The 269,429-nt window shown below is 35.2% G+C and overlaps 5 protein-coding genes across 7 annotated transcripts; all 5 read left to right on the forward strand.

Annotated features, from left to right (window-relative positions):
* The first annotated feature begins 17,653 nt into the window (after window positions 1-17,653).
* Window positions 17,654-33,816, forward strand: LOC142341242 (uncharacterized). Its single transcript, XM_075392161.1, has 3 exons — window positions 17,654-17,864; window positions 29,999-30,253; window positions 33,580-33,816. Exons 1-3 carry the CDS (start codon window positions 17,654-17,656, stop codon window positions 33,780-33,782), a joined length of 669 nt encoding a protein of 222 aa, XP_075248276.1. The 3' UTR covers window positions 33,783-33,816.
* An 8,043-nt stretch (window positions 33,817-41,859) lies between these two features.
* LOC142340814 (uncharacterized) lies at window positions 41,860-103,824 on the forward strand. 2 transcript variants are annotated; one of them, XM_075391546.1, is made up of 7 exons: window positions 41,860-41,874; window positions 71,260-72,591; window positions 72,986-73,223; window positions 86,565-86,711; window positions 98,151-98,340; window positions 99,233-99,490; window positions 103,311-103,824. In XM_075391546.1, exons 2-7 carry the CDS (start codon window positions 72,357-72,359, stop codon window positions 103,668-103,670), a joined length of 1,428 nt encoding a protein of 475 aa, XP_075247661.1. In that variant the 5' UTR covers window positions 41,860-41,874; window positions 71,260-72,356; the 3' UTR covers window positions 103,671-103,824. The 2 variants fall into 2 exon arrangements, with proteins under 2 accessions (XP_075247661.1, XP_075247660.1); XM_075391545.1 differs by lacking the exon at window positions 41,860-41,874 and adding an exon at window positions 42,842-42,950 and having other exon boundaries at window positions 70,858-72,591.
* Window positions 103,825-112,961: 9,137 nt separating this feature from the next.
* On the forward strand, window positions 112,962-115,008 carry LOC142341510 (pseudouridylate synthase 1 homolog). Of its 2 annotated transcripts, none has more exons than XM_075392495.1 (3): window positions 112,962-113,175; window positions 113,246-113,691; window positions 114,254-115,008. In XM_075392495.1, the coding sequence occupies exons 1-3, from the start codon at window positions 112,965-112,967 to the stop codon at window positions 114,686-114,688; spliced, it is 1,092 nt and encodes a 363-aa protein (XP_075248610.1). In that variant the 5' UTR covers window positions 112,962-112,964; the 3' UTR covers window positions 114,689-115,008. The 2 variants fall into 2 exon arrangements, with proteins under 2 accessions (XP_075248610.1, XP_075248612.1); XM_075392497.1 differs by having other exon boundaries at window positions 113,763-114,397.
* Window positions 115,009-146,955: 31,947 nt separating this feature from the next.
* On the forward strand, window positions 146,956-159,339 carry LOC142341511 (putative inactive glycosyltransferase 25 family member 3). The gene is made up of 5 exons (XM_075392498.1): window positions 146,956-147,145; window positions 147,647-147,700; window positions 148,414-148,611; window positions 149,051-149,160; window positions 158,942-159,339. Exons 1-5 carry the CDS (start codon window positions 147,078-147,080, stop codon window positions 159,211-159,213), a joined length of 702 nt encoding a protein of 233 aa, XP_075248613.1. The 5' UTR covers window positions 146,956-147,077; the 3' UTR covers window positions 159,214-159,339.
* A 733-nt stretch (window positions 159,340-160,072) lies between these two features.
* On the forward strand, window positions 160,073-170,227 carry LOC142340815 (ras-related protein Rab-9A-like). The gene is made up of 3 exons (XM_075391547.1): window positions 160,073-160,261; window positions 165,707-165,822; window positions 169,712-170,227. The coding sequence occupies exons 1-3, from the start codon at window positions 160,149-160,151 to the stop codon at window positions 170,137-170,139; spliced, it is 657 nt and encodes a 218-aa protein (XP_075247662.1). The 5' UTR covers window positions 160,073-160,148; the 3' UTR covers window positions 170,140-170,227.
* The last annotated feature ends 99,202 nt before the right edge of the window (window positions 170,228-269,429 follow it).

The following is a 269,429-nucleotide window of genomic DNA, read 5'->3' on the forward strand; positions in this document are numbered from 1 at the left end:
GAAGTTTTTTCTAGGCCGACAGAAGATATCAATATCAGAATACTGTGAGAAGATTTCAGGAGGAACCAATAATACGAACATATCCAAAAAAAATCTTTTCGAAAAAATTTCAAATCTTTTGGCCTTGAAATAATATACCAAGTAATAAATAAGTAAAATGTTTTCTAAAAAAAGAGCTCTGAAAAAGAATTCGAACTTTTTTGATTTTAAACTTCCCAATGAGACCAGAACTACACTTTTTATCGCCTTTTGTCTATTAGCAACTTTATATTGATCCATTTTGTGGCGTGAAATGTAATTTTGTTTAAAGATTTATAGAAAAACATCTTAATTTGAAGAAAAAATTTACTAAAAGTGTACAAAATCATGCCAATTATCCAGTGTTACCTCAAAACTTCAATCCTCGATAACTCCTCGAAACAATCGAAATTTAAAACCTCTTTTTGGTTTCGAATTCTACAAAAGACCAGTATTTTGATGATACCACTCACATCTCTCTACGTTGAATATATCGATCGGCCAAAATTGTCTGAACAAAAAAACTCATTTGAGTATAGTTCCTCCCCCCCACAAGTGGGTTTGGAACAAAAACACTCTGTTTCGTTTATCCGGGCGAATAATGTAAAACAAGCTTTAGCTAATTTATGCAAAATGATTATAAAAAAGTCCCAAACAAGGTTAAGGAGGCATAGCTGATGTTGTGTAAATAAATTTAAATGCAGAGTCACGTTCAATGATCTCGACACTTACTTCGCATGCCTTTTTTTGCCAGAAGTTACTCCAATGTTTACACAGATCAACTATTTAAGAAGCAAGAAATGCACAAAATATGTGAACTGAAGTAAAGTATTAAGAATTGGAATGACATTGAAATAATGAGAAACATCGTCGTATATATATTTTGAATACTGCCTAAAGGTACCGTTTATCTTTAAAATCCGAGAACAGACATCAAACAGTCACATCTGCCACGTAAAAATCAAGGTCGAATTCAGGCTAAGTTGCTTGAATTTCGTATTTTTATCTGACAGGTGCAGGCATTTTTCAAGTAATTTCAACTCCAGTTTAAGGCAAGGATGCCTAAATTTTTCAAATATTTTTTGGGAACCTTCAGTTAACGCTCTATTGTTATAAATATTCTGAACCCCTCAGGAGACTTCATGTGTTGTTTTTTATAAATCTACGTTAACAGCACGATCGACTTAATAGTTACTATTGGATTCAATTCGCAAAAATTGAGCACCTAGTATTTAGATCCGATTATATTGCAGCGCCAAGTTTGGGTCTAACAAATTCCGCCAAATGTTGCAGTTTTAAGTCTGTAATTTTTTGCAAGGACAACCATTTTTCTTAAGAATTCAACTAACCAACTTAACAGCCAAGTCTTAACAACCATTTGCTTTCCAATTAAGGCACTGGATAGGTTCGCTTAACGTTGATTACCTTTTAGTCAACCAGTCTATCCCAGAGAACTCCTAGAAATTAGTAATACCTCTAAGGGAAGATGAAAATTTCGTTTAAAATTACTAAAACTCTGATTCGAAGCAAAAAAAACACGAGCGATTCCCTTAAAACAATTTCTTCGTTCATAGGGCTATTTTTGAATGTAAACCAGGTTTTTCAATAATCAAACTTCAACATCAAAAAGGACTTGTCTCCAAGTCACTTAAGAAAACAAAAAAATATAAAATTTTTTCTAAAAAAAGAGCTCTGAAAAAGAATTTGAATTTTTTTGATAGTAAACTTCCCAATGAGACCAGAACTACTGTTTTTATCGCCTTTTGTCTATTAGGAACTTTATATTGATCCATTTTGTGGCGTGAAATGTAATTTTGAATAAAGATTTATAGAAAAACATCTTAATTTGAAGAAAAATTTTTACTAAAAGTGAACAAAATCATGCCAAATATCCAGTGTTACCTCAAAACTTCAATCCTCTATAACTCCTCGAAACAATCGGAAATCTAAAAAATTAGTTTCGAATTCTACAATGGAAGAGCTTTTTAATGATACCACTCACATTTCTGTACGATGAATATATCGATCGGCCAAAATTGTCTGAACAAAAAAAACCCGTTTGAGTATATAGTTCCTCCCCCACAAGTGGGGTCGGAACAAAACATTTTTATGAAGAAAATTTATCCAATTTCTCCCCAATCCATGACGTGTTATTGTTTATCGACCATCACATCCGATACAAATATGAACTAGTTGGTTGAAAAATGAAAATATTCTTTTTGAGTTTGCTTTGACCCCAAATTTACAAATTATTTATAGGATAAAGAGTTCATTGGCTTATCCTGCTGATATATTTTAGCCTGCAACTGAATTTTTCTCCAGAAATTTTTGAAATCATTTTTTTAAATAATTATTTATGAAATAATTTTTCTGAAAATGTATAATTACTAATGAAAAATAGAAGTTTTATAATAAAAGAAAATTTTCAAGGCAAATTTCTGAACGATTGATTTATTTTGTCAAGAGCTTTTGAATGACTCAATTCTAACACTTTTGTGAATCTTCGCAGAGGAAATCAATCGACCAAAATTGGTTAAAAAATTGTTGTTGGGCTAGAACAACACATCTAGATATTCTTAAACGAAAAAGCGCTTTTGGATTCAGTGTGAGACCTTCAAGGTAAATTCTCACTTCAAATTTTATGAAGTTTATCTATTTCAACTGAATCTTTTTCTTGAGATTTAATTTGTTTTTTGACATTTGCAAACAAAACTGTTTTAGAAATGTTGGTGAACTCTTCTTATGTAGACGACAACCTTTTTGTTCAAAAAACCCTTGTTAAATTGGAGTTGGAGGTCATAAGTGCAGGAGATTCAACCACTTTGGCGTCTATTGAGTCTACCTTACACGGGGGGACTGATAATGGCACTGACCTCTGCTATGAAGGCTCTCCTTGGTCGTCTCCTTATGTGATCTTCAGAATAAAGAATTCATTTTTGTTTGTGGAGCACGTCGATATTCTGTTTCCTGCTGCTGGTAAGAAAGTTGTTTCACTACCCAAACTTGCGTCACAAAAAAAATAAAACAAGTGCAGGTACAAATGATTCATATCAGTTCAGACTTTTCTTAATCTTGTATACGTGGCTGAGACAACGAAGCGATACCTGAAGCCCAGTTAAAGTGATTTTTCAACTGACAAGGAGGCTCGTTAATGTGCGTTTGCACATGATGTCCCGACCCACGCTCATCTACATTTTTGCCTTAACTGTCTTTTAATTTAGATTTTTGACAAAGAGATGAGTTTGAAAAAAATCGTAACGCAAAAAAATAATAATTCAATTAAATAATGCCATGCCTCATTACAAAGAGATCTGCCATTAAAAAAACTACGAGAAGAAAAACAACAACAACAAAAAAGCAAAATAAAGAAATTCACGGCAAAAACTCAATATCTAAAGTTAAAAGACCTTAGAAACAACGTCAAATTACAATGAGACAAAACTCAAACAACACAAATTTACCTTTTCTAACTACACCGCAGATGGGATTCTTCCTTAATGAGAGTAGGTAACATGTCGACAAAAACAAAAGAAACATTGAGGCGAAATTCAAAAATCAATCAACATTTTTCAAACCAAATAGTTTATGTCTTGAAAATCATTAGCCTTCAACAGCATAATTCTTGATATTTTTAATAAAAAGTCATAATGAAACCAATAGGACATATCTTTGGTTAGACAAAGCCATAGGAACGGACTAAAGATGCAGAAGAACTCAAAAAATTACAATCAACAAATTACAAACAAATTACGAACAACAAATTTCAAACACAAACTTGTGAGGCCATTAAATTCATTAGCTGTTATCTGAAAAATATGTATTTTTATTTAATTCCTACTTATAATAATTCAGCTAAATTTATACTCAATGAATAAACAAAATCAATCGAAAAACATTTGAAACTCATTGGGATCTGTTGTTGCGCGATTGTGCTGAAGAAACAACTCAGATAACGGTTTATGGAAACGCAGATTGTCCAACAAACAAAACATCAGTTACGTAATAATATTAGTAAACATGTTAGTTTTTAAAAAAACAAGGAATTGAAAAATCCTTAAAAATCTTAAAAATGTATAATATCATAACCTTTAAGACTGCTTGCTATAAACTGACTGCTTCGTATGACATCGTATCTTTCAATCATCAATTACAGGCTTATGAGATCGGCCAGCATTTGTCCGCTACCTAAAGAATGAAGAAAAACATTCAAAAACCGCAAATTCAAAGAAAAAATGAGCAAGAAAAGTGTCTAAGCCATTTAAAAATGAAATTTTCATTAAAAATTCGTGTACTTTCAATTAATCTTTAAGCAGCATTGGGATTTTTTCTTTAACAATTTGACTCCAATAAATCAACAAAAATGAACAAATACATTAAAACCACGAAATTTTTGAAAAATCCCGTAGTATCAACGCCATTATATTCAATAGCTTTCAAGGGAAGCTAATAAATACGCTAAGTTGTGCTTCGATAAGACAACAAGTCTGTTTGTTATTCAGAATTCATCAATAAGACATTACAATGTGTCAATGTCTATAAAAACACTAACAAACACATGCAAAAACCAAAAAGTTAAGTAGAAAAGTGCGAGAAGGAAGTGTCGAGGCCATATAAACCGTATGCTTTTCTCTGAAAAAACCTATATTTGAACCATTGAACTTCTTTTCTATGCCAATGCAACAATCGACATTAGGATAACATGTTAAAATTCCAAGAAGAAACCAAAATTACGAAAAAAAATATCGAAAAATTTTTTAAAAAATTATGAGAACTCGTGCATCGAAGTCATAACACAGGTAGTTAGAAGAAAAAACAATTAACAGTAACTTTTTTAGTTGATGTAGAAAGGAAGGGTTCTGGCCATTACTTAGACTGACTTACAGTCCACGAAAATAAAATTAAGATTTGTTAATTTTAAAAAAAGATTTCGATTTTTTTAAGCTTTAGCAGACATTAAAACCAATCGCTTTCAACAGAATTCAATAAATATGCTCAGTTAAACCTTGATTGGAAAACAAGGATAATTTCATGAATAGGTAACCAATAAGACATGGCAATAAGTCATTGCCTATGAAAACAACAACAAACACAGGAAGAATCTAAAAAATAGGTAGAAAAGTGCGAGAAGAAAGTCTCGAAGCCATGAAAACCATGAGCATTTCTCTGAAAGCCTTATGTATGACAAATTGAATGTTCTTTCTATGCCAATGCAACAACCAATTTTAGGAGAAATTGTTAAGATTCCAAACGGAAGCAAAATTACGGAAAAAAATATCCAAAAGTTTTTTTAAAAATTATAAAAACTCGCGCATCTAAGCCATAACACCAATAATTAGAAATTAAAACCGCTAACAAGAATAATTTTGGTTAAAAAAGAAAGAGATGGGGACCAGCCATTACTGAGACTGACTTCTAGAGCACGAAAATAAGTTTAAGATTGGTTACTTTTTAATTTTTAACAGACATTAAATTCAATAGTTTTCAATGGAAGTCAAAAATCAGCTCTGCTATGCCTTGGCTGGAGGCAAAGGATATCGGTCATGCATAGGTAATCAATGAAACATGATAATGGGCTCATGACTATGGAAACAACAATAAAGACAGGCAAAACCGAAAATTCAGTAGAAAAGTGCGAGAAAAAAGTGTCGAAGCAGTTTAAACCATAAGCTTTTCTCTGAAAACTTTATCCATGATCCATTGAAGTCTTTTATAAGCCAACAGAAGATGCAAATATCAGGATAATGTGATAAAATTTCAAGAGGAACTAATAATACGATAATATCCAACAATTTTTTCAAAAAACTTTGAAATCTTGTGGCATTGAAGTCATATACCCAATAGTTAGAAGATGAAACCGCTAACTAGATTAACATTGGTGGCAGTAGAAAGGAAGGGGGTCATGTCATTACTGAGACTGACTTACAATTCACAAAAGTAATCTTATGATCGGTTAAAGTTAAAAAATCTTCTTGAATAATCACTTTTAAAGTCTTGACAGCCATTAGCTTTCCACTAAAAAATCTCGAAATTTTCACTTAACGCTGATTGCAAAACCTATTGGCTTTTAAGTCAAAAAGTCTATGCCATAGGACCCCAGGAAAATAAAAAAAACCTCAAAAAGAAAATCAAAATTTCATTTAAACTTACGAAAACTCGAAAACACAGAGTCGAAGCTGAAAAAAAACACCAGTGATTTCTTTAAAACGAATTTTTTGGTCATTGGGCTTCATTTGAATGTAAACCAGGTTTGTTAATAATCAAACTTCAACATCAAAAAGGACTAACCTCTATGTCACTTAAGAAAACAAAGAAAAATATAAAAAATTTTCTAAAAATTGAGCTCTGAAATTTAATTAGAAATTTTGATAGCAAACTTCCCAATGAGGTTAGAACTAGTCTTTTTATCGCTTTTTGTCTATTAAGAACTTTAGTTTGATCCGTTTTTTGGCGTGAAATGTTATTTTGAATAAATATTTTTACAAAAAAAAAAATCTTAATTTGAAGAAAAATCTCACTAAAAGTGAACAAAATCATGCCAAATATCCAGTGTTCACTCAAAATTTCAATCCTCGATAACTCCTCGAAACAATCGAAATTTAAAAACGTCCTTTTGGTTCAGAATTCTACAATGAACCAGTTTTTTAATGATACCACTCCCATCTCTCTACGTTGAATATATCGATCGGCCAAAATTGTCTGAACAAAAAAAAACTCATTTGAGTATAGTTCCTCCCCCCACAAGTGGGTTCGGAACAAAAACTTTCTGTTTCGTTTATCCGGGCGAATAATGTAAAACAAACTTTAGCTAATTTTTGCAAAATGATTATAAAAAAGTCCCAAACATGGTTAAGGAGGCATAGCTGATGTTGTGTAAATAATTTTAAATGCAGAGTCACGTTCAATGATCTCGACACTTACTTCGCATGCCTTTCTTTGCCAGAAGTTACTCCAATGTTTACACGGATCAACTTTTTAAGAAGCAAGAATCGCACAACATATGTGAACTGAAGTAAAGTATTAAGAATTGGAATGACATTGAAATAATTAGAAACATCGTCGTATATATTTTTTGGTTACTGCCTAAAGGTGCCGTTTTTCTTTAAAATCCGAGAACAGACATCAAACAGTCACATCTGCCACGTAAAAATCAAGGTGGAATTCAGGCTAAGTTGCTTGAACTCCGTATTTTTATCTGACAGGTGCAGGCATTTTTCAAGTAATTTCAACTCCAGTTTAAGGCAAGGATGCCTAAATTTTTCAAATATTTTTTGGGAACCTTCAGTTAACGCTCTATTGTTACAAATATTCTGAACCACTCAGGAGACTTCATGTGTTGTTTCTTATAAATCTACGTTAACAGCACGATCGACTTAATAGTTACTATTGGATTCCGTTCGCAAAAATTGAACACCTAGTAATTAGATCTGATTATATTGCAGCGCCAAGATTGGGTCTAACAAATTCCGCCAAATGTTGCAGTTTTAAGTCTGTAATTTTTTGCAAGGACAACCACTTTTCGTAAGAATTCAACTAACCAACTTGGTGATTCCAGACAATCAAGTCAATTATAGATAAAAAATTGGATTATCAGATGAAAAATCTAAAAAAAAATTCAATTTAACGTCGACTTCGTCCAATTATTGTCGTCGCTCCATTTTGACAACAACAAAACGCAGCATGCTCTTTCCGCAGTTCCTGTCATCTGGATTTGAGACATCAAATTGCGTCCGTTTTCAATCTTTCCGGTAAATGTGTGGTCAAAGTGTTTCTGTTTAAATCTTAGCTGCTTGTCTTCACTCATTGGTTGGCGAGAAATTATATTTATTTTTTAAGTGGTAGCCCAAAACAAAACAACTAGGAAATCATGGTGCTCAGCAGTGCGTCTAATTGCAACGGTGGCAACGAATTGAACAAATCAGTTTAGAGGAAGAGAAAATCCTCGAGACAAGTAACATCTGTTGCCAGCTCAAACTTGCCAGCCCGCAATTTTTTTGTAGCATGCTCTCAGAAATAATCAGGTTAAATACTCAGCCGAGCTAGTGTTCAAAAAAATCAACATAAAATTGAGCTTAGTTTGAAAATTTGTTAATTTAAAAAATTAGTTTTATTTAATATTTGAAAAATATTTCTTTAAAAAAACGAAATTAAAATGATGTAGACCTAAAATGTAATTTGGCTATAACTTCCATTAGTCTCCTATTCTCTTTTGTTGTTTTTTCCGGTGAATGATTTCAGATCATTTTTTCTTCAATTGCTCAAAATTATATTAAATTGGCCACTTCAAGGTATCTGAATTTCAATTGCTGGCTCTTATGTAAAAACTGAAGTTCCGTGAAAACTGAAGTGTTTCCAATCAAAAACTTTATAAATCTTACATTTTTTCGCTTTGATAGTGTCATGCATAATGTTTAACTGTTAAACTTATTTGTATATACTTTACCTGAAAGTTCTTTTCAGTGGTTTCACAAACTGAATGGCAGATTTTTAAGCAATCCAAAGTTCTTGACAGATGACCACAAAATTTTAAAACATAGAAACTATTTTGGAGAGCATTAGCAGATCAACAGGTTTAACTTTTTTAAAACAAAATTGAAGTCGGAAACTGACTCTAATATCAGAACTTAACCTACATAGATGGACAAAAATATTGCAAAATACTTGAAAGAAGCATGCAACATCGATTGTATTTCATGCAATTTTATCTTTTTGGAAGATATCGCACAAAAATGTTGCTTCTTTACTAGAATTTTGCAAGATTAAATTTTTTGTTGCGGCGTTTGTAGATATTTCTTTACGCCTAAAACAGCTTTGAGCCACAACTACATAGATAACAGAAATAGAATTATTTATCATTTTCTGCCGACAAACTTTAATTTCGCTCCGTTATTCTTTGTTTTAAGATCTTGCTTTATTTTTATTGACGAAACATTTCCAAAGACATTAATCCCAAACTTTGGCTTATGAAGAAGAACAAAACTGATTTTTCCACTCCAAAAATTATTGTTTCCTGTGTTAAAACTAGTTTCATTCTAAAACCTTGCTCAAAAAATACAATGGAGATGACTTTTTGTTCTCTATTAAATAAAAGAATATTTGGTTTAGAAAAGTTTCCCTATGTGTCTGCAATAGTGAAGTTTTGTTAATTCGGATCTATTCTCCCCCCTCACCCAGTGGTTTTGCCACCCATAAAAAATTTATATGTAGTCATATTGCACGTTACTATCTAAAAATAGCACATGCAGCTGGGGGGCAAAAATGTTATTTTGCCAATAACCTCGTGGGAGGGGGCTCAAACAGAAAAAAATTTCAGTAACTCCCTTTGGATTCTTACAAAATCTGATGAATTTGTTCACAGGATTTCGCCATGAAGTCCATTTGCAAATTTGCACAGACAATAATTGCTACAGACAGAAAGAATGCGAGATACGAATAAGGGCACAAGTTCCAGCATGGCGTCGTTTCGATTGCGGTCATCCCGGGGCTGTTCTGAACGTCGTCTTTTTTGGACCGAGAGCTATGTGCCAAATGGAAGCATATGGATACCAAATAGATTAAATCATCCTTCGGAAATGATCCTTCTCTCGGCAGAACTTTGTTGACTAAATAGTGCCCAGTTCGGGGCTGTGATAGAGAGCCCTAGTCTAGAAAGGATGTAAACAATGACAGATCTTGCAACATTCTTGTAAAAAGATGTTAATCTTGCAAGATCTTGCAAGAGGATGTTAATCTTGCGATAAAATCTTGCATAATTCTTGTTAATCTTGTAAGATCTTGTTGTGAATCTTGAAAGAAAATTTTGCAACATTATGCTTAAGATCAAGACTTTTTCAAGATTAACATCCTGAATCGACCAGGGAGAGTATCGTGCAAAAAAGACTGGCAAAGTTTTCTCGGTAGTAAAATAAAAAATTGTACCAATTATCTTGCAATTGTAGCTCAGGCATATTGTGCCAAAATAATTGTCAAACTAGGTTATTCTAGATGCCACAATACTTGGCAATAGTAAAACCAGCAATTTAAAATAGCTCAAACCAAAATCACACACACACGCACATACACAAACACACACGCGCGCGCACACACTCACACACACTTACACTTTGGGAACCGGGCTGATGAAATTGCTTTTCAACCTTACAACAAATACACCAAAGACACGTGAAAGCACATTGCTGACAAAAGTAAACTGCTGAAATTGATAGCGTCGAGCTCAACAGCAACTGGAGAGCGCAGCAACATCTTGAAATTTGATGACTTCAACTCGACGTCTTTAAAAATATAAGACATTCTTTACTCAAGAATATTCAACGACCAGAAACATACTGTAAAACGGAAGGTTGTAATCGGTCCTTTTTTCAGTTACTCATCAGCTGCATTTCCGTCGTATTTTGTGCAAGTAGCATTTTTCAATACACCTTAACTGGAACCCCACACCCCACCAACATATAGAGCCAGAAAATTCAACGGTTTCGTACGCAAAATGGCTCTACCTTAACTGGACACCTGTTTATGAATGCCAGAAAAGAATGGGGGACAGGAAAATTGGGCTCAAAAAATCAGTCTCTGCTATTCTGGGGAAATTCATCCACTCGAGACTACACACATGATCTCCTCCATGGGCGGTTGTTTCAGTTTTTGAATTGTTAATCCATTTTTAACAGCATAATCGTTAACAAGTGCTAGAATTTTTGTCCGCACATAATGTTTTGACCCCGCTCAACCACATTTTTGACTAAATTGCCCGCAAAGAAGGAAGAGATAGAAAACTTTCAAAAATCACTTGTTTTTCAAGAATAATTGTTCCATCCAATTACAAAATTGCTTATAGTCTTACAAATACAAATGAAAAAAATATTTTTTATTATAGAGCCGATGATAACTGGCATTAAGGAGAGTGAGAGACAAAATAAACAAAAAAATCAAATAAAAACAACAAGCATTAATTAGGACCAAAACTCAATATCGATCCGTTCTTAAAGGAAAAGAACTTAATCAAAAGTCTAATTAGCACCAGAAATAAAAGTAAACTAAATCAAACGACTTGCACTTTAGCAGAAAAGACAGAAAACTAAAAGTGCATAGTTATAAAAGACGTTTACACTATTTCAAAACAAATAAATTCAAGGTCATGAAAGCAATTAGCTATCAAATGAAATCTTTCAACGACTTCATTTTTATTTTTTCATGCAAAACCATTGAGACAAGTCATTATCCAGAATGTCATAGGACTACAAAAAGAACAAATACAAAAAAGAATCAAGAAGTCTTTTCAGTTGGGCGAGGAACGCTTTCGAAGCCTATGAGATCAAAAACTATTCACTAAAAAAATGAAAACAATCAATTGCGACTTTTTTCAGCTCCATCAATGGGATATGATGCTTTTCATTATTGTGCCGTTAGTATGACAATGGGAAAAGAGAGCAAAACGTAACCTAAAAAGTTTGAAAAATCTCAAATAAAAAAGAAAAATGAAAACTCGTAGTATCAACTCCAGAATACAGTTTTTCAAGTAATGAAACAAAATTAGGGACGCACTTTGTATTCACTTGAGAGATAATGTAACTTCTCTTTTTTAATGAGCCTACGCTGAAAGAATGCAGGAACAAAATAGAAATTGGCAACTCTCAAAAAATCATTATTTTTTGGAATGCAAAGTCAGCAAAACCGAAAGATATTACAACCGTACAATTCCAACTATGAAATGCTGTTGCTCGCACTTGTTCTAAAATAATTCGTAATATGTTTTTGGCAAATGAAAATCTTAATTTATTGAAAATAATTGTTATTTTTTATGTAAACTTTGGTTTATTTACTGGAAGACCAAAAAGACTTTTTTAGAGAAGTTTTTCAAAAGAAAACATGGTCAGAATAAGCCCATATATGAGTAGAAGTCAACTGTGTTAGCATTTCTTATGTCTTCACTACCGGTCAAACTGGACAAATAGTTGTTGACATTTGGGTGGAAAAAAGAGAAAAAGAACGCTAAAGTTTCGAAAATGTAGCCACAAAATTGAGTTCCGGTAGTCCACCAATTCTTAGTTACCCAATTCAGTTACACGAAAAATCAATGGAACTATTGTTAACAATTCAATCCAAAAATTGATCAAAATTTGAGAAAAAGTTACGAAAGCGTGAATAAATTACCGGAAAATTGAATACCGATCACAAATGTTTTAATCTCCGTTAATCTTCGGAAAAAGCGAAATTTAAGACATAAGAAATTTAGTTTATTAATTTGAAATTCTGCAGTTGACAAGCTTTCTGAAACTCACAATCCTCTGAAAGGAACATATCAATTGGTGAAAATTGAATGAATTAATGTACAAATCCAGTTGAGTACATAGTTCCTCGTCCCACTAATGTGGGTCGGAACAATTATAAATAATGAATATCTGGAAGTTTCTCATCTTTTACTTGGGTCTCGTTTACTTTGGTCTGGGTAAAAAAGACGAAAAAAGTTTTACTTTGGTCCAGGTGAAAAAGACAAAAGAAATACGAAATACTGACCATTAAAAAAAGCTCAGAAAATTTTTTTTTGAAAGCAGATTGTCTTAGCCCTATTAACATCAGTTAAATACTCTTAACCCAAAAAATGAATGATTGCCTCAACCCCGTTCCAGTTCAATAATGATAAATAGTTAATTCAAAAATTTAAAATTATTTTAATTTAAAAGTAAATTTAAAAAAGTTCAAACATACTTTTGTTTGAAATGTTACTTCTGAAAGTCATTGACTTCGGAAAACCATTAACTATATTTTTAAAAACACGAAATGGTTCTTTTATACGTCCAAAAAATACATTGTGATCGTTTATTCTAACAAGTTTGTCGAAAGAACTGTGTCGCAGCCGTCAAAGCAACAAAATATTCAGCCAGATCATCAAAAATATAACATGCGCATTCTTTAGACGTCATTTGGACCGGCACTAAAGTGATTACATGACAAGAAAACAAATATCAACATCGACAAATAGCAATCTTGCAAAAATCACAACGTTTTTTGGAAACTCGTAGCACCAAAGCCTAGAAAAAACAGCTAAGATAAAACCATAGTGGACGTTAAGTTCTGTTTCACGTGAAAAAGCAATTGATCTATTGTTTGTGCGACTAGGGTAGGTCAACAGTAGTATGATATAAAGGATCCATACTTCAAAAATTCACTGATATTTTCTCAAAACAAATGAATATAAAGTAATTAGAGCCCACAGACATCCATCGAAAACATCGGTAAAATTTTATTTGTACAAATAAAGACGCCATTTCGAAAACACGGTACATTTTTTTTAGTGATACTAAGTCGAAAGTCTGCAAAAATGAAGAGAAGGTGCAGACAAAGAAAAGAATTTAGTTCAATTTTTTTAAACGGTTCGTCGAAGCCTTAAAACCCATGAGCTCATACTCAAAAGCTAATTTGCTTTGTACATTGGAAATAATTTTATTTTAAATGGGACTTGCTTCAAATGATTTTCGGAATGAAATCGTTTTCGTCATTTGATATAAAAAAAACAAAAATAGCAAAAATAATTCGAAAAAAAGATCGCACCCCAGTGTAATATTGATTATAAGAGTCCACAAGGAAAACAGGACTTGTCCCGACTCAGCTGCGCGTCCGCTAAACACCTTCTTTTACATTCCATCAAGCAAACAATTATTTAGGTGAATTAATTGAATATATCAAAAATATATTAAGCATTTAAGCAAAAAGTGGCAAAATGGTAATTCAAGTAGACTGTTACAGGAAGTTGACGCTAAAATTAACCTTTTTGAAATTAAAAAGGTCGCATCATCAGGTTTTAGGTCAAATTTAGCTTAAAAAAGGACTAAAGCCTTTACAACCCTCCTTGATCCTTATAAGAGGTAAAACCAATTAAACTATTCTTGAGAATTGATTCAAATTTTTGCAAAATTAAAGGAATTTTGAACCAAAAATTGTGAAAAGGTAAATCAAAACAACGAAAAACGGTCTATTTGCGAGCGAGGAAATCGTCGTCAATGTCCGCAATTTTGTGCTTGATTATTTATTCCATTTCATTTTTTTTTGCTGCGCTCTAATTTATAAGTCAATTATTCTGGGATTAATTTACGAAGTACATTATAAGTGACAGAAATCTGTCAACTTTGTCCACAAAATAGAGAAAAGCGTACAAAGAATAAGCTGCAATTAATACGTCGCTATATAATTTAGATGATGTGAATTGGACTAAGCGTCAATCATTTTAATGGCATCAAACATTTATTGAAGCAAAACTAGGTTTTTCTTATAACTAGCATCGATCAATTTGATCAAAATTTCTCACATGTAGATGAATCCCCACCCCAAATCATCATGACTATATGCTTCTTTATTCAGTCTGACTTCTCAAATAGATTTTCTGGGATCCAACCGAGAAAAATTGATACATATAGACACATTTAATTACCTTCCTTTTGCTGTTGTCCGAAGAAACCTATAAAATCTCTATCTTAAAGCAAGGGAGAACGGGAAAATTTGCCTGCGCAAAATGTGGGATTGGCGACGAAACAATGAGTTTTTTGGTTCAGTCAATTTTGGTCGATCAATATGTTTATCGCAGAAAAAACTGACTGCTATCATTGAAAAGCTGTTCCTAAAAGCTAAAATTCTAAATTAAAAAGATTTTTCTGAATTTCGTTTTATTTTTAAAGAGTTATTGAGGCTTAAAGTTCTGTGAGAGCACGTGATATTTGAGTAATTTCGTAAACTTTTAGCTAATTTTTGTTTAAATTAAGATTTTTTCGATGAAAAAATTAATTCATAAAAACAATTTCGCTAAAAAAAAAAACAATTATGTTTTTTTAAGAGATGAAGTTTTTTATGGGTTTTTTTTTGTTTTTTTTTCTCCAACACACTAAGAGAATGGACACTTTCGATATCAAGGTTCTATTATTGTTGAACCTCCATTAAAATCAACAAAGGCCCAATGAAAAAATAATTCGTATTCAAAGAAAAGCTCATGTTTATTGGGCTTTGACTGTTAGTTTTCGAAATTTTTAAAGAAAGTTTTATCTTCTTTTTGAAATTTTACTTAATTGTTGTATGCTTATGACATAAACTTGTTCTCCAAAAGTGTAATAGATTTCCCTTTGAGCACTAAGTGTGCTACCTGGTGCTTTGAGAGGACAGGTAATTGCTGTTCAGACTTTAATAATAATTTTTCTAAAAAAAAATTGAACATCCAACGATCTTAAACTTATTCCTGTGAATGATCATTCAATATCACTGATGACATGACCCCCTTTTCTATAGCAACAAAAAGATGTGTAATTATTGCTTTTATCTACTAACTACTTTTTTTATGACTCGATGTTACGAGTTTTTCTAAATTTTGTTTTAATTTTCGGCTTCTGTGAATATTATTGGTTTCTGTGTAACCTTATCAGATTATCCTTATATAAACAGTTCAATTGAAAAGACGGTCAATTAAACATATTGAGTCTATTGAGTCTGCGGGTTTTCTCAGAATTTTTGTGGTTTTAATATATTTGTTTTGTTTTGCCACCTTTTAACTTATTCTCATCATTGAGAGGTCGCATCCACTTCCTTATAATTCAGAAATTAACCGTGTTTATTGATATTATGTCGTAATTGTTGTTTTGTTTGATGAAAAATTTGCGTTTTCATAAAAAACAAAGTGATGGGGCTCAATATTTGTGATTCTTTTGCTCTTGATTTAGTACATTTGCGTAATAACAAATGAGGTAGTATAAATAAAAATTGAAACAAAAAACGCATTATATTCAGGTAATAGGTAATGATTTTAATGGCTTCAAGACTTTGCGTTTTTGAAAATTATTTGTCTTTTTTTGAGTTTTTCTGCATGTTTAGTCCATTTCTATGGCTCATTCGAACCAATAACGGCCCGGTTCGAGGCGTGACCGCCATTCAACGCAAAATTATGTAAGATGAGCGGTGAATGCGGAAATTATGTAAGATGATCGGTTAATGCGGACAATTTAGTAGGATTAGCTGTGAATGCGGTGAAATTACATAAATCAGGCGATGAATGAGGTGAAAAAACCTTTATCGCTTGGTAGCGGTGAAAGTACCTAATTTCACCGCTAAATTTGGCGGTGAAATTACATAAATTCACCGCTTTGAAGAAATGTGTCCAAATTATGTAAGCTAAGTGGTGAATGCGGTGAAATGACATAAATTTGCCGCTTAACTTAGTAGTGGACTTAAAAAAATTCACCGCTTCGAAAAAAGTGTTAAAATTTTGTGAGAGCAGCAGTGAATGCGGTGAAATAACATAAATTCATCGCTTTTCTTAGTGAATCCATCGCTTTTCTTAGTGGTGGACTTACATAAAATCACCGCTCAGACAAAAAGTGTTAAATTTTTTTGAGAACAACAGTGAATGCGGTGAATTAACATAAATTCACCGCTTAACTTAGTAGTGAACTTACATAAACTCACAGATGGGACAAAAAGATTTAAAATTTTGTGAGAACAGCAGTGATTGCGGTGAAAATACATAAACTCAATGCTTAACTTAGTTGTGCATTTAGATGTTCGTTTAAATGTTCGTCTACTTCTGTCTTCAGCGCGATAATCCCCCGCCCTTGTTTGTGACCCCTTGGCGCAGCGCGATAACCCCTCGCCCTTGTTCGTGACCCCTTCGCGCGTTAGTCTTAGCTTTTTAGTGTCTTTGTTTTTTGGCGGCTAGGTCAGGAGCACAGTAATGCACAGTAATGCACCGGCTCTAGTCTTCAAAGAAGCTAAAAAGGCCCTTGCAAAATCTAAGACCAGTTCACTGCGGCAACAATCTGAACGCAAAAAATTGGAAAAAAAGTAAGATAAGCGGTGAAAAGTTTTTTTTTTTCACCGCAAGTTTCGTACATAATTTTGCATTGAAATTGCGATGAGTGCTGTGAAATTATGTGAAATCACCGCTAGAGTAAGCGGTGATCTTACAAAAATTCACCACAATTCACCGCTAAAATAAGTAATTTCACCGCTCAATATAGCTTTGAAATTACATATTTTAGCGGTGAATTGTGGTCAATTTTTGTAAGATCACCGCTTACACTAGGAGTGATCTTACATAATTTCACCGAATTCACCGCATTTCACCGCAAAATTATGTACGAAATTTGCGGTGAAAAAACTTACTTTTCACCCCTTTACCTTACATATTTTTCCGAGTTTTTCTCGATCCGGGGATCTTATTGGTTTCCTAATGACTTTTTAATTAAAAGCTGTCATAACTTTTTGGCTGACAATTAAATCTTTTTTTCTTCCATAGCATATGACAATCAAATGAAATAAAGAGTACATGTTTTTTCAGTTTGTAATTTTGATGGAATTTCTCGAAACTAACCATTCTTCAGAACAAAGTTAGTTTAAACGTTTCTTAGAATAAACAAATAACCACTGCATTCTTTGAAATTTTGATATCTGTTTGGAAAAAACCAACGAGTACTAGCATAGCTGCTTGTAGAAAAAATTTGTTTCTTGTTGACCAGATATAACTTAATCAATGAATCTTTGGAACTTCCCAAAACTCCAACCCCCCCCCCTTTGGCCTGGGCAAATTCTGTTGCGGCTATTGCTAAGATAAGATACTATATAGCTAAGATGCTTCATGCGTGTACAATCAATTGTTTCTATTTAAAAAATGTCTTCAGCTTCAGATGAAAGAAATGTAACTGTCAAAATGTACAAAAGGAAAATTCATGGAGACTACCACGCGGAATCAGCCATTGATAGAGAAATCAGACGATACCATCTGATTCGAAATATCTCTTGTCTGGTTACGTTTCCTTTTATCTTTCTGCTGTGTATCGAGCAATACTTCATAATATCCGAATGGAACGAAATCGGAACAGGTTGGAATTTGGAAAGCAAACAGACAGGGTTGTCAATGTCGCACATGCCCAAGTCTAGTCCTTGACTTATTGAATAAGTCTTTTTTTCATTTTTCGAATCTTTTCCCTTTGTGCTAATCTGGGGGGGGGGCTCAAACGGAAAAGATCTTTTTTTTTGGGGGGGGGGTGGTGAGTCAATATATGGGGGGTGGTTATATGACTCATATCCAATGCCATTATATCCAATGCAATATACCCAGTATTATAATTATGCTGAATACAATTTGACATTTTTGTCCAAAATTTGTTTTAAATGTGAGCAAAATCTGATTTGAAATGCTGTTTCCATTGCATTAGGCTACAAAACGGAAAAATCTTTCATCAAACTAAAACTGAGTGAGTCAATATTGAGTAAATAAATGGTCCAGTGTTCTAATTAAAGTCAAGTTTGGGTCATTACATAGGTCGAGAATGTGTCACGCAACGTTACCAGGGTCGCGTTGGCATATTAAAGGATACTGGAGTTTTCTCAACGAAATGGAATTTATGTACCCCTTAATTTTCATAATTATGTGCCCCTTATGCTTTCGATTTCCTTTAAATAGTACTTACAAGCAACACTATCATTTCTCATATATGATAGTTTCTCTGCAAAATTGAAAACGTAAGCAAAAACAGTGCCTTTTTGTCTATATGAAAATTCTATATGAGCGGCCTTGAGCAAACATTCACCATTACATTTGGGCCGAGCTATTTTGGGCTCGAGTTTAAATCGAGCGTGGAAAAATTTGGGTTCAGATTTATTCCAATGCTAAAATACTGTGTTAAGATAACTACAAGGTATTCACTGCATTAAGGCAATATTTTTCATAGATTATTTGCGTAGATTTATTTGACAACTAAAGATTGATTTTGTTCTGACCCCAATCACTCTCATACATTTTGTGAAGATTGAAAAATGCTATTCACAATTTATTTGATTTCAATACTTTTTCAATAAAAATTATTAGTAGCAAAAAATATTAGAGTAGCAAAAGTGATAGTAAATCTGAATTCATTTGTTTTATATTGAAAAATACATTAGAAATTAGGCAAGCAGTAGTCTTGGAAATCAGAATGCCCATTACGAGGGTCTACTAGTACCAAAATATTTACGATTTATTGTTGTAAGATCACTAAAATCAGGGATTAATCTGCGAAAAATCTGCCGGAGAGAACTTTGCGGAACGCGCTTCTGTCAAAAATATTCTGCGATGGATAGCAGTATTCATTTTTCAACTTCCAGTTTAAAAATGAAAAACACTGACTGGAATTTCCATATAGGGCGCCCCCTTTTTGTCCGCGATGTTTGTAGGTATTTTTCACACAATTTTGCTCAAAAACTTGGTACCAGCAGACGCCCGTATTGCTATCAATATCTTGATTGCTATGGAAAAAATTGTTTATTTCAATCTATTTTGAGAAACCTTTACGGTTTTTATTTAGAACCAATCGGTAGAAAACCTACTTCTGTCTTCTTATGAAATTTTGGCAGCAAAAAAATATTATCCATGTTCTGAAAAAAATCACTCTCTTTAATAGTTTAAAACTATTCAAAATAGAGCAGCAGTTGAAACAGTTGGTTAATTTTGTATTCGTATGAGAGAAATTAATTTCAAACTAACCGCGCTCAAGAAAATGCGCTGAGTTTCAGGATTCATCGAAGAAGGTTATATGACTCATATCCAATGCCATTATATCCAATGCAATATACCCAATATTAGAATTATACTGAATACAATTTGACATTTTTGGTCTACATTAGGCTATAAAACGGAAAAATCTTTCATCATACTGAAAGTGAGTGAGTCAATATTGACTAGATAAATGGTCCAGTATTCTATTTAAGGTCAAGCTTAAGTCATTACATAGGTCGAGAATGTGTCACGCAACGTTACCAGTGTCGTGTTGGCATATTGAAGGATACTGGCGTTTTCTTAACGAAATGGAAATTATGTATCCCTTACTTTTTTTTTAAATGTGCCCCATATTTCTTTCGATTTCCTTTAAATAGTACTTACAAGAATCACTATCACTTCTCTTATATGATAATTGCTCAAAGTCGGCAATATTGAAAACGTGAGCAAAAATCTGATTTGAAATGCTGTTTCTATTGCATTAGGCTACAAAACGTAAAAATCATCCTTGTCAAACTAAAACTGCTCGACTCTTAATTGTGCCAATCCGACTGTGGTAGCGACCGTGAATTTGCAATTTTTATAGATTTTACCCCTCAAAGAGGACACTTTCATATCGCTTAGCAGGGTAATTATCGCAGAATGTATTTTTCCGGTTTTTAAATTTTTGCTTGATCAGCATTGAAACTTTTGAACATTCTTAAACTCAATTCCCACAGTTGCATTAGTATTTATTAAACAGTGCCTTTTTCCCTATAAAAATATCTCTATGAGCGGCCTTGAGCAAATTTCCAACATTACATGTGGGCCGAGCTACTTTGGGCTCGAACTTAAATCCAGCGTGGAATGATTGGGTTCAGATATAGTCCAACCTAAGAATACAGTGTCAAGAAAACAACAGGATATTCAGTGCATTGAGGCAAAATTCTTCTTTTATTATTCGCGTAGATTAATTGAACAATTAAAGCGTGATTTTGTTCCGACTCCAATCACTCTTACACATTTTGTAGCAAAAGTGAGAGTAATTTTTTATTAATTTGTTTTATATTGGAAAAAAAACCTTAGAAAATAAGCAAGCGGTAGTTTTGGAAATCAGAAATCCCATTACGAGGTTCTACTAGTACCAAAACGTTTACGATTTAAAATTTTAAGATCACTAAAATCAGGGATTTTTCTGCAAATACTCTGCCTGACAGTAGTTTGCGGAACGGGCTTCTGTCAAACATATTCTGCCGTGGAAATCAGTTTTGAATTTTTAACTTCCGGTTAAAAAGTGAAGAACACTGACAGGAATTTCTATAGAGGGCGCCTCCTCTTTGTTCGCCAAGTTTTTAAGTTTTTTTCATACTCAGAGTTTAATTACATAGAAAACGTGAAATCCTGATGAAAAAAAGAAGCAAAATTGCTCAAAAACGTGGTACCAGCAGACGCCCGTAGTGCTATCAATATCTTGATTGTTATGGAGAAAATTGTTTATTTCGATCTATTTTGAGAAACCTTTACGGTTTTTATTTAGAACCAATTGTCAGGAAACCTACTTTCTGACTTCTGTACGAATTTTTCGCAGCAAAAATATATTACCCGTGTTCTGAAAAAACTCACTCTCTTTGCTAGTTTAAAATTATTCAAAATAGAGCAGCAGTTGAAACAGTTGGTTATTTTGGTTATTTTTGTATTCCTTATGAGAGAAATTAAATTCAAACTAACCACGCTCAAGAAAATGCACTGAGTTTCAGGATTCATCGGAGAGGGTTATATGACTCATATCCAATGCCATTATTTCCAATGCAATATACACAAAATTATAATTATGCTGAATACAAATTGACATTTTTGTCCAAATTTTGTTGAAATTGTGAGCAAATTTTGCTTTGAAATGCTGTTTCCATTGCATTAGGCTACAAAACGGAAAAATCTTCAATCAAACTAAAACTGAGTGAGTCAATACTGACTAGATAAATGGTCCAGTATTCTAGTTAAAGTCAAACTTTAGTCTTTACATAGGTCGAGAATGTGTCACGCACAGTTACCACGGTCGTGTTGGCGTATTAAAGGGTACTGGCGTTTTCTTAAAGAAATGGAAAATATGTACCCCTTAATTTTTTTAAATGTGCCCCATATTTCTTTCGATTTCCTTTAAATAGTACTTAAAAGCATCACTATCATTTCTCATATATGATAATTGCTCAAAGTCAGCAAAATTGAAAACGTGAGCGAAATCTGATTTGAAAAGCTGTTTCTTTTGCATTAGGATACAAAACGTAAAAATCTTCTTGTCAAACTAAAACTGCTCGACTCTTAATTGTGCCAATTCGACTGTTGTAGCGAAAGTGAGTTTGCAATTTTTATAGATTTTTTCCCTCGAAATGGTCCCTTTCATTTCGCTTTATCAAGATAATTAACTCAGAATGTATTTTTCCGGTTTTTAAATTATTGCATTATTAGCGTTGAAACTTTTGAAGATTCTTAACCTCAATTTCGGCAGTTGCATTAGTGATTATTAAACAGTGCTTTTTGCCTATGAAAATATCTCTATGAGCGGCTTGAGCAAGTTGTCCACATTACATGTGTGTGGAGCTACTTTGGGCTCGAATTTAAATCCAGCGTGGAAATATTGAGTTCAGATATAGTTGTAAAAATACTGTGTCAAGAAAACAACAGGATATTCATTGCATTGAGTCAAAATTCCTCTTAGATTATTTGCGTAGATTAATTGGTTATTTAAAGTATGATTTTGTTCTGATCTCAATCACTCTTACACATTTTGTGACGATTGAAAAACGCTATTCACAATTTATTTGATTTCAATTTTTTTTTCAATAAAAACTATAGAGTAGCAAAAGTGAAAGTAATTCTTTATTACTTTGTTTTATATTGGAAAAAACATTAAAAATTAGGCAAGCGGTAGGTATGGAAATCAGAAATCCGATTACGAGGTTCTACAGGTACCAAAATTTGTAGGATTTAAAGTTTTAAGATTACTAAAATCAGGGATTTTTCTGCAAATAATCTGCCTGACAGTAGTTTGCGGAACTCACTTCTGTCAAACATATTCTGCAGTAGAAATTAGTTTTCAATTATTAATTTCCGGTTAAAAAATGAAGAACAGTGACTGCAATTTCTATAGAGGGCGCCTCCTCTTTGTTCGCCAAGTTTTTGAGTTTTTTTCAGACTCAATGTGTAATTACATAGAAAACATGAAATTCGGATGAAAAAAAAAGAAGCAATATTGCTCAAAAACTTGGTGCCAGCAGACGCCCGTAGGGTTTTCAATATCTTGATTGCTATGGAGAAAAATGTTTATTTCAATCTTTTTTGAGAAACCTTTACGGTTTTTATTTAGAACCAATCGGTAGGAAACTTACTTTTGTCTTTTTTATGAATTTTTGGCAGCGAAAAATATTTGCCATGTTCTGAAAAAAATCACTCTATTTACTAGTTTAAAACTATTCAAAATAGAGCAGCAGTTGAAACAGTTGGTTAATTTTGTATTCTGTATGAGAGAAATTAAATTCAAACTAACCACGCTCAAGAAAATGCGCTGAGTTTCAGGATTCATCGAAGAAGGTTATATGACTCATATCCAATGCCATTATATCCAATGCAATTTACCCAATATTAGAATTATGCTGAATAGAATTTGACATTTTTGTCCAAATTTGTTTAAAATGTGAGCAAAATCTGATTTGAAATGCTGTTTCCATTGCAATAGGCTACAAAACGGAAAAATCTTCCATCAAACTAAAAGTGAGTGAGTCAATATTGACTAGATAAATGGTCCAGTATTCTAGTTAATGTCAAGTTTGAGTCCCTACATAGGTTGCGAATGTGTCACGCAAAGTTACCAGGGTCGTGTTGGCATATTAAAGGATACTGGAGTTTTCTTAACGAAATGGAAATTATGTACCACTTAATTTTTTTTAAATGTGCCCCATATTTCTTTCGATTTCCTTTAAATAGTACTTACAAGCGTCACTATCATTTCTCATATATGATGATTGCTCAAAGTCAGCAAAGTTGAAAACGTGAGCAAATTCTGATTTGAAAAGCTGTTTCTATTGCATTAAGCTACAAAACGTAAAAAATCATCCTTGGCAAACTAAAACTGCTCGACTCTTAATTGTGCCAATTACACTCTGGTAACGACAGTGAATTAGATATTTTTTCAATTTTTACCCCTCAAAGAGGGCGGCCCTTTCATACCGCTTCATCAAGGTAATCATTGCAGAAAGTATTTTTTTAGCTTTTTAACTATTGCTGTATTAGCATTGCAAATTTTGAAGATTCTTAACCTCAAGTCCGGCAGTTCCATTAGTAATCAATAAACAGTGCAATTTTCCTGTATAAAAATTTTATTTGAGCGGCTTTGAGCGAATTTTCACCATTACATGTGGGCCGAGCTATTTTGTGCTCGAATTTAAATCCAGAGTGGAAAGATTGGTTTCAGATATAGTCCAACGTAAAAATAATGTCAAGATGACTACAGGGTTTTCACTGCATTGAGGCAAAAATTTTCATAGATTGTTTTCGCAGATTAATTGGACAATTAAAGCGTGATTTTGTTCTGACCCAAACCACTATCACACATTTTGTGACGATTGAAAAATGTTTTTCACAATTTATTTGATTTCAATACATTTTCAAAAAAAACTATAGAGTAGCAAAAGTGAGAGTAAATCTGAATTCATTTGTTTTACATTGGCAAACGAATTAGGAATTAGGCAAGCACTAGTGTTGGATATCAGAATTCCCATTACGAGGGTCTACTCGTACCGAAACAATTAACTTACGAAGAGTGGCTGGCGTTTTCCGGTGCCGATATCTGTTCAATGCGGAAAACCCTCCAATTCTGCAAAGGTGGTTTCAACAAAGCAATGAAGGACCCTAAAAAGAAATTTACGATCAAATAAATGTGAAGTTTTGCTCGGCTGTAGGGTGTTCCAAAAAATTCTAATCTTTTCAATACTTTTGCCGCTCAATTTTACGATTCAGTGAATCAGTTTTTTAAGATTACTAAAATCAGAGATCATTCTGCTATTAATCTGCCAGACAATACCTCGCGGAACGTGTTTTTGTCAAACATATTCTGCGGTGAAAAGCAGTTTAAATTTTTCAATTCCAGTTTAAAATTGAAAAACACTGACTGGAATGTCCATAAAGGGCGCCCCTTTTCGTCCGCGAAGTTATAAGTGTAAATATTTTTCAATCTCAGAGTGTAATTACATCAAAAACGTAAAATCTGGATAAAAAGGAAGCAATATTCCTCAAGCACTTGGTAGCATTAGACGTCCGTAGTGCTATTGACATCTTGAATTTTATGGAAAAATTTGTTCATTCCAATCTATTTCGAGAAAACTTTACGAGTTTTATTTAGAACCAATTGGTAGGAAACCTACTTTTTGACTGTTGTACGATTTTTTCGCAGAAAAAAAATATTACCCTTGTTCTGAAAAAACTCGCTCTCTTTGCTAGTTTAAAATTATTCAAAATAGTGCAGCAGTTGGAACAGTTGGTTAATTCTGTATTCCGAGTGACCGAAATTAATTTCAAGGTAACCACGCTCAAGAAAATGCGCAAAGTTTCAGAATTCATCGGAGAAGGTTCTGTGACCTATATACAATGCCATTATACGCAATGCAATACGCCCAATATCATTATACCAAATACACTTGGACATTTTTGTTCCAAAGTCTTTCAACAATTAGGCCGTCGGTATTACACTTATTTTTAACAAACTCAACCGGATGAATTAATCGAATGTTCGTTTGTGATAGTTTCACATCATATCCCAAGGGCCCTTGAGGCATGGCTATGGACATTAAAACATACGGGTAACAGTGACAACTAATTTGTTCGTCTGATTATTGAACGCAAACGTCAAAATGAATTGGATATAAAGGCATTGGGTATTTTGGCAGTGGGTATGATGCCATTGGATATAATGGCAATGGGTATAATGGCACTGGGTATATTGTACTAACACCATAACAGATGAATTTAGTTTTGACTTTTCTTAATCGTGCTTTTGCTAACTCATAAACTTTTAGGCCTCATTAGAGACATAAACAAATTTCAGAAAAATGAAAAAGATTTCACCGATTAATTATTTCAAAAAAATGAGATGATTTGGAATTTTGATTTTTGAAAGAAAGGTAATGAGCTGGAGCGGAGAAAACTTATAGTATTGTCCTTAGGCATTTTGGGGTGTAAAAATTGCAGAATTAGGTAAAAATGTTTTAGACAAGAAAATGATATAAATTGACTGTGAGTCAATGCTAAATAGGATGGTTTATTTTCTCGCCTTGAAAACAAATGAGAAAACATGAACAAAACTTATCTTCAATTCCATAATCTTAAATGCAAAAGTTGTCATTGAGGGTACAATAAAAAAGATCCGTTGCTTGAAGAAAAATGTTTTTAATTGCAACAAGTGAAAATTTTACAGTATCAAATTTAACATGGTCCTTATAAGTCACTCATACTCGTTTTAGCAAAGAAATTAATACTTTGAGCATTTGAACAAAGATACGAAATCACGTAATAAATGGTCGCTACAATAGGAAGGTAAAAAGGAAAAAATAGAAAGAAAAAAATATGAATCAACTCTGTGAAACAAGATGGCTGGCAGCTGATTCGAAATGATTCAAAGCTAATTAATGTCAACTCTACATCCATGGTCTTGCACGAAAATCAGAAACAAATACTGCTGGTCTTGCATTAAAATATTTTTTTCAGCAGCCTCAGTGGAAATAACTGCCAAAATTAGCTCATGTAGATAAAGCTGCATTGGCTATTAGAAAAACAGGGGAATGTTATTGTGATTTTTCTTTTCAAGATTAGGGGTCCTTGCCTAAATTGCCCTTAAATTGAACCGAGTTATCAGAAATATACCGTTTATAAATCAATTGACAAAAAATCGACAATTTAATTTGAAAAATCAAAATCTTTAAATCGAAATGTTCTGAGTTTGAGGAGTTTTTCAATGATAGTCATGTTTTCACTATAAAATGGTGATCTGTAGAATTTGGTTGTAATTTGGACAAAATCAAACAAATCCGTTTTTTTCATCGGAGAAAGTTATGTGACCTATATCCAATGCCATTATACGCAATGCATTATGCGCAATATCGTTATACCAAATACACTTTGACAATTTTGTTGTTCGAAAATCTGTCTACAATTAGGCCATCAGTACTACACTTATTTTTAACAAGTTCAACCGGATGATTTAATCGAATGTTCGTTTGTGATAGTTTCACATCATATCCCAAGGGCCCTTGAGGCATGGCTATGGCCATTAACTACGTTAAAACATGCTTGTAACAGTGACTCCTAAATTGTTGTCGGATTATTCAACGAAAACGTCAAAACGAATTGGATATAATGGCATTGGGTATTTTGGCACTGGGTATGATGCCATTGGACATAATGGCATTGGGTATAATGGCTTTGGGTATTTTGGCACTGGGTATGATGCCATTGGACATAATGGCATTGGGTATAATGGCATTGGGTATATTGCACTAACACCACAAAAGACGAGTTTAGATTTGACGTTTTTTAATCGTGCTTTTGCTTACACATATAATTTTACGCCTCGTTAGAGACATATACAAATTTCAGAAAAAATGAAACAGATTTCACCGATTAATTAATTAAAAAAAAATTGAGAAGATTTGAAATTTTGATTTTTGCAAGAAAAAGTAATGAGCTGGAGCTGAGAAAACTTATAGTATTGTCCTTAGGCATTTTGGGGTGTAAAAATTGCAGAATTAGGTAAAGATGTTTTTGACAAGAAATTGATAAAAATTGACTTTGCGTCAATGCTAAATAGGATGGTTTATTTTCTCGCCATGAAAACAAATAAGAAAAGATGAACAAAACTTATTTTGAATTCCAAAATCTTAAAAGCAGAAATTGTCATTGAGGGTACAATAAAAAGTAGATCCGTTTATTGTAAAATTTTTTTAAAATACTTTACGTGCAAATTTTACAATATCAAATTTAACATGGTTCCTATAGGTCACTAATACTCGTTTTGGTTAACAAACTATTACTTTGAGCATTTGAACAAACATACGTAATCACGTATTAAATGGTCGTTACAAGAGGATGTTTTTCATCAATAATACGCAAGCTTTATAAAAATTAGTCATAATTTAAGAAACATCTAATGGAAAATGAGAATCCGGAATAATTATCAACAAACCATTTAGTAACAACTCAAACAAAAAGGTTTTTTAAAAGTTGGAAACAATCGCAACAAAATTTTAAAAAAAGGAACAGTGTTCAAACAATGTGGATATTCTCGGTTTGTGCCCCTCAGTACGTTATGCGCCCCCCAGTTACAGAGCGCGTGCCATTACATAGTAAATCACTGTGTAAAAATTTGGCACGTGCGTCTGGGGGATGCAAATAATATGCGCCCACTACGCTGGGGGGGGGGGGCACAAACGGAAAAGATCCAAAAATGTATACGGAAAAAATATGACTCAACTCTGTGAAGCAAGTTGGCTGGCAGCTGAGTTGAAATGATTCAAAGCTAACTAATGTCAATTCTGCATCCATCGTCTTGCACGAAAATCAGAAACTAATACTGCTCGAATTAAAATATTTTTTGGAGCACCCTCAGTGGACATAACTGCCAAAAATGGCTCATGTAGATAAAGCTGCCTTGGCTATTAGAAAATCAGGGGAATGTTATTGTGATTTTCTTTTCAAGATTAGGGGTCCTTGTCTAAATGGCCCTAAAATTGGACCGAGCTATCATAAATAAACCGTTTAGAAAATAAATTGACAAACAAATCGGCAATTTAATTCGAGAAATCGAAATCTTTAAATCAAAATTGTTCTGAGTTTGAGGAATTTTTCAATGATAGTCATATTTTTACTATAAAATGGTAATCTGTAAAAATTGTTTGTAAGTTGGACAATGTCAAACTAATCCATTTTTTGATTGCAAGATATGATGAGAACTTGACTTGGTAAGAGAAAATTGGCACAAAATTTTGTACAACTGCTACACCAAGACCCAGAATAAGTTAATGTCAGTATGAAAAGTAACAGTTGGAAGTTTAAGACCAGAGTATTCTAATCAGAGGTCACTTTTAGAGATGATCAATTTCGGAATTGATTATGAGACCGCTTGGAAGTTTGAATTTTGAAGAAAAATTGGAAGTTTAATATGCTCTAAAACCATCCCGAGTCGGTTCTGGATGTTAATCTTGCGAAATATTGCAAGAGTAACAACGTCTTGCAAGATCTTGAAAGATTGATATACTTTTACAGAGAATCTTGCTTTATAGGGTGAAAGTTATTATTTTTTCACTTTTTTTGCATGGCTTCAAAAGATTCAAATATTTGTCCATCATCATCGCCCTTTTTCTTCTTTTTTGTCAACTAGTCGCAATTAAAACGGGGTCAATTCTGCTTCTTAGTGAAGGACAAGGGAACGTTTGTACCCGGACTTGAGTCGCAGAGCTTTTCAGCGCTGAACCAGTGCATTTCAAGAGCAAAACCTAATTCAGTTCTGAAACATGGTATCTCCAGAATATTTTAAGTTTCTTTATGTGCAGTATTTCTTCATTATGATTATATTGAGGTCATAGAGTTCGCCTAGGCTAAACTTATGCTGCATAGTCTGAAAATTACTCATACAACAAAGTTAAGTCTGAGCAGAAGAAAGTCATACTATTGTAGCTTATAACTGGTAATTACTATAGTAGCATACACACTATTTATAATTAAGCTGGTTTATAGGCAATTACCACAAAGCCCATTTAGCTCAGCGGTTACGAATTGCTACGCAAATTAAATGTCACAAGTACCCACGCGGAAGTTCGAATCGCACATAAAGCAAACCTTGTTGGCGGGAGTTAAGATGAACATATTATTTTTCATGAAGTAAATTTGACTCAAAAATCAGACTAGCCAGTGTAAATAGTGACATGAACAGAGTACTGGCCATCCTAAAAAACAGAATCTCTTTAGACTGATTCAGCGCTGATTTGCTCTGCCACCAAACTCCGGGTAGTTCCGTGTGTTCTTTTTAATAGCAGGTCTAATCGCCCTCAATGCGGCATAGCATTATTTAATTCATTTAAGTCTTTGGACTTGTAATACTTTTATTTCACTAAACGCCAATTAACTTCAAAAGGTAGGAAAATTTTTGAACGTTTTTGATCTCTTCTTCTTTGGGTAGCCAATTACCTCAAAATTGTGCATGAGTGGCGCCGTAAAAATATGTGTGAGCTGACATTACCAAACGTCCTTGCTTTTCTTTAAAGTTATTTGCATTCAGTATATATATATACATATATATATATATATATATATATATATATATATATATATATATATAAAACGAGAAAGACACTGTGGAACAAACAATCTAATAATGAGTTGAGCTTTTGACAGATTTACTGAAACCATCGCATATTGTGAGATTTGTTGACACCATAAAAATATTCTGTGTTTCAGAAGTGACTTTGGATTTGTCTAAGTCGAATGTAAACTTACCGGAGCCTGGAAACTTTGTTAAACTAAACCTCTCAGTTATCCATGGACCAGAGTCAAGCAATGAAGTGGCTTTTGAATCCACGTTGGAAGGTGGAGCAGTCAACGATACAAATATGTGCTATCTACCGGTCTTGAACTCAAACCTATACCTTGAGTACAGGATAGTGCGAGGCTTTTCATTGGTGCAAAAAGTCAGCCTTCTTTTGCCTCCTGACAGTAAGATAGTTCCCCGGGTTAACCATCATAAAATTTTCCATGGAGTCTATCGTAACTTGGGAGCCATATACCTGACCATGAAGAAAACTGTCGGAAAAAAATCGCTCAAAAACCTCTCAAATCAAACACATTGCATCTGAGTTGTGAAGAACTCTTGAAGACAATTGAGAAAATTAAAGATCATTCTTATTCATGGTGCCATTAAGTTAATTAAGTTTACAGTTTCTGTCGACGAATTTTCCAACATAATAGGCAAGAAATATGCGCTCAATCTTGATAATATTATCATATGTGTACGTAAAATATTTATGATGAAAAGTAAATATGATAAAAAATATGTGCACACTTAATTAAAATTAATATATATTAACCTTAACGAAGTCAAAGTAAACGCATGCTAATATAAAATTCATAAAGCAAAAATTTGACATACTGGCAAAATTTTGAAGAGAGAAAACTGCATTTTTTGTCATTACTCCATAACCAGTGATTGACATCATTGGAAAATTGACAGTCTGTGATGAGAGCGGGTAAATCACTGCCCAATCGACAGTCTAAGAAAACAATTGAAATCTAAGCAGTTCAACATGAAAAATTGCATAGACTAAAGATGGCATAAGGAAGATGGTTGTAAAAGGCAAAGTACTCGACGACCCAGATAAAAGGGGGAAACGGAAGCCTTCAAAAATAGGTTTTCGAACAATACGGTGTCATTTTATTGCTTTTGTTGAAAACATTTTACTCACAAATGCTTTGTCGGGACCCAGCAGTGGGATAGTTACCTTGCAAAGATTTAAACTTTTCTTATGGGCCTTCCTTTTTCAAATAATCATTTAAATTGTTGAGAAAATGTGATTTTTGTTGTTTTTTAAAATGAAAAGCGGGGAAAATGTTTCAAACAAGCATGAGTAAAACAAAATACAGCAAAAAGTATCGAAACTAATTGCGGTTTTGTCAACTATTTTCAATCACCTGGCACTAAAACAACCACAGATTTTGATGAACAGTAATTTGTTTTTGCATTGGAATTGAGAAAAATATTGAATATACAACACATGAAACTAGTAGCAAAAATTTCCTTGAAATTTGAGAACAGTTTCGAGGTTTGTTATATTCACATAGTTCATTGACATTTGCTTGAAGTTATCGTTAGTTCGCACAACAAAAACTTGTTTTTAAATTGGCCGATACTGATAATAATTTGATGTTTTATAGACTACTATTTCATATGAATGATAACTTTAATTTAAACAAATGAGAAAAAATGGATAATAAACTATATAATCCACTATTAAATTCTAAACGGGAAGCTAAAAAATGAACAATATCGAAAGTAGTTTCTGCTACAATGTTTCTGAAAACAGACTCCAATTAGCACAAAATTAATAGTAAAAATCTGTCAAAAAATTCAATCCAATTATGACTGTTCGATATAATGACAATGGAAGATTTAAAATGCTATCGGGAAAAAGCGAGCTCGTTCATGATGTTTCTATAAAATTATATTTAAACTATTTCTAATCTATTTTTCTTTTATTTGCCTAGTCTCGTTCAATTATCATAATAATTGTACCCGGTAGCAATTATCTAAGCAAGATACAAAAGAAAAATTTTTTTGCAGTATAACATGCAAATCCTGATACTCAGGTCAATTTTGTTAGTGTTAGAGGGACAGTTTTCTGTTTGACAAAAAAAGTACCGAGATGTATTCAAGTTGCCTTTTTACAGCAAAAACCCACAAATTAGACTGAATTTGGCTACCCTGTGGGTGTGAATATATAACTATGTTTTTCACCCACAGAGTTGGAACAAAAATATGACAACTTTCCTTGCACTATTTACAAACTCTGTTTTCTGTTGTCAAAATTAAAATGTTCGACATGTTCAGACTGTTGATATGGAAATTACAAAGCGCAGCAGCAGCAACCGTTCCCATTAAAACATAAGATTATTTTGTTTTCTTTTTCCAATTTTTATTGAAATGTTTTGATTGCTGCAAAGAATTTATCACAACTTTTAAATTTGCTCTTGTCATTTTTGCGCCGAATTTTTGAGCTGGACATCAAAATATCATGATAGTCCGCTAAGAGACCTTTTGCGCATAAATGAATGCAGTGAGAGGATTCGTGGATTTTACAAATAATAGTAGCAAAGCGTTCAGTTTTCGAAATTAGTCTCAAGAGCAAGCTTGTGACAACTTTTCGTCACTATTATTCACGTTATGCCAAAAATTTGAATCGTGAAAAATTTTGACGGCAAGATGTTGACTCTATTTAAAAAATTTCGAAGCAATTAAAAGCATTTAATGTAACCAATGATCACAAACGGTGAAAATAATGTCAAGAATTCTGAATATTTTTTTTGTTCTTCAGTCAATTTTAATTTTATGCTTTGTTAATTGTTTTCAGGGACGAATTTTTTAAATTGGAAAACTTTCGATAAACTTGACTGAGTTAATGATTGATAATTGATGACTTTATGGTTATTTAATGTTTCAACTTAGCAGTTAATCGTCATTGACACCTCAGCGAATACTTGCATTACAATTGCTCGGTTTGGTAGGGTTCGATCTGAGGCCAAGAAAAACACCCCCTACCCCATGTCGTGACTAATGTGAAAAGAGTTGCCGCATTGATGCGCCAGAAAACACTTTAGGAAAAGAATCGCTCGAAGATTAGGAACAAGTCTAGAAATTTACTTTTGTACGAAAATTAAATTAACTTTTTCAAAATCAATTTTTCATTAGTGTTCGATCAATATAAGTAGAATGCGAATATTAGAATTTTTATAGCTGGATATAGAATAAGCAGATTGTCGAAATTAGACTTTTTATATTCGGATATATATTATGCAGATTGCGGAAATCTGTTACCTAAAATTGCAGAGATTTAAGTAAAACTTTAGTTGTTTTCTTTGATAACACGAACGTGGAATCTTCTTTCGCTTACTGCGAGTCATTGTGAGCTTGAGAGGCGGTCCATAGTGACAAAATTCTTTCAAAGTCATCCACGATTGCCAACATTTTAGCATTTGGGATAATTGTTACGGATAGATCTACTTTTGTGGGAATCTGTTATAATTTCATTCACATAACACAATATGCTGGAAAGAGAACAAAATGCAGAAATGCTCTCTTGCTGAACGATTGTAGTTCTGATTAGTATTTTATAACGGTCGGCCCAAATTTTGTTCAGCAAAATTCTTTTTTCGAAGCAGTTTGATAAAAATTAAGCTATCGATGGATCAACAATCCAACTCATTTGTTTAAATTGTTTGGAGACAGCGATAATATACTATATCTGACATTAGAAATAGTGTTTTTTCAGGATGGTTTGATCACACCATTTACGTCCAAATATGTTCCCATCCTCTCTGTTTGAATCGTAAACTGTGCGAGAGTCAATGGCCACGTGACACTTTCCAATGGCATCACTTCAGCTGTGGCCATCCGGGCAACGTCATCACCATCGATATCAACCCAACTCAGGCGGTATGCCAAGTGGAACTAACTGGGAAAGCAGTTGAATAGATTAATTGTTCACTTGAACTCTCTTCCAAGCATAAAAAACAACGCTCCCTCCCCACCACCGCCCGCCCCACAAGTACTATAGTACATTCATTTTCAAGAACTAAATTCAATTAGAGAACTAAATATAGTATATTCAAGTGTAACTAATTCATTGTTATTGTGTTAGTATGTGATGGGTCCGGGTTTCCTAAAAATATATGCACCAACTAATCTTGGTGGAGCGGGGGCACGAAGAGAAAACTTTGCAAATTATGAAAGTGTTTCCTGTAAACTTCCTAAATTAACTTTCATTATCGTTAACTACATTTGCACCCTATTTGATAACATATAATGTTAATAAAAAAGAGAACCGCGGATTTGATAGTAAATTCGCAGAATTTTGTTTTGATGTTGAACAAGGCGGCTCGGTAATGTGCGTTAGCACACTAAGTTCCGACCCCGCTCATCTACATTTTTCACTTAATTGTCTACCAAATGAGGAAGAGATAAAAAAATTAACATATCAACATATCGTTCAACAAACTAATAAAAGAATAGAATAATCTACTCTAGAAGGCCAATGAGACCTGTGGCTACCATAATATGACTACCAGAAAAGACGGCAATAAAAATCAAATAGTTACAAATATTAATTACGACCAAACTTCCTTGTCCATTTTTTGAAAACCAATAACCAAATCAAAATGGCATCAGATAAAAATTATACTAAAAAGAATAACCTGTACTTTTTGGAACAAAATATGGGACCTTTCTTCGATGCAACCTGGCAACAAGTCGACTAGAAATGAGCAAAAGGGGCAAAGTTTATTCAAAAATTGCTTTTTTTAAAAAAAAAGAAATAAATTCGAACTGATTAGAAACATTACGCATCAAATGAAATCATTGATAGAGTCTTTTATGCCTCAATAGAGGCGACTGAAGCCTTTCATTATCCAGGATATGTCATAAGACTACAAAAAACGAATTACAGGCAAAAACGAAAAGTTTGCACGAAAACGATGTCCCCCCAATCAATTAAATATTAAGCTGATCACTAAAAACAAAAAAAAATGTCGTTTGCATTTTTTACAGTTGACAACATTTGTAAATCAAATGACGCTCTTTATTGTGATACTGTGAAGAGAAAAAAAACATACAAGAAGGGCAAATATGCAAAAGTAAGGAAAATTGGTTTTATGAAAACTGGTTGTTCTAAGAAGAAAGATCATTCGAGGAGAAAAAAACCGTTATCAAGAGCAAATTGTATTTCAACAAGAGCAGATTGTTGAATAATGTGACAAATTACAAAATAAACAAAAACAACAGCAAAATTGGGCAATTATGCACAAAAATCAAAAAAATCTGTATGAAAACTTGTAGAACCAAAAGCAAGAAAGTCTTCTGTTAAAACAATCTGCTGCAAAATTAGTTTGTATTCTATAAGGAGGCAATATTGACCTGTACTTACTGAGAAAAAGCAAATTGTTGACTAAAATAATATAAAAAATTGACAAGTTCAAAAAATCACAGAAATTTCCTTAAAAAAGATACATTCAATAAAATAAGAGACAATAGGTAACAACCAAATGTATAGAAAACGTTCACCTACACTTCTTGAAGAAAAAGTTTAGATCTTTGAGTGAATAAACTTAAAAATCAGACTGCCAAAAGAATAACAATTGAAGGCAATAGACAAGAATTCAGTTGTTTTACTAAAACTTTTCTCAAAGCCATAAAAACCCTTTGGTTTCTCTGAAAACAAACGGTATCTACATTTGGCCTCAAATTTACGTAAATTGGAGCTCTCATTAACGGAGCCTCGAATATAAAAATATTTTCAGTAATTAACATAAGAAATACGAAAGCAAAATATTTTGAAAAAAGGCAGCATCGAAATAAAAACCAAAAAGTCTCTGCTTCTAAAAATCCATGATGTTATCGAATCTCTCCCTGATTTTGTAGCGCGCCCAGCAAACTGACCAGGTATTCCAAGTATTTGCGAATTAGACCCAATGTTGAGTGGAATTCTTCAAATATTAAAAAAAAACAGCGACGCATTTTGTATAATTATTGAGTTTAATCTGCAAAAAACGGCAAGTTTTATTTCCAGAAGACTTTCATGCGGCGCCTAATTGCAATTAGCGCTCCTTTGGAAACTAGGGAGTCTGTGTCGAGGTTTCTAAGTCACTAAGTCTGGCAAACTTTAACAAAGTGGACCAAAAAAGAATATTTTGTGCCATTTTTGATGAAAAAATTTTGAATTTTGAAAAATGTATCAAAAATTTTAGCCATAAAAAACTTCAATCAATTAATTCAGCAACGCTCTGCTATCTCTAACGCAAACAAAAACGCTCTGCCGTTAAAAATTTTAACTTATTTTGAGTTATATTAGCGAAATTGTGCCAAATTTTAGCAAAAATTACTGAAAATGTGAACAAAACAGCCCAATGTTCACAAAACTTTAAACCTCGATAACTCCCTGTAAAAAACGAAAATCGAAAAAATCTTTTTAATTCCGTATTCTGCACTGGACGGGCTTTTTAATTATACCACTCGAAATTCTCTACGATGAAAATATCGATCGGCCAAAATTGACTGAACAAAATAAAAACCCAGTTGAGTATATAGTTCCTCCCTCCCTCCCCACTAAAGTGGGGGTCGAAACAACTAGGATCAAGGATTATCACTAGACAAGAAGATAAAGACAAAAACAAACAATCTGGTCGTTATAGTTTTCAGCACGCGTTTATTTAACGACCCTAATTAAAACTTTTCCAATAATCATAAAGCAAAGACAACCAGCGGCAACCAGAGGTTAGAAATGACTTTCACAAGTTAAATGCATGATCTGGGTCACGTTTTGTCGCGTTATTTCGAATCATAAGACCGTTATTTCAAATCTTATACCGACAGATTTGCACACAAACATCTTAATTCGATTGCAATCAAAACTTTTCAAATAAAATCGCTACTTCGAAGCATTAAGCTCGCTCTTTTGGTTCAAAGAAGTCGGATATCCGTTATACCTATTGAGTAAGGTTATCGAGGGCCCCTCGTTTTTTTACAAGGAATGATCGTTTTTGACATTTTTTCAAATTAAATGGAAGTTATTGAGTGTTTTGGGAATCATGACGTTTTGGGATATTCCGTCTTAATCTAACAATATTGTGCCGACGAAACGTTTGATAGTGACTAAATCTTTTACGACTATGAAAAGAAAACCTCGAGGAAGATAAACTGAGACTGATGAAAATGATTTTACCATAAAAATATATGAGGTAATTCGTACAAGTAAATCTCCGTTTGACCAAGTTCAGAAGCATTGAACTTTTCCAAAATGCATTTGAACATTGAAACAAACTCCACAAACCTAAGAAAATTAATCCAAGTTGGTTATTTTGAACTTTTTTGACAGCTAAAATCTATATGAGTGGTGATTTAAGGACAAATCTAACATTTGGTTGTTCATTTCAATTGATATACACAGATACTAGCAAATGAAATTTATTGCACTTCTTATAATTATTTCTCTTAATTTATGTAAAATTACTTAAAGAGTCTTAAAACTCTGAGCAATGTTCTCATTTCGGTTGCATTTTCAGAAATTGATATAACTATTATTAGTTGTGATTCTGAACTAAGATTTTCTGTTAATCCAGAAGCTACAATGATTGCAACACGGGCACCAACGCACCGCTAACAGGCAGTTTGTGTTCTGCGTTGACTATTAAAAAAAGGTTAAGCAAACAGCGGTGTCAACTTTTTCTAACTGAAATTTTGGATGTACAGCAATGCATATCATTAGGTCCATTGTCAGTATTTGGCGTGTATTAAAAAATGTTCAGCAGAACATGCTTAATCTGCATCAGCACGTTATTTATTTAAATGATGGGCTCAAAAAAGGTTCTGAGGAGCAACTCGCTGAGAAAATTTTTATTCGACCAGAATATCTTTTTCTCCTGTCCAAAAAAAGTCTACCAGTGAATTTAAAAAACATCGAAGAGTAAAAAACGGAAGCTTGACGCTCAATTTAAAATGTGCAAATATGTTTTCGGAGCAACAAACATTAGCAGCTGGGATGTGAAAAAAATAGGAACCTGTTGAAAATGAGTCAAAAATCTTAAAGATGTCGAAAATGTCCAAGAAACATAAAAACCTTTCATATAAAAATTTTTGGTGCCTACACTAAAAGAAGTTCAAGCAGTTCTTGATAAGTTCTAATTGAATTGGAAATCTATGTGAGAGAAGAGGCCTTGATATTTCTTTTGTCTATATGTCACTCCATCTATGACCATGCTTGGTCTCCTTTTGAAATCATTTGAAATTCCGTCATTTAGGATCTTCACGGTTACCAGTTTCTTAGTGCCAGACATTACTTTCAATAGTCCGATTTGTATAATCGATGACAATTTTTTATCAGCTGGCTCTGCCGCAAATTTAGCCAATGTAGTGGCAATGAAAAGCTTCTTTCTGACATCAACTAATAAAGAGGAGATTTTTAAATTTTAGTTTTCAGAAGCATGAGTGCGGGCTCCATTTTACGTGAGCATGATTTGTCTGCTGCAACATTGCTCATTTGTAAAAACAGATCAGATTTGAATTCAGTTGGTACTCTTAAAGCAAGAGAGCGGATCAGTGGCCTTCATGACATCAACATTTCTGTAAAATATGTTTCTGACAAGTTCCCCTTCCTAACTCCATGTGCGTTTCAGTACTGGGCCAGTAGAAATGCAATTCCTCGTCATTACTGAATCATAGACTGATTTATGTCACTTTTTTGACTTGTCAGATTGCGCTCAGTCTGATTTTACAATGGTCAGACTTGGGCCAAGTGCAAAAACTAAAGTTTTGTACGGGGATCCAACCCACGATCAACGCTCCTTAGACCTTCGTTCTGCTTCCTGCTCCACCATGAATGTTGAAAGTTTGCCCTTTGCGCAATTAATATACGCTTGAAAGAAGCAAATTTCAAGCAAGCAAGCGAGCAAAATATATTACATGAGAGACTTGCATTTACAATTGCAAAGAACTGATTTCCAATTGGCGTTCGGTACGGGTTGCGATTAAAGTGCTGGGTGGTCTTAGAGAAAACATCAGGAAGATTCTCAAGATTATAACTGTTTCTGCTGCCAAAAAATATTTTCTTCTGAAGTTGTGTCACTTGCCTTTAAAAAATTAACTTTGTTGGAATCAAATGTACCAAAATAATGTTTTTGAAGAAAAACGCTATTCTCTTTTTTTTCTTGTCGACGAGAACTTGACGTTAGTCTTTGAGAGAAAAATCTTGTCAATGTTGCAAGAAGTCAAATCATGGAGAACAAATAAAAATTAGAGCACTGTAATTTCTTGTCCAGTGAGTGGAGTGGGGCAACACCGCGTTTGACAAGAAAACTAAAATGCAATATTTTTATTGGCATTAAACTTGATTTTCCGGGTTGCACTTTCAAATTGTGTGCCCATTTGATCTTTTTCATCTTTCATAGTTTGAACTGATCAGTATTCTTATAAACCACGATTGTTTGAGAAGACTTCTGAGACTTTCAGGTTTCTTTTTGTTGAAGAATCTATTGAATCGCGGTGAATTAATTATTCGCTCGGTACCCCTACAAAAAAGCAACATCCATACATGGGTTCGAATTTCTCACTTCCTGCATGCCTTTAAATTCTTATTCCACTATGCCAACTGTCATGTACTTCTCTGCTATTTCTTGTGAATTCAAATCAGACTCAACAAAAGTTGGAAAACATATGCGGTGAGTTTTTGTATGAAATGCGGTCAAATTCGCGGTGAAATTTTTTAAGAAATGTGGTTATATGCGGTGAGTTGTTTTTTTACCGCATTTACCGCAATCACAGCTTTTCTTAAAAAGATTCACCGCATTTCTTACAAAAATTCACCCAAAAACCTTGACCCGGGAGGCAAAAATAATCTTTTCCAAGCTCCATATGCGTATATCTTCAAATTCATTTCTCCGCATAATTTCTAGTGCTTGGTTAGATTTAGACTAGCAAAAGTACTTTAAGTTTAAACTGCTAGTGTTTGAATGAATTTTTATATTTTTTTCCAATCGACTGCAATTTTTAATTTTATTAAAATCCAAGATACCACTCAATACTTTTAAACTATTTGAATTCACTGCCTCTAGTAATTGGAGAGGTGAACACAAAGTATGCCGATGTAAAATTAGGCCGACGTAAAAACAAGCCGAATGTTATGTAATCTATCAGAAATAGTACATTGTTGTCCGTTAAAATCAAGACTGCAAGAAATTTTTTGCAAATTATAAAGTATTCCTGTACACATGAGAAATAAAATTAAGTTCAATTTTAAGAAATTTAGTTATTTAGAGCGCAAGCGGACCACTGTTTATGGCCATGCCTTTATTGCAGATAAAACAATCACATTTGTACTAAAATCGGCTGATACAAAGATACGGTGCAGGTAGTGTGCAGGAACTCCAAAAGACATGCACAGTTCAGGTAAGTTTACCTGAATTTTTAGGTAAATTTACCTGCACGTTTTTTAGAGTGTATATGTAATTTCAAAAGTCCGCTGCATCATTAACTTTTGAGTGCCGTGTGTGCATAATAGTATGTGTTAGTGTATGAAAAAAAAACAATTTGCTTTAACATGTGTAAGTGGGGATGCAAATCGACTTCGGGGCAAAAACAGAAAAGATCCGTTATTGATGTTATTTTTAACTATTAACCTCATCCCGTAACATTAACTCCCTGCAACTCACACTCGCACGCACATGGTTCCGCACGCATGCACGCACGCACGCACGCACACACACACACACACGCACGCACACACGCACGCACACACGCACCCACGCACGCACACACACACACACGCACGCACGCACGCGCACACACAAACTCACGACACACATGCACACACACTCACACACACACTCACCACACCCCCCCCCCACACACACACACACACACAAACTCACCACACACATGCACACACACACACAAACTCACCACACACCCACACACACACACACACACACACACACACACACACACACACACACACACACACACACACACACACAAACTCACCACACACATGCACACACAAACAAACATATAGCTGACCGAGTTGCTATTCCAGCAGTCCTAACGTGTAATGGTAAGACGGCTGGTTTAGTCCCTTAATCGCAAATGAAGACAGCTAACTAATCTGTTGAGATACTGCATATAGTCTCAAAAACCTTTAACGAAGTCTTTATAAAAAATGATTATTACCTTTTGAAAATTCAAATCTTCGTGATGATTTGTTTTTACCACATCTTTCGCATTCTTGCATAGCTCAATTTAACCTTGAACTATTGCTCAAACCTTAACTTATTGAATTAGATCTTTTAACCAGACGGACTTCTTTGTGTTTGTGAAAAGATTATCGGTGTAAATATAGGTGGCCTTTTACCTCTCATAAATATCACAAAGAAGATCACATAATCCTTCTTAATAAATCTGCTAATCTTTAGAAAAACAAAAATATTCAAACAACCACATTCCGTTTGAAATACTATCTGCACAGACTTCGCACTGGTTTCTAGTAATTCAATAAATTTATAGCAGAATTTAACCTTGTTTACTCGAAACAAACATGTGAAAACTTTTGTACGGTGTGTGATAGCATATTTTTGATCACCATGTTTTTATCTCTTTGTAATTTTAGCAGTTAATTCTTCGCCTACACAAATGCAAAATTATCGTTGTGAAATTTGTAGTTTGATCTGACGTCCATACGCCATATTATAAGTGGTCAACATCTGAAATTGATTTGTAAGGTTTTAAACTGTCTCTGATGAATTATGGGCTAAAATTCAGTTGGTTTAGGAAAGTTGGAAAGTTATTAAAAATGGCGAAATTTGTCCATTTGCCATGAAATCTTATACAATACCCTTAAACTGCGAAATATTTGGCTCGTGGAAGCCCGCAGTAGTCGATTGGAGAAAATTGAGTAACTATTGAAAGTGTTTTATTCGTAGATCATAGCTGCCGAATCGAATTGTTGTTACTATCGCGTGTTTTTATTTACTCCTTTTTTGTCATTGCCAATTTTGCGGGAGTTTTTAAAGGCACGATCTTGCGGGTAACAATTTGAATTCCACGAATCTTAGTTCAAAATGCGCGCCGACTTCAAATTAATTTCCTTCATATGTAATTAATTACATTTATTAATTAAGCGCACTGCGAACGGCCTGACTTATTAATTCGCAATGCCCGTTACCAGGTGTGCTCTTTTAAACTTCAGAGGGTCGATTAATTAGCATATACAACCCTCTTTCTGGACCCCTATCTCCATTCTTATTCGTGAGTGATTACATAAAGACCCCCAAATATTGGCACAAGCCATGGTCTGAAGCGTTAGTGGTTCTGGTCGGCTGGGCTATTTGAATTAGCAAATTTGACCTGGATCTATCTTTTCACAAGTTTGGATAATTGAAGAGCACCTGACTCAATAACTTTTGCAAAATCCATGTTTACTGTCATTATATGATTACTAAACACATTTTTACCAAATGTTGACGAAACTTAGTTTATTTCGTTTTAATTTTGATTGTACTAAAATTGAAAGTTCAAATGGATTATTTAGACAATTGTTATAGGGTACAAATTTCAAGGAAAAGTTGAAACGAAAGTTATAGTGTTATAAAAAGTTAATCCCAGGGAAACTACACTAAAATATGCGCTTCGGTAAACATTTATTAAATAACTTTATAGTTGATAATAAACAAAAGCGTTGGTCTGAATCAAATCTCGTCTGCAATTTGAAATGGCGAGTCTAGTATCTTGAAGTCATAAATGTGGAACTTATTGAACGTCACGCGCGAGAAAAGGTATGACCAGGATTTATATCAGTTCTGCATTATCGGTTAATATTATTTTTATTATTTTTATTATCATTGCTCAAATTCAAAATATTTTAGTTATTTTTTTTTGGTTCGAATCTGGCATAGTTGGCTGCATTAATTACTAGGAAAAAAAATCTAGACTTATTACCGAGGTTTTCCCGGTCATGGTTAACATATTGGGAATACTTTTCACTTTCGAAAACTTATTTAACCATTATCACAAATCAAGCCATGATATTTGATGTGGTAAACCATTCATAAAACAGAAAATAATTAATTTTTGTGTTATCTCAAGGTTACTTCACCTTTTCTGGTCTCTCACAATCTAGCCTCCCAGCTTAAGGATCTTATAAAGTATAGTCCCCATCCCCCCCCCTCCGTAAATATACCTTAATGGGGGCTATAATTTCTAGAGAATCTGTGACGGGAAAGAGCCTCATTTCCGGGAATAGAAGTGATGCAAAAGTAAAATGGATGGGGATTTATCGGAGAACTGTAAACTAATAGATAGAGAAAATCATGCAACGCGCCAAGTGACTGAAAAAGAGAACATTTGTATAATTTCTTTTGCTTCAATCTTGACTTTTAAACCTCGTTGATCTTTCGAAAGATTTAAAAACACGTGTGAAACTCCCACAGAATTGAAGACCAAAAATGCACTCTTGAAAATACAGTTACCTGATCAGCAAATATTTTTTGACTTTTTAAAAAAAGATATATCTTCAAAATCATGCATGCTCTTAGTTATTGATTGGAAAATGGTCTCATTTAGAGAAAAAAGCAGTAATAAACTTATAAGAATTTCAATTTCCGTAGATCTTAAATTTTTACTCTGTGAGACTTTTGAAAATTGGACTCCGTCTTAAACTTTCTATCCTGAACATGCTCAGCGTTGAACTACCGCTTTTGATTCAGCTAATGGATTCTTTTGAATTTAAGCAGTCATCAAAAATATCAAATCGAAATAAATTGAAACATCTGACAACGGTCTTTGAATCTACTCACATTTTTGTTCCGACCCCTCTTGAGGGGGGAGGAACTATGTACTCAACTGGGTTTTTTTTGTTCAGTCAATTTTGGCCGATCGATATATTCATTGTACAGAGTTGAGACTGGTATCATTAGAAAGCTTGCCCAGCGTAGAATATAGAATTAAAAGGATTTTTTGATTTTCGTTTTTGACAGGGAGATATCGAGGTTTAAACTTTCGAGAAAATAGAGTGAATTCCGTTGATTTCTTTCACCTTTTTTCAGAATTTTTGACTAAAATTTCGCCAATTTTGATAAAATTTAATAAAATTTTTCATGAAAAAGGTTGTTGATTTTACGCTTAAAGACAAAATACATTGTCGGCTATTTTCATTGATTTTTTTGTCACATATTCCGGCTAAAAGTTTCATAAAATTCACTCTTATTCTCCAAAAACAGCACGAAATAAGTTTTTTTAGTCCACTCTGATTAAATTTACAGGAAGTGCACACCCAAACACTACTAACACAATCTTTTTAGACTGAAAAAGGGGCTAATTTCACTTCAACTTCCGTTGAGAGTGCTCTGTAATTAAATTTTGCCGTCTTTTGCTAACTTTATTCGTTGATTATCAAAAACGCAGCATTAGTTTTGATTTTTTAACAAACAAATATCTATATCAATGTCATTCCAAAAATTAATTTGTCTAATGGACAATCAATATTAGGAGGACTAGTTCTGTACCCATCTTGGACCGTTACAATCCAAAACTAATCCGGATTGTCATCAGTCGGTTTTTTATAAAAAAAATACGATCTTTTTTATACTAATTAAATAACAGAACATTTCAAATTAAAGTTCAAAAGTGATAGGTCCTATTGGCTTCCTAATTAGCTCAAAATTAATTTATCTAATTGATTGCTTGAAAGCTTATGGTCGTTTTGACTTTTAAAATACTTGATTTTTAAAAAAAATGGCTTATTGAAGTTTGCCTCCATTTTTTTCTTACTTTAGTCAACTGGTAGCTTAGTGTCAGCAATCAAAGAGTGCTCCTTCTTTCTGATGAATTCAAATTCAGTGTTTATTGCGGCTTTATGCCTTAATTTATGGTGTTCTGGCTTTGATACTACTAGATTTCACAAATTTTTTAGTTTTTAGGTATTTGCCAATTTTTCATGTTTTCTAATTTTGTCAAATTATCACTTTATTGTCAGTTCATATATCACACTTCCGCGTTCAAATAAAAAGCACAAGTGATAATATTCAAATCCTTAAAGATATAGATTTTGTTTCTTTACCGCTTCGACAATACTTTCTCGAAGATTTTAATTGAATTTTTTAATTTTGTCTTTAACTGTCGATTTTACCTTTTCTTTTTAGTCGTATTTAATTTCCTGTACAATGACCTGGTTTGTTTGGTTTTTTCTGGAAGAGTAGATGGGCCGCAGTTCTGATATTAGAAGACCGATAACGGCTTTCATGACTTTGAAAACAATTGTTTCCCAAAATGAAAAAAAAAAACATTTCAACTTCGCAATTTTGTTCCTTTTATTGTCTGTTTGTTACCTGGTCTCGTTAATTAAAAGTTAAAGATGACATTGTTTTTGTCATGGGAAGGTGTCAAAAAGGATTGGTGTCACAAATCTAATGTTTTTAAAGAATTCGTTATGAATTTACTGGCTTCGACATGGGTTTTTCACAAAAAAACGTAAGTTAATTTTTGATTTTTGTCATATTTGACGTTCTTTTTGTAGAAATAAGACATGTTCTGTTTAATTACAGGTCCCGATGGCTTTCTTTGGAAGAATAAACAAACCTATTCAATTTTTGATTGCGTAATTAATGGCTTTCGTGTCTTTGGAACTGAATTTTTTCGCGATGAAAACAAGTTTTACATAATCTTGCTTTTTTCTTTTTGGTCTAATTGTTACCTAAATTAGTTAATGAGAGGTCATTTGATACATTTCAAGGGAAGGTGTCAAAAGGGATTGGTGTCACAAAATCTAATGTTTTTCACAAGAAAATGTAAATGAATTTTTGATTTTTGTCATATTTGTCGTTCTTTTTTGTAGACGTAAGACATATTCTGGATAATTGCAGGTCTCTAGGGCTTCTTTTGGAAGAATTGACGAACCTATTCAACTTTTTCATTTTGTAAATAATGGCTTTCATGTCTTTGGAAATAAATTGTTTCCGAAAGAAAACAAGTATTACATAATTTTGCATTTTTTTTTGTCTAATTGTTGCTTATTTTCATCAAAGAGCGGCCAGATAATACAGTATCAGTGTTCGACGAAGGTGCAATCAAACAAATTTTGGGGGCCAAAGTATGGCTTTACGGCTTTCAAAGGATTTTCTGGCAAGTTTTAATTGATTTTTAGTTTGTTGTCTATTTGTTGTTCTTTTTGTAACTGCATAAAAAATTGAATACCAAGAGTTCTTAATCCCTTCTATAGAAGCATTGGTAATTGTAAAATTATGGGTTATTTTATTTAATTCCTAATGGTTTTCATTACTTCGAAATTAATTGTTTTTTTTTAATTCAGCGAATTTTCTAAATTTAAAGTTTCTGTTCTTTTTTGTCTAATTGTTACCAAGTTTTATTATGAACTGGTGAATAACCATTTTTTTTCTGGTGAATTACAAGTTATTTTGTTTCTTTTCAGATTTATCTGACGCTATTTTGACTTTGTTTTTAAGTTTTGTGTTTTAAAACGGACATTAAATTTTTGATGTAATTAATGTTTGTTGTTGTTGTTTGATTTTGCCATTCGTCTTCTCTCGCTTTCTTAATATCGGCATATCTCATCAATCTAATGCCTCAGTTTTTACTCCACTGAGTTATTTGCTTTGGAGGCTATCTTTTCGTTCATACACCAGTTTTTTTAAAAAAATACTTGAATTTTTTGTGTTTTTCTATCTGTTCCTCATTTGGTAGACAATTATGCCAAAATTGAGGATGAGCGGGGTCGGAACCTTATGTGCGATCGCACATTACCGAGCCGCCTTTTCACTGTCTGGATTAATTTTTACTTTTTGGAGCCGACCATCTTGTAGTAAAAAATGGTTGAAGTTTCATAGAAACCAAATCAGTAACAAAGAGTATAATCAATTGAAAAATTTTGTGCGGACAGTTTGTTAGGATATTGTGAGATAGCCATAACGACTATATTTCGAGGAAGTAAAAACTGCAGACAAATCATCGCTAATAGAAGCAGTTTCCAATAAATTTCAAAAATAAATTATTCAGTTGAAAACTCAGTTAGCGTGGCAGTTTCAAACAATTCATCTCAATTAGATCTGCACCTTTCCCTCTGTCGGTATACCTATCGGAATCAACTATAATTCAGAATTAATCAGACTCAACTCACAAAACTAGTTGTGTAATTACGTCGCTAAATTTCACAAGTAGTTGCAGCCCGAAACTAGCGAACTTAACGAAGCTAGAGGAGATGACTGCGAAGATCAATGGCTGATTGTTAAAGTATCACTGTAATGTATAAAAGTGGGGTTATCAATGTTTACCTTGCTATCATAGCTCAAATTGCTAAAAACGATTGGTTTTTGACGCCCAAAACTTCATTAAAAAACTTTGTATTGTTTACAAGCTTTTTTAAATCTGGGTTCAAAAAGCAAAAGTTGGCACAATTGTCTGAAATTTAGTAACCAAGACATTTTGAGTGATGAGCAAAACTTTGTCCAACAGCAAATGCTGGCGTAAACTTGAAGCGCAAAAAAAGAAGACTACTGTAAATGGAAGTAAATCTTTAGACTCAATGTTCATCTTTGGCTGCAGATTCTTGTTGAAGTCGAATTATATTTGTTGCTTAATTGAGCCTGCCAATTTATGAGATAATTAGTTAGTTGTTAGTACCTATAAATTTGCTTCAAACATTCAAATAAAAGGTAGCCAGTTTTGATTTTTTTTACCCACACTTCCAAAAATATAAAAGAATTTGCACCAAACACAAAGCTTCTAACAGTTTCTTTTCATAAAATTGGCTCGCCTTTTACCGATGCACTTGCCTAGACTAAGTAACATTGAAATGACAAATAGAATTTGCCACTTGATGTCAAAATTGGACAATTAGAGCTCCTTTTTAAATATTTTGCTGAATAAGCATATCTGCATTAAACATTGTTACCTTAGTGCCTGAAGCGTTTGCCTGGATTGAAACAATTAACAAACACAATTTAAACTGTTGCTCCTTCTGTTCAATTAAGATCCAAATAAGACACTTTTCGGTGTTATTCATTCGAATAAATTGTTGAAGTAAACTTTGGTTCAATCAATAAGCTACATGTTTTTCTGCTTTCCAGAGTAATATCTCTAATAAGAAATATTTTTATATCTGGGAATCATCTAATCTGTGGTAAAATAGAACTTTATTTTCGTCAAAATGAGTGGTGATAGCTACCATCTCGTATATTATTAAGTGTAGATGCTTTTTTCGCAAATTAAATTGCTACAGCTTATAAGGGCTTACATGTAGGTTGCTGTCACAGCAAATTAGCGCTGAATGGCCCGTACAGTACTCTTCTGGCTCTATTTTGGCTATATCCTTGAATTTTAATTAGAACCGATGCAGTAACAAAAAGCATAGTCCATTGAACTATTAGGCGGAGTTTTTTTAAGATTTTGTGAGTTAGCTATACCGATATACTTCAATGAATTAATTGCACTGCAGAAAAATCAACGCTAATGAAAGTAGTTTTCAATAAAATTCAAAAAAAGTATTCAGTTCACATCTCAATTAGCTTGACAATTTCAACCAATTCATCTCAATTAGATGTGCATGTTTCCTGTGTGGTACACCTGTCGGTATATCTAAAAACACCTGAATTCTCGTAACAGAATTTATCGGACTCAATTTAAAAAAGTAGTTGGGTAAGTGCGTCGTCTAAAAATCGCAAGTAATTGCAGTGCAAAACCAGCCAAATGAGCATAACTATACAGTCATGAATGACACCTGCATTGCAACATATGGATCCTTTATTTGCAAATTTTGCGTCTTTTTAAGTTTTCAAAAAGAAAATGAGAAAATTAAAATTTATTTTGGTCCAAGGAAAATGCACAAGGTTTGATTGTTTCGATCACAGAGCGTTACATAATTGAGCAGATCAATGGTTGAATATTAAAGCATCACAGTTATATATAAAACTGGGGTTATCAATGTTTAACTTTCTATCAAAGCTCGGATTGCTAAAGAAGTTGGTTATTTAAAACTTCATTTAAAAAATTGTTTTTTGAAAGCAATTTTAAATCTGGCCTCAGAACAAATGCTTGCACAATTGTCTCAAATTTATTAGGCCAGATATTTTAATGGGATGCAATTTCGAGTGATGGACAACTGTTTGTCCGAGGGCAAATTCTGGCGTAAACTCAAAGCTCAAAAAGGAGGACTACTGTAAGTTGAAGTAAATTTTTTGACCTAATGTACTTCTTTGGCTGCAGATTCTTGTTGAGATCGAATTATAAACTGTTGCTCGCATGAGCCTTTCTTTTTATAAGACAATCAGTTATTTGTTGGTTCCTATGTCGATACTTCATGAAATCAGTAAAAAGGTGGTCAATTTTTAGTGAATTTTATCACCTTTCTGCAGAATTGAAATTTTTGCTTATCATAAATTCAGCTCATCTTTTAATGATGCACTTGCCTTGACTGGTTAATATTGAAACGATCAATCGAATTGCCATATGAAGCCTAATTTGGACAATTAGAGCCCTTTTTAGTAGCATTTTGCTCAATAAGCATATCTGCATGAAATTGTTACCACAATGCCTGAAGCATTTGGCTGGAGTGAAAAAACAGTTGCTGCTTAATTGATATCCAGATAAGACCATTTGTAGTGTTATTCATTCGAGTAAATTGCTAACGTTAACTTTGTTTCGATCTATAAACTACGAATCTTTTGCTGTCCAGAGTAACTTCTCTAATCAGATATATTTTCCTACCTAGAATCATCCAACTCTGTGAAAGAAATAACACATTATTTTTGTCAAAATGAATTGTGATAGCTACCGTCTAGTATAATATCAAGTGTAGATGCATTGTTGTCAAACTCTGTTTTCTCAACTATTAAGACTTTTTCTGATGGCTGCTATCTGAGCAAATCAGCGCAGAGTAAGTCTACGGACATTCTGTTTTTTTCTGGAGGGCCACTACTCTTTTCATGTTCCGTTTTATACTGGCTAGTCTTGCTTTTTGAGTAATAGTAACTGGAAAAAAATATATTTAGCCTATATCCCGGCTACAGGGATTTCTTTATATGCGATTCAAACTTCCACTTGAATACTTGTGCCTTTTAGTTTGCTTAAAAATTTGCAACCAATAAGCCAAAAATGATTCGTGGTTATTACCTACCAGCCATCTTAAAGAAAAACAGCATAGATGTTAATTATGCTGTTGTGACCAATAATAGTAAAAAACTGTGACCTACATTCGGCAAACGAACATTTTTGATAATACACAGGATAAGTTTAGCTAGGACAAAATCTTTGGCTCCATGTAATCATAGTGATGTGATAAAAAAACACATAGAGAAACTTAAAATTTTCTGGTGATGCGCAGGCTCAAAACCGAAATTTTCGCTCTCGAATTGTGGTGTTTGAACGCTTGAATTGTCTGAGTCCCACTCCCGGGTATATAAATTTAATTCCAGCATTTCAACGTTTAAATGAGTTGTGGTAAGGTTGAGAATTTTATTATGCCTCGTATCCTTGTCAAAATATTTAACAAAAAAAAACTTGAGCTTGACATTGTTATGTTTTAAAGTTTACTGAGTTTCTCTAATAGAGGTATGAACTTTAAACAGCTTTTCTCTAATAGAGGTATTAGAGCTTTCTCTGATAGAGGTATTAACTTTAAACAGGATTTTTCGAGCTAAAGTTTTCCATTGCCTGAATTGAGGTCACTATTCTGCGTTTTGTAGTCTATCATGTGCCTAGTGTGTTAGGAGGGTCTAATTGGAAGGTGGATACGTCAGTTTTTGAAATTTTTGAGCGCAAAATTGAGCAGTTTTGTGTTTTTCTCTGTAGGAATGGAAAGTTAAACTTAAGCGTTTTTCGGAAAAGAACCAAATTAATACTGACCTTGATTTATTCCCAACACAAAAGCGAGTTCTAAATTTGAAACTGTACACAGATAATAATGTTGAAGAAATTTAAACTGATGAGAACGGTTGAATAAGTAAATATGGACTCTGATAAAGATTATATCACAGATTGAACATCAAAATTCTCACCCACGTAATATTGGATTAGAAACCCAAAATATGGGCCTAGGTCATCAAAGTCATGATTGACCTTCTGAAAATTTTTCCCAAAAAGGCATTTTTCACACAACGATTCGGAACATTTGGTAAAAATAGGACAAAAGTATCATAACCAAACATAGATAAGCAGTATATATACGGCTCAATTTTAGCCAATTTTTGTAACAAAAATCAGTCTGAAATTAATTATATTGTCGTGATAATCCGAATTGCGGAGTAAATTTTATTAGACGAGTGAGTTAACAGATCTCTCTCGTGGTACTGAAAATTATAATAATTCTTTGAACTAGTATACTGTGAAATCTATACTTTTCGTTAAATTAACTTAGCAAATTTTCAATTACTTTCATTTTTTTAGACATTTTCTTATAACTTAGTAGAGCTTAAACTGTTATCTAGTAGGTATTTGCTAAACGCTTCGATACTTGGCACTCATAGGCATTTGTAACTAGTTGTTCTGAAGGAAACACAGCCTGTAATAATTAGGACTGGGTAAGATTTAATCGTTTTTTTCGGTTTTCTGTTAATCAACAGCGTAATTGTACAATTACGCTGTTGTACAATTACGCTGTTGAGTTGTACAATTACGCTGTTGATTAACAGAAAACCGAAAAAAAACGATTAAGTCTTACCCAGTCCTAATTATTACAGGACTGGGTAACTTCACAATACATCTCTAAGGATCTGAAGTCATAACGCACTGGAGGACAGCATCGAATCCCGGACAACATCAAAACGATTGATTTCTGAGAGTATTAATCGGCCAAGCTCCTTCTAGGAGACCGCATAGTGAAGCCACTCTGAGGGTAGGCCTGCCTGCTCGTAGAAGACTTGGCAAGTTAAGTTAACCCATGTAGTATGGAATGGTGAACCAAGTAGACAATTAAAAAGGTCTGCAGTAACCTGAAGTACCTGATGGGCAATGTCTTAACGTTCTATCAAGTTGGTTAATACTCGTCTGGTTGGGTTGTGGAGTGAACACCGACGAGCTCTTCACGTCATCTACTATTTGTTTTAAGTATATTGGTTGATCGATTAATTAGAAATTGAATTGAGGAACTGGCATAATTCTCAATCTTAGAGTCACCAGTTTATTTCATTTGGTAAAACACTTCTTAGAAGCTAAAATATCATATAACATAGAGAAGCATGACAAACATATTCTAATATCATCATTATTATAGGCAATTGACTACAGCCCCTGAAAATACTTTCTTTAGGACTTGAACGGAGGGCCTGGTATGACCCATTAGTCTAGTTAAGAGTAGTAGGTTTGTGAAGTTACTATCCAGTCCAGTAGTTTTCTCTAAGGATAGATTCTAGGAACAATTGTGGAATTGTGAATAGGGTAAAACCTCCACCCTAAATATTCAGATTCTATATTGGCGACCACAGAGGAATTCTTCTGATTAGAAGGCGGTTTTGCATTTTTTTTTTAAAAAAACGAAATTTTAGAATTTGAGAGAACCGATGAATTAGATCTTTGGAATACGTTCCAAAAGTAAAGCTCATTTATATATATTTTTTGTGTCATTTGGTTTTACATCAAAAATTACTTCAATTACCAAAAATGAACAACGAACCAAACAACCAGCAACAGCAACAGCAGAACCAGGCGAACGATCAGCAGCAAATAGTCGTAGCACCACCCCTTCTCACCCCTCTCCGGTACCCTAGCCGCAACTTCGAGAGTTTCGAAAGATTAGTTCGACACTTAAAATCCATGTCAGACGCCAATAATTGGGATGACCAGAGACAACGCGAGGTTCTACCCACGTGTTTGAACAGTTATACGTTAGATGAGTATTACAATCTCCCCAATCAATACTTTCAACAAGTGCAAGGACAACCAGCCCCGACCATAGCGAAAGTTCTGAACGCTCTTAACAACAGAATCGGCGACTTTCCGAACGCAAGGAGTGCCCGCACCGAAATAAAAAATCTTCAGCACTTGGAATCAGAGTCAATCCAAGAGTTCTCAAGGCGAGTTCGTAAGTTAGGAGAGGCAGCCAATACTCATCTTAAGTGTTGCGGGACGACAGGAAGCAAACAAAGGTAACAAAGATGCCTTTATGGACGGAAGGTTCAATGCAGCTACACAACGGGCCATTGCTCTAGACGCCATCAGTGAAGCGGAATCCAGTCGACTGCGGGGACGAAGAAACGGACATGTGAGATGGACACAGGGTGAACAAGATCATGACGATTCAGTGACAGCTGACTTTAGAGCACTTAACACCAGTCTGTCATCGGTTTTCAATCAAATGATCGAGTTTCAGACCAGAAGCTTCAAAAAGATACTAGAGCAGCAAGAGCGACATACACAGATCATGGAGGAGATTCTTGAGACCCAAACAAGATTTCTATCCGAATCAAGTCAACCCAGATTTCAGAGTAGAAGTCCGGGAAGACCGGAAGGCTTTCGACCCAGAACGTCGGCGATGCAGTGCTATAATTGCCGCGAGTTTGGGCACTTGTCAAATCAGTGTCCACAGAAAGGAACAACACAACCGGGTATATCCGCAACCTTGGACACCGATAGACAACCGATCGTAAAAAGCATTTTACAGAGAGCGAATTCAGAGCAAGTGAGCAGTATCAACAAAGTTCAAGCCGAAGCAGTCTTTGGGCCTACAGTCTACGTGATGGTTGATGTTGACGGACGAAAACACAAAGCGTTTTTGGATACTGGGAGCAATGTGAACATTCTATCAGAAAAAGCCTACGCACAGTACGAACAGCGTTCCAAACTCCGACCATTCCGAGAACAAGTTCTTTCGGCCACCAATGATCCTTTCGAAATTTTTGGCGTTTTCACTGGCGAAATAAGGTTCGACACCGGGGTTAAAGTGAAAGCCGATCTCTTGGTGACCCCAAACACAGACGTGCCTTTGATACTTGGGACCCAGGTGATGGTGGAGAATAAAGTATCAATCGATTTTCATTCTAAGCAGCTGATGATGGAGAAAGAAAGCAATGTTGTAAATTTGCAATTTGTCTGTAAACCTGAAGTCCCCAGGCACGTACATCTTTGTGAGACGGAAGCAGAATCCGGTCCTGATCAAATCGAAACAATGGAAGAAACACAGCACGGGGTAACAGCAGAAACAAACTCAACCCTATCATGCAATGAAGAGTTAGAACAGATTTGTTTTTTAGCAATTCCAGACATTAACCAACAAACAGACGACAGAAGAGCACTGCTACGAGAGTTCAGAGATGTGTTTGCAATGAACGACAACGAAGTTGGACAGATACACTTGGTTCAGCATGAAATTGACACAGGTGATACGCTGCCCATCAAGCTTGCACCCCATAGACTTGCACCTGGAAAGATCACTGTGGTTAAGAAGGAGATCGAGGACATGCTGGCACGAAACATTATCCGACCATCAAACAGCCCGTACAGTGCACCAATCGTTTTCGTTACCAAGAAGGATGGGAGCAATCGAATATGCAAAGACTTCAGACGACTAAATGAAGTAACAAAGAAAGACGCTTTTCCCCTTCAGCGAATTGACCAGATAATGGATCATCTTCACGGAGCAACGATTTTCTCAAGCCTCGACCTAGCCTGTGGATATTGGCAAGTCCCATTAGCTGAGAGTGGTATACCAAAAACTGCGTTCGTCACTCCCGATGGTGGACACTACGAGTACCTCAGACTTCCATTTGGACTTTGCAATGCACCGGGACCCTTCCAGCGACTTATGACAAGCATCTTCAAAGAATACTCTTCTCGTTTGTCCTCATCTTCTTGGACAACGTTGTGGTGTTTAGTAGGAATGTGGAGGAACACGAAAAACACAAGCGCCTCATTTTTCACGATCTTCGCCAGGCCAATCTTAAACTCAAACCCAAGAAATGACGCCTCTTTCAAAAATCGGTAACCTATCTAGGATACAAACTGAGCGCAGAGCGAATTGCACCAGATGAAAACAAACTCATTGCAGTACGGGACTGGAAACGACCAGAAAACGTTACCGAAGTGAGCTTTTTTATTGGATTTTGCAGCCACTACAGACTTTTCATCAAAGACTTTGCTGGAATAACAAAACCTCTTCACCAGATAACAAAAAATAACAGCCGTTTCACTTGGAACCCTGAATGCCATAATGCGTTCGAGAAACTGAAAGAGGCTTTGATTGATAGCTCAGTACTCAAACATCCGGATTACAACTCTCCTTTTATCGTGGACACGGATGCAAGTGACAACAGTCTAGGGGCAGTACTCTCGAATATTGTCGATGGAGTAGAATACCCAGTGGCTTTCGCCAGCAGAGTTTTGACGCCAGCAGAATGTCGTTACTCAACAACAAAAAGAGAAGCATTAGCAGTCATTCAGGCGATGAAATGGTTTAAGCCTTACATTTGGGGAACTCAATTTGTGCTCAGAACAGATCATGCATCGCTACAGTGGTTATATAGACAAAAGAATGACGGGATGATATTCAGGATGCTTCAAAGACTGCAAGAATTTGATTTTCAATTAGTACATAGACCAGGAGACAAGCACGGGAATGCAGATGGACTGTCAAGACAGTGTAGCATCACTCTTCACCTAACTGAAGCTGAGAGACTGGTTATGTTTGGAAGTTGCCCATCAGCTAACTCTTTGGAAGACGCCCTCGGAAGAATTAACTTAGTTACAGCCGAGGACGCGAACAAACCAATGAGTATCCAATTTTAAGAAGACGTAAATTCACTTAGGCTTGCTGAAAGAAACGATCCCTACGTACGTCTCATCTTGCAATGGGCAAACGCTGAGAAACATCCAGACCAAAATCCGCTGAGAGACCTAAAATTCAAGAAAGCAAACGCAATAGCACAAGGAGAAGATGCAGTAGCTTTTTGGGGTCTCTGGGACCAGATGGAATTGACTAATGGCGTGCTGTACAGGAAGTGGCATGTGGAAGGAAGCAATACAACCCAAAAACAACTTGTAGTACCGCAGGGACTCAGAGAGACAGTTTTGGAACAACTTCACGATTCAAAACTCAGTGGATGCCATTTTGCTTTTCAAAAGACCTTGGACAGGGCAAGACAGAAGTTTTGTTGGCCAAATATGAGAAAAGACATTGAACGAAAATGTGAGAACTGCACCCTGTGTCAAGCACGAAGTACCGCTGGAAAGAATAGAATAGCCCCTCTCCAGACAATCAACGTTGGGATCCGATTCAGCAAAGTGGTAGCAGATATCCTGGGACCTGTTACCCGAGCAAAAGCAAGCGGTGCAAAATACATACTCGTATTAACAGACTATTTTACGAAATACGTGGTTTGCGTTCCCTTAGAAAGAACTACGGCCGAAGATGTTGCTAGAGCAATTGTGGAGAACTGGATTTTGACGTTCGGAGCACCTGATTGCCTTCACACCGATCAAGGAGCCAATTTCTGCAGCGAACTACTACTAGAAGTGTGCAAAATTGTTGGAATAGAGCAGACAAGAACATCTCCATATCACCCGCAGGGAAATTGCATGGTAGAACGTCACAACAGAGTTGCTGCGGATGTTATTTCCAAATACTGCGCAAACAATCCAAGTAGCAGGGATCAAATGATACCCTAACTCAACTCCGTCTATAATGCGACCGTACACAAAACAACAGGACAGACTCCATTTTCACTTGTGTTTGGACAAGAATGCAAATACCCGATTGACCTGCTAGTCCCGAAAGCACCTGGTCACGAAATTGCCAACTACAATTCACAAGATGGCTCAATGAACAGTTCAGGGAAGCACATATGAATGCCAGCCAGACACTTGGCTTCAGACAAGGAAGACAAAAAGATTTGTGCCAGAAAAACGTTTTTGGAGAGAAACTAAAGCCAGGAGAGAAAGTTTGGCTTTTCGCACCCCAAAAAGCAAAATCAAGGAAGTTTTTTCTTCCCCGGATTGGACCGTATAACATCATCGAAAGGACCTCAGAAGTCAACTATAAAATCTCAAAAGACACAAACTCCAAGAAATGGCAGATAGTCCACTACAATCGATTGAAGCCTGTAAAGGAATACGAGCTACCCAGAATGGAAACAAGATCATCTCATCAGGAGAAATGACCCAGCCGCCAAAATACGTATGACCAGGAAGTTCATATTGAAGAAGACAATAAAACTTCCACCCCAGAATTAACAGCAAGACGACCCAAACAAGAGAATCCCGTCAAATGGATGGACGAGGATGAAGAATTTTTCTACGATCTCTTCGCAGAGCGAGAACATTCAACTAAAAAGCCCACTAAGACTAACATACCAGCCGAACCGATCACTCCGGAACAAGAAAAAACACAGGAGAAACAGACCCCTTTTGTAACCCCAGCCAAAGACATTGACTCTAGACCACTGTCCCAACGACCACACAAGCCAAAAATTGTCGAACCTCAGTGAAACACAGTCAACACTTGCAAGCGCCAAGAGGGAAAGGTGCAAACCAAAAACCTTTGCAGAACTTTTGGGAACCAAAACTGACGAAACAGTGAACTCCATCGCTAAAACACGAGAAAGACGCGCAGTGAAGTACATAAAACGATTCGGAATCAACGACGAATAAAAGAATAAAAAGAAGAATATATATATATATATATATATATATATATATATATATATATGTGTGTGTGTGTGTGTGTTTAAAAAAATAAAAAAAAATAAAAAAAGAAACTTGATTAAGTTTCTCTATATAGCATTGCTTAAAAAAATTGTAAAGATCAAAAGATTAGCCGAAATTTTTAATAAAGATGTTGACGATCGTAAAACATATTCAAATAGCACCATAAAAAAATATCTTGCAAGTTTATATATCACCGGTATTATGAAAAGAGCTAATTAGCTCAAATAAATTTCATCGAATTTGGGGGGAATTAGTAGAGAATGTAGCACTCTTTCTAATACAGAAAAAATGCTATCTAGGTTTAGCGCAATAATTAACCATAATAATGTTTAGATGTACAACTTTCTGATATTTATATTAAAATTTGCGGTGTGACAGCAAACAGCAGCGAGTGCACGAACTACTGCCCATGTTCTCTTTCAACCTCAAACTCCAGTTTCATTGACCGACTCATATCTGACTGTGGATATCGCAGTCCCACTTCCAAAGCTGTTGAACGTGGATCTCCGACCAATTTATAAATTCTCTTCAATAATTCAGCAATTGGAACAGAAAACATGGAAGAGCTCCCAATTTTGCAACAACCCAGAAATAAGCGCACTATTACAGCACCACTTTGACGGAATATTCTCATCTATTCAGATAGAATACGAAAGAGCAGAGAAAAAGAGGACAAAGCTTGTCAAAGAAGTAGCATCTTTTGTAGACCAGACTATCACTCTTCAGCGACAGAGACGATCACCACTGCTGTTTGCAATAGGAGCTGCGACGGCTATAACTTTGGAACCCTTCCTGGAAAAAGCAGGCTGTAGACTGCTCTCAATTTTTGGTCTGTGCGAAAGTTCTAAGCGAAAGATGGAACAATTGGAAGGGCGATTGCGCTATTTGGAATCACGAATGGTTCACCTGCACAACGAAGAAAGAGAGTCTATTCAGGTCATGGCCAGCAGTAGTTTGAAGCTTCATGAAGACACACGAAAAGTGCTAAACTACTCAGAGGATAACTTTGAGATTCTGCAAACAAACCTGGAGGTGCTTCAAAAAACAATGGAAGAAATAGAACAAGCCCAAGCCTGTGATCATCGAAGGTCTGATGTTTTTATATATGCTTTTCGCGCCCAAAGTGCAATTAACAACGTGTCATGGACTCTCAATGCTATGCACAGTGAGTTACAAGTACAAACACTATATTTGAGGGAACAGAGAAACATCTTTGTTACAAGCATTGGAGTGCTATCCAAAGGAATACTGCCAGCCGCACTAGTACCCTACGAGGATTTACGGAAAATAATTACAACTCTGAAGCTGGGAGATAAAAAGTGTTCTATACCATACAACCACTCAAGTTTACTTAACAGCCTGCCCTTAGTGAGAAACGTTTTTTCCAATCCACACGGACCGTTAATCACAATGGCGGTGCCAGTATACAGTGGTGAACCATTTCACGATGCCTACAAAGCAATCCTTCTGCCACAACCAATCAAGAAAACAAAGACGGCCGCAACTCTAAAATTAGAAAGGAACTATTTGATTGTATCAAGGCGAGAAGAAAGCTATGCCGAAATCAAGAGTGAGGAATATCTGTCTTGTTTGGGAACACAATTGCTGATACTTTGCACCAAGCCAGTAGCGTTGGTGAGCGCGCAAGATCAACTCTGCTTGACTTTACTCCTATACAACCACGAGGTAGCTGCTTTGAAGACTTGCAAACGAGAATTAACTGAATTGCCAATTTTAACGACAGCAATCTACCTTGGGAACTCTATGTACCTCCTCAACGCGGCAGACGATCAACAATTTCTTTATAACATAACGTACAGTGGGGGCAGAAAGTTTTCAAACCGTGTACCAGCCTGTAAAAGTTGCCTAGTACACCCCCCCCCCCTGCGATGGAAAACTGGTTCACCCGAAGTATGGACTGGTCATGTTGCCCGATCCAGCATTCTGTCTTCAACACAGTAGACTAATAACAACAATCACAACTCCCGAACTACTGGATACCGCTTTCAGCATTCCGAACATTCCAGCGTTCACTCCTACAGAAGAGAGTCGGAATTTGGTGTTGCATAAGACCAGGTCGGCACTCAGGGATGTCCCTACGCTTGATGTCACGCCTGAATTAGTCAGTGAGATGATAGACAAAATCCATCAACAACTTTTTGAGGAAAACAACTTCAAATCCTTTCGCCAAGGGTCAACACTGTATACATTTAAAGAGCCGGCTGGTCTGCTTGGTTTCTCTTTATGGTGTCTTGCATTTGTCCTTTTGGCTGTCTGGGCAGCGAAGAAGTGTTACAAGTCCAAAAACATTACAAAAGATATTCACAATTTGTCCAACGATGATCAACGAGATATCGGAACTGACATGCAGTTTGAAGAGAGACTGAACTTAGTTGAGAGAATGCGAAATGAGGAGACAAAGGCTGATTAAAAAACATTGTCGTACCAAAAAATGGTGATGGTGCTTTTATAAACTTTTACTTGTTACTAATTTCACCGTATTTTACTATTCAGGAGAATAGTTTAGTCCGGATGGGTGGGATGTAGGAATGGAAAGTTAAACTTAAGCGTTTTTCGGAAAAGAACCAAATTAATACTGACCTTGAATTATTCCCAACACAAAAGTGAATTCTAAAACTGAAACTGTATAAAGATAATAATGGTGAAGAAATTTAAACTGATGAGAACGATTGAATAAGTAAATATGGACTCTGATAAAGATTATATCACAGATTGAACATCAAAATTCTCACCCACGTAATATTGGAATATAAACCCAAATTATGGGCCTAGGTCATCAAAGTCATGATTGACCTTCTGAAAATTTTTCCCAAAAAGGCATTTTTCACACAACGATTCGGAACCTTTGGTAAAAATAGGACTAAACTATCATAACCAAACATAGATAAGCAGTATATATACGGCTCAATTTTAGCCAATTTTTGAAACCAAAATCAGTCTGAAATTAATTATATTGTCGTGATAATCCGAATTGCGGAGTAAATTTTATTAGACGAGTGAGTTAACAGATCTCTGTCATGGTACTGAAAATTATAATAATTCTTTGAACTAGTATACTGTGAAAACTATACTTTTCGTTAAATTAACTTAGCAAATTTTCAACTACTTTCATTGTTTAAGACGTTTTCTTATAACTTAGTAGAGCTTAAACTGTTATCTAGTAGGTATTTGCTAAACGCTTCGATACTTGGCACTCATAGGCATTTGTAACTAATTGTTCTGAAGGAACCATAGCCTGTAATAATTAGGACTGGGTAAGACTTAATCGTTTCTTTGGGTTTTCTGTTAATCAACAGCGTAATTTTACAACTTTAGTAACTTCACAATGCATCTCTAAGGATCTGAAATTATACTCAATCTAGCTTCAACTTATTGGATTTAAATTAGTTTGGTGACTAGTAAGGTAGTGATCAACCAATCAATAATTAGGTTAAGTTAGGTTAATGAACTGGAGGACAGCATCGAATCCCGGACAATATCAAGACGATTGATTACTGAGATTAATAATCGGCCAAGCACCATCTAGGAGACCGCACAGTGAAGCCACTCTGAGGGTAGGCCTGCCTTCTCGTAGAAGACTTGGCAAGTTAAGTTAACCCATGTAGTATGGAATGGTGAAACAAGTAGACAATTAAAAAGGTCTGCAGTAACCTGAAGTACCTGATGGGCAATGTCTTAACGTTCTATCAAGTTGGTTAATACTCGTCTGGTTGGGTTGTGTAGTGAACACCGACGAGCTCTTCACGTCATCTACTATTTGCTTTAAGTATATTGGTTGATCGATTAATTAGAAAGTGAATTGAGGACCTGGTATAATCCTCAATCTTAGAGTCACCAATTTATTTCATTTGGTAAAACACTTCTTAGAAGCTAAAATATCATATAACATAGAGAAGCATTACAAACATATTCTAATATCATCATTATTATTGGCAATTGACTACAGCCCCTGAAAATACTTTCTTTAGGACCTGAACGGAGGGCCTGTTATAACCCTTTAGTCTAGTTTGCGAAATTACTATCCAGTCCATTAGTTTTCTCTTAAGATAGATTCTAGGAACAATTGTGGAATTGTGAATAGGGTAAAACCTCCACCCTAAATATTCAGATTCTATATTCTCCGTTTTCAATTTTTTAAATAAATTTCTTGTATTGAACGTTTTTAGGGGCACAATTTAGATCTTCGGGCACATGATTCAAGAAGTATAGCGACCTCTCAATTTTCTTTTCAAATTCTTAAATTTTTTGTCGGTTTTGATTTTGTTTTGCGAATTTCATAGTTTTGGACAATTAATGTTTATTTTGCCTACATCTGCTTGTCTTTTATCTATCAAGTCAGATTTCTCTTCAATGCTTTTGTTTTGTTCCCTCTTCTTACGTTTCCAACAAAAAAATGTTATATTAAATACCCTAATGCCTAAAGTATCTATCATTCAAATGATGTTTTTCGCTCAATTTTTTTAACCAATTTTTTCTTTGAGTGGCCCGTAACTTTCGATTGGTCTGCTGGTTTTAAGTTTTCATTGAACTCTTTCTACTATGTTTCAGGATTTCAAGACCTAATATGTAATAACTCTTAGGTCAAATTCGTCTCGTTAAACGTTAAAACTGCAAATCCTAAAAAAAGGTTTGGTTGTTATTCTTTTATGCGACTAGCAATCTGAAAGAAAAAGATAACTACAAATAACAGTGGATGCTAGTGCTTAGCTGAACTTTAATAACTTATTAATAACCTATTTGTTTCATTATTTCTCAATGTTTCGGATTCACATTAGTGTCGTCTTTAAGGGCACTTCAGTTTCAAATGTTATTCTTTCTAACACTTCTCTCATCATCAAGAATTTAAGGATTAGTTTTCATATTTTTCCTGAGAAATTATGGTTAGATTATGAATCTAAATTGCACAAGTCAACTGACTGGAAAGTCAAGATAAATCATCCGAGCAGTGTAGGCAGTTATTTCTATAATACATTTAAATGTTTTGTCTGATTATGAACGTTAACATTTGAGGAAAAATTTCACGGCATTTTGATCTTTGATATTCTTTGTACAATTTTAGCCGAACGTTTGCATGAAGGCACAAAAAGCGTTGATGAAAATATGTTTCTTCTTTGTGTGCTTCTTAGAAGAGCGTTTATTTTATTTTTATTTTTTTAAAAAGTTCGAATGAGTTACATTAAAGGAAAGTTTCATTCACTTTACGAATATCTTAACGCATTTATCTCTACATTTGTAAGTAAACACTAGCATCCACTGTTATTTGTAGTTATCTTTTTCTTTCAGATTGCTAGTCACAGAGAATAGATTAACAACCAAACCTTTTTTTAGAATTTGCAGTTTTAACATTTTAGTAGACGAACTTGACCTAAAAATTATTACAGGTTGAGCCTTGATATCCTAAAACACAATAGAACGAGTTCAATGAAAAATTAAAACCAGCAGACCAATTGAAAGTTACGAGCCACTTTTGAAAGTTACCTATAGTAGTTAGTAAGCAAGTTTCATAAATTTTCAAATAATTTTGAGACTGTCTCATAAAAGGTCAGTCTCTAGCAACTGTTTTAAAAAGCAAAGTTAGGACCCTGGCCGAGACTGGATGTTAATTTTGCAAGACCTATCAAATTAAAATCTATCTAAATCAGATCAGCAGTTTTCAAACTAATCTTCTCACGATCTTCACAACAGAAAAACCAAAATTACCAACAAATTGTTTTGATCAACCACTGAAAAGCTTGAAAAAAATAGGCTGAAAAAATCATGATGTTGATAATCCGCCGGAATCTTTATTTTCTTTCTTTCTCATCAAATTAATGTAAATATGAATTCATTTTGGCACTTATCAGAATATTGACAGGCATAATTATTTCATTGCAAGTGTCCGCCATTGGCCAGTACATTTGGTAATGCACTAAAACTGGCGATGTACTCAAAAATGTCACAAGCCAAAACTACTCAATTAGCCAGCAATTAGGTACCTAAACTGGTAACAATTTAATGATGCTTAGACATTTCTGACAACTTAAGTGGAAAGTGTTTAAAATTCAACCCTATTGTTTCTTAAGATTCGATATGACAGTAAAATCATCCATTGTATTTTGGTAACCTATTGAGCATTATTCTGTTTAATAATATACATTTCCCATGGTAACCTCAAAAAATTAAAAATTTATAATTATGAGGTTCTGTTTTTGCTGAAAAACTGTATTATTTTGTGATTGCATTACATTTTTTGCAATCCCAGTTAAATTTCAAAAAGCGTGCACTGAAATTATGCCGAATAGATCTAGAAAGTAATCAAGAGCAGTTATATGGATTAATTACAATTTTTCTTTGCTCAATTTTTAATTGAACACTTGCTAACTTGAGTTTCTTACGTTGAAAAACAAATAGATTGCGTATTTTTTTCGTTCTGTGTGCTATTTTGGTTCCGACCAGCGGGAGGAGCTATATGCTCACCTGGGTTTTTTGTCCAGACAATGTGGCCGATCGATACATTCATCGTAGAGAGCTCTAAGTGGTATCATTAGAAAATTAGCCAAGCGTAAAATTTAGAGTTAAAAAGATTTTGTGCAATTTAGTTTCTTCCACGGAGTTATTGAGGTTTAAAGTTTTGTGAACATTTGATTGATAAAACCTGTTTCACTTCCCACTGGCTTTCTTTTTGCTCGATTTTTTGTCAGTTTTGCTCAACAATAAGTCAACATTGTTGAAAATCAGTGATAATGGTTTTAACGTTAAAATCAGAGGAGGATTGCTGAACATGTGCACTGAACAGCGTCACATTCACACAAATTTTTGGTGATAATTTTGGCTAAAAACTTAAAAGGGTTCAATTATGCTTCTATAGCGCTTTTCATTTAAATTCGCCGGAAGAACAAACATAAAAGCTACCAAGACAATTTTCCCAAAGTTCAAATTGGTTTGGTGTTACTTCCGATTATTATTGAAGTGTTCTGGAATTGAAATTTGCCGTTTTTTCTAACTTAACGAGATATTTATCAAAAACGCATCATTTACTTTTCATTTATTGATTTTTTTGTCAAATTATATATTCTACTAACAGTTCGAACAACATTTTTTTTTCAGAGGGTGAGCAGCAAAATCAAGGCTAGTTTTAGTCTAATCCTGGGTTTATCAAATAAAAAAGATGTTCCAAATGTTTACAGTTACTTCTTTTTAATTATATTTGTTGACTTTCTGCTTTTTTATGTTGATTACCAGATTGTTGTTATTAGACCTGAGTTATCGCAAACTTGCAAAATAAATGACAGAACACATTTCCGTTCATATGAGGCGCAATGAACATATATAATTTGTCCAGTTCAAAGCTCGTGGTTTTTATGGCTTCCAAACTGTGCCTAAATTTTTGTTTTAATATTCTGACCTCTTTATTTGTTGTTACTTTGTATTTATATGAGTTAGTCACTCTAATGCCAGATTCAGTGGCGTCCTATGGAGCTACAAGAAAATTTTTTAATTGTTAACCTTATTAGTTTTATTTAATTTATTTGTCTTTGAAAAATAGTTGTTTGAAAAATAAAATCTGCATATGTTTGACGTTTATCTGTCAATTTTGAGCTTCCTCTCAGGTGATATGTTCAATTTTGCTTAAAGTGAACTAAATTTTAGTAGTCAGTGCCTTTTTTGTTTTAGGTTTTGGTTTTCTGGCTTTCTATTTTCTTTTTTGGTGTTTGAAGATTTGCCCAATTTTGAGGATAAACTTTTTCTTGACAAATTATTACAAACATGGGAGGTCACAAATCACAATGAGGCTTTTTAAAGAGCATCAATTGAAAAAATCTAATTCATAGTAAAGCATATTGTGCTTTAAATGGCTTCTAGGAAAACGTAACAGAATTTCGTTTATTTTGTTTTTTTTGTCGTTTTTTGTCGTATGATATAATCTGGTTGAATGCAGGTCACAATTGCACCACATGGAGATGTGGTTTAACTTATTTAAATATCTCAGTCCATAGCTGTTGGTTTTCGTGACCGTGAAAATAATTGTTTTAAAACATCAGTGACCTTTGGAACTTGTCCCCCTCTTAGTCTCATTAAAAATACTGTTTTTTTGGTGAAAATAAAAATCGAAAATTAATCTAATTAATGGTTTTATGCTCAAATTAATTGTTTTTTTGGCTTTGATTCTACTAGTTTTATGTCAATATTGTCATTATGGAAAAAATTCCCGCATTGGAGTTTACATTTTGGTGTCTTGCCACAACAACACTCTGAAACACTCTGAAGACATACCACCATCGCGTTGAACTCAGGACAATTTTAAACATGCAACTGTTCTAGGGTAATAATTTATTATTTTAATAGCTTGAAGACTGAAATCTACCAAGTTTTTATAGAAGTTATTGTCATTGACAGCGTTTGTCGTACTTTTATTGGTCATTCATTTATTGCCATTGTTCTTTTAGACATGTTCTGTATAATGAAGGGTCTCAATGGCTTCCTATGGAGATATATTTGAATTTATTTCATGATTTTTTTCATCAAGTAATGTTTCTCTTTTTTCCAATATCAGTTTTTTTGACAAAAAATTTAACTATTTTTAACAGTGTTTTTTATTGTTTTTCGTCTACCTGCTACCTATTCTCATTAACAACAGGTCCGTTTTATGAAAAAAAATTAACTTATATAATTTAGGTTTTACATAATGCTGTTTTGACTTTGTTAGTTTTTTTTAAAATAGACATTGAGTTTTCTTCGTTAATACTATTTGTCTTTGTTACTTGGATTTGTTGTTTGGATTTTATTGTAGTCTCGTTAATTTGATATCACATTGGACCTCCTAAGCGTTGTTATTACTTTTTTAAAGCTTTGAATTTAGAAGATCTTTTCCATACACCAAACGTCTTTTTTAAAAATGTAAGCTTTCTATCTCGTTCTCATTTGGAAGACGTAGAACTATGGAGGAACGGTATAAGAACATTGTGTACAAAAGTACTCTAGCGAGCCCCTTGTAGTGTTGTTTACTTAAAAATAACCTGGCATACTTACAAAAAACTAATAATAATAATTTCAGAATTTCAAGCTTATCAGAATTTTTAATGACGTTGTTAATGTTTTTGTTGATTCATGTTAAGCACAAACTGTGATATCTGCTATCAAGTTTGGATTAGATGCTTCTGACAATTTGAGAGCATTATGAGGTGACTGACAATAATTTCCTCTGAAAATTAGAAAAATAACATTTCAAACAAAAATTAAAATAATGTTAAAACACGCGTCTGCTCAAGGAGTTTAAACTTGTACCCTTCGAACGAAATACTAGCAATTTCAGAAATTATATATGTGTCGCAGAACGATAATTCTCTAACTTAAAATTAAAATTCAGTACTGGAAAAACAACATGAATAATATTCCTTACAGGAAAAGTTTAGCCACTTTAATTTTATGAAAATGTTTGACCAGTGCCTCGTTCTTTTTTAAAAAGGTTTTTTGCTTGCTTCTTTCAATAAATTGAACAAAAAGGTGATGCCTCTGGGCTTTGTCTTTAAAAAAAGATTTTCACGACGTTTCTAACTTTAATTTAAAATTTTGTACTGGAAAAAACAACGGGATTAATTTTCCTTACATAAAAAATTTGGCTGTTTTATTTCTCAAAAATGTTTGACCAGTATCTCGCTCGTTCTTGAAAACGTTTTTTTTGTTCCTTCGTTCAATAAAATTAACAAACAGGTGTTTTCTGTGAGACTTCATCTTCATCAAATGAGTTTCACGACGTTTCACTGATTACTGAATTTTAAATAGATTCGAACAAGAAATTCAAATTGCTTTCATTTACAGCGCGTGCAATTGTGAATTTTTTTCTGTCCCCAAGCAAAAAAAATAATTTAATTATAGAACTATGAACAACTGCGTTTTAATCATTAAGTTTGTGGTACCGATGACTTGCAAAATTAGTGTTTTTTGCGCTCCCTATCGTCAAAAAATATAATAGAACGACCACAAAATTGGCTGTCTTTTAACGCTTTCCAACTTCAATTTAATGACAGCTTTAAGTTCATAACATAATTACACTAAAAAATTTACAAATTTAGCGTTCCAATTTTTAGTTTCTCTCTCTCTCTCTCTCAAAAACTTCTTTAGAAATCTTCAGTGTAAATAATTTGCCTGGAAATCAATTTAAAGCAAAAATTAGGAGTTTTTTAACACAATTTCAATAGGTACCAATTTTGTTTATTGAAACCATTGAACCCATTTGTGCAATTTATTGAATTCTTTAAATCAAATTCTAAAAAAAAAAGATTTGTGGAGCCTCTTAAAATAAATTTTTCTTATTTCTCTTCTTAAAAAGTTACCAAAGCATGGAAGTGCGATCTTTTGTGTCAATGCCAATTATGTTGGTCCTATTTTTATTACTTTATTTGCACGGCAGACTATATTAAATTTCATTTTCTCTTATGAAAGGTTGCTGATTTTAAACTGCCGACGGTAATGAAAATGCTTGACGGAGACAATATTATCCGCTAGCTAATATTCAAACCTCAAAACCGTTTTTATAAAATCAAAATCTCTAGTTCAGAACTTCCGTTGGAACTTCCATTCATGCGATCTTGTAAAGGTTTTTCATCGTGAAAATATCCAATTTATTGGAACATGGTATCAGCAAATAACGCCAACTTGGGCAGCGATGTTTAATAGGGCAACTATTTATATCAATATGGCTAAAATATAAAAATTTAAACGAATCTAAAATAGAAATATATTAAAGTAACCTATGTTTTCAAAAATGAAAAAAACGATGAAGAAATGTTTAAAAAAATGATAGGTATAAGTTAAAAGGATATTAGTCGATGTTTTTTATTCGTATTCCTCTGCACCACCTGTCACTTACTTCTACGATATTTCTTTTGACCTTAAATTCTCCAGATTCATTCTCAGATACACTTTCACTTTATCGAAAACATGTGGTAAAATTTTATAAGATTGGTTGTTTGTAGCGGCGAAAATTTCATTTCCACCGCTTCCACCGCATTCAGCGATAAAAACCACAATTCTTACAATCATTCACCGCATTCAGAGCAATTATTACCACTTTAGCAATTTCTTGCGTTTCCTAGTTGAGAACAAAAGTTAATCTTGCACGATCTTGGCTGATTCTTGCAAAAAAAAGTTGATCTTGAACATTTTTGAGCGCTTTTTTGCTTTTTGTAGCCAATCTCCTGCAAAAAAGTTAATCTTTCAGGACCGAGCAAGAATCTTGCAAGAAGAAACATCGTTTTGCAAGGTCGTGCAAGGTTAACTTATGTTTCCGACTCGGAGCTGACACCTCAACCCGGGCCATCTGTAGATGGGAAGTTGCCTAAAAACAAAAACAGCGCACTAAGCTTCTAAAAGGATATCATTTTGTTTTAACACTGATGTATGATGGATCAGTTTACTCCATTCTGACGAAATTAAAGGTATTCCGTGGATTTTGGATTTCTTAAAACACACGCAACTAAATCATGCAAAATTTTGAAGCACATTGAAACATGTGCTTAATAGGAAAAATGCAGAGCGAACATGATAGGAATGCATTTAAAAGAATCTCTCAGGATAAAAATTTGTAATTTGCCTCGAAACATTGAGCAAAATAACTATAGTCTTGCAAGATCTTGCAATATGAACATCGTCTTGAAAGAACTTCCCTTCCCTCTGAATAAATTTTTTGGACTTGTTCTATATAAGTTTTGAATGAATTCAAAAAATTGTTGTTTGATCCAATTTGTAAAACAATACTTTTCATCAATTTCATCTGAAGCTTCCGTCATTCTTAATTTCAGCCGTTTCAAGCAATAAATTTGTGTTCCACAAATTCTGAGCGTAAACTGCGATTAATCTTTACTTATTTATTGAGCTTCTATTAAACATGGCAGCTTGTTCACAATAATACTATTTTCCCTTGATTTTTTTCTCAAAAATTCTCAGAATATTTTGACATAATTGACAGCACCTCTGCTGACAAACAATTTAATGTATTTTTAATGCAATTCCATAAATTCCTGGGACGCCTTTAATGCCTTTAATAAACAATCTCAGTCTTTTTCGATTTCAATTTAAGTGTCTGGCTCCGGTTCGATTGTTTGTTTTATAAAGAAAACTTCATTCACACAACAGTGTGGTAAAAATCGATTTTGTTTTTAGTCTACAAAAGTGGAGTCTAACAAAAAAGACATTTTTTTCTAACTTAAAGCTCTGTTATGATTTATAAAAACATGTTATCACTCACGAGGGTACGAAAAATGCTCCGAAAATAATGAACAAAAGTTTGCTAACTTAAAACCTTTTTTTTGTAAAAAATAAAATAAAATTTCAACAAATTTTCATAAACTATATGCAACAATTTGCAAAAATAATGCATTTAATAGACACATATTTGCAAGGAAACTTATCCATTTTTTTACCATTATATCCCTTTTTCAAGCCCTGCTTTCGCTATGCTCTTAAAAGATGTATTGCTGTGATAAACTTCCCAGTATGTAATTAACCCGAACGAATTCCATCGGGAAGGAAGTTCAGAATTTGTGGAATCTTTTCCCATTATTTGGGGGGCAGAGGTATAATCTAATCTGCGTCCCGTTAACTAATGAAGTTATTAATCAATCAATGTTTTACACCTGCTTCCAAAGCCTTCTCTTTACAAAAATTTTACATTATTCTATTTGAAATTTTTCGCTTTGAATATTTTACACTTTGAAATAAATTTCCCTGTAGCTTTATTTATAATGGAAAGTTTATACATCTCAAGCTTTTGAATATATGTATTCTCATTATAAAATGGTGCGTTCTTAATTCAGTTAGATAGAAATATAGCAAAGCCATCAAGGCTAGTTAAAAAGATACAATTGAAAGATACTAAAATTAACCAAAATATCGGTTTCAGAAGAAAACCCGCGGAAGAAACTCCCACTTAATTTTAGATAGGAAATAAACCCCCACGCTTATAAATCCCCACTTTACTTTTAAAACGCTGCGTATATAGCGCGCTTGGCCATACCTCGCGGGCCGGCCATGCCTTAGCGGCCCATGGGTCTTGATATGAAACTAGCTATCATAACCGAACAAATTATCGGGACGAGAATACAAATTTAATATGGGGGATTTTTTTCCGCGGCATTCATTTCTTAGACACAAAAATATAAATGAATGTCAAAAAACCGATAGAATTGAAAAATTAATTTCTCACTAAATTAAAGTATCTTCAATTATTGATTTTCAGGCACAAAATTGAAAAAAAAATCAACGTTGAGTGACCAGCTCTAAAAATTGTAATACATTTTGCTGCAATTTTTGTGCACAGAAATTCCGCGTCAGTCAAAATCAACCAAATCGATTCAATAGAGCCTTTCAGGCGGAGAGGTCAAAATTTTGACAACTTTAATTGTCCGTTTTTTATTTAATATCCTGAGCTAGCATTATCAGTCTCAAATCCCGTTCACAGTTGTGGTCTGTTGCTATTTGTTGTTTGTTGTTTATTTAGCCTTTTCTAATTTTCCTTTCGAACGTACAAATTATAACAGCCACGTTACTCTGTTTTAGGGAATTATGTCTTATTACTCCGACTTTAGCTGTTTATTATAATATTCATATCATTATTTTCACTAACTAGGATTATAAAATATTAAACGGTGTGTATATGAATTATTGTCCAATTTATGAACTGAATATAAACAAAAATGAGTGGCGGATTAAATGAGCCACAAAAAAGCTATTAAATCGATTTCAGTTTTTGTGGCAACAAAAAACTTTTCAGGTGTCTTTGCAATAACTTACGGAATTTTTGGCTAGCTTCCGCTTTTGAGGAAAAAAGTTGATTTAACAAAATATATTTTATCATATTTTATTACCGTTCATCAGACAAAGTTATGGCTTACTTTTCAGCTAAACACATTACATGAAAGTTGTTCCCGCCCTTGAAATTTTCCCGACAAAGTTGGAACAAATTTTCGCGGAAAAATTTGGCCTTATTAGACGCAATATATTTGATGAAATCCTGCCCATTCGTGTTGTAAAGAGTACACAAATTGTTTATTTTTGCCGTACTTTGTTATTTGTTCAAACACAACTGCAGCTGTTCCGTGCACAATAATTCGATTATTAAACATTCCTCAAACTAATCAAGGTGCTTCCCAGTTTTCCACAGGAATGTCTGGGATCACACTTCAAACAAGCTGAAGAGATTTCCGATTAAAATTTGTTAACATTGATTTGAAAAGCAGCTCTTTTAATTATTTAAATCAGAGTATAAGATGCATTTGTATTCAATTTAGCCACAATTTATCCACGATAAATAAGGAAGTCTTAGCAGCGCATTTTTGCTTGTATAGCGGAGATATCCAGCTATAGCTTTGGTAAAAGCTTGCATTTATACCACAAAACCTTACAAATTCTGCCATTTCGATGAAGCGGACTCTTTTAATAAATTTCTGTAATTTATAACGGTTATAACGGTTATCTTGTTATAAATTGCTAATGGTTAAAATGCTGCAACGTTAATTTGTTACAAATCGCTTTACCCATGTTACAGGAATGGCATATTAAAATGTCTTGTTAGAATGATCGTATTTATGATTGATCTTTTTCTTTTCTGAGCCGAGGTTTGTACTATAAATCCACCGCTGAAAACGGGGAGTTATCGTTTTCCACGTTTAAATTTTGGGCTCAAACCTTAGTAAAACATGGAAAAATGGACAATTTCCGCTTCGATTTTCCATTTTAGTTACCACATATCCACTTTAGTTTGGAAACCGTGGTGAAATCATACGAAATTTCCACTTGATTAGCTTTCAATTTCACATTTAATGCTTCAGAATTGAGCTCAAAATATTGATTTTAAATCGATAATTTACGATGACAAGTGATAAACAAAAGGGTAAAAGTGAACCCGTTCACGCCTGTATCTGTTGCAAACTGGGCGAGAAGTTGAGTTGTTTAACCCTCTCTGATTGTGTGGAGGGTATCTTCTACTTGTTGCTACTCGCCTGTCTGCTTCTCTCAATTGCGACTACAATTCGCTCTTTTATAGTCAGTGGGGAGAAAGTGACCAGTTTTCAGCTCAAGAGTGTGAACGAACACGTCCATCCATGTGAGCACGTTTTTTTACATTTTAGCGAAAATATTTTCATGACCTTTCAGGCTCGCAAAAAACTGTTCAAAACTTGAGTGTTCATCTCGTAATTTCAATTTTTACTAAAACTACTTCCTTCGTAGACAGTTTGGGTGGGGGTGGGTGGTAACTAGGCGAGGAATTTTTTATCGAACGGTCGTTTAGCAGATTGATGAGAAAAGAGAAGTTTAGAAGTCTGATCAGTTAATTTTAAATAGATCAAGTGTAAGAAACGTCCAGTTCATGTTCAATTGTACAGAAGTATGAATAAACTAACCTCTAAAGACCTAAAATTTAAATCATCCAATATATATTCATTGTGGCAACTTGAGTCTTGACATGTTTTAATTATGACATCATTTTGCTTGCCTAGGTTTCTTGTTTTACGGAGTGGACTTTGAACTGGACGTGTGTAGCAATGTGAAGTTAGTGGCTGGAGCCTCTGACTTTGCGGGGATGCTGGCAGACAGTCAGTCTTGTATCTCCAAAAGCTTCAACATTGAGTTTGACGAAAGTATGATTCAGAACTGGGACGAACTTCACGAGCAGTTTGACGCTGAATCTTCATTCACGTCTTCTATTAAGAGACTCATGGAGAAAAAGGGCGCTGAGTAAGTTCGATTTTAAATTTTTTTGAAGGAGAGATTTATTCTGAGCAGACCAAATTAGTTGCATAGGTTTAATATGTTCTACTAGAGTAGCAGAATTTTATGATATGATGCGCTTTATGATATGAATTTTATGATATCATAGTAAACCAGTACTGATTCGTCATTCTTACAATAGTAAAAACGCTATATCAGTATACTGTCTCACTATTCTAAGCATTTTTGTTCAAAAACTTAGCAGAATAAGCTCGGACAACCTTTTTTCATAAATACTTAAATCATAATAAATCTTGAAAATTTAGAAAAAAAATTGAAATGTCTGCCGATGTACAAATATGGTTTTTGAGAAATGTCAAAAAATAAAAGCGTTTTTGCGAACAGAAACCAGTAAATAACAGACCAAACCCTTGGCAAAGTTTTTAGATCAAAGAGCCTAGACAATGATTGCACTGATGTCTGATCAGATATATCACTGGTATGGATAATTAGAGGCTGATCAATGTTGTTGTCGTGGATAGCTCAAGCCTGATCTAAGACAGAAGTCTAAATATAGATTGATCACGGGTAAGGTGAACCGGAACAAGTGGCACATTTCCTCAATTTTATTAGTCACTTTCATTCTGGTCCAAAAAAATCTTTTTTTTCTATGCATTTTGTTCAGTAAAAAATATCCGCTCAAAAAGCTTTGGATGTTTGAGACGGTCATGTCTCTGCTGGTTATTGAAAGAAAGTCATGTGTTGTATCTTCAGCTTTCAGCCAGCTGCATTGTCAGCAATGACCTTTCTTTATCCGTACCATATCTACCATATCTCTCTGCAAATACTTGGCCTCTGTAAAATCTCTGAATCAGGCCTGATAGGCTCTGGGGGCTCGATCCGGGTAGGCACCAACACTGAATCAATTAAATCTCACATTCAGAAAGCTGAAAAGTTCTGAACAGAAACAATTGAGTACTCAGGTCAAGATCCTCGTTTAAACTTAATCTTCAATAGACCATCAAAAACAAGCCAGAAGAGGAGGAGGGGAGGGGGGAGTGAGGTGCGTCCAAAATTTCACATACAAAAACGATAGGCTCAGAGATCGAAATAGACCTAAAATCGGATCTTAACTGATTTTGAAGAAGATTTTGAAAAAATCTGATCATAACTGATTTTGAAGAAGATTTTGGATCTATTCTGTTTTGACCCCAAACCTTAGTGAGCTTATATTTTTTACGCCCCCCAGGAGCACGTTATATTTTCTTACATAGTAACGTGCTATATAACAAAATATAATTTAACTGGGGTGCGTTTAAAAACTCTGTGGGACAGAATAGAGCCAAGATTTTGATAAAGTCTGATCATAACTGATTTTGAAGAAGATTTTGATCTCATGTGATTTTGAACTAGGTCATCAACGTATCAACTGTTTCGCCTGAAATAGTGTCTGACAATAGATCTCTGTGATCCATAGATCTTAAACATCTTGATATGGCAGAACCTTATCTTTATTTATTTTTGCGGAGATTTTGATCTAGGTAGGACCACGCGTATAGTTCTTTTTGTTTTATTTCCTCCGCTTCTATGTGAAATTATTTACGTGTAAACAATAATAAAAAAAAATCCATTCCATCAAGTTTTTTACAAATAATATTTTCAGGTTTGCAAATATCTGAAAGCGCGTAGTTAAATTTCAACTGTTATCTAGTGAAAGTAATGCGCTGAACAAAAAGTTTAAGGATAAAACTAACCAGATTTTTTTTCTCTATTTTATTTCTTCGAGTCTGATTAGAGTTGACTTGGGTAGATTCTCACCTCCTTGAGCTTTGTTCACTATAGACAAAATGTTTACACCTCATTGTGTAAATTCCTCCAAGCCATTTTAAATATTGAGTTATTAGCGGTAATAGGTTTTTTAACTCTCAAAAGTTGATGCTGAAATGTCAGATACACAAGTTTCTAGCAAGCAAAAAAGCTATCAACGTGATCAACATGCTCACTTTTCTCTCAAAAGAAAAACATTGTAAGAAAGAGTTCACCCCTAAAGTAATCCTAATCACTTTCATATTCATCATACGGTCAAAATCTGCTTTCCCGGATGTTGGCGGCAGAGAAAATCTGCGCTAAATCAGTCTAGAGACATTCGTCTTTTGGATGGCCAGTATTCTATGCATGTCACAAATTAATCTGTGTAGACTTGATTTTTGAGTAGAATTGACGGCAGAAGGAATAATATGTTCAGCTTAGCCCCGCCACCATTTTTGTATTATATGCGGTTGGATCTTCTCCGTGGGTACTTGTAACATTCAATTTTCGTAGCAAGTCATAACCGCTTATCTGAATGGGTTTTGTGGTAAATGCCTACAAACTAGCAAAAAGAGTTTGGATACTACTATAATAATTACCAGTTACAAGCTACAAATTATGACACTATTCTGCTTAGACTTAATTTTGTGGGTATGAGTAGTTTTCGGACTATGCAAGATAATTTTAGCCTAGGATAACTCTATATCCTTAGTATAATCAGAATGAAGAAAAACTGCCCCTAAAAAGTTTAATATTTTCCGGAGATGCAATGTTTCATAACTGAATAAGATTTTACCCTTGGAATGTGCAGATTCAGCGTTAAATTGCCTTGAGACTCAGGTCAGGGTTGTCATACATCATAAATTTTGAAAACCAAGTCTGTGGAGGTCATCCTTCCAAATGTGGTGCGTTCATAAACAAGGAGGCTCGGTAATGTGCGTTCGCACATTAGGTTCCGCCCCTGCTCATCTACATTTTTCACTTAATTGTCTACCAAATGAGGAAGAGATAAAAAAATTAACATATCAACATATCGTTCAACAAACTACTAAAACAAAAAAACAATCTTTTCTAGAGGATTTTGAGACCTGTGGCTACCATAACATGACTACCAGAAAAGACGGCAAAGAAATCAAATAGTTACAAATATTCATTACGACCAAAATTTCTTTTTAATTTTTTGAAAACCACTAATAACCAAATCAAAATGGCATCAGATAAAATTTATACTTGGAAGATTAACCGGCACCTTTTTGGAACAATATATCGGACTTTTCCTCAATGCAACTTGGCAACAAGTTGACTAGAAATAAGCAAAAGGGACAAAGTTTATTAAAACATTGCTTAAAAAAAGAATTAAATTCGAACTGATTAGAAACATTACACATCAAATGAAATCATTGAGAGAGTCTTTTATACCTCAATAGAGAGCAACTGAGGCCTTTCATTATCCAGGATATGTCATTCGACTACAAAAAAAAACGACAAAAAACAGGCAAATACTAAAATTTTGCCTGAAAAATTATGCACGAAAACGAGGTTCCCCCAATCAATTAAATATTAAGCTGATCACTAAAAACAATAAAAATTTTCGTTTGCTTTTATTGAGGGCAACAAAAATTGTAAATCAAATAAAGCCCATTATTGTGATACTGTGAAAAGAGAACAAAAACCTGAAAAAAGGGCAAATATGCAAAAATCACAAAAATTGGTTTTATGAAAACTGGTTGTTCCAATAAGAAAGACCATTTGAGGAAAATAAATTGGTTATGAAGAGCAAACTGTATTTCAATAGATAAATGATGTGAATTGTATATAGAGATGCTTAGCTACAATTTAACAGAAATAAAATTGGCAGGTCTCAAAAATCTATCTCTTTTTTTTATTAAAAACAATTTTTTTTAAAATTCATAGCCAACATAAGCTTTCGACTAAAAGAGTTGACAGTATGACTTACAAATGCTCGAAAAATTATTTGCGACTGTTATTAATGAGACTAAATCACAAGACTATAAAATAATATTAAATACAAGCTGAACTAACAATTTTCACAAACAAATTTACGAAACCACAGTTTTGAAGCCATTAAATTTATAAGATATTAACCCCGAGGATATAACATCTTCTTTGATCACCATAACGTCTCTTTGAAAAACGACTATCACAAAATGACAACAAGAAGAACCACAAAAACTGAAAAGTATCTAAACTTCACAAAAATCTTCTGAATCAAATTGTCTAAGCCCTGAAGACATCATATAAAATGTTTAATCAACAGAAAAATTATTGTTTGATTCAACAAATCATTAAAAAGAGCTCTAACTAATGAGGCTAATTTACGAAAAGGATACAACATTGTATAATACGAAAAAAAACGCAAACCAGAACAAAAAGGATAAGTTGAAGAATACCATTACTCTCTTTTTAGAATTTTAGATCGAATGTCAAAACAATCATTTGCTCTTTACCGGTATCAGTTGTTGAGGTCATTTTTTTATCTATAGTTGGCCACTGAGACCTTTAATTACACAATATTTGGCATATGACAACAAAAAATAACAACAAATAAAGGGCAAAAGTAAAAAAAATCTACCAATTTCTGCAAGAGAACGGTGTCGCAGCCCTTCAAACCATATATTAAGAAAACAAAAAAAAAGATATTCAGTCTCAAATGATGTAAAGTTTGTTTCAGTTAGATTGTTAAATAATGTTACAATTTACAAAAGAAATTAAAACAAGAGCAAAAATGGGAAATTATGCACAAAAATCAGAAAATTTTGTATGAAAATTTGTAGTACCAAAAGCAAGAAAACCTTCTGTTAAAACAATCGGCAACAAAGTTAGTTTGTCTTCAATACAGAGGAGAGATAGACCTGTATTTTCTCAGAATAAACAAAATGTTGACTAAAATATTATAAAAAATTGACAAGTTCAAAAAATCACAGACATTTCCCTAAAACAAATACATTCAATAAAATAAGAGACATTAGATAACAACCGAAGGAAAAATCCACCTGCACCTCTTGAGAAAAAAATTAGATTTTCGAGTGGTTGAACCTAAAATTCAGGCTGCCAAAAGAATAACAATTGAACGCAAAAAACAAGAATCAAGTTAAATTTTACTAAAACTCTTCCTCAAAGCCATAAAAACCCTTTGGTTCTCTGAAAACAAATTTTTACTACATGCAGCCTCAAATTTACGTAAATTAGAGCGATCATTAACGGAGCCGTGAATAAGAAGTATTGTCAGTAATTAACATTAAAAAACAAAAGCAAAATATTTTGAAAAAAGGCAGCATCAAAATAAAAACCAAAAAGTCTCTGATTCTAAGATTCCATGATATTGTCGAATCTCTCCCTGATTTTGTCGCGTGTCCAGCAAACCGATCAAGTGTTCCAAGGGTTTGCGAATTAGACCAATTGTTGCGTGGAATTCTTCAAATATTAATAAAAAGAACGACGCTTTTTTTATAATTATCGAGACAAATCTGCAAAAAACGGCAAAAAATTTAATTCCAGAAGACTTTCATACTTTTTGAGTTTAGGGAGTCTGTTTTAAGGTTTCCAGGTCACTAAGTCCGGCAAACTGTAACGAAGTTGACCAAAAAAGCATATTTTATGCCATTCTTGATGAAAATAATTTGAATTTTGAAAATTTTATCAAAAATTTTAGCCACAAAAACTTCAATCAAACAATTCAGAAACGTTCCTCTTTCTCTAATGGTAACAACAACACTGTGCCGTTAAACATATTAACTTATTTTGAACTATATTAGCGAAATTGTGCCAAATTTTAGCAAAAATTTCTGAAAATGTGAACAAAAACATTCGAATGTTCACAAAACTTTATACCTCGATAATTCCCTGTATAACACGAAAATCGAAAAAATCTTTTCAATTCCGTATTCTACACTGGACGGGCTTTTCATTGATACCGCTCACAATTCTCTACGATGAATATATCGATCGGCCAAAATTGACTGAACAAAAAAAATCAAGTTGAGTATTTAGTTCCTCCTACCCACCAAAGTGTGGGTCGGAACAATAAACGAACGTGGACAGGCTCCGAGCAGAGTCAAAGTCTGATTATAGCCAGGCTCTTTTCTTTTATTGCCCACGCGTCGATTTGCACACTCCACTTTTTCATGTAGTAGTAGTAGTAGTAGTATAATATTGGTATCTCTATAAACTCACATATACAATTAAATTAAAAGACATTTACAATAAGTTTTGAAATTCACGTGTATGTGAAAAAATACAATTTGCAAATAATGTAAGCGTCAGTTGAATAATGCGTGTTTTTATTAATTCGATAATTATATTGTCCAAAAATATCAAGCTATTTTCTCAAGAAATTGCGGGCAAAATACCTTCAATTTAACTGTGATGCCGACATTTTACGGTTATCAAAACAAAATTGACAAATAACAAAAATTGAATTTCTGGGGGTGCAAATCAATTGGCTATATAAGGATGGAGGGAACTAGAAAAGTGACCAAATTTGAACAATTAATTTTTAAAGTCTGATGATAAACTAACTAGAACGAGTAAGAGAGGGATTGATCATAATTTCATGTTCATATGAACGTCTCTAGGAAATGGTTTTAAAAGCTGATTGTTTACATAAGAAAACGGCGTTGTGAATGTTAACTTTCTCTAACGATTTTAACAGATAATTTATACATCTATTAATCAATCATGTAACATCATTCATCTTGAAAAAAAAAATTGAAATGTCGGCCGATGTACAAATATGGTTTTTGAGAAATGTCAAAAAATAAAAGCGTTTTTGCGAACAGAAACCAGTAAATAACAGACCAAACCCTTGGCAAAGTTTTTAGATCAAAGAGCCTAGACAATGATTGCACTGATGTCTGATCTTATATATCACTGGTATGGATAATTAGAAGAGGCTGATCAATGTTGTTGTCGTGGATAGCTCAAACCTGATCTGAGACAGAAGTCTAAATATAGATTGATCACGGGTAAGGTGAACCGGAACAAGTGGCCATTTCCTCAATTTTATTAGTCACTTTCATTCTGGTCCAAAAAAATCTCTTTTTTTCTATGCATTTTGTTCAGTAAAAAATATCCGCTCAAAAAGCTTTGGATGTTTGAGACGGTCAGGTCTCTGCTGGTTATTGAAAGAAAGTCATATGTTGTATCTTCAGCTTTCAGCCAGCTGCATTGTCAGCAATGACCTTTCTTTATCCGTACCATATCTACCATATCTCTCTGCAAATACTTGGCCTCTGTAAAATCTCTGAATCAGGCCTGATAGGCTCTGGGGGCTCGACACGGGCAAGCACCAACACTGAATCAATTAAATCCCACATTCAAAATGTAAAAAAAAATCAGAACAGAAACAATGAATAAGAATTCTGTACTAAGGTCTAGATCCTCGTTCAAGTTTAATCTTCATTAGGCCATTAAAAACAAACAAGTGGAGGGGGAAGGGAAGGGCAAATTGGGGGGGAGTGGAGTGCATCCAAATTTTCAGGTACAAAATGATAGGCTTGGTGATCGAAACAGAACTAAAATCGGATCTTAACTGATTTTGAAGAAGATTTTATAAAATCTGATCATAACTGAATTTGAAGAAGATTTCGATCTCATGTGATTTTGAACTAGGTCATCAACGTATCAACTGTTTCTCCTGAAATAGTGTCTGACAATAGATCTCTGTGATCCATAGATCTTAAACATCTTGATATGGCAGAACCTTATCTTTATTTTTTTTGCGGAGATTTTGATCTGGGTAGGACCACGCGTATAGTTCTTTTTGTTTTCTTTTCCTCAGCTTCTATGTGAAATTATCTACGTGTAAACAATAATCAATAATAATTCATTCCACGAAGTTTTTTACAAATAATATTTTCAGGTTTGCAAACATCTGAAAGCGCGTAGTTAAATTTCAACTGTTATCTAGTAAAAGTAATGCGCTGAACAAAAAGTTTAAGGATAAAACTAACCAGATTTTTTTCTCTATTTTATTTCTTCGAGTCTGATTAGAGTTGACTTGGATACAGTCCCACCTCCTTGAGCTTTGTTCAGTATAGACAAAATGTTTACACCTCATTGTGTAAATTCCTCCAAGCAATTTTAAATATAGAGTTATTAGCGGTAATAGGTTTTTTAACTCTCAGAATTTGATGGTGAAATGTCAGATACACAAGTTTCTAGCAGCAAAAAAGCTATCAACGTGATCAACATGCTCACTTTTCTCTCAAAAGAAAAACATTGTAAGAAAGAGTTCACCCCTAAAGTAATCCTAATCACTTTCATATTCATCATACGGTCAAAATCTGCTTTCCCGGATGTTGGCGGCAGAGAAAATCTGGGCTAAATCAGTCTAGAGACATTCTTCTTTTGGATGGCCAGTATTCTATGCATGTCACAAATTAATCTGTGTAGACTTGATTTTTGAGTAGAATTGACGGCAGAAGAAATAATATGTTCAGCTTAGCCCCGCCACCATTTTTGTTTTATATGCAATTGGATCCTCTCCGTGGGTACTTGTAACATTCAATTTTCGTTACAAGCTACAAATTATGACACTATTCTGCTTAGACTTAATTTTGTGGGTATGAGTAGTTTTCGGACTATGCAAGATAACTTTAGCCTAGCATAACTCTATATCCTTAGTATAATCAGAATGAAGAAAAAAGCTTAATATTTTCCGGAGATGCAATGTTTCATAACTGAATAAGATTTTACTCTTGAAATATGCGGATTCAGCGTTAAATTGCCTTGAGACTCAGGTCAGGGTTGTCATACATCATAAATTTTGAAATCCAAGTCGATGGAGGTCTTCCTTCCAAATGTGGTGCATTCATAAACAAGGAGGCTCGGTAATGTGCGTTCGCACATTAGGTTCCGCCCCGTCTCATCTACATTTTTCACTTAATTGTCTACCAAATTAGGAAGAGATAAAAAAAAAACTAACATATCAACATATCGTTCAACAAACTACTAAAAGAATAAAACAATCTACTCTAGAGGGTTTTTGAGACCTGTGGCTACTATAACATGACTACCAGAAAAGACGGCAAAAAAATCAAATAGTTACAAATATTAATTACGACCGAAATTCCTTGTCCATTTTTTAACCATATCAAAATGGCATCAGATTAAATTTATACTTGAAAGATTAACCGGCACTTTTTTGGAACAATATATCGGACTTTTCCTCAATGGAACTTGGCAATAAGTTGACTAGAAATAAGCAAAACGGACAAAGTTTATTAAAACATTGCTTTCTTAAAAAAATAATTAAATTCGAACTGATTAGAAACGTTACACATCAAATGGAATCATTGAGAGAGTCTTTTATACCTCAATAGAGAGCACGCAATTGAGGCCTTTCATTATCCAGGATATGTCATTCGAATACAAAAAAAACAGGCAACAACAACAAAAAAAAACAAAAAACAGGCAACAACTAAAATTTTGCCTGAAAAATTATGCACGAAAACGATGTTCCCCCAATCAATTAATTTCTAAGCTGATCACTAAAAACAATAAAAATTTTCGTTTGCCTTTATTGAGGGCAACAAAATTTGTAAATCAAACAAAGGCCATTATTGTGATACTGTGAAAAGAGAACAAAAACCTACAAAATGGGGCAAATATGCAAAAATCACGAAAATTGGTTTTATCAAAACTGGTTGTTCCAATAAGAAAGACCATTTGAGGAAAATAAAACGGTTATGAAGAGTAAATTGTATTTCAATAGATAAATGTTGTGAACTGTATATAGAGATGCTTAGCTACAATTTAACAGAAATAAAAATGGCAGGTCTCAAAAATCTATCTCTTTTCTTTATTAAAAACAAATTTTTTCAAAATTCATAGCCAACACAAGCTTTCGACTAAAAGAGTTGACAGTTTGTCTTACAAATACTCGGAAAATTAATTGCGACTGTTATTAATGAGACTGAATGACAAGACTATAAGATAACATTAAATAAAAGCTGAACTAATAATTTTCACAAACAAATTTACGAAACCACAGTTTTGAAGCCATTAAATTTATAAGATATTAAACCCGAGGATATAACATCTTCTTTGATCACCATAACGTCTCTTTGAAAAACGACTATCACAAAAAAAACCACAAAAACTGAAAAGTATCTAAACTTCACAAAAATCTTCTGAAACAAATTGTCTAAGCCCTGAAGACATCATTTAAAACGTTTAAACAACAGATAAATTATTGTTTGATTCAACAAATCATTAAAAACAGCTGTAAATAATGAGGTTAATTTACGAAAATGATACAACATTGTATAATACGAAAAAAAACGCAAACCAGAACAAAAAAGGATAAGTTGAAGAATACTTTTACTCTTTTTTTAGAATTTTAGATCGAATGTCAAAACAACCATTAGCTCTTTACAGGTATCAGTTGTTGGATTCATTTGTTTATCTATAGTTGGCCACTGAGACCTTTAATTACACAATATTTGGCATTTGACAACAAAAATTAACAACAAATAAAGGGCAAAAATAAAAAAAATCTACCCATTTCTGCAAGAGAACGGTGTCGCAGCCCTTCAAACCATATGTTAAGAAAACAAAAAGATGTCCAGTGTCAGATGATGTAAAGTTTGTTTCAGTTAGATTGTTAAATAATGTTACAATTTACAAAAGAAACCAAAACAAGAGCAAAAATGGGAAATTATGCACAAAAATCAGAAAATTTTGTATGAAAATTCGTAGTACCAAAAGCAAGAAAACCTTCTGTTAAAACAATCGGCAACAAAGTTAGTTTGTCTTCAATACGGAGGAGAGATAGATCTGTATTTTCTCAGAATAAACAAAATGTTGACTAAAATATTATAAAAAATTGACAAGTTCAAAAAATCACAGAAATTTCCCTAAAACAAATACATTCAATAAAATAAGAGACCTTAGATAACAACCGAATGAATAGAAAAGGTCCACCTGCACCTCTTGAGGAAAAAATTTAGATTTTCGAGTGGTTGAACTTAAAATTCAGGCTGCCAAACGAATAACAATTGAACGCAAAAAACAAGAATCAAGTTAATTTTTACTAAAACTCTTCCTCAAAGCCATAAAAACCCTTTGGTTCTCTGAAAACAAACTATCTCCACATTCGGCCTCAAATTTACCTGAATTAGAGCGATCATTAACGGAGCCGTGAATAAGAAATATTGTCAGTAATTAACATTAAATAACTAAAGCAAAATATTTTGAAAAAGGCAGCATCAAAATAAAAACCAAAAAGTCTCTGATTCTAAGATTCCATGATATTGTCGAATCTCTCCCTGATTTGGTCGCGTGCCCAGCAAATCGATCAAGTGTTCCAAGGGTTTGCGAATTAGACCAATTGTTGCGTGGAATTCTTCAAATATTAATAAAAAGAACGACGCGTTTTTTATAATTATTGAGACAAATCTGCAAAAAAACGGTAAAAATTTTAATTCCAGAAGACTTTCATACGGCGCCTAATTGCAACTAGAGCTCTTTTTGAGATTAGGGAGTCTGTTTTAAGGTTTCCAGGTCACTAAGTCCGGCAAACTTTAACGAAATGGACCAAAAAAGCATATTTTGTGCCATTTTTGATGAAAAAAGTTTGAATTTTGAAAATTTTATCAAAAATTTTAGCCGCAAAAACTTCAATCAAACAATTCAGAAACGTTCTTCTATCTCTAATGGTAACAACAACACTATGCCGTTAAACTTTTTAACTTATTTTTAACTATATTAGCGAAATTGTGCCAAATTTTAGCAAAAATTACTGAAAATGTGAACAAAAACAGTCGAACGTTCACAAAAGTTTAAACCTCGATAATTCCCTGTAAAACACGAAAATCGAAAAAATCTTTTTAATTCCGTATTCTACGCTGGACGGGCTGTTCAATGATACCACTCATAGTTCTCTACGATGAATATATTGATCGGCCAAAATTGACTGAACAAAAAAAACCAAGTTGAGTATATAGTTCCTCCTACCCACTAAAGTGGGGGTCGGAACAATAAACGAACGTGGACAGGCTCCGAGCAGAGTCAAAGTCTGATTATAGCCAGGCTCTTTTCTGTTATTGCCCACGCGTCGATTTGCACACTCCACTTTTTCATGTAGTAGTAGAGTATAATATTGGTATCTCTATAAACTCACATATACAAATAAATTAAAAGACATTCACAATAAGTTTTGAAATTAACGTGTATGTAAAAAATACAATTTGCAAATAATGTAAACGTCAGTTGAATAATGCGTGTTTTTATTAATTCGATAACTATATTGTTCAAAAATATCAAGCTATTTTCTCAAGAAATTGCGGGCAAAATACCTTCAATTTAACTGTGATGCCGACATTTTACGGTTATCAAAACAAAATCGACAAATAACAAAAATTGAATTTCTGGGGATGCAAATCAATTGGCTATATAAGGATGGGGGGAACTAGGAAAGTGCCCAAATTTGAATAATTAATTTTTAAAGTCTGATGATAAACTAACTAGAACGAGTAAAAGAGGGATGGATCATAATTTCATGTTCATATGAACGTCTCTATAGGAAATGGTTTTAAAAGCTGATTGTTTACATAAGAAAACGGCGTTGTGAATGTTAACTTTCTTTAACGATTTTAACAGATATTTTATACATCTATTAATCAATCATGTAACATCATTCATCTTGAATAGAATGATATATAAATCATATTTTGATTTTGACAGAACTCCCCTGCACTATTTGAGACGCAGGTTTGTGATTATCAAATATTTCACACCTTTCATTTACAATCGCATAATCCTTAACTCCTCGTGTAAAGCTTCTAGCTGTTCAATAGTTCTAATTAAAAAACAACATTTCCTTGATAATAAATTCTGCACTAATTTGTTGACTAATTGATGAAAAGTTTCCAAATACAAAATGACTGTCGTCTTATACTAACTATCTAAAAAGGTGTTGTAAACAGAATATAACGTTTCAGTTATTGCATCTTCTGAACTTAACAGCCAGAATAATGAATTATGCACTCGTTTGTTGACTAACAAATGAATGTTTCCGATTATACAATTATGAGCTGATCTGTTGTCCTGCACTAACTGAATTCGCGCCAATTGAAACCAAAACAAAAAACAACAAAATCAAGCATTCATGAGATTAACAAAATCAGGCATTAAATAGACCTTGGTATAAGCTGTTTTGTTTCACTATAGGCATTAGAATGTGCTGCGCGGCCATCGATATTTTGTGTATCAGTATGACGGGTTTCGCAAACCATTGATCTCTGTCACGTAAGAGGTCAGAGATTGAAGTAAAAAAGTTTCCATTATTACCTACTTACTAATTTCGTGGGTTGCAATTTCAAGATGTGTCCAAATGGCAATTTGATCTGTTCATGATTTGAACTGATTATAACTTTGTGATTAACTAAGATTCCATAAATGATGTCTAACTAAGGAGTTTATTTATTTTTGTCCTTTCTACCATCTCGGATCTCTCCGTTCAATATTCTTCTCGATTCCCAATTACTTTTAAAACATGATTGAAAACGTAGCTCTCTAATGGATAATTGTGTTTAGGAACAACATGAGCATGTCGATCATAATAGTGCGTGGGCCCTCAATCTGGATAGAGCAGGATGCAATCTATATGAGAGTTCTGGCACCCAAATACAACACCCTACACCCCTACTACATCCTCAGCAGATTCGACATGGTGGTCGAAACGTAAGTTATATTAAAACACTTGCTCTGCCACATCTCTGCTCTGCCATCTTCTAGAATGTTCCTATATACAGTGTGACATATTATAAAACTTCTTTCATGGTGCCTCTTTCAAGCAAGGTTGCGTGACTCTGCTAAAGTCAAAGTCATTTTAAAATTCTGGCCTGTAGCACGAACCAATATCCTGTTCGCGGCGAATGCCAGATTTTCACATGGGGGTAAAATTTTATAGGCCATATTGAGCACCTTTCAACTGATTTATCAAATTATATTTAACAATAATTCAGATTATTCGGATAATTCATGACTTCATTCTAAGACCCTTTTTGCAGTTTGGATTTACAGCAATTAAGCTGATAAACATTTATGTAATGTACAGTTTAAAAGGAGACAAAAAAATCCCTACACCTCAGTTTATAGTAATTGTTTCTCAAGATGAGAAAGAGGTTAGTTAATTAAGGACAACAGTGACGGAAGATTTATGAACTTCTTTTTTCAATTTAAAGAATAGTTTAGCTATTTTTCAATTATGGTAAAAAATTCCCACGCGAAATGTCCATACAATTTGATTTAAGCCAGCTAAAACTCAATATCCTTAACTTTTTATTCATTTTAGATTTAATTAAAAAACAAATTTTATACATTCATGGTGTGTGCAGGCTCAAATTCGGAACTTGTCTGCATTGGATTTCGTATGGATTATTTCACTTCAAGATGGCTACTTGAGATTTTATTTTTTCCCTGAGCAGTCAAAAGATTATATATCCAAAATCTAAACATTTTTTTCTCTGATGTTTGGCTAACGCACTCGTTAAAAAAGTATTTCATGAAGCAGAATAGATGTTTTTAATGTGACATTACAATTTTTGGAGGTCTAACAATTGGTCTTATCCGTCTATGTCAATACGCACAGGGCTTTAAAATTTTTGAGGAAATTGAACCCCAGATGAAAAAAATCTTTCTTGAAGTTTAAAAAATTTGACTTGTTGTTAAATGTTATTTCCAAAAACAATCCCTTGGATTTCAGTTAACATGAAGCACTAAAAAGAATAAATTACACCGCAAAGGCAGCCTTGAATTGCATTTGGCTTATTTTGCCCTCATGGAATTCGGTTACGTCCCGTACTTTGGTCGCAGTGAGTTTCATTGCTGTACCATTGACAATCAATTGTAACCATTATTGTACCAAACAAATAGCAGTATAAATACTTTTGCCAGTCTAGTCTGTTTAGGAAACATCCCAGTCTGTCCTTCTTCTTCGCAGCCTTATTTGCATTATTGGTCAACACTGCACAGAATGTTTCACATCAGACTGTACATACAAAGAACTGACAGACTGTACATAGCAAATTTTGAAAATTTCGAATAACTCGATCTCATGCATGAGTATTTTAAAATGGCGATACCCTCACCACGAGCTTCTAGCTACTTCTACTAACTAAACCACAACTAACTCGTACATCGACATCCACCGAACCCCCCCCCCCCCCCCTCCACTGATCTCAGCCATCGACCTCCGCCATCGACCAACACCCACCCCCGACGACCTCCACCGTTTCCACATGAAAGATGTGAAAGCACCAATGTATATAAAAGTAGCACAAGCTTCGGGTTTTTGCCCGTGGGGTGTCAATCCCGGTGTTAATCAGTCTATTTATATTTATCTTTTTCCAGTTTTTGAAAAGTAGACTCAATGATCTTTATATGTTGTGCATTTCAGATCTGATTGAAACTTGTTTTCCTGACTCTGTTGCCACTGTTAACTGTTGATTGAGTTTTGTTTATTGGAAGAATGGAAGTGATCTTAGAATTACATAAGTCGGTGATTGAGTGCGAGGAGAGAGAATTCATGTTCATAATTGCTGATGCGGAGTCTAAATCATGCCACGGCATTTTAACATTGAAGATGATAGGCACCGATAATGAAAGGGGCGCGCTTATACAGAAATATCGTAAAAGACGTGCGCCGAGTAGTGAGCAGCTTGTTTTCAGTGAACGGAAGGAGAAACGGTATGAGTGCGCGCATTATGACTACGTATCACTTGCGCAGTACATAGCTGCGAGACATGTGGCCAGAATCCACCAACATAGCATTGAACCCACGAAATGTGACCTGTGCGAATTTCAGACGATTTATAAATCAAATCTAAAGAGACATCTTGAACGTATGCATAACATCAAGTCGAAGTCGGAGTCATAGACGGAGTCGGAGATGGAGTTGAAGTCGGAGTTGGAGTTGGATTCGGAGTCGCCTATTGTTCCTTTAAATTAATTCAGTCTTCTTTGTTTATAGTATGAATGATACTTTGTTTTTTTTTTGTTTACTGGTTCACAGACTGGTACCTCGATTTACCAACAAGACCCCACCTTCTGTCCCCCATTCGCTGGACCCCGCACCTATTCCGCTACCTCCCCCTCCTACTTCCCCCCACCCTCCCCCCCTCCCCTCCTCCTCCTCACATCCCACTCTTCTTCCTCCTCACACCCTCCTACTCCTCCTCACCCCCTCCTCTTCACCCCCTCCTCCTCACCCCCATCATCCCCCCTCCTCCTCCTCCTCCCCTTTCTCCTCCTCCTCCTCCTCCTCCTCCTCCTCCTCCTCCTCCTCCTCCTCCTCCTCCTCCTCCTCCTCCTCCTCCTCCCCCTTCTAGTTTTGTTCTCCATTACTCTCGTTTTCGGGTTTGGTTTCGCCTTTGTGCTTTGTTTCGGATCTGTCGCACTGCAGTAAAGTTTGTTCAAACTGGGGTGCTGTTCTGACAAACATGGAACGTCCCGAACTTGCTGTTGGGAGATCGACGACTTCCGTGAACATTGTGGATCGTGCGCACAACCGGGCGACCGAAAGGTGATCACGGACCGACCTCCGCGCACCCAAATGTACTGGAGAACTGGGAAATGACTGGAGAAATGGGAAATAAACTGGGAGATGAACTTGAGAACCTGCAAACTTGTCATGAAACTACAAATATATCATGAACTATTTCATCTAATTAATCCTCTATTTCCTTGAATCAATTGAATTCATGCATTTGCACATGGTTTTGCAAAATTGTGTAGGCGAAAGAAATGTGGGTGCAATTTAATTGCCCCGCTTAAGTAAATATAAGCGAGATAGAAGAGAGAAACATTGAATGAGTGAGTGGTAATTATCGAACCGCCCGTGCTAATTACGACCATGCTAATATAAAATTCAGACGCTAATTGGTCATGCTCCGGATAAAACCATCCATGTTTGATGTCAAGAGAAAATTCAGACGCTAGTTAGTTATGCTCCGGATGAAATTGTCCACTTGCCCTAGGACTTCAGACAGTGTTCATAACAAAGAAAATCATGCTCGAATGAGTCACTCCAAAACGCAGACTGCGAATTCTTAAATGTGACATGAACATAGTAAGAGTCATGAAAAAAACATAATGACTTTGCTGCTGATTCGGAGCTGATTTACACTTTGTGTTAGGTACGGGGTTATATTTGGGAATTCAAGCTATTTCTGCACAAACTGATTCTCCTCAATTTGTGGAATCGCTATACGTGCAAAAAGGGTACCCGATTACAAAATCTCGTGACCAATTTTCACAAATTTAAAATCCACAATATGTGTTACTAAAAACCACCGTTTAGTAACTAATTATACGCTCAATTGCACTTCAATAAAATCAACCTAAATTTTCGCTAACGCTAGTCATTAAATCTCAGTGAGATTTTGAGAAGAGCTTTACTGATTAAAATTTTAAGCTGAGCTCGGCAAAAATTTGTTTTAAACAAGTTTTTGTTCGTTTCAAAAATGGAAAACGTAGCAAAACTATATTAAGTCGCATTCGCGGTCAAATTTGCCCTTTCTTATTACTTTGACCTTGCTTAATATTGTTTTTTTGCGCTCAAAATAAACACTTTCCCAAAAAAAAGTAGAAACATATATCGGAGCATTGCTCTTTTATTCGAAGTCTCGCTCTTCGACACAATTTTTCTAAGATGCAGCCGTATCAAAGCTGCATAGCAATTATCTTGTCTAGTAAGATACAAGGTCCAAGCAACCCGGTTCATAAACTCATATTATATCAGTATTGAGTCATCATATCTCAATAGTACAGCGTCAAATCAGCACTGTATCACTTTCAAGAGTATCTTTTATTCCATGACTTTGCATAACAAAGTCATCGTCTGTTTCTGCATGATTTTAGAATGCATAGTCCGTTTTTGCATGTTTTCACTGACTATGAGGAAACTAGTAAAAAATTTTTACAATTTCGAAATTATTTTTGAAAACAATTAGTTGCTATATCCCAATCATCTGGAAATGTTTGTTTGAACTGGTCCACTTGTTTATAATTAACTTTAAATAGATCAATAGTTTAGTGTCGGCTGTGTCTAATACCACGAGTTTACTACACAGTTCTTTGCTGCATCCTGAAGTTGGACTTGATGTTGAAATAATTTGCAAAGCTGACGACCATGCGCATCGCCAGAGTTTTATTGAAAAAGCCAATTAATCAACAAATGAGAAAAAATAGAAAACTTTTGAAAATCACTTTTAATTTGAAACTAATTGGTGTACTCATTTGAAAAATTGCTTTGGCTTTAACCACTATACAAATGAAACAATAACTCATAAGAGGCCGATGATAACTGCCATGAAGGAGCGTAAGAGATAAAACAAAAAACAAAACGAAAGAAAAACAACAAGCAATACGTACGACCAAAACTCAATGACTTACTTTCATCCGAAACATATGGGAATTTGTCATTATTACAATAATTAACAAGTAGGCCGCAAAAAGGGGCAAAGATAGAAAATGCGTTTAAACTTTTTGAAAACAAATAAATTCAAAGCCTTGAAAGCAAATAGCTATCAACTGAAACCATTCGATGGCTTCTTTGTTATCCTGAAACAAAACTCTTGAGGCTTTCATTATCCAGAATCTCATACGACTAGAAAAAGAACAAATAAAGACATAAATCAAAAAGATCACTTAAATTTTCCGAGGAAACGGTGTCGAAGCCAATCAGAACGTAATCTATCCGCCAAAATGTTGAATACAATTAATTACGCCTTTATGCGAAGTCGTTAATGCGATTAGAGACTTGCCAATTGCCATTTGTGTGATGACCGGACAAGATAGCGACAGAGAACGACGAAAACGCAAATGTCAAAAAATTTGTAGTCTCAACACAGAAAAAGTTTGTTTAAAAAATAAAACAGCATTTAAAACTTCGTTTTAGTTCACTTGAAAAATCGCAACCTTTTTTGGGAGACTACGCTAAAAGGTTGCAGAAAAAAGATTGAAAGCGGTAAAATCTCAAAAAATTTTTCTTTAAAACATTTTTTTAAAAACCGTAAGATATAACAACCGTAAGCTTTCAATTGAAAATAGTGAACAGTTTAAACTGTTAATTCCTAGGAAGCTAATTGTACTTTTTATTGTTGACACTAAGCCGAAAGACTACAAATTAAGGCTGAATACAGACAGAATACGAAATTTCACGACCAATTTCTTGCAAACGGTGTTGAAGCAAAAAAAAACCATATGCCTTTGGTGAAATCTTTACGTTCGCTCATCGGCCTCCGTTCGCACCTAAATTCGACTTTTCAATAATTGATTTTTTGGATTTGAAATCAATCTGGTTGGTTACTAACATGACTAAAAAACAAAAACGCAAACGTGTTTCAAAAAAATAAATATAGCGCTTCATTACAATCCGAATATTTTCTGAACTACAGAATCCCACAACTGGACTAAAGCTGCTTTGTTTTTTTCTCCTTTAAAAAAGAAGCAATTCTTATCGAAATCTCTAGTTTGACGCAAAGTCGTTATAGCTAAATTAAATAATGATTTTTCTGTATTTCTAGAGTTATTTTTTACCGAAAATTAATTCTGTATCAACTGAAGGCATAAAATAGAGCAATTTTCTTGATATCGAATTAGCCATTTCATTATTTATACTCAGTCATAAGACCTCAGAAAGAACATCAAATGCTGTTAAATATCAAGAGTTCCCTAAAAATTTACGCTAAAAACTTGTCGAGCCATAAAAACCATGACTTTTACACATAAAGCAGATTATTATTCATTGGAACCTAGTGAAGCATATAAATTAATTACTTATCAATCCAAGCTTTAATTGAAAAAAAAACTTTTCTGAAATTGCTTTGAAAAAAATTGCAAAAAGAATAAAAAAAGACAGAAAAAACAATGCGAATTTTTTTCCTCGCAAAACTCAACGATGAAACTAAAATTCCGCTTGTCCCTGCTATCGTTGCGCGGCTCATTAAAAATTCAATTATCATAAAACATTAGCAAATGTTTTTTCGCAAACGAAAATCATATTATATCAAAGATAAATGCTTTTTTTAAACATATCGTTTTAAATTGGCAAAAGAACGCAAAAATGATGTTTCAGGAAACTTTCATAGCAACCGGAGGTAAAATTGGCCCAGATTTGATTGAGAGAAGATTTGTCAGCAATATTGGTGCCTGCGCCACCAGTCAACCTGAACAAATTGGGTTAAATAGGCATATTTGGTTATTTATTTTATGAAAATATGAAAAAAAAACGCTGAATTTTTTTTTAAAATTTGCTGACAATTTTGGCAGAACAGTTGTTTCAAGCAAGTCACCCACTCTTTTTTTATCTTTAAACGTAAATCTAATTGGACTATCGTTAAGAAAAATTGACATCCGTCCAGCAAAACTTGATCAAACTTAAAGCAAATGTTAGGAAAAGTATGAACAAAACATGTTAGGCTATTATTCACAAATCTTTGAACCTCCATAACTCCGTAGAAAAAACGAAATTCCAAAAAATCTTATTGATGTAAAATTCTACGCTTGACGTGCTCTTTAATGATATCACTCACATTTCTGTACGATGATTATATCGATCGGCAAAAACTGACTGAAAAAAAAACGCAGTTGAGTATATAGTTCCTCCCCCCAAGACGTCACTAGAATTTGTATGCACGTCGTTTGATGCAGGACCCTGATTGCAGTAAAATGTTTTTGGACTTGATGGAAGACATTTTTGCTTCTGGGTTTTTGTGCACATTATGTTACTTTTGAGTTCATCTTGCATGCGTATGTCATCTTTTATAATCAGTGAACAGTTTGAGATCCCGGGTGTTATTGACATTGACATCCAGACGAAATTTCTCTCTCAATTTGGTTTTTTCCCTTTGTTCTTTGTGAACTATCTATTATGAGACCACACCTGGTATCTGGTCAAAGTCGCCATTGCAGACTTGTGCTGATGATTATATAGAATTTTGAGCGACTCAAGTTTGCTTTATGATGAGACAACTGAGCGTTTAAAGCGATGGGCATCTAGGCTTATTCTCATTTTGTGCAGAAATTACAAATGTGCCTAGCCTAATTATTCATAATCTTATGTTTTCTAGCTGGTGATCTGTCTCTAGTGATTACATCTGAAATGTAGAAATAAGTATCAAATTTTTTGAACGTTTTTAGTGGAAACTTTTAGTCCCACTAAACAGTTTTGATAGCGCTATCAAATTTGCAAAATGTTTATGAGAAGAATTTTGTTGTCTCGATTTGATAAAAAAATGTCTTTATTTTATAACAGAGCCTATCTCAATCCCGCCTACCATGCTTTCATATTTTTCGACCTGCTTGCAGTTACAAGTGGGCTATTGGCAATTCAAAAACGGGCTAACGAACTGGATTTGGTCACCACGACCTACAACTGTAGGGTAAAACTGTTTTTAAAAACTGAAAATGGGCGTTTAACACAACCTGTTGATAGTGTTAAAGCAGTTGAAGATCTTGAATCGCGGGCAATAAAGAAAATATCTCCGTATCAACGCAACCAAGCCAACAACTGGAATCCTAATCAAGTGCCAAATCAGCGACGAAACAAACGACCTGGCGAAGTAATTGAAATTGATAATTTCGACGAGATTTATCATATGGGAGCAACACCAGCTGGAAAAAAACTTAATGACAACGACACACCGCCCAATAGATGATTGTCCTAACATTTGAAAAAGGCGGCTTAAAGAACAGACGCAGTGTACACTCCCTTTCGACTTTGTGTTTTTGTAACAGTTTTAAAATCAAGTAATTGGACAATCATCTATCACTTGGAAATGGAAAAACACTCGAAATCGCTTTTGTTTATAAACGTGCAACCCTTAAGATCCCATCATGACCAAATTTGCTGTCAACTAGAAACCCTCGAAACCAAACCGGCTGTAATAGCTGTATGTGAAACCTGGCTCACTGATAACGATCCAATAGACATGTTTTTCATAACAGGGTATCATCCAATGATAGTAAAAAATAGAAACGACAAAAGAGGAGGAGGCGTTGGCTTTTTTTGCGTTGGCACGCGATGAAAGAAGAAACTATTATTTGTGGTGACTTCAATATTGATATCTCTGATACATATCGTCAACACTACAAAAACTTGATCAATTCATTTAACTATGAAATTCAAAACGCAGAACTCACTAGAGTAACTAAGTTCACGAGCAAATGTATCGATCATATTTTGTCGAAACAATCGAAAGAAGTATCAACCCTGAAATGAACTTTCAGCGATCATTACGCTCTATTTTATGAGTTTAATTTTTCAGTCTCTAGCTCTCAATCTAATGAATTTTATTACAGTCGTAATTTTAAATTTTTTGAGAATGAACAGAAATATTTGAACTTCCTCTTCATTCTCCAACATAGATTAAACGATATGAATGATTATGTTCTTGAATTCTTGGTGTGAACTAAGTTCAATCATTCTTAAAGTTTTTGATGATAAATATCCAATTACGAAGAATAAAATTTTCAAAAACAGTTGAATGACAAACAGGTTAAAGAATCTTATTGGAAAGAGAGATCGCGCTCGTGATACACTCATATCTCACCCAAATAGTAAAAATGAAGTCTGCTTCAAGCAATTACGTAATATAGTAACAAATGAAGTGCGAAATGCTTGCAAACAGCACTATGATCAAAAACTAACTCTATCCGTTAGCTCACCACAAAAATTTAAATTGTTCAACGAATTCTTAGGGCAAAGGAAAAAATCAGTAATAGACATTGATGTGGAAGAATTTAATCACTTTTTTTGTTAACTTGGGAAAGAAAATGAGTAACACAAATTTTCACAATGTAGACAGTGAGCCAGGTTTACCATGTCACGACAAAACTTTTTTTATTTCCCGTTGACACTGAGGAAATTTTCAACATAATAAGTTCATTAGAAAACAAAAGCACAGCGGGTCATGATGGGATCAGTAACAAACTTTTAAAACTAGTAGCTTCAGTAGTCAGCTATCATGTGGCTAAACTGATAAATAGGAGCATTCAAGAAGGATTTTTTCCCGTTTGTCTTAAAACAGCTAAGATAATTCCTCTACATAAAAATGGAAATTTTGAAAACCCTTCAAACTATAGACCAATTAGTCTTTTGTCATCCCTCAGCAAAGTGTTTGAAAAAGTCTTGAATGCAAGGATGGTTGAATTCCTCGAAAAACATCAACTTTTCTCAAACGACCAGTTCAGATTCCGGCCAAAACGCTCATGCGCACACGGTATCGCATCAGTTACAGAACTGATGCGAAATGTTATTGAATCACAAAAAATAGGTTTCGCTTGCTTCATTGACTTTCAAAAGGCATTTGACACAATTGATCATTCACTTCTTATGAAAAAATTACAAAATCTAGGTTTTCGAGGAAAAGTTAATACACTCATTGCTTCATTCTTGTCAGATAGAAAACAATTTGTAGTCCACGGATCAAAAGAATCGAAAAAATTGGAAATTAATGTAGGTGTTCCACAATGATCAGTTTTGGGCCCGTTGCTGTTTCTTTTGTTTATCAATGATCTGCCAGACAAACATCAGGCAAAAATTTGGAAATTGAGGAAGTGCTCAATAATGACCTGAAAAAGATTGAAAATTGGTGTTCAAGAAACAAACTTGTCATTAACAGTAAGAAATGTAAAATTGTGGGTTTTGGCCGGAATGTACAAAAATAAAAAAATCTGCTATTAGTCGAAGTGCTTGAAGAAGTAGTTTCATTCAAATATCTAGGAGTGTTCATTGATAAGCATCTAAATTTTGATCTACACATTGAACTTGTTGGAAAAAAATTAGCAAAACTCAACGGAATGCTGTTCCGAGCAAGAAACTTTTTCTCGAAAACTCTTCTATTACAAATGTATAATAGCTATGCCAGACCAATGATATCGTATGGAATTTAAGCTTACGGTTCGGCAAAAAAAAACTCAGTTCTATTTTTTGTCTACAAAAACGCATTTTAAAAACTATCTTTTTCAAGAAGAGAGGAGACCATGTATGCTTTCTTTTCAAGCGTTACAACGTGCTGTCAGTTTCTGATTTATATTTTGACGCTCTTCTAAAAGAGATCCTGGATCAGATTGCAAAAGTTTCTCCTTTGAGTTTTCTTGATGTTGACAGTAACAGGCCAAACACGCGGGCGTCCATTAAGTCACTCATCCCTTTGCCAAAAGTCAAAACACAGACTCAGAAGAAATCCTTGAGATTTTTAGTAAAATTGTTCAACTACCTTGCTATGAAAAGTCTATTACCCAAACAAGTGGCTAAAAAAGAAATTTTTTCGATTCCAACTAAACTTAGGGCATATTATTTGGATAATAAAGATGTTTTCGATTTGTTTTATTAGTTATTGCACGTTTTTTTTCTCTGGGCACCTCTTGTGGAGTCTTTTGACTCGTATGGTGTCCAAGGTGGTAAATTGAATAAACTTAATACTCCGTATAAAGTACTCTGTATCGTCTACCATCTGAATTTAAATCAATGAATCAATCAAACAAGTGAGGTTCTGTGAGGGAAAATATTTTAGTTTTAGTTCTGAAGATGAACCTAGTCACTCAGACGACTAGAAATTTTGGTCTCGAAAAACAGGTTTTTTTGCCAAAACGTCATTATGTCAAGAACCATCTCGAAACTTCAACTTGGTCTTGCTTAAGGAGGTCTTGCTAAAACATACCGAGTTTGAACAATAATTTGAAGAATTCTATTTAAGCAAAATGTATCACGCCTTGTTTCTCTGTTGGCGGGACAAGTTTGGTCGATTACATAAAGACGAGTTATAACGTATGTCTTTATACTTTCCCACCTGTCGTTGTTCTGAAACCCGTTGGTGGCAAGAATGAACCCTCAACTGGGCTGAAAAAGACCACGTGAGTGTACGCCTCGTCCATATGGAGAATCTGTATTTTAACAATGAGTATCAAGATTCGTAACATTAGGTTTTTGTCCTGCGATGTCAAGATACCTATTTTCTGTTTTTTTTTAGGAGCAAAATTGAAATCAAATGTATTACCCTGTAATTTTTCACATGCTTACAAAAACAGTAAAAAAAAATTAAAGAAAATTATAAGTTTCACCTTGAAACAATCGAATCAATTTTTCGATGATTGAAATCCAGTTTGCTATTTCAGACTGGACCAGGCGGCCAACATATCTGCACGTGGACAGACTCTACAAGCTCTGATGACTCTGCAGAATTTATTGGAACAGGACAAAGCAGTCTTTAGATATTTGCCTACTGAGAGTATGACCCTGGCCAGCATGTTTAAAGAGGAATTCAAAGAAGAGGGGACACTCTACCACACCAGGATTACTTTAGAGGTAAAAAGAAGCCCTGCCCGGTTCAGATCCTAGAGCAACGTGACATCTGATTAGATCATCTTCGAGCGCACACCAGCGCACCGTGCGCTCAGAGAACACAGTCCGGAAAAACCTCCGAGTGCGCTTAAGTCTTGGCATTGGTCTGGAACTTGAGAGATGAGGGATCATTTGGTATCGGATGATGTGATCAAAGGTCATTTCATTCTGGAATAGACTGATCCTAGATGCTCTCAGTAACGCTAGATCTAAGTGCTTCTTTAAAATGTCTTATGACCAAACCATTTAGAACCAGGGGTTGAGGCGCGTTTAAAGAACCCAATTACACAAATTAACCATTTATCAATTCTCATCAAGCTACTGATAGTTAGATTGTATAAAACAAAAATAACTGGCTGCAAAATACGATCCCTTATCATTGACTTTATTTCTGTATTGGATTATTTCCTTTTAACTAGTTCCCACTCTTTCCAGATTGTACTAAATATTAGCCACGGCCCGGAAAAAATAATTGTTACATTAGTTTGTTTATACAGGGATGTAAAAATAAAAAATGTTAATCCACGGTGCAGGACTTTAGGAAATTTTTTTCCTATGCCGCAAATTTTTCATCACCTGAAAACATTTTTCCTTGAGCGCTTGAGCTGATCAATTTTTACTGCAAATATTATGTACAATAAGTCCCATCAAGTTACAAATTAAGTGGGAATTTCAAAAGCAATTTAAAATTTTCACGCCTAAAACAAGCAAAAAAAATATGATTAATATGAGTTACATGAAGAAAAACTGACTTGAAATGACTAGGATATTCCCCAAATGGAACTCACTCTAAAGTTTTTGGTTTGCGAGAGGCTTTACTGGACAAAAGAGAACTGTTTCAAATGTTTCATTTCAGTCAACTGTTTCGACCACAATGTACAGTACAGATGATTGGGACTGCTCATTTGGAGACTACCCCGGATCGGGCAACAACAGTGGTCCTCCCCCAGGTGGTGGTAGTGGTGGTGGAGGAGGAGGGTCTGGTTCCGGCGGCAGTGGTTCTGTCCCGGCTGAGACCACTACAAATAATCCTAATCCCACTGGTAGTGGAGGAGATGATCCTTTTGAGTATTCTGGGAAGGGATCTGGTGGCGAATGGGGATATGATGACTGGGTTAGTTTTATAAATAATCTCTGATAAGATTTTGCCCAATTTAATGTTAATTACAGCCCGTTGCTACGTAAATTGCACAAATATGAGGCGAGTAAATTTAACCGTTTTCTATCTTAATACATGGGGACAGGGTTTGAAATCGAAAATGTCTTGCGCTTTGACTTTATATAACAGCAACGCATCCGTACTGTTAACTTTTCCACCTGTATCTGCCCAAATTATCAAGCCATGTATCACAAACGGTTTGGGAAAAAAGATGTTCAAGTTTATGAAATAGTTTGCTCGGACGACCAAACAAGTTTTTTCCAAGTGCTATCAAAATGTTTTCTTGTTTGAACTTTATCTAATTTTTTTGGTATTTCAAATTTTTTGCATATTTTTTTGCCTTGCGCGATTATTCAGAACCAAAACTTAAATCAACTGTTTTCTTTGTTCCGTTTTTTCCGAAACTGCCCAACATTTAATGCAGTTCATTTTGTCCCCCAGGGCTTGTTTCCAGCGCCAAGGTGCCAATACCCTCGCGTCAAGGCGCTTTGTCTCCTTGGCCACTAACATTTTTGCGCTAACATATAATTATCAGGTCTCAAGAAATATTTATTAACTTCATTCAGGAGCCATAAGATAACGATAAAATTTGTTCATAAGTAGGGCAGTATTTGACTTCAACAACTGAAGAAAAATTTTCGCTTCTGAAGCTTAATGAATGTGGTATTTTTTCCCATGTTTTGTGGCCATTTCATTTTCAAAACAGAAATAATTATGTTCGAGAGAATGCAAGGAAGCACATCAAGCGTTATACTAAAGGTCAAACGAAGTAGGCATGCGTTTTGAAGACTGATTTGAGCAAAAAGATTAAATAAATTGTCATATTTGTTCCGACGCAACATGTGGGGGGGGGGGGGGGGGGGACAATGTTTTTTTTTTCAGTTAATTTTGACTGATCGATATATTCATCGTACAGAAAAATGAATGGTATCATGAGAAAGCTTGTCCAGCGTAGAATTTAAAATTAAAAACGAGTTTTTGAATTTTGTTTTTTCGAGTAGTTATCGAGGTTTAAAGTTTTGCGTGAACACGGGATATTTGGCATGATTTTGTTCACTGTTAGCGTAATTTTTGTTCAAATTAAGACTTGTTATACAAATCTTAGTTCAAAATTACATTTCACGCTACAAGAAGAGTCAAGTTTGTGTTCCTAATAGACGAGAGGTGATAAAAAGGCTAGTTCTCGTCTCATAGGGAAGTTTCCTATCAAAAACGTTCGAATTCTATTTGAGGGCCGTTGTTGCAAGTCACTTAGGTACTTGTCACTTTTCATATCGAGGTTCTGTTAATGACAACCCTCGAATACAGTAAAATGATGCCCAATGGACAAAAATCGTTTTCCAGGAGTAGCTTTTAAAGAAATGGTTTTTTTTGGCTTCGACTCTGAGCTTTTGTAAGTCTTAATCAAATTTCGATTTTCTTTTTGAGATTATACTAAAATTTTGTAGTCTTATGGCATACAATCTTTCTTTAAAATTGCAATAGACTTCCTAATGAGCATTAAGTGAAACTATTTAGTGCTTTAAAGGGACCACTAATGTCTGTTAAATCTTTAAAAATAGTTTTTTAAAAGGTTTTTTCAACATTAACTGATCTCCGACTTATTTTTAAGAATAGTAAGTCAGTCTCAGTATTGCGAGGACCCCTGTTTTACTACTGCATCAAAATTTATTTGGCTAGCGGTTTTATCTTCAAATGATTTGTTTTACGACTTCGATGCTAGGAGTTTTCATATTTTTTCAAAATTTGTGGATATTTTTTTCATAATTTTGGTTCTTTTTGAATTATTTTCACAATATCCTAATATTGCTATTTTCCATTGATTTAGAGAAGATGATCAATGGATTACAGATAAAATTTTCAGTAAAAGTTTATAGTTTAAACGGCTTCGACACTTTCTTCTCGTTTTTTCTTCTGAGGTTTTGGTTGTGCTGTATTTGTCGTTTTCAATGTCATAAACCTTACTTTGACGTTTTATTGATTACTTTTGATCAACATATATCATCGTTATCCCATTGAGGCATAACGTAGCGTATCTATTGACTTCCGTTGAAAGCTTTTGAGTTTAATGTTGTTGATACTACGGGTTTTCTCCCAAATTTCGAGTATTTAATATATTTGTTCATATTTGTTGGTTTTTTAAGTCATATTATTATAAGAAAGGAGAACTTGCAATGCTGTTGAGACAATTAATGATAACAGAAAAAATCATTACTGTAAAGTTCATTTTTAAATTTTTTCGACAGTTTTCTCTCTTATTTTTTTTGAAATTGTTGTTTTTGCCTGATTTTTTTAAAAAAACCTTTATGTTTTCGCAAAACGCTGAGGGGTCTCACAAACTTCTAATCGACGCTTGAGTGAATGACGTTACTCAATGCAGTCAGTTTATAGTGAAAAGTCTTAAATTTTAGGATGTTAATCGTTTTGAAAAATAATTTAAACTTTTTAGTTTTTGTTGTTCTTTTCGTCAACTAATTTTTTCTCATCTTTAAGAAGTCCCGACAAACTTCAATTGGGTTCAAAATGAATTTAGTTGTACTTCAAAGTTTAAAGTGTCCGTTGATATTATGTCGTAACTGATGTTTTGTTTGTCGAACATTATATAATTTCATGAAAGTTTTGTGAGTGGTCAAACATATTTTTTCTTTTTCTGTTCTATTAGCACATTCGCGTAACAACAGACTCCAATGATTTTCAAATGAGAAACATTTTTACTAATTTTATCAAAAATTTTTTGTTGAAAGCTTATGTTTTTTTTTCAGACATTTGAAATTATTTGTTTTAAATAAATTTTGAATGATTTTTGAATTTTGCCTCATCTTTTCTTCTTTTTGTCGATTGTTACCTAGCGTCATTTAAGAAAATCGAATATGCTGAGCAGTAAAGGAAAAGTAAATTTGTGTAGTTTATAAGTGTATATGTTTATATGTGACTGCATTTTGCTGTGAAATTTTTGGTTTTGCTTTTTTGTTGTTTGTTTTTTTTTCTTGTAGTCTTTTTAATGGCACATCTTGTGAGCACTGTAATGAGACATGGTATTAGGTAATTAATTTTGTAATTTGGGCGTGTAACGATTTTTTTAGTTCAAACATCTATTTTTGATTTTCTCTGCATTTGGTTAACAATCCAGTCAAAAATGTAGATGAGCTCGGGTCGGTATCATCTGCAAACGCACATTAACGAGCCTCATTGTTTGGTTTTACGGTGATTTTGTTTCAGAATTCAATCAGGTTGATTTTTTTCTGAGAGACTGAAAAAATTTTCCGAAATAAGTTATATTAAACAATTCCTTAAACGCATTTCAGTTTCCACTTCTCAGAACACTAAAAAATGTGCATAACATATTGAGCATAAATACAGTGTGTCAGAAAAATTTTGATTATCAATTTTTAACGCCATAGAATTAGATCCCAAAACTAATTATATTTCTTAAGAACTGCTCTATCATGTGACGTAATTCCCTTTTTAGATACTTTTCAGTAACATACAGTCTCAACTGTTTTTTTTTAATTTGAGATGATTGCACATGATGACTGTGTACATGACCCCACTAGTCAATTAATAATCCTCAAAATGCCAGTATCAACAATTTATGCGTTCTGAAGACATCGTATATCAATTCCTGATAATTTGTTAAAACAGGAATTTTGAGGATTATCAATTGACTAGTGGGGTTATGTACACAGTCATCATGTGCGATCACCTCAAATTTTAAAAAAAAATTTAAATATTTTTTTATATTCATTATACTTTTTGTATTTTATATTTTCTGCAGAGCCATCACGACAAATCGTACGACGACATTCTCAGTTCCCTATGCGGGGGTACAGCCGACGGCTTCTCTTATAGCGAGTCAACATTCCGATGGTTTGACGGCCTAGTCCGGGAAACCAACACCTACGACCCATTCAACCCTTGGTCCGTATTTAGCACATTGACCTCTATCGTGCTTGCCATTGACCGGATTTACACAACGCTGAAAAGGTACAAAACTGCTTATAATCAACACCACCACTCCAAAACTGCGGTGGAGAGCTGCGAGCGAACGCATGAAGTCCAGTTCCATCCAGCCGATAAGGGTCCAGGAGCCCTGGCTTTTGTTGTTCATGACAGTAACCCAAAAGCCATAAATTAATTTGTCACTTGATTTCAATGAATCTTTTTCGATTCCGTTACTGCTTGAAACTTTATTTTCAATCATACTTCAATCAAACTTTTGCCATTTACTTTGTGAACAAATCATTACGCCGCAAAAACTTCGTTCGGTTAATTTTACTGGAACTTGTCATTTTTCCACAAAAAAAATATTAATTTGTAAATAATTGCAAATCCACGCTCGCATAAATTGCGGATTGAGAAAACATACTTAGCAACTAATCATTAGATGACTAATGGGACAATTTGGTCTCTCAATCGCGTCTTAAATTACTAATACAGAAAAAAGGGAAATTAAATTTATGATAACAGAAGCTGCTCTCATACTGTTGTCCATGAGCAACCAAGAGTATACATTTTTGCGGCTTAAAGATTGCTGCCATATTTTATATTTGTTAAATAGTTTGAGCGTCATAGGTGTGTAATTAAACTATTTTACCAGCGTCTTTTCTACTTTGTGCCAATACGCCTATCATCTCAATTTAAGTCTAAAAGGTTGACATGTTTTTAAAATCAGTTCAGTGTCAAAGTGAAGATTTTTAGTGCCAACAAAAGCGAAACTTATTAACATAATTTTAGGAGGCATTCCAATGATTTTGCATTCTATATGAAGAAAAAATGTCAAAATTTATGCTGAGAACTCGTACAGGAGCCAATAAACTTTGCATCCGGCTAACAAAAACAAAATGAGGCACTTCTCAGATCTCGTGCGATATAAAATTTTCTCATAAGATATTACTTCTATGAAAGACAAAAAGACGTTTCTGTATTTCAACACTTATGAAATCAAAACTTAAGAAAAACTTGTGATAATTTATTGATGAATTTGTGAAAGACATTTTAACTACTTGATATCTATTCGCTTGGTCGCACTAAAGAAAATTGTTGACGACAATTAAACAGGGTGCAAGTTGAAAGGAAACATTTAAATTTGAAGCAAATGATTTTTAATTTTGACATCACATGTTTACTAAAGGTTTTTTGGCGAATCTTTCCTTGGTTTGTTCCTTCCCGTTTTTTGCAATTCCCGATAGTATATATGGAAGGAGGTCTTTCCCTTTTTTAACAAATTTGATCTGTTTCAGAGAATTAGTTTTTAGGTGTAAGTGATTGAATTTATCATTTCGACCAACTCGTTTTTCATCAATATTAATAAGCATTTATCCCTTCTAGAGGAGTCTTTTTATTCCTTCATTTATTTTCACTTTTATAGTCTCATATGTTTTACGGGAAATCAAAAATTGCTCTTCTGATGAGGCTCGTGTAGAAAATTCTAGGTTGATATTTTCTTTGGATATCTACACGATTTTTCCTTTTATGTTTTTTTCTACTAGTCGATTCTTGTCACGACAGTTTGTTGACCAGTAAAAACGTCAGGGGGATGAATCGTTCAGTGACTTCCTGCATCAAAGTTAAGTTTGTTTATTTTCAACTTTTTTTCTCCTGGTATGAGGTATTTGTTCAATTGTTCTATTAAGTTTAGCGATCGTAGATGAGTTACCCTGCAAAATAAAATGAGTTCAGTATTCACACTTAAGTTTTTAATCTAGGTTTTTAATGTAAGCTATCAATGGGTTTTAGTATAGATCAACGAATCAAGACGATTAATAGATTATATTTTTTTTCAAGCTCTTTTGATTTTTCCATCGAAAGAAAATTAGGAAAATGATTGAAATTAGTTTTCTGTTTCTTAACGAATGTTTTCAACGCTCTATTTCTCAACTGATGGTTTTGGTTTTTGGAGAGGAGGAAGAGGGGGGGGGGTCGTTCAAAATGTTCCCTATTTTGTTTCGAAAAGTTGTTTTTATCTAACTCATATTGGCGGGAAGTGTGATAGGAGTCTTTGCAGTTTTTTTGTAACGTGCTAGTAACGTTCAATTTTAGTGACGTGCTAGATAGCAACACACAATTTGTAACTGGGGGTCATAAAAACACGGGAGGGTACAGAATAGATACCTCAGTTTCTTCGAATGGAAGTTTATGACGTGGTAAGCTAATAGTTAATAATAGTTGAAGTGAGCACCACAATTTAACAAACTGAACTGAGGAATTGGTTGTTGCTGATCTACTTCTCGTTTGCTTTCTTTTTTTTATCTGAGTGACTATTTTTGAATATTGGAAAAATCTGTGCAGGGGCGCAAATATAGCTGTTCAGGGCACGAGCCATCTTGTTTTTTTAATTTTTGGTGAAAAAAAAACAAATCTTGTTTATAGAACGTTTCTGCTCTCCAGAACATTGATACTAATTATGAGAGTACGCACGCCTTAACTTAAAATACTTTCTACCTGCCTTTAGAAGAGGGGCGCTTGATATATTAAAAAGCAATGATGAATTCCGAGCCATATCAACGAGTAAACAACTGATATTAGTCCCGCAGTGTAAATATTTACAAATTTCTTATTTTTATATTAAACAGGAATATGATTGCTGAAATTTGTTTACCATTTTTTAAATCTCTTAAAGTTCTGAATGCCTATGAAGAATAACAGATGCATCTATTTTTGAAAAGCTGTCATCATCGATTGCGAACATAGGCACAAAAGACGATTTTTCACAAGTTTGAGCAAAATTTATACTACAGGACGGAACATGAGTAGTTGGTTGTTATGATAAACGTTAGACAATTTTCGGAAATCACTGATACCCAGAGTGACGCTAAAACGTTAGACAATTTTCGGAAATCACTGATACCCAGAGTGACGCTAGAGTACGTCTCCCTTCAAACGCATCTTTTTAGGTGTCCAGCCAGGTCCAGAAAATCTCAGAAAATTATGTAGATTAAATGAGCTGAACTTTTAAAAGTTTTCAACGCATAAATCTTACATAATAATGCTCTGAAATACTCTGAAATGTGCTTGAACTTACAAACATTTCAGCAAATACAAAAGCATTTCAAAGCGTTTCTTACAAAAAATGCGTTGAAACGGCGCTGACATCTCAACCAGGGCAAAACCAACCTCAATGAAATCATCTGCTTTTTAGTGAGCTCCTAGGATGCCATGAGTTTTTCCGACTCAGATAGATCAGACCAGCGAAATAAAATTTATAACTCTTCCATACCTAAAAAGTCAGCGACAAGCTACGTTTTTAACTAAGTTTCTGTGAGAAAGCTTCAGGGAGAAAAGCTGGAAGAATCTAGAATTTTTTAAGGAAGGCCTCAATGGTATTAATAATACCTATATTTGGAGAATAAAGTCGAGTCTTCGAATTTTCCACCAAGCAAACATTTCCTTCCTGAAAACCAAAAAAAAACATTGCTTTTTCAAGGCAAGCACCATTATTCATTGATCATAAAAAGGAGTGAAGTGACACATTCAACATGGAGCTGATTCGTGGTTGGAAAAATATCGAGTCCAAGTCAGTTTGGTGATTTTTTGCGACCATCTTTCCGCTCCCCAGCCATCCGTAACTCGAACAGAAGGCTATTGTTCTCTGCTGTCTAGGAACAACAACATTAAATGTAATACACAGGCATGGACAAGTTGAGATTGGTGTCAAAACTGGCTCTTTTAGAGCTTTTGATCTCATTGACTTAGTGCGCAAAAATAAAGCGTGCTATGAAACTTTTTCTACTCGCCACCCGGGTTGAAGTTTGTCAACAAAATGATGCAAGAATTGCGTCGGAAGAAATTTTTATCCCCGCAAAGCGCCTGCATCTTTAAGGGATGAATACGGTGAGTTTTCGTAAGATTTGGGGTTATTAGCGGTTATTTCGGTAAAATTCTTACAAAGAAGAAATTGGGCCGAACATGACCGAACCTCTCGCCCCCTGCGTGTCAACAATTTCTTTTTCCACTGCGCCATCTCATTTATTTCTATGATGTTCTAGTGAATTGAAATCAGATTCAGTAAATGTTATTGAAAACAAATGCGTTGAGAGTCTGTAAGATCTGCGATTTTTATTCGCAAATGTTTTACTTTCACCGTTTAAGGGGCAACAAAATTTCACTGCTAACAAAAGGAGGTAGTAAAAAACAAACATTTCACTGCTAAGTATAGCGAATCTTACAGAATTGCCTTAAATTTCCAGTACATAGAGTCTGATTATGAGTTTAAAATTTAAAAGGCTTCAATCTGTCTGCTGGTTGCAACAGAAAAATTAATAAAAATTGCAACTTAAAATTATTAAAAAGAAACGATAAATGGAAAACCTTTTCTTTTCATAAAAAAAAGACTTTCGGTGCCATTACTGTAGCTATTTGTGCAATTCAGTAAATCAATTTTCTATTGACAATTGAATCGATAAAAGATTATGCTATTTTAGTGGTGAAGGTTTTCGGTTTTTTGCGGCGATTTTTCTTTTCACCGCTCTCAACGCATTTCTTGCTATTCCTAAATAATTTTGCAATTTTTTCTGCGGTGCAAATATCTGATATATTTAGCTGTGTATGTTAGTAACTCGCATTTTTTTACGATTAATGATTTTTGTTTCAACGCTCACAACGCATTCACCGCTATTCTTACATTTTATAAAAAATTTTACTGCGGTGAAGAAAATTGATAATATTTTGTAAGATTTCGAATTCTTAGCGGTGAAAACTTTATATTACCGCATTCACCGCTGTCAACACTAAAAATCGTAATTCTTACATCTTTTCACCGCATTCACCGCAATTCTTACATTTATTATTAATCAATTTTTAGCGTTGACACCTCGACCCGGGCAGTGCTCCGAAAGTTGCCTATGAGTTCCGGGAATTCGATTAAACAACTGAGAAAATGTGGCAATTGTCAGTAATCGAGATCGAAATTTGAGTTGACATCAGCAGACTGATGTGTCCTCGACCGAAAAAACCATTGCGACTTTTTGAAAATCTTCCTCTTTATTTAGGAAGAGGGATAGGCGTTGACCTGACCATTCTAAAATTGCAGAAGAGAACCAAAGTTGTGAAGGCAGCTATATAAAGGTCACAGTTTTTTTGTTTTTGCTCCCTCTTGTTTAGCGTTTGCAAATTATTTGCAAAGCCTACGCCCGCACGTGTCAGATATTTAATCATTAGTTTACTGTTTAATACCAGGTGGTCTCTGACTGGGAGATGTATGTTTTTTGATACTCAAACGAAATTGACCCTAAACGCTATAGGATCCAAAATCAAGTATAGAATAGAATATGAGTTATTGGCAAGTAGGTAAAAAATATATTTTTCATAAATGCTTGCTGACTGCACCATTTTATTGCTGCGTGTTTACGTCTAGATTTAGAGTTTTTTGAAGTCACGAACAAATGATCTTTTGGCACCCATTTTTAAGGTGACGTCTGAACAGAATGCACACAAAACTTAATTCCGAAGAATAGGAAACATTGACATGGTTACCACTGCAACCAACTTCCGAGGTTGCATCTGCTCATTAAGTTTCATCAGCTGACTAATTTTCATCAGCTCCAACTGAAGGAAAATGAAGCGCCCTGAATGAACAGCAAAAGATGCACTGACAGAATAAATGCCGGCATCTGATAGTGATTAGTACAATGTGCGATGGCAAACCATGGCCACTCGCAGAACGAAAGACTTTTTCCTTTTCGTATTTGAGTTTTGGAGTGGAAGACAGGCGGATATTTACCAGCAGGAAAATCATGGCGGAAACTTTTGTACATCAGAACTCTGACTCTGTTTGAAGAAGCATTTATGAGGTCACGAAACATAACATTGGACAAATATGATTTTGTAGCAAAGAAACAATGAGAGGTTAAATGTTGGACATTTTTACGGGGAAACGCCAACATCAAAAACAAAGCAGAGAAACGCATCAGGGATGTTTTTAGAACGAATCTGTTAAATCCAGGAACCCGACAAGCATTGTTAAAAGAAACGGTGAATCCAGGAAGGCCCCCCAACTAGCAATTAACAGGGTACTGGGTATGAGAAATCAACACCAAATTCAATCTAATTCCAAAACATTTGTCTCGGCAAGCGTAATTTTAACTCAATAAATCAATATCCGCAAGCACTCAGTCTGTGGATCGGTCCAGCACGATTTACATCCCTAAACCTGTCACTCAAACTCCCGCCTTCCACTGTCAAAACTGCCGCCTAGTGTGGACGCTAGGTCAATGAAAAATGTTTTGAATGCTGCAGAGAGTGGAATAACTATGGCTTATTAAATCATTTTGCAAAAATTTGCAGGAAACCTTGCAAACAAACGAATGTCCCAAACCAGAACAGTAACAAATAGGTTAACGGGTTGGAATGTAAACTGCAATGACTTCAAAATTAAGGTTCAGTAATCACCATTCAACTAATTGTCTGAGTCAAATTACAGCAGGTGAGACTACAATTAGGTGGAAATGATTGATGACATTTTCGAAAAAAATTGAAGCACTCAAGACGCCAATCAAATTAGGGAAATTATCCCTTACGCTACTGGTCGGCTTGGGAAGCACACGTAGCATGTTGGACAAAATAGTGTCAACGAGAGTGGTAGTAACACTACACAAGCATTGTGTATGATCAAAATGGACAAACCCAGCTGTTCAAGCTTTTAAATGAACCAATGCAAACTAAAGGGAAAATTCGCACACAGGTGTCAAGCAACGGTTGGCACATCCCATATTCAAAATTTAAAGTAATAGCAGATTGTCTCAATTCATCAATTGGTCGTGACCTGTTTGACCAGCTAGGGTTTCCAGTTACGCAAATTCGATGTTCAAAAGGTCGTCAAATAAGCAATATTACAGCTCACCGCATTTTTAACGAACAAATAGCAACACAATTTCCTATATCTATTTGTCACATTGGAAGTTAAAAAAACTATAGTTAAATCCAAATTCCAAGCGATTTCTAACCAACATTTTGAATTGAAAACGAAATCCGATTTATTTACATGTTTAAGTCAGCCTAAAGCTCGTAAAATTAATTGATGCAAACATTTCACTATCACCAACTAATTTTCTAGACCAATTTTTTTTTCGTTTAATTTCATCGTAAAAAGGATCATTCACTGAAGTTAAGACTAGACTCAAAAGCTCTGAACAAATCTTCCCACAAAAAAATATCAAATGCCGATCATAAAATCTTTGACCGAATCAATATCGCAACCATTTAATAAAACGGTACTGCGAAAAACTACTTATTTTTCATCTATAGATCCTAAACTTGCGTACAGCCAAATAAAACGCAAAGCATTGTAATTTCAGCATAACCAGTGGTGATATGACGCATTTGCGGATTTCAGACTGGATTCTATGGTCTTACTGATATGCCAGCAGAACATCAAGAAGCAATCGACTATATTTTAATTGGGCTAAAATTTAACTACTGATTCTTAGATTACAATTTGATTGTTAGCAAAGGTACAGAAGAAGAACACAAGAACGCACATTCAATGTTTCCCGTCAACTAGATGAAGAAAATCTTACTTAAATTAATATTACCTAAATTCCGAATCATAAAAAAGAAATAGACTGTCCTGGCTATCACTTATCATACCCGGTAATTTCCCCAATCGAAATCGACACATCTGTTTTGTCACTCGAACCACCAAAAACCTTAAAAAAACTTCGATCGTTTCTTGGTTCGGTAAATTGTAACAGAAATTTCATCCCTAATCTCACTGTATAAAAGAGATTCAAAATACGAGAGCCAATGGAAAACGATACGCAGCTACGATGTGTCACAGGCATATGAGCCTCTACGGCATAAAGATCTCATTAATTTCTACCTCATTCAGGACAAAAATTCTCAATACAAAAGAAAGTTTTTAACTCAGTATGGAAGCCCACTAAAAAATCCTTTGCATATTATATGAAGACAAACGTCACGTTGTCTGATTGGGATCAAAAAACAAACCGCAAACTGGCTACCTCCTTGCCTCCTAAACGCTACTGTTGAACGCTCACAAAATTGGAGTTCGCTGACGTTTTGTGCATTCGACACAACCCTGAAACATGACGTTTAGGGTGGATTTATTTACTAGCAAACTAGTAGATGACAACGCTCAATTTGACATAAAAGCAAATGGCGTGTGGTGGAATGGATTCAGCGTAAATCTCTTCCACGTGATTTTTTAGTCCATTAATCAAGTAATGTCCGAAAGATACAAAGGAAGCCAACTATCACAAGGCAACTAAAGACCCAAAATATGAAGGCATGTGGAAAGTGAAAAAAAATGTACGACTCGTATTTTCCTGCATTGATATGCGGGGCCGTCTGCACTTTGAAGCAACTTGTAACAAAAGCATCCAAAAAAGACGACATTTACTCGGTCGCATTAACAAGTTCGAACAAGTTTCTCACTCCGCAGCGCCATTATCTGTTTCAGAGTCTGACATGGTATAAAACGTAACTGCAACTTAGTATTGCTTTGCGAGTGGGATGAATAGACCCCTAAATAGCATAGTTTTAACTCAACAATTTGAAGTGACATAGAGCCCAGTGTAATTGTAAGTTTTTAATAGCCATTTTTTAGGGAAATTTTATACGCTGCTGCGAAGTTTCAATAGTGGGGATCACTGTTCCATCCATTTTTTTTTGATCGTACCAGTTTTTTTCGTGCTGCATTTTTGTGCAGATTATTTATCAAATTTACTCGTTTGAAGTTTTCAGCTGACTTTTTTACCTCCCTAATGTAACTCGTTCTCAACATTGTTCCGCAGAAATTCCTTCAATTTTATTGATAATGAAAACAACATCTAGCTTTTTGGATACCGGATCGAGTGTCAGTGCTGTCATCTCTGATACCTAATAGATCTGCCTACATTGGAGTGCCTGTTATTGCTGGTGAAATGCGTCCAAAAGATCCTCGCTTTGAGGTCTGAATGCCTGAAGAGAAATTACATGGATATTGGAAAATTAGAAACCTCTTATCGAAAACGAAACTCCTGAAAATGCACAAACCGAATATGCACATCAAGTTCAGAAAACACAATGTGAGATTTTTTCCCATAATAGCTCCTCCAGCTTGCTGGTCATATAAATTATAGCCCTCCATATGATAAGCTAAATTCTTGAATGTGTTTCTTTGAATGCCTGAAAAGAGCAGATACGTCGAATTTTGAAAGGCTACAAATCTAGCGCTACCCAATCTTACAAGTGCACAAAAGCGAAATTGCATAAGCTAATTTAAAAATGAAGTCTTTAAAACAGAGAAACTGATTCGAATTCTCTGAAGCTTGCACAAAATCGTGACTTTGTATTGGATGTATTATTATAATCTTGGAAATCAAAGACGCATCTGTTTTAATCTACTGAGAGCTTTTTAAACCTCAGTTCTGCCTGTCATGTGTTATTTGAACACCCAACATTTTTATCCTTTGATATCTATTTTTAGGTATTAATGAGATATGGACAGTCTTCTAAGTATGCCATTCTGCTTTCATATTATGGCGCCTCCTATCAAGGACTACAATGGCAGCCAAATTTGAAAGTAGAAACAATTGAAAAGGTTATATGGGAGGGTTTGTACGCTTCTCAGTTGATAAGGAAATCTGAGGCACGGTCAGACTCACACTGTCTAGAGTTCAGCAGAGCATCGAGGACTGATAAAGGCAAGTGTATGCCTTGTACATGTAGTATCTTTTTCATATCTTGAAGCGAATGAATGGTTTAATTACTTAGGAGTATCTGCACTGCGACAAGTTCTGAGTTGTAACCTACACGGTTACTCGAGGGAGAAAATGAAGAAATTGAACGCCAATTTGCCTAATGATATCAAAATTCATGAAATTTTGCCCGTTGCCCCGTCTTTTGATGCTTGGGACTGGGCCAGTCATAGGCACTATTCTTATGTTATGCCAACGTACGCTTTGGCAGAATTTGGCATAAGTTTGAAGGATGCTGTTGATTACAGAATTTCGTCAAATCATTTGTGGCATGTTCGAAAAGTCGTTCTTGACTTTATCGGCGGCAGAAACTTCATTAATTTTACGGATATAAAGAAACTGCAAAAAGACTTTCCAGACAAGGCAGCCTTTGAACGATCTTGTTTTCGCTATCTTTTCGATGCTCGTATTGACGATCCGTTTCTCTACAAGGGAGTTGAATTCTGTACGGTTCATTTCAAGGTTAATATTTCTCTTTGTTTTGCTCTAATAAATTGCTATCGATTAAGAAACAGAACTTTTCTCCATTTCAGGGCATGGCGTTCCTGTACAATCAAGTTAGGAAAATGGTAACTTATCTGATATTGAGATCAAAAAAGGCTTCGCATAGTACTATTGACAGCCGAGTATTCGACGAAAGGAATATTCTACTTATCCCCGTGGCGCCCAGTTGTCCACTTTACTTAAATTCAATGGGATTTGATTATTACAATAAGTTTTTCAATATGTTCAACTCAAAAATTCCTCGCATCAACTTCGACGGCCATCTTTTTGAGATAGAGCGATTTTATAAAAGTAATGTTTTGCCGTCTATTGCACAACGAGAAAAGGAAACTCGGGAAATGTATCATTTTTGTCAAAAGTTAAACTTATCACTGGATGAACAAACAACTACAGTCGAAAGCATGTATCAAGAGAGCCTTGATAATTGGGAAATCGAACCACCGAGAATATTGTCAGGCTAATGAAGTGAGAGAAAAGTTCTGTTTTAATATTTCTTGGTGCAATTGTAAGTTTCGTTTAGGGGAATTCGTTCATATTGCATCAAATCAGAAAGATGATATCGGCTCTCATCTTTGTCGCTCGCGGAGTAATTACGAGGAAATATTTAATTCAATATTTGTTTCGGGAGCATCCGAACTCGATTCCTTTAACTCCCGGCTTTCCGTTGGTTCTGCAGAACCTGGCATACGATAACTTGAATCGTCAGTTGATGTTGAAAGCAACTGGTGCAAATGTTAAAATCAATTTTGACTGTCATTGGAGAGAAATTGAAGAATTTTATTGTGATGTGGTCTTGGAAAACATTCTGGAGCAGCATTTGGAGAAACACCAAATGTTGGAGTTCTGCGAATCAGTTTGGTTATGTGCTGACATGTGCTTAAGTTATTTAAAGCGTTATCGAACTTGGAAAAATGAGTTTGTTTTTGATGGTACGATATCATTAAATTATGTTTGAAAATACTTGTTGCGATGCATAATTATCCGGTGATGCAAGAGTAGGTTTATTTTTAGAGATGTTTTCAGAGTTTTGTTGCGTGAATTGTTGGAAATTACTGAGCTCATATGATTTGCGCAGCAATATATTTAATGATGTGTTTGACCAGCTATGTTCACGTTTTCAAAATTCAGGTGATTGCCGTATCCTTTGATGATAAATTTGAAGGCCGCTCTTCAGAATTACTCAATATAATAATGTTGGTTAACATCATTGCGTTTTACCCCAAAAGGTAGTGAAATTTGACATAATGTGCTATCTCAATTAAGACTGAAAATTGAGCGTTATTTCCTGTGGAGGGAAGAACAAAGAAAGTGACATTTTATGGTTAGAAGTGCCGTCATTGTTTGAAGCGTAGATTTTGTTGATTAAATTTCAATCGAGACTCTTTTGTTCCTAATAGGCCTAATATTGACGTTGCGAAATTCAGCAATTTCAGCTATTTCAGATTCGCTTGTGAACACTAACGCGGTGGCATGAAGCTGTTCTGACTATCGATTTAACCTCAATTCATGAATAGCGTTTGGCAACTAAATTTGATTATTTTGATGCCGGTGTGCAATGCCAATCGCCCAATAACTACAGCTTTAATTTACTTAGCAAGTTGCAATATTTACTGACGATTGTTATAGCGGCAATTTTTGAGCACCGCATATCAAATAGTTTGTTTTAGTCTAGAGACAAGGTAAACTTGACCAGGCATTTTGAAACAATCGCAACATTTTTGGTCAAAAGTTTTCACACTAGCAATTCTTTTGCATCAAGAAATTTGATCATTTCAATCTTGAGCCTCAACAAATCTGCACAATCGTGGAACGTCGGTTGCCTTGTATGGTTCGTGTGTGAAAGATATAGATCGATAACTCATTACCTTAGACATGCCGAGATTTGGTGGTGGGGATCCTTGTGCATTTTGCACTAAGACCGTGTACGCAATGGAGAAAATCGACGTTTTTGGGAAGATATGGCACCGGGCGTGCTTCAAATGCGCAGATTGTGGGAAAGTGTTGGAACAAAGTACGGCTTCCGATCACGATGCAAAGGCCTATTGCAGAGCGTGCTATAGTAAAAATTTCGGACCCAAAGGATACGGCTATGGCCAGGGTGCGGGTGCTCTACACCTAACGGGCAAATAGGAAGTAACACTGTACAGTTACTAGTCGCTGCTCCAATATGCATGACTAATTTTTGCCATATTTTTATTTAGATTAACACTGAAGGTTTATTCTCTCATCAGCTATCAAGAAAGCAGTGTTCCATACATGATTCCAGCTTTATCATATCAAAGGATTTTATGAAGCTAAACTTATCATAATCTTTCTTATTCACGGTAAAGGTAGATAGTAATTGTGCTATTATCTGTTAGCTACTTTAGTTAAATCACATTCTGGCAATGTTGTTAACCTCTAGCTAGTACGAAAACCCTCCTGGTGCTTCAGTTTGTAAACTTTTATGCAACAGGAAATGATCTCGTATAAACAAAAATAAGGAAATCATTTGAAACTTCTATGACTGTATGACTTTGATTTCTCGACGTTTATTGAATGTTTATTATTTTTTACACATGGGAGTATTTTGAATTATTGAAATATGGCGATACAGTTAGTACTATGTAAATATTGCCGTGAGTTTTTCCTGCATTGCATGGAGGGCTTTCATCCTATTGCTGCATCAAAAATTAGGTACTGCTCTGACTCAACTATTTCAATTGAAACTTCATCTCTTGAGGTTCCTCAGTATCTGGTAGCTGACAGGTTAAATGCTCAGTCTCAGCTTCTCATTGGGCTGTTATATTTGACAACCTCCTCTTGAAAGTTTATACATTAGACACTTTCAATAGCTTACCCATTTTAAAATAATAAAATTCTATATATACAAATCCGATTTTTGTCCTAATGTCTGTTTTTTGTTAGTTTTTTAGCTAGTTTAAAAAGTCCTTTTGTGAACCGGCACCGATTTTCATTTTGTGTTATGAATAAATGGTTTAGTCTTTGGTGTTGTCTTAGAAATTCAGTGAAAACTTTGTTTCATAAACGCAGCTTTAACGATATTTTTTACGGCGTTTTTTTGCAAAATTTTCGAACTGTGTCCACTTTTTTTTGTTTAGATAAGAGATTGAGAATCTAATCCTCTGAGCCATTAATGCTAGGACAAATTTTGTTTTTCTTACATTCCCCTATCTGATTTTTAACTTCCCAAATTTGAGAAGTAGTCCTTTTGTTTCTGTTTTTTGTGGCAGCTGTCTTTTGGGTCGCAGAGTTAATTGTTTCGCTTTACCTTAGTTCACTGCTTGTTCAATATTTTGCGTGATATCTTTATGACTTCTTTTTGTTTACACTCTTCTCTAATTCGGCTAGTAGTTTTTTTAGACAGCAGTTGCTTACCAAAGCAATTTAAATTGAACAGAGTCAGTATCAAAAAAAGAAATGAGAATTAGAAACGGGATAAAGCCCAATTTTAGATGCCCGTTACGCGATCTTTGTTCTTAGTTACTATCTCTAATGTTTATTGGTATTATCAAATTACAGCGTACTGCTACAGATCACACACTACGGAATCTCTTTATGTATGCCGATCTAACTTGACAAAAGATACAACATATGGAAGGCGAAGGTATGTGCCTAAAATCTGTTTGTGCTATAAGTCTCAGTTTAAAGATTGGGGACTCAAAGTGTTAATTTTTCAAAAGATGAGTATAATTATACACGCTTACTAATTACCAGTGAAATCGAGCTGAGCTAATGTGTAGATGGATTCAACACTTCTTGCTGTGAGTTGTGGCATCGTAAATCTGTGAGAGAAAGAAACTTAGAAAATAGAATAGTTAAGAAATGATGTTTGTTATCAAGTTGCTTGGTTATAGTTTACTGTTTAAACAGTTATGTTATGAGATTTGAGTTTATTTCTAGGCAAAAAGAAAGGACCGTTGTCTGCGGTCAAACTCAAACAATAATAATTTCATCCTGCTTCTTTCCTCAATATTATCAGTGAAGCATCGGGCCGATAGGTGGCGGAAAAGCATGTTCACTTTCGTCGTTAAACGGTTTCCTAATTTTCCTATTAGCCGAGAATTTGAGAAAATTAGCTCTGCCTATCTCAAGAAATTAGGCTTTTGAGCCTGTTTCATCCTCGCGTAGGCGCCTTAATTTTTTCCCTTAACCTTGAAGTTTGTGGGGATTGTATTCCTTTTTCTGATCACCTGCTTTGCTTTTAGTAGTTTCCCTGAGTAGCAATTGTCAGTCAAAGAGCAGTAAAATTGAAGTATTAGCAGCGCGTACTTATAGTCAATTTTTGTTCTAGTTCTGCTAGGTCATGTATAATCTAGGCCTAAACTGAGGCTCATTTATTTATTCGAAAAATAATTGCTCATGCTAATATGTTGTTAGCCTACGCTCGCTTTAAGTTGTTTGGCGGGTGCTAATATTAGTTGTAATTAACGCTTTAAAGTATCTGGTCGATATGCGGGATTAATTATGCGTTCACTTCTAGCAGCTCTAGTACAACAGAGCAACCCAATTTTGATTTAAAAAATTTTTTAAAAATTGCTACATCATACAAAAGCTCAGATGAAATTTAGATTGTTTGGAGTTTTTCATTAAGTTTCTGGTTGTTTGGTACGTTTAATGGCAGAAGCTGAAGTAGAGTAGGGAGATACTGATGCTGTTGAGTTGTCCTGATGGCGATAGAGCCGCTGCTGATGTAAAGCAATCACAACTGACGATAGACTTGTCGATGTAACGAAAACGATCCGAAATGGCGAAAAATTTGGCCGTGTAAAAGAGGCTCAATCGGCGATAAATGGTTAGAATATAAACTAAATGGCAAAATGCGATATGCAGCATGGGAATGTAAATCTTTAAAAAGTCACAAGACAAAAGGGTGAACTAATAAATGGGAAAGAAATCCTGTGGCGTTATTATTGGGTTTCGGGCTCTTGGGTTTCTTGTCGTCGATTATATCGACCACTTCACGTGAGGATTGATCTTCAACATTGATCTGAAGGTTAGTTTTTTGAGCGATGATGTTTTTTATGGTGTTGGAGTTTATGGATTTTTTTTAAATGATGGTATTGTTGTTCTCTACTTTTCCCATTCTGATTCTACCTCTAATTTTTGTCTTTCTTGTTGTTGTTTTCTTTTAAGTTTTTCCAGCTTCTTGAGAATCTTGCTGTTCTCGTATCTATGTACAGTGTTCTTTAAATCTTTAATTTCTGTCTCGAGGTATTTAATCTCTTCAGTCAATTTTTTGATTGAGCTCTGAAGTTGTAGGTTTTCAGCGAGGAGGACTCAAAGGGCCTGCGTGTCGCTTTCCTTCTGCTGTTTCGTTTTCGTGGTAATGTCATATTGTCTTCTCCAATTTTCGTTAGACGTTGTTTCTTCGATTTCCTTGCATTCCATTCTTAATTTTGCGCAGCGGAGTTGTAGCTCCTGGAGCTAAGTTTTCTTGATGGACAATTCCTGTCGAAATGGAGTTTTTCTGAAATCGGCTGCTGCTCATTTACCTCAGTGTGTAGTTCCGTGTTGATTGGGAAGGCCGCTAATGCCTCATATGGAACGTCTAAATAAATACCTAGCTGTTGATTCCTCATATATGTTCCATTTTTGTCATTTCAATTCGTCATGTGCCATTTACTATTTTCTGTTTTGTATAGGGAACTTTTTAATTACTGGTTTCAGGAAGGGAGTTGACAGTACGTGTTTGATGGCTCTTAGACAGCTGCCACTTCTATTTTAAAATTGTTACAGGCGTGTTTATCACTGTATATGAGGTTGGTAACAACCCAAGGGTTTATTGAGTTCATGCCTTGTTCCCGACTCTTCTTTGTGAAACAGCAGTTAGTGTCCTGCTTTTGCGCTGGTGTAAGGAAATCATCTGTATTGCCTTCTGTGATCTTTTTCGCTATGTGTGGGCCCATTTGCTCGAACTGATTTTTGTGCTTCCTTTTCCTACTGATTCTCCAGTTATTTCGGTGGTCGTAGTGATTGTTTGCTGACTGTTCAATTGTTTGTCGGAATGGTGGTTTCGCGAGTTGCTCCTGTTCTTGATTTGGATGGTGGTTTTGACTGATGTGTCGTTGTTGAGGGTTGTTGCTGTGCAGAGGGTTTGATCATATTGGCGAATTGGTTGCTAGTAGCGTGATAAATTCAGCATTGTGGAAGTTTGTTGTTAGAGGCTGTAATGACAATGCTCTGTATGTTGGGCTTTGATGTCATCTTTGGTGAATGAAATTACTTGACGGCTAGGGCTCTGTTTTTTTGATATTTAATTTGCATGTGTCGTGAGTATCACGGCATATTTTTATGTATTCAATTGTATGGCTATTAAAAAATTATTTTACTGTAAAATCTGTTTTGTAATATTTTGTTACTAATTGCTTTATATAATATCTTTTGTGCTAAATAAATTTATTAGTAGAATTTGATAAAAATTTTGTTTTGCTTATTGCAATTTTTAGAGGTTTTTTGTTTGATTTTTGTTGTGGATCAGCCCTCACCATGTGTTAAATAATAGAAAATTTGAAAATGGTAAGGAAAACAAAATGTCCTTGCGATTTTTTTTGTTACCATTTTTTACTTTTCTGTGAGGTTTTCCAACTTATGTATCCAGCACCTGTAATGGGATAATTTTCATTATGAAATTGATGGAAAGGAATTTGAGGATACGCTTTTGCTTCAACTGTTGCTAACTTCAATTTTGCATTTTGGGCATTTCTCGAATGAATTAGTATAACTTCTGCAGAAAATTTGTTCATGCTTCTGAATGTGTTTGTTTTGTTATTGCTAAATTCGTCCCGTTTTTTCTGCAAGTATCATATGAAACAATATGTTGTTATGAATGCCAAGTATGATCTGGAACAGAGGGCATTTTGGATTTGGCTTTCTCTTGTAAAGAGCTTAACAAGGAATACAAATAGTGGGTTTTCACATTTGGCAAGGCTTTGTATTTTTTGAAAGTTCTGGCATTTTTGAACTAACTGAGCATTTAATACTTTGGCTATGGGTAAGCCAACAAGGCCCATTCTGCAATTTGATAATATTCGTAAAATGGGGCGGGGTCAAGAGAAATATTTTTGTACTTACACCAGGAGGGCAGCCCTGACACAATTTCGTCTTTGACCTCTGCACGGAGGTACATGTCCTGGTCGTGGAGAAAAACTTTGTGAGCTAAGAAAAGTTTTATGAAACACCCTTACTTGAGGCTGAGCCTATGATAAGACCACATAGAGGAAGTTTTTAGAGGACGATAAGACCACAAAGTAGGTAAAAATTGTTTGGATAAAATTGGATAGGACACGAATGGTTAGGAGTATGGCCGTGAAATGGGAAATGAATGAGTGCAGAAAAGAAGGATCTGACACATTTAATGTGGGGTTTCAAAAAACTTTTTGCAGGTTGAGTAGTCGTTAAACAGTTTTTACAGAAGTTGATGGGAGGTCGAGTTGAAAAAGGGACAATCTTTGCAAGGGAGTATTGGAATTTTAGCATTTTGCAAGACTCGCACTCAAACCAGAAAAATTTTGAATTAACAATATTGAACTTTGTACATATCGGGCACATCTGGTATCCCAGATCAGTGATGGCATGCTTGTTACATACTAAAAACGCAACGTGTGATTGTTCATCTTCACTGCTTTCCTGTAATTTTTTGAAGACGGTGACGTTTTTATGACCGACTAAGCATCGAAATGGTCCTAATATGTTTTTTGTTTTGCTTGCCGTTTTGTTGTGTTCATTTTTAGAGGAAATGGAAAGTTTGTTACCACTTATTTGCTCTTGTTATGTGTTGCGTTTGACTGACGATAAAGATAAGCAAGGGGTTGATGGGGGAGAGTAGTTAGTATGAGGAAGGAAAATAAAACTTCAACGAGAAAATTGTAAACAGTTTCGGAAAGCATTATGCACTCATTTTGTGTAATGAAAGAGAAAAATGAAGTAATCGAGGGAGAAACGATAAGATGATTAAAATTGTGGACAGCATGTGGTTAACTGTTATAAAGGACATCTGTAGGGGAGATACTAGAAGGAATTGATATATAAGATGTAGTGCTACCTGTGGTTTTTGGGGTCAATGGATGTCCTACATAAAGAACACTTAGTTTTGTCGTAATTCATACAGTTACAGTAAGTAAATTAGGTGTTGTGTGCGATTCCGAAGTGGCTATGGGCTGAACTTCAGTTTTTAGTTTGCTGGCAGGACTGGCATTGATAATAGTGACAGTGGCTTATGGTTTAAATAGGGATTCCACAAAGGGGCCAATTGGGTTTTTCCCATTCGTGAAATAGCTCTTTACAAGGGATACAAGCGAAGTGAGGGGGCTGGCCTTTGGGATTTTGGTGTAATTTTTAAATGTTCGACGGCAGGTAACAAGTGGGAGATTCAACTTTTGGAGAAGGGTCAATTTGAGACTTCTGAAAGGCGGTAAAGATGTTACAAATGCAGAGTGGTTTCCTAATACCAATAGTGGTTTTACCAGTTGTCTTATTTTGTAGGGATTGGTCAAGGTAGATCTCTTATTCTGAAGAATTCCCAAGGAGGGTTATCTTGTTCTATAGTTATATTTTCGAATTGTTTGGTTTCAGGTTAACAAAAGTTGATTGTTATCGACGGTATTAAAAAAAATTTTATCGACAGTATAAAAAAACATCTTTCGATTAAAGTTTTTTAACAAATTTTTTATTGGGATAAAGGAACATGCCAAATGCTGTTTTTAAAGAGAAAAAAATTGAGTTTGATCTACTTAAAATGGTCAATAAAGAAGAGGAAAAAAAGGAAAAGGACAAATTTTTCAGGATAAAAAAGAGTTCTTTTCCTTACGGAAGTATACTTTGTGCTTATGTTTTGATTCACCGATGTCAAAGACGAATTGGAAGTTGACATCTGAGGGGTAAATTAAAAAAGTGTCGTGTCGCTGACACCGTTAGTCAGGTAAAAAAGAATTCTTAGACAAGGCGCTGATTGTCCAATTTGATTTGGCGAAGACCATCGTAGGACTTATATGATTCCAATCTTTTGTTGTTCAGGAAACAGGGTTGAACAATTATTTTAGACATTTCTTTTTGTAAAGCAAGGTATTCTGTTGAACCGGGAATGGTTTCCCTAGGTTGATAATTTCTGGGAAGAATTCCCAATACTTCATTCCCATTGTCACTTTTCGTGTCTGTTCTACCATTTTCCCAAGCCTCGAGTTGTAAGATGGTGCAAGATTTTAGCTCGCCAGTTGGGGTGATAAAGTTTTTATTGAAATGATCTCTACTAGTCTTCTGTTGAAATGGAAGAGGATTACAGAAGATCTAAATCAAAGGGAATAGGGTAAGTTAGTTGTTACATGAGATTATGGAAAATTCCCAATAGAGGCTGGTGATAGTGATGAAGCTGTCATTCCAGTCTTCAGAGTGTTTTAACGTCAGGGGAGTAACTTGATCATTTTTGGCATGATTTGAAGTATTTCTCAAAAAACTTATTTGTATTAAACAATCCATGCGGGAGAAAAATTTTCCAAGATTTAGTTTTAGAATTTATACATGGTTGAGGTAATACGAAAGTAGTATTTTTCTTGGATTCCAAGAAAATGAGATCTAGAAACTTCGATTGCTTATTAAGACCCCTAAGGTTTTATAAGAAGGCTACTGATTCTCCAGTTATTTCGGTGGTCGTAGTGATTGTTTGCTGACTGTTCAATTGTTTGTCGGAATGGTGGTTTCGCGAGTTGCTCCTGTTCTTGATTTGGTTTGTGGTTGTGACTGTTGTGTCGTTGTTGAGGGTTGTTGCTGTGCAGAGGGTTTGATCATATTGGCGAATTGGTTGCTAGTAGCGTGATAAATGCAGCATTGTGGAAGTTTGTTGTTAGAGGCTGTAATGACTGCTCTGTATGTTGGGCTTTGATGTCATCTTTGGTGGATGAAATTACTTGACGGCTAGGGCTCTGTTTTTTTTTCATATTTGTTTTGCATGTGTCGTGAGTATCACGGCATATTTTTATGTATTCAATTATATTGCTATTAAAAAATTATTTTACTGTAAAATCTGTTTTATAATATTTTGTTACTAATTGCTTTATATAATATTTTTTGTGCTCAATGCATTTATTAGTAGAATTTGATACAAATTTTTTGTTTTGCTTATTGCAATTTTTCAAGGTTTTTATCTTTTTGTTTGATTTTTGTTGTGGATCAGCCCTCACCATAGAAAATTTGAAAATGGTAAGGAACAAAACAAAATGTCCTTGCAATTTTTTTTGTTACCATTTTTTACTTTTCTGTGAGGTTTTCCAACTGATGTATCCAGCACCTGTGCTGGGATATTTTTCATTATGAAATTGATAGAAAGGAATTTGAGGATACGCATTTGATTCAACTGTTGTTAACTTCAATTTTGCATATTGGGCATTTCTCGAATGAATTAGTATAATTTCTGCAGAAAATTTGTTCATGCTTCTGAATGTGTTTGTTTTGTTATTGCTAAATTCGTCCCGTTTTTTCTGCAAGTATCATATGAAACAATATGTTGTTATGAATGCCAAGTATGATCTGGAACAGAGGGCATTTTGGATTTGGCTTTCTCTTGTAAAGAGCTCCTTAACAAGGAATACAAATAGTGGGTTTTCACATTTGGCAAGGCTTTGTATTTTTTGAAAGTTGTGGCATTTTTGAACTAACAGAGCATTTAATACTTTGGCTATGGGTAAGCCAACAAGGCCCATTCTGCAATTTGATAAAATTTGTAAAATGAGGCGGGGTCAAGATAAATATTTTTGTACTTACACCAGGAGGGCAGCCCTGACACAATTTCGTCTTTGACCTCTGCACGGAGATACATGTCCTGGTCGTGGAGAAAAACTTTGAGCTAAGAAAAGTTTTATGAAACACCCTTACTTGATGTTTCACTGTTTAGCCCTGCCTGCAAATTGCTCCGCTTCTAAGACGTGAAATCTTTTATCTTGTTAAGGCTGAGCCTACGATAAGACCACAAAGAAAGTTTTTCTTCAAAGTAGGTAAAAATTGTATGCATAAAATTGGATAGGATACGAATGGTTAGGAGTATGGCTGTGAATTGGGAGATGAATGAGTGCAGAAAAGAATGATCAAACACATTTAATGTGGGGTTTCAAAAAATTTTTGCAGGCTGAGTAGTCGTTAAGTTTTTACCGAAGTTGATGGGAGGTCGAGTCGAAAAAGGGACGATCTTTGCAAGGGAGTATTGGAATTTTAGCAATTTGCAAGACTCGCTCTCAAACCAGAAAAAATTTTGAATCAACAATATTGAACTTTGTACATATCGGGCACATCTGGTATCCCAGATCTGTGATGACATGCTTGTAACATACTAAAAACGTGTGGTTGTTCATCTTCATTGCTTTCCTGTAATTTTTTGAAGACCGTGACGTTTTCTTGACCGACTAAGCATCGAAATGGTCCTAATATGGTTTTTGTTACGCTTGCCGTTTTGTTGTGTTCATTTTTAGGGGAAATGGAAAGTTTGTTACCACTTATTTGCTCTTGTTATGTGTTGCGTTTGACTGACGATAAAGATAAGCAAGGGGTTGATGGGGGAGAGTAGTTAGTATGAGGAAGGAAAATAAAACTTCAACGAGAAAATTGTAAACAGTTTCGGAAAGCATTATGCACCCATTTTGAGCAATAAAAGAGAAAAATGAAGAAATCGAGGGAAAAACGACAAGATGATTAAAATTGTGGACAGCATGTCGTTAACTGTTATAAAGGACATCTGTAGGGGAGATACTAGAAGGAATTGATATTTAAGATGTAGTTCTACCAGTGGTTTTTGGGGTCAATGGATGTCCTACATAAAGAACACTTAGTTGTGTCGTAAGTTATACAGTTACAACAAGTAAATTAAGTGAGATGTGCGATTCCGAAGTGGCTATGGGCTGAACTTTACTTTTTAGTTTGCTGGCAGGATTGGCATTGAAAATAGTGACAGTGGCTTATGGTTCAAATAGGTGTTCCACAAAGGGGCCAATTGGGTTCATCCCATTCGTTGAATAGCTCTTTACAAGGGATACAAGCAAAGTGATAGGGCTGGCCTTTGGGATTTTGGTGTAATTTTTAAATGTTCGACGGCAGGTAACAAGTGGGAGATTCAACTTTTGGAGAAGGGTCTATTTGAGGCTTCTGGAAAGCGGTAAACATGTTAGAAATGTAGAGAGTGGTTTCCTAATACCATTAGTGGTTTTACCAGTTGTCCTATCTTGTAGGGATTGGTCAAGGTAGACATCTTATTCTGAAGAATTCCCAATGAGGGTTATCTTGTTCTATAGTCATATTTTCGAATTGTGGTTTCAGGTTGAGAAAAGTGGATTGTTATCGACGGTATTAAAAAAATTTTTATCGACAGTATAAAAACCATCTTTCTATTAAAGTTTTTTAACAAATTTATTATTGGGATAAAGGAACATGCTAAATGCTGTTTTTAAAGAAAAAAAATTGAGTTTGATCTACTTAAAATGGTCAATAAAGAAGAGGAAAAAAGGAAAAGGACTAATTTTTCAGGATAAAAGAGTTCCTTTTCTTACGGAAGTATACTTTGTGCTGATGTTTGTTTCAGCGATGTCAAAGACGAATTGGAAGTTGACATCTGAGGGGTAAATTAAAAAAAGTGTCGGTTACACCGCTAGTCAAGTACAAAAAAAATTCTTAGACAAGGCGCTGATTGTCCAGTTTGATTGTCTAAAACCATCGTAGGACTTATTTGATTTCAATCTTTTGTTGTTCAGGAAACAGGATTGAATAATTATTTTAGACATTTCACTTTTTAAAGCAAGGTGTTCGGTTGAACCGGGAATGGTTTCCCTAGGTTGATAATTTCTGGGAAGAATTCCCAATACTTCATTCCCATTGTCACTTTTCGTGTCTGTTCTACCATTTTCCCAAGCCTCGAGTTGTAAGATGGTGCAAGATTTTAGCTCGCCAGTTGGGGTGGTAAAGTTTTTATTGAAATGATCTCTACTAGTCTTCTGTTGAAATGGAAGAGGATTACAGAAGATCTAAATCAAAGGGAATAGGGTAAGTTAGTTGTTACATGAGATTATGGAAAATTCCCAATAGAGGCTGGTGATAGTGATGAAGCTGTCACTCCAGTCTTCAGAGTGTTTTAACGTCAGGGGAGTAACTTGATCATTTTTGGCATGATTTGAAGTATTTTTCAAAAATCTTATTTGTATTAAACAATCCATGAAGAAAATTTTTCTAAGATTTAGTTTTAGAATATATACATGGTTGAGGTAATACGAAAGTAGTATTTTTCTTGGATTCTAAGAAAATGAAATCAGGAAACTTCGATTGCTTATTAATACCCCTATGGTTTTATAAGAAGGCTATTTGAGAGTGCTCCAAATATTACTATCATGCTTTTCGAAACGTGTTGTATAGCTAAAGGAAATTCTTGGTTTCCTATTTCTACTGATAGGATTTTTACTGTTATCTGAATCATTGCTGCGATGTTAAATGTGTTGCTAAAATATTTTTAAATATATAGCGATAAATACGCTAAATTGTTCCAGTATGGACGTTGAGGAATAATAGTGTTGCTGCAAGCTTCACAAGTGTCCCAAATTGCAAAGTCTTGAACCGATAGAGTGGTCATATTTAGTTCTTGTACGAAAGTTTTCCTTATCTGGTAAATTGGGACTAGCTGGCCTTGACAGAAATACATTACATGACTAATACACTTTTATTAAGAATTAAGGTGATGTAGAAAAAAAAGAGAGCTAAGCTAATATGGTCCTGCTATTAATAAAATTGTAAGTATTCAATTTTTGGGTAGGTTCTGAATATTTGGAAAGTTTTACCTAAATTAACGATGCTGATTGATTCATCAACTAGTGCTCGTAGTAGAAATAAATTGTATTTTTTGAGGTGCACTTAAGTCTAATATATACTCATAGTTGAATGAAGCAATTCTAATCATAATTTTTTTGTCTCTGCGTGCACTACTTGAAACTAATGTTCTTCCAGTATGTTAACCAAACTGGATAAACAGAACGTAAGGTTGTTTGATAAACTTTTTGCGTATTCAGTCGTCAGTTTCTCATGTCTGAATGAAAAAGTTGAAACTGTTCTGAAGGTTAAAGGGGATAAAACGTAGTTTTTTTCTCCGAATCTTGTAAATTCGGTTACACGGTTTTTTTTGTTATCCATTCTAATGGATCGTATGGACAATCGTATTGTTTATTGTACTGTATGTGTGGTACTAGTCTTGAATTGCGCTTTGGGTAATTGTGACACTAGGTGTTTTTTCGCCCGAGACAACTCCTAACATTATTTTCCTGAATCCGAGTATTTTTTGAGTTTTGAATGCTCTTATTGCGACTACTATATCTGCGATAAATTTCAAACAAAGAAAGCACGCAATTTTATCCGAATTTTTTTAAGGTAAGTTTGTACCGAAAGTAAGCTTGAACCGATTTGGTAACAATGAGTAATCAAGGTAGATTTGTTTGTTTATTCTCATTGCTGAAGCAAAAATATCGTTTTGTGTATGATCAATGTGTCTGCATTAAATTTTCTCTTGATTTTTTTGTCAAGACTGCTTTTGATGCTCAGAATGTCAAATGTTGTCCCGAAAAGCTTCTAGTTGATGTGTTTAAATACCGGATTGTTGCAATTGATATCCGGTAAGTTTTGGAATTGAACCTGCAAAATTTTCTTGGAGGTTGTAAAAGAAGAGGTGCTGGTTTTAAATGGTACCAGGAATTATCCTTATCAATATCAAGTTGGTAGGAATTTTTTCAACCTCCAATGCATTTACTTCGTTAGCAGTGAGATAAGTTCGTCTAGTGATATGGTGGACAAACATTGTTCTATCATTATAATGCGTAGGAAACCTGTCATAACACTGATCAAGAACACGATCAAGAATCTCCGTGGGGAATTTCGTTTTGGGCCTTGATAACGCCAGTCTATGCTACATGTGTGTCGAGAAACGTTGAACGGCTACCGGTGAGCATGCAACTAGCGAAACGATTATTTTGAGCGGTTAACTCAAGTATACTTTGTTTTTGGGTGCGGTAAAGTTTGCATTGATTGATAACCACACTTTTCCATGCGTGTTTCATTTGCAGGTACTCATCATAATGAATTATGTAGTCCATTATTACCGCGAGATTAAGATATTTCCAGTTTTGCGTCCTACATGTTTTCCATGTTTGAAACCATTATAGGAGGCTGAAATTTCTTGATGAGCGCACCGAACTCGTTTTAATCCATTAACAATTAAGCTATTGCCAGGTTAAACGCGAAGTATAGAAAGAATTGCTGTACAACTTTTTTGTTTGGTACGCCAGTCTTGATAGTAAATCCGCCAATATAAGAAAAATATAAAGAATCTCAATTGGATCTATAATGAAATTCGGATTTTCCCCACACCTTTTCTTTTTCATCACCTATTCTAATTTTCGATATCCTTTTCAGCGGCAGAAATAGTTCCAGGACATTTTTATGGCGTCTCCGGTTTTTCATCACTTACTATGAAATACTGTACGCTACCAGGCTCGTTTCCCTTTTGTGAAAGTCTTTAGGTAACTGTTAGAAAATTGCTAAATATGTTAAATGTCAGTTTATGAAATAAAAAAACTCATTAAAGAAAGTTTTAATGTTTTCTCTTACGACAATTCTTTTTGGAATTACAATTAACAGTGTTTAAGGAGCGTAATTGCAGCTATTTTGGGAAACTTTTTTTTCTTATTTTTAGCTGTGCACTAACTTCTGGTGTAAATTTATGGGTAATTTGTGTAGTTTTTCGTCGCGAAAGTGCTTCAGCTGTATAAAAGCGAGTTAAAATTGTAAGTTTTACTTTAAATTGCCTATTAATTGGCCAGAATTGCAAATTAATACCGTTCAATTAGCTTATTTTCCTAAATTGTGCCTAGATTAGAGATAAATTCCTAAACTTTTGGTTTTGGTGGGTGAATTCTGGTAAAAATTTAGCTAAATAGTGTGCGAACACAGATTTTAGTGAAGATATGGTGAAAATGGTGATATATATACTTTGGCTGAACACACTCACACTTTGGGGGGAGAGATGTGGCTAACTTTTTCCTAAATTGTATAATAATGCCAAATTTTAGTCAAAAGTTAAGTGAAAATTGGACATATTTTACTCTGTATTTTTTGGGGGGATAAATTCTAGTTAAAATTAGGTTAGCTAGAGTGAGAAGATCATAATTCAACAATAAATCGGTGGATGTTGGATAAAATTTAAGCTGATTAGGTTTTGGTGAATGAAATTTGGTTGAATTTTGGTCTTTCACAGTGAAAATTATAAAATTTAACTGTAAATTTAGTCAATTCTAGATTAATTTGGTTTTGGGGATGAATTCTGGCTAAAATTGTCTTAGGCAGTATGAAAATATCAATATTCAACCGTCAATTTGGTAACAATTGGGTGAAAATTAGGCTAGAGTTTGAGGATCAAATCGGTTGAATTTGGTTATTTTAATTGAAAATGCTACAGTTTAGCCATAAATTTGTTGAAAATTTGGGTAAAACGGTTTTTTTTTGGGGGGGGGGGAGGGTGGAAATCTGGTTAAATTTTAGCTATAATGTATGCAAATACTTCAATTTGTATATGAATAAACTGAAAATTGGACAGATTGCGCCAACGGTGTCAGAATAACTTTACAAGAGTAAAGAATCAACTGCCTGTCTCTATTACTGTAGTTTGGCTAGAAAAACGGTTTAATTCACTCTATTTGTCTTTATCGCAGTGTGCATTCAGTGCCGTGCTAATAGTTATTTTTATTAGTTTAATCCGATTGGACAGAAAAACAAAATTGCATGATCCTTTCCCCTTATCTAATCAGAGCGTACTGCTACAGATCACACAATACGTAATCTTTTTATGTATGCCGATTTAACTTTACAAAAGTTACAACATATCGAAGGCAAAGATATGTGCCTAAGTTCTGTTTGTGCTATAAGTCTCAATTTAAAGACTGGGGAATTTTTCAAAAGATTAGTATAATTATACACGCTTAATAATTACCAGTGAATTCGAGTTGAGCTAATGTGTAGATGGATTCAACACTTCTTGCCGTGAATTGTGGTATGATAAATTTGTGAGAAAAAAAAACGATGAAATAAAATAGTTGAGAAATGAATTTTGTTATCAAGTTGCTGTGTCATAGTTTACTGTTTAAACAGTTATGTTATCAGATTTGAGTTTATTTCCAAGCAAAACGAAAGGACCGATGTCTGCGGTCAAAATCAGAAACAATAACAATTTCATCCTGTTTCTTTCCTCAATATTATCAGTGAAGCATCTGGCCGATAGGGGGCGGAAAGGCATGTTCACTTTCATCGTGAAACGGTTTCTTATTTTCCTATCTGCTGAGAAATCGAAACAATTGACTCTGCTTCTCTCAAGAAATTGTTTGTTTGCCCTTTAAAAAATATTTAAAAAACCGGAAGCCTGTTTCATCCTTGCTTAGGCGCTTTAGTTCTTCCCCCTAACCATGAAGCTTGTGAGGAATTTATTCCTTTTTTTCTGATCACCTGCTTTGCTTTTAGTATTTTCCCTGAGTTGCAAATGTCAAAGAGCAGGGAAATTGAAGTATTGGCGGCGCCAACTCAAATTTAGTTTTTGATCTAGTTTGGATTTGGTTCCTTATAATCTGGGCCTTAACTGAGGCTCCTTTATTTATGAGAAAAGTAATTGCTCGGATGCTAATATATTGTGAGACTAAGCGAGCTTTGATTTGTTTACCGGGTGCTGAGAATAGTTGTAATTAACGCTTTAAAGTATGCGGTAGATGTGCGGGAATAATTATCCGTTCATTTCTAGCAGCTCTAATCCTAATATTGATATCTGCCCCTGCGTTGTCTCCCTACAAGACAGGAGTATGTGCAGCTCCAAAATGACATGAAAATAGTCCGCACTTTAAAATTGTTTATGTACAAAAATCATTTTGATTAGTTTTTCGCTTCTTTCAATGCAAATCTTGCTTATGGGAATCAGCGGCGGCTATTTCTCGGCAATCTGCCTGATATGTTTAATGTAGATGCTCCTACGTCTTCTTTTTGTTAATTCTTCAAAATTTTAATTTTTCGAAAACGTGAAAATGATTATCCCTATATGCGTTATTTAAACTTGTGGCTAGTTTGAAATAAATAGAATACGTTTTTGTGTTTTAGACTTGGAATACAGTAAAAGAATGATTAGCCCTAGAGTTCCGCTAACAACACCCAAGACAAACAATAAACCCACTTGAAAGACTTCCGGTGTGGAAAATTTTCATCTTTTGCTTTTGATGCTATCACTGAGGGAATCAAAAAGTTTTTTTGAGAACTTAACAGGTATGTTGTTTGAGGCACACCAATTTGAAATATAGGGTACTGCAAAGTTAGATATTGAAGACTTATTTTTCCAGCTTACAGATTTCTAAGGAAAAAAACAAGTTAGTTGTAAGAAGTGTAACGCAATTTTCATCGAATCGATGTTTTAGTAATGTCAGTTTCTTGAACAGAGGGAGTGAGCAATGTTTTACAGTGAATGCGATCTACAAACTGCTGAACTAGAATTTTTTGTTTTGCGTTATGCTCTTAAATTGTAAGTTGTGTTTTCACTTTGAACTTAAATCCGAACAGTTGATCGATGTTGAACCTTAAAAAAGTTTCGAATTGAGAACGAAACGAGTATTCACCTAACTGGAAATACGAACAGTTAAAAATGATTTTGAGCTCTCTGTCGAATGGTTAACTGAATACTAAATATAGAAAATTTCAACCAAAACAGTCAATTTGGTTTTGATTCAAAATCGAGTTGGTGATTGGTAAAATCATTTTGAACTGATTGAAAGATATTGTGAAGCCGTAGAGTATCTGAAGTATTCTCTGAATCTGCGTCACCTCTACTGCTGCATGCTACTCGGTGGCAGCCGTATTGGCCGACGGGGCGTTTAGCCGACCACCAAACATTGAGAAATTTAACCGAAGTGATGTCCCTTAAAATTTCGTTCATTATAAACCTTTTTGAACATGTTATATTTATACAGAACTTTCCTAATGTAAACAAACAAGCCTCACCCCAATTGTTTGCTAATATTACTCTAACTTTTGGAACTAATAATTGTACCACACGGAGCTATTGTTATTCTACAAATCAGTAACGGATAATTAATTGAGTAAGTCGTTTTTGAACTTACTAGTTTGAAAATAAGTTGTCAGCCCATCATCCATTGAATCGACCGCTCAAAGCTAAAATCTAAAGAGAACAATTGCAGTGCATGCACATACAAAATCAATCGAGTTAAAATATTGTTAAAATATCATGCAATAACATTCAATAAACGTGCGAAAAAACCTTTTGAAATCACCGCACACCACATGGTGACAGAAAGGACGACAACAACAGCAGCAACAGCTCCTGGATCAACTTCTGGACAGCAGCTCCGGAAAAAGAAGATCACGGCAGCATCTGGAATTCTAATCAGCGCCTAGAGGAACTAACCTACTACCTAACCAACAAGCAAGAAAACGAAAGGCACAGCATTCACAGTTCAGTTTCGAGAAGCAGTTCTCCAAGGTTTTGTTAAAAGCACATTGTTTCTGCTGTAAATTTTAAATGTTTTAAATTTGATGAAACGCTCAATTACTATCAATTATTTGAAATCATTTAAAAATGTAGTCATTTATGACTGGGGCGAGATAACTGATAGATTGATTTGAGATCTTAAATTATCCTATAACATCATTATCTCATAAAATCATCAAATTGATCTAGAAAAGAACAGAAAATCGAGTGCAGCTTCGAGAAAAGTCTTTGAGTCTTAAGTTCCAATAGTAACTTTAAAAAAACATTATTCAGTTTGAGATAAAGTAACCTAGAGACGAAGAGTTCAGAGCTTGAAATCAAAGTAAAATGTAGATATGGCGCATCCTAATATAACACTTAAACCATTCGGAGGCAGTGAAAAAGAAAATTTTTGAAGAATTTGAGAGATTACTAAGAGGAGTCATAGCTGTGACAGGAATTCCGAATGCTCAGCAAGCAAATTTTCTAGCTGTCCACATTAATAATGATGCGCTTAGATTTTTTGATACCTCATTAGATGATGCAACTAGAGCAGACTTTGAACTTAGTCTTACAGCGCTGAGAAATCATTTTTGTAATCCTAATCTACACGAACTTCATAAAATAAAACTCGAAAGCGTCAGATTTGATCCAAAAAAAGATTCGCCAGAAAATTTCCTAGTAGTATTAAGGGGAATGGCAATCCAAGCCTATCCAGACCCAGTAGCAGCTCCAGTACCTCCAGCAGACCCAGCACTGCCGGCTGCAGATGAAGCCGCAAGGATAGCAGCTGCAAATGCAGCGAATTCCTAAAATTTACTATTTGCTCAGACTGAAAGAGCAAATTACATTAAGCGTTACTTCACAAAAAGTATGCCAGGATGGTTGAGAGCGAAATTGCTTGAACAACCTGAAAACAGTACAGTCGACGACTTGTGTCCGGTAGCGCGTAAACAGTTAACAAAACAGAACCTTTGCAAAACAGATAACTACGCTGAAGGTGCGTTCAGTGAAATGAGTCAAACAGTAACTGAAAATTTGGTAGATGCTCTTACAAAGTTAACGCAGAAACAACAGGTTCCAACATTTTGTTACCGCAAGCAACACGCAGACGCTGACAGGTGGAATTTTTTCCTTTTCCGACTAGAAAACAACTGTCAAAAATAAGGTCGGAATTCAGGACAGATAATCTAAATATCGAATTAAATTCCAATTGATCCATTAACCTGATTTTTTGCCTGTAAGCAGGTAATAAACACTAGAGAACAAGCATTGTCCGTATTGTTGAGAAACTGATTTGGAAGTGCCAGGAGTCCCGAGTAAGCATAAATCAGTTACACTTTCGCTCAAAGGTTCTTTCGGACAACTGATTTTAAGCATTTCGCAAAGATGTTTCTGCACGACGAACTTGAGGCTCTGAACAAAAAATCGATCGTTCACATGCTTCGTTGCAAAACAATGAGGACAAGAGCGAAGAAACCTGTCAAAAAATTGTAAATAGTTTAGCTTCATTAGAGCCGCAAATTTTCAACGATCATATATAAAACTACTTACTCCTCTACAACACGAGTAATTCCACCCAAGAATTTTGGCATTCCAAAACCCGCTTTTGTTAACGCAGTTACAAGAGCACTAGCTTTCCGAATATGTTTGCCGCTTTTGCTAAAGTGCGTTTTAGACATTAACTCATCTACATCTTCGAGGGATGGAACTATTCCTTTTGAGCAATGAGTTAGAGACTCATTCTTCAGAGCAAACTTTTGAAAGCGTTTTCTGTAGAGCTCTTTCCTCACAATCTTTAAATTCTGAATACCGAGGAAAATCGTAGTTTTTTTAATAAAATACACGATAGCTGAGAATAGAACTCTTTCCATATTAAGCTGAAAAACAGACCGCAAATTAATTAAAGCAAACATAATAAATTAAGGAACACAGACACCTTATTCCTATTTGACGCAGCAGGCAACACGCCCGCTGAATTCCGCATTTATCCTTATTAGACGCAGCGCAGCAGGCAACACGCCCGCTGAATTACGCATTTATCCTTATTTGACGCAAAAGATACCACGTCCGCCACAACATTTCTTGGTTAGAATCTAGTTAAGGCACAGAATTAATTAACTAGATTCGTGTAAGAAGGATTAATTTAACACATCAACTTTCAATTAACAAATTTTCCCATTTAAATAAAGTCAAATCCAAATTACTTTCTCAATTACAACAAATTAAAGTAAACCGCTGAACAGTAAGAGAGCACTAGTCCAGCTAAAACCTTAAGTACAAAAATTTGGTCAATTAATCAATGTCTAAACTGTTAAGTCAACTACAAGTAAATTAGCACAGTGCTTCAAACATCTACTAATTCGAAATCTTCAGGTACTGGTACATCTATTTCGCTTTCCAAATAGTGCCTGAATTTATAAAGGGTGTACCAAAAGCACACTGTCCACTGGCAGCAACAAATTGCCGTCATGGCAAGAAAAACAATTGCAACCCAGTTAACTCCATTGTTATCTGGTGTTGGGCAAACAGAGGGAGATGTTGAACTCCAAATCTGAATTGCGTCAAGCAGAACGTAGCTGCCATTTGCACAGCAAAAGATAGTGTGCTCCCGCCATTTAACATCAGTACAGGTCATGACAGCAGATACAAGGGTGATAGCAAGAACTAATTTGAACATTTTTCAACTGAAATCAATTTTAAAGTCAATTCTCATTTCACAAAACGGTTCACCTCATTTAGTTACAACAACTATGAACTCAATCACTCTACTCACAAAAAGACAGGAAGTTAAATTTTATCTGAAATAGGAAAGATTGAAGTTAATTGTGCAAACTACAAAGTTAAGTTTTTAGATGAGGCTTGTTGTCTTATTCATCCTACTCACAACCATCCACCTATCATACTCGGAAGACTACCATCAGGAATTTGATGATGTTCTTCGCAAGGGAAGCATGTTCAATGAAGAATCTAGAATTATACTTGCCGAAAAGTTTATCCCAGTCCAGTTTCTAGTTCCTTTTCCGAAGTACAACTTTAGTATGAAAACAGAGCTCACTGAATTACTTAAGAACCTTAACAACAAGTGGAAACTTCCATCAACATTATGCCCTCTGGAATTCTCGACAAGTTTTAAGACCAACACCTCCATTTACAATGTTGATTGGATCCTGAGCAAGATACAGAAGGAAGTGTTAAAATCAAAATCAGACATTGACATGCTAAGAAACGAAACTGCTACGTTTCTACAAAACGATAAAGAAGTAATGCAGTCAAGACAAAGAAGAGGTGCTCATGTGGGAGCTCTAGCTATGGCAGGGATTGGACTGTTTGGATCAGGTTTAATGATGGGAGGATCAGCAGATTGTGGGTTAACTGGAATATTCGGATCATGTCAAGACCAAGCAAAAACAAATGCTGCAAATATTGAGCATTTAAGCACAATTACAACCACTATTGTTGACTATGTAGCCAAAATGCAAACAACTAATGACGAAAAATTTTTGTTGTCAGTAATAAACTCGCAGAAATTGAAGAAGCCCAGCAGCAAATGACAGAAACGCAAAATAACAACTGGAAAATCATTGAAGAACAATTTCAAGCAATTAACACCAATTTCCACGTGCTTCGAGATTGTACCCAAATGCTTTTTTCCAACCAGCAACTTAATTTCAATTTTGACACCACCGCTTCATTGCTCTCGCTTCTATATTCTGATGTGAAAAGCTACAGGTCCGCAGTTTACACCTATAGACTGAACATCCTAAACGCTATTCCGACATTGTTGCAGCAACATCTTCCAATGTCCCTTGTACCAAAGTCGTCACTCTTAGCTATTTTGAAATCTGTAGCGAGCGAGTTGGTAACAACTGGTAGCAGACTTTCGTTGGCTATTCCTCCAAATTCGGACTTGCTCTCATATTATGATGCTAAACTTCTGAGAGATGTTCTAACGGTACGAGAAGGGTTAATTTTAACCCTCGCTATACCTCTAGCTTCTCGTCAGACTGTTTTTTCGACGTATAGTGCCAAAGCAGTCCCAATGCCCCAGACGGAACCCCGCATGGCTGTAAGATGGGTTGTTGAAAACCCATATCTAGCAATTTTGGAGGACCAGATGGAATCAATGACTCTATCCCAGCATCAATTCGACAGTTGTTTTGGCTCATCTAGGTATAGAATTTGTCAAGAGCCGCTCGCGTCTCAATCGAATCATCCTTCATGCCTTGCAACTTTGTTCTTAAGCTCGTCTCTGAAGGCTGCAGAGACTTGTGATACTGAAGTGTTCTATCTTCCAACTCAAGTTCAAGCAGAAAACCTTGGGTATGGTATCTGGCTGATATTAGCTTCAGATGCATACGAGATGAGAGAGTATAGTCTAGAATCAAAGCACAAGTCCTGGAATCGTTTAATTGCAGGATGTAAGATCTGCATAATAACGGTGGAATGTGACTTGCAAGTTTTCATCGGCGACAATATAAAGATACGATCGGACTTGGAAGCGTGCGACAAAGTTCCTGCGAAAATTATTGATGTTCAGTTACCGGACCCACTAGAGCACTTGATGCAGGCAGTACCTAAGGTGGAAGACCTTCTTTATTTCGAGTCTCGAGTAGTAGCCGGAGTCGATCTCCTCAGAAAAGTGAGAGCTGAGCTAATAAGAAGTCCCAAAGTAAAAACAAGTCAAGATCTGATTGAAATTGCGAAACCATTTACTGTTGATTTGACCTTACTAAAACGAACTCTGAAAAGTCAACTGAATGAATATGTTCCGATCAAGTTATCATTATCACTGACAATCATTGTCTTCTTTCTGAATTTGTTGTTACACATCTTGTTCATATGGGCATATCACAAGTTCACTTTTATTCGTAAACATATGCCAAAATTTCTGAGAAAGAATGAATACAGTCCCATACAAGTCAAACCAATAATAGTGATTGATAGTGACGCTAATGACAAGGTCTTTGATGCCATTTCGCAAAATTTCTGTGCTACCCACCAATTTTATCAATTTGATGGAGTGAAATTGACTCTTAGAACCTGAAAAAACTAAGGACAACCTGAGGAAAACACCTTCTCATAGTAAACAATCAGTCACATCACTCAAGTCTGCTAGATCTTTGAATCAATCAAAATCAATTGTTGACATCCAACTGGACACTAAAGCCTGATTGATGAAATAAGTTTGTAAAAATAATGATGTTCTACTTCTTGTGCTGAACCCAACTTGTCGATCCAGACGATGTACAATGACGTCATAACATACTGACGAGACAACTTAAACCCAACTTATCCTACGATTCGCCAACGAGTACTTCCAAATTCATTAATATTTATTTGCTCTACGTGTATCTGCATCATCAAGAGTCTTTTGATGACTCGGACTTTTTCAACTCATCACTGGACTGGAACTATTGTGGCCGAACAGATAAAACTCAAGTTTTAAAAGACATCAATTAATGATGGACTCCAATTATTTGTGAGCCCGGAAGTTCTTGAAAGGACGGGAGTGTGATGTCCCTTAAATTTTCGTTCATTATAAAGTAGTCCCAATGCCCCAGACGGAACCCCGCATGGCTGTAAGATGGGTTGTTGAAAACCCATATCTAGCAATTTTTGAGGACCAGATGGAATCAATGACTCTATCCCAGCATCAATTCGACAGTTGTTTTGGCTCATCTAGGTATAGAATTTGTCAAGAGCCGCTCGCGTCTCAATCGAATCATCCTTCATGCCTTGCAACTTTGTTCTTAAGCTCGTCTCTGAAGGCTGCAGAGACTTGTGATACGGAAGTGTTCTATCTTCCAACTCAAGTTCAAGCAGAAAACCTTGGGTATGGTATCTGGCTGATATCAGCTTCAGATGCATACGAGATGAGAGAGTATAGTCTAGAATCAAAGCACAAGTCCTGGAATCGTTTAATTGCAGGATGTAAGATCTGCATAATAACGGTGGAATGTGACTTGCAAGTTTTCATCGGCGACAATATAAAGATACGATCGGACTTGGAAGCGTGCGACAAAGTTCCTGCGAAAATTATTGATGTTCAGTTACCGGACCCACTAGAGCGCTTGATGCAGGCAGTACCTAAGGTGGAAGACCTTCTTTATTTCGAGTCTCGAGTAGTAGCCGGAGTCGATCTCCTCAGAAAAGTGAGAGCTGAGCTAATAAGAAGTCCCAAAGTAAAAACAAGTCAAGATCTGATTGAAATTGCGAAACCATTTACTGTTGATATGACCTTACTAAAACGAACTTTGAAAAGTCAACTGAGTGATTATGTTCCGATCAAGTTATCATTATCACTGACAATCATTGTCTTCTTTCTGAATTTGTTGTTACACATCTTGTTCATATGGGCATATCACAAGTTCACTTTTCGTAAACATATGCCAAAATTTCTGAGAAAGAATGAATACAGTCCCATACAAGTCAAACCAATAATAGTGATTGATAGTGACGCTAATGACAAGGTCTTTGATGCCATTTCGCAAAATTTCTGTGCTACCCACCAATTTTATCAATTTGATGGAGTGAAATTGACTCTTAGAACCTGAAAAAACTAAGGACAACCTGAGGAAAACACCTTCTCATAGTAAACAATCAGTCACATCACTCAAGTCTGCTAGATCTTTGAATCAATCAAAATCAATTGTTGACATCCAACTGGACACTAAAGCCTGATTGATGAAATAAGTTTGTAAAAATAATGATGTTCTACTTCTTGTGCTGAACCCAACTTGTCGATCCAGACGATGTACAATGACGTCATAACATACTGACGAGACAACTTAAACCCAACTTATCCTACGATTCGCCAACGAGTACTTCCAAATTCATTAATATTTATTTGCTCTACGTGTATCTGCATCATCAAGAGTCTTTTGATGACTCGGACTTTTGCAACTCATCACTGGACTGGAACTATTGTGGCCGAACAGATAAAACTCAAGTTTTAAAAGACATCAATTAATGATGGAGTCCAATTATTTGTGAGCCCGGAAGTTCTTGAAAGGACGGGAGTGTGATGTCCCTTAAATTTTCGTTCATTATAAACCTTTTTGAACATGTTATATTTATATAGAACTTTCTTAATGTAAACAAACAAGCCTCACCTCAATTGTTTGCTAATATTACTCTAATTTTTGGAACTAATAATTGTACCACACGGAGCTATTGTTAATCTACAAATCAGTAACAGATTATTAATTGAGTAAATCGTTTTTGAACTTACTAGTTTGAAAATAAGTTGTCAGCCCATCATCCGTTGAATCGACCGCTCAAAGCTAAAATCTAAAGAGAACAATTACAGTGCATGCACATACAACATCAATCGAGTTAAAATATTGTTAAAATATCATGCAATAACATTCAATAAACGTGCGAAAAAACCTTTTGAAATCACCGCACACCACAACCGACAATTTAAGTAAAATGAGCAATAAAGCTTATTCTAAAGCTGTGATTGGCCAATTTAAAACACTATTTCGTAAGCGGGCAAATATACCGCAGTTTTTTCATCAACTAGTGTAACGAACGTCTATCCGTGGTCGGACCGTATTTTACCTCATCTGGCCATGCCTCGTGGGCCATGGCCATGCCTCAGCAGCCCGTGGGACTTGATATGAATCTATCACAACCGAACTACTTATTTATGGACCAATTAAGGACTTTTATTACCAATTATGATAAAACTGTTGGCTAAGTTTCTCATTTTTTTCCGTGTCGGCCAAGCGCCCTGTCGGCCATCTTTCCTAGCACCATGCGACTATTTTCATTCTTAATAGGTTTTGCTTTTTTCGCTATTGAAAATTATCCTATAGGTTTGTTATTGTAAATCTCATGATCTACTTGTGGACTAGGTTTAAACTTGTTAATGGAAGTTGTTAGTTCTTGAAAGAGTTTTGGTCACGATTTTCTAGGTTTATAACTTCGTAGAGAGTTATTACTTGCACCGAAACGTCGCCTCTTCAAACTTTTGAAATTAAATAAGCTACACTATTCCCAAGGCTAACTCTAGCAGCTCTTAAACTCGAATAGTACCAATAGTCTACTGTATTGTTAGCCCCCACTTGCCCTCAGCAATTCTTGAAATTATTGCTGATTTTTGCTAGAACATCGTAAAATTTTTCTGTTGAGCGTTTTGAGCTATTCGGATCTGTTGTATTTTAAACTTGTAATCATATTTAGCGTAAAAAGCTCAATGGCGTGAACCTGTAGCTTTGTTTAAGAAGTATGATTTAGAAGAAGAAAAGACGCTTTAGTTTGACTAAATGTATAATATAGACAAGCAGTTGCATGTTTAGTCAAACGGCGTAAAAGCAAAAAAAATAACATATTAAACATTAAAAAAAATTAAAAGATTACTGGGCTGTCTTGTCTGGGACTGTTTTGTCCTAACACGTTGAATCTATCTTTCACCTTTGTTGTTTTAATGCATGCTTAGTTGGGATATATATATATATATATATATATATATATATATATACTGCAAATTTTAAAATAATTATCACGTGTAACACTCATTGAACCAAGAGTCTATCTTAAGGTTTTTCCTCGGAATTGTTGGGCTCATAGTAGTACGTGTAGACATACCGCATGATCAATAATCTTGCTTGTCTTCTCTTTCAACAAACTATCATCACTTCAGATTTCTATTCTTTCACTTAATGTTCATCATTTTTTTGAGATTGTTTAAATGTAGTTTATTCAGGTATGCTGACCGTAATGCTTTTTGAGTAATTCATTTGATGTGAATTATATATTCTATTAATTTTTCACGATGCTGAGAAATGTTACCTTTATGACTGTAGACGTCCAAATATGGTAGTTTATTACTTGGCAATGTCAGTATTGCATATCTTCACTTTGAATTTTAGTTTTTCAAGTAATTCTTTTTAATTGGCAAAATTTTGTGCATCAAGCTCTTTGCATAAAATTACTTCTACTAATTAGCGTTATAAAGTTTATTATTACTTCAAATAGTGCGCGGGAGCGTATTTAAACTTTAATTCATAACGACTAAGCAATTAAAATTGTATTTATCTTGGGGGAAAGATATGTTTGCGAGGGTACCGAAGCAGTTATAAGTAAATAGTGCGCAAAGGTATTTAAAAGACGTATTTAATTTGTGAGCTGATTTGAATTAAAACTGCAGCAAACCGTGTGAATAATTTTTGTACCACTGTTTTGACTATATGTTGATGCATGCCGAAAAAATCCAACATTACGAGAAAATGCAAGCGTTGCTTGGCTTTATCATAGAAAAGGAAAATATTATTTGAATTCATTCCATTAAGCTGGTTAAAATTCGACTGATTGGTTAAAAACGACTTTCAAAAGCGTTCGAAATATAACCGATATAAGCATCCCGGGTTGACAAAGAGTTTTTATTAATAGCCGCACAGCGATAGCTGGGCTATTATTGGCCTTCTCTTGGTTTTTTACAATTCAAAGAATTTGAATTGTATTGGGGCGCTGTCTTTTTTTCAAGATCTGTTCAAACATTTTTATGATTTCTGAAGTCAAATTGGAGTAGTGATTTTGGTCACGCCGAAACAGGAAGTGGAGCGAAAAAGCGAGTGGTTTTCGGCGTGCAGTTTTTTCGCCCTAAATTTAAAGTAGAGTGAGAAAACGGTGTTTGAACAAAAATTCGCTTTCTCGCTAGTGGTTTTTTGTTCACATGCGGCAATTTCACTTTGATTTTTTACTGTTTTTTCGATTTTTTTGGATCGCAATTTTTTTGTAAATGGTTTTCCCAATCCATTCCTAGTTCATTCAAGTTTTTTTGTTTGAACCAAGTTTCCATTTCTCGCTAGTAATTTTTGTGGCATTTTGACATTGAGTTTTTGCTCTGATTTTTTTTGTAAATGGTTTTCCCAGTTCAGTCATAGTCCGTTCTAGGTCTAGTTTTCTGTTTATTCAATGAAAATTCTTTGAATTGTACGTCAGGACTTGTCCTGCTATTTTTTTTATTTTGTCGTCGCGATTTTTGTTACGACCATATGACGTCACAACCACTTCAAATCTGCTTTTTGTTCATTCGTTCATGCAATTTCAACTGAAGTGCGTGTGTGACGTCATTTTTCGCTCTTAGTGGAGCGAGTTTTTTTTTGTTCATTCGCGTGATTAAATTTTTGGTCACACTTGACTTACTCTCAAAAATGACTTCCTCACTTTGAAATTGACGTTTATTTACTTTTTTCAAAGAGATAAGGTCAAATGGGTGTGTGTCACTCTAAATGAAGGTTATTTGAGAGCAGCTAATAGAGGCAGCAAAAACTTATACAGATTTTTAATCAAAATATAACATATCAGCCTTCAATGAAAAGGCGAATTTTTTTGGTCTGTTTCTTTTACTGTTTTTTCGAGACTGCAGATCTACGAAGCTATTGCGGCTATTTTCTGGCAATCTGCCAGCTATGTTCATAGAACTTTCATAGGTCTCGGGTCTATCGGAGTAATTCGCCTCATTTCACTGCATAAAGTACAGTCTGAAACTTGCATTATGATAGGTTTCATATTTGCACGAAATATAAACAGTGAACTCGTCAGTATTTTCGCTCTTTTCAGATGACATGAAACTGATTTCAGCGGTTTTCATTGCTGTGCATTTTGCCATTTACCCTGATCAAAGACAGCATTTCGAGGCACAGTGGAATCTTGTCACAACCCAGATTTGATATTAATATGAAAGGATTAATTGTTGGAACTGTACATAAAGCATCCACCAAAGTTGTTAATATCCAGCTATTGGTTTTTGATTTTGACAAAGTTTTATATCTATGCATGCTATAACGCCAATCATTTTGGCTATTGCGGATTAAATTTTATATGGTAATTTAAGCCAGCCTAACAATTTTAGTTGCGGCCTATGAAAAATTTATTTAAATCTTTACGATATTTTAACTTTTAATACTAAAATTCGCCTTTCCGTTGACACGTTCCCGTTGACATCTCAACATTGAAATTAAATATTGCCTTGTACAGGGCTGGAATACAAGATTGAGTTCTGACATGATAATAGGTCAACTTCAAGAGACAATAATTTGTTTGCAGTAGACTGTTTTTTGTGGAACTGCGTGACGCCTTATTATTACTAACCTTATAGGAAAATACTGCTACTACCGGTTTGTTTTGATTTTTAAATTTGCGGCAACTGCAAAGATAGCGATAACCGTCAAACCTATCCCCTCTAAGTCGATTTTTGTCGAGAATCAGTCTGTTTATGTAGATTCGGGAAAATAAACGTTTTCTCGAATCTCAATCACCTTGTCATATATCTGCTGGGTATTTGCTAAGTATCTTTTTGGTGAAAATTATTATTGTTCCGCGACCCACTTGTGGGGGGAGGAACTATGTACTCAAATGGTTTTTTTTGTGCAGTCATTTTTGGCCGATCGATATATTCATCGTAGAGAAATGAGTTTGTTGTGCGTATGTTTGATCAGATGATTAACGACAGTGGTATAAGTTTTACTTTTAAGGATAGATGGGGCTTGCCGATTGATTTTATCCGAGTCTTTGTTTAATACTTTTGCCATTTTTTTCAGACTTCCTTAAATCAAAATGGCCCCAAATACGCTTTTGTATTCCACTTGTTTAAATAGTTTAAATATCCTGGAAGCGGAGACCTAACATCTGTTGCGACAATCTCTGGAAGCTCCAATAAAGTCTAGTTGTACTCTCGCTGCCTATAATTGTCTAATGCAATCAAAATTTTGCCGTTTTTTTGCAAAATTAACTCAATAATTACGCAAAATGCATCTTTTATATTTGGTTTATTGAAATTTTTCATTTGCTAAATAATCTATTTTTCAAAATTATAAGATAATTTTTTTTCTGGACACGCAACAAAATCAGGGTTATGTTTGGACTCATCTTGGATTGTTACAATCAATAATTTTTCACATTATATTGGGGCGCGGTATCTCAAAATGTTTTTGCATTTATTTTGTATGTTGATTACTGATGAGAATGATTTTAAATCAAGTCCCAATTAATGAGAGATCCGTTTTACAACAACATGAGGCCAAATGATTATATTTTATGTCATCAGAGAAAGGCTCATAGCTTTTATGGCTTTGACCATTGTTTTCGTAAACTTTTATTGGTTTCTTTTGTTTTGGCTTCATTTGTCATTCTTTTTACAACCCCAGGACTTCGTCTTATTAATCATAGATCCAATTTGGCTCCCTCAGAGCTTTTGATTTTAGCGGTTGCGGCAGCGGTTTGTTGCTAAATTTCATTAATTTTTTTGGTTTTCGCCGTTTTTTTGTTGTCTTCTGACATATTGTTGATAATGACAGGTCTCAATGGCTTCCGGCAAGTTTTTAAATTTGAATTAAACTTCTCAGTGAGTTGAAGCATTACGAATTGGTTTTAAACAATTAGAAATTGGGTGTTTTTAAATTTAGCAACGTACTTTTGAACTTCTTGTCTTCTTTGTCGGCGTGTTACCAAGTTATCTTATCGAGCGAAGTATTGGTAATTTTTTTCAGCTCAGGTTTTATCTGATTTCATTTTCATTTTGTTATTAATTGTTTTTTTTGTATATAGACATCGAATTTCGGCCGTAATTAATATTTGCCATTTGATTTTTGTTTGTCCAGTATTCTCATGGCAAGTTTCATCGGGCCTCTAATCCAGCATTATTGGTTTCACCTAGTTGTTTGTTGCACGATATGTGAATTTCTACCTCTTCCTCTTTTGGTAGACAATTAAATCAAAATGTGTATGAGCGGTGTCGGAACAATGTGCCAACGCAGATTACCGAGCCCCCTTGTTCAATGTAAATTAGAAGAATTCTTTTAAGAAATTTATCGGTCGTTTGGCTGGTCCTTTATTTTGTTATTAAACCTATTTTACCTAGATTATTTTTCTACTAACCGTTTTTACAGTCTCGCCTTTTCATTTTTTTTCTCGTCAAAGAAATGCTTTATCGAAACAAAAGCAGTTCATTTTCTAAGAATTTTCAGGCATGTAAATTTTGCAAGGAATTTAATTTCAATATTTCAATATATAAGGAGTTCTATGGCGATGATGCATTAATGAATAATCCTTTGAGCAGAGAAAAACTGTTTTGCAAATTACTTTTAGAAGTATCATGTTAACCATGTTTATGATCATTTTTTCAATTCATTTAACTTTTAGCTGATTTATCCTCTCAGGGTGATTTTAAATTACGTAACAGACGAGTTTGAGATCAATAGGGGACAAATTAATTTAAATCGCAATGCTATCGGAGGTATTTCAGGTCAATAGTTGTCCATTTTTCTTAAATCTGAGCCCAGAGAAGCCCTTTCTGCCGCTTCGCTTTGAAAACTTGCTTGTCAATATCCCGTTGCTGATATCTGTTTTCATGGTTGTTCTGCTGCGATTAGGTGTCGTTTGTTCTGAGCTCTGTGGTTCCGTAATTTCTGTGCAGTTGTCCCCTAATTCTGTGCAATGTAAATTTCTATGCCACTATTGACCGTATCTTTATTGACCGTGGCTACTTTCTAGAAATTCGCCAGCTGTTTTTCTGTTCGAGTTTTGTTTGCTTTCAGTTAATTTTTAAAATTCGTTTATAGCAAATTGCTTTTAAATTGCCTAATGCAACTAAAGTTACGTTTTTCGGCGAGTTCTTTGCGTCAATTCAGTGTTTCCGGAGAGCTCAAATTGAACTCTGCCTTTTGTCTCTCTCCAATTTGATGCTCGTATCGCAAGTGTTTTAAATTGAAAAAAAATTAAATTGAAGAAAACAGCACATTGGAAAAAAACTAAGTGCCTCGGATAGATATTCTACATTAATTTGGACAGAAGACCAGAGCGATTGGTTTGGATGGAAAAGGAGCTCGGACGCGTTTTTACTGACATGAACTTCTCCAGAGTGACTGCAGTGGATTCGTGGTGTGTATGATCACATTTAGGCTTGACTTATGTTGGTTTCAGCTCAATGAATTGAATCTTCTATCCCTTTCACAACAAGTTTTACAGAAATATTTTTTAAGAAACTAATGTGTTTCAACTTTCTTCATGATTTTGGTTGCGTTATACCTTACAAATACTGCATACCATTCTAAGTATCATATCACTGATTATCTGTGAAAACCACACTAAAGCTTTGATCATGGATTCTTTCTCTAAAAGGGGCTTTAATTTTAAAAATGCGTTAGTTGAATTAAAAATGTCATTGGTAATCTTCAGACGTAGATTCAACCATCAATCTGATTGTATCAAGTTTTCCGATTTTTGACCAGAGCTCAAATTAGGTACGTTTAGGTACTAACAGTATGGGCAGATCATGATATCAGAGCTCCAAAAACGATCGAACTAACTTTGTTGCTTTTTGAAAGACTGATCGTCTTGTTTCAAATACTTGTTTTTCTAAAACATGATCCGTCTTTACAGGAGTATTGACGCGCAATTCCTGAAAACAGTTGGTGTACGTCCAATGGAAGACGAGTTAAGACCTTCTCATTATCTCTTCTTCTTTCTTTCAGTAAATCAAATTTCAGTTGATTGAGTTAACTCTATTAGCGCATTTTAGGGCAAGGTTTTAGAAAGGCAATTTTTAGCCTCTTTGTTGTTTTTAATTGCTTTCGAATGAGAAGCAATTATTGTAAACGTGTGTATCTTTTTATGCAAAATTTTTGCTTGACCGTTTTTGCGCTTTTCTAGAATAATCTTTGACTTCTCAAGTGACTTTTTCACGCACTTCTTGATTTTTTAGTAATATCAATCGCTCTCACTCCGCAATTTTTCAACGTTAGATGGTTTATGTTTCTTTTCTCCGCTCCTAAAATGGGAAAAGTTAAGTTTGAGAAGCAAAAGGATGTTGTTCTTAGTTTGTATGATTCTTCTTCGTTAGTGTGCTCCAATTGGAAGAAATGTATGAAACGGTGGGCGTTAAAATTGGTCACACGAAGTTGTTGAATGGATATTGAATTCACGAAATTGTCAACACTGCGTCGTAGAGCAGACCTTAACATTTAAATGTCTATTTGTTTGCTTTTGTATCGATTAAATACTTGAATCGTCTATTGATTGAGATCAGTTCGAATTATGGTGTTTTTATCTCTCTTATCTTTATGGCTATCTATCTGTTCTCCCGTTCTTATTAAAGCGTTTTCGACAAACATTCCGTCTTGTTACAAGAGTATTATTTCTTTGTTCAGAAATGTAAAGCTGGGTGAAGTCGGTTGCTTTCTGAGTCATCGCAAGATCTGGACCGAAATTGTGGAAAATCGACTGGCACTGACCCTAATTTTAGAAGATGATGTTCAATTTGCTACTAGCAATGGTGATGTCGAGGAATTTAGAACACAGCTAGATGGTTTTGTTAAAGAATTCGTACGCTTAGATGGCGACTTGTTGTTAGTTGAATGATAGCTTATGTTATGACATCATTTGACATGTAGGCCTTAAGATCTCGTCTAAGAATTTGCCGACAATTGCGATTATAAAGTGATCAGTCACTGGGTGGGTTTTAAAGTGTCATTGTGACCCAATTAAAACACCTGAGAACGCCTGACCCGGATTTTGAGATGACAAATGAAGCTCATGAGCTGGATCTCTTTAAATTAGCGTTTGCACTTGCCAAAAGGATTTTAAGAACATTGAATAATTATTTGAAGAATTATTGCGGATAATTTTGAAAATTTGTTGAATAATATCTTTGCAGCAAGAGACCTTTGAATTTCAAGGTTGGTTTAAAAAATTATTAGGTTTGGGTTTGAAGACATTAAGCCTGTCGGCGTTCGCACGTTCTGCGTTTTATCCCGATCTCGAATAGGACAGTCAAATTTGCTTCAGATACCTTGGTCGACAGATTAAAGAGAGTGATGTACAGTGCTCTCATTGCCGACAATTGGTGAAGCCTTCCTACTCGTATGGATCTTATGCTTATTTACTCTCTTTGGAAGGTGAATGCTTTTGTTTTCCCAATTTAGTCTCTCCCAACAAAACAACGAGGCTTATTAATGTGCGGGTGCATATTCGGTTCATAATCATTGCTTTGATTTTCACCAGTAAAGCATCCAAAAGCATAGCTTGTGTGATGGAAAATGAGTTTCATTATCATTCGGAAAAAAAAGTCGGGCTTTAAAACTGCATTTTACGGAGAAAGTTAGACTCAGCACGTACAAAATGTCGCGGCAATTTTTTTCCAAACAAATTCTCAATTACTTCAAATGTGATTATAAGGAATTCTACCCGCATACATCTAATATGAATCAACCGCTTAATAATTGGAATGCTGAACAGAGATTCAGGAAACTTTTGGAAGCGTAGCTTCGAGTACGCTTAATGCTTCGAATGTTGCCCTCAAACAATGTTTGAAGCAATTATATTTTAGTTCTGCTCTTTTTTTGCAATTTTTTTGCTTAATCAATTTTGTCTAGCTCTTTTGACTTTTCGTTCACAAAAAAAGCAACGGAATAAACAGGTCACGCCCGGAGGGCATTACGGTCTTCTAGAGCCTTTCGGTTTACTAGCTTCTAAATAGGCGATTCACTGAAACCGTTTTTAAAGCATAAATTTATGGTGTGAAGAGCTGTTTTGAGATTTTGAACACCCCTCCCACGGCCAAATAATCCCCCTGCGCATTTTTCACCTGTAACCCAGAGCGGTTGACCCCTCCCCCATGCGAGCACCTCAGGCCCCTCGAGTTAAGCTAAACATTGGCTGTCAGAACAGTAGCTAGCTGCTGATGCCAACCGCTCATCAGCCGTTTGAGAGCAGTTCTCCCGCCGTTAGTTGGTTATATTCACCTTTTACATATTTTTGTTCCGACCCCTCTTGAGGGGGGAGGAACTATATACTCAAATGGGTTTTTTTTGTTCAGTCAATTTTCGCCGATCGATATATTCATCGTAGAGAGTTGAGACTGGTATCATTAGAAAGCTCGTCCACCGTAGAATATGGAATTAAAAAGATTTTTTCAATTTTTGTTTTCTTCAGGGAGTTATCGAGGTTTAAACTTCCGAAAAAGTAGAGTGAATTCACGTTTTATTCACATTTTCCGAAATTTTTGCCTAATTTTACGTCAATTTTGCTAAAATTTGTTGAAATTTTTAAGAATAGTGTCGTTGATTTTATTCTTAAGGACAAACAAGCCTCGTTGATTATTCTGATTTAAAGTTTTTGGTCAAAAATTCTGGATAAATTTTTCAAAATTCAGCCGTTTTCATCAAAAACAGCACGAAATAAGCTACTTTAGTCCACTTTGATAAAATTTGCCGGCACTACACCCTCAAACAACACTAATACAATCAAAGTAGACTCAGAAGAAGGCTATCCCTACTTCAACTTCCGCTGAGAAGGCTCGGTAATTAAAACTTTGCCGTTTTTGTTAGCTTTACTCGCTTATTATCAAAATTGCAGAATGTTTTTTGAGTTTCAAACTAATAAATTATCTATATCTACAATATTCGAAAAAAGTCAATGGTTCCTAACGGACAATAAACATCAGAAGGGCTAGTTTTAGGCCAATATTGGACTGTTACAATCCCAAAAAAATTCGGATTGCAATCAGTCGGTCTTTTTTTTTGAAAAAAGACATTTTTTTAATTAATAAAGAACAGAACATATCAAATGAAAGCTCAGGAGTGATATGTCCAATTGGCTTCGTAAGCAGCTCCAAGTTAATGCTTTTAGTTTTTTACTTGAAAGTTTATGATCGTTTCGACTTTTAAAAATAATTGATTTTTAAATAAATAATGACTTAATGAACTTTTCCTACATTTTTTTCTTAATTTGGTCAACCTGCAGCTTAGTGTCAGCAAAGAAAGAATGCTACTTCATTCTACCGATTTGAAATTTCTTCTCGTTTTTAAGCCTGAAGTTATTGTTTTCTGGCTTTGATACTACTAGATTTCAGATTTTTTTTGTTTTTAGAAATTTAACCAGTTTTTCACGTTTTCTAGTCACATTATCACCTTACTGACAGTTCTCATCACATTATTAGCGTTCAAAATAAATTACAATTGAACAAATTAAAATCTTGAAAGATATAGATTATTGTTTTAACGGCCTCGACACTTCTTTCTTGAAGAAATTAATTGAATTTTTTAATTTTGTCTTTAACTGTCATTTTTATTTTGTCATTTCAGTTGTATGAAATTTCCTGTATAGTGATAGGTTTCACTGGCTTTTTATAAAAGAATAGACGAGCCGGTATTCTCATATTATTAGATAGCTGATGGCTTTCATGACTTTGAAAACAATCGTTTTCCAAAACCAAAAATAAAAAACTTTTTAACTTCGCAAGTTTGTTTTTTTTTTGTTTTTATTTTTGGTACCTAATCTCGTTAATTACAGGTCAAATATGACATTATGGGTGTCAAGGGAAGGTGGCAAAAGGGATTGATGTCCCAAAATTTATTTTTTTTAAGAATGCGTTATGACCTTACTGACTTCGACACCGTTTTTTCAGAAAAAAAGTAAATTAATTTGATTTTTGTCATGTTTGACGTTCTTTTTGTAGACGCAAAAATTATTCTGGAAAATTGCAGGTCTCAAACAATTCCGACCCAGTTCCGATGAATAAACGACCCTATTTAAATATTTCATTTTGTAATTAATGTTTTTCATGACTTTGGATATAATTTTATTTAAAAAAAATATCAAAATTATTAGATACTTTTGCCCTTTTCTCTTTTTTGTCTACTTGTTACCTAGTCTCACTAATAAATGGCCCAATACTACATTATCGGTGTTTGTACCGGGCGCAAACGAACATATTTATTTTTTTTAAGAATGCGTTATGACCTTACTGACTTCGACACCGTTTTTTCAGAAAAAAAGTAAATTAATTTGATTTTTGTCATGTTTGACGTTCTTTTTGTAGACGCAAAAATTATTCTGGAAAATTGCAGGTCTCAAACAATTCCGACCCAGTTCCGATGAATAAACGACCCTATTTAAATATTTCATTTTGTAATTAATGTTTTTCATGACTTTGGATATAATTTTATTTAAAAAAAATATCAAAATTATTAGATACTTTTGCCCTTTTCTCTTTTTTGTCTACTTGTTACCTAGTCTCACTAATAAATGGCCCAATACTACATTATCGGTGTTTGTACCGGGCGCAAACGAACATATTTTGAGGCCGAAATATGGCTTGACGATTTGGCAAGTTTCAATTGAATTTTTGTTTGTTGTTTTTTTGTTGTTCTTTTTAGCCGCTTAATGAAATGAATAAGGACAGGTCCTAAAGCCCTTCTATAGAAGCATTGGTAGTCGTAACCCTTTGGGATGTTTTACTTGATTTCTAATGGTTTTAATTACTTTGAAGTTAATTGTTTTAAAAAAATAAGCGAATTTTTTAACTGTACTGTTTTTTTTTTGTCTAATTGTTACTAAGCCTTTTTATGGACCGGTCGAGATTTTTTCTGGTGATTTATAAGTTATTTTGTTTAGTTTTAGGTTCATCTGACGGTATGTTAACTATGTTATTAAATTTTGATTTTTAAAACGGACAAAAATTTTTTGATGTAATCAATGTCTGTTGTTGTTGTTGTTGTTTGATTTTGCTGTTCGTCTTGACTCGCTTTCTTAATATTGGCATATCACAGCAATTTAATGCTTCAATTTTTACTCCTCTGAGTTGTTTGCTTTGGAGGCTATCTTATCGTTCATACACAATTTTTTTGAAAAATACTTGGGCTTTTTTGGGTTTTTTGTGATTCCCAAAAAATAATTTTTGGGTTTTCTATCTGTTCCTCATTTGGTAGACAATTATGCCAAAATTGTGGATGGGCGGGGTCGGAACCTTATGTGCCATCGCACATTGCTGAGCCGCCTTGTTCTATCAAGAGTTGAAATGACCTAACGCCAAAAGTTTTAAAAATTGTCATGACGAGCAGGTAAAATGAATAATTCTCATGTATATATATATATAGTAAAATAGTAGTCGAATCAGTTTTGCAGGGATTGCAAATTCAATTGTAATGATGTACAATAACACATCCAAGCTTGATGAAAAGAACAACTCATTTCTTGTTTTAAGATACTTTAGCATTGTGCTTAATTGCTCCTAAAACAGTTGGTAGCAATTATTTGGATCATGCTGCTTTTTTGCCTAGGGAAGTATAAACCGTTAAGAAACGAGAATACTAACCTTGCTGAAGTTGGTTGAAGCTCTGCCAGTCTACAAAGTAAGCGGTTTGTCAAACTATTATCCCCGTGTAGTTTCATCCCAAATTTAATGATCTATTTTGGCTTCAAAATGAACAATTAGCTGACGCAAAAATTCAAAAGACGTCAACCGAGGAAAATATTGACCTCTTTTTTGCCTCTGCTGTACGTAAATTGCAGAGTTAAGAGAACCGACAGAGAAACGGGTTATAAAAATAGCGACAAAAGATCAAAACAGCGTTTGATAAAAACAAATGGAATCCCAGCCTTGTGTTTGTTTAAAAAACTCATAGAAAACAATAATGCTTTTTTGATGGCTGTTAGACAGTTGGAGTGATATCTAAAAATTAGAAAACTCGGTTCGCAATTAGGGATCTCAACCATGAGCTTAACGACCGGATTTGAACTCCTTTAGTAGTCTTTGTAGCAGAATTAGGTCACCCACTTGGGGACGCAATGATGACATCATGTCAAAAATTGGAAGATTAACTGTCAAAAAAATAACACTAATAAAATGAGACGAACTAGCGATGGCCCTGGCGAAATTTACATCGTACAAAGAATCATTTTTTGAATAAAGTTTTCTGAATTTTGATATTCCTCGGTGGCTCCATTAAAAAAAGGGGCTTGACTTCCATAGTTCCAGCCCTCAACAGCGTTAGTAGTTCCCCTCAACCAGTCAATCAATAGTCGCTTTATTATGGTTACAAGTTTCGGGCAGAACATATATTATTAAGTAGAGGGTCTTTAGTATGTAGATTGAAAATATACCGAAAGGTCATCATGTCAACAAATATAGCTTCAAGTTGTTGTTGATCTGGAACCCAAATTGTCTTGTCTACTATGATTTCGAAAGAATTTCAACTCTCTACTTTTGCAAAATCTTTCGCCGAAATCATCTTCAGACTCAAGGCAACCTTATTTTTTTCTAAAGCTTGGTCTTCCATGCTTTTTGAAAATATTTGTTTTAGCTGATGTACGTCTATCGTATACACGTCTATAGATGGAGAGCACGGTCATTCTGTAGAATCTAATCTTAATATGTCAATCAGGTCTTCAAAAAGGCTTTAGATTGTGTCTTATGTCGGGAAAAAAAGAAGTTTGCTTAATATTCTACTTCACATTGCTGGCTGAAAATAAGAAGATTTTAGCACTGCTTTTTTATCTTTAATTGCTCTTGAACGAAGTTCATTGCAATTATTGTAAACGTGTCTGTTTTATGCAAATTGTTCCCTTGACAGTTTTGCGCTTTTGTTCGAGAACATTCTTTGATTTCTCGAGTGACTTTTTCACGCTTTCGTTCTTCATTTTTGAGTGTTCTCTATTGCTCCGAAGTAAAGCTTGTTGCTAATATAAAATCGGTTGCAGCATAGCAGAGGTAAGTGATTCGTAGCGCAGTGGTAAGTGCGCGTGGTCATGAAGTGGGAGGGCAATGGTTCGAATCCCGGCGGGGGAAAGGTTTTTTGCACCCATAAAGAAAAATTGATATTAGCTACAGCCCCTGAATTGCCTCGCCTGTCGTTCAAGAGCAATTCTTCCGACATTTGTCGGTTTATTTTTTATTGTGAGTTTGAGTCTGGCACTATGAAGCATTAAATTAGAGTAAACCTTAGTATTGTATTAATTTATAGCCGCCGTCAGCCTCCTAACGGCTATTTTTTAGGCGCTCTCCTTTTTTTAAATTCGCTTTAGCTTTTGATCACGTTATTCGTTTTACATAAGTCACGACTTTCACGTTTGACTTCTGACGTACCTCACTCGCTGTTTCAACTGAATGGATTCTAAATTCTTTCAAGCATTGAATTACGCAATGTGGTGAATACTGTCAAAGTCAAAAGAGCAAATCAAAAGAGACGGGATAAACAGATCAAGCCCGGTCATTAAGTCATTGAGAATTAGGTTATCAAAGTTCATTAGAGTGTTTGCTAGCTGACATTTGTTTTAAGCTTATTAGCTTTCAGTTTAGAAGCTAAATTAACTATAGTTTTAGAATCTAACTGAAACTGCGCGCCAAATTTGAACACTTTTTGCTACTAAAAAAAGCAGAAAAAATTTGGTCAATTTGTTTTTTTTCTGTTTCAGTCCCAATGTGCATCAAGCACGTCAAGGTTGGCTATGTTTAGCTGTTAATTAAATAATGGTTGTTAATGATTTGTTAATAAATAGGCGTGAAATATGAGCGAGGCTTTAAGTATTGAGGTGTCAAATGACAAAGAGGCTCATTAATGTGCGTTTGCACATGATGTTCCGACCCGCGCTCATCTATTTTTCACCTAACTGTCTTTTGACTTACTTTTTTTGTGCAAAGAGATAATCAAAAATAGATGTTTGAGTTTAAAAAAATTGTTACACAACCAAACTATTAATTGAATTAAATAATGCCATGCCTCATTTTAACGAAATCTGCAATTGAAAAGACTATGAGAAAAAAAACAGCACCTAAAAGAGCAAAAACAAAAATTTCGCGGCAAAAACTCAATATCTTAATTTAAAAGCACCTAATAACAACGTCAAATTACAGTCAGATAAAAGCCTAACTACACAAATGTATTTTTTCTAACAACACATCAGTTGGGATTTTCCTTATTGAGACTAGGTAACAAGTCGACAAAAAGAAGAAATAATGAGGGGAAATTCAAAAATCGATCAACATTTAAACAAATAATTCCAAAAGTCCTAACAATAATTAGCTTTTAACGAAATAGTTCTGGATAAGTTTACTAAAAAGTCATAACGAAACAAATAGGACATGTATCTGGTTAGACTGAGCCACAGGAATGGACTAAGTATGCAGAAAAACTCCAACTTAGTGAGGCCATTAAAATCATTACCTATTATCTGAATATTTCAATTCCTTTTTAGAATAATTCAGCTAAAATTATACTGAATGAATACATAAGATCAATTGCGCCTCATTTGAAAATCATTGGGATCTATTATTAACGATTGTGCTAAAGGAAGAGAAAACGAAACAAGAATACTTCACTCATACACCACAAAACGCATATTGTTCAACAATTAAAATATTACGTCATAAAGTTAATAAAAATGATAATTTATAAAATACATCGAATTGTATTGGACCTCTCAATGATAAGAATAAGTTACAAATTGACGAAAGGGACAACAAAAGATTTAAAAATCTTTAAAAATCTTAAAAATTTATAATATCATAAACTTTAAGACTGCTCGCAATCAATTGACTCGTTCGGGCAGCATCATTCATTCAATCCTCAGTTACAGGCTTATGGGACCGGTCAGCATTTTACAGCTACGTAAAGAATAAAAAGGCAAATAAGCAAATTCAAAAAAAAATTGAGCGAGAAACCTGTCGAAGCCATTGAAAACTGAACTTCTTTTCAGTAAAATTTTTTCTACTTTTAATTATTTTTTTCAAGAGCAATGGAATTTTGTTTATCAATTTGACTCCAAATCAACAAACATGAACAAATACATAAAAACCACGAAATTGTTGAAAACCCGTAGTATCAACGCCATTAAAATCGACAGCTTTCAACGGAAGCTTATAAATGCGCCAAGTTTCGCCTCGACGAGACAACAAAGATGTTTGTCATTCATAAGTCATCAATAAGACATCACAGTAAGTTATTAACTATGAAATTAACATCAAATACAGACAAAATCCAAAAACTAAGTTGAAAAAAGCGAGAAAGTGTCGAAGCCATTTATACCGTTAGTTTGTTTTCTCTAAGAATTTTATGTATGGTCCATTGATTGTCAGCTCTAAGCCAATGCAACTATCAATATTAGGATAATGTATCAAGATTCCAAACGGAAACAAAATTACGAAAAATATCCAAAATAAAAAAAATTATCAGAACTTGTGCATCGAATTCATAACACCAATAGCTACCATAAAACCGCTAATTAAAATAATTTTGTTTGAAGTAAAAAATGGGGTCCGTTCTTTACTGAGACTGACTTACAGTTCACGAAAATAGTTTAAGATCGGTTAATTTTCAAAAAAAATATTCAAAATAGTTTTTAAGTCTTAACAGCCATTAAATTCAATAGCTTTCAACGGAAGTTAATAATAACGTCCAATTTGAGCATATGCTTCATTTGGAGGACAAAGATATTTTTCATGCATAGGTAATCAATAAGAATCAGAGTAAGTCATGACTATGGAAGCAACAACAAACATAGGCAAAAACCAAACATTCGGTAGAAAAGTGCGAGAAGAAAGTGTCAAAGCCATTTAAACCATAAGCTTTTCTCTAAAAACTTTATCCATGAGTCGATGAAAGTCTTCTCCAAGCCAATGGGAGATATCAATATCAGGATAATGTGATAAAATTTCTAGAGGAACCAATAATAACCTATCCAAAAAGTTTTGAATATAAAAATCTTGTGGCATTGAAGTTATATAACAAATAGTTAGATAACACCCCTAAGTAGAACAATTTTGGTTGCAGTAGAAAGGAAGGGAGACCCGTCATTACTAAGACTGACTTACAATTAACGAAAATAAGTTAATTATCGGTTAATGATTAAAAGAATTTCTCGAAAAATCCTATTTAAATCAACAGCAATTAGCTGTCTACTGAAAGCTCTAGATATGTTCACTTAATGCTCATTACAAAATCTATTGCAATGTTAGTCGACTGGACTATGCCATAGGACTCCAAAACTTTTGTAAAACTTTCTAAAGAAAATCAAAATTACATTTAAAATTGCAAAACCTCAAGAGTCGAAGCCAAAAGAAACGAGCGATTCCTTGAAAACGGATTTTTTTGTTCAATGGGTTTCATTTAACTGTAAATCAGGTTTGTCATTCACGGAACCTAAATATTAGAAATGACTAGTCTCTAGGTGACCCAAGAAAACAAAAATGTGAAAAGTTTTCTAAAAAAAAAAGAGCTCTCAAATAGAATTCGAATTTTTTTGATAGTAAACATCCCTATGAGAACAGAACTAGTCTTTTTTATCGCCTTTCGTCTATTAGCAACTCAAAATTAAAATTGTTTCCTTTTGTCGCGTGAAATGTAATTTTGAATTAATGTTTTAATGAAAAATATTCTAATTTGAAGAAAATTTACATTAAAAGTGAACAAAAGCAAGCCAAAGTTTTGTGTTCACACAAAACTTCAATCCTCGATAACTCTTTGAAAAAAAAACGAAATTAAAAAAAAATCTTTTTTGTTTCGAATTCTACGCTGGACGAGCTTTTTAATGATACCACTCCCAATGAATACATCGATCAGCCAAAATTGTCTGAACAAAAAAAAACCCATTTGAGTATATAGTTCCTCCCCCCACAAGTGGAGTCGGAACAATGAGAACTTTCAAACCTTGGGGAGTTTGTTTTTTAAATTAAAAGTTATTTTAATTTAATTTTCGAAATTGGCTAACATTTGTTGTTTCTGAATACATAACCAGCAGAATTATTCAATTATTGCGAGCGGATTTTGAATGTTGTCATAGTGAGTGATTACAGGTGTTTTGCCATATGTAAAGCATTTTATCATGCTTTCTTAATGAAATGCAGAACTCGTGAAACAACATAAATAGAAAACGAATGTTATGTTCCCAATTACATTTTAGGTGCTCGTAAGCTTCTTAGCACTGACGTGTTAGCTAATATGATTGCTGTTGACGAATATTTGTCTCTTATGTTCGACGAAAACCCAAGATTTGATTCTTGGAATTTAAGCGATGATGACAGAAGTATCTTTTTGGATGCCTATTCTGTCCCACTGGAAATGGCGGACGTTTTGTGGTACATGACTGATGGAACCAAATGGCTTCTTAGCGATACAGAAGAGTCGGTGGTTATTAATGTAACAAAGTCTTCGGAAGATTGTGGCTTTCCATAAATGGGTAGTCATAAAGTTGATATAGTTGCATATTTTGTCGGTGATTAGTCTATTCTCTATGATGAATTTGCTGTTGCAGTCCAGTTGAAAGTATAAAGTTGATACAGCGAAAATTGAATGAAATAATGAAGTTTTGAAGGCAGCAAGAAACGATGTGTCAATAATAGCTTGTTTCTACTATGCATCTCCGCATTGGTAATGAAATTGGTTTAAAAGGATAACATTTTAGATATCAAGTTGTTTTGAGGTAGTTCTCGAGGCGTCCAACTTTTTATATCCTCTCCTACGATTGCCTTCTCTGCTGAAGGCTTCATGTTTGATGAATTTGAATTGGATGGCATTCAGCATTGTGATTGTTTTCGAATGTTTTACATTTTTGGCTTTCGCATCAGTTGTGCTTTTATGGCGCTTAAACCTACTAGTGCCTCGATTAACTCAAGCTTTCAAAATTATTTTTACATGAGTGATGAAAAATTCGAATAGTTGTTTCGTCCGCATGTTTGACACTGAAAAAATACCGCTAAAGTTTTGATCAAAATCATTGTTACAATTTCTAAGCCATAATCTCAGCCTCTTCCGGAGCTGGAAAGTAGCTTGTGTTAGATCGTAATCTGCGTTTTGACTGCGTTTTTGAATTTGTCAACCAAGGCTTTCAACTTATACCATTTCGATAATTTTTTTACATTTTATTGAATCAAACAAGGTCCTTTTAAATGGTCTGAACATTGATTGTTGTTCAATCATTAGGGGCACAATGAGTTTGCCAATTCAAGTCATCTGGTATTTGAATTGTTATCCTTTTTGATATTCTGTCAATACAAATTTAACTACCAGACGTTGTCAAATAGTAAAAAGGCTGTCATTGGTGTTTCACGTATATCGATTTCAGATTAATCTTGTTCTACTTTTACCAAAGCACAGCGTTCAAATTCACAATGAGCACCAGGCGTACTACAACTATCCAATCACAGCCCCACTCCAAAGCCAGTTTCCTCAAAGTCATTCTACTGGGTGATGGTCTAGTTGGCAAGACATCTCTCATGAACAGGTAACTCAACATGCCAAGTTGCAATAGCGTGCGGGGATCATAATTAATGGCCCAATTTTTCTCGAAGCTAAAAACCACACAAATAGTGTTTCTGTTTAATAGCCGCCCTCATCTACTCAGCCGGCTATTATGGCGCTCCTATTTATTTTTACAATTCAAAGAATTTGAATTGTATTGGGGCGCTGTCTTTTTTTAAGATCTGTATCACACATTTTCATGATTTTTGAAGTTAAATTGGAGTGGTGATTTTGGCCACGCGGAAACAGGAAGTGGAGCGAAAAAGCGAGTGGTTTTGCGGCGTGAAATTTTTTCGTTCTAAATTTAAGGTAGAGTGAGAAAACGGTGTTTGAACAAAAATTCGCTTTCTCGCTAGTGGTTTTTTGTTCACATGCGGCAATTTCACTTTGATTTTTACTGTTTTTTCGATTTTTTGGATCGGATTTTTTTCTAAATGATTTTTCCAATCCATTCATAGTCCGTTCTAGGCCTAGTTTTCTGTTAAGTCAATGAAAATTCTTTGAATTGTACGTCAGGACTTGTCCTGCTATGTTTTTTATTTCGTCGAACTTTTTTTCGCTTTACCCATTTTGCCGCTTTTTCGACATTTTGCGTGAAATCTTTTTGACTTCTCTAGGCTAGTTTCCTTCTGTCATTCTGCTCAAAGTCCTTTTAAACAGCAGCTGCTCAGCAAAGCAATTCAAAATGAAGAGAGTCATTATTAAAAAAAATCAAAGTCAGAAATAGAAACGGGATAAACCCATAAAGCCCATTTTAGATGCCCGGTACTTGAACTTTGTTCTCATAAGTTTTAGTTACTATCTATAATGCTTTTTGGTATTGATACTAGACCCTGTAGCCTCTCACTGAGAGACAGGAGTATATTCAGTTACAAAATGACATCAATCTAAGTCGCACTTAAAAATGTTTTTATACAAAAATCAATTTTTGTTGATATTTTCTTTTCTTTCAATACCAATAGAGTTATGGGAATCAACAGCGGCTATTTTCCGGCAATCTGCCGGGTATGTTTTTGGATAAAACTGTTCCTTCATGCTCTCAACTCGAAAAGTCGGAAACGTTCTGGTCAACTAATTTACGCTGGTTTTTGAGATTTCTGCTCATGAAAAAAATGTTATAATGTGTTGGAATTCACTAGAGCGTAAACTGCAAATAGAAGAAAGAGCTGTAATTTTAGTGGTTAATGGAAAAAGAATTGATTCTTTGACTTGAATATGAACCGTTCAAGTGGTGCATTTTTTACTAGCAAGATTTAAAATCAAAATGATTTCTGAGTTGAAACAAAAATTGATCATGCAAGACTTTTTCAGGACTTCGCTAAAAAGAGACTTTTGTGCTCTTTTCGGATCTAAATTGAGAAAGCAAACTCTGAATTAAAGTGAATAGCGGGCATTCTCACTAGATTATATTATTAATAGCTGCCATCAGCCTCTCAACGGCTATTATATAAGCGCTCTCCTTTTTGGAATTCAACGAATTTGAATTGTTTTGTGATGTCTCATTTACGTCATTTACGGCCCTCAAAAGGAGTACTGGTGGAGCGTCTTTTTTCGATGTTTTTTCGGAGTGTTTTAAAACAAGATGTAAAAGTCAACACCGCACGTGTAAAATTAAGTGTTTCTGTCAAGTAGCTGAACGAATTGAAGAGCAGAGAGAAGGGGGCGATTTTCTGATCATGCCATATTTTTCAAAGAGAGCGAAAAAAGTAGGTAAGAAAAAAATTTTGCTAAGCGAGCAAAATTTTTTGATCGGGTGCTACTTTTTTCTAAGCAGTTTCAAAATTTTTATAAACCATAATAATAAGTAGCTGGAAGTTTGAGAGCATTTTTATTCATCTCAATTATATAATGGAATTTTAGATGCAAACTTGAGCTGTTTTTGTGATTTCTCCCTTTTTGACTCTTTTTTAGTGGTTTCAGCATTCTGTCTTTTTTGATCATTTTTCTAGTTGTTATTTCTATTTATAATAGCTTGAGTGAACTTCTCATGCGTTTGATATCAATTTAAGTTTTTCCCAGGGTGTTTTTATTAAGTGAAAAAGAAGGTTTGATAGGTCAGATTCTCATTTAAAAAATGAACCAATTCTGTTTTTTTAAGTTGCTTGCTCATTTTCAATTGTTTTCGAGTGCATTTGTGTATAGTGTTGGTGCTCCATGTTTAAACAGAAAGGTATCGTAATTTCTGTTAACAATTAATAAGAGTGTGCAAATTTTAGAAATTTTGAAAAAAATGTCAGATTTCTTGAACTGGTTCTTTTTTTTCCTTCGGTGTATCTCCTCTTTTGATGTTTTGTTTTTTTTATACCATATGACTATCATGTGGTAGACAAAAACAAAATAAACGAAACATATCAAAAAGGAGATAAGCCGATCAAAATGAAAGGAAATAAAGAACCAGTTCGAGAAATCTGTCAATTTTTTTAAACAATTTCTAATGTTCAGCATACCATAACTATATAAGACAATGTGTTGTAAATATTGGGTTTGGATAAGCAATTTTTCAAAGGTTTTCTCGAACTTGAAAAATGTTTTCTCGTTTGGCTTTTACTTCTAATTTGGATCCGCGGTTTTTGTTGCAGATTGTTTACCATATTATATCATTCAATCTGCAACAAAAACTGCGGATACACATCAGAAGTAAAAGCCAAACGAGAAAACTTTTTTTAAGTTCGAGAAAACCCATTGTCTTATATAGTTATCATCGTATGCTGAACATTAGAAATTGTAAACATATGTTAAAATATATGGTAAACATAATATGGTAAACATGGAAAACATAATATGTTAATTATATGGCAAATATATTATAAAATATGGTTAACATATGGTACACAAAATATGGTAGACAGTTTTGTCACTTCACTTAGTTGTAGGCTAGAGCATAAGTTAGGCTTTGCTTCGTGTTGATTCCGGAGTTTTCCGGCTATGTGTTCTTAAGATCTGTTTTCACATTTTGATGATTTTTGAAGTCAAAATGAAATGATAGTTTTGATCATGCCCTAACAGGAAGTGAGTGTCCCCGTGTTTTGCGGCTTTATTTTTTTTACTCAAATTTTAAACTGCGATAAAAAAATCAGTGTGCGAAAAAATGTTTGCCTTCTCGCTAATGGTTTTTTATTCTCATGCGGCAATTTGACTTTGAGTTTTGCCGCTTTTGCGTTTTATCGGATTTTTTTCTAATTGTGTTTCCTCATTTTTCATTCGCAGTCTATTTGGGGACTTCTTTTTTGTTTAATCGATTAGAATTCTTGGAATTTTAGGTTAGGACTTGTCCTGCTATGTTCTTTAATTAGCTGCTTTACCTTTCTTTCTCGCTTTTGGTTTTACATAAATTACAACTTAAACGTTTGACTCCTGATTTAGCTTACTCAATGTTTCAACTGAATGGTTTTAAAATTTCATTGTTGAATGACGCAGCAGTGATTACGGTCAGAGTCAAGAGAGCGGAATCAAAAGAAACGGGATAAATAGATGAAGCTCGGTCATTAATTCTTAGTGCATTAGGTTATCAAAGTTCTGCTAGCTGGCTGAACTCTGTATAATTTTAGAATCCAACTGAAACGGCACACCAAAATAGAGCATTATCTGGCCTTTAGAAAGAAATTCTGTCAGTTTTCATCTTTTATGTTTCTGTTTCAATCCCGATATTTCAATCTTGTGAACGGAGGCTATTTTCTCGCAATTGCCGGTTATGTTTCGAAGGACGTTGGTTTTTGAACTTTGATTTGTAAATAAGGAGAGAATTTGAGTTCATATGCTTTCAGTACTTTGTTTTTGATCCCAGTGGGTTTTTTTAAATAAGGGCGGCAACAGTCTGTTTCGCGGATCTTTCAACTAGGGCGTGAATTAAAATTTATCAAAGATGAATTAATGTTGAGTGGAACAAAAGTTGTTAAACTGCTTTTGCTATAGACAAGTTGCTGTCAATGGAATGAAGTAGTTTTTGTATTAGTGTTTGAGAAATTTTTATGCAAAATTTTTGCTCGATTTTTTGAACCTTCGTTTGACAATTGTCAAATTCACATGTGACTTCAAACCTATAGCGTCAAATGAACATGAAACTTACATTTATTGCATGAAATGATAAGCCGAGAAATGAAATATTATTATTTTAGGTTTTTCCAATCAATTTTGAATGAATTTGACAAACCGACTTTAAAAACTATAGCGTGTGCATCTACAAAAACAAAACCAACTAACATCGGACCAAATGCTCCCGAACGGCTTATAGAGGATCACTAAATTCTATTGTAGCCTGTTCTGTAGGAATCTAAAGGATTTCAAATGATGTCATTAGAAAATTTTGTAGACCAAATGAAACCAATTTCCGCCCACGTTCATTTGCTTCCCAGCAGTGAATGAGAAAACTATTAAAATCTCTCAGAACTCAAATACGGAAATTAATTTCCGCATTTGAGTTTTGAGAGATTTTAATAGTTTTCTCCTTCACTGCTGGGAAGCAAATGAACGTGGGCTGAAACTGGTTTCATTTGGTCTACAAAATTTTCTAATGACATCATTTGAAATCCTTTAGATTCCTATAGAACAGGCTACAATAGAATTTAATGATCCTCTATAAGCCGTTCGGGAGCATTTGGTCCGATGTTAGTTGGTTTTGTTTTGTAGATGCACACGCTATAGTTTTTAGGGTCTCACACGCTATGGTTTTTATTGTCTCCCTGGTCTGCTTATCTCCCTAGTAGTAAACTGGGAGTATTATCGACAAAATTGAACCTTCAACGCATGGAAAATTTCTTGAAGCTCATTTCAGCACCTTTTTAGCCACTTAATTTTCTGTTTAATTGTTCTCAAACGAAGTTTAGCAATAATGTTAGTCCTCTGGTCTTTATTTTTTATGCAATTTTTCGTTTGACTGATTGCGCGTCTGACCCATTTGACTTTTGGTCCTCAAAAACGTGGTAAACAGAGGACATTAAGGTCTTTTAGAGCCTTTCAGTTGGCTACTCTCCAAGTATGCGATTCAGAGAAAGTGTTTGGAGACGTATACTCATGGTGTTGAGGGCGGTTGTTAGAGTTTAACCCCCCCTGACTTCACCCCTCTATCGCATCAGCCCCCCCCCCCTAGTTCCCACCCCTGCACAGCGTGCTGTTTGTAAGTACGTGGCTCCGTGCAGCCAAGACAAGCTATCAAGTGTGTTCAATGAAAAATTGAATACACTTGATGGCTTTTGTGTTTGCTTAATGGTTCAGTCTTCCAATAAATATCTATCGGTTAAATTTTTGCCTATATTGAAAAAATTGTACATCTACTACACCTGAGCGATATTTGTACCGATGCAAGCAACTAACTTGAATCGGGAGTTCTACCGTTTTTCTGGAATCGAGAATTAACCAAGCTAAGCTAGGTGATCAAAATACTCGAACATTTTAATGGCTGGTATTGTTCATGTAAGAATTGTCTAAACAGGTTTGTGACCAACAAGTACAGCGAAACTCTCCTACGAACCATTGGGGTAGAATTTCTGAACAAAGATCTGATCGTGGGTGGAGATGTATACACGCTGCAGATATGGGACACTGCAGGTGAGAGGGCACTCTTATTCGAATTAAGGCTCGAATCCCTTACTTTAAACGTAACCCTTACATTTGTCAGCTTCATGGCCTTTTAAATTCTTGAACATGGGTTACTTGATTATTAGATCACAGAGAAGACAGTTTGAAGTAAAAGGGGTTATTTTGAGCTTAGTGTAAACATCTGAATATGACTCTGTTCTCATGTGAGTTTCTTTAATGGATTTTTTCTTTTAGCGCTCTGAAAAGGTTTGATCAATCTTATACAAAGATTTAGTGTGCATGCATGCTTGCTTCTTATTGGGCTGTGTTTTGTCTCCTTGCCTGTTTTTGACTATGTTTATCTACTGACCAGAACTGAATGAAACTGATGAACTCTATATTTTGCGCTTCTGCCTTGACATGATTTCTTGAAAACGATGCAGCCAAATATTACACAACATGACTTAATGTGCCGATGACAGTAAAGTTGTGCATGAATTTCGTATCTGCCTCAAATGCTGTGTAGTTTGTTCTCCGGCCATACAAGAAACAGAATAAAGAAGATGCAGGTCAAATCTTTTGAAATAGCGTTATGTAGGTATGCAGTATACTATTTACTGTTTCTATTTCTTGCTATCTTTCTTGCAAGGAACAGCAAATTCATGTCAATTATGAATGAGAGGACATTCCTTTAAATGTTTGGGAACTATTTCCCCCTGCTCTCAACTAAAATTTGTTTCATAACCATGTTTGAACAAACTAATATGTGTAAATGTACTGATTATGGTTTGTATAGCCAGCCTTAGAGACTGGCCTGTTCATTAAAATTTATTTAAGCTACCGTTATAAAGGTGCGAAATTACCAATAATGCTGGGACAATCTACCGGGTGAGGGTTTTATAGTTTCACTGTTTGTTTAAACATGATGGTTTCTGAATTAATGATAATAAATTGTATCCAGAACGGAGAAGCAACAATATAAAGGTTACCTGCAAAATTAAACATAAGCAAGGAGGCTCGGTAATGTGCGTTCGCACATAAAGTTCCGACACCGCTCATCCACATTTTTGGCATAAATGTCTACCAAATGAGGAAGTTTTTTCAAGAAATCTGTCGGAACAAAAAAAATCGCCTCCAACGCAAATAATTGAGTGTAGTAAAAAATGTCACATTAGAATGATGAGTGAGACCACCCATTATTAAGAAAACAAGTCCAGACGAACACAAAATCAAACAACAATAACTACATTAATTACATCCAAAATTTTGTGTCCATTTTTTTTTACAAAGGAAAACTTAATAACAAAGTAAAAATAGCTTTAGATAAAACTGAAACTTAAGCAAAATAAATTGTACTGACTAGAGAAGATATGGGATCACTCCTAAAAAAGGCTGGATAACAATTAGACAAAAAAAACAGCAATAAAAAGTTGGCTTATATTTTTAAAAACAATTAATTTCTGAGTAAGGAGTACCATTAGATAGCAATTGAAAACATCCAAGATGTTTATAATCACATACGGTTTTTAGGAGGGCAGTAAGACCTGTTTTTAACCAATTTTTTATGCGGTTACAAAAAGAACAACTAATGGAGACAACAAACAAAAATTCAATTAAACTGCGAGAGAATGCTGTCGAAGCCGTAAAGTCAGATCTTCACCACAAAATTTGTTCAATTGAGCCTTCCTCGAACGCCAATAACGTGGTATGCAACCTCTCATTAACTCATTAATGAGAATCTGAAGAAAGTAAACAAAAACAAAAGAGAAACAACAAAATTAATTAATACTTTTGTGTTTTTGGAAAATAAATAATTTTAAAGTCATGAAAGCCATCAGCTACAAAAAGAAAGATTTAAATAGGTCTGTTTGTTCGTCCAAAAGAAGCGCCTGAGAGCTGCATTTATTCAGCATATGTCTTACATCTACAAAAAGAACGCCAATTATAGACAAAAATCAAAATTTAGTTTATTTTTTTCCGAAAAACCCGTGTCGAAGCGAGTAAATTCATAAAAATTCCTTCAGAAATATTAAATTTTGTACACTTGCACCTTCCTCCGAGGACACGAATGTTATATGTGACCTGTAGTTAACGAGACTAGGTGACAAATTGACAAAAGAGACCAAATGCGAAGTTAAAATTTTTTTTTCATTTTTTGAAAACACTTGTTTTCAAAGTCATGAAAACCATCAGCTATCTACTCAAATCAGAATATCGGCTCAATTTTTCCGCCTTAAAAAGTCAAGCAGACCTGTCATTGCCAGGAAATTTCATACGACTAAAAAGGCAAAGTAAAATCTACAGTTAAAGACATATTCAATTAAATTCAATTAAATTCTTCTAAAAAGGGGTGTCGAAGCCAATAATATCATAATTCGACTTTTCTAGGTTCAATTGTGTGCTTTTTTGAACGCCAATATTGTAATATGTGAACTGTCAATAATGTGATAATGTGACAAAACGAAATAAAAACGTGAAAAAGGGGCCAATACCTTAAAATCGAAAACAAATTGTGAAATCTCGTAGTATCGACGCCAGAAAACCATAACTTAACGCGTAAAACCGCAAAACATTTTGAGTTTAAATTCAGTAGAACGAAGAGGCTGAAATACCATTCTGTTGTTGCTGACAGTATGCTACTAGTTGACTAAATTGAAAGAGAAAGAGTGGGACGGTTCAATAAGCCATTGTTTATTTAAAAATCAAACATCTTTAAAAGTCAAAACGACCATAATGTTTCAAGTAAAAAGACTAAATACATTAATTGAGAACTGCCTAGGAAGTCAACTATAGCTATCAAAGCTAAGCTTTGATTTGAATTGTTCTTTTCTTTAATTAACATAAAAAAATCGAATTTAAAAAAAATAGACCGACCTATTACAATCTGAATTATATTTGAATTGTAACATTTCAAGACTGGACCAAAACCTGCCTTGTTATTGCTGTTTTTTCATTAAGAAAACTCAATTGTTTCGAATGTGATAGTTCTAGATAATTTGTTAGTAAAAAGATCAGTAATAAATGCTGTTTTTTGATAATCCTAGAGTAAAGTTAGCAAAACGGCAAAATTTTAATTCCAGACCACTCTCAATAGAAGTGAAGGTGGACTAGTTTCCTTTTGTAGTTTAAAAGAATCGTGTTAATTGTTTTGGGTGTGAACTTCCGGCAAATTTAGTCTAAGTGGACAAAAGAAGCTTATTTCGGGCAATTTTTGATTAAAAAGGCTGAATTTTGAAATATGTACCCAAATTATAAGCCAAAAAAATTAAATCAAAACAGTCAACAAGACTTTTGTCTCTAAAAATAAAGCCAGAAGTGTTATTGTTAACAAATTTTACATATTTTAGCAAAATTGACAAAATTTTAGGCAAAAATTCCGGAAAATTTGAATAAAAATAACGCAAATCGGTCTAATATTCACAAAAATTGAAACCACGATAACCAAAAGACTCGGAGAAAACCAATCGGTAAGCCTCCGCTATACTGAAAACAAACCCAACATTATTTTCGTTATAAATATTAACAAATTTTACCAAAATTGATAAAAATTTGGTCAAAAATCCGGAAAATGTGAATAAAAACGTTTTTAAGTCTACTTTTCACAAAACTTGAAGTCTCGATAACTCTCTGTAAAAAACGAAATTCGAAAAAATCTTTTTTTAAATATATTCGACGCTGGACGGGCTTTTTAATGATACCACTCACAACTCTCTACGATGAATATATCGATCGGTGAAAATTGACTGAACAAAAAAAAATCCAGTTGAGTATATAGTTCCTCCCCCCTCAAGAGGGGTCGGAACAATTATAGGGTCACTATCCTGTAAAAGCGACAAAAGGTAGTTTTGCCTCGTCGAGTGATGTCTTTAATTCCTGAATCCTTTTTGGTATCGTATCAAATGATTGTAGCCAATTTCAGGCCAGGAACAATTCAAGTCCCTCAGGACTCCATTCTACAGGGGCTCAGACGTCTGCCTCCTAGTCTTCTCACTCACCAATCGGGAGTCCTTTGAGAACCTCGAGTACTGGAAAAAGGAGTTCTTCTACCACGCCGATGTCCAAAACAACGAGTTCCCTTTCGTCCTTCTCGGCAACAAATGTGATGCAACCGAAACACGAGTCGTGTCTCGTGAAGAAGTTGATCAGTTCGTGTCAACATGTCCAAATATGGAATACTACGAGACTAGCGCGAAACTGAATGAAAATGTGGAAAAGGCGTTTATAGCTGCAATTGAGAAGTTCAAGAAGTTCGAAGAAGATGCGTTGAATAGAGACCCCTTCAAAGCTGATGATCAGAAAGTAGACTTGAATAAAATACGAAAGAAGAATAGGCCATGTTCTTGCTAGATTCATTGAAAATAAATTAGGCTCTATCCGGTCAAGCTAAAGATTTTACTACTTGAATAAATATTGAATAAAGACTTTTTACGCTCAATATCTTTTTCTTAAGTTTTTTTTTACCGGAAGTACTATTCGTTCAGACGATGTTTTGAACTAAAAGCGAAAGTGAGAAAAATTGCCGTGTGAACTAATTTTTTCTGAGCAAGAGAAATTTTTTGATCATGCACTGCGTTTGGTGAATGACTTTTTGACTTTGAAAAGTAGTTTTTGACTGAATGGCACATATAGATAACCGTTTTCAGCCGTTTTTTTTGTCTAAGTGGCCTAGTTTTTGCTTGTATTTAATTTTTGTGTAAAAATATTTTTTATTCCATGCTATATTGAAATGTTAACCACGGAAATTAATACCACAGTGCTTTGCAGAGCCTGAAAATGCGTTTGAAGTTTGGAAATTGGCACATATTTCTTGATTTTTTAGTTAATTTTTGGCTTTTTTTTATTAATTTTCCTAATTTTTGAATCTTTCAGCCGTCTTTTTTGTCAAAAATCAGTTAATATGGCAACTTTCCTTTGTTAATTCATATATTCAACGCCTCTCTCTACCTCGATGTATTTTTGTATTATAAAATTGTACATATGCTAATCCGATTTTGATAGTTTTTTTTAATAGCCGCGTCCTCAATTCTAGGCGGCTATTATAGCGCTCCTAATTTTTTTACTTCGTCTAACACATTTTTATTTCGTCTTGCCCTGACTTCTTGGAGTTGACTTATGACTTACCTCACTCAAAAAAATGACTTCTGAACTCACTTATGAAACTTTAAGTTTTATGAACATTTACTTATTAAAGGTCAATAGTGTGCATCTAAGTAGTGCCAAACATATATGCCTCAATTCTTAATTATTAGTCTTGAGTTTTTGACTTGGAATATTAATTTTGGGATCTTTTCCGTTTATGCCCTCCCCCCCCCCCCCCCCCCCCCCCAATACTGCACGTGCATCTGCGGGGTGCAAATAATATGCTCCCACTAAGCTGAGGGGGCACAAATGGAAAAGATCCTAATTTTCAAAAGCCCTATTAGGGCTTTCTCCTTATAGAGCTTATGTGTCTCATAAAAATGACAGTCCGAAGCTAACCCAAAAAGTATTAAAGGACTAGTGGTTGATCTGTCTGTTTTATTTCTCCTGTTGTTTCAATTCATGTAACGCCACAAGCGTCTATCGCGGATGTTTTCCGGCAATCTGCCGGCTATGTTTTCAGTTTTTCTCTTTTTTTGTTCAAATTTTGGTTTTAATTACTAGAAATAGCCTTTTTGTGCAACATGAGGGACTTGTATTTCGTTCCAATAAAAATCAACCACTTACAGTTCATTTTTTTCATAAATGTCTCAAAAATTTGTTGACCATTTTTTGCAAAGTGTTTCGAATGTTTAAATTCTGCCGTTTCTTTTTCTGATCTCTTCAGGAAGGATATTTGTCTCGGATGGCTCGTCGTCTCTCCTATGTCTAGAAGTCTGAACAATGAAGTGTATTCGTTTTTCTTGATTTTTTTAATTTGATTTTTAACTTTCAAAAATCGAGAATTAGTTTTTTTGGTGCGATGTTTCTTAAATTGTGTCCAAGTTCTTGACATCCGAGTTTGTATCATTCTAGCTTTGTCCTGGTAAGTACAATTATATTCATTACATTGATTTTTTCAGTTGTTAAAATATTGAATGATTTCAGCTTTTTCTTAGATTTTCGTCATTTCTTTGGTTTGCAATTGATTTCATTCAACATAAGGCTAGTTCTGAGAGAACTGAGGTTTTTTAGAAAGTTTTTCCAAAATTGCCACTTATTGCTAGTTATCGCAATTTTTTACCGGCCTTAGTATTTTTTTTAAACAATTTTTTGCCCTTGATCTTTATTCTAATGTTTTTTTCTATGACTAACTTAATTTTTGAATTAATATGAAATCATGTCTAGAATATATACACATATATATATTTAGTTTCTAAGATTATTATCTAAGATTTTTTTTGAGATTAGAATCCTGCATTATTTGGGGGCAATTGATAGCCCTTTCAGTTGTTCAACCTATCAGTATTTTGACCATCTTAATTATTTCTGACTTTATAACGTTACCAATCGTTTTCAATAGTGTAGAATTTTGCTGCATTTTGTTTATCTAGGTGACAGTTGTTGAATTTCAAATGTTCGGAAAACAGTTCTAATGTTCGGAAAAAGAACATTAGAACGATTTTGGAAATAATTGAGCACGGGGTTGATTATCTTAGCTTTCCGTGAATATTTTGATTGTTTTTAAAACATAAGGCTAGTTTTGAGAGAACTGAGGTTTTTTAGAAAGCTTTTCCAAAATTGCCACTCATTGCTAGTTATCGCAATTTTTTACCGGCCTTAGTATTTGTTTTTAAACGATTTTTTGCCCTTGATTTTTATTCTTAGGTTTTTTCTATGACTAACTTAATTTTTGAATTAATATGAAATCATGTCTGGAATATATGTGTATATATATATATATATATATATATATATATTATATATATATATATATATATATATATATATATATACATATTTTTACATATTATATATATATATATATATATATATATATATATATATATTCATACAATAAAAGAAGAAGTTTGTAGTGTTTTGGTCTTTATTGCAGTGATTAGAAATCTAATTGTAGTGGTTTTCTGATTCTTGAATTTGAGCAATCTTTTTTTGAAAAATTTAATTTAGTTTCTAACATTATTATCTAAGATTTTTTTGAGATTAGAATCATGCATTATTTGAGGGCAATTGATAGCCCTTTCAGTTGTTCAACCTATCAGTATTTTGACCATCTTAATTATTTCTGACTTTTTAACGTTACCAAACGTTTTCAATAGTGTAGAATTTTGCTGCATTTTGTTTATCTTGGTGACAGTTGTTCGAATTTCACCAATTTTTAAATCAGACCTGGGGAGATAAGGAGTTATTGGCTTAATACAAAACTTAACGGCTTCAGCTGCAGTTTTGGTTTCTTTGTGACGTTTTGACGCTTCGAGTTGCTTCTGGAATTCTTCCGGCAATGTTTATTTCGTCGCGCGATTTTTGTTACGACCATATAACGTCACAACCACTTCAAATCTGCTTTTCGTTCATTCGTTTGTGCAATTTCAACTGAAGTGTGAGCGTGACTTCATATTTCGCTCTTAGTGGAGAGAGTTTTTCTGTTCATTTGCGTGATTAATATTTTGGTCACACGTGACTTAAATCTCTTAAAAATGACTTCCTCACTCTGAAATTTACTTTTCCTTACTTTAAGTCATAGAAATAGGTGAAATGAGTTCTTGTCACTCTAATTGAAGGTTATTTAAGCGCAGCAAATAGAAACAGCAATAAGCAATTTAGATTTTTAATCAAAATTTAACATCTCAGCCCTTAATGAAAAGAATAAGTTTCTTTTTTGGTCTGTCTTTTTTACCTTCTTTTTGAGACTACAGATCTATGAACCTATTGTGGCTATTTTCTGGCAATCTGCCAGCTATTTTATTGTATTTGATATAGCTCCTTTCCAGAGTTACATTTGTTTGTATTCACAAAAACTCGGGTTGGCATTCAAAATCGTTTGAAATTTTGAAGTGCTAGTTCCCATCTTGTTTTTGAAAAAAATTGAATTTTGCTCTCGCATTATCATAAAATTTTCCTCGCATTGTCATAAAATTAACCATTAGCTCAATTTGATGTTAGCTTATCAAGCTGCGTTCTATCTAGTTCAGCATTATCGGAAGACGAACATTAGAACGATTTTGGAAATAATTGAGCACGGAGTTGATTATCTTAGCTTTCCGTGAATATTTTTGGATAGTTTTTAAAACCCTCAAGATTTGAGTGCAAATCTGCCGCCGGATCTGGATCAATCCGTGTAAATTTTTTTCCTGTATCAATTTAATTCCAGTTATTTTTATATGAAGACGCTTGCCCCTTTTTCACCTCGATTCCTTGTGGTAGCCTCAAATTTTCATCAGCCGGGGCTGAAAACTTTGGCAATCATACAACAAACAATTAGGGTTCTATACAAATTCTACAAATTTCTTGGCACAAACATTCAAAATTCTTTGAGTAACGTATAAGTTTGGTCTTTGAGTAATACGAGCTATTTTCTCTTTGTATGGTAGACGATCAACTTTTTCTAATGGAACAAAGTATCATGTAGGACTTTTATATGGACAGCAACAAAGTGACCAGAAAAGGTTTTTGGTGTCTCAAATCTTTGATATTTTTGGATAAACTTTTTTTAAAAAAAATAATGCATGCTTTTTAGTATTTGCTGATCCGTACAGACACCACTCAGTGCTCACTAGCAACTAAGCAAAATATTGTTTAGAGAATATTGTTCCACAAAATGATGTGAGTTATTTCAAAACACTGCTTTTAATATGCTAGAGTTTTGTCAACCTCCTAGTGTTTCAAATCCATGAGTAGGTCTGAAATATGTAAACACACACAAACACATACGTACACACTCGTGCACCCACACGTCCACGCACACGTACTTGCACAGGACACGCACACGTACACGCACCACACGTACAAGTACACGTACACGCACCACACATAAACGCACTCGTACACACATCACACACAGGTACACACACCCACAAACACATACACACGCTAATATACACACACACATACGCATACACATACGCGCACACTTAGACGTACAAGTACACGCGGACGCACACTTATACGCACAGGAACACGCACCACACGTACAAATACGCACACGTACACAAACAAACGTACACACTCGCGCGCACACACACGCACACTTAGACTCACACGCAAACGCCCAGGTACACGCACACGTACAATTACACGCACACATACACACTCGCGCACACACACCCCACGCGCACACACCACACACACACGTACACACTCGCGCGCACACACACACCACACAAACACACGCCCGCACACACTCGGAAACACACGAACGCACGCACGCACACACACACACTCATAGACGCACACTTACACACGCACACGCACGCATACTCACACGCACACACACGCACTAACACACACTTACTTTCAGATGCATGGAGATCGAATGAATAGTAGATGGAACATAGTAGGATTTCCTTAATACTTTTCTCATTTTGTTCCGTCTCAATTTCATATTGATATCTACATCTATATTTATTAACGGAAATTAGTCCTCTACGGTTGAAATAGACGATTTTTGTAATTGCTATAACAGAAATAATGAGGATCTTTAAATTAGTCTTCAATTCACTGCCTATAAATATTCTTCATTAATTGAAGCATGATTTATTTCAATATTCCGAAAGCTTGCAATTGTCAACTATTACCATTGCTGCTATTAACTATTGGGCTTGTTGTTACATTTTTTGCTAGCGAAGTCGTGTCCTCACATTTCACAAAGTAAGAGCATTCACTTCGTTTCCACTTTTAGACTTGGATTTATGAAAAGACTTCAGAAGTCTGGTGGGGATCTAGGGGTCTAGTTGGTAAAGTTGACTACGCAATGCACGGCCGAAACACCTATTTCCAGTCAACCTAAATTTTTATGAGTCCTGCATGGTCCTTTTGTGGTAACTTGTTATCGAGTCCTAAACCGGTGCCAACTTAGTTGAAAGAAAGGAAGAAAAATATTGAACCATAAAAGCACTCGGGCTGAGGAGTCAACTAAAAAACCGAAAAATTATGTACGGGGAATGCATTGAATTTATGTTAGATGTACGTTTAGCGCGCTGGAAATATATCAGTTTTTAAGTAGGTCTTCTCTTAATTTTAGGGTTTTGTAGATCTTATGCGAAAATATTCCAAAACTTTAGCATTTCTGAGCGTTGGTCTTACACATAGATCTTACTATATTTTGCATTTCCAAGCGTAGATCTTAAATAATTTTGGCATTTAGTGGCGTTTCAAACCCAATTAATGAGCTTTATCGAGTTAAAACTTTTTTACAAACATCTCAGACCTTGTATGTATTATAGCTGTGTGCCCAGTGTGATGCAAGATTTAACAAGGTTTTCCTGTCAGAACTGATTGTCCCACCATTGCAATTGTCAAATATTCAAATAAAGGAAATTGCTATTTTTAAATTTTTCATACAGTGAAATGACATTTTGCCGGTTAGAGAGTGGCAAGGCTGTTTTTTTCTGGTTCAATTTTATTGCTTTGATCCTTAATTTTTTGGGGGTAAAAGCAATGCGAAACAGTTACTACAAAACCTTCTTTGTGTGGCCGTTGACAAAACTTTACAGAATTTATAGCTACTGAACAATTTTTGATAATTTTACTCCTTTGAAAATTAATTAAGTGTTTAGAAAGTATTGACCAATCAGAGGAGCTCATCAGTCTCGTAACGAATGACTGAGAAAGTTAAATTGAACTCAGATTCAAAATTTTAAGGATGCACACACCCGGACACACATGACAGCTCTCAAAAAAGCAAAATGAAAACATTTCAATATTGTCAATGAATGCGTTGAATTTATGTGAGATCTACGCCCAACGCGTTTTTAAGCGTAGGTCTTTTTCTAATTTTTGGAATTCTGTTTATCGTACGCGTAAATTTTACTTAATTAGCGTTTTTAAACGTTGATCTCACAGAACTATCGCATTCCCAGGTGTAGAGTGTACATAAATTTAGTTTTTAAGCGAACATCTTGAATATTTTAGACGTTCCCAAGCCTAGATCTTTCAAGTTTTTGGCCTTTTTAAGTGCTTCGAAGCGTATATCTCACATATTTGGCGTTTTCAAACGTAGATACAGAAAATATTGTGAGAACTATGCTCAGAAATGGCTAGAAATGCCAAAGGATTCAACGCATTTACCTCTACTTAAGATACTTGGCGTTAAAGCCCGATATATGAAAACCAAGTTCTTGAAAAATTGAGATATGTTGATATGGTGCTACAAGAAGCATGCAAGTTGTCAGTGGTTTTAATCTCGCAGCCAGATGCCTTACGGTCTAGATAGAAACGTGTGATATCCCTGACTATAGGGTACAATCGTGCTGTGAATCCACGTAGATTTAGATGTATGGATTCGAGGTGCGAATTCAAGCTTTCAAAGTTAAATGAATTGTTACTTTTAGAATTAGCCACAATCGCGGTACGAATGTAGGCAAACTAAATGAGATTGGATTTCTCCTTCAAATCCGCTAGGATTTTGTCTAGTGGAAAATAGATTAGATTGCGAACAACTGAATTCAGTAAGGAGATTCAAAAGAATGAATAGTTGAGTAAAAGTGGGAGGTGTGAACGGTATGAAATAATGACCTTTTAGTCGGCGGTAATTTATAGTTATGTGAATACTGACTTTTAGTTTTACAAGGACAAGTATAAATTAATTAAGTACATTTTAATAAATGAGAACTAAATTATGGTACAACCGTACCACATATCCTGCGCTGAGCGAAAAATTTTAAACTGTATCAGTGTAAAATTTGGAATAATATTAAAATATGTACTGGTTATTATAGATAGTATACATAGTGAGTAGCAACAAATGAGTACCGAAGAATTAATGTAATTGAGTCTCGAATGTAAGAGAAAACTAACATAACGGAAACTGACAACATATGCAGTAAATTTTATGCACGCGATATAAATTAATGCACAAACGTGATGCGAATCCATCCAACTTATAATACGCGAATTATCGTTACAAATGCAACATCAAATTAAAGGAATGAAGAATTAACACACATGTAGAATTAAATTGAACAAAAACACAAAATTAATGGAAAAGCAGGGCAATTCCGAAGTTATTTTAACAATTACAGATTGGAAACAATTCAATAATTTAACAATGAAAGTTTGAAACAGTTTGTTTAAATTTGGTTCTCCGCATCAAATACACTCATGCTAACTTCCCGAGCGTAATCTTCATAATTGTATTCTTCAAGAGACCAAGTTCCCACTGGTGGTGGTGCAGAGGGGCTTGCAATTGTCAGTTCATAATCTGTATCAGGAACTGGCGGCCGTGTAGCTTCTTCCTGAAGAATTGTTTCAATCACCGGATTTGTTCGTTTCGGTTTCTTGGAAACCGGAGCTGTTGAGTCGTCACTGACCGAATTGACCGAACTTTCAAATCCGTAATACTCTGGGGCTCGTCGGTTTCGTTTGGTGCTGGTAGTTGATGGAGATGTGGTTGAAGACGTTACTGAAGGGGCAGCAACAGACGATGCATTCGATGTATTCAGGCTCACCGATGTGTGACGTGACCGTTTTCCTCCGGCTTGGGGCTTTCGTGGTTTTCTTGCCGACATTGCTTTTGATATATTGCTATTTGCAGATGACACGCCCGATGCTGCATCTGACTGTGTTGGGCGGTGTCGAATTTTGATCTCCCCGCGAAACTTTTTCTTTAAATCCTTCGTGTGCTGTGCAATTTTTTCTTCCGTTGTTTTTTCGTATGGTAGGGGTCGACGTTGCGCGTATTGCCATAATTCGGTGTTCCGTTCGGCGCGAGTACCGAATTTAGCAATATCGCTATTGCGAACACTAACTTCGGGTACTCCTGGTTCTTTGATGACGGTTGTCGTATCCGATGTACGAACAACCGTACTTCCTGGCGCCAGTGTTTCCCAAAGACCGCGAAGGTCTCTTTTTGATCGTTTAGTCACCTTGCGTGCGAGCTTCAAATCCAGTGACTGTTCCGATCTGGGGATGGGATTATTTAATTTTGGGTGTAATATGAAGCGAGAGACAGATTTGTTGTGTTCGCCGTTGTAGCGGCGTCCGGCGTCAACTTGGGCTCTTTGCATTGCCTCTTCAATTAGAATGTCGCTTCTGTCTCCCGTCACCCATCCATTGTCGTCTAGGTAGTCCTCAACAGGGACAGTATCGGCGTCTAAATAGTGGTGAAGAATGTTTTCATATGACAGATTAGATGATTTAGGTGTTGTACTTATATTACTTAGTGGTGTGTTTGGCTTTCTTCCGAAATGTGCTTGGAAAGGTGTTACATTTGTAGTCTTTTGTTTACATATACGTAATTGATATACAATTGACTTTATTGCTTCTTTAATTGTGAATGTTTTATTTCTATTGTCTAATTTCATGCAGCCTAAGCGTCTTTTAATTGTTTGTATCAAACGCTCCACTAATCCTATGGCTCTATGATCGTTTACAGGGGCAGGTAGTATGTTAATATTATGTTGTTTGCAAAAGTTTTTAACTTTATAACCTATTAAACATAGTGCTTGATCTAGTCTAATATTTCGGGGAACACCGTAGATTTGAATGTAATCATCTAAAAACTTTAGTACATTTGGTCCATTTGCTTTACCAAATACTTCTACAGAAGGATATTTGGAAAAACGATCAATACATGCAAGAAAATATGTATCTTGATCTTTTTCATTCGTGATAGGACCTCCGAAGTCAATCTGTATTTCTTCATTGGGCTCTGTACATGGTAGCAAAGGTTTCCATTTAGACGCCGGAATAACAGGCTTAAGGTTCTTACCAATATCAGTACATGGCTTGCACTGAGCTGCTTTATTTAAGATTTCGCGGTGCATGTACGGCCAGAACGCGTATTGGCCAAGCGTGATCATTCCCCAACTTCCCGGGTGGGTTAGATGGAGGCTTTCGAGTACCGCGTCTTGTAGGGCATGGGGAATCGCCACACGTTCGTCTACACAGACGCATCCGGACCGGACGTGCAAGTCTCGCCAGTACGAGAATAGATACGGGTTGACTTCCTTGCATCTCTGAGGATCATCTTGAAGTGTGCAATCCCGTACCTCCTTCAGAACTGCGTCTTTACTTGTTAGTACTGCCAGGAAGCCTTTTGTGAACAACTGTGTCAAGTTGTTCTCAAACACCTCTTCTTTGGACAATTCTACACTAGGGGAAGGGTGTCCGTCATTTGAGGATCGAGTCGTTCCTGAATTTGGGGTAGATTGAAATGTCACTCGGCTGTGAGTAGAGGGAGTTTGCGCGTTTCGGCTGTGTGAAGGAGAGCTACTCATTTTATGGTTTTCGATTACGTGGATATGAGTTTGGTTTGATTTAGTATTTAATTGTGGCTGGATTTGAGTTGGATTTGTACTGGTATTAGAATGAGTTTGCAATTGTGCTGCGTGTGCAGAGTATTTAAGAAGCAACTGATTTGTATTACTATTAATGGTAGAAAGCAAATTGGAATAGTTTGTTGAGCGAGGATGTGAGGCACGTGTAGAATGTGTGTGAGTGACGCTGTTAAAGTGCTGTGATTGGCAGTTTTGTGGTGTGGTATTTACATAAATTGCTGCAATTGCGTCACGAATGCGGGTAATTGTTGCTACCGCGAATTCCTCGTCATATTTGTTTGTAACTTTTGCTTTTTGATTTGGTTGGCGAGAAATATAATCTACCAGCCCCATTTTTGCACCAGGAATATGTTCAATGTTAAAATCAAAGGGTAAAAGACGATCAATCCAGCGCGTTAATCTACTATTATAAGATTTATTTGATCTATGTTCTTTCATAATTGAAAGTAATGCTCGATGATCTGTAATGATTGTAAATGATTTGCCAAATAAATAATATTTGAAATATTCGACGGACCACACAACACCTAGTAATTCAAGTTCATTAATGCTATTACGTTCCTCATTAGAGTTAAGGAATCGAGAGGCAAATGCAACTGTATGCCAACCGGTAGGTGAACGTTGTTCTAATGCTGCTCCTAACCCTGCTCTAGAAGCATCGCATTTGATCCGCGTTTCCAAGTGAGGATTGTAGTGTGTGTTTTCTGTGGCGTTTGCTACTCTATTTTTAATTGCTTGGAAATGTGTGTCTTGTTCAGTGTTCCAAATGAATTTTGGGTTCTTTTTTAATAATGGACGAAGAGGATGACATAATTGGGATAAGTTAGGAATAAATTTTCCAAGGTAGTGTACAGAACCTAAAAATGATCGGAGTTGTTTTAAATTTTTAGGTGCTGTCAGTGATGCGATTGCCGCTGTTTTTGACTCAAGTGGAGCTATTCCAGATTGATTGAATTTATGTCCCAACCATTCTATTTCGGTTTTTGCAAAATGACATTTAGGTAAGTTGATTCGTAGATTATCCTCATCTAGTTTCTGTAAGCACTGATAGACAAGTTTTAAGTGGTCTTCTTTGGACCCACGGCTAACTACTATAATGTCATCTAGAAAACAATAAACATTTTTTAGTCCGACTAAAGTATAGTCCATTACTTTTTGGAAAGCTGCTGGCATATCAGTTAAACCGTAGAAACCTGTAATGAAACGATATGTTCCCGTTCTCTCACCGCTAATATTATTAAAGTTACAATGTCTGGCCGTTTCCGGGTCTAATTTAAGTTGACTGTATGCTTACTTCAAATCCAGTGTGGAATAATATGCTGTTTCTTTTGATGCGGATGTATTCAAATTTTGTTGAATTGTGTCTATTAAATTATCAATGTTTGGCATTTGATATTTGTTTTTGTGAATACTTATTTAAAATTTTTGAATCTAGAGCTAATTTAACTGTTTTATCTCTTTTAACTGTAATGACTATGGGTGAGATGAAATTTTTGTCAGAACAACTGTTTAATTTTATGATGTGTTTTTCATCAAGTAATTTTTTTAAGTTCTATATTAACTAGTGGTTGTAAAATAATAGGTACTCGTCTTCCTTTTTGATGAGTAGGTGTAAATTCACTATGAAATGTTGACTTTACTGAATGTTTTAAAGATTTACCGACACGGGTGATGAGTTCAGGAAAGTCAAAAGGGATCTGCCTCTTAATTGGGCATTGATTTTGATCAATGTTTGCCACTTGCTTTGATTGGATTACTGAGAAACCTAGCTTTGGGAAAAGGTCTCGTCCAATGATGGGTCGGTGACCATCTTCAACGACAGTTACATCAACGTCTGTGGCTATCCAGTCATTACACTTTATTGATGTCTTGATTATACCTACTATTTTGATTATGTCATTGGAGAAAGTTTTTAAATCGTGTATTTCAGGAGACTGTATCCAATGGCTATCTTTACATTCTGATACCACTTTGTCCGCCAGACTTTTGTTAACAATTGTACAAACACTTCCTGAATCCACCAATGCTTTCGTGCTTGTATTTCCAACTCGAATGTCCAAATTTACGGGCTCTACCTCACGGGTGTCAGTTTTGTTTGAAATTGCCGCTACACAATTATCATCGTAGTCGTCGTAGTCTGAGTCATAATTGGCATCGTATATGCTCTTTTGTTGTAGGAGTTTGCTAATATTATTTACTTGTTCGGTTACTGATGTCGAGGTGCCTACTGATGTCGAGATATGTTGATATGGTGCTGCAAGAAGCATGCAAGTTGTCAGTGGTTTTAATCTCGCAGCCAGATGCCTTACGGTCTAGATAGAAACGCTTAGATTTATGTAGGATCTACGCTTAAAATCGCTAAAATGATGTTAGATGAACGCTTTATTTCATCGCATTCATCCCAAGTCTATTTGAGAAATGCATAGGAAAATTTTTTTCTAGTTTTTCAACTTTAGTTGTCGGTCGTCTTATTTTAATTTGCCAAAATTCCTTCGTCTAGACAATGTCAGTCTTTCACTGCCTGACGTCTGTTTTTTACTTTGAGTAAAAATAATTTATCAACACCTGTTGCAATAATAGCAATTAAATAAACCGCCAGTGTAATAAATTTTATTGCCCGATCGACAATGCAAAACACTTCTGCTTTAAACTACGAGTTTATCACACTCTTCTATTGCCATTGTTACTAAGCAAACAGTGGTGATAAAAGAGTGGTGATAAATTTGTAGTCTAATGATGGAAACAGTTTAATAAATTTAAAGTCTAAAAAAAACTTTTGTGTGTGGCTTTGTGTGGTGGAAGTGTGGTGTGTTTGTGTTGTTTGTGTGGTGTGTGTGTATGTATTGTGTGTGTGTGTGTGTGTGTGGTTTTGGTGGTGTGTGTGGTGTAGGTGGGGTTTGTGTAGTAAATGTGGTGTGTGTCTGTGTGGTGTGGGTGTAGTGTGTGTGTGGTGTGCTGTGTGTGGTATGTGTGATGTGAGTGGTGTGTGTGTGCTTGTGCGTGTTTGTGTATGTGTGTGTTTGAGGGGGGGCATGAGGACAAAACGAAGAACAGATCCGAGGAAATATCACTTACCTTTGAAAATGTGTTCAGTTTTGAAATAATCGCAACAGGTGTTGATTTAAGAAATTACCACACAGTTGTTATCGCCCTCGAAGCTTTGGTAAATTTTTGGTGCGGTGAATAAGTGAAACTTGTAAAACTTTTCGAAAACTTTGCAATTTTTTTTAAAAATTCAGAATCCTATTTCTAGTCTAATTAGACTAATGAAGGACTGAAAAGCGATAGTGGTTAACCTGATGGAATACTCAAGTAAAAGAAGAAAAAGATAGTTTAAACGTGATAAATTTCTGTTCCAGTGTAAGAAATTTAATAGTTTTACGAGTCTGAGACGAAACAATGAAGTAACTCAAGTACCCAAACTTAAGCCAGTTCAAAATCAAAACTCTGTGGACCTTTTTGCATTTATTATGCGCATGTGATGTTTGGTTTCGAATACCCATTATTGTTGAATATGAACGATGATGACTTATTACGCTTTGCTAATCATATGCTTTAATAATTTTAATTAACTTCTTTGCTAAAATCTTTCTTCAAAACAACAAAGAAGACAATTATTAATTGGAAGTTTTCAATTCCACATTAAGATTTATCAAAATCAAACCATTGCCACAATGCAAACAATCATAGCCACTATTTAATATGTCAAGTATTTTGGAAAGCTCACCGTACAAACCACCATTATAGGTAATTATATTATAGGTAAAATTTTCTCCTTGAAATTAATTGCAAAATCTCGCGGAACAATGACGGCGATTTAGGGACAGGAACTGACGCTGCAAAAACAAACGCGCCATACTTAAGCAACAACGCATTACAATCTTTACTTTTAGAATGCACTGTATCTGCCAACAGTGTAAAAATTTCCAAAACAAACCTAAATTATGCGCACAAAGTATTCATTGAAACGGAACTTTTATCAGAAAAAACTGCAAAAAACAAATGGCTAATTTTTCAGGGATATTATTACGAGGCCGAGCCTGCTAAAATTGATGGCACCGATGGTCGCAAGGGTTACGTAGCGGCCAGAAAATCTCTTGTTGCTAATTCCCAGGAAAACTATTTTATTGAAAAGGAGGCGAGTGATATATTTAACTTGTGATAAACACGTACTTAGTGGTGGTACTCTGCGAATTTAATTTAGAAGGTCTATAAATGATTTTGCTAAAATTTCAGAGTCAAACTAACAATACAAAGTTAAAATAATTGAAAGTAATCTCTACTTTAGAAAAACGACGATAGCTGTTCATATTTTGGCGGCAATTGAGAAAACTCTACTGAAAACACCTGCCTTGTATCGTTATACAGAAGTATTGCCACGAACTTTTTTAAGTACAACTGGAATAGGAAGTTGAAGCCATGCGGATACTTTCTCGAAGAACCTGTACGAAGTATGATAATGGCAAGGGCAACAAATGGAGCATACCTCGGAACTAATCGCACTAATTCTTTTCACTACCAGAAATTCAATTTGAGCCAAATTGTTGTTTATAGAAATGGTCAACCTATTGTTGGAATTCCTGTCTCAACAACTTTTAACGACCGCATTTAGTTCAATACTCTGGAAGCCCTAGAATTTTTTGACAAAATTTGGCATGGCATAACTCTGGAAAATTGTTTCAATCATTTTATTCTGGCTTTTGATTTAACTTCATTTAAATCAAAAGCTAGAATAAAATTGCATTTATATTGCGCATGTGATGTTTGGTTACGAATACCCTTTATTGTTGAATATGAACGATAATGACTTACTACGCTTTGCTAATCATATGCTCTAATAATTTTAATTAACTGTTTTGCTCAAGTCTCTCTTCAAAACAACAAAGAAGACAATTATTAATTACAAGATTTCAATTCCAAATTAAGATTTACCAAAATCAAACTATTGTCAACATGCAATCAATCATAGCCACGATTTAATATATCAAGTATTTTGGAAAGCTCATCGTACAAACCACCATTATAGGTAATTATATTATAGGCAAAATTTTCTCCTTGAAATTAATTGCAAAATCTCGCGGAACAATGACGGCGATTTAGGGACAGGAACTGACGCTGCAAAAACAAACGCGCCATACTTAAGCAACAACGCATTACAATCTTTACTTTTAGAATGCACTGTATCTGCCAACAGTGTAAAAATTTCCGAAACAAACCTAAATTATGCGCACAAAGTATTCATTGAAACGGAATTTTTTATCAGAAAAAACTGCAAAACAAACTGCTAATTTTTCAGGGATATTATTACGAGGCCGAGCCTGCTAAAATTGATAGCACCGATGGTCGCAAGGGTTACGTAGCGGCCAGAAAATCACTTGTTGCTAATTCCCAGGAAAACTATTTTATTGAAAAGGAGGCGAGTGATATATTTAACTTGTGATAAACACGTACTTAGTGGTGGTACTCTGCGAATTTAATTTAGAAGGTCTATAAATGATTTTGCTAATTTTGCTAAAATTTCAGAGTCAAACTAACAATACAAAGTTAAAATAATTGAAAGTAATCTCTACTTTAGAAAAACGACGATAGCGGATCATATTTTGGCGGCAATTGAGAAAACTCTACTGAAAACACCTGCCTTGTATCGTTATACAGAAGTGTTGCCACGAACTTTTTTAAGTACAACTGGAATAGGAAGTTGATGCCATGCGGATTCTTTCTCGAAGAACCTGTACGAAGTATGATAATGGCAAGGGCAACAAATGGAGCATACCTCGGAACTAATCGCACTAATTCTTTTCACTACCAGAAATTCAATTTGAGCCAAATTGTTGTTTATAGAAATGGTCAACCTATTGTTGGAATTCCTGTCTCAACTTTTAACGACCGCATTTAGTTCAATACTCTGGAATCCCTAGAATTTCTTGACAAAATTGGGCATGGCATAACTCTGGAAAATTGTTCCAATCTTTTTATTCTAGCTTTTGATTTAACTTCATTTAAATCAAAAGCTAGAGTAAAATTGCATTTATATTGCGCATGTGATGTTTGGTTACGAATACCCTTTATTGTTGAATATGAACGATAATGACTTACTACGCTTTGCTAATCATATGCTCTAATAATTTTAATTAACTGTTTTGCTCAAGTCTCTCTTCAAAACAACAAAGAAGACAATTATTAATTACAAGATTTCAATTCCACATTAAGATTTTTTAAAATCAAACTATTGTCAATATGCAATCAATCATAGCCACGATTTAATATATCAAGTATTTTGGAAAGCTCATCGTACAAACCACCATTATAGGTGGTTGAAAACCAACGGTGAAAAACCAAAACAAGTCATTCGTAAGAAGAATCGTTTGATGAGAAGTCGGTCAAATTTTTGTTCTAAGGTTCACAATGATTACTAGTTTACTGCCTGCAGAGGCAACACACACCACACTTGGTTTTTTTTTGAAAAACAGCCACTGCTTATTACTTTTGACAATGCTTGTACTCAAAAAGTCGTACCATCATATTCCCCTGACGGTCCAATGCTTGAGTTTGAAGTTTTGGGTGACAGGAACAATTTCATAGATTTGCAAAATTTTCTCCTTGAAATTAATTGCAAAATCTCGCGGAACAATGGCGGCGATTTAGGGACAGGAACTGACGCTGCAAGTACAGACGCGCCATACTTAAGCAACAACGCATTACAATCTTTACTTTTAGAATGCACTGTATCTGCCAACAGTGTAAAAATTTCCAAAACAAACCTAAATTATGCGCACAAAGTATTCATTGAAACGGAACTTTTATCAGAAAAAACTGCAAAAAACAAATGGCTAATTTTTCAGGGATATTATTACGAGGCCGAGCCTGCTAAAATTGATGGCACCGATGGTCGCAAGGGTTACGTAGCCGCCAGAAAAGCTCTTGCTAACTCCCAGGAAAACTATTTTATTGAAAAGGAGGCGAGTGACATATTTAACCTATGAGGCGAGAGTCAAACAAACAATACAAAGTTAAAATAATTGAAGCTAATCTCTACGTTAGAAAAATGACGATAGCGGATCATATTTTGGCGGCAACTGAGAAAACTCTACTAAAAACACCTGCCTTGTATCGTTATACAGAAGTATTGCCACGAACTTTTTTGAGTACTACTGGAATAAGAAGTTGGAGCCATGAGGATGTTTTCTCGAAGAACCTGTACGACGTATGATAATGGCAAGGGCAACAAATAGAGCATACCTCGGAACTAATCGCACTAATTCTTTTCACTACCAGAAATTCAATTTGAGCCAAATTGTTGTTTATAGAAATGGTCAACCTATTGTTGGAATTCCTGTCTCAACAATTATTAATTAGAAGATTTCAATTCCACATTAAGATTTATCAAAATCAAACTATTGTCAACATGCAAACAATCATAGCCACTATTTAATATTCCAAGTATTTTGGAAAGTTCATCGTTAAAACCATCATTATAAATACTATAGAATCTATCAGTCGTGCAAGTAGGCAAAAAGTCTGTTTGAGTTTGAACACTATTGGTAAAAACACAACCAACGTTAGGTAGTTTTCTTTTAGAGTTTGTAAAGTTCAATTGGCATTGCTTGTTTTAGTCTACTGCTTCGTCAATTTTGTTAAATTTTTCTCCACTAAAAATTGTATTTGTTAAGTTACTTTTTATAAGCAGTTTGAAACAGGTGAAGAGACAAGGTATAATGAATCGTTTGGATGCTGTAGACTTGAAAGACTCAGGAAGGTGATCATTGGAGGAAATAACATGAGAATGAAATCCAAGTACTTTACAAAAATCATCATTCTTATGCAAGCTGTAGGCAAAGTTCTTTGTTACTGTATGGTCTAATAGAGGCTCACTTTGACATATAAAGTAATGATATTGTTTGGCAAACTGACAAAAATATTCCGGTGTGCGCTCAACCATTGCCTCCACCATTTTGTAAATTAGTTTTCTTTGTGACTTTCACTTGCTGTATTTTTTTGTCGTGATTTTTTTGCTCTTCCACCTTCGTACTGATGTCTATCTTCGAGATCACTTTCACAGCCAGTCTTCGTTTACTTTTCTTTGTAGTTCCTCGAGACGATAGAACTTGAATCGTTTTTCTGGCAGAGAGGATCAAATTCAGCAGCTAGGAGAGTTATTCTTTGGTTAAAACAAAATTCCTCGGAATCTTTTTTTAAGAGTCGTAGAGTAACATATGTTCCCGTTTCCCGTTGTGTCGTTTTTTTTCTCACTGAAGCATCAAAAATTTATTTGCTAGAGCACGAAATTTCGTGGTAAAAGTCACTATTGTCTTGAAAGGAAAATTTTTCAGTCATAACTTTGTTTCCGTCGTGGACAAGAAATACACTCTAAATGGTATCAACGCGCTTTAAGAGGATTTTAACAAATGCGGCTTGCTTTGAAATGAATCGTAAAGTAAATGCATACCAATACAACTATTTAAGAGCACTTTTCCTCACTTTGGCTTTAGATGCTCGTTTGCACAGATTGCTACAAATAGAACTCAAACTCAAACTAAGCCTACTTTTATGGTTGCCACACCCAAGCTGTGTCTACCATGTAGTGAAGTCATACATGAACACTTCAAAGAAGTTTTCATAGAAATATAAATGGGTTACTCGCCGACAAAATTGTCAAAATCATGCCTTTTTTGTTCTTAACCTCCCACGTTTTTTTATCCAAAATTTTGACACAAACAATAAAATGACCTTGTACACTGAATACTGTACAATTGGACGTCAGCTATTTTAGCCGACTGTTCTTTTATAACATTTGGTTTGCATAATAGTGATAGTTTTAACTAAAAACATTAAAAGTAACAAAAAAACATATATTAAGCACCCAGTTATCCACTATTATTAGTTTGGCCAAGCTGTTAAATAAAAAAATATTCAACATAAGTTGAGTTTCAACCAAGAAACAACACTTTATTCTGCATTCTTTGCCCTAAAAATATCAGTTTTTTCACTTTTTTCTCAAAAAACGCCAAAAAATGACAAAAAATTAACAAAAGGTAACATGCAAACAACACCCAATTACTCATTATTAAATGTTCGAGCAAACTTTTACCTTATAAAACTTTGTTGCCCACTCCCTTATAACTGGCCTAGATAATTTTATTCTACATTCTTACCTCAGAATCTAACAATTTTTGCACATTTTTTGCCTTTTTTCATCAAAAAATACAAAAATTGTAGGCACAAGTTATCACTGAATAACATTTAATATAAACCTGATTCTTTTCAAATGTACGAAATTCTTATTGGCGGCGAAAAATATTTTTTTAAACTATTTTTCACTAAAAAAAAACAAATTTTTTTCACTTTTTTTTCAAAATTTTGTCTGCAAAATGACTTCAAAAATACCAACAATTTTTTACCAACACTCAATTAGCCCCCATATCAAGCCTGTGTCGACACAGTAATGAAGCCAAAAAATCACTTTTTTAGCCGATTTTCAGACAAATTTCAAACCCAATTTTATCAGTTTTTCAGTCAATTTTCACTATATTTTGTCCCCCATTCATTCTCATGCGCTACTTTCAGTTTGAAACTCTACTTGAAACTTCTCTCCAGGCTTGAATTTCAACAGACTTCCAATTTCATTACTTCGCACTTGCTTCTTAATTCAAACATATGGGAAATAAAACCCATAAAATTAATACCACTTGTGCCGTCTCAGACTCGCAAAACTATTAAATTTCCTACATTGGAACAGAAATTTATCAAATTTAAACTATCTTTTTCTTCCTTTACCTCAGTATTTCATCATTCATTAGTCTCATTAGACTAGAAAAAGGATTCAGAATTTCTTTAAAAAAATGCAAAATTTTCGAAAAAAATTTTACACGTTTCATTCATTCACCACACCAACGTTTTTTCCAAAATTTTTACAAGTTCCAACGCTCTCACAAAACCAATTTCACAAAAAAAATACAAGTCTTTGCCAACCACGGGAAAGAAAAGTTTCGAAAAATTTTACAAGTTTTCGAAAAAGATACCTAAAAAAGGCCATGCCCGTATTGTAACGGGGGGGGGGGGGACAGGTCCCCCTGTTAAAATACCGGCATTTTCACTACTACTCACCACCTCCCCCACCTGTCTACTTTTTCTATTTTTCTGATTTATGTTAGGTTAGTTCAAAGTTTATATTCCAATAATCATTGAGATATCTTCTCACTGTCAATTAGATAAATGCAATCAATACCTTTGAGGTCCAAAACTCTAAACCTGTGCTTTCTTTTCACCCTTAGAAATTTTGTATTACTCAGCTTGGTATAGGTCTTTAAGATGTACATAAAACTCATGTGCCGAGTAACATGTGGATGAGTGACTCTGCTCCCGAATCCAAAAGTTCGACGAATTTTTAAAGTGAACACTGGAGAGGCAAAAAATATATAAAGATCAATTTTATTTTTTAAATATTATTTATTTTTATTTATTTAATGTTTTATTTTTTTTTATTTATATTTATTTATTATATAGAAAAATACTAAATAGAATATAAAATATAAAATTAATTAAATGATTTCAGTACACTCCATATTTATTTCGAAAGCTGGAATATTATGCTAAGTGAACCGATGACCAAAATCCACACCACATACAGCGCATCAAGATGTGCTTTCATCTGTGAAAAGTCACAACATTGCGAACACTTCGTTTTCTGCCGACCCTCCTTGTGTTATATGTACTCCAGTTCTAATTCTTCATGTCAAATTTTTGGTCTTGCGTCTGAAGTTTGCTTCTCGTATCAAAGTTACTCACTGATGTTAAATGGAACGACCTGTCCCAGGAACTTCAGTGAATCTTCAACAGCAACGGTTCCAAATTTCACGCTAAGTATTAATCAAACCACGGTGTTTGAAAGTGGAAATGGTTATGAAAGGTTCTCAAAGGAAGGATCGGAGTGGAAAAAGTGGATCGAGTATCCCTGTGGAGGTGGAAATGATTGCGTAAATGGAGTGAGAGTGGAATTTATAGCCCACTATAAATGGTATAGTAATGCGAAACAATCTGCAAAAGATGCTCAAAGTACTTGCTCTGCTGAAAATGGAAACCTGTTTGATAATTTTGACTGGACGGCTATCCAATTACATTCATTAGGGATCTGTTTTTCATCCTTAATATGCTTTCAAAGTAGTTAGCAAAACTGCAAACGTATTTTTAGAAAGAAAGAAAGAAAGAAAGAAATAAAGAATAAATTTCTCATAAAAATTATCAACAATTTAATAAATTACATAATACATTAAATAATTGATTATATATATATATATATATATATATATATATATATATATATATATTGAAATTTGGTATTGCAATATTTTAGAATTAAAACGAATTAAATCCTCCACAATTTTCATTTGGCTGGTGGCATGACTGTTATTGCATCTAATTCATCTGATTGCATTCAATGAAGTAATACCGCAATGTACCACTATCAAAATAATTTGAAAATTGAAGGGTGGGGTGGAAGGGTGGGGGAGTTATATATTCAAATCCAAAAAAAAAGATAATTAAATATTCATTCAAAAGAAAATTAGAGAAGTGGTAACTTCAAAAATTCTGTTATCTTTAGTAACAGCGAGCGTTATTCCAGGCCCTATTCCAATAGATCGTTTTTGCAGGAATTAGCAAGTTCGTTTCTGAGTTCTCGGGTATCAACTGTGTTCAAACGGTATGAAAAAATGGATTATGGAAATAGGTGGTATTGCGATTAGGTGGTATAACAAGTTCCGAATACAATCAAGTTATATAAAGAGATCAATCTATAACTGATTATTGATTATGATGAGAAGCTTGTTGTTCAGTCCGCATCTCATCCAGACCGGTATTAACTACCTGAAAAACGCAGGATCTAGCCCCGCTCAGGTACAACAGGCTACTGCAGACCATTTTAATTGTTTACTTAATTCACCCTTCCATAGAACAATGGTCACTTTTACTAGCCAAGTTTTCAATGAGAAGACAACTCTATCTGCAAAGTGGCTTCACTCTTTTGGCCTTCAAAAGAGCGCTTATATTCTTGGAAGCAATCGTTTGAGTGCGCCAGCCGTCTTGTTCTTCAAAATCTAAATCAGAAAAGGTTTCAACTTAAAATAATGTTGATTGACCTAACTAAATCTTTTTCCAAAAGAGCTATGCTCTATTCTCAACTTTTGTCAAACCATAAGAAATTAGATTTACAATTTAAATAATGCAAAATTACCACAGACTTTACTCCTAAGTAAATCAAAACTGGAATCAGTCAAAGTTTATTGTCGAAAAAATCTTCTATTTCTTTTTCTAATTTTTGAGAATAAAGAAAACTATATACGAAATTTGATATTGCAATATTTTAGACCCGAAACAATTGAAAGACAAGGCAAAATTTTTTTGGGATGACTGTGATTGCACCTCATTTATCTGATTACATTCAAGGAGGTAATACCGCAATGTACCCCTCTCAATAGAATTTGAAAATTGGGGAGGTGTGGGGAGTTATCTAATCTTATCCAAAAAAAAATAAAAATTCAATATTCGTTCAAATAAAAAATAGAGAAGTGGTAACATCAAAAATTTTTCATCCTGAGTAACCGAGAGGTTTATAACAGGCCTTTCTACTACTCATTATACTCAAATTGGAGGCAATAGTTTGTTTATTTCAGGTTATAACAAGGTCGTTTCTGAGCTGTCTATTTTCAAATGTGATCAAACGGTAGGAACACAAATGGTGTCACAAACACACTCTTTATTGTTTAAACCCGAAAAGATTTCAACTTAACATATTAATTGATATTTCTAAATCCTTTTAGTTTTTAAAACAGCTATGCTCTATTCTGAGTTATTGGCAAACTCTGACAATAAAAAATTAGATTTAAAATTTAAATAAATCAAAATTACCACATACCTCACTCCTACGTAATTCAAAACTGGTATCAATCAAAATTTATTCTCGAAAAGGTCTAATTTTTTCTAATTCTCAGTTTGATCGTTGAGTCTACGCCAATTCTTTGAAATGATCCTAAAGATTAAGAGAAATTGAGTCTAAGGAAAAAGTGTTACCGCTGAAAATAATGAAACGGTAAATTTGCAAATTAATTTAGAATCCTGAAACGGGGTTCATAAAAGAACCGAAGACGCCGTATTGATACTAGCTTATGTGGTCAAGTATTGAGATAATTATATCGGCGGGTTAAAATTAACCTGTGAACAAAGTACTTTACCGGCCTAAACCTAGCCTGATTTCAAGGGTTTTTGTTTATTTGTACATTAGTACTGAGTTCCAAAAATATTTTCCGGATAATTCTGTTGATTAGTACTCCAAACTATAAATGAAGCAATTTTCAAGGTTTTTCCTAGTATTTACTAATATTACTAACCTTTACTAATATTACCGGTTCCAAAAAAGCTTCAGTTTGAATTTGGTTCCAACTTATTCCAAGAAGATCACATCACAACCGTAACATTGATCCGTACAAGCAACAATATAGTAGTTTTCAGATCTTTTTCGGAGTTGGTATTTACGGTTCATCGACAAAAGTTAAGGTGAATTTAGTTTTTCTCGTCAGCTTTTTTTTCTAATTCCTAATTTGACTTTCTACACTATTGCCACAATCTGTTTCATCATGTGAGTTTACCATTCTAGAGCATTTTGGGTGCAATTTTTGGCGCAATGCTGGAGTGCTGTGATGCAATATTGTTTAGAGTCGCTGGTAGCTGTTTCAAAGTGCAAAGGAATATGAATTATGAGATGCGTTTAATTCTTCAGTCTGTCTACACTAGCGAGTTGACGTAAATTACTTTCTCTACAGATCTGGTTTTTAGAAAGCAGGTTGATTTGTGATTGTCTCTGTTATTCATAAGAAAAATATTTGGTCTTCTATTAACTCACTCTCAAGATCATATTGCCTGCAGTATTCTTAATTTGCTTTAAAGACAGGATTAAGTTGTTCCATGGACTTGTCTGTTTCTTATTTGTGACTCTACAGTGTATTTCTGTCAAAAATTTTATTCCTTTTGAAATTTGCTTCTGACAATTAGGCTCTCTATATCCTGTATTCAATCATTGCGATGTATACATGAGGGTCTTGTCTGTTCATCAACTCCCTGCGCTCCATTTTTTGCGATTTAGTTTGTTTCCTGCGTTTTTCTCTTCACATTTTGCCCCATTGGACAGTTTTGCGATATCAGTCCCGCCAATTCCTTTTTCTGTTTCATTTAGTTGATGAGCTCGGGTCTAGAAGAAATTCTTTTTTTTTTCTTCTGTTTCATATAGTTGATGAGCTCGGGTCTAGAAGAAATTCTTTTTTTCTTCTGTTTCATATAGTTGATGAGCTCGGGTCTAGAAGAAATTCTTTTTTTTTCTGTTTCATATAGTTGATGAACTCTGGTCTAGAAGAAATTCTTTTTTTCTTCTGTTTCATATAGTTGATGAGCTCGGGTCTAGAGAAATTCTTGTTTTCTTCTGTTTCATATAGTTGATGAGCTCGGGTCTAGAAGAAATTCTTTTTTTCTTCTGTTTCATATAGTTGATGAGCTCGGGTCTAGAAGAAATTCTTTTTTTTCTCCAATTTCATTTAGTTGATGATCTTGGGTCTAGAAGAAATTCTTTTTTTCTTCTGTTTCATATAGTTGATGAGCTCGGGTCTAGAAGAAATTCCTTTTTTTCTTCTGTTTCATATAGTTGATGAGCTCGGGTCTAGAAGAAATTCTTTTTTTCTTCTGTTTCATATAGTTGATGAGCTCGGGTCTAGAAGAAATTCCTTTTTTTTCTTCTGTTTCATATAGTTGATGAGCTCGGGTCTAGAAGAATTTTTATTTCTTCTGTTTCATATAGTTGATGAGCTCGGGTCTAGAGAAATTCTTGTTTTCTTCTGTTTCATATAGTTGATGAGCTCGGGTCTAGAAGAAATTCTTTTTTTCTTCTGTTTCATATAGTTGATGAGCTCGGGTCTAGAAGAAATTCTTTTTTTTCTTCTACTTCATTTAGTTGATGATCTTGGGTCTAGAAGAAATTCTTTCTTTTTCTTCTGTTTCATATAGTTGATGAGCTCGGGTCTAGAAGAAATTCTTTTTTTTCCTTCTGTTTCATATAGTTGATGAGCTCGGGTCCAGAAGAAATTCTTTTTTTTCTTCTGTTTCATATAGTTGATGAGCTCGGGTCTAGAAGAAAATCTTTTTTTCTTCTGTTTCATATAGTTGATGAGCTCGGGTCTAGTATTGAATGTTCATAGATATTTATTGCTGGTAACGTGACGTCTTTCGGTATGGGGCCAATGAGAGATGAGAGATTAATGTTTTGTTTGGCAATAAACGCAAGTTTAGCGTATGGTTTCCGTTTTCCCCACGATATAGGAGGTTCGAGCAAAGTGCGTTCTCGAAATATGTACATTTCTAATGTGGGTCTGTCATTCTTTTTGGCTTTGACTGTGCCATTTCATAAGAAGTTTCTAACGGACGTTGCTCGTAAGCTCTTCTAATTGCAGAGAAACAATATAGAAAGAAAACATACGTCAGCGTGTAATTTGTACAAGAATGGTAATCAGAATGTAAAACAAAAAAGCATAGGTGACACACATTTATATAGCATGATTTAGGTCGAAACATTGTGTAGCATGGAAAGATTGATGAACGAAGGGTTTGAAATTGAGTTAAGATAGATTTAAATTAAGAACTGATAGATTTAAAATTCTTTTACATGATTTATGCCATATGTGTTACCAACAAATATCGATCTTACTTGAGCACAGTATATAATTATTATTACTTACTATAAATAACCGTAATACTGTCGGATAAAGCTACCAAATTAAGTATAGCACACTAAGGTGAAATCACTAACTCGTCTTGTGCCACAGAGCATTGCGGTGACTTGTAAAACAGCCAGAGTTTAAAAAAACCGATTGAAACAATTACGTGCTAGAGAGCCGAAGTTATAAGTAAGAAGTCGATTATAAGGAGAGCCGAAAACAAAATTAATTTAAAAAGAGCCGAAAGCAAAAAAGTACCTTTAATTACACTAAATTGCTAGTTGATTACCAAGAAAAACGCTTAATTGGGTTAAATAGTCTCGTATTCGGTTTTGATAGATTCATATAAAGTCCCATAAGCCGCTGAGGCACGGCCATTTCTTGCGATAACTTCAAGTTAATTATTTACATTAATTCACTTTCAGTTTTTTTTTAAATAGAAAATTTTAAAACTTCATTTCTCAAAAACTCGGTTATGGTTGGCTGAGAAATTAGTAGTCTCATTTCAGAAGGCATTTTAATTGGCTGCAAACTTAATTTATCGACTACTAATTTTATTTAATTTTTGGCTCTCTTTCAATCGGTGATTTGTAAGAGAACCGAGGTTGAAAAACCAATTGAAAGATTAGTCAATAAATTAAGTTAAATTTTGTAGCCAATGAAAGTGTTGTCTGAATTGAGACTACCAAAATGTTCAACCAATCATAACCGAGTATTTGAGAAATGAAGTTTTAATCTATTCTATTAGCAGAAACTGAAAGCGAATTAATAATTAAATAACTTGAAATTATCGCAAGCAATGCCTATGCCGCAGCGGCTTATGAACGTGATATGAAACAATCACAACCAAATAAATCAATTAAATACTTCTCCTGGTAATCAAATAACACTTTAAGGTAATTAAAGTCAACTTCTTGCTTTCGGCTTTTTAAGTTCCAAAAATGTTTGATGATTACACCAAAAAATATATTAAGCAATTTTCAATGTGCTTCCTTTACTAATTTTACCGTTTCGAAAAAAACTACAGTTTGAGTTTAGTTTCAACTTATTTGAGAAGATCACATCATAACTGTAGCATTGGTCCGTACAAACAACCATATATTTGTTTTCAGGTAATTATCGGAGTTGGTTTTTATGGTTCGCCGACAAAATTTAGGGTGTTTTGACTTTTTCTCGTCAGCTGTATTTCTGTTTAATTCCTAATTTTCCTTTCTAAACAATTGCCACCAGCTGTTTCATCACCTGAGATTACTATTCTAGAGCATTTTGGGTTCAATCTTTGGTGCAATGCTGGATATTCCAAGTTGGAGTGCTGTGATGCAATATTGTTCAGAGTCGCTGGTAGCTGTTTCAAAGTGCAAAGGAATATGAATTATATGATTCGTCTAATTCGTCAGTCTATCTGCACTAGCGAGTTGACGGTAAATTACTTTCTCTACAGATCTGATTTTTAGAAAGGTTGATTTGAGATTGTCTCTGTTATTCATAAGAAAAAAATTTGGCCTCCTGTTAACTCACTGTCAGGATGATATTACTTGCGGTATTCCTAATTTGCTGTAAAGACACGGTTAATTTGTTCCATGGACTTGTCTGTTTCTTATTTTTGACTCTACGTCGTATTTCTGTCAAAAATTTTTTTTTCTTGTAAAAAAAATAGTTCTGCTTCTTACCAAAGGGCTCTATATATCTCATATATAATCATTGCGAAGTACACATGAGGGTCTTGTCTGTTCATCAACTGCCTGCGCTCATTTTTTGCGATTTTGTTTGTTTCCTGCATTTTTCTCTTCACATTTTGCCCCATTGGACAGTTCTGCGATATCAGTCCCGCCAATTCCTTTTTTCTTCTGTTTCATTTAGTTTATGAGCTCGAGTCTAGAATTGAATCTTCATAGATAGTTTTTGCTGGTAACGTGACTTCTTTCGGTATGGGGCCAATGAGAGATGATAGATTAATGTTTTGTTTGGCAATAAATGAAAGTTTAGCGTATGGTTTCCGTTTTCCCCAGAATATAGGAGGTTTGAACAAAGTGCGTCCTCAAAAAGTGTACATTTCTAATGTGGGTCTGTCATTCTTTTTGGCTTTGACTGTGCCATTTCATAAGAAGTTTCTAACGGACGTTGCTCTTAAGCTCTTCTAATTGCAGAGAAACAATATGGAAAGAAAACATAAATCAGTGTGTACTTTGTGCAAGAATGGTAATCAGAATGTAATACAAAAAAGCATCGGTGACAGACATTTGCATAGTATGAGCTAGATAGCATCATTATGTAGCACGAGAACATTGGTTTTACCAACAAATGCCCATCTTACTCGAGAACAGTTTTAATATTATTACATACTATAAATAACCATAACACTTTGTCGGATGAAGCTACCCAATTAAATATAGCATACGAAGGTGAAATCACTCGTTCTTCTTGTGCCACAGAGCTTTGCGGTGACTTGTAAGGCAGCCTGAGTTAAAAGAGCCGGTTGAAAGTATTACGTGCAAGAGAGCCGAATTTATAAGTAAAGAGCCGGTTATAAAGAGAGCCGAAAACAAAATTTATATAAAAAGAGCCGAAAGTTGCCTTTAATTACCCTAAATTGTTAGTTGATTACCAAAAAACGCTTAATTGGATTAATTGGTCTTAATTTCTTTTTTGATAGTTTCGTAAAAAGTTCCATAAGCCGCTGAGGCACGGCCATTGCTTGCGATGACTTCAAGTTAATTATTTACATTAATTCACTTTCAGTTTTTTTAAATAGAAAATAATAAAACTTCATTTCTCAAATACTCGGTTATCATTGGTTGAGAAATTGGTAGTCTCATTTCAGAAGGCATTTTAATTGGCTGCGAATTTAATTTATCGACCACTAATTTTAATTAATTTTTGGCTCTCTTTCAATCGGTGAGTTGTAAGAGAGCCGAGGTTGAAAAAGCCAATGGAAAGATTAGTCGATAAAATAAGTTAAGTTTTGTAGCCAATGAAAGTGCTGTCTGAAGTGAGACTACCAAAATGTTCAACCAATTATAACCGAGTATTTGAGAAATGAATTTTTAATTTATTCTATTAACAGAAACTGAAGGCGAAATAATAAATAATTAACTTGAAATTATCGCAAGCAACGCCGATGCTTCAGCAGCTTACGTGACCTGATATGAAACAATCACAACCAATTAACCCAATTAAGTACTTTCCTGGTAACTAACTAACAATTTATGGTAATTAAAGTAAACTTCTTGCTTTTGACTCTTTTTAAATTAATTTTGTTTTCGGCTCTTTATATCGTCGGCTCTCTTTATACTCGGCTCTTTATATCGTCGGCGCTCTTTCACGTATCCGAGGATTACAGTCCGTTGCTTTGTACGTTTGTGCACATTTAAGGATATTGGATTCTACTCTCTGAAATGACATTTAATTGGCTCTTAATTAACTTAATCCCCATGAGTAGTGGATAAAACAGGGATTCCAGCCACCAGTAAATCCCAGCCACCAGATAATAAACTACAGAAGTGGTAACTTCAATTTTTTTATCCTAAGTAACCGAGAGAGTTATACCAGGCCTTTTAATTACTCATGTTACTCAACCTGGAGGCAATAGTTTGTTTATTGTAGGCAATAGCAAGGTGGTTCCTGAGTTGTCTAGTTTCAACTGTGATCAAACGGTAGAAAAACAATTGGCCTCAAAAACACACTCTTTAATGTATAAACCAGAAAAGATTTCAGCTTAGCATATTATTTGATTGATCTGTCTAAATCCTTTTTAGTTTCTAAAACAGCTCTGTAAATAATGCAAAATTATCACATACCTCACTCCCCCGCCAATCAAAACTAGTAGCAATGAAAATTTATTCCCAAAAAGGTCTTCTAATTTTTTTCTAATTCTCTGTTTGATCGTTGAGTCTATGCCAATTCTAAAAAATGATCCTAAGGATTTAGAGAAAATGAAACAAAGGAAAAACTGTTACCGCTGAGAATAACGAAAACTGTAAATTTTCAAATTAATTTAGATCAGGAAACGTGGTTTATAAAAGAACCAAAGACTCTCCGTACTGATACTAGCTTATCTGGTCAAGTATTGAGATAATTAAATTTAGCCTGTGAACAAAAATCTTTACCGGCCTAAACCTAGCCTGATTTCAAATGTTTTTGTTTATTTGTACATAAATACCGAGTTCCAAAAATATTTTCCGGATATTTTTGCCGATGACTACACCAAAATATATATTAAGCAATTTTCAACGTGCTTCCTTTACAAATATTACCGGTTCCAAAAAAAACTACACTTTGAATTTGGTTCCAACTTATTTGAGAAGATCACATCATAACTGTAGCATTTGCCCGTACAAACAACCATATATTTGTTTTCAGGTAATTATTGGAGTTGGTTTTTACGGTTCACCGACTAAATTTAGGGTGTTTTAAATTTTTCTCGTTAGCTTTATTTTTGTCTTGTTTGATTTTCTACACTATTGCCACGAGCTGTTTCATCACGTCAGTTTACTATTCTAGAGCATTTTGGGTGCAATTTTTGGCGCAATGCTGGAGTGCTGTGATGCAATATTGTTTAGAGTCGCTGGTAGCTGTTTCAAAGTGCGAAGGAATATGAATTATAAGATGCGTTTAATTCGTCAGTCTGTCTACACTAGCGAGTTGACGTAAATTACTTTCTCTACAGATCTGGTTTTTAGAAAGCAGGTTGATTTGTGATTGTCTCTGTTATTCATGAGAAAAATATTTGGTCTTCTATTAACTCACTCTCAAGATCATATTGCTTGCAGTATTCTTAATTTGCTTTAAAGACACGGTTAATTTTTTCCATGGACTTGTATGTTTCTCATTTGTGACTCTACACCGTTTTTCTGTCAAAAATTTTATTCCTTTTTAAACAATAGTTCTGCTCCTGACGAATAGGCTTTCTATATCCTGTATTCAATCATTGCGTTGTGCACTTGAGGGTCTTGTCTGTTCATCAACTGCCTGCGCTCATTTTTTTGCGATTCAGCTGAGAGCACGCTTTCGGATCCGCTTGTTTCCTACGTTTTTCTCTTTACATTTTGCCCCATTGGACAGTTCTGCGATATCAGTCTCGTCAATTCCTTTTTTCTTCTGTTTCATTTAGTTGATGAGCTCGGGTCTAGAATTGAATCTTCATAGATAGTTTTTGCTGGTAACGTGACGTTTTTCGGTATGGGGCCAATGAGAGATGAGAGATTAATGTTTTGTTTGGCAATAAATGAAATTTTTGCGCATGGTTTCCGTTTTCCCCAGAATATAGGAGGTTTGAACAAAGTGCGTCCTCAAAAAGTGTACATTTCTAATGTGGGTCTGTCATTCTTTTTGGCTTTGACTGTGCCATTTCATAAGAAGTTTCTAACGGACGTTGCTCTTAAGCTCTTCTAATTGCAGAGAAACAATATAGAAGTAAAGCATTAATTGGCGTGTACTTTATGCAAGAATGGTAATCAGAATGTAATACAAAAAAGCATAGGTGACATATATTTGTATAGTATGAGCTAGGTTGCATCATTTTCTGAAGATTGATGAACTACAGATTTAAAATTAAGTTACATGATAGATTTGAATTATGAACTGATAGATTTAAAATTGTGTTACTTGATTTATGCCATATGTGTTACCAGCAAATATTCATCTTACTTGAGTACAATTTATTATTATAACTTACTATAAATAACCATAACACTTTGTGGGATTGAGCTACCAAAATAAGTATAGCACACTAAAGTGAAATCACTCATTCTTCTTATACCACAGAGCATTGCGGTGACATGTAAGACAACCGGAGTTGAAAGAGCCGACTGAAAGGATTACGTGGAAGAGAGCCGAACTTATAAGTGAAGAGCCGATTATAAAGAGAGCCGAAAACAAAATTAATTTAAAAAGAGCCGAAAGCAAGAAGTTGCCTTTAATTACCCTAAAATGTTAGTTGATTGCCAAGAAAAGCGCTTAATTGGGTTCATTGGCCTCGTGTTCGGTTTTGATAGTTTCATATAAAGTGCAATAAGCACCTGAGGCACGGCCATTACTTGCGATAAATTCAAGTTAATTATTTATTAATTTGCTTTCAGTTTCTTTTAATAGAAAACATTAAAACTTCATTTCTCAAATACCTGCCTATGATTGGTTGAGAATTTGGTAGTCTTATTTCAGAAGGCATTTTACTTGGCTGTAAAATTTAACTTAGTTTATCCACTAAACATTTAAATTAATTTTCGTCTCTCTTTCAATCGGTGATTTGTAAGAGCCGAGGTTTAAAAAAACCAATTGAAAGAGAGCCAAGGACTAGTTGAGATTATTAGTCGATACATGAGCTAAATTTTGCAGACAAAAAAGGTGCCTTCTGAAATGAGACTACCAAAATTCTCCACAAATCGTAACCGAAGACATGAGAAATGAAGTTATAATTTATTCTATTACCAGAAACTGAAATCGAATTAATAATTAATTAACTTGAAATTATCGATTGCAATGCCCATGCTTCAGCGGCTTAAGGGTCCTGATATGAAACAAACAAAACCAATTAACTCAATTAAGTACTTTTTCTGGTAATCAACTAACAAATTATGGTAACTAAAATCAACTTTTTGATTTCGGCTCTTTTTAAATTAATTTTGTTTTCGAACCTCTTTATACTCGGCTCTTTATATCGTCAGCTCGCTTGCACGTAACCGAGCATTACAGTCCGTTGCTATGTAAATGTATGCACTTTCAGGAATATCGGATTCTATGAAATGATTCGAAGGATTTAGAGAAATTGAAACCAAGGAAAAACTGTTACCGCTGAGATCAACGAAAACTGTAAATTTTCAAATTAAATTAGAATCCGGGAATGGGGTTCATAAAAGAACGGAAGACTCGCTGTATTGATACTAGCTTATCTGGTCAAGTATGGAGATAATTAAATCGGTGGGTTAAAATTATCTTGTGAACAAAACGCTTTACAGGCCTAAATCTAGCCTAATTTCAAGGGCTTTTGTTTATTTCTACATAAGTACCGAGTTCCAAAAATGTTTTCTGGATATTTGTGATTACTTCTCCAAACTATAAGTTAACCAATTTTCAAGGCGTTTTCTTTACTAAGTTTACCGATTCGAAAAAAGCTTCTGTTTGAATTGGGTTCCAACTTATTTCGAGAAGATCACATCACAACTGTAACCTTGATCTGTACAAACAACAATATATTTGTTTTCAGATAGTTTTCGGAGTTGGTTTTTACGGTTCATTGAGAAAGGGGAGGTGTTTTTTGTTTGTATTTGTTATTCATTTGAAAAAATTGGTCTCTTATTAACTCACTCGCAGGATTATATTGCTTGCAGTATTCCTAATTTGCTGTAAAGACACGGTTAATTTGTTCCAATGACTTGTCTGCTTCTTATTTGTGACTCTACATTGTGTTTCTGTCGAAAATTTTATTCCTTTTTAAATTTGATTTTGACGAATAGGCTCTCTATATCCTATATTCAATCATTGCGACGTACACATGAGGGCCTTGTCTGTTCATCAACTGCCTGTGCTGAATTTTTTGCGATTTAGTTCGCTTCCTGCGTTTTTCTCTTCACATTTTGCACCATTGGACAGTTCTCTGATATCAGTTCCGCCAGTTCTTTTTTTCGTCTGTTTCATTTAGTTGATGAGAACGGGTATAGAATTGAATCTTCATAGATAGTTTTTGCTGGTAACGTGACGTCTTTTGGTATGGGGCCAATGAGAGATGAGAGAATAATATTTTGTTTAGCAATAAATGCAAGTTTAGCGTATGGTTTCTGTTTTCCCCCACGGTATAGGAGGTTTGAGCAAAGTGCGCTCTGAAAAGGTGTCCATTTCTAAAGTGGGTCTGTCATTCTTTTTTGCTTTGGCTGTGCCATTTCATAAGAAGTTTCTAACGGACGTTGCTCGTAAGCTCTTCTAAATGCAGAGAAACAATATAGAAGTAAAGCATTAATTGGCGCGTACTTTATGCAAGATTGGTAATCAGAATGTAATACAAAAAAGCATAGGTGACATATATTTGTATAGTATGAGCTAGGTTGCATCATTTTCTGAAGATTGATGAACTACAGATTTAAAATTAAGTTACATGATAGATTTGAATTATGAACTGATAGATTTAAAATTGTGTTACTTGATTTATGCCATATGTGTTACCAGCAATTATTCATCTTACTTGAGTACAGTTCATTACTATAACTTACTATAAATAACCATAACACTTTGTGGGATTGAGCTACCGAAATAAATATAGCTTACTAAGGTGAAATCACTCATTCTTCTTGTACCACAGAGTATTGCGGTGACATGTAAGACAACCGGTGTTGAAAGAGCCGACTGAAAGGAATACGTGCAAGAGAGCCGAAGTTATAAGTAAAAACAGAAGAGCAGCACAGCAAACAGTCGGTTCTTCTTTCGTTCTTCTTTGAAGCTTACGCTATAGAAAACAAACCATTTCTTACGTCAATTTCAACTTATATCTTCTAACACGTATGACAAAAAAACTTCAAGTTGAATGTTTAGAAACTGACAAAAAGAACTGTGCTTGAAGCGTTTTACATCAGAACTTGAACCTTTTTCCCATACAATAAAGTTGCATTATGTCTCAGTTACAACTAAAAACTAAGAATTTTGAGCAATTTTTTCGAACACTTTTACCATTTATTTGTTAAGTAAGGTGCAATATTTACAAAATTGAGTATGGTAACAACGTCAAGTCATGGACATTGGAGAATCTTCAAGTAATTTTCCAGGAATGAGTGGTGATACAAATTTGTCATAAAAATCTTTTGATGAACAATCAAAAATTGTTGTTGGTCTGGTCGAAACTAATAAGAATCAGGAATTACAAATACAAGAGTTGGAAAAAAAACAGCAACAAATGAACGATCGTTCGAGAGCACAAAAACGTTATACTAGCAAAGACTGTGTGATCATTTGTAATCCACCATTCGATTCAAAAGATCAACGGAATGTGCTTAAAAATACTCTATTTTTTTTATCAATATCTTGGAATCAAACTGCGGGAGGACCGAAAAAAAGCCTGCCATATTCTTCCTGGCACGGGGTCACATGTTTGCCTTGACTCAGTAATATGCAAGTTCGTGTATTTTGACGAAAAAGATCGAGTATTTCGGGCCAAAAGGAAATTGAAAAAGTTGAAGAACCCGTTGAACAATTTGAACATGTATATCAACGAGAGGCTACCAAAGCATGAAGCGCAAATCAAAAGTGAAGCTAAAAAGATGGGCATGATTACATCCACTAAAAACTGTGCAGTATCCGTTATGGTCTGGAATTCTCAAAACGAAACTTCGTTCCAACCCGTTAACTAAGTCAACGACCTCAATAAAGTCAAAAAGGCCGGGTTGAGAGACTCGCCCAGAGAAAAACCAAAGTTTGGCATCAATTTATATTGAACGTTAACATCAAACAAACAAGAAAAATATTCTTTTGAAATGACAAAGCAGAGGAAATACTCAACTGGAGAGAACCTGCCAAATTTCTAAAATTCAATAATTTTTGTTTATAGCAATTTGAACATTTGAAGCCGTAACTTTGATTGCTATCCAGTACCAGTAGTTCACTTTTTTGTAGAACAGTGGCTCATGCATAATTTAAACGTGACATTTAGTGCCTTCCACTAGCTACTAGCTGCAAAAAAGCATCCTGTCTTTTTTGACTAGGGTTTTTTTTTAATTGACGTTCTTTTTTATTAAACTTTAGAATGTTACGCATTATTGCTCGCGATATCCGCAGCCTAAAGTAGGACATAATTTTTTAAAAGTGAATAGAGCATCAGGAGGAACAAAAGTCTTGCGATATACGCAGAGTAGTTGTTTACGGCTCGAGATTCATTTCCAGTCGTTTGGAATTTAAGATATTCGCAAATAACGAATGACAACTGATAATGAATCCTTGGGAAAGCCAGAAAAGTTTATCAGAATAACGACTGGAGACATGTTTTTTGTGATATTCGGGGAGAATATGTCAACCAGTTGGTGTTCTTTCGTTTTGATTTGATAACCGTGTAAAAAAAGAATGCGCAGTGAGTTTCATTTTACAGTAAACGAGTGGTAAAAGTGTTCTACTTCAGTTAAGAGCTTGTAATAATTTAAGCGATGAAAAATACTATTTTATTGCAGAACATCAGATCAATCTATAAAAATGTAAATCTTTTCGAGGTTTTTTTGGCGCAACAAGAAACACAGCCATTGGCTACATGCCTAACCGAAACGAGGCTCAAAGATGACAGCACCATCAAATCTTTATCGCGTAGTAGTTACCAGCTGCTTGATACAAGCAACCGGCAAAAATGAAAAGGAGGAGGAATTGCAATATTTGTGAGGGAAGGCGTGGTGAAAACTGTTCTTCAAAAATTTTCAAGCAGGAACTGGCAATTGCTAACAAACAAAATTGAACGCAAAAATTATGAAAACGATCTCGTTTTGACTGTTGTATACCTCACACCAAATACAAGTTTATATCAGAATGGTCAAAAACTTTCGAGGAATATTTTGAAAAATTGACGCTCAAGCCAAAACAGATGCATCTAATGTGTGGAGATTTAAATATTGATCACTCAAAAACAAATGCAAATTTTTCGAAAATAGAAAATGTTCTCGGAGGGTATGATCTGAACAATGTCTCTGACAGGATTCACCAGGGAGACCATTAATTCTCAAGCAAGATATGATATAGTACATTGCTCACAGGAAGTGAAAGTTGAAGTTCTAAAATCTACTGTAACTGATCACTACACTGTTCAAACTGAACTAGATGAGAAAACGAAAGAAACAGGTTTAAAAATGCAACATTACTACAGACATCGGGCTATTCTAAAAAATAATTCTGTATTAGAAAAGCTAGTGTTCAAACTGAAACACAAATAACAAGGTTTCCAAGATAATTCTTGTCTCTCGGACTGCGACTCATCATTTGAAAAATTTCAACAAACTATTATTGATGAAAAAAACATTATGTGCCAGAGAAGAAATCTAAGGCTCTCAGACATAAGTCATAGATTGATAACTCAAATGAAAAACTTGCAGCAAAAAAGCAAAAACTTTATCAAAGATACATGCAACAGAAAACAAATGATAATAAAAGAGATTTAATAGAATTAGTAATTTGCTACAGAAAAGAGTGCTCGAAAAAAGGAGAACTTTTGTCAAACGTTTTTAGTTAGGACCGCCAAGCGTACTACCAAAACATTCTTCAATTCTATCGAAAGTTTAGGAGGAGACACGCAAATAAAACAACAATCTACTTTAACGCAGGAAGAGACTGAAAATTTCAACAAATTTTTCACCACCATCGGAAAAACGTTAGCTGATAAACTGGTTACAGAAGGAAAAAATAACACAAAAAACAGAAGCGTCAATAGCATGTTTCTAAACAGAATCAGCGAAAAAGAGCTATCCGTGGCAATCAGAAACCTGAAAAACAGATACAGCTCAGATTTTGATGCACTCAAAAATTTTATACTCAATAAAATACAGTTTGCTATTGTCCCGACTCTTACCTCTTTGGTCAACAAATGTTTTCAAAACAGCGTTTTCCCGAACTGTTTAAAGAAAGCCGTAATAATTCCATTGTATAAAAAAGGAAATCCTAAAGTTGCTGAAAATTACAGGCCAATCAGTTTGCTGCCAACAATAGGAAAACTGATTTAGAAATTGGTTCAAAAAAGAATGCTAAATTTTTTGGAAAAATTCAAACTCCTAAACAAAAATCAATTTGGGTTGAGGCCAAAAAGTGCACTGTTGAAGCCTTAGTATATTTTATTTAGCGTCAGGCAAGATTGGGAGGATGGCACTACAGAAACTAAAGCTGTCTTCATCGATCTCAAAAAAGCATTTGATACAATTAAACATAGTATTCTTTTGGACAAACTAAACAACTTGGAATTGAGGGGTCTTATGCAAAATTTTTTGAAATCTTATCTGAGCAAAAAGCAGCAATGCGTAAATTCAGGAAAAGTACACTCCAATTTTGCAGAAGTCGATTATGGGGTACCACAAGGGTCAGTACTTGACCACTTTTTTTCTTGTGTATTCAAACGACGTAGTTGATTACTGTAATCAGAACTGTTTGACTTTATACGCCAATAATACTGTTGTTAAACAAAAAGGGGAATCAACAACTAAAGTTTTCAGCCAATCTTTGAACCTGGTTAGTGATTACCTCATAAAAAACAAACTGACTATGAACTACGAAAAAACTTGTTTTATGAACATGAAAGCCAGACGGAAAAGTTCACAGCAACAAATAAAGATGAAAGAAATAAACCCAACACAGAGATCATCACTGAAATACCTAGGTATAGAATTGGATGACAATCTGAATTTCGGCGATCATATTAAAAACCTTTATTCAAAACTGAACAAATTCTCAGGACTTTTTTACCGGCTTAGATCCATTTTAACTGTTAAACAACTGTTATTAACATACAAAATTTGTGTCCAGTCTGTTGTGAGCTATGGCGTACTAATCTGCGGAACAAGTAACAAAACATTAATGTTGCCACTTGATTCGAAAATAAAACAAATTACACGAATTATTTTTAATAAACCTAAATCAACCTCCACTTGCCTGGAACGCGAATCAAATCACATTTATTCGATTAGACTTATGCACCTTTTTGAACTGTTGAAAAATTTGGCTGAAATTTTGACAGCAGAATGCCATTTTGATTGTTGCAAAAACGTAAATACTAGAAAAGAAATCAAAACATTGCAAGCAAAAATAATCCAATCAAAGCAACTTAAAACTGCAAGCAAAAGCAGCGGCCTAAGTCCTAAAAGATTAGGATTAAGAATACAAAAATTGCTTAACTTCATTTTAAAGTTTTATCCTAATTTTGTTTTAGAATTGCAACATCTGAGTGCAAGAGAACTTAAGCAATTCTTATCTAGTTTCAGGGACAATTTTTTCGTAGACAACTTAGAACTTTTTGCTTTGTTTTATTAACAAAAACTCCATAGATCTCATAAATTTCGGAATAAGGTTTTGAGGTTTCCCCCTATTTTCTCATAACATGATACGCCACGCATTCACACCTTGATCATAGTAATGGTACTGGTCATCGCTAGACTAGGACCTCTTGGACCTATTGATGAACTGTCGAGTAGATTTGTTATTTGGGTACATAATTTATACCAAATGTGTCGCAAACAAGTGTACATCCTACTCGAGAACAATTTATTATTATAATTATTATTATTATTATTATTATTAAAGAGCCGAGTATAAAGAGAGCTGAAAACAAAATTAAATTAAAAAGAGCCGAAAGCAAAAAGTTGACTTTAATTATCCCTAATTGTTAGTTGATTACCAAGATAAGTACTTCATTGTGTTAATTGGCCTCGTGTTCGGTTTTGATGGTTTCATACATATAAAGTCCCATATATACCTGAGGTACGGCCATTGCTTGCGATAAATTCAAGTTCATTATTTATTAATTCGCTTTCGGTTTCTTTTAACAGAAAATATTAAAACTTCATCTCTCAAATACTCGGTTATGATTGGTTGAGAATTTGGTAGTCTCACTTTAGAAGGCATTTTGATTGGCAGCAAAGTTTAACTTAATTTATCGACTAATAATTTTAATTAATTGTCGGCTCTCTTTCAATCGGTGACTTGTAAGAGAGCCTAGTTTAAAAAAACAATTGAAAAAGAAAACCGGAGATTAATTGAATTTATTAGTCGAAAAATGAAGTTAACTGCTGCTGCCAATCAAAATGCCTTCTGTAATGAGACTACCAAATTCTCAACCAATCATAACCGAGTATTTGAGAAATAAAGTTTTAATTTTTTCTGTTAAAAGAAACTGAAATCGAATTAATAAATAATTAACTTGAATTTATCGCAAGCAATGGCAGTGCCTCAGCGGTTTAATTGACTTTATACGAAACTATCAAAACAAAACACGAGACCAATTAACCCAATAGGCATTTTTCTGGTTAATCAACTAACAATTTAGGGTAATTAAAGCCAATTTTTTGCTTTCGGCTCTTCTTAAATTAATTTTGTTTTCGGCTCTCTTTATACTCGTCCCTTTATATCGTCAGCTCTCTTGCACGTAACCGAGCTTTACAGTGGGTTGCTATGTATGTTTGGGCACATTTAGGGATACCGGATTCTACTCCCTGAAATGACTTTTACCTCTTAATTACCTTAATCCCCATGTGGCTCGTATTTCCCTTTCATGTCACATATTAGCAAAATTCTCACTTCTTTCATATGGCAAAAAAAGAGTAACCGAAATCCGTTTTGAAACGCTCTCAACGGCATGAGTATTATAAACAATAATAGTAATAGGCATAAAATAGGCATAAGTTTGAGCATCGATGATGCTATATCGCGCGCTCATGCTCACAACATAAGTGTAATCTATGGAAACGTATCAAAGTATCGAGAGGTGGTCATTTTATACTGTATTTTATTTACTATATACCAACATAAAATATAACTTAAGGAGGTTCATAATCAACGGGGAGTGGGAGCAGGTAAAAAATCCAAATCTTCATAAAACTCATCAAAACATCGATAGACCAACTTTGCAACATTCAAAACAGATCGCCTAACTAACTAACTTCACAGTGGAGAAATCTGCGACAGTTGGGGTGACTAAAGTGATTGTTGGTATATTTTTTGACAATGATGCGAACAAACTAAGAACTATTGGAGGTGACCTAGTTCCAGATGGAGTAGATACATTGTTTGAAATTGGCAACGGACCTGGGTGAGTATCATGATCAATAATAAATTGGAAAGAGCCAATCGTTACTTTCTCTCGGAGAATCAATTTTTATACGGATTTATATACAGATCATATATGATCCCTGTATACAAGGCTAAAAAATGGAGAAATAGCCGGTTTTTGAGAAAGCAGTCAAAATGACGCGAAAGCTCAATTTTAGATTAAATTATTACTCATTTTCTCACTAAATTTTAACTTTATAAGAAAAAACTACTTGATCAACGCGTGACATGATCTATTTCAAATTTGTCAGACCATTCTTGGTATGCAAATTAATAATAGCACAGTTTGCACCACAACGCAAACTATTTTTATATATCAGCTATAAAAACTGAAATTTTGCATGAAAATTTTCCGCAACATTATAACTATTTTTCTGAGAATAGTTTTTAAAAACCTTTGAAAAAGCATTAGTTTTTTTGTGATGCAAGTTTACGGGGTGTAGCGCTTCTCCAAATAAAAAAGTGACGTGATGGTGTTTTTGTCATCAAAATATTTTCCAAAATTCAGTTTTCCAAACTTCAGTTTCGCATTTGACAGCAATTTTTTACTCGCAGAAAGTGCGGGCCCGGGTTGGAGTCCCAGTGAATCCCATCGATGGATCATAGATTAATCATGAAAAGTCCAAACTCATCGGTTAAACATTGTATTTTAATAAGTCCCATAAGTCCATGGATGGATCATAGTATTTTCATGAGAACAAATCCATCTTATTTCCAGTGAAATTTTTGAATCGCTTAAAATAGTTGAGCATGTCAGTTGAGCATGCAATCTAAGGTAAATTTAAGGTAACGTGCCCTGAAAAGAAGCCAAGAACGTGCCCTTTTGGTCGCGAAATTTGAATACTGAACTACTCTAGATACTCTAGAGTATCTAGTCTAACGATGCCTAGTACAAGAGAGAAAATGATTTTCTCTTTCAAAAAGCAATGGCTAGCAGTTCTGAAAATGTCATGATCCAGAGGAATTCATGGTAAGTACATAAAAAGTTTCTATGAATCAGAGGAACTCATGATAAAATCATAAACGTTGCTATGATCCAGTGAATATCATAGTAAGTACATTATAAATAATCTATGATCCAGAAAAAATCATAATAATATCATGAAAGTTTTTTTTATGAACCAGAGGAAATAATTACAATTTCAAAAAGTTTTCTATGATTTTTCCATGCCCGGCGTTAAATGGTAATGGGACATTCAATGATCCATCGATGGATTTCTCTGAAATTCCCATGATCCATCGATGGGATTTTATGGGACTCCAACCCGGGGCCAAACTTTCAGTGGTTATGACAATTAGATTTATAAAAAATTTATTTATCTATGATAATAAATAGATCCTGTATTTTTTGAAAAAAAATAGCTGAAATGAATGAAGCCACACGCTTCACTAGAAACAATAATATACTTTTAGAAAGATCGATTAATTTTTCTCCGTGACGACTGCTTGTGAAAAGTGGTTGAAGTGTCCAAAATTACGCGATAAGAGCACCGCAGTGTTGTAATTAGAGCAACCCTTCTTTGTCGGAATTAATATAACTTATTTAATTCCGACAAGGAGGGGTATTTTCAGTCAGACTTTAGTGGAAGGATTGGTACGAAATGAGCACTTCGAAGATAAGGAAAGACTGTACAAAAATTAGAAAAACAAAATTACAAAAGTGGTATAGCCTTGCAGGAAAAAATTACAGAATAAAAACATTAAACTGGCATCTTTAGAAGTAAAAAAAATAAAGTTTGCGGATTAATTGAGACCAGCTTCAGTTTTACGAATAGCAAATAATTAGACTCCAAAGCATTCTTTAAACCAAACATGAGCAAATTATTTGCTATTTGGCGGACAGTTAGATTTTTTTTGTGCAGCAAACATTTGTATGACAAAACGGCGCAAGGACACAATCGCCCGTGCTTTTTCAATGAGTTTATGAGATGTCACAATGCGTTTGCTACATTTATTAGTGGGCACTATAAAGAAGTTACACGGTATTCAGAAAAAATAGTGCCTTTTCGGTCTGCTTTGGAAAACCAAATGAGTTATAACTTATTTGATTTTCCAAAGCAAACCAAAAAGGCACTAATTTTTCTGAAAACCGTATGATTTCTTTATAGTGCTCACTAATAGTGACTTCACTATAGTGACTTAATTCTTCGTCAAAAATCTTGAACGGCAAAATTGGTTTGTACAGAATAAATGAATCGAAATCGGATTTGTTATAAATCAAGTCGCAAGTCCAGTCAAAGCTTCGTAGAGGTAGATGATCCATAAAAGTGCTCAGTATCTATAAATCGCAAATACTAGAACTGCATGATACTCAGCCAGTGAACTCGTGTTTTTGTATAAATAACGGGAAGCACGGTACTTTGTTTCAGGTCAGTTGGTGTCTGCAATGTTCTAACAGGGGGATCACAATTTGCGGCCATTGATTGTGACAGTCCACATGATTTCATATGCCAAATTTATCCTAAACACTCTGACACGTGGGATTTTTCCTAAAGTGCACAAACTCTTGGAATGCAGACTATAAGTATGCGATAACAATATATAATTGTTCCTTGTTGAAAATATACAGACCAAAACTAATTAAAGGGATTTAAAAATTAATTCATTCAATTAAAGCGGGCTAACTGTGATTAAGTACCCTAGAGATCGCGGAATTCACATTCTGCTTGCAAGATTATTGCAACATTTTGAATTCAACTAGCAATAATCTTGCAAGATTTTGAATCCATCTTGCAAGTTTCCTGCAATGTGAATTCAATTTTAACTTGTTGAAGTTAGAGGCAAGAGAGCCATTTTAAACAGAAGATTACGTTTATCTAATAAACAAAGCAATAATATTAAAATATAAATCGTAGCAGCCCGAGGGATTTTGTTCCCTGACACGAGTGCGCTCCAAGGGTGTTAAAATTTATGTTCTTACATAATTAGATAACTAACCGAAAGATAAAAATAGATCAATTTACACTCCAGTTTATGAGAATTGGAGGAAATTGTGATGATCTTTGCGTGCTATACAAGTGATTTCTATTCAAATGATTCGGGAATCCGCAACCTACTTTGAACTTCTTAAATTAGATCACAATTTGTGAGATGATTGCCTTAGTTCCACCAATTATTCATTTTTAAAACAAAGAAAGCAAATCTAAGATATGACAGCAAAGATGGAGTGAAAACACGGATCTTTTCCGTTTGCCCCCCCCCCCCCCCCCCCAGTATGTTATGCTCCCCCAGTTACAGAGCACGTGCCAGTGCATAGTAAATCATTATGTAAAAATATGGCACGTGCGTCGGGGGGGGGGGGTGCAAATAATATGCACCCACTTAGCTGGGGGGGGGGGGCACAAACGGAAAAGATCCAAAAATACTATTAAATTGCTAAAGAAATTGGGCCAAAATTCAGCAGTTGAGCTCGACATTTAAGTGCTGCTTCACTAAAAAAAACTAATCTGCGTTTTACTAAAAAAAACTAATTTGCCGAGTTGGGTAACACTTATGGTTTCCAATTATCCAATTTCACTTAACTGTGATATAGCCCTCTACGACGACATCCTCATTCTTTTTTCTTCTTCCCAGGTGCAGGTGCAGACCGCTATGAACTCTGATCAGACCTTCGTGCAACCGTGCAACCCAAGAATTCGTGCTACTATTCTGCGACCGCTGTTGATTCTGATCAGACAATTCTAGGCCAAATCGCATAATCATCAGACCTTCAGGAGTGCGACTTTTTATGTAACTTTTGTGCGACCCAAAATTTTTGCGAAATTTTTTTTGCAATTCACACTCCCATTGATCGAACCATACTCAGGAATGAACCCTTAATCAGATCGTTCTCTTTGTTACTAAGTAAACAGATGTAAACGAGAGATTGTATTAACATTCAATCAAAATCAATTATTTTATTACGCACAGAAATAGCTCCAATTTACGTATAAAGCTGGGGAAGAATCGTTTAACATAATTAAATAATATGCATCCACTTAGCTGACGGGCACAAGTGGAAAAGATCCGAAATTACTATTAGATTGGTAAAAAAATTATTAGATGAGCCACAATTTTGCAGTTGAGCCTGACATTTAGCGGGTTTTATATAAACAGTTCTGCTTCACATGCGTTTTTAGCGATAAAATTTAATTTGCGGAGTTGGGTCTGTGAGGTGCTTAAGTTTTACGGTGATGGCCTAAAAAGCTCTAAATGGCAAGGCAAGATTTTTTCAATGTATGGACCGAAGTACAAAAAAGTACTAATGACTTTTCCATCTGCAATTAAATGTGATATAGCAGTCTACGACGAGATCCTCATTCTTCTCTCTTCTTCCCAGGTGTAGGTGCAGACCGCTATGAACTCTGATCAGACCTTCGTGCAACCGTGCAAATCAAGAACTCGAGCTAAATTTGTGCCCAATCGGCCAATCTCCATTCCTTCAGGAGTGCGAATTTTTGTGAGATATTCGTGTGACCCAATTTTTTTGTGAAACAATTGTGCGATTCACACTCCCATTGATCGAACCATACTCAGGAATGAACCCATTAATCAGATCGTTCTCTTTGTTATTTAGTAAATAGATATAAAGGAGAGACTATATTAACATTCAAAGAAAATCGATTATTTTATTACCCACAGAAATAGCTCCAATTTACTTAAAAAACTCGGAAAAAATTATTTCACATAATTTTAATAATCCTAATCATAAAACCTATCAGATAAGACAAAATTCTGCTCCGAATTTTTCCGTTTTTCGCTCAGTTTTGTACAGAATGTTAACCGGCTTGAGCTCAAGTATCAAAAATAGACTGAAACCCGTTGAATGAACAAAAGGATTTTGCCGTCTAAGAACACTTGTTGCTGATTTTATACCAATGTTAAAATGTTGATTTGTCGCTAATACGTTGCCACAAAGTGTTTTGTGATATGGCAAAAAGGATCGATTTGAACCTATTCTAAAGAGTTTTTTACCTTTCGAAAAGACGGTTACACTACGGGCAGGAAATATATAATTGATGAAATGATCAAGTGATTCATTCTTCCAGAAATTCATGTTAGTAAAGGATCATTGCGAGAAAATGAGGAACAGCACCGGTTCGCTCAGCAAGTGATCTTTGGTGCTAATTTACCCTGACCAACGATCAAATACGAGACTCAGGGTTTGGACGGAAGTTCTCGAATGGGTGTTTGGACCCAATTGGCTAAAAATTTGGCTGGGAGTTTTGACCTAATCAATTAGGGAAAAGGTAGTCTAATTGGGCTAAAAAGCTAAAATTAACCTCAGATAAGTGAAGAAATGTGAGAAAATAATGCCAAACTGAGCAGTTTTAAAAAATTTTGATCAACCATGAGGAAATATGAAAAAATTTAGCAAATCGCTTCCGAATATTGATAAACGTACTTTTATGCACGAAACCGTCCAGTTTACTGGATTATCGCCCCGTAATAAAAAACTCGCAAAAAATTTGACCAAACTTAGAAAAATTGGCACACACGTATAAATTTTTGAAAAAAATTAATTTTCCCAAAGGCAGCTGGTTTGTCAATTCAATGAAAATCAAAACAGAAAAGGTGTTAAAAACATCGCAATCTCTGGCGTACAAAAACTGCTGTGACATATCTTTTCTTGTCGCTCAATTAAGTATCGTACCGACCGCGTATTTTTCGTCCTTCAACCTTCCAAACTTCCGTGTTCCTTTTACTTTTCATTAACTTCGCTCGTTTACAATTTCAATCGTTTCGTTTTTTGCGTTCAAAGTTCTTTTTCTCCGCTTCAATTTTTTCTTCGATGTGGTAGGTTGTCATATGAAGTAATGTGTCATATGTTTCTGTATCTGTTGCAGAATGTTGATTATGCTAGTATGCTGTTTGGTTGTTTTGATTTTGTAGCTTTCTAGGGTTTGACTCAGCTGACTGACGAGTTACAGCTGAAATGTCTCCGGACTCTTCAACATTACTTATTCACTGGCTATCGTGTTGTTGTATATTGATTTCTGCTGCTGTATGTTTGCGTGCAACTGCATGATTGTTATTTGGGTTGGTCTTCTTGTGTTTCTATGTGTTTTTCTCTCAAGTTTTTTGACTGGTTCTTGACTTTTCTAGCTGTCATAGTCTACAAATACATTATTATTGTTTAATCAAATTTTGTTCTAGTTTGTTTAATAAACTTCGGATGCTGATCGGTTTGGTTTCGCTAGAAAATTGAGTTACGGCTTGTAAGTTTAATCCTGTTAGTATTCTACTGGGTTGCCGTAAAATAGTTTGTTGTTGGTATAATAAGCTCCATAATGACCTCTTTTATTTTATTCTGGAGCAGCTTCTCTCCACCTTCCTATAGTGTGGCTAAAGTTTGTTTTGGAGTTACGGCTAATTTGTTTGGTTGAGTTTGTTGCTGTGATCTGCTAGCACAGATGTTTGCCTTCTCCTTGCGCGTTGCTTGTTTGTTTCAAGCCTGTTCTTTCCCGTCGTCTCCTTTCGTTGCGCGCTAGTTGCTTGACGTTTCTGTTCAGGCCGTCTGTTTTCCAACCACGTCGTGCGCCCGTGGTCCAACATTTCCATTGTGCGTTGTTTGCCGGTGTTTCCATCGGGTCCATTTCTTTATTCGTTTCGTTGTGCGTCGTTCGTCCAACGCGTTTCCGTCCCGTTCGTTTTCTTTCTCGTTCCTTGCCTGCGCTTCCTCCTCGTTCGTGCTGTTTCCCGTATCGTCATGCGTCCCCGCACGTAGTCCCCTTCCCATCCGTTTCCCGTTTTGTCGTACGTTGTGCATCCGTTCCTCCCTCGCCTGTTGCTTGTCTCCCTGTTTAGTCTAGCGTTGCATAAAAACAAGCGATACGCGCTTTCTCTAAGTTATTACTCCTTTCGCCGTGTACTGTCCTACAAGTTAATCTTTTGCTTGCTCTTTGTGGCTTAATTATCAATTCAATGTCGTTTGGGTTGGGTAAAACCCTCATTCCACGTGTTTTTTCGGAAGTTGCTCTTCGTTGCAAAATTAGCAATTTCAAGATCATGGCCGAACGGCAAGACAAATCGAAAAAACTCTATGACGCAAGATCTAATCGAGTATCCGAAATACATAACAACCACAGAGAAATTACTGATGCCATAGATCGGTGCAGAAGAATGAAGAACTCTTTGACTTGGCCATTAAAACCGGGAACATAGATTCGATTTATCTTGTCCTTGAGTAATGGCTGGATAATGTAAACAACAACAATGACAAAATTTTCTTGTAGCTAGAAGTTGTGTTAACTCCGTTGCTGACCGAGACACCGTATTCATTAATCCTCAAGGCCAGTCTATGAAAAGTTCGCGCCTAAAAATGTCAACAATGTCTAGCCAGTGTAAACATGACATTCTCATGGCAAAACTGAAACGCGAAGAGGCTGAGAAACAAAAATAAGTTACAATGCAGCTTTCTCTTGAACAAACCAGAACAAACAAAAACTTGAAAAAGCCATGCGGAAAAAATACACTGAAATACAAATTGACCAGATGGCAATACAATAATTGGAGGAAGAACATCGCCAGCTTGTTCTCGCAGCTACTTAAATGAGGCTGAACTGATGGATAATCGTTCCTTGTTTAGTAACTACAAAATTGAACTAAACTTACTTATAGATAGGGGATCAGATAAAATTAGGAATCTTGTTCTGGGTTGGCCAATTTTGTTTCCAACCGGTAATTCATTGACTGCCGGAAGTGAGATAAGATTTTCTCGTCTTGGTTCAGGAACCGCTGGCCATCTCGTTAAGAATACTGCCGTTAGTTATCACTCGGAACAATCAAGTAATAGGCCAGTAACATAAATAATCTTGAAATGGCTATCTCAGCATAGATGACCAGATTACACACAGCGAACTGCAATTCCTATTGCTCAGCAAGAGGCGTTGTGTCGGGAATACCTCCATGCTCAATTTCAGCAATCTGTCTGTGATCGACGGGTCAAGCAAGCATATAGTCCCCAAAGCAGTGGTGTGTTGAATCCAGAGAACCAAGTACTAACCGACGCACAAAACAATGCACTCCCACTAGTTCAGCAAATATTTTTGATACCGAAACATTCTAGTGTTCCTGGTCAGTTGCATCTGCCTAACCCCCCGTTTGCCAAACAACATAATCCAACTCAAATTAACGTTCCAAATGCAACACAGCTCCCTACAACCCACCTCCCCTATAACTTATCTCCATCTCAAATCCCACATGTGGACCCGCCGACCGTAATGCCACAACATCAATTAGTTCACTCCTGTTATCAATTTTTCGCCGTAATTCTGTTTGCAATCCAGCCCAACAATAACCCGCAGCGAAATTGTGTGCGTTCCCATGCAGCCCCCGTGTCCCACCGCAGCGAAACGTCCTCTTAACTATAACCCTCGTCTAAACGTGTGGCATTTCCCTCCCAATAACACCCCAAACGTATCCCCAATCAGGCGACAAACAGTCCAGCCAATCTCAAAAATTTTTTTAAAAATCAACACACCCAAGTACTGCTAACCTCGCCAAAAATCATCCCATTCCGCAATCGGTTGCACCACAAAATTTTATTTAGCAAACAAGCATTAACCTGGGGCATCCCATTGAACCCTTTCAGTACGGCGACTAACATTGAGCCATCTTTTGTCTCCCCAATTATTCCTCCCATGTACGGCCATACAGCTGCTGTACCGTTGTGTTGGGGTGACCTACTGCATACCACAACTCCGGCACCAGCAACCGAAAACACAAAATTTGTTAGGGCGTTGGCTGACGCCATAACGATTAAGAGGAGTGATCCGCTACAGGGATGGAGATTGGCCCAATCTAGAGGTGATCAGCTACAGTGGCACGAATGAAATGTTCAACAATTTAAGAGCGCCCAATCTCTTACTGATGGCGTTAAACTGAGAAACCTCAAGACCCTCGTAAAGGCTAAAATCACTCTCGCTGAGTTCGCCTATCGCGGTGCAATGTACAAAGAAGCACTGAGGACCTTACAACGTGATATTTGGCCAACCACAGTTGGTCGTATGTGCACTCAACTTGGACAATATCAATTGCCTTCCTCCATTGAAGATGCACAATAGCGATAACATCGATAACTATTCAGGGTGCGTTTGAACGTATGTTGGCATATTTAAATCACTCTCATATGATTGTCAAATAAAGAGTGCTGCATTTTGCAGTAGTACCGTACAGTAATTACCACCTAACATGGAAGAGTCATGGTCACTGTTCACTGTCAAAAATCTACTTCTCTGGATTTAAGGTTAAACTTACTCATCTAGATTTCAACGACTGGTCAAAGGAGAAGGCCAAAGCCAACGATTTAAGGAATAATACCGCAACTAAAACCAAGATTGAGGATACCATCAACCCAGTAACCAAGACACAAGTTCCCCCGAAGGCATTTGCCACAAACACGCGTCAGAAGAGTCACCAGGAGTTGCAACAAAGTTTGTCAACATCTATCACAAGCTGCATTGTATGCAAAGGTAACCATCGGCTGTGGTGATGCCGTGTCTTTAAGGAAAAGACTATAATGCAGCCAAGGTAGTGGCTAGGGGAAATCTCTTTCTTTTAATTGCTCGGTAAACATATTTTTAGACAGCAGTGCCCAAGTCCCCGTAAATGCAGAAAAGATGGCTGCAACAACTGCCATAACACCTTACTTCACAGAGATGAAAAGTTTTTTCCAGCTAAACCGTCATTAACATCAAAAATTCGAAGTCAACCATCCGCCCGTCAGGAGCAACCAAGCAAAAACGAAAAAACGACCATTATGTCTTCTGTCATGGATGTTCTGTCGCGTATGCCAACGGCTTCCTTCAGTTCGCAAGAATTGCAATTGACTAATTTTTCTGGAACTGATACTACGGCGGTTTTTCATGCAATATCGCCTGCAATAAATCTTGGGTTTCCAATAGACTCGCAGCTAGACTCGCTTTGCAAGGTACAGCATAAAATTGATCGCCAAGAATATAAACAATGAGGAAATAATTGACACCAAAATTGGTTCAAATGACTGTCACAACTCACAAAGATCAAATTTTCAGAGCCTTAACTTTAGGTTGCTATGTGCGTACGTTTCGACGCCATCGAAGTTAAGACCAAGCAGGAAACTTACCCATGAAACACTTGAAACAACAAGTTTTAATAATGGCTAAAAGTAGGATGTCGGTAAGTTGTGGAACGATGACAAAATCTGGCTACAGAATTACTAGTTTTTGTCACTAGTACAGCTTAAATCCCTTGAAAAGTGGCCCTAGAGTGACACAACTTTGACATAAAATTGCACCAAACCATCAGTGAAGACCTTGAAAGTTGTTATATAACAGTCACGCTCGCATGGATGAGCAGCGGTCGTATAAAGAACGGTAGCTACCACATCATCTTCTAATAAACGAAATGCATTGAAGTTTCACGGTACTTCTTCGAACAAATCTTTCCACATCGACCTTGAGGTGGTCCGGAACTTAACCCGTGTACTACTAAGGTTTCAACATCAATTTTTTTGTCTGCAGATATCGAGGGTGTGTTCCTCAAAAATGGTGTCCGTGAGTGTGACGGGCCTTAACTGCATCTTTTTTGGCGGGACGAACCCACAAGAAATGTTGTAGTGTATCAATACACGCGCCTTTTATTTGGGGCTACAGACTTGATCAAATGCGCTAACTATGCATTACAACGAACTGCAAGTGACAATGTTATTCGGTGCTTGGGTGTAATCAAAGCCGTCCTCGAAAACATCTGTATGGACGATTACCTATAATAATCAACTGCAACAGATTAAAGCAATTTGTTCATCTCCGTTTAGGCGAGTTCAAACTTGCTAAGTTTAAAAGCAATTTACTAAATCTGGCTGAACAATTTGATAAATCGCTATAGTCAACTGAACCGAAAGTATTCGCGTCATGTAATGAGGAATCTTTGCATCTGCATGGGTTGAAATGGGATCACAACAATGATATTCTGTTGTAAGTCCTGCTACCTCCAGTACAGTAAGTAAGTCTTTATCACAGCGCGTGGTAATGAGCCAGCGTCTAAGGTATTTGACCCCATCGGTCTAGTGGCACCCTCTACTGTTGGTATTCGATTGTTATTAAAGGTCATCTGGCGTGTTAGCGGGCAGCATTGGGGTGAACATCTACCGAAAAGATGAAAGGTCCTTCGAATGAAAAATAGAACTACCCAAGCTTGCCAAAATCACTCTTCTACTTTCCGGGAAACTTTGAACACATGAACTGCACATCTTTGGCGATAGTTCGCAAGATGGCTTCAGTACTGTTGCATTTTTGCGAGCTCAAGTAAAAAAAAACTTCGAGTTGGCACCAAACAGAGATTGCATTTGTCTTGGGTAAGGCCCACGTAGCACCTATGAAGGTGATGACAAATCCATATCTGGACTGACAGGCAGCACTACCGGCCGCTCGATTGAAACACGATATCAGTTGACCTCTCACGGTGGATGTCAACAAGGTTTTCATGTGAACCGACAGCACTACTGTCCTGCAATGGCTTAACCCTATAACCAACAACCCAATATTAGTTGCAAACCGTGTTTGCGAGATCATAGAACACACTAGCGTTGGCGAAAAGAACCAGGTTACCACAAGTCATAACCCGACGGATGCTGGTACTCATGTTATGTCCGCTGAGGTTTTGCAATCATGTTGCTGGGTGAGGGGTCTGGAATTCCTACGAACCAAACAGTTCCGGTTTGAAACAAGCACTGACGTAGTTAATAACATCAACCTCGTTATAGCAACCAAAAAAACTGATGATAATGACATATCATTGGCCGCATCCGCAACAAAGCGAGCCGAGGAACCGCATCCGCAAATTATCTCCTTCGAAAAGTTCAGTTCTTATCGAAATTTGCTACAGGTAACGGCTTACGTACTCCGGCTTTTACCCTCCGAGGAAGGCTACCCTAATGTTGGAGATGATAGTATAATAGATACCCCTGAGCTTGACGAAGCTGAGCGTCATCTTCATTATCTCGTTCAAGAAGAGCCCTTTAGTTCCGAAAAAATAGATCTCCTCGAAAACAAATTCGTTAAATGGAGTACTCATATTGCTGCGTTTTCTCACTTTGTCCGATAAAAAGATCTGACCCTTCGGCCAGCAGCGTAAAATGGTTTGACGACGTTGATTTTGATGTTAAACATCCTATCATTTTCGGCGCACGACATATGTTTGTAAAATTTTTTTTGCAGCAAACCCACATAAAAAACAACCATCAGGGCCTTGACTATCTACGGGCTAAAGTACTAAATCTTTATGTCGTCCTCAAACTACGAATCTTTTTGCGTTCAAGTAAATCTAACTGTGTTACGTGCAGAATGTTCCGGGCTGCCACTTTTCAACCGTCATGGCTGACCTCCAGTTACAGAGACTTGCGTACCAATATTCTCCCTTTACCGACACGGGGGTTGATTGCTTGGGCCTTTTTTACGTCCCCGTTCGTCGAACGACTGAGAAGAGGTGGAGAATCGTCTTCACGTGTTTGAATGCTCGTGCTGTTCATGCAGAAATCTTACCTTCCACATGGACGCTAATTCAATTGTTATGGGGATAGAGTGGTTTGCCTTGCGTCAAAGAACACCTAACATGATTTGGTTTGAGAACGGTACTAACTATGTTGGTGCGGAGAACGAGCTCTGAGAGGGTATTGAAAATTGAAACACCATCAACTTCGCCGCTGAACTGGCCCACAAAATCATTAAGTGGAGGTTCAACCCACCCAGTGTGCCACATCATGGTAGCATCTGGGAGAGTACGTAGTTTTAAGCAAATATTTTGTGCTGTCTTCGGTACTCGTCGCCTCACTGACGAAGGTGTTGACACTAGTTTTTATGTCGTGGAATACCAACTTAACGCACGCCCGTTAACGCCCGAAAGCGCGCACCCGTCCAACTTAGGCGCAATAACACCTAATCTTTTTTTATTTGGCAACCAAACAACACCAATTCCGACACTCATTGGCTTCAATGAGTTCGATCATGGCAAGCGGTACGCCCGCGCACAGTTCTAAGCTAACACTGTTTGATCATGTTGGATCAAAGGGTATCTACCGGCGCTGAACCGACGTTCCAACTGGCAGACGCTGGCCGTGCAACACCTGAAAACCGGTGATTTGGATTAGGTAGTTGAAGAGACCAACCCAGTGGTTACTACTCTACTGCTTGGATCACTGTACTCCGTTACAATTCCGACAGCGTCGCACGCTCCGTAGTCTTGCGCAAGTGCACAAGTTTGCTCGTCCGTCGTAGAAGATGTTTCCTAGTGAATAGATGTAAGCGAGTGATTGTTTTAACCCATCGAAATGGAGTATATTAACAGGCGCAGCAATTGTTTCAATGTACGTATGAAGCCCGGAAAAGATTTGTTTAAAAAAATTTCATGTAATCCTAATTATAAAAAATGTCGAATAGAACAAGATTCGGTTCTATAGTTTCGGGTTTTTGGTTTAATTGATCCAAAACGGTGACCGACACTGAACTGATTCATAATGAGACAAAAAACCGGACAAATAAGTATCAGAAACTGCCGTATAAGGAACCACTTGTTGGTCCGATCGTCGTTATCTTAATACCCTGCATTATATCCTTTGTGAAGACTGACTATATCGTTAAAATGAATTAAAACTTCAAAAGTCTGATTTTGTCAGCTGTCCTCTAATAATCGTGTAAGTTACGTAAAAGCCAAATATTTTCAACTCAACTGTTAATAATGGCTTTCAGATTGAATAAGATGATACATCTTGTTAATGTGAGCAAAATCAATTGACAAATTTAATGTCAATATTTGTTTTAAGTAGACAGAATATAGAAATTTGGATTTCTCAGGTTCGGTAATTACGGATTTTTTTCTTTGATTTTTTAAGATGTCTGTCTGATCCAGCCCGGTTGGCCAAATTTAACAGACAAATTTAACCGATCACCGGCCAATAGTTGTTGGTTTTTTACTGCATTTTTATTTGTTTATACCCTTAACATTTAGCAAAAACAAGACACAAAAGATATTTATTGAAAATTTTCTGAAAGTATGATAAAATTTGATTCATCAATGGCATTTTGTTTTTTCTTCGTCAAAAAGAAACCACTTTTCAAAGTTGTTAAGTTTTTAACAGTCACTTTTTCTACTGACTTGGCTATTAATGCAATAATATAACCACATGACGAGGCAGCACTGCCTTTTGGTGTTCTCTCGGTTCAGTATGTGTGTATACAAAATGTGTAAAAATATATACATTTTTTTGTTTGTCTGTTTCGAAAACAATTTATTATTATTATTATTATTGTTTACACTCGGGGGCAATTTTTTCTTGAAATCCAATAACGCAATTTGACAGTTTTTGTATTCAATTGGAGGCCACATTGGGCGCATCATTTTAGTGACTTAATACCGGTGTTGTAAATAAGCATGTTGAGTATTTACTTGGGCGAAAAGTATTTTTTGTTACCTTTAAAGTGCTTGATAAAGTAGATTTCTGAGAAGTCCCCCTTTGAGTGTTTTTGTTGAAAGAATTGAGCAAGTTATGAGTAAGTAATACATAGACTTAGCGGTGCCTAACTGAAATTCGTGAATCATGTATTCAGTAGATTTTGTTTTCCGTGACCTGAATAGCTATTTGTTCTCTAGAAAAATGGTAAAACTTGTTGTTCTGCCGTACTTATGGGTAATTTTTGCTCAGTCAATGTCACGAGGTGTTTATCTACCTAATAATCAAGTTGTTTTTTTTTCTGGCAGAACTCAAATGACTACTAATGCAAATCAGGCATGGTCAAATTTGGTTTTCAAATTTATAAATGACGTATTTTGTATTTTATCCGTCTACATTTTGCTGCCATGGTCGCACTCTTGACAAATCAGATTTGCTTTCAACGATTACAATTTGATTTGAGAAGTTTCCCCGGACCTTATTGGTTTCTAATTGTTTTAATTGTTGGCAACTAGTCATTGCACTGGTTTCACAATATTATAAACAATTTGAAATGGCAAATTTTTTGTGAGTGTTCGTTGTTTCAAGCTTTAATGCTTTTATCCCATACTTTGACAGTTAATGTATCTTTTTTTCTTTGAGCACTATTATAATTTGATAACACTTATAAAGAAGCGGATTCCATACATTTTTTAAAAAAGTTTTTCTGATTTTCAGAGCACTTCAATCGCTTGAACAATTTCCATATTTAGCAACAATTTAGGAAGTCTTTAGACACTCATCTTTAAAAATTATTTTGAACTTGCTATTCAGAACTTTTTGTTCCGACCCCACTTGTGGGGGAAGGAACTATATACTCAAATGGGTTTTTTTTTTTTGTTCAGTGAATTTTGGCCGATCGATATATTCGTCGTAGAGAAATGTGAGTGGTATCATTAAAAAGCTGGTCCAGCGTAGAATTCAAAAGTAAAAAGATTTTTTGAATTTCGTTTTTTTCGAGGAGTTATCGAGGATTGAAGTTTTGTGTGAACAATGGGATCTTTAGCATGATTGTTCACTTTTAGTACAATTTTCTTCAAACTAAGATCTTTTTTACGAAAACATTAATTCAAATTTCTATAAAAAGAATAAATTTTGAGTTCGTAAAAGTTGAATGCAAGGCGATAGAAAGACTAGTTCTGGTCTCATAGGGAAGTTCACTATCAAAAAAAAATCGAACTCTAATTGAGAGCCCTTTTTTTAATAAAACTTTTCTCTTTTTTGCTTTTTTAAGTCACCTAGAGACAAGTCACATTTTATATCGACGTTCTATTAGTGACAAAACTCCTTTATAGTCGAATGAAGCGCAATGAACAAAAAACGTCGTTTTCAAGGAATTGCTCATGTTTTTTTTGGCTTCGATTCTGAGTTTTCGTAATTTTGAATGAAATTTTGAATTTCTTTTTGAAGTTTTACTATTTTTTTTGGAGTCCTATGGTAGGGATTCATTGACTAACAGTGCAATATGTTCCATAATGAGCATTAAGTGAACATGTCTATTTCATTGAGGGGGCGGCTAATGGCTGTTAAGACTTAAAAAATAATTTTTCGAATTTTTTTTTGAATATTAAAGAATCATAATCTTATTATAGTGAATTGTAAGTCAGTCCAGGGGTGAGAGCACCCTCTTCCTTCCTACTGCAACCAAAATTAAACTGGTTAGCGGTTTTATCTTCTATCTATTGGTTATATGACTTCAATGACAAAAAATTTCAATTTTTTAAAATTTTTTTTGGATTTTTACGTATTATTGGTTACTTTTGAAATCTTATCACATTATCCAAATATTGACAGTTCCCATTAGCTTAAAAACGATGTTCTGTGGATGACCAATAAAAATTTTAAACAAAAATTTATGGTTTAAATGGCTTCGACACGTTCTTCTTGCACTTTTCTACTGATTTTTTGGTTTTCTCCTGTTTTTTTTTTGTTGTTTTAATAGTCATTATACTTACTGTGATCTCATAATGAATACCTATGCATGACAAACATAAATGTACTGCCACTGGGGCATCTTTGAGCGTTTTTATTGACTTCCGTTGAAAGCTATTGAATTTAATGTCTGTTAAAATAAAAATCATTTTTCGAAAATTTTATTTGAACAATAACAATTCCTAAATTTTTCTTGAACTGTTAGTGAGTTTCAGTATTGACTGGACCCACTTGCTTTTTACTGCGACTAAAAATATTCTGTTTAGCTGTTTTATCTTCTAGCTATTGGTTATATGACTTCAATGACAAAGATTTCAATTTTTTTAAATTTTTTTTTTGGATTTTTTGAATTATTGGTCACTTTTGAACTCTTTATCACATTATCCAAAGATTATTGTAATCCAATTGGCTTAGAGAGGACGTTCAGTGGATCACAGAGAAAGTTTTCAGAGAATAGCTAATGGTTTAATTGTCTTCGACACTTTCTTCTCGCATTTTTCTACTGAATTTTAGTTTTTGCTGTTTTTGTTATTGTTTTCTGTCATAAGACTTATTGTGATGTCTTTTTAACTATCTATGCATGACAGACATCATTTTTCTCCCTATGGGTTATATCTGAGCATCGTCATTGAGCTCCGATGAAAGATTGAGTTTACTGGCTGTTAAGGGTTTAAAAATAATTTTTCGAAACTTTTTTGAAATTCAACCATTCCTAATTTTTTTTCGTGAATACTCTTGGTCATTGTTGGTTCTAACAGAATCCATTTCCGTTCTACTATAGCCAAAATTAATCTGGTTAGCGGTTTTATCTTCTACCTATTAGTTTTAAAACATCAATGCCACGAGAATTCATATTTTTTTTGGGTACTTTATTTTGTTTTTCGATCCTTTTGAAATCTTATCACATCATCTTACTGCTGAGAGTCCCTATTGGTTTAGGGAAGAAGTTCAACGGATCATAAATAAAGTTTTCAGGGAAGAGTTTATGATTTGAGTTGCTTTGACATTTTCTTCAGGCACTTTTCTACTGAATTTGTGGTTTCTGCCTCTCTCTGTTGTTGTTTTCATAGTCATTAACTTGTTGTAAGGTCTTATTGATGAAATACGATTGGCAAAAAAACTTATTGTCCCCTCGAGGCATCATTTATTGTATATACTGGCTTCCTTTGAAGGCTAATGAATTTAATGGCGTTGATAATACGTGTTTTCCCGCAATTTTCGTGCGTCTAATGTATTTGTTTATATTTGTTGATTTTTTGAAATTATATTGATAAAAAAGGTTTTCCCATTGCTCCTGAAAAATTAATTTAAAATTGAAGAGTGTTTAGTGAAAAGTTCATTTTTTTAATGCCTTCGACCCTTTTGTCGCTCAATTTTTTTTCCTGAATTCGCTGTTTTTGTTCTTTAGGTAGCCGTAAATTGCTCACAGATCTCATAGGCTTGTAATTGAGGACTGAATGAATGATGTTGCTCGAAACATTCAGTATATAGCGAATAGGTTCCTTTCGTCAAATTTAACTTCTATTCATCAATCAGATGTCCCATCGAATTTCGTGTATTTCAAGAAATAACATATATATTGATATTATGTGCCACTGTTGTTTCGTTTTTCTGAACGTTTATTGAATGGCCATTTTTTGCGTTTCTTTTTCTCTTCCTTCAGAACAATCGCGTAATAACAGATCCCAATGGTTTTTAAATGTGGCCCAAGTAAACTTATTTAATCTTTCAGTATAAATCCTTCAACTGAAATAGCAGAAATAACAACTGAATTAAAAATACATATTCAGATGATAGCTATTGATTTTAATGGTAGCAAAGGTTTGTGTTTTCGCAAATCGTTTGTAATTTTTTGAGTTTCTCTTTAGTTTGTTTCTATGGCATAGTCTGACCACAGACGGGTGCTTTTGGTTTTGTAATGACTTTTTAGTAATTTATCAAGGATTTTTTTATTAAAAACCAATGTTTTTTAAGATTTTTGAATTTTCTTGGTGCAAAAAATGTTGATTAATTTTTAAGTTTCGCCTCACTGTTCGTTCTTTTTGTCGGCTTGTTACCTAGTCTCGTTAAGAAAACTTTTCATCTGCTGTATAGTTAGTAAAAGGTAAACTTGTGTAGTTAAGGTTTTATCTGACTGCATTTTGACGTTGTTACCAGGTGCTTTTAAATTTAGATATTCATTTTTTGCCGCCAAAATTTTGTTGGTGCTATTTTTTTTCTAGTCTCTTCAATGTCAGGTCACGTTGGTGCTGTAATGAAGCATGGCATTAGTAATTCAATTAGTAGATAGAATGTGTAACGATTGTTTTAAACTCAAACATCTATTTTTGTTATCTCTTGATTTGGTTGACATTTTAGTCAAAAATGTAGATGAGCTCGGGTCGGAACATCATGTGCGAACGCACATTAACGAGCCGCCTTGTTTCTTATATGCTTTGAATCAAGAGCTTAAGAGTGTAAGACTCTGAAACGTAGTTTGATTATTTTTTAATGCTCTGTACTGGCGCTTTGACAGCAATGGTGTGCAAGAGAAGTTGTTTTCAGTGAGGTGATATCTGTTTTTCTTAGGTTATCCAAAAAATTTCACTATGAAACAAGTCAACTAGATAGTTCTCTTAGTTTTTTTAATTTTGTTTGTTATTCAAAATTCGGGTAACTTATTGCGCAGCTGAATAATGAGATAAGAAAAACAGCGAAAAAGGTTTAAAATGAAAAAAGCAACAACTTCATCAGAAATGACGATGTCACTATAAGAATTATACAGTACCTCAAATATATAGCACCATAACAAATTCAAACGTCAATATATTACTACTGCGGCAGAAGATTTCCATGAGCAGTTCCTGTAGAAATTGAAAAGTAACGAGATACAGCCGAAGAGGATTAAACAAAATGACATCTAAATTTCGGAATGAAGGGTATTGCTGGTGTGCCTGCTTTGCGTGTTATTTCATCAAAGAGGCAGTTTTATAATCGTCACGTTTGACGTTTGAATGGTTCTTCAAATTCATTCAAAACGCCATGCTAGGTCATAAAATGACATAATTAAGCGATTTTATCATTTCCTGCGTGATCTTTTGAAACTTAGCAGTTATTAATTTAGATTCCAGTAATGGCTACTGTTTTCCTATCAGAAATATATTCAATATTTTCAGCTATAAAATATTTTTATAGCTGAAAATATTGGAAAAACAAATTGAAAATGATTAATATGGATTAACAAGGCAACAGGACAGAAGCGACGCCGGCTCTTTTTATAGCCCTAAAAAACATATGGAGGGTGGTACTTATTATTGCGCACGAAGTAGGCTTACATATCTCTACGGGACTAACCGGCTCAATAAAACTTTAATCTCAAATTTCAAAACAAAACTAAATTTATATATTGCACTAGTCAAAGGTATAGGCATCGAATATGAATGTTTGTTACAATAACTGATTATTTTCTATTACATTTTTCATTTCATTTATTTCGTAAGTTCAGTACTTCAAAAATTCAGCACATTTTCTACACAATTTTAAGCACTTCAGAAAAAAGGAGAACAATAGCTCTTTCAGAACCTTCCTTATTTGAACTTTTACGTGCAATTTTTTTAGTCACTAATGCGCTTGTAACGTAATTAGCTTGTGTGCTCATTTCTCCTATGCAGTTTTAAGGGCCACTATTCAATCAGAATCTGTGCAGTACTTTATTTTAAAATCTGGATTTTTGCAACAGAGGACAACTTAAGGGCGTCTCACTTTTATTATAATAGCCAACGGAATGATGACAATTATACTAAATCTACCTGGTTTCATTCAATCAAATAATGTGCCAATAGACTCCAGCTGCCCTTACTGCTTTGTTGTTTGGTTCAGTACATTACCTTCTCAAAAAAAAATCTGACCTGCAGGTCCACGCTGGTATACAGTTCCAGGCTGGGCCACAGTTCCAGGCTGGTCGGCAGATCCAGGCTGGTCCACAGGTGCAGCGTAATTGTTCTAATAAACTTGTTAAACAGTTTCAAATGTTATGATCTTCGTGATATTGGTTCTCAACGCCTGACGCTCACGTCGGGGCCTTTGGACCTGGGCTTTGCAAAATTCCTTGCAGATACAGCTAACCAAATACCCAATCCATCTCTGAAAGGTTGTATCGTTGATGATTTTCTCGAAAGACTGAATCGATTTTGTATTTATAAACGAAGCCGAGGTTTATTATATTTTAAGTCGAAATTTTTCTTAAATTGTTGTTTTTTCTGCCGTTTCCTCTGCTTAGAAGCACATGAGCAGAGTGAAACTGCTGGCTGCCAAGAAAGTGTTGTTACTCAAAAGTATTTCCGCGTTTAATGATAGTCGAAGAACTCTCCAACAGATGTAATAGATGGAGTTCAATCTCTCAACTGTAATTGTGGCAGAAACATTTTCTCAGTTAATCAACCCATATCAAGAAAATTTTATTTGCTCTAAACAATGCTCTGCAGTTTGTGCTGATCAATTTTTGTCCCTGTGTGTAATCACACTTAGTTTTCACAATATCTATGACCTCAATTTCTGCTCTAGATCTGTTAACAAATTACCATACTATGGCAACCAGTCATTTGCTTGAATGCATCTTTGCTTTTTTATACTTTTGATACCTACTACATTTTTAGTTTTCTCTCGTCCAATATCACAAAATCATGAATGTGATACTCCTCGCCATCGTCCTCATGATCAAAGTGAATGCAGTTATTGTAAAGCTCTTCTAAGGTATGCGAGCGTTTGCTGCAATGTTTGCAACGGGCTTCACGTGAGTTGCAAAGATTTGAAACGCTCCCCTAACCAACCTCTGGGAATTCAATGACCGCGATGTCTCTTAAAACCAGTACAAGTCGATCGCAACGTCCCCAATAGAGCCCTGCTCACTGACCACCGTAACAAAAACTAAAAAACTCCTTTACCGCCACGATGAGCCCAGATTTTTGTTGTTGATGCAAAAAAATGGACCCATAATTGCAACGACTCCACAAAACGCAACGGAAAAAACTAAAAAGGCTACGAAAAGTTTTGTCATACACTGACCGAAAGCGGTGATAAGATTCACAAATTTTTTATAAAAGTCTGCCGCTGGCGCACAATTTAATAATACTGAACAAAGAGAAAGCAGTGCAACGATTTGTTGAGAACAGTGATAAAACTGAAACAGTTTGCCGAAAACATCAGGAGCACAAACGGTAGCTAAAGTTTCTTTTTTGTCTAAAAACTGAAAAATTATATGAAGACTTTTTTGAAGCGCACAACGCATGCAGACTAATAACTTTCAACAAAAAACCCAGTGCTCAATCCTTTTGCGTAGAAGCTTTTGTTGCATCATATGCAAATGCATTAAGAAGCGTTTAGAAATCGACCTTCTTGAGCACCAACACACAACTCTTCTGATGTCAAAAATGCGACACTAAACACGCAATTCACTCTTTTGGCTTGCAATATGAAAAACCCTAAAATGAAGCTGTTCTAACAGGGGCAAAAAAGACCTTTACTAGCCTCAATCGAAAAATTACAGTTGGAAGCATCAGGCGAATTAGCCTCGCTTTCCGTTTTATTGTTCAGAACTCACTCTCAGTCCCATCTGATTTATAAGTTGCAAGTAAAACACTGCAGTCTCTAGAGTGCACAACTCAAGAGGATCCCATTGTTACGGTTGTGTATAGAGTAGCAACCCATCTCTTGCTCAGGTTTGTCCTGAGCACGCATTTGTCGCAAAAAAGGTACACAGAAGAAGGCAGCGCAAAATTCGTCAAATTCATTCAAAACGCCATGCTAGGTCATAAAATGACATAATTAAGCAGTTTTATTTTTTCCTGCGTAATCTTTGGAAACTTAGCAGTTATTAATTTAGATTCCAGTAATGGCTACTGTTTCCCTATCAGAAATATATTTGCTATTATTTTTATAGCTGAAAAAATTGGGAAAACAAATTGAAAATGATTAATATGGATTAACAGGGCAATAAGACAGAATGCCGGCTATTTTTACAGCCTTAAAAATATATATACAGGGTGGTACTTATTATTGCAAACGAAGTAGGCTTACAATTCTCTACGGGACTAACCGGTTCACTAAAACCATAATCTCAAATTTCAAAACGATTCTAAATTTATTTATTGCACTTGTCAAAGGTATAGGCATGGAAAATAAAAGTTTTTTCCAAGAACTGATTATTTTCTATTACATTTTTCATTTCTTTAATTTCGTAAGTTCAGTACTTCAAAATTTCAGCACATTTTTCAGCAATTCAAAAACAAGGAGAACAATAGCGCTTTCAGAACCTTCCTTATTTAAAATTTTACGTGCAATTTTTTTAATCACTAATGCGCTTGTAACGTAATTAGCTTGTGCGCTCATTTCTCCTATGCAGTTTTAAGGGCCACTATTTAATCAGAGTCTTTGAGGTACTTTATTTTATAATCTGGGTTCTTGCAACAGAGGACAACTTAAGGGCGTCTCACTTTTTTTTATAATAGCCAACGGAATGATGACAATTATACTAAATCTACCTGGTTTCATTCAATCAAGTAATGTGTCAATAGACTCCAGCTGCCCTTACTGCTTTGTTGTTTGGTTCAGTACTTTGCCTTCTCAAAAAAAATCTGACCCGCAAGTCCAGGCTGGTACACAGGTCCAGGCTGGTCCACAATTCTAGGCTGGTCGGCAGATCCAGGCTGGTCCACAGGTGCAGCGTAATTGTTCTGATAAACTTGTTAAACAGTTTAAAAAGTTATGATCTTCGCGATGTTGGTTCTTAACGCCTGACGCTCACCTCGGGGCCTTTGGACCTTGGCTTTGCAAAATTCCTAGCAGATACAGCTAACAAACTACCCAATCCATCTCTGAAAGGTTGTATCGTTGATGATTTTCTCGAAAGACTGAATCGATTTTGTATTTATAAACGAAGCCGAGGTTTATTATATTTCAAGTCGAAATTTTTCTTAATTTGTTGTTTTTTCTGCCGTTTCCTCTGCATAGAATCACATGAGCAGAGTGAAACCCGTTGGCCGCCAAGAAAGTGTTGTTACTCCCGGCTTAATGATAGTCGAAGTACTCTCCAACAGATGTAATATATGGAGTTCAATCTCTCAACTGTAACTGTGGCAAAAACCATTTTCTCAGTTAATCAACCCATATCAAGAAAATTTTATTTGCTCTAAACAATGTTCTGCAGTTTGTGCTGATCAATTTTTATCTCTGTGTAATCACACTTAGTTTTCACAATATCTATGACCTCAATTTCTGCTCTAGATCTGTTAACAAATTACCATACTATGGCAACCAGTCATTTGCTTGAATGCATCTTTGCTTTTTTATACTTTTGATACCTACTACATTTTCAGTTTTCTCTCGTCCAATATCAAAAAATCATGAATGTGATTTTTCTCGCCATCGTCCTCATGATCAAAATGAATGCAGTTATTGTTAAGCTCTTCTAAGGTATGCGAGCGTTTGCTGCAATGTTTGCAACTGGCTTCACGGGAGGTCCAGAGATTTGAAACGTTCCCCTTACCAACCTCCGGGAATTCAATCACCGCGATGTCTCTTAAAACCAGTACAAGGTGATCGCAACGTCCCCAATAGAGCCCTGCTCACTGACAACCGTACCAAAAACTAAAAAAAATCCCTTACCGCCACGATGAGCCCAGATTTTTGTTGATGACGCAAATAAATGGACCCATAACTGCAACGACTCCACAAAACGCAGCTGAAAAAACTGAAAAGTCTACGAAACGTTTTGTCATACACTGACCGAAAGCGGTGATAAGATTCGAAAATTTTGTATAAAAATCTGCCACTGGCGCTTAATTTAATAATACTCAACAAAAAGAAAGCAGTGCAAAGATTTGTTGAGAAAAGTGATACAACTGAAACAGTTTGCCGAAACAGTTTGCCAAAAACACCAGGAGCACAAACGGTAGCTAAAGTTTCTTTTTTGTCTAAAAACTGAAAAATTATACGAAGACTTTTTTAAAGCGCACAACGCATGCAGACTAATAACTTTCAACAAAAAACCCAGTGTTCAATCCTTTTGCGTAGAAGCTTTTGTCGCATCATATGCAAATGCATTAAGAAGCGTTTTGAAAACGACCTTCTTGAGCACCAACACACAACTCTTCCGATGTCCAAAATGCGACAGTAAACACGCAATTCACTATTTGTGCTCCTAATATGAAAAACCCTAAAATGAAGCTGTTCTAACAGGGGCAAAAAAGACCTTTACTAGCCTCAATCGAAAAATTACAGTTGGAAGCATCAGGCGAATTAGCCTCGCTTTCCGTTTTGTTGTTCAGAACTCATTCTCAGCCCCATCTGATTTATAAGTTGCAAGTAAAACACTGCAGTCTCTAGAGTGCACAATACAAGAGGATCCCATTGCTACGTTGTGTATAGAGTAGCAACCCATCTCTTGCTCAGGTTTGTCAAGAGCACGCATTTGTCACAAAAAAGGTACACAGAAGAAGGCAGCGCAGTTGAACGTTTGGAGGACTTACTCCTATTTTTCAAATACTCACTGAACATGACATGATACCTATTTTGACTACAACATGAACGACTCGAAGTGTCAATTAAAAGTAAAAGAGGCATCGAAGATCAAAAATCTGAAGTTGTTTGGGTTGAAAGGTTGTTGAAGTTCTTGAAGGCTGCCGCGTTTTAGGATGTGTAATAGACAATGAGAAAGCCTATGAGAACTTTAAGGTAACCACAACTTGAAAAAATGCCAATTACATTTAAAAAATTGAGACAAGTGGCTAAATGATCTTCTTAAAAGGATCAGGCATGCCTCGTAAGAGGCGAGCAACAATAATTTGTCTTTTTATCTAAAACAGGGTCGAATTCGCGGAATATCTTTACGGACGTGGAAGCCAACATGCAAACGCACGTACTACCGTCGCTCTTCGACTCTCCGGTGTCTAAACCCCCACGTCGATTGTTCGATTGTTTTCGCTTCCAACGCGGGAGGGTGGACTTTACATCAAGGAGCCAAACGACTACGAAACGGAGTACGGTGCTTCGCTGTTCGCATGCGCTCCTCTTGAAGTTGAGGATCGAGCGATTGCTCACCATACCCAAAAACGCAAAGCAAACGATCAACAAACCGCACGCCTGAAAAAAATTTGATCCACAGGTGCAGCGTAATTGTTCTGATAAACTTGTTAAACAGTTTAAAAAGTTATGATCTTCGCGATGTTGGTTCTTAACGCCTGACGCTCACCTCGGGGCCTTTGGACCTTGGCTTTGCAAAATTCCTAGCAGATACAGCTAACAAACTACCCAATCCATCTCTGAAAGGTTGTATCGTTGATGATTTTCTCGAAAGACTGAATCGATTTTGTATTTATAAACGAAGCCGAGGTTTATTATATTTCAAGTCGAAATTTTTCTTAATTTGTTGTTTTTTCTGCCGTTTCCTCTGCATAGAATCACATGAGCAGAGTGAAACCCGTTGGCCGCCAAGAAAGTGTTGTTACTCCCGGCTTAATGATAGTCGAAGTACTCTCCAACAGATGTAATATATGGAGTTCAATCTCTCAACTGTAACTGTGGCAAAAACCATTTTCTCAGTTAATCAACCCATATCAAGAAAATTTTATTTGCTCTAAACAATGTTCTGCAGTTTGTGCTGATCAATTTTTATCTCTGTGTAATCACACTTAGTTTTCACAATATCTATGACCTCAATTTCTGCTCTAGATCTGTTAACAAATTACCATACTATGGCAACCAGTCATTTGCTTGAATGCATCTTTGCTTTTTTATACTTTTGATACCTACTACATTTTCAGTTTTCTCTCGTCCAATATCAAAAAATCATGAATGTGATTTTTCTCGCCATCGTCCTCATGATCAAAATGAATGCAGTTATTGTTAAGCTCTTCTAAGGTATGCGAGCGTTTGCTGCAATGTTTGCAACTGGCTTCACGGGAGGTCCAGAGATTTGAAACGTTCCCCTTACCAACCTCCGGGAATTCAATCACCGCGATGTCTCTTAAAACCAGTACAAGGTGATCGCAACGTCCCCAATAGAGCCCTGCTCACTGACAACCGTACCAAAAACTAAAAAAAATCCCTTACCGCCACGATGAGCCCAGATTTTTGTTGATGACGCAAATAAATGGACCCATAACTGCAACGACTCCACAAAACGCAGCTGAAAAAACTGAAAAGTCTACGAAATGTTTTGTCATACACTGACCGAAAGCGGTGATAAGATTCGAAAATTTTGTATAAAAATCTGCCACTGGCGCTTAATTTAATAATACTCAACAAAAAGAAAGCAGTGCAAAGATTTGTTGAGAAAAGTGATACAACTGAAACAGTTTGCCGAAACAGTTTGCCAAAAACACCAGGAGCACAAACGGTAGCTAAAGTTTCTTTTTTGTCTAAAAACTGAAAAATTATACGAAGACTTTTTTGAAGCGCACAACGCATGCAGACTAATAACTTTCAACAAAAAACCCAGTGTTCAATCCTTTTGCGTAGAAGCTTTTGTCGCATCATATGCAAATGCATTAAGAAGCGTTTTGAAAACGACCTTCTTGAGCACCAACACACAACTCTTCCGATGTCCAAAATGCGACAGTAAACACGCAATTCACTATTTGTGCTCCTAATATGAAAAACCCTAAAATGAAGCTGTTCTAACAGGGGCAAAAAAGACCTTTACTAGCCTCAATCGAAAAATTACAGTTGGAAGCATCAGGCGAATTAGCCTCGCTTTCCGTTTTGTTGTTCAGAACTCATTCTCAGCCCCATCTGATTTATAAGTTGCAAGTAAAACACTGCAGTCTCTAGAGTGCACAATACAAGAGGATCCCATTGCTACGTTGTGTATAGAGTAGCAACCCATCTCTTGCTCAGGTTTGTCAAGAGCACGCATTTGTCACAAAAAAGGTACACAGAAGAAGGCAGCGCAGTTGAACGTTTGGAGGACTTACTCCTATTTTTCAAATACTCACTGAACATGACATGATACCTATTTTGACTACAACATGAACGACTCGAAGTGTCAATTAAAAGTAAAAGAGGCATCGAAGATCAAAAATCTGAAGTTGTTTGGGTTGAAAGGTTGTTGAAGTTCTTGAAGGCTGCCGCGTTTTAGGATGTGTAATAGACAATGAGAAAGCCTATGAGAACTTTAAGGTAACCACAACTTGAAAAAATGCCAATTACATTTAAAAAATTGAGACAAGTGGCTAAATGATCTTCTTAAAAGGATCAGGCATGCCTCGTAAGAGGCGAGCAACAATAATTTGTCTTTTTATCTAAAACAGGGTCGAATTCGCGGAATATCTTTACGGACGTGGAAGCCAACATGCAAACGCACGTACTACCGTCGCTCTTCGACTCTCCGGTGTCTAAACCCCCACGTCGATTGTTCGATTGTTTTCGCTTCCAACGCGGGAGGGTGGACTTTACATCAAGGAGCCAAACGACTACGAAACGGAGTACGGTGCTTCGCTGTTCGCATGCGCTCCTCTTGAAGTTGAGGATCGAGCGATTGCTCACCATACCCAAAAACGCAAAGCAAACGATCAACAAACCGCACGCCTGAAAAAAATTTGATTGCGAAAAAAGGATCTTATGAAAAGCGTTCACACCGAGGAATGCCACGTAATAATTTTTTTTTCGGAGAAAGGAGCCTCGATCGCGCTCACCACTGTAATATTCACAAGTTTCAGTTTCGAAGGCCAAAATTTAAGTAACGAAGGCCAAATTCAGAGACGGGCTTTGCACTAGATATAACATCAAGGCACAAAAAACGGCGATTTATTTTCATTGTGTTGAATACTTCACACTATCACATGCTCTCAACTGTTTGAAGAACTGGTATACACACTTGCTGCATAATGAGATCCAAGACACTATTGCCAAGATCATACATGGCGTTTGCTATGATGTTCAGATTGAGCCGACTCTTCAATTGCTTCAAGGTGAGTACTTTATACACAAAACAACTAGCACTGATTCAAACGTGCGACTACACATTAACGTGAATGACCTGTGGGTGTCCAGATGCAGCCGTTGTTTCTTCGACGTGAAGATCTTTAGCATCTATTCTTTTTGGCCACGCAGTGTTTTTTATGCCCCCGTTACAATTTTGCTCTTGCAATATAGCACGCTACCATGTAGAAAAATAGCACATGCGCCTGTGGCGTGAAAAATATAAGGCCACTAATCTTTGTGGGCAAAACAGTTTAGATCCGATCTTTAACCAATCTGCCTCGTCATGCCCGAATACTCCAAGCGCACAAACATCATGAGTTGGTGAAGTGCCCCGAGTTTAAGCAACGAATACGTGAAGAGTAACTTCGTTCTGCTCTTGTTTTCCTACATGGGGCGCCGAACTATAGAAGAGCCGGCTGACAAAGTTGCTGAAAAGAAAGAAACAATACTCAGACGCGATAACATACGCACGAGAATAAGATTTGCTCTCCTGCGCAGCGCTATCATATGCCTCAGATGGTAAGGTGATTCCGAACGGCCAACTGACATTTAGAGTTCATATAGTGCATTCGTGCGGGAGGGGAGACTAGACATTTCGCTTATATAGAAATACAATTCTCATTACGCAGCTTGAAAGAGTTTTAGTGCCTTGGCACTTCGTTACAGTAATGTCTTAATTTATATAGAAATTCTGTACTATTGACGCATTTCTAAAGAGTTATATTGCCTTGTCTTGAAAATTATAGGTGATGCAGTGATGTCTCATAGTAGGGTTCACTATTCGTCCATTGGATTGTCCTGCGCGGCTGAAGAACAAATGCCCAAAGCTTTCATTGAATAAGTTCTCGAAAAACTAGAGACGTTGTTCTATTTTTTGCTGAACAATAAATTTTTTTTTTCAACAATTAAATTAAAATTATAACCATACGGCTAAATATACTTGAAACAAGAAAATACTTCAAATCATTCAAACAAATTAATATAATGAACATCAAAAAGTTTCTTAAAGAATCACATTATAAAACTTTCTTTCGATTCTTTTCTTCTTAAAAATAAAAATAATTTTTAAAAGCTCCTACGTTTCTATTCAAAGAAATTTTTTCATGTTGTAAGAGCAAGAAATCTTTCAACGTTTTCTTTAAAACGTTTTCATTTTTTGCCAACCGAATCCACTGTTGTAACTTATTTCATTTTTGATTGCATTGACGAGCAATCGAGTTCATTCCAAAGCTGGTTTTGCTATTTTGTCTAATTTTGAATTGTTTTGTTCGAGTATTTTGATAAAGACTCAGATACCCGTAAAAATTTTCAGAATTTTCCGGTCTAGCGATGTCATAATGAAATTTGATTAGCGACCTTTTTGCTATTTTTAGCTCAGCTTGTAGGGTCTTTGTCTGGATTAGCAGATCTCTTGCTCTGTCATTCTTTTTGCGCAGAAAGCACACTTTTATATTCCAGTTAATCTGTCCGTTGAAGCGTTTTTGGTTTTTTGCAGATAAATTTTGAAAAAAGATTGCCGAAACTGATAAGTTTGAAAGCACAAGTGATTTTAGAAGAAGAATGCGCGCGTTCAGGGGACTTTGATGTCTTAAAAAGTAAATTGATTTTATAGTATGAGCCATCTGTTTCAAGGTTTTATTCAGCTGCTCATCGAAACTAAAATTCCTGTCATTTTGAATACCACGATATCTGCAACTTTTTTTGTTTTTTGAGAACTTCGTTTTTGTGAAAAAAAGAACCGAAATCAGAATTATCGCGCGAGAAAAAGATTAATTTGGTTTAGTTGTATTCAATGTTAATTTTTTCATCTCTACATATTCTTCTGTTTTTTGTAAAATTTCCGTGATTTTTCCATGTAAGCTACTTTTCCGTCCACAACATACAATAATTTTGTCATCTGCGAATTGATTACTTTTTCCGTTGTGTCTATTTTAGGTGAGAAATCGTTCACATATAAAAGAAAAATTAGTTGTCCTAAAACAGCTCTTTGTGGCACACCGTGATTCACAATTTCACAACCAATGAACATGCCATTAAGTTTTACAATTTTTCTGCGGTTGGCAAGAAATGAAAACAGTAATTCTTTCGCTTCCTGGGAAAAACCATACAATTCATTTTTTAATGAACAAGAATGTTATGCGAAATGGAATTAAACGCTTTTGCAATGTCTAGAAAAATCTCAACAATTACTTTGCTTCGATCTAAATTAGCCGAAACTGTTTCAACCAGTTGTAAAATTGCATCTGTTGCAGACTTTTTTTTCTGAAATCAGAATTGTTCTTTATTTCTAATTTTATGCTTATCAGTGAACTCCATCATCTGAGTCAGAAGGAGGCGCTCAAAGACTTTTTGCAAAACTCGGATTTACAGAAATTGGTAGATAATTTCTGTTATCTAATTTATCATCTTTTTTGAAATTTGATGTTACATAGGCTAGTATCATTTAGTTGGGAAAATTTTCTCCTTAATACACTCATTTAAGGTGTACTGTAGATGTTTATCTATAGCTAATTTGCAAAACTTCATGAGTTGAATTGAGATTTCATCAGGTCCTGCTGTTTTGTTATCGTCCAGCGAGTCAATGAATGAATAAAGTTCTTTTCTAGTCACAGTTCTGAAAGTGAACACAGGTATTTTAAGTTTATCATGGTATTTACAAGCAATATCCGAACCTTTGAAAATATCTGAACCTAGGTTAGCGCACGATCTATTTAGACAATTGACAATATTTTTTAGTTCCCTTGAAATTTCACCACTGTCTAATCTGATTTCATCAACCTTGACACTTTTTTCACTCGGACTGGTCTTCTGTTTTATGAATTTCCGTTCTTCTTTACTTTTTGGTAGTTTTTGGAAGAAATCTATGCAAAAGTTGTTGCGCGCCTCACTTAGTCTCCTTTTAACCAAGTTTCTTAAGCGCCTAAATTCTTTGTACGTCTCGCTGTCAGGAGTGTTTTTTCCATTTATTGAACAACGAATGTTTTTTTTTGCGATCAAATACTTCAATTCGTGTGTTAACCAGGGCTTAGAACTCTTGAAATTTTCTCCCCTTTTATAACAGTCTGAATTGGTGCGTTTTTTTCAACAATTTTCTCAAAAATATCGATGAAGGTTATTTTCTCTGGTTAATTGAGGAAGCCATTAACATCCTCGATATTTTCTCAAAAATATCGAGGAAGCCATTAACATTGCCCTGCGATCGTTTTATGCTAGGGACGATAAACCAGACATACCTAGAACAACAATGAAGTGTTTGCTTGAATTAGCCGTCACCAACGTCCATTTCAAATGCAATGAAATTGGATACTGTCAGAAAGACGAGTTGGCAATGGTTGCGTCCTTGGCGGTGATTTTGGCAAACCTTTGGATGAAATCTTGGGAACCACTGCGGAAATTAGAGACACCTAAATGTAAAACCAACACACAATCTAGCACTTGTCGCAATTGCGAACACCGTGTGACAGCACGTTCCAGGGGTGTTGAGTGTGAAGTTTTTAATAGATGGTTCCACGCAATATGTCAGCAAATTAGTAACACAGAATATGATGGCACGGAAAACCAGTTCTGGATGTGCTCATTGTGTCGTGAAAATGATCAGACTGACATTAACCATTCGTCCGAAACTAAAGTTTTTCTAAGATATGTCAACGATATTGTGAGAACAGATAGAGGTGACACAAAAGAGCTTTTAAATGCGGTCATTAACCTCCATCCAAATCTCCAATTTACATTAGAAACAACAGATGACAAAAACAGTTTGCCATTTTTGGACATGTCAATTAACGTACAACCGGAGGGGAACATTTTTTGCATATGGTTTCAAAAACCATCAGATACTGGAACAATTCTGAACTATGGTAGCTGTGCACCCCTACAATATAAGAAAAGCATAATACAGGGATTAATACACCCCCTGTTCCGAGCCACTAGCAATTGGGAAGCGTTCCATGAAGCATTGACACAAACTGAGAAAATTTGGGAACGTGATCAATATCCTAGGCAATGGGTAGTGAATATCGTCAAGGATACAATTAACCAGCTGCCAATGAAAGAACAAAGAAAAGGACATAGATATAACGCGGGTATAGCTGTGAAACAACAGCAAAATACTGCGAAACATTAATTAGTATTACAGTACAGAGGCAACATCTCTAATGAATTGTTAAAGAAATTGAACAAAATTCATCCTGTACAGACGATTTCCACCACTCAGAAACTTAAGATCTGTTTACCTAGCCTCAAGTCTAGCTTTGATAAGGATCTCAAATCCCACGTGGTTTATGAACTCATGTGTAATGGATGCAAATCCATCTATGTAGGGCAGACATGCCGACATATTACCACAAGGGTTGCAGAGCATGCCAAGGTCGACTCACCGATGGGAGTACATTCAATGGAATGCAACGGTGATAAAACAGCTTTCCAGTGGAAGATATTAGATCAATGCAGCAACCGATCTAAGTTAATGACACTAGAGGCGCTCTATATAAGAACATTGAAATCAGCCATCAACACGCGCGACAAAAACCTAACACGAGAAGTGACACTGAAAGCTTAGTTTGGAGATGAAAATCCAACTTGAAAGACACGTTAAGAAACGAAACTTTCAACTTTACAATTGAACAAAACCGAAGTAAGTTCAAAGCAATATATGTAGTTTTTTTAATAAAAAAAATATCGATATGTTTTTATAAAGCAATATATGTAGGTTTTTTATAAAGCAATATATGTAGTTTTTTTTAAAAAAAAACATATCGACACAATTTTCTCAAAAATATCGATGAATGTTATTTTCTCTGGTTAATTGAGGAAGCCATTAACATCCTCGATATTTTCTCAAAAATATCGAGGAAGCCATTAACATTGCCCTGCGATCGTTTTATGCTAGGGACGATTAACCAGACATACCTAGAACAACAATGAAGTGTTTGCTTGAATTAGCCGTCACCAACGTCCATTTCAAATGCAATGAAATTGGATACTGTCAGAAAGACGAGTTGGCAATGGTTGCGTCCTTGGCGGTGATTTTGGCAAACCTTTTGGATGAAATCGTGGGAACGACTGCGGAAATTAGAGACACCTAAATGTAAAACCAACACACAATCTAGCACTTGTCGCAATTGCGAACACCGTGTGACAGCACGTTCCAGGGGTGTTGAGTGTGAAGTTTTTAATAGATGGTTCCACGCAATATGTCAGCAAATTAGTAACACAGAATATAATAGCACGGAAAACCAGTTCTGGATGTGCTCATTGTGTCGTGAAAATGATCACACTGACATTAACCATTCGTCCGAAACTAAAGTTTTTCTAAGATATGTCAACGATATTGTGAGAACAGATAGAGGTGACACAAAAAAGCTTTTAAATTCGGTCATTAACCTCCATCCAAATCTCCAATTTACATTAGAAACAACAGATGACAAAAACAGTTTGCCATTTTTGGACATGTCAATTAACGTACAACCGGAGGGGATCATTTTTTGCACATGGTTTCAAAAACCATCAGATACTGGAACAATTCTGAACTATGGTAGCTGTGCACCCCTACAATATAAGAAAAGCATAATACAGGGATTAATACACCCCCTGTTCCGAGCCACTAGCAATTGGGAAGCGTTCCATGAAGCATTGACACAAACTGAGAAAATTTTGGAACGTGATCAATATCCTAGGCAATGGGTAGTGAATATCGTCAAGGATACAATTAACCAGCTGCCAATGAAAGAACAAAGAAAAGGACATAGATATAACGCGGGTATAGCTGTAAAACAACAGGAAAAAACTGCGAAACATTAATTAGTATTACAGTACAGAGGCAACATCTCTAATGAATGGTTAAAGAAGTTGAACAAAAATCATCCTGTACAGACGATTTCTACCACTCGGAAACTTAAGATCTGTTTACCTAGCCTCAAGTCTAGCTTTGATAAGGATCTCAAATCCCACGTGGTTTATGAACTCATGTGTAATGGATGCAAATCCATCTATGTAGGGCAGACATGCCGACATATTACCACAAGGGTTGCAGAGCATGCCAAGGTCGACTCACCGATGGGAGTACATTCAATGGAATGCAACGGTGATAAAACAGCTTTCCAGTGGAAGATATTAGATCAATGCAGCAACCGATCTAAGTTAATGACACTAGAGGCGCTCTATATAAGAACATTGAAATCAGCCATCAACACGCGCGACAAATACCTAACACGAGAAGTGACACTGAAAGCTTAGTTTGGAGATGAAAATCCAACTTGAAAGACACGTTAAGAAACGAAACTTTCAACTTTACAATTGAACAAAACCGAAGTAAGTTCAAAGCAATATATGTAGCTTTTTTTAATAAAAAAACATATCGATATGCATCAGCTACATCAAATCGAAAAGGTATTACTCAGATGTAAATATTTTGTAGATAGGTTGTAGATATGTAAAAATTCGTTTTAAATTTCCTTGAATGATTGATTTTAGTGATTTACATTTTATTTTCTGGCTTTTCATTTTAGCATTTTGTATTGTTTATAACCTGACGATGAACTCAGAGTTCGAAAACGTTTGTAAGAAAGTTTTATATTGATAATCCTTTTTTAAATCTTGATCGATGAATGAATCAAACATATCGTTGCCATTCTCACATTGGTACATTCTACACCATTCGGCGAGGGCATGATCTCTGTTAAATTTAGAGCTTGAGAAAAGTCGAAAACTTCTCATCGTTATTATGTTGACACTCTCAGATTTCAATTAGAGGTTTGATTCAAAGATAACAAGAAAATGGTCGGAGTTAAAATGGGTTGTTGTGACATTGTAGGCAATTATCTAATCTTTCGAAACGAAACAGTGATAAATAAGTGTAAATGTTTTATCAGTACATCTGGTTTCATCGCTTAGGTTAACAATTTCTAATCCTGAATTTGACGCAAAACTGTCTAGTTTACTTTTTTCTCTCTTGTTCAGATAATTCAAGTTGTAATCTCCCAGCAAAATGACGTTATCTGTAACGCTGTATGCCCCCGATGATTCGGTACTTAACTGATCAAGAAAATACTCACCAAAACGTTTCTTTGGGCAATAAGAATCGTTAACAAGTAATTTTTCAGTGAGAGGGTCAGTTATTTCAACACAAATGGATATAAAAAAAACTCATCAACCGTTTCAATGCTTTATTTAATATCGTATCAAGCAACAAGTTTCTTGATAATTAATTAAGTGAGAGCAGGGAGGCAGATCTGGATCTCATTGAGTTTATTCTGCAGTTTTGTGGCTTCTTCCGCTAATCAAAATCACGGCAGTCGAAATCACGTGAGGACGCAATTTTGCACTATCAACTTATCTAATTAAATAGTGAGATTCAAATTCTTGATGCTTGCCACCTACGAAGCCGGAGCTTAAAAGTTGTAGAATGGGATCCGCGCCAAAAGTTATCCTGTATGCAACGTGTGACTTAGGATGTTGATCAACTAGTATCCAGTATAAAGATGGTAAGCAGGTTTTGAGTTTTCGTATTTAGATTACAAGCGTATCGTAATTTTTCGTTCTCCGGCCTATGGGGCTCTTCTGTATCTCAGGAACAAAGTTGATGTTTTTTCAGTGTCTTTTGATTTCTGTGCTGGAGGTTTCCTTATGTCTTGATCGTATGAGAGACTACTTTTTGGCAAATTGTTTTTCCGCCATAAAAAGTTGTTCAAAGGGCTCTGTCAAAATTATCGGATCTTTTTCGTTTGTGCTACCAGTACGTTATGGTCCCCCAGTTGCAGAGCACGTGTCATTACATGGTAAATCATTATGTAGAAATATGGCACATGCATTGGGGGGGGGGGGGATCCAAATTATCTCCGCTAAGATCCAAATTATCTCAGCTAAGTCTACGACAAAATGACTAGTGGATAGTTTCTTTTGAATTATTTTTCGTTTGTTGAGGTGATGCGCAATAACGGAAATTGAGAATGGCGCCCTTGTCTGTCGGTTTTTTTGTACCATTTCAGTTTACTGCTCATTAACGTACCGTATGCAACGAAGAGATTCACGTTTTTCATTCCTTATTTTGAGACTAAATTTAAATTCAATTACATATTTTATAACTCAGAGATTAATAGAGATTACTAAACGTTCTTAATAGAGATTACAACCAACATAGCCCCTATTTTTCTTATTGCTCTTTGATTATTTTTTGAAATTTAATACAATGGCAAATTGACATTTTTCGAATTCTAGGACTTTGATGTTCCAATTTTTTTCCTAATACAGTATGTGCATTCTTCAAGGCGAATTCACAGTCTTTCTTATCGTGGGATGAGTTTATGTCACGCCCCTATTTCGTTCCTCATAGTTACGTGATGATATTCCTTTAAATATCCATAAATAAGTGCTTTAATTTAGTTCATATTAAAATAGATCTCAAGGCCATATATAGCTAGTATTTCCATCTAGGCCCCTAACCCCTAATTTGTTTATGTTTATGAAAAATAACCACAGATTGACAGCTAACTGATAAACATAACAGGTGCCTAAAAGCCTCAATATCTATTTTTTGAGTTTCTTGAAGATAAATTCGCATAATTAGTAAATAACTTCATGAGAGATTATGTACTTGGTGAAGTAAATATTCTGATAAAGTAGGTGCTAATACGGAACTTGTATATGTACTTAACAAACATGAAGAGACGGAAAAAAGCCGGAAATTGCCCAACTTGTAGATCAGTAAATATTTGCGAAGGACCAATGCAACTCGCGACACAGTCCTACGGAACCCACAGGGACCAGAATACAAATAAAAATAATAATAGTAACCTATATACCAAATAATAAAAAAATTGAATAATGATAATAAAAGATTGAACTGGAAACTCTTTGGAAAACTCTAAGTTTGAGCCGACTTCATTAGATTTGAAATTACCACTAACAAAGCTCTAAAAACCAAGGCAACTAGTGGATATATCGCGGATCCGAACCGCTCAGTAAAAGGCTGTTTCTAGCTAATTTTGTTTAAAAATATATCCGCGAAAAATCGCACTGTGAAACATCAAAAAAAGTCCTTGAAAAATGACAATGAATCTTCCCAGTTATTTCTATAATTTATCTCAATAACACCATGGAAACATCTTCTAAAAGTCAGTGCGTTAAATGGTGACAGAAGTTATTAAGTGTTTCCCAGTTTAACCGACCGAAATTCCGATTAATTGCTTGATAAATTCGATATTTTTTTCTCCTTTTTTCGACATTTTCTTTGTCTTCTTCCTTTTCATTACCTTAAGAACCTTCAATCATCCATAACCAGCATCCAGTACTCCCTCTCCGTGCAAAACGTTAATGCGAAAGGAACAGAGGAAAGAATGGGTGGAAACTGTGTTTGTGTCTTTGTGGACTAAAGGCAATAACAATTCAAAAGTTTTTGAGTGGGCAATAACTGGAACAAACTAAACCACAGCCGCCACAACGGACAAAAACAACACAGGGTAATTACAAACGAGGACATTGTGAGTAAATGATTTCTTAAATTAATTTTTGGTGCTTCATTTATGTCAGTTTTTAAAGAACAAATTCTCCCCGCTAACAATAATTGTCGCGCTTCCCCCAATTTTGTTGAAGATATTGAAGAAAATAATATTAACTACACACAAAAAGAGTAACAAAACGCAATCTCAGATAGTAACCGCTTTCTTCTCTTCAGTTTATAAATCCATCGTAAATTATGTGCTAGGTAAAGATGACAAACGTGTTGCAATTTATTGGACAGCAGAAAGTTTAAATCAGAAATATCGCAAATTTGGCCTTATCCGTAACAAACTTGAATCTGATAAAGAAATTAAACTTGACAACATCATTACTAATTATCATATAACATCAGAATAAGCTAAATTACTGAAAATATAACTTAAACATTAATTTAAAGAGGGCAAAACAAAAGTTTATTTAGAAAATTACATTAATTATATTTAATTCCCCCACCCCGCTCCGGAGGTTAATGAATCAAACAGTGACTTCGGTCATTATGCTGTTGCCTATCTGTGTGCAGCTTCAACAAGGCCTGTGCGGTCGTGGTCCCCACGAATTTTCCTGGACTAAGGGGCACTCTTTAGAGGTGAGACTTCGGCGGCCCATACGGCTTCAACGATATAAGTCTGATTATTCGACGGGAGCTTAAGGAATAGGTTCATAAGCAACCCATCTTTATTATTTTCTTAATGAATGGTTTCAGTAGTTTCTTTTCTGATATTGTTGTGCTATTCAATTAACCTTTTTCATCTCTTAAAACCACTCAATCTCCCCATTAAATTAAGTTAATTGTGCTATTTAATATTTTGAACGAAAGTTAGACTAATTGAACGTTAAGTATATAATCTAATTGGGCAAAAAGCAAAATGGCACACGCGCAGATCACCATCACACCCTTTTCTGGATCAGAAACGGATTATTTTAACGAGTTCGAACACTTAATAACAGGTGCAATCGGAGTCGAACCAATCGCAGGCGCGCAACAAGAGAATTTTTTGCAGTTACGTTTAAAAAGAGATGCTTTACGATACTTATTAACCTTACCAGAGGCTACTAGACTAGTTTTTGAAGACAGTATGACAGCTCTAAGAAATAGATTCACGCAAGACGACTTGAGAGAAATCAGAATAATAAAGTTAGAGAATCAAAAGTTTAATCCAAAAACAGATACTGTAAAAAATTCTTAGTAAAGTTGAGAAGAGAGGCAAATAAAGCATACCCAGCACCCGAAATAGTAGTAGCGCCAGCAGGAGCAGGTGACCCAGAGGCTCGTAGATTTGAAACAGAGACAGCAGCAAGAGATGCTGCCCTTGAAACATCAGAAAATCGAAAAAACGAACAAATAAAGCGTTTCTTTATTAAGTCTATGCCAAACTGGCTTGAGCCTAAGCTGTTAACTCGGCCAGATACTGATACAATTGATCAATTATGTACCTTAGCGAGCCAACAAATTGCAATTAGGGAGATGTGTAATAGAGAAGAGTATTTTGACGACGGGTTTAATGAAATAACAGAAACAAACACATAAAATGTTAAAAGCAATAGCAGTCATTTCAAATAACAAAAAAGAACTTGAGCAAAAACTTGAGCAGAGAAAATTATTTAAAAATGAGTCACCAGAACAAGACCCAGTAAACATCTTCACACCACAGTACCCACAACAAGTCTACAAACAAAGTTATAGACAAAATTTCCGCCCCTAATACCAAAATTATCGACCAAATTACCCACAATATCTGCGCAACTATCGTCAATTTCAGCAAAACTAAAAACCCCAGCAGCAGTGTGCCCCTCGTGCTAATAGTTACCGAGATTTTATACCACAATTTAATGCCCCTAGACCATTTTATCATTATGAACAGCCACAAACTCGGAATTATTGGACAGAACCCTCAGATAGCCCCCCATTTGTTCACCCAGCTTATGTTAATAGACCAGTTTATTGGTTCCCAACAAAAAATACACCTGCAACTCTTCTTCGAGAGGGAATAGTTTATGATAGCCCAGCACAAGACCGTTACGGTATGCAAAAAGCAAAATAATTTAGTCGCGCATGTGCACTTCAGAATAGAAACATGAGATGTATGAATTATCCATTTAGTCAACAAAAAACTAATGAAGCCACCCAACTTTAAAAAACAAAGAAAAAATCATAAAAACTCAGTTAATTATTGTAACAAAAGCACGTCCAGTCCTAGTTTAGATGAAATAATAGAACCAAAAGTAACAAAGTAAAAGTAACAAAAAGCGTAGAAAACGCAAAAATAATAATAATAAAAGTAAAGTGAAAAATTCTGTGCATCTTCCAACACAAGTACCACAACCCGCACCAAAAACAGTACCACATGTTCAACAATTATTCAGCATTGTCCCACTTTAGGCAGAACATTATACTACGTTAAAGTTAATTTTAATGAAGTATTAGATAGACGCGCACTAATTGATACAGGAGCATTTGCAAACGTGATAAGACGTCAGTTTTACAAGGAGCTTATTTACACAAAAATCAACTCAATAACAGAAATAGAAAAGTCAGATCTAGATAAAGTTAAAATGGCAAACGGTAATATAGTTAAAATTGATAAAGCAATTAAAGTTACATTTAAATTGGGCTTACAAACATTCACTGAAGACTTCCGTGTATTAATTGTCACAACTCCTGTAATATTAGGCAACCCATTCTTCGTTAAACATAAAGTTAGTATCTGCCCAGGACAAAGCTACATTAAATTCCCTGAGCAAACTCTGCAAATAAAAGAAATAAAGCCAGAAAAGCAACTCAGAAGAGTTGTAAAACGTAAAAAGTTCGGAGTTTATACACAGAAAAAACAAGTTTTACAACCGAACCAACAAACAGTATTAGAAAGCATGCTTCATGACAAACTAAAATCATTCACTGACCTTTGCGGGGTAATAATTCCAAATGAAATCTTTGAAAAAGGTAGCGAAGTAATATTAACGTCCTCTTTAAGTGAAGTTGCTGAAAATGATAGCCTTTACATCTATGTCCTGAACATTACTGAACACCCAGATTACATAAATAAAGGCAAAGAAATAGCTAAATTCTCATTTTTAACATCAGACCAAGATGAAAAGTTGTTAGAAGTAGATCCTAAATTAATAAATGTTGCAAAAATGAGTGAAAATTACTTAACAGAAAAAAACCAACTAATCCAAGTCACAAATACGCCAAAAAGAAAAACTCAACCAGCATAGCCGGCTCCAGAATATGAAAAATTGTGGTTTCCAACGCCTCAAACATGCCCAGATCCGACAAACTTGTCGCCCTTGCAGAGAGAATTATTTGAGCAACTGTTAAAACTGCAAGAAATGGAAAAATTATACCCAAAGGGTAATCATCAGGATAAAATCAACTTTTTGAGCAAATTTCCGTGGGAGAAATTGGCCCTCAATGATGAGCAAAAAACTGTACTAGGCGAATTATTAGTTGAATTTAGTGATATATTTGCAAAACATAGATTTGACGTCGGATATAATACAGATTTGAAAATAAAGTTAACTCCAGAAAGAAGCATACCAATTTATGAACAAGGCCCTCCAAGACCTATCCATCTTAGAAATAAACTACATTAGACCTAGCATTAATGCATTACTACGGATTGATAACAACTTTGTCTCAATCAAGATATAGTAGTCCCCCTTTTCGCACAACGAAAGACCTCAGGAAGACTTAGACTGTTAATTGACTTGAGAAAAGTAAACCATTTGTTGAAAAACGATCATGTGAATACAAATTTTCTGATTTCAAACATGAGTGATGCAATAAACTATTTCACCGGGAAAAAGTTGTTCACGAAGCTTGACTGTTCTCAAGCATATTACTGCGTGCAAATGGCAGACGATGTATCAGTGCAACTGCTAGCATTTAACTTTACTTCGAGAACTTATGCTTATCAATGTCTTGCACAAGGATTGAATAAATCAGTAATTGGATTTACCTCATTTATTAGACGTTACTTGGACCCTTGCTTAGCCTCAAAAAATTGTACCCAGTTCATGGATGATATTGGAAATGCACTAACAAATTTTGTACAATTGGTACCCTCTTTACGAGAAAAAATTATCTGGATACGTCAATCAGGACTCAAATTGTCACCTGAAAAGTGTGAAATAGCAACAGATACAATGAAAATTCTTGGAAATAACATCAGTGCAGATGGAATATCACCAGAAAAGGCAAAAATAACTAAATTCCTCGATAAACTTAAAATGCCGAAAATGACAAAACAAGTAAAGCGACTAATCGGCTTCACGCAATTCTTCCGAATATACATCCCTAACCTAGGTGAGACATTAATGTCATTCTACAAGCTCCTGAAAAAGGACGCAGTAATAGAAACAACAGAAGAACACGTAAAAGCATTAGAAGTAATAAAGAAGGATCTAATGGAAGCTACAAATGTAACGCTGCGACTGCCAAAGCCCGGTTTACAGTATGTAATTCTTTGTGACGCTGGTTACCACGGTGCAGGTTTTGTACTAATGGTGGAAGACTACGTAAACGAAACAGGAAAGAAAGAAAAGAAAACATACGCTCCCGTATCGTTTGGATCGCATTTGTTTAATGCACCGCAATTCAAGTTCTCCAAAAAGTTCCTAGCTTTGTACTTCGCGCTGGAATTTTTTTCGCACTACATATGGGGATCAAGCAAACAAGTAATTATACTTACTGAAAACAAAAGCCTTACACAATTCTTTCAGTCAAAAGTAATACCGCCATCACTTTGGAATTGTTTAGACAGAATACTTGCCTTTAACATAGTAATTGCTCACACTCCAGGACGCGCTAATTATGCCGCAGATTTTCTCTCCCGAATGGAGAATGACAAAACAGCAACAATTCTTTTAAATTTAACAGATAGAACTCCTGTTAGAGGAATAGAAATTGATACAGAAGCACAAAATCCTGATATTGAACTGAATGTATTACTTGATACTGAAAACTTTAGTAATGATATTAATAGTGACGAACTTGATCTACTTATAAAACTCGGCTTCTATGATGAATATAAAAACGACAAACCAATTTTCCCATTACAGAATTCAAGGGCTATTTAAACTTAAAAGAAAACAAGAAATAAACTCAATTCAGTACCAAAATCCATTAGATGAGTTCCCAGACCTTACAGGCAACTTAATTAGCCTCAACTTAGCAGAAGAACAGCAAAAAGATGCACACATTAAAAAAGTAATAAGCTGGAATCAACAAAATAATAAACAACCAGACTTAAAGTATGCTTCAACAATTTAAAAAAGTATCACAAACAATTAAATAGTTTAATTCTTGAAGGGAATTACTTATACCGGAATTTTTGATGATGATACGGGAAAAGTTCTTCATAAACAATTCTGTGTACCTAAGCATTTGTGGAAAGAGACTATCTATAGGCTCCATAGTTCACAAACAGCAGGTCATTTAGGCATCAAAGCAACAATTGAGGAATTTAGAAAGCGATTCTATTACCCAGGTTATACCGAACATTTCATTAGTTTCATAAAAAATTGCCTCACTTGTCTCCAATTGAACAGAGTTCCAAAAAACCACATCACACCTAAGTTGCAACCAGTCAGTTCACTACAATCATACCCAGGAGATATGCTACAAATCGATTTAGTAGGCCCCCTAAAGTCCTCGCAATTTAAGTATGGTTTGAGTGGAATAGATGTTTTCACAAAGTATCTATTTGCATTGCATTCCCATTAACGAATGGATATGCTGACACAGTAGCTCGAGAATTAGTAAAGGTGTACTTCCAACACAGTTATATTCCTAAAACAATACTTAGTGACTTAGGAACAAATTTTACTTCAGAATTATTGTCAGAATTAGCCAGTTTACTAGAAGGAAAGTTAAAACATGCCTCCCTAAAGCACCCTCAGACCATTGGAGCAGTAGAACGATCTCATGGACCACTGAAACGAATATTGAAGCTCAATACTGAAGAACAATGGAAAGACTGGCATAAATATGTTTCTTTTGCAACGTTCATTCACTTACACTCGGCAACAAATTGTTGTCCTTCATTTTATTCCATGGCAGAGAACCAATAAAAACCCCTTGACAGTAGATTCTCTAGAAAAATATTGGATGCAGTAGCAGTAAATTCGGATTTTGTAAATGAACTGCATGACGCCATGATGCAAAGTTCGGAGAAAACAAAGAAAAACTGACGACTGCATACTTGAAATACAAAAAGTATTATAACAAAAGAGCCTCAGCAAAACCTATTCCGGAGAAATCATTCTGTTTACTTTTGAACCCTCAATTACTAGAACAATCAACTGTAATAGCTTCTTGACTTCAGAAATGGCTACCGCTATATAAATTGGAAAAAGTCCTTACTTACTCTAATTATATCGTTCGAAAAGTAAACACGAATTATACACAATGTGTACATCGTATCAGATTGAAACCAATTAAACCGAATGAAATTCCTGAAGACCTTGAAGTCGTTAAACCTGAAAACTTTCAACCTGATCCATCGAGAAGACAAAACATGGAACCAGACCTATTTTATAAACATTTTCCGGAATTAATAATCGAACAAGGACAGGAGAGACAACAATCAAAAACAGTGAAACAAGACCCAGTCAAAGTGAACATAAATGTTCCCCTAGGTATACCATTAGCAGGACCAGCAGCAGCAGCACCTCCAGCAGTACCACTGGCCCCACCAAGGGTAGCAGCACCAGCAATTAGACCACGAACAGCCCCAGTACATCTCCCGCTATTTGATTCTTCAAGTTCAGATGAAGCAATTCCCAACTTATTTGAAAAAAAAGCAGTTCAGATGAAAACCTATCTGACCTGAACCTATATGCAGAACAAATAGCTAGAATACCGGTTGATCCGTTAATTGCTGATGAAATAAGACAGCAAGAACCAGAAATTCGTGTTCCTCTGGTATCATCTTCATCAGATGACGAAATGTTTTTACCTGCCCAACAGTCCCAACCATCAATAGTACCATTCGACATTGAATCGCTTCCAGAAACACATGAAGAACAATTTGCGTTAACTGACAGGAAAATAAGAGCCCGACCTTTTAACCCTAAACGAAAACCAGAAGAAAGTGCATTCAAATCACCAGAAAGTTACCAACGTAGGAAAAATGTACGTGACTTTAAATTAGATAGACAAATAATGTTGCATGAAGAAGATAGAACAAAGCCTTACCTAACTAACACAGTTGAAAGATCAAGCAGTCCTAAACCGAAAAATGCACGTGTTAGACTGGAACAAGAAGAAAAACGTGAAGCAATAAAAGCATCAGCACAAGCATCAAAACAATCAAATACACCAAGTAGAGAGACAAAATTAGACCAAGTTAGGGCAAGTATAGCAAAAATTTCAGAAAAAAAACCTAGTAGTTCAGCAAACAGACCATCAACTAGATATTAAACAAAAAAACTCCTCACCAGGCTCTTCAAATCAAAAGTTAAATCATTTTAGTCAAGAAATAAATGCAACATATCTAAGTTCACCAACAGATATCTTATCCTCTCCGCACTCTTTTGCACACTGTATATCAGCAGACCTTGTAATGGCAAAAGGATTAGCCCGACAAGTCAAAAGCTGGTACCCAGCAGCCCCAAGTGCAACCAAACTTAGATATCCAACAAATATTGGCTCAGTTTTAATATAATTTGACCCCAATTTTGACCGTTATATCTTCAGTTTAGTTACCAAAATTAGATACTATCACAAGCCCACATACGAATCTGTATTAGCAAGTCTTTATGAACACAGAGAAATAGTAATAGAAGCAGGAATTTCACACTTAAGTCTCCCAAAACTCATCAGTGGCCATGATAAATTAGATTTTAACATTATTTTTGAGCTTAAATGTCAAATCTTTGACCCTCTACCCATAATCATCTACATCCACTGGCACGTACAGACCTAGTACAGTCTAGCAGTAGCCTCTATCCGCACCCAAAAGCCCAACAAGCCTGAGCAGCTTAGCCCTAAAGTCCAAAAATCGTCCAAACTTCGAAAAATTTCGGTCTTAAAACCTAGTTATTTTGATATATCTCAGGAACTACTTGTTCGAACCTGGATTAACCTATTGTTCTGAAAAGCCTTTATCATTTAGAAGCAAGTCCAGCTATAATTGACCCCCTCTGACCCGATCACTCCAAATGTTTGCACTGGAGCGTTTTTTAAGCTGAGGAACCGACATGCAAATTTTGAAGCGATTTGGAGAATTTTAAAAATTGAGTGACGCTGGGCTGCCTGAAATTTCACACTTTTCGAATCAGCATGAATTCAATTGTAACTCCTACAAAAACCCCCCAATTGACCTTTTTTATAGCCCTAGACCATCTTGCTGCTCACTCGTGACATCCCCGTACCCAAAATTCCCGTCAAAAATCAATAAAAGTTGAGTTATGGCAAAAATACTGAACCCTACCAACGTTCGTTAAAATTGATTAAAATGTAGTATAAATTATACCCAATGAATATACGAAAAACTGTCCCAAATGCCTCCAGCAGCTAATCCCAGCTGCCACCCACTTGGTACAACCTCAAACAACCATTAAAACTAATTATTTCTAAGTATATGTTGAGAAATGACGAAAAAACGAAAAATGCGCTCCTGCTTCATTTCATTGCTTCAAAAATTTTGTCATTTTATTTCCCTCCTGACCCGATTGATGCCACTTATAACCTGTACATACCTAGTGTAACCCCCACTAACCAACCTTGTCGTACCACAAAAACCAGTCCCAGCTCAGCCCAGTACCAGCCATGAAGACTTATACCCAAATAAGCTCTAAAATTGCCATAATTTTGCCAGAAAGAATTCAGTTATTTCCAACTAGAGTCAAAATTATTAATTTCTGACAAAAATTAACCATAGCATTAGCACTCCCACATCCATATCTTTCAGGATATGCACTCCCAACCCCCTAGTGCCAATACGAGCTGAGAAAAGACTGCCAAAGTAACGAAAATCACAAAAAAAAATGAGTGTAATTTCCAAAAAAGTGATCAAAAATGCATCTTAATACCTGAATATGCCCACTATTATTGTTAATTCAATTAGCCATACTCATGAGCAGTCCAACCATAGCTATATCATTTTGAACAAGTTTTTCATAACCTCATAGTCAATAACCTATTCCCTATCTGAGCTTTCTCAAAAAAACCAGTTTCACTGCAGCAAAAACGTCATAACTCGAGAAAAAATATTTGAAACAGTTCAAACTTTTGCGTTGCTGGGTTTTGTAAGCCGATAAGGCGATCTACAAATTCTGAGCTCGATCGAAGCATTTTAAAAATTGCGTGAAACTGGCCTGCCTGTTTTTGGAGACTTCTGGAGAATTCACGAACGTGTTCATAAAATCTGAAATATTGATCGAAAACCCGATATTATTAACTGAAAACATCTGCATGCTCAAGTTCTACCCGCTCATATTAAAAATGTTGCAAATTTTTAAGTAAAATGTTGAAGTAATAGCAAAAAACTGAAGCCTACCAAACTCTTCTCAAATTAGTCAAAATAAAGCCAGATTTAGACCAGAAAAAAAGTATCAAATAGCCGACTTATGAGCCCGTATCCAATATTCTGTCTCTTTAGTAGTTGTCCAAGCCTAATAACCCCATACAATCGCACAGAAGTTCATAAAAGTTAAAAAAGTAAAAAAAATCGAAAATTGCACATATTTGATCAAATTTAGCCCAAAATTCTAAAGTAAAAGTTCACTAACAGATATCTTATACTCTCCGCACTCCTTTGCACACTCTATATCAGCAGACCTTGTAATGGCAAAAGGATTAGCCCGACAAGTCAAAAGCTGGTACCCAGCAGCCCCAAGTGCAACCAAACTTAGATATCCAACAAATATTGGCTCAGTTTTAATATAATTTGACCCCAATTTTGACCGTTATATCTTCAGTTTAGTTACCAAAATTAGATACTATCACAAGCCCACATACGAATCTGTATTAGCAAGTCTTTATGAACACAGAGAAATAGTAATAGAAGCAGGAATTTCACACTTAAGTCTCCCAAAACTCATCAGTGGCTATGATAAATTAGATTTTAACATCATTTTTGAGCTTAAATGTCAAATCTTTGACCCTCTACCCATAACCATCTACATCCACTGGCACGTACAGACCTAGTACAGTCTAGCAGTACCCTCTATCCGCACCCAAAAGCCCAACAAGCCTGAGCAGCTTAGCCCTAAAGTCCAAAAATCGTCCAAAGTTCGAAAAATTTCGGTCTTAAAACCTAGTTATTTTGATATATCTCAGGAACTACTTGTTCGAACCTGGATTAACCTATTGTTCTGAAAAGCCTTTATCATTTAGAAGCAAGTCCAGCTATAATTGACCCCCTCTGACCCGATCACTCCAAATGTTTGCACTGGAGCGTTTTTTAATCTGAGGAACCGACATGCAAATTTTGAAGCGATTTGGAGAATTTTAAAAATTGAGTGACGCTGGGCTGCCTGAAATTTCACACTTTTCGAATCAGCATGAATTCAATTGTAACTCCTACAAAAACCCCCCAATTGACCTTTTTTATAGCCCTAGACCATCTTACTGTTCACTCGTGACATCCCCGTACCCAAAATTCCCGTCAAAAATCAATAAAAGTTGAGTTATGGCAAAAATACTGAACCCTACCAACGTTCGTTAAAATTGATTAAAATGTAGTATAAATTATACCCAATGAATATGCGAAAAACTGTCCCAAATGCCTCCAGCAGCTAATCCCAGCTGCCATCCACTTGGTACAACCTCAAACAACCATTTAAACTAATTATTTCTAAGTATATGTTAAGAAATGACGAAAAAACGAAAAATGCGCTTCTGCTTCATTTCATTGCTTCAAAAATTTTGTCATTTTATTTCCCTCCTGACCCGATTGATGCCACTTATAACCTGTACATACCTAGTGTAACCCCCACTAACCTTGTCGTACCACAAAAACCAGTCGCAGCTCAGCCCAGTACCAACCATGAAGACTTATACCCAAATAAGCTCTAAAATTGCCACAATTTTGCCAGAAAGAATTTAGTTATTTCCAACTAGAGTCAAAATTATTAATTTCTGACAAAAATTAACCATAGCATTAGCACTCTCACATCCATATCTTTCAGAATATGCACTCCCAACCCCCTAGTGCCAATACGAGCTGAGAAAAGACTGCCAAAGTAACGAAAATCACAAAAAAATGAGTGTAATTTCCAAAAAAGTGATCAAAAATGCATCTTAATACCTGAATATGCCCACTATTATTGTTAATTCAATTAGCCATACTCATGAGCAGTCCAACCATAGCTATATCATTTTGAACAAGTTTTTCATAACCTCATAGTCAATAACCTATTCCCTATCTGAGCTTTCTCAAAAAAACCAGTTTCACTGCAGCAAAAACGTCATAACTCGAGAAAAAATATTTGAAACAGTTCAAACTTTTGCGCTGCTGGGTTTTGTAAGCCAATAAGGCGATCTACAAATTCTGAGCTCGATCGAAGCTTTTTAAAAATTGCGTGAAACTGGCCTGCCTGTTTTTGGAGACTTCTTGAGAATTCACGAACGTGTTCATAAAATCTGAAATATTGATCGAAAACCCGATATTAATAACTGAAAACATCTGCATGCTCAAGTTCTACCCGCTCATATTAAAAATGTTGCAAATTTTTAAGTAAAATGTTGAAGTAATAGCAAAAAACTGAAGCCTACCAAACTCTTCTCAAATTAGTCAAAATAAAGCCAGATTTAGACCAGAAAAAAAGTATCAAATAGCCGACTTATGAGCCCGTATCCAATATTCTGTCTCTTTAGTAGTTGTCCAAGCCTAATGACCCCATACAATCGCACAGAAGTTCATAAAAGTTAAAAAAAGTAAAAAAAATCGAAAATTGCACATATTTGATCAAATTTAGCCCAAAATTCTAAAGTAAAAGTTCACTAACAGATATCTTATACTCTCCGCACTTCTTTGCACACTCTATATCAGCAGACCTTGTAATGGCAAAAGGATTAGCCGACAAGTCAAAAGCTGGTACCCAGCAGCCCCAAGTGCAACCAAACTTAGATATCCAACAAATATTGGCTCAATTTTAATATAATTTGACCCCAATTTTGACCGTTATATCTTCAGTTTAGTTACCAAAATTAGATACTATCACAAGCCCACATACGAATCTGTATTAGCAAGTCTTTATGAACACAGAGTAATAGTAATAGAAGCAGGAATTTCACACTTAAGTCTCCCAAAACTCATCAGTGGCTATGATAAATTAGATTTTAACATCATTTTTGAGCTTAAATGTCAAATCTCTGACCCTCTACCCATAACCATCTACATCCACTGGCACGTACAGACCTAGTACAGCCTAGCAGTACCCTCTATCCGCACCCAAAAGCGCGAAGTTCGAAAAATTTTGACCTTAAAACCTAGTTATTTTGATATATCTCAGGAACTACTTGTTCGAACCTGGATTAACTTATTGTTCTGAGAAGCTTTTGTCATATAGAAGCAAGTGCAGCTATAATTGACCCCCTCTGACCCGATCACTCCAAATGTTTGCACTGGAGCGTTTTTTAAGCTGAGGAACCGACATGCAAATTTTGAAGCGATTTGGAGAATTTTAAAAATTGAGTGACGCTGGGCTGCCTGAAATTTCACACTTTTCGAATCAGCATGAATTCAATTGTAACTCCTACAAAAACCCCCCAATTGACCTTTTTTATAGCCCTAGACCATCTTACTGTTCACTCGTGACATCCCCGTACCCAAAATTCCCGTCAAAAATCAATAAAAGTTGAGTTATGGCAAAAATACTGAACCCTACCAACGTTCGTTAAAATTGATTAAAATGTAGTATAAATTATACCCAATGAATATGCGAAAAACTGTCCCAAATGCCTCCAGCAGCTAATCCCAGCTGCCACCCACTTGGTACAACCTCAAACAACCATTTAAACTAATTATTTCTAAGTATATGTTAAGAAATGACGAAAAAACGAAAAAAGCGCTTCTGCTTCATTTCATTGCTTCAAAAATTTTGTCATTTTATTTCCCTCCTGACCCGATTGATGCCACCTATAACCTCTACAACCCTAGTGTAACCCCCCACTAAACTTTTAGTACTCCCACATCCATATCTTTCAGAATATGCACTCCCAACCCCTTAGTGCCAATACAAGCTGAGAAAAGACTGCCAAAGTAACGAAAATCACAAAAAAAATGAGTGTAATTTCCAAAAAAGTGATCAAAAATGCATCTTAATAACTGAATATGCCCACTATTATTGTTAATTCAATTAGCCATACTCATGAGCAGTCCAACCATAGCTATATCATTTTGAACACGTTTTTCATACCCCCATAGTCAATAACCTATTCCTTATCTGAGCTTTCTCAAAAAAAACAGGTTCACTGCAGCAAAAACGTCATAACTCGAGAAAAAATAGTTGAAACAGTCCAAACTTTTGCGCTGCTGGTTTTATTAAGCCGATAAGGCGATCTACAAATTCTGAGCTCGATCGAAGCATTTTAAAAATCGCGTGAAACTGGGCTGCCTGTTTTTGGAGACTTCTTGAGAATTCGCGAACATATTCATAAAATCTGAAATATTGATCGAAAAGCTCAATTAGTGGAAAAATCATGCCTGAAAATTAGCATTTTGGACTTTAAAATCAATGTTCTGACCCGATAGATAGCTTCAAACCTTATAATTTAGTAATATACATTAGTACCAAGCACGGACAGTACCATTTAAACCATCTAGTTTTAATAATGTACAAAGAGTGATGATTATTTAGCCCGAAAATTGACGACTCAAAAATAGCCAGGTTCAGATCTCGAAAATAGTCATAACTTTGCGAAAAATGCCCACATTGCCCCAAATGTTTGCGCTGCAGCGTCTTTTGAGCCTTTGAAGCGAGCTGCCAATTTTGAGCCTGATTGGAGCAATCTAAAAATCGCGTGACGCTGGGCTGCCTGAAATTTCGCGTTTTTCGACTTCTCACACATGAATTAAAAAAAGTTGACCACAAAGTGTCCTAAAACCTGAATTTAAAGCTTAATTGTTCTCCACCGATGTCTACCGAGAGGGTCAAGCCAAAAAATTTGCTCAAAGTTCAATAATAATTGCAAAATTCAAATATTTGTAACACCAGATTTGATGCGGAAAAATGACCTAAATTACGAAAAAATTACATGTAAAAATTAGTTCCAATTACTCCCTCAAACCAATTCATATTAAACACAAGTGCTGCAAACAACTAGGGCAAGTGTTTAGAACCCTTAGAAACAGTTTATGGCCAATATTTCATAAGAAAAGCAAAGTTAATGCTCAAAAATGAAAAAAGTCATTATATCACCATTCTTGCACTTTCACAAATATTTCATTATATAGTAATACACCTCAATTAAAACATTACCACATGCTCACATGCACCACATCTCCTATTTCGACCGGTAAAAACCAAATATCAAGGCTATAATTGACAAATAATAAATAAAACTCATCTATAAATAAAACTAAGATACATGATGAATACAATTGCACCGACACTAGTCAATTCTCATTGGCGTTATCCTCAGCCATAGTATCACCACCACTAGTACTCTGAACGGCATAACCCTTTGTCCTACTAGAACGAGTCACGTACCTCTCAGCTTCATCCAACCTGTTTAGATGCCATAAAAGTGAATAAATTTTCTCAAAATTGCACTAAAAATCGATTAATTCTGCAAAAAAAACAGATAAATATTCACTTCGGAAAGTCCACAATTGGCCCATAATGGTACCGGTACTCATTGTCGATGAATTTCCCGATGCACTGGATCAGTACAGCAGGAGCGGTGGCCTTAGCATTGACAGAATGCCTATAGCATTCGCAGCCGCCCCCCATTTCCTCATTATACTGTCAATAGATATTGACATTGCATCCGAGTAAATACGCCATACGGACAAACTAAACAACAAAACCTCAGATTACATCTACATACACATGCACGTACACTAATTACCACGTATTGAAAGTATAATTTACCCAAAACTCGGCCAACGACCCATTGTCTTCAATCTCAGCAATCTCATACTCAGACACAGAGTATCCTAACTGGTCTTTCACAAGCTCAGAAAACCCAGGCGAACGCATCATGGCCACAATAGCCAAGCGCAATGCACGCACATTATGCTTGGGTGCCTTCCTATCTGCAAAAGAAACGAGTAAATATGAATTAGAGCCCTAAATATAATAAAAACAGCGAGAATACATGATAAATACCTGACTTTCTACCAGTTAAAGTGTAGTACAGAGCACTGAGAGCACAAAGACCACCAACTTCGGCCCTCACACCAGCCACACCAAGCCGGTTAGGAATTTTAAATGACACCACATCGACATACTCAGCGTAAATGTCTTTGTAGAACTCATACCCCAATTCAGCACACCGCATTTTCTTCTCGAAACATGACACGCATTGACGATTGGCTCTAAAAAACAAGCACAAATCCCTCCACAACTAATAATAAACACAAAAAAATTAGAGAAAAAAAACATAAATATATACATAATTATTATACACATATGAAATTACCTTTCAACGACGGCCTGCAATCCGCCCATCGAACGTGGAAAGAAGAACCCAGCAGTTTTCAGGCGATCGATTTGCGTCCTCACATGAGTCCTGTGCTCCGCTGAAGCACTGAACCCGACATGATGAGGAGCCAATTCCTGAGCGACTATCTGCTGAGTTGGAATCTCCGTCTCCTGAATTTGTACCTCATCGCCCACCTTCGCTTCCACTTTGTACATCAATACTTCGCAATTTACGACCAATTCCGACGTCCCTACATTCTTTGTTCCCAGTCTCAAGTTCTCAAGTGTTATGCCCTTGCCCGATAAGCTTTTAGGTCCTCAAATGTCCGAACAAATGCTGGATAAACCCATTCAGCCTGAGGAAACGATCTGCTTCGCACGAAAGACAGAAAATCTTCATACTGGGCAACATCCTTGACTAACAATAAGTATCTGAAAGTTCAAAATTTGAGTCAAACTAGTTATCAAGCAAGCTAAAAGTTAAAGTGACACGTGAAAAATGAACAACCACAGGAATGAAAACACACAAGCAGAACAAATTATGCAATAAATGCCAAGGACGTTTAAATATCATGCTACCACGACCTATATTGTTAACAACACATGCCGTAAAACACGCAACACCACTCTGAGCAAACAATTACGCCCTTCACTAACATTTACTTAATCATTACGCCTCACAAATTCTCTCCTTTTATCCCCTACTTGTGTCCTCAGCCCCCCACTCACAAAACAAGTTTGATATATACTAATTATTATGATATTAGTAGCACCTTATGAAATTTTAATAGCACCAAGTATATTAGTCAGTATTTTAAAACAAACTAATCCAAACTACAACTAAGTATATACAACTAAAAGTCAGTCAAGTAGTTAAATAAATAAATATAAATAACTAGTTATACTGTCGTCTCCTAAATCACAACTCCTCCCTCATCCTCCTCTTCTTCAATCTCCATCCTCTCCTCCCTTCTTCGCACACATCTTCCCCTCCTTCTTCTTCTCCACATACCAATAATCCCTAATGACATGAATAATCATATGAATACTAATAATAATATTACGTCCCAGTCCCAACCATCTCCTCCATCTTCTATACTATTAACTACTACTGTACTTGATATTGCATTAATATTACACTCTGGGTGAATAAGACGAGACCAGTCAATCCAGTACTTTGATACATACCTGGTCCCCTTGCTGCAGCATCCCAGAGTGATTTTATTCGGGCCGACAGTAAAATTAAAACACATATTAATATCAGAATAATCTGAAAAACTCGAAAAAACATGTAAAGACTGCATAATTCGACCAACCAAACCACTATCATCATCATCACACATCCACCATTCAACCAAATAACTACACTTCAACATGTTTAAACACCATATTTGGTAGTAATATCAATAATCACACACATCAACACACATGAAACAAAAGTAGAGTACACCTGAAACAAATAAACCACATAAATAAGTGCCATATTGAGAAAATTAGAACTAGAAGCCTGAGTACATTAAATAAATGAACAAATAAACAGGAAAACAAATAGAACTCATTTGAACACCCAGAAGAGCCACATCAGCAGAAGATTGTCCTGAGACATAGTTGCTATTATTGAAACACGAAAATGTTACTTAAAATTGTACTAAATCTCGTACTTTTCGGCCCGACTTTAGAGACTCCAACCAACACAGAAGCGGTGGCTCAAGGAATATTCTTTCACAAGGGAAGGAAAGATCCTAATCACAGAGAAGTTCATTAATGCGGAGTTTTTAGTCCCGTTTCCCCGCTACAATTTTACAGTACGACTCCAAGTAGAGTTTCTATTTCATGAACTCTCAACGAAATGGACTACATAGTCGGAGTTTTGCAATACTAGTTACAGTACTACGTACGGAAATCAGACAGATGTTTTCAATGTTGATTGGCGTTACACGAAGATCCTCAACGAAACAATCGAAGCAGAAATTGAAGTCTTTAAACTAAGGAATGAGACAAAAAAACTCCTCACCAGAGTCGAAGAGGACCCCCGAACTTGACGGAAAAGAGCCGCCCCGCTTGCTATAGCAGCCGAAGTCGCTGGAATTGGACTCTTCGGTCCAGGAATAGCAATGAGCAGCGGAGGATGCGGTAGAATCACAGGAATCTTCGGCTCTTGCCAACGAACGTCTCAAAACGCTGAAAACATCGGTAGACTAGCTAACAGTTTTAATAGCCTTAAAGTCTATGTCATGGAAATCGACGCACAAACAGATGAGAAATTCTTTCTAGTTGCTGTCGAACTTGCAAAGGTTTATAAAGTTCAAAACCAAATGCAAGAAAACCAGAACAGAAACTGGAAACTAGTTGAGGAACAATTCGCAATCGTAGATCACAATCTAAAAGAAATAGCAACCTGCATGAAAATCAAGCAACGCAGCAACAACTTAACTTTAATTTTGACACAGCAGCATCATTATTTCTTACACCTTTTGCAGACATAAAAAGTTATCGAGCAGCCTTATATTCTTTTCGAATTAATGTTATAAATGCTATTCCTACTGTGCTTGATAAACGCCTTCCAATCTCTTTAGTTCCTCGTAAATCTTTGATAAAGATCCTTGATGCAGTCCATAATAGCCAAAAGAACGCCCCAGATCGTCTAACGTTGGCAATACCCATGACTGACATATTTTCTTATTACGACGCCAAACTTGTACAAGAGATTTCGACAGTAGAGGACGGACTTTTACTGACACTAGCCATTCCTTTAGCCTCTAGCCAGACAGTGTTTGTTGTTTATCGTGAAATGTACTCCCTATGCCCCAGAAGGATTCAGTTGATGCCTTACAATGGGTAATTAAGGGAGAATATCTAGCAATTTCCGAATGACAGATGTAAACAACAGTACTGACGAGATCCCAGTACGACAACTACCTTGGATTGCCACGATACCGAATCTGTCACGAGACAATGGAAAACCACCTTGGATTCTCCTCGTGCCTAGCAACCCTCAAGTTTCATCATGCAATTACAGCATTGAAAGTATGTGACACCGAGAAGGTTGTGTTACATAACCCAGAACGAGCACTGAATCTTGGGTACGGAATTTGGCTACTCACATCAGCTTCAAGTGATTTTACTTTTAGTGAGATTGGTATGGACGAAAATGGCCGAAAAACCAACATGACTCATAAAAGTTGTAATATCTATTTAATCACATTTAAAAGTGGACATACAATGTTCGGTGACCACATTAAAATTAGAGCTCATTTACAAAGTTGCCAGTACCTTCCAGCAAAGAGAATCAATGTAAAATTGCCTGATCCACTAGAACATTTAATTGACTCGGTGCCAAACATAAACGAGCTACCAAAATACGAATCATTAGACGACATAGCTAAACCCATAAACCCATTACTACCGAAATGAAGTCATTTAAACCAGCACTAAATAATAAACTTGAATTTTACAAACCCATCAAGCTTTCTCTTTCGTTAACTATCATTGTCTTTATTGGAAACTTAGCCCTACATATCCTCTTCGTGTATTTATACCATAAAGTAGCTTTTGTACGACGAATGGTACCAAACTTCATGAGTTTTAATAGAACAAATGTACCGCTTAATCCAGTAGTGTCCGTGCGAAAACATCTGAAAGCTGAAGTAGTTTCAAATATCATGAAACAACTCAAGAAACTACCAACAGTCATCTCTCCAGAAGAAATTGGAACTATTAAACAACACCAACGACGAAACTCGATGACCGCAACTCCAACACTGTCACTGAATACACCCGACAGATTCAACACAGATGATGAGCAAGACATTCAAGCTTTACCTCAAGAGGAGGGTATTCTTTAAATTCTTGAAAGTCTTATATAGTTCGACAAGTAATGTTCTTTAAACCAACTAAGTATCCCTTCATTCATTTAATTTGCTTTTTAAGTGCTTCTCTATTCAAAACTAGTGCTTCAAATCCACGATAATAACCAGTGCTTTAAATCATTTATGCAGCCAGTACACTTCTTCTATATCATTCTAATTTTAGAACCCTTATCCAGTGAAATAACCATAATTATTTTCAAAGCTAAATGCAACATTTTCTCTTAACCTTAACTTTAACTTATGTTATCACACTTTATTTTGAAATTAGCGCATTTTAACTTTTCACAAGTTCCTTCAAAGCTTTTAATCTTGTGTTAGCCTTCTTCATTTTAAACTTATCTCAATTTAAATTTAATTTTCTTACAATCTTTAACTATCTTTAACTTTAATGCTTTCATTTAAAGCACTTTTTCTAAGAAAACATAAATTCAGTGGCCCCAACAAAAACATATGTATACCCTCATACTCGTGTAGATTATATGTTTTATGGAAAAATTGTAAAACCCAGTTCCTTCTCAAAATTTTCATGGAAAATTTTCATAAAGTCCGGTAGTGTCACGACCCTATTCCGTTCCTCATAGTTACGTGATGATATTCCCTGAATTATCCATAAATAAGTGCTTTAATTTAGTTCATATTCAAATCCATCTCAAGGCCATATATAGCTAGTATTTCCATCTAGTCCTGCAACCCCTAATTTGTTTATGTTTATGAAAAATAACCACAGATTGACAGTTTACTGATAAACATATCAAGTGCCTAAAAGCCTCAATATTTACTTTTTTTGAGTTTCTGGAAGATAAATTCGCATAAATAGTAAATAACTTCAAGTGAGATTATGTAAGAGACGTACAAAAGCCGTAAATTGCCCAACTTGTAGATCAGTAAATATTTGCGAAGGACCAATACAACTCGAGACACAGTCCTACGGAACCCACAAGGACCAGAACACCGCTGAACCTACTCAGAGATCAGTTGATAATAAACTCAGAAAACCTTCTTTCTATCATTAAAACTTTACTTTTATTCTTTTAGCATAATAATAAAAGATTGAACTGGAGATTCTTTCGAAAACTCTGAGTTTGAGCCTACTTCATTAGAGTTGAAATTACGACTAACAAAGCTCTAAAAACCAAGGCAACTAGTGGATATCTCGCGCATCCGAACCGCTCAGTAAAAGGTTGTTTCTAGCTAATTTTATTTAAAAATATATCCGCTAAAAATCGCACTGTGAAACATCAAAATAAGTCCTTGAAAAATGACAATAAAACTTCCCAGTTATTTTTATAATTTATCTCAATAACACCATGGAAACATCTTCTAAAAGTCAGTGCGTAACAGTTTATCTACAAAAGAGTTCAATATGGCCAAAAATTGTGCTATAGATGACACCATTGCAACTGCGTTTTTTGGC

The sequence above is a fragment of the Convolutriloba macropyga genome, chromosome 6 (genome assembly GCF_964194025.1).
Source record: "Convolutriloba macropyga chromosome 6, txConMacr16.3, whole genome shotgun sequence".
Lineage (NCBI taxonomy): Eukaryota > Metazoa > Xenacoelomorpha > Acoela > Convolutidae > Convolutriloba > Convolutriloba macropyga.

Excerpts from the sequence above, each read along its gene's own strand:
- LOC142341511 (XM_075392498.1), top strand. The coding sequence starts at position 147,078 with ATGGAAAAGGAGCTCGGACGCGTTTTTACTGACATGAACTTCTCCAGA. Across the intron at positions 147,146-147,646 it reads GTGACTGCAGTGGATTCGTG|GAGTATTGACGCGCAATTCC; the intron begins GTGTGTATGATC and ends CCGTCTTTACAG. Across the intron at positions 148,612-149,050 it reads CGCTTAGATGGCGACTTGTT|ATACCTTGGTCGACAGATTA; the intron begins GTTAGTTGAATG and ends AATTTGCTTCAG.
- LOC142340814 (XM_075391546.1), top strand. The coding sequence starts at position 72,357 with ATGACAAGTGATAAACAAAAGGGTAAAAGTGAACCCGTTCACGCCTGT. Across the intron at positions 73,224-86,564 it reads ATGGAGAAAAAGGGCGCTGA|GAACAACATGAGCATGTCGA; the intron begins GTAAGTTCGATT and ends AATTGTGTTTAG. Across the intron at positions 86,712-98,150 it reads TTCGACATGGTGGTCGAAAC|ACTGGACCAGGCGGCCAACA; the intron begins GTAAGTTATATT and ends TTGCTATTTCAG.
- LOC142341242 (XM_075392161.1), top strand. The coding sequence starts at position 17,654 with ATGTCTTCAGCTTCAGATGAAAGAAATGTAACTGTCAAAATGTACAAA. Across the intron at positions 17,865-29,998 it reads ATGGAACGAAATCGGAACAG|AAGTGACTTTGGATTTGTCT; the intron begins GTTGGAATTTGG and ends TCTGTGTTTCAG. Across the intron at positions 30,254-33,579 it reads CCTTCTTTTGCCTCCTGACA|GATGGTTTGATCACACCATT; the intron begins GTAAGATAGTTC and ends GTGTTTTTTCAG.
- LOC142341510 (XM_075392495.1), top strand. The coding sequence starts at position 112,965 with ATGAGATATGGACAGTCTTCTAAGTATGCCATTCTGCTTTCATATTAT. Across the intron at positions 113,176-113,245 it reads AGCATCGAGGACTGATAAAG|GAGTATCTGCACTGCGACAA; the intron begins GCAAGTGTATGC and ends TTAATTACTTAG. Across the intron at positions 113,692-114,253 it reads TCTGTACGGTTCATTTCAAG|GGGAATTCGTTCATATTGCA; the intron begins GTTAATATTTCT and ends AGTTTCGTTTAG.
- LOC142340815 (XM_075391547.1), top strand. The coding sequence starts at position 160,149 with ATGAGCACCAGGCGTACTACAACTATCCAATCACAGCCCCACTCCAAA. Across the intron at positions 160,262-165,706 it reads AAGACATCTCTCATGAACAG|GTTTGTGACCAACAAGTACA; the intron begins GTAACTCAACAT and ends TTGTCTAAACAG. Across the intron at positions 165,823-169,711 it reads GCAGATATGGGACACTGCAG|GCCAGGAACAATTCAAGTCC; the intron begins GTGAGAGGGCAC and ends AGCCAATTTCAG.